Genomic DNA, 224094 nt, shown 5'->3' with positions numbered 1-224094 from the left:
TGTCAAATCCGGGCAAATTCACCCGTGCAAGGAGTTTCCTGCTCTGCAGAGCTTGACTGTATGGCTGAAGAATAAGCCATGAAGCCTTTGAACCGAAGTCCAGGACTCAGAGGTCCTCAGATCTGGAGTCTGCTTGATGGCTTTTCTACCTGATCCTGGCAAATCATGGAAGTCAAGAAATCGGATTATTTTTTCCTCAGTTTTCCCATGGATTTTCTGTCTGACCCTGGGGTGGTTGCTTAGAGCCAGTCTTTGAGAGGACACCTGCAGTTTTCACAGGAACTTCTGACTGCATGAAGCACTGATAATTACACTACAAGTACAATCCACAGGCAACATAGGGCCTTAAGGACTGCTGCACATGGTATCATCACTTTTTGTGAGCTCTGATTTTGGTGGAGCATAAACAATGCAACATTTTACTGTAAGATGCTCATATCTCAGAGGCCTGTGTTTGCACTTTGATGGATTGGGGATCTGAATTTCTGGGGAAAAACCCTTGGCCATCTCCAAAGTTCAGGAGTTGTGATTGAGGCCAGAGCTTCCTCCAGCCCAACTTGCTGCAAAAAGGTGTTGCTGAGCTATAATTAACTGTATTACACAGCACTTTCCTTTTCAGGATTTTTAAAGAGCTTTGCAGATATTAATGACACATAATTACCATGCTTGCAGCACCCTGCAAGACAAAGATATTCCCATTTTGAACATGAAGAAACTGGGGCAGCTCAGTGGGCCACTCACCTGGCGAGGGGCAGCAGCAGCCTTTTAAAGGTGACAAATTGGGGTGACATTTGCAGGCTGAAACTTCACAGGACTGCAAATTTCAGAAAAAAACAGGGGGATTTGGAAGAAATGCCTAGGGAATATTTCCATTTTATTTCTGAATGAATGTATTTTCATCCCTTTGTTTCCAACGCGTTTTCCTTACATGCGGTACTGGGGTATATTTCTGTTGCAAGAATGTCACGTCTTAAGGCCCATTACTAAAAAGCACTTTCCTTCCAGCAGCACAGCTGGGGGTTTTTCCTTCATCTGTGTTAGGTTATTAGGGATCCATATTGAATTTAACATCCTTCTGTCTTCCCTGCCAGGATGATTCAAGTAGCAAATGCTTTTCTGTTTTGGCACAGGTCCTAAATGAATCAGCTTCTCAGACTAGCTCGTCACCTAACGGGATCCTAAATTAAGAGTCCATGTTTTAGATAAAAAGCTGGATGGATCTGAGATAACATGGAAGGAAAATCATGGAAGGCTCGTTCTCTGGGTCTGTGTCAGCCTGACATTGCAAACCGGCATCTGAGTTCAGCCCCGCTTTGCACAGCCACTGCACGAAGGAGGGATTCACGGGGTGTCAGGAGCTGTGTCCTCAACTGGGGAGGTGCCCTGGGGACCCCCCTCACACCCACCCCCCTCACAGCCAGCCCACACCGGTGAGACACAGCAGCTTGCTCCTTCCCACTGCAGGGCCTTTCTCCATTGCTGCTAGTTTGCTTACATCTTGTCCTGTACCAGTCTTTTCACTTCTAAATTTAAAAACAGTCTTCTGTGGTTTTAGCTCTGACTAAGAACTAATAAGCTTCCTTAAAACTATTTCCCTCTAGGCTATGTTGTGCTTTATTTTCCCCAGATTTAGAAGCCACAAGGTGTAGATCCATCCTCCTTCCCTCACACAGAACCGTCACACTGAAGGTACGTAGATCCACCAGCTTGCAGCTTAACTCTGAATTTGATTTGGGTGAAAGTGTGAAATAGATACCTGTGTTGTGTATAATGCTTCTTTTTCCTTAGAAAATTATTATCTCTAACTTTCAGAAACTCTAATTGGCCTTTTCTGTTGGCTGCTTTAAAGAACCAAGTTTCTGTCTCTTAGCTTTGAAGGCACTTAGATGAAGTATTTTCTTTCCCTTACAAACACAGAAAAGGCACCGCGTGCAAATCTGCATGCAAGATAAATCTTATCAAGCTGTTCCCATGTGTGCCATTCGCCAAGGCAATGTCCTGGTCACAGGCAAATCCCTGATTCCCCTGACCTTTCCGTGCTCATGAGCTGCGTGGGAATTTCTCTGCGTGTCTGCCCGTGCCCACGCTGCTGAGCTGGGCTGGTGCACACCCGCCAGAAACACAATCGCTGCTCGGTGATTATGCCCTGTGGCATCACCTTCCAGGCGGTTTTATGCAGAAAATACAGATGTGCTGCACGTCCACGACCCCGCGAGCTGTGCAGCGCAGGGGCGCAGGAAGGACGCGGTGGAGCCGAGGGGCAGGGGCGGGCAGCCGGCAGAAATCACACCCACTCGCAGCTTGCTCCCCGGGCGCTTCAGCGGTGCTCAGTGCGGAGGGCTGGCGTGGGAATACGCGCACGAGTGGCCGTGAACCGTTTAGAGCGTGGGGAGCCACGCAAAATTTCCACAGACACCCGCAGCGCCCGGCTCCCTCCGTTTTACCCGCGGTCCTTGGGAGCGCACACGGCGGCAGCTCACGGTCGGGTTTCCATTCCCCCCCCAACACCCGCTCCCTTCCCACAGACACGCGTGTCCGTGTGCGTGTCCCGCGCGCCCCGCCCCTCTCCGCTGTGGGCGGGGCCAAGGCCGCGGCTGATGCCAGCGCCGACACACCCCCCCCCGCGCGTTGCCATAGCGACGGGCCGGGCTGCCGCAGCCGCACCTGCGCCTGCGCCGCCGCCCCCGGTCCCGTGTGTGTGTCCGTTCTTTCCCTCCCCCCCCCTTGCCCCCAGGGGCCGGTAAGTGCCGGGGGGGCCCTTTGGCTCCTTCGGGCTGGCGGTGAGGGGCGATGAGCGTCGGCAGCGGCTGACCCGGCGGCAGCGAGGGGTTTGGGCGGCCCGGTGCGCTCCGGAGGGGCTTTGCGGCGGGAGGGAGCCGCCTCGGCAGCGCCGCGGAGGGCTGAGCCAGGTGAGGGGCCGGGGAGAGGCGGCGGCTCCGGCTGAGGGGACGCGGGGGGGGGTTTACGGCACCCTGTTCCCTCAGGCAGGCGAGGGGGTGTTAACGGCGTCGTGAGCCCGCCGGAGCGGGTTAGCGGCACGGCTGCTCCGTGAGGGGGTTGTGGCCTCCCCCCGCCCTCACACGCACCCCCGGGGTTACCGGGGGGGCCTTTCCCGCCCCCCGCGGCACTGTGAGGCCGGTCCGTCCGGTCCCCTCTCCTCGAAGGCGGAGGGTGTCAGGCCGCCCCGCTGACCCCTCTCTGCGCTGGGAGAGATCGGGGGTCGCGGTCCCGGGTCCTGCACCGGCTGGAAAAGCAACGCCTCTGGGGAAGGACGATCCCCGCGCCGCCGGGGCGAGGGGCGAGGGCAGCCCCCGTGGGCCGCCCGCTGTGATGCGGCGAGGCCGGGTGGGTGGGCGGGCGGGCTGCCCCCGGCCGCGGTGCCTGCCTGTCCGGGGGCGCTGGACCCAAGTGCCTCATTTTCTCTCTTTAAGAGCATAAAAGACCCTTTCTGTGGGCACTAGAACAGCAGAGGAGAAAAGAGGTTATCCCGCAGCTCACTTCGCGCTTTATCTTTCCATTTCTGCTGGCGAGAACGTTTAATTTCTGGCTGCGAATGCATCCTAGCTCAGGAGGGAGCGGTGCGCCCATTCACCTCCCTCCCTCCCCAGCGGCAGTCTGCACAGTTCAGATCGGCTTCAGTGGAGCTGCTGACTCCCACCCACACCCGCCGGGGCAGGTTTTACATCGCATCCTCTTTCATCCTTCCTAGTCTCCTTTTGTATGGTGCATTTTCACTTTACACAGCGACAACAGTGTCGTCTTCATCAGTAACACGGGGCCTGTAAAGAGAAGAGGGATAGGTGGGTTGTGTACATTTTGGAGTGGGTAGGGAATAATCTTCATTTGAGACGAGATTTTTCCTTCTGAGGAGAATCCCTGTCGCATGTGGATATGGCAGCAAAGAAGTGCAGGGCATCCTCAGACATGGAGATTCTTCCAGCCGCATAGACACTGTTTCCCTATGCAGGACATGGGGTGGGACAGCAGGAAGGAAGGAGGGGCCCTTCCCACGGTGGACAGCAGTGATATGCGTTTGAGTTTGCCTTATTAAATTGTGTGAAGCTGAGACAGTGAAGGTAAATAAAACCCCAGAAGCTGAGGCAGCCCTGAGGGTGGAACTGTCCATTTTGATCTGCATTGCAGGTGCATAAGAAGCATCCAGAGTACTTGTTAGCTTTGCCTAGATGGTAAGATGCTTCAGCGTAAAAAGCTTTATTGTTGCTTTGGCAATATAAATTATGCTCCTTAATTTTTTATTTTTTTTTTAAAAGGACAAATGGATGTGACTGTAAATACAGTGCCTTTTTCCATATAGCTTGTTCGTTAGTGAATGTAATTCTGTAGTGCTTTATTACGACTGAACCTCTGGGAGATAGGCACATTTTTAAACTGCACACTGGTTTTTAATTTGACTATTTAAATCAAGTGCTTTATACACAGGCAATGACAGACTTGTAATGTTAATTTTTCAAGCTTTTGGTTGTACTGAGGTTTCAGCAGTCATTTTAAGTGAAATAACAAATATCTGAAGGTCATAACATGGAATGGTATCAGCTGCTTATGTGAAAAAATATAATGTTGGCTAAACTGACACGTAACTACTTGTTTTCATCCTGTTACCATCCTGCTTAGTAGATTGGTAAAGTTTCCTCCCGCATCACCTTAGGAAAGGGGAAGGTCTCATGACCAGTTCAAATGCTGTATGTAGTTTTCAGTCCAGTAATTGTTGCAAACTCTAGAATAGCCCTCTTATTTCGTTCCTTAAAGTTGTCTTCTTTACTTCAGATTTCAAATATAATTGCATAATTTCAGGGCTTTTAAATTATTTTTTTTTAAATACACTGTGTCATTGGAGTTACAAAAATCAAACTGTTCCTCTGTGTGCCTTAATTCAAGAGGTTGTAGGTATTAAGGATAATATATTTGTTCATCCAGATCTACTACATTAGTCAATCCTTTAACAGCAGTAGGCAGAAAAAACCCTCCCCAGTGCTATTATTGCAGAATGTGGACCATAATGTAATATGAAATATTTCTTGAACATTATAAACAGTATAACAGAGGAGACACAGTATAAACTAGTTTGCAAGTTTACTTTTGCTGCTGTGTTAGACTCTCGTTTCTAGATGTCTCATCACTTTGGCTTTAAAAAATGGCATTTTAAAGTAGCAAAACTTTGAAGGATTGCTTTTATATTCTCAGGATTCTCAATTTATTGTGATACTTGTGTGAACAGAATACTATTATGTAATTCATCTTTTTACTCATTTTCATGTTTAATCTCATTTTTCATAGTAAAGTTTAAAAAAATGTAGCGAATGGTGGTTTATTTTGTACAGAAAACAGACACCATCTTTATATACAACTGTTTATAATGCTTAAGATTTTTTTTTGCTGGCAAGTGACACTTTCTGTATATATGTGTCTGTATATGTATCTCTTAGTAACTAAAAGCGATGCCTTTTAATGAGCAGTGATTTACTGGAAGATCAGCATGTCAGGTAACTTGATGCTTTAGTGGAAATAGTTAAGTGTGTTCTGACTTGACAAGGGCACAGCTCTTCCTACTACTGGTTTAAAAAGCAAAGCCACAGATGAAGAAAGGAAAGATCTAAGGATCCTGGTGCTGAAAAAGGATAGTTGCTTGAAAGGTCTCTGGTTTGGCTTTCTGCAGCCTCTTTCATGTCTGCTGCAGCACACAGAATATTGTGAGTAGCTGTGAAACGTTGAAAAGCATAGACAGAGGTCTGTGTGCCTTATTGCAGCTTCCACACCATTGTTATTGACAGGAATATGCTGCAATAAGGTAATATTGTGTAACCATAACCAATATGGTCAGAACAGCCTCCGGCAGAGCCTGTCCTGTCCCTGGGATCAGTGGTGCTGAGTGCCGCTGCCCAGCGCCGGGGTGGAGTTGAGGCGGGGAGGGTGCCCTTTGTTCAGGCAGAAATCTTATCTCTAGAGCTCTGCCTTCCTTTGCATCTGCAGCATGCCAAAACAAACTCTCTGCTCCTTTCCTGCGTGCTAATCTAATGCGATATTGGAAAAAGCAAATTAAGATAATGGGTGCTGAATTTAACCAGGTTGGAATGTTAGTCCCCTAGTTGGTACCTGCTGTACCTCACCTCCAATTCCTTCGCTTGCTTGACGAGACCTGGCATCCTTTATGTATCTGGCTGTAGTGTCTTCAATGACTGTGTGCCTGATTAGTCTCTGTGCTCATTATTAAGTGATATAAAAATTGTCTTCCTCTAAAGAAGAATGTCCAGCAATGTGATAATGGGTGTTAGTATTTCCATGTGATTGGTGAATAATAGCTTATGGTTATCTACAAGCTCATTTCTCTTCATGATAAAGAATATAGTACTATAAATGGGAGCAATATATTTATTTATTACTAGCAGTTAGAGGCATGACAAAATACTGCTGAAAACAATGTCTTCAGAGTATATCAGAACTTCTGCAAGCTGTTCGTTTGTGTGGGGGTTTTTTAAATAATCCTTGGAAAAAAGCCTTTTATTTGGATAGGTGTTTCTTTCCTTCTGTCAAGGAGCATGCTTGCTCTCATTTCACTCCTAGAAAACCTTTGGTTTATACTTAAAATGTTAAAATACATTGCTGCTTGTTGGTCTTAATTATTTGGGTGTGAGACAAGATTTAAGATCAATATTATTTAAAAACACTGCTTGACTGAAAACTGTAAAATTTCATGGCTTCTTCCTAAACAGAATGATAGCTGGCTCTAGAAAGGCTGAAAATATGCCAGGGAACAGTAGCTCCCTGTAATCTGAGTCCGTGTCCAGAGGGAGGGCACAAGAGGTACAGCATATCACATCTCGGGAGTGGAGGTGTTGAGCTTAGGAAGTGTCCATCTGTGTGGAAAAAATCGTGTGAATGATGTCATTAGCAGCAGGTTTCCTTTGTAATAAAAGTATATGTGCTTGTTTGCTTTCCATTCCTCATGAAAGCTTGGTTTAAGCAGTGTCTGGTTTTATTGTCTCAATTTGAGATACCCAGGTTATGTAAGTAAGAGTATAAAGCGCCTTTGTTTAAAATTCTTTATCTTGGCATCCTATTTACTTTAAAAAAAAATAAAAAAAATCCTATATTTGCTTAAGAAAGGATTTAGACATAGGTCATCACCATCACTAGGTTTCCTTCATCAGCAGCTCTCAAAACTTTCCTTTAGCAAAGTGGAGACCAGTTTTTGTATGTTTTATGTTAGTTGATGTTCTAAAATAATAAAATCAATAGCTTATGAAACAGCATCAAAGAGTGCATTAGAGAAAAGCACACTACTCAGCCTGTTAAACTTGCTTGAAAAATAGTTGTGCTATTCTGTAGAACTGCTGCTACAATAGATGTTCTCTGTAAATGGATCCATCCTAGGAGGACAGATTTATTTAGCTAGCTGTAAGGCTTCAGTGCCTTTCAATGTGTTTCACAAATATTCTGGGTAAACTCTGAAAATCATAATTTCTGCAGTTCTTGCATAGGAGCTCGAGCTCAGATGGGTGCCCAGAGCTGGCGCTGCTGCAGGAAGCAGTTCTGCTTGTACCACCCCACCAACCTGCTTACAGATTTTATTTTCTTTTTTTTTTTTTTTTTTTAGTTCCCACGTTCCCCATCAGGTGTCTGCAGTGCTGCATGGTGAACCCATCACCTCAAAAATAGCCAGTGGAAAAACAAGTTTGTTGCCAGCTGAGCCAGTTCCCTGACTTGGTTCGCTGAATGACCAGGAAGGTGATTTGGAAGTGTTTAAGAAACCTGACAGCAAATTCTTGCTCGGTATATGCAAGTGGAAGGGGTGAGACAAAGTCATGGCTAGGCTGGATAGCTAAATATTTGCATGCCTGTGTGGTAGCAGGTTATTTTCCTGTTATGGGGGGAAAAAAAAATGTCCAACCAAGTCACTCGTGTAAAAGCAGCATAGTAATTGTTTTGGTTTGTGTTTCATTGAGCCTTCAGAACTGGGAAATTTTTTAAATTAACACAATACATTTGCTTTGACTTCTAGCGCAGTTTCCATGTTACTGATCATAGAGAATAAAATTAAAAGAGAAGTGATCATAAGCGAATATTTGATAACTGGGAAAAAAACCCCACTCTTGACTTTTCCATAGTATAGTATTATTTCTAAGCATAAATACTGAGTTATACTGAATACATCCTTGTACAAAAACGTCTCACAGCCCACCTTACTAGCTTAAGTCCTGATTCGGCTTTAACTGAAGCTGGAGAACTTTCTTAATGACTTTGAAAGAAATAGGATCAGACTCATTTTTATGTGTAACGCTGATACTGTGTTAATCTGGGGGAACTGAGTATTAGTTTCCTTTTCATTCCCCTTCCGATAAAATAGATTTGCTTTAGTAGAAAGACTAATATGTGTCTTTGCAATATTATAACTGACTAGTTGTGGCTGGGTTGCAGTCTGTGTTCTGTGACTTTGATGGTGATTATATTGAAATAACAAACTATTTTATCCTCAGAATGAAGGAGTGAATAAAATAGCAAGGCCAGGCATTGGGAGCATGTGCTAGAAAGCAGAAGAGACCCAACCTATTCCTCTAAATGACGATGTAGCCTTACTCATGAAGGCTTTTATTGTCACTTCAAAAAAACTAAAAATTACATGGACGACTTCATTGTTAAAAGGGTTCTTCTTCTGAAGTAATTGGTGTTATTTAGATGATACCTTCTTTGTTTCCTTAAAGGGAATTATGCCCAAATTTTGTCATTTTCAGTATTTTCTGCCAGAGTAAGCTATATCTTCTTGACAGCTGTACAGCCAGAGCTTTGCATACCCTGGCATTGGTCAGAATAATTGTATCTGTATAAAGTGCTACTGCAGGACCATTTGATTCGATTCTCTAATAGTCTCTGTTACAGTAGTGATCTTAACATCTGATTTCTTTTAGTCTGCTTCCATTGTGACAGCTCTGGGGTTGGGTGATCTCAAGGACAGAGAAAACTCCACGTGAATTATTCCTGTCAGTCCTCGTGACTTCACGTAGACAGTCAGGCACGTAAGCAGTCAGCAATTTCTGTGCAAAGTACCATCTTGTTCGTTTACAGCATCTAGAAGAATTAGATCATTACTACCAGGAGTGTGTCCACTTAATTGTTCTTCCTGCTGCCATACCAATTGCTGTTGGAGTAACAAAAAAATTATTTTCTCACTAAAATACTAAAACCTGTGCTTCCTCAGGGACATTCAGAGATTAACTGTGAAGAGTCTGCAGAATCTCTGATCAGAAATTGAAAGGGAAGCAGGGCAGAGAAACAGCTGAGTAAAATAGCATCGAAAAGCATTAGAAATAGAAAAGGAGCTGAGAAAGCAAAATCATATCCTTCCTCTGGGAGGAGAGTAGCATGTTTCCTTTTTCCTCTCCATTGTCTCCAGGAAAGAACTACTGATTTTACTTGGCTTAAAACACACAAACTAAAAGAATATGAAAACAAGTTATTGGGACAATAATTACGTGTAAGTATTGTTATGCTTTAACACAGAAGGCAGAAGAAGGGTCTAGAGCTGTTGCTGTAAGATGTGTTCCTTACTGAGAAGGGGAAGTACATTCAGAACGTGGCTGTGTAGGCCTAGCATATACTCCGAAAAGCTTGGCTTCAGGCAGTATTGAACTAGCCAAAGTAGTTTAGTCTAATGCACGGAGGAATGAGGGGCAAACATAAACCTGAAACTGTGTAATAGGCTGTTGTTAAACTATTATTGCTGGATCTACATTAGCAGAGGTATAATAGTATTGGTGGGGGGCGGGGCGGGAGCCTTAAAGCGAATGTCCAAACAGAAAGATAGCCAAGCCCTCAAGTTGACTGTGGAGCCAGCAGGGTTTTCTTTATTATGTCCTTTGAAATAAGCTGAACAAACACTTTGGGGATGGCATGTGTCTCTGGAGATGGAGAGCTGATCTAAGCAAAGAACAGCTAAGTGTTTGTCAGTTGGGCATCTTATCACTGGAGCTACATTATTTGAAAATGTTTGGTCAGTTCAGCGATAGTCTTTAAAATGGGGACTGGCTAAAACTTTGAAGGTTCTTCCAAGAAGACTCCTGTGTCCTTAATTAGTTCTTGTATTTTGTATAGCATACAAAAAGCATTTTGGCAGTTTTGTCACATTTTGAGGGGGCACTGACTAGACACCAGTTGAGAGGAAAATGCCTGCCTGCCCATAGATGTTTCAGGAAGATTTGTATATGTGTTGGCAGAGAGCTAAAGCAGCTTCTCAAGTGATAGTCACCCCATCCATGTAAAAGGAGGTTATTCTGATTGATTTAGTGGATATAAAACAGGAATGAAAATGTTAAATAACTACGGTTGTTTGGGCTTCGTTCTAGTAGCTTCCTTTGGGCTGTGTCTAAAGTCATATATGAGCATCTCCCTCCTCTCATCTTGCAATGAGGTATAGAGATGCTCTGATTTTGTGCAAAGGCACCTAATACACAGCCAGATGCTCATTGCCTTGAAATATTTTGAACTCTATCCAAATGCTTAAGATCAGAAAAGGCCTGGAGCCTGCACATCATCTGCAAGGCAAAATTTGGCTTCTAAAATGTGACTGCTTGTGGTGAGCTTGTGATAAAGTTGCATTTTGGAAGCTCTTATTTAATATTTTTCACTTTCAATTTAAGATTTTTTTTTTTAATTCCCTTTTAAGGGAACATGCACTTGTAAAAGAGACAGAGCGGTTCCTTTTTGAGGTGAGTTTACAAGAATGTTAACTTTTCCACTTCACTGGAAGATGAGGGCTTAGGTAGGTGCAGCAAGGATTAAAGTGTTGCACTTAATGTTCCCCGGGGGAGTGCTGTTTAATTCATTCCATTTGTTCCTCTTAGACTATATTAAAGAAAAATTGTGAGTCCATTGTTTGGAGGACTTGAGTCTCAATCTTTCAGCTATATCTAGAAACATACTGTGATGGTGGTGATCCTGAGAAATGAGAAACTTGGCATGTTTTGAGGGTTGAATGCAGCATACCGTCCAGATAAAGCTTGTGAACTGACAGGTTGGACACTGTTGGTGTTTAGCACAAGCCTTACTGCGAAAGAGGAGGTGTGTTACCCTGGCAGTGTTGAACACTGCAGTGCCCCTTTTAATGTTTTATCATCCTTATCAAATGACATATGCATTCCTAGTGGGAGTTTGCCTAGCTCTGCATTGCACAATTCCTTTTGTATAAGAACAAAGCAAACCTTTGGGGGTTTTTTAAAGTTGCTTTGGAGACAAGGGGAAAGGGAGAAAAACCATAGTGACGTAACTGTTCTGTATATGCAGTTGCAGTTTCTTCCCAGCATTGGCTTAATTCATCTGAGGAAATCCAGCCAGAGACTGGTTGCTCTGAGAGCTGTGCCACCAATTTCCATGGTGAGACAGTGAAGATTGCTCATCTATTAAGGGCTCGGTTGACTTCTGCTTTTTGCTGTGTCTCTTGTGCCTTTTGATCGTAGCCTTATTCTTGGCTGCACATTCTTTTTTTGTTTCAGGGAGCAGGAGATGGAGTCAGCCTAGTGCAATCCCAGAACTGCTTTACAGGATTTCCTCTTTGAAACCCCAATGGGAGATGTACCTGAATAGATTTATTGTTTATTTCTTTGAACTGACACCTCCCAATACCATGTCTTCTGTAAGATCTCAGCTGCCAATGAGCGCAGTTCTTGGATGTGATTTGTGGCTGTACATGCTACATTCCAAGAAACAGGGAGTTAAGAATTGTTAAGGAACTTTGAGTAGCTGTAAATCCCGCTAACCAAACTCCCTGGAATTAAGTCAAACCATTCGCATAGGGAAGTGGTAGGAAAATGTTCACTGACTCGTATTAAAAGAAACTATTATTTCTTTTTAATTATATTTGTTTCTTTTTCACATACATCTCCTAAGTCTGTTCTCATTTTGGAAACTTTCTGACTGAGACTGCATAGGTCGGTAGGTCTCACTTGCATCGTATCCTGTGAGCTGCTGTCAAAATTGAGACTAACATTAAATAAAATGTTTTATGCAACTGTAGTAGCTTTCACTAATGGTATACTCAAGAATGCAGAATTGAAGGGGTGCTGTTAACTCACAGTAGCTTTTTCAAGTTTCAGTATATGGTTTAACTTTGAGACAGTTGTCAATGTTCTTGGCTTTAAAGATTAGTTCATGTTTTTTGCATGGTGTCCTTTGATCTTTACATGACTTAAATAAACAAGGAAGCTGATTAGTTGTTAAATGCTGTGAAATGTACAAAATATACAAACAGACTGCAAGTGGGGAAAACAGAAATGAAAGCCATCAGTGTTTTAATAATATAGTTATTCAAAGAAAACTACCTGTATGAAATGAGTTTCCAGTCATATTTAAAAAACCAACAACAAAAAAACAAAACAAAACAAAAAAACACCACCACCACATCCCACAGAACACTGTTTTTAGCCAGTATGCTTTAAATTGAAATACGTGATTTGGGTGGGCTTTTTAAGAACATGATCACACTAAATCATAACAATTTGGACAACGAATAGCACTGAGTCTCTGTTGAAGCAAGTAATGTCCCCTCTCGGCCTGTTCAGCGAAGCATCATGGGGGTCACAGCCAGGAGGTCTAATTCTGTCCCAGGCTGTGTCCTTCTACAAAATGCAGGTGGTGTCTCCCTGCTCTTTAAGGTAATCTTTAGTCAGGTGTCTGAAGAGACTTCTCTCTCTTGTCTGACCCAGAGCAATGTCATGCTGAGAGGGTTTTCCCCTCCTTTTAACCGCATGTTTCTGATCTTCAGAAATGATCTGTTTGATAAACTTGCCCAACAGCAAGTTAATTGGCTAGGTTGTTGGCCTAACTTACTGTATATTCTATGCAATTTTCATTTTTTTTGCCCAATTCAGTTGTATTTAGCTCTAGGGGCATAAACCAGTTTTCTATTATTCTGAAAAGAGAAATATTCTCTCTTTATCTGGCTTCTGCTTTGGCAGTTTGGCCAGCTTTTTAGTTAGGCACTGGCTAAAAAATATCCTGCAGGGAAAAATATTGCTGAATTTAGAACTGGGCAAAATGCAGATGATCTGTGGGTATCTGAGAGCTATTCAGACTGCAGGTGTGAATTTTTTTCTTCCCTTATTTGTGCAATAGAAATTTCCTTTTAAGTTTGATTTCCAAAGCAATCAAAAATACTTTTAATGCTGTGCTAATGAACTTGAGAGATAATGCATATTCAGTTGAAATCCATTTAATCCATATATCAGTCTTGAATAATGGTAGGTCTTGAATAATAAAACACAATAATTTGTGGTTTAAGATTTGGTGTAAAATAGGTAGAAAGTGAACGGTGGCTTGGAATATATTGTTGTTAATACTAATTTGTGCCATTCTAAGCAGGTTTCGTAGCAAAAGCATCTCAGTATAGCGACTGCCTATGCAAGACACTTTCTTCTTTCCCTGTTTTTGTGGTAGATGGTTTTGGGCTGTTTCCCAGAACACATGTGCACCGATTGCAGGGTGTTTGTATGTGCTGTCTAAACAGACGTGACTGGCCAGGGTAGAGTGGGGTTTGACCTGGAGCTGCTGCCCAGAAATTCTGCAGAAGCTGTAACTTCACCACGGTGGCCGTTGCTTTCCCTTGGAGTAGAGGAGACAGGGCAGGCAGACAGCTGAGCTCGGGGAGGAGGAAAAGCGTAGCAGGGTTGCAGAAGGCTGCTGGGAAAGTCAGCCCCCTGATCCTTCATCCACCGAGGAGAGAAACTACTTAGTGCAGAGGGGCTGCAGCTAAAACTCAAAGGGGATTGGTTTAATTGCTCGCACTGCTTAACTTACCAGTGCTGCAGGGAAGATGATGCTCTGGTGATGGTAATTTTTATTTTCTTCCTAAACCTATTACTAGCCTGCCTCTGATTATTTTTTTCCTTCAGAGTAGGTAATCCTAATGTGATCTTTCAGATGGAAAAGATCAAGGTGAAAAAACAATTGAGGTTAATGGTGACAGCCTTGTTTTGCCTTTTCTAACATTTAGAAACTAGTTTTTAAAAAATGCATTGATTTGCAAGGACTGAGTTATAAACACATACTGTTTGTTGCTGGTGATGAAGGCTTTCTGTTCTCTTATAGTTACAGGCAGAAAGCCACCGTTAGTAACCATGGTGATGGTAAAGGCTTTGGGATATTATGTGTAGGCTGCTCTTTCACCTAGCACTGTCAGTGCTTAGAGTTTCTTTTGGAGAATACATGTCTTGACTGAAATTCCTTTCTGAGCCTTAGTGTACCACAGTCAGCTCCAGCTTCAGTGGCAGCACAGACTCCTGCAAGTTTTGTTCTGATCTGGTATTCAGTCGGTGAGAGTATAATGGTCACTTAAGGAATTGGATGATTCAGTAATGCTTCTGCCTGTCTGAAGTCAGCTTTGCAAACATCATGATGTCACTTGGAAAGTATAACACAGCTAAAATATCATCAATCCTTAAAATGAATGGTGCCCCCTGGTAATTGCTGTGGACTGTGTAGTCCACCCTCAGATAATCTCCAAGGCTGTGGACGGTGAGGGGGTCCCAGCAGACGGAGCGTCCCCACTCATCGGCTGCTGGCGGTGCAAAGCGATCCCAGCTCAGACGAGCTGCTCTTCAGAAGCTGTAGAGCCAGGGCCTGTATGCACAACGTGTTTCTGGGTTGTCTAAATAAGAAATAAACTCTCTTTTTAGAATATTTTTAGTCCATAATTTTTACTTGTTTGCAAATGGTGGTCATTGCGAAATGACCTGTTCCTCTCAGCAAAGCACAAGTTGGCACCCTTACCCTCCTTCTTGAGCACTGAATTTAATCTTTGATCTCTGTTATAAAGTAACCAAGAGCTCTTGTTCGCTCCTTGCACAGAAGTGGAATCCTTGAAAGTCTTTTACGCCTTTACTTTTTTACAACCAAATATATGCTTCTGTAGGGATAAGTCAGTTGATGACGGTGTCAGTTAAGGTCGCAGATGGACTCAGGAAAGCTCTGTGTGTGTGTTTCCCCACCACCACCCCAGGGGCGTTAGTGCTTTACCAAGGTGCAGAAGCACTGGGTCTGGCAGCCTTTTGAGTAGAAAGTATAAAATCAAACACAGAGCTGTGTTACGTTTAAGAATTACAAAAGTATGTTACTTTCTCTGAGTATATGCTCTACCAATTTTAAACTCATAGAGTCAGATTTTTGTCATAAAACTACTTACCAGAAAGAGCCCACTGGCAGACACTTGAGATGGCAAGATGAACCCATTAAGGTGCCCACGAGGCAGCCATGGGCAGAATTAAGGTCTCTCTTATGCACAGTGTGTGGTCCTGTGGTTGTAATGCCATTGCACATGGTTGTCCAGGCAACGGGAGTCCTGATTCTTTACTTATCTCTGTAACCTAAACACTGTAATTGTTTTTACAAAACTACACAGAGGACTGAATTTAGCCTTTCCTACTGTAATGACAGAGCTAATGCTTCTCATGCATCAGCAGTGTTTAACCCTGTGTCGTAACCAATGTATCAGTGTCCCTGCCCGGGTTATCAGTCCCCGCCGTGGCTGGGTTAGGTGGCAGCAGGAGGGGGCTGCAGTGGCTCCCAGCCCGGGCAGGCCAGAGCATCAGCCGTGCCCGGGGAGCACGCAGAGGCACTCGATGAGCCCCGTCCTCATCTGTGGTAGGACGGGGGCTGTGGCAGTTCCTGGGGCTGCTCCATCCCCCAGAAGCTTCCTGTCCTGGCTTCTGTAATTCCCACACTGTGCTACTGCCTGTTGCTCTGCTGTCCCCATGAGCCTGGCTCTAGAATTTCTCTGTGCACCTATTTTTGTGCTGTCATCGTGCTCCTGAAGAGAAGGCTGGCTTCCCAGAGTTTTCAGAAGGCTTCTCAAGGATGACAGCTTTCTCGCTAAAGAAATTTAAAGTGTAGTAATGTGGAGTTACTGAGGACATATATTTCTGGAAAGTTCTTCTCACATAGAGCCAGCAGCCTCTATAAACCAGCTGTGGGTGGAGCAGCACTGTGCAGCACAGCTGTAGCAACACGGCGCGCTCTGCGTATGCAGAGAGGGGTAGTGATCACACAGTGAAACTCAAGAACTACTGAACGTATACCTGAGTGATTCTGTGCTTTGAGGCTGCAGGAGGATTGCAAACTGTCATGGTTGCCTTTTCTCATTAGTATACTTATTTTAGAGTTGAAATTTCACTAGGAAAGAGGGCAATAAACAGAATTGTGTCATGACAGACTTGGTGACTAGATCTCACTGGGGACCTTGGTCGCTCCTGGTAGTGCTTCTCCAGGTGCTCCTTTAAAGGTCCCAGAGGAGCCCCGGGGCACAGCGTGTGCTTCTCCACAGGAAGCATCTGCCTGCGCCTGGTTCGAGGAGCTATTTTTACCTTTCTATCAGGGAATTCATTTGGGAGTCTGTATCTCCAGCTCTACCAGACAGATCTTTCTCAGCTCTTTGGCCTGTGGGTGTATGTAAAACCCTTGTTGCCTTATCGGGATTAGTAGTAACACTGGTGGTGCAGGGGTCTTCAAGGATGCCTCTTGGCATCGTACGGTTAATCATTTCTGTCTTTATTTGAGTCTGATCTCTGCTGCAGTCCACGTGGAGTTTTATAAGACTGTTCTGCAAGGAAAACGCAGTGGCGTAACAGTTTCTCATATACTCATAACCTGAGCAAGAAAAATCTCTTTGTTTTCTCTTTAAATGAAACTTTGTCCTTGTCAGTTGTCTGGTTCCACATCATTGTGGCCCACGGCCAGTCTCCGGTGCCGTGGGGTCCGCACCGGGTCCGGATCCTGCCCTGGCGCGGCTGAGGAAATGCGATAGCAGCCAGCAGCAGCCGGAGCTTTCTCCCGTGCAGCTCCCAGCGAGCGCGTCCGGGCTGAGGTGCCCCGTAGCAGCCGCGTCCATGACGGTGCCGCTGGGCCCAGCTGCGTGTTAGACTCCCTGTTTTGCATTTCTCTTTAGAGATGTTGCATTTTAGTGCTTGTTGTCCAGGGATGTTACTAATTCCTGTGTCCCTGGAGGTAAGTGGAAAACCTCCAACAAGACAGGGGACATACTAGTCCAGTTTTTCAGAACTTTACTTTTATCTTGTAACAGGATTAGTGATTTAGTATGTCTGAAGTTAATCCTTTAAATGTGTTAACTCCAAACAAATGGGTTCCCTATACTACTCTGGCCTAGACTATAATTAGGGTTTCTGTGAACTTGGAGCACTTCTAATTGAAACAGTCATGAACATTTTGTGGCATTTGCTTGATTGCATATCAACTCATTCATAGGAGAATTCAGCTATTCCTGCTGGCCCTGGCTGCAGTGAGGATCTTTGTGTGTGCAAGATAACTCACTGTTACAATTCTGCATGTTTACTGACAGGGTAACTGCATGTCAGGATGGCAACTTCAAACCTGGAGAACCAGCTCCAGAGTGCCCAGAAGAATCTGTTGTTTCTCCAGCGAGAACATGCCAACACACTGAAAGGCCTGCACGCTGAGATCCGCCGCCTGCAGCAGCACTGCACAGGTAGCTGGGAGAGATGCTGATGCCGATTCGGTGCTTAATTCTTTTCCCAGGAATGGAATAACTGCTTCCTCCTTCAGCAGTGAAACGTCAGCATCAAAGCCCAGCACCAGGGCGCAGTTAGGGTGCCCAGCCTGTATGTCGGGGCGTGATGTGTGATCATTAAGCAAAGTGTCACGCGATAGTTTCAGTTGTTTTACAGATCTGATAATTTGCAGTGAATCTCCTATTATTGCTTCTGGTGGGGGGAAGAGTTAGTTATGCTTTTATTGAAGTATGCCATTGTAAACTTGCTCACCAGGTGGTGTATGGGGTAGATGATGATGTTCTAACAAAAATAAACAACTTTTTTCCTCAGATTTAACCTATGAGCTGACTGTAAAGAGTTCAGACTTGTCAGGTAAGGAATACATAGTATTTTTCTTTTAATGTTTGTGTTAAACTTCCGCATCTTTTTCAATGTTTGTATCTTCTCCATTACAAGTGGGTGAGACTACTTTGCACATGGGATGTTGACTGTATAAATTCTAAAGGCATAAGAGTAGTTTTCTACTTTCCAGACTTGCTGTTATTTATGAAGTAAATGTCACAATTTCTTGACCAAGGTCACACAGGAAATCTTTGAAAGAGCCACGAATAGAGTGTAGAACTACTGACTCCTCTCTCTCACTAGACAGTCAGTTCCCTGCATGCTGTAAGGGAACATGGGGCATGAATTTTAGGGGCAGAAGAGGGAGACTATTATTAAAACAGCTGGTACTGTAATTGCACCACAAAGCTTTTAGATAGATCGATAGATATACACACATGCACTAGTTTCTAGTTGTTTCAGATGTATTATGTTATCAAACAGTTGAAGCACAGGAATAAAATGTTCCCTGGGAGTGACCTCCTGGATCAGGGACAGTGTGGGACAGGACATGTATTGCAGGTACGAGAGAACAGGGGCAAATTTAGCAAAGCAACTGAGCAGCTTTGCACGTGCTCAGCGTTATTTCTTGACACTTTAATGTTGCTCAGGTGCTTCCTATTGCAGGATTTTCAGAGTGGGTGATGTGTCAGTGATGCCACCGTGTTGCTGCTGTGCCAAGCTCAGACACTGCCCGTTGTGGAGGGGACAGTGCTTGTTATTGGGGTTCAGGCTGCCGGTCTCTGCGGAACCGCTGGGAAGCCGTCCCGCTGTAACACTGAGGGAGGAGCGACAGAACCGCCCCCCACCCCCTCGGCGTGAGGGTGCTGAGGGCGTCAGCCTGCCTGCCCCAGGGGCGTCCTCCCCTGTGCTGCGGGGTGATGCGTCACACTCTGGTGAAGAGAAAGCAGCAGGGTTGGACACCTGATCCCCTCAGAGACTTCCACAGCAGCAAAGCCCTAGCGAAGAGACTCAGCTCTGCTGTAGAGTCACGGGCTTCACAGGGTGAAGCTACAGCCCGAGCGAGTCTTCCTGCTGGCCTGTGGCAGCTGCTCCATCCCTCATGCCAGCCAGTCTGGGACTTGCAGTGGGAGGAGCTCCTCTTAATAACCAGAGGATTTGCAAAATGGCTCCGATGTTGAGCCAAGTTCAGCAAGCACAGTTTCTGTAATCCGTGTTCCCCAGAACATGTGAAGTGTCTCTGCTTAGTATCAACGCTGTTAAACCCTGGTGAGTGGCACTATCTCATCATCACTTCTTTAAAAGCTGTCGTGGTGCTTCTGAAGTCATTTTTAAGATCATTAGCTGAAGTTAGTCTTTGGGATTTCTCTTATGGCTTTGGGATGGCAAAAGGAACCCTATTGCACGATTTTACTTAGTGGCTATTGTTAACTTGAAACACTTCTGCTTTTCCTATTCTTCTAGGAATTGGTAGTTCAAGAAGTGATGAACTCAAAAGAAAGTGTGAAGATCTTGAGGCTCAGCTGAAAGTCAAAGAGGCTGAAAATAATGAATTATTGAAAGAACTCGAACAAAAGAATGCGATGATAATGGTGCTGGAAAACACAATTAAAGAAAGAGAAAAGAAGTACTTGGAAGAGTTAAAAATGAAAAGCCATAAGCTCAATATGCTGTCAAGTGAACTAGAGCAGAGAGCGAGCACTATTGCTTATTTAACTTCTCAACTGCATGCGACTAAGAAGAAGCTGATGAGTTCAAGTGGGACTTCGGAGGGGACCCCTTCTGGCAGCCCCGTCCTGTCCAACTATAAGCCGTCCCCTCCCAAAGATAAACTGCCGGAGACTCCGCGGCGCAGAATGAAGAAGAGCCTGTCGACACCGCTGAACCCCGAGTTTGAAGAGGCCTACAGAATAGGGTCGGATAGCCGGAAGCTGCTGCTAAGGGAGCCTGTGGATGCCATGCCCGATCCCACTCCGTTTCTGCTGGCCCGGGAAACGGCAGAGGTGCATCTTATTAAGGAGAGGCCGTTAGTTATTCCGCCTATTGCTTCGGATCGTGCATCCGGTGAATCGCAGAGCCCAGCCCGAGAGAAGCCGCACAAGGCGCACATCGGGGTGGCGCATCGCATCCACCACGCCGCGCCGCCCCAGCCTCAGCCGGAGGTGGAAACGCTGGCGGTGGATCAGGTCCATGGCAGCAAAGTGGTCAGAAAGCACTCAGGGACAGACAGAACTGTTTGAGTAAATCACTGAAACGCTCTACTCTGTGGCTGTTTATGCACTGTGATCCTGTAGGATAAAGAGCACCTGCAGTAAAGTTTCTTTTGATGCCCCATGCATGCCAAACTTCTTCCAGATACATCATTAATAGATTATGCTCCTCTAATGAAACCTAATAGGACTGTGTTCATATGGCAAGGTATATAACTACTAAATGCTGTGGCCAAATCAGGGGTACCTGACCGCTTGCTTCTGAGCACTGCTCCATTTATGTAACTACACACGTGGACAAAGGCACAGGCTGCAGGCTGCATTATTAATCAATATTAGTGAAAACAAATTTAACTCTAAACCTGCAGCGGTATGTATTGGCTGTTGAAGTATGAACTTGCAGTGGTTCTTTTGTCTTCACTGTGTATGTAAGCACTTCATACCCAAACATCTCCATAACAAAGCCTTTCACACAGTAGCATTGGAAATAGTGCAGATGTACGTACACTTTAAAATGAACTGAGGGTGTCTTTTCCTTCACGTGCACATGCTCTTGATTGCAAATTGTGTTCACAGTTTTTCTTTCTCCAAATCCTGAGAGTCCCAGCAAGTGTTACTTGATTAATCCTAAACGCTTTGGTTTGTGGCTTTGTTTAAGTGAAAAATGGGGCGGGGGGTGGGGGGGGGACAAAGCACTCTTTAAAAGGGTTAGTGCTCCTCATAGACAAGTATGAACACGGGGTTGTTGGGGGGAGGGGAGGGGGGGTGTTTGTGTGTTTGACTTTTGTTTTATTTTAACCTGAATGGCTCCATCACACATTTTACACTAGTCAGTACACTGCACTTGTAGCACCTTCCATACTGGCTCAGAGCTCCTTTTCCAGGGAGAAAACGTAACTGTCTATCCAATATGGAAATGGTTCTTTATGCTCTAACCTGCACTTTTTTTGTAAAGGGTTTCTTCTTGTTTCCTGAAAACCTTAGTCTTGTTCTGGGCATTATCAGACAGTGCTGGCTTCTGCCAGCTTAGAAACCTGAGCTGTCCTCTAAAATATATTTAGTTTTAAATGTAAGTGATGTAACCAATTCTTACAGGCAGAAAACCTGGCATCCTCGACACTCACCTTCGTGGATGGGGACGGACTCGCCTTGCACTTGCCCTGCTTCCCCTGCTCCTCCCTAGTAAGCAACAGGTAGACCCAACACCTGTTAGACTACTTGATTATTTTTTAATTATTTTTTTTCCCTAGGAAAGAAAGGCATACCGCGAGCTGTGAGAGTATGTAATTTTGGGAAAGGTGCACATATTTGACCAGTTTTCTTAAATTCTGATCAGCGCCTCCAGCTCACCTCTGCTTCGCTCTTGTCTGCAGCCTCTGAGTAGGACCAGCAAGAAACAACGGCTCCCAAATGCTGCTAAGCTTATGATGTGCCTTCGAAACCTCGGAACGCGTAATCTCTGTGAAGGCTGGTGAAGGATCCCTGCCTGCCCTCTTTCCTTCCCCTTGCCAGCTGTACTCTGCCCCTCGTAAGCTTTTTCTGCCGCTGTGTTGGTGTGTGTCTCCCTCTGGAGCCCCGGCTCCCTGTCCCTCTGTCAGCCTGCCCCCGAGGCGCTGGCAGGGTGACAGAAGCTGTTCTTCCCCACTGTGGTACTGCTGAGTTTCCCGTGCAGCATGGCGCCTCACAGCAGGGTGTTCCCGGCCAGAGCAGGTTCCAACATCCCCTCGCCCCCCGCACTCTCACGACTCAGTCGCTCGCTGTTCTGAAGCCCAAGAAACGCTCTGCAGTGTGAGGCCGTGCTGGTTGGGGGGTAGGATTTGTATCATGAAGGGCAGGGGGGTAGGGAGAAGCCATGTTCCTGGAGAAAAGTTGGTTAAAGAAAGTTTGTTAGTCTGTGGTTTACTATTTTGAAGTGTATTGCAGTAACCAGTTTTTTGGTTTTGGCTTCTTTGGTGATTGTTGCCATATTTTTATGGCAATCTGTTGTATGACTGATCTACCCTGCTGCTTGTTCAAGGATGGAAGGCACCGCTTCTAAGCACAGCAGAAGTGATGCTTTGGGCAATTAAAAACACTTCTTACAACCCTATGGGCAAACCCCAGTCTTTGTGTGTGTGAGATACTTACTTACAGAGACCAACTTGGAGCCTGTCTAAGAGGAAATGCAAATTACAAAAACCACTTCTCTCTTCAGATGTGTTTATTGATAGTATTAACTCGTATGTCATGCTAGTTAAAGGCAAATGTGCTCAAAAAAACCTCTCCCACCTGTGGTGTGAATCTTCTCCTAGTTTGATCCCCTGCAGTGGTTGGATTCTGTGGGGAAATAACTTCAAACTGTCAGTCTGCATTCAAGGTGAGACAAACGCCCTGAAGGACCCAGTGGGAGATGTGCTTTGTGGTGTGAAGGTCAGCTTCAAAAACCAGGCCAACGCCCATCGCGTTCCTTCTCAGGGAGGTTGTGTACACGGGTGTCCGGAGGGTGTTCTAAAAGAGTGCAGAGGAAGGAAGGACACTGAGTAGGGTGTGAAGTACTACATGAAACTGGAGCTGAGAAGGGGCTCTAGGAGAGATGTCTGCCTTCAGAAAGTCACTTTTCTTGTTAGAAGTCTTAAATACCTGATACTCAGAAAATGTAAACATTCTTTATGTCATTAACTGGTAATGGGAAATAATTCAAGGTGTAGTGGAGTGTAAGAGTGTCCCAAGAGGCCTGTCCCATAGTGCCTGAATGGAAAAGAGGCAGCAAAGTTTTTAACTCCCTTGAGCCAGAAAATAAAAACCTTAATGCTGGCTCAGGTAAGGGGGAGTGTTAACCTGCGCCCGTGAGTGATAGACTAAAGGATACAGCACTGCTGGGGGCGGGGCGGGGGAAAGCAGGAGGGGGTAACAAGCACGGGGCTGTCGTGCCCCGGGGAGCGGTACCTGGAGCCGGAGCCTGTGCGCCTCCACGGGGATTATCTTCAGAACGGGCAGCTCCACCACCGGCACGCGGGGCTTGCTTTTGGTGAGGCAGCGCTGCGCCACGTCCCAGTCTGCTCCTTCCAGAAACAGGCCCGAAACAAAGCAGCAGCCTGTCCACGCAGAAAATGCAACATCTTGTGTAAATTCAGCTACTGAAAAGTCAGTTTAAGACGAGTGTTGCTCCCGCAGCAGCTGTCCTCAGCACACAGTCCTGACAAAATCCCTACATTTCAAACTGCAGCTACACAGAGGTGTGTTTACCTGTGGTGGTTCTTTTAGTAATACAACTGTGACCTACTGTGTTTAGAACTCTTTTTTTTTTTTTTTTCCAAATTAAAATTGTCTCAGTTGCACTACATATGCTAAACAGTATTAGGAATAAATATTGATTTTTCTTGCAGTTTTCTTCCCCACGGTGGGTGCCATCCTCCCATTATTTGCCCAAGCAATAGCTGAGTTGTCTGAGAGCTTTTTCACTCCTATGGGACTGTTGGCTAGATCATGCTGACAAGAGGTGAAGGGTTGGGAGAGAGTTGTTCTGGTACACATACCAAGCATTTTGATTAAATGTCAGTAAATAAAGAATAGTCTAGGTAAGCTACCCTGGAGTGACTTTTATTTTTAACTGAAAGTTAGATTTAGCAAAAACAATCAGATTTTTTTTTCCTCCTTTGTTCCCAAGCACATGTAGTACTCAAACGCATTGCTGAGCTGGCCCCTTTCCCCAGGGTTTGTTATAGTCAACAACTGGAGCAGTGCTCGTCAGGGACATCTATTGAAACAATAAATCATACATAGTTGTATTTACTTTTGGTTGCAATATATTTCAATATATTATCTGTGATGTAACTAGATCTTTATAAACCTGCTATGATTGGTAATGTTCTAGCCACTAAGAAAAAAGCTCTAGTGAGAGAGGGAGCAAGGGCGAAGTGGAAGTTCAAAGGAAGGCGCGCACGTGGGCGCAAAGGGGAGCTGAGCAGGACAACAGAAACCAGAACCGGCTACTTCCAGCCTGGAATCCTGTGAACTCTGAAATGCAAAATGCAATTTTTTTGCAGAAATGCAAAAAAAAAAAAAAAAAAAAAAAGGTATTGCCTGCAGAGGTATAATTGAAATCACATACTCGGTATGCCAGGCAATTTGTCTCTCTCTCATCAATTCACTGCTTCATTATTTTTGCCAGATAATCATAAAAACGCCTACCTTGAGCAGAGACTTCAGCCATGTCATCCGCGGAGCGGTACGTCGTCACCTCGGTGTAGAGGGTGGAGTGGTCCAGGGGCCAGGAGTTCCTCCTGCAGGTGGCTTGCACGAGGGCGGTCAGGTACGCCTCCGGCACATGCAGCCCCGAGAGCCACATCACCTTCGGCTCGCCCTCGTTAACCTGCAACCACAGAGGACACCCTGCGGCACCCGGCCCTGCCCCCAGAGCCCAGCGGGCAGCCAGGGGCCCCTCGGGCTTGAAGCCGCAGTGGTGTGACGACACGAGAGCCTTCTAGGGGGTGAGGGGCATTAGCTCAAGTAACTTTATCCAGAGCTCTGCGTGTTCACTGAGTTCTGTGCCAATTTGCACAGTGTAGCATGCAGATTAACAAAAAGCTGTCTGGAGGCACTCGCTTACCCAGCTGCTGTACTGGTTATACCGAGCTCTAAAGAAAATAATCCAGTTTCCAAGTGTTTTGAGTGTGTCGGGGGCTAGCCGCCGCCAGATGCCGGGAATGTGTCCGTTGAAGAGAGCCCGAGCCACATCATCCAGTTCACTGCTCATTCCAACCTCCCCCGCCAAGGCCTGGAGAGACGGTGAGAGTCTGAGTGCCGGGCTGGGCAGGGAGAGCCGGGCTGCCCGGGAGCAGCAGTAGCTGTGCCCCTACTTACGCGTTGTAGTTCGGCCAGCGACTTCGCCATTCGAATGATCAGCTTATTAAAACGCTCCAGTTCCTGCAACAGCACCACAGTCATAGGGGATATGTCTGGCCCAAAACTTTTCCGTATCTGGTCAAGATTGAATACTTGCGGTATTTTGCTTTGGATATCCTTAGCAACATTGGCAATATATTCATCTCGACTAATTCCCGCACCAGTTTCACCTGAAACCAAAATGGTTTAGTGAGACTAAATCCGCACAGGCTGCCCCCTTCTATTATCAATTCTCAGAGGACTTTGAGAGCTGACCCTTCTTCTGGCATCGGCGTCTCCTCCCTGTCCCTGCCGGGCCGTGGCAATCCCGCCGTGCCCGTCCCCACGCCGGCAGCACCACGTCCCCGGCCCCGCCAGCCCCCGGCCCCTGCGGCACCGCTGGCACCGCCGTCCCCACCGCACGGCGCTCGCCGCCTCCTTACTGCTTAGTTACAAAAACAATTCGGAGGAAGGGAGAACGTGCATACCTGTTTGAGGCTGCAGCTCAAGAAGATGAGACCATATATCGCGAACTGCTTGTGTATAATACCCAATCTCAGCATTTGCATGAAGACCAAATACCTCTGGAGTATTAGCGAGCGGCAGAGATTCTATTGCCTCTGCAACACAGAAACACGCTGCCTAAAGATGCGATACATTAAACCACAGCTACCAGGCAAAAATGTATTTCTGTTAGTGCTCTGCTTGAAAAAAAATGCTGTAGCTGGTGTTGAAACACTGCAAGGATGAAATAAACATTTTTTAAGCATGAAATACACCCCCCCCACACACACCCCATGGAAATGTATCACTTAATAACAAAATTAACATGCTTGTTTACCTGGGGATTTAATTCTTTTTTAAAGAAATCAGGAGCTTGCTGGTAAGCTAACGTTACAAAGGGCAAGAACAGTATCATCAGTGGATTATAACCTTGCAATACGCACACTTGCGATGCCCAAAGAAGTTCCTTTCAATTTCTCATATCCAGCAATGGACATATGGAAAGAATGTATGCTGTAAGTAGATTTTTATTTCTTTTTAACGCTAACTTACGTGGCAGGAAAAGCATTTCTTACCAACAAAGTCATCTTTTACAGTCCCTTGTGGAATTTTATAATCAACCATGTCGTTTTTATAAAAATGAAACACTTGGAATGTGTCAAATATGAAATCACCAAGGTACTCATCCATATAGACGGACAGAATGCGACGATCAAAGCTATCAATTGCACGTCCGCCATACATGACCTAGAAATCAGTTACATCAATATTATAGCACTGGCTTTTGGAGCAGAAAATACAGTTAATAATCGCTGAAAGGTCCAAAATACTCTTTGCTTTTGCAGTGACTGCATGGTGTAACAGCATCTCCCTTAAGGGACACCGAGTCCACCGCCTCTCGCTGCCTCTCAAGGGGGAACAAGCAGGACCTACTTGGATTTGGTCTGGAGATGGCTGCTCCGGACACCCCTCACAACCAGCCTTGGCGATTTATGTGCAGCGGTACCTTCCGTAGGTACCAGCTCACATCTGGCTGTGATTAAGTGCTGCGAAATAACAGCTTTCTGCAGGATTTCATGTCACAGCAGCTACACTGAACTGGCCAGCTATTGCACAGCACATGTCACGTAAAGAACTGCAAGAGCTTTGGAAATATCTGTGCAGCTCTCATATCAGTAATACTCCACCGTTCTAATAATACTGTGAAGTTGTGCTGTTCAGTCCCTTTCACCAGAGGATCCCGAGGGCGCTCACACTCAAAATTAATTAAGCACCGTAACTCCCCTGTTGTGCAGTTACACACAATGGCTCTATTTCATTGCGATCATGAGATTAAGTGACTTGCTCAGGGCTACACGGGAGTTTCAAGACTGCCCAGGAGAGATTCTCAGGCAGCTTGACTTGATGATACAGCCCGCGCAGAAAGAAAGCTTAATTTATCTGGATTCTTCTACCATCAAGTGTTCCATAGTGACGTGGTAGGCACTCACCTCACCAATAAGATACTTGAGACTGCTCCAGGGGATTTTATCATCATTTTGTTGGAAAGCTTTTGTCAAGTATGTGTTAAGAATTTCCATGCAGACCTAATAAAGTTGTTGGAGCATGTGAGATAAGAAGGTTCATAAATCGGCTATACATATTCATAGATTTTATTTAACATAGTTCCTGTTTGAAAACTAACAATTATTTCTTCCTCAAATAATCAAAAAGTTAAGTATAAATCCTCTTAAGAAAAGAAACCCATGAGAGAGGCAATGTAAATATGAAGGACTGGGAATCTGATTAATTTTTAGTGGCCAAAATTGACATTATTGAAGCTCAGGAGTCTACATGACTTCACAGCAGCAGATAGAAGCAAAATCTTATTGTGAGAAAGGATTAAAGCTGGACAGAGCATATGTTTTCAGAAGTAATCTGAGCAACTCAAGAATATAAGAGCTGTTGTAATTATTTTCTTACCTGGAAATCAGATTCATTAAAATCATACGGTACATTCCAGCCAACTTTCCCAAACTTCCTTCTCTCCTGAACCACAGCATGGAAAAATGCCAAGACGTAGACTAAGGATTTAAAGGCAGGATGTGGGCACTGTTCTAAGGCTTCTGGGGGAATTTTGAAGTAGGTGGCTCTCATATTCAGTTTCAGACCATTAGGTGGTTCTGTCACAACCTATCAAAATAATTAGGGAAGCCATGAATTAGTGGATAGCCTCAGGAAAATAAGCAGTAAATATATCATGCTAAGTAAGCTATACAATGCAAGCTTGAAACTTTTGAGCAGCGTTCCAAATTCATATCAATATGGATTTTTTACTCAAGTAATGACATGAAACAGACCTTTTAAGTTGACCAAGGTAAACTTAAGTAAAGAGAAACTTGATATTATTTTAGAAATAGTCATGTTATTGGAAAGACATTAATATTTATCACACTTGAAGATCTAATTTACTGAAATATCAGTACTTTACACATTGTAGTGTGTCCTACATATCACCACAGTAAGATGGCTTAACAGTCTTTAATGTGGCTTTACTGATGATCAAACTGAAGCAGAGCCAGCTTCCTGGCAGCTCTTTCAAAGTGCTGTAAAACCTTTGTTCTCACTGCTCATGGCTAGACCTACACCGTGTGTATGTGCAGTGTTACAGATACGCTCATGCTCACTCCTCCCACCTGCAGCACTAAGCACTGCTGGAGGTGAATATTCCAGAGCTGTCTCTGATACACTAGAGCACATACTGGGTGATCTGTCATGCCACTGCTTTCAAATCCCTGAAATAAAATAATTACGTTTACAGGACTGGCTCACCACAACAGAAGTAAAGCAGCCATAGAAAAGAACATTAGGACAGCATCGTGGCTTGTGCCTTCAAAATAATCAGCTCAGCTTGCTTGTGATAAATGCTGCGGCCTGACGTAGCAGCTGGAAACCATTATCCTATTACAACGTCTGCTCCGCTGGCACTATTGCCAGGCTAGACACAGACCTCAGCCCTGCACTTCAGCGTCAGGACTGCCAGGGCTATTTCTGCCTCTCCGGATATTCCTCACATGTGGCAGCATTTGAATCTAAAGAGCATTTGTCACATTTCCAGGTCTACTCACAAACCTCTACTCTGACATAACTGCTTCAGAAAAAAACACTGCTCAACAGCTTTCACCCAAAGGAAAAATCACCATAAAATAAACAGGATGATGAAAAAAGGATTTGGCTTATGAAGACTAAAAGCTAGTACACACAGCCCAAGGCAACATGTTGCTTTCAGGTCGTGCTCCTCCCAAGGCCAGTCTGTTTTGCTGAATAGGAGTGGCAGGACATGCCCCCCTGCCTGGGGTGTCTCCAGCACCCAGTACCTTTAAGGACTTCTGCAGTATCCCGACTGGGAAGCCCTGGGTCGGGTCAGTAGTCAGCCAGAGGCGAAAGTCTGGGTGAGGTTTTGTAATTTTCTCCAGGGCCTTTTCCAAATTGATAAGCCACTTCACCAAAAGGTGACAGTTCTGCAACATCAGCCACTCTCCACGAACCACCACATTCTCCAGCATCTGCAAAGCGATCTTAAAATAGAGAAAGGTTTGTGAGTAACTTACCCCTTACCCGGTCAGCAAACTGAATCTGATGGGTTAGTGCAGTGGATTTCTTCCTGTTAGCAAGCACACTCAGCCTGTTAGTTAGCTTTAGTAGACTTAACAGAATGCTTCTTGCTGAGAACAGACATTTTCCAGTACCACAAGAAGTTGCTCTGAGATGCTTTTTTAATTTCAGTAATTCATTTTGAAATTCAAAGTCACACAGAGCACTGAAGTATTTCAAAACAGTACAGGAGCATGCATGGCCCAGAAGAGGGTGAAGGTCAGAGTCTAGGAAGTGGTGGACTAAATGAACCTAAGAGGAGATCTCCCACTGCTGAAATCACAGCTAAGTCATTCAGCTGCAAAGCTCTGGACATCCCTGCCTTAGTGTCCATACCAAAAAAGAAAGCTACAGGAAAGACAGAAAGAGCAGGAGGATATCTTATTGGTAACAAACACTGTGACTTCCAATCAACTCATGTCCATACACAGCGACACAGGGTCACTGATTAACCTCTGAAAGGCTGCAGAGTAACATCTTTTCAGCTCAACTGTTTTCTAACAGATGACAATATCACTCTGGATCTACCCTTACCCAAACCATAAAATCAGCCAATCAGCCAAATGGCTCCTTTCACATCACAGGCTGGCAATTTGTGTGCTGTGTCTGAACCACAAAGTAACTCCCTTTAAAATGGAGCAGACATTTGGAAAGGGAATTTGAACAGGCCCACAACATTAGGAGCATGATTTGCAATTCACAGACTAACGTGCTGCACACAGCACATCCCACCTGCCCACCGAAGTTACCTTTTCTTGGCCTTGTCCCATGGCTAGGAATTGGAGCCTATCTCCTCCAAAGCCTGTCCTCTCAGCCAGTTTCATGAGGTCACTGACAGGATCAGAGCCAGGACTTAAGATAAAAACAACCGGTGAGTAAGGACTGCTCTGCTCAAAGATAGCTTCAAAGCTGATCACAGGGGGCTGCACATACCTGGCAGGAAAAGAAGCACAATAAACTGCTAATTTGCACAAGAGGAGCCATCTTGTGTAGATGATGACTTTTACACAAACATCAAAGCTCACTGCAGACTGCACATGGAAAAGATACAACTCATGCTCTGTTGTTTAGGCAAATTACAAAATCATTTACACGGTTAATGACAACTCCAGTTCTGTGTGAAATACCTGAACGGTATGATTCGGGTCTGAAAGAAGAGAGTGACTTACTTCTCACTCATTGTCAGAATAACATAGTCCATTACTGCCCGATACAGCCGGTCCACACGGAAACACCGTAAAAGTAGGAGCTTCTGAAAGCTTGTGAGATTGTTTTGGTACTGCATGGGGAATGGCATCTGCTCCAGAGCATCTGTATCATACCACTGGCAAGAAAAGATGGGAGACAATGCGAATGAATCAAATGGTTCTATTAATTAAATTACTAGGGAATCAGACAAAAGCAATTTGATTAACAAGGGGTCAAGAGACAGAAGGAGAACAACAATGACAGACAATCAGCTGGACAGAAATAGTAAAAGATTACATGAATGTAAAAAAAAATCAACTTTTTCAGTATTTAGGTCCAGAAACACATTTGTACTTTCATTTTATGTCAAGTAATTCTCTTAAGATACAGAAAACAGCATCTCAAGCAAATAGTATTAACAGATTGATTGTAGAAAGGCTTCTTATAAAGCAAGAAGACATGGAATGAAACTAAAGGTAGAACAAAGGAAAGTCTGTGTTTGTAACTAGCCTATAGAACTCAATTCCACAAGAAGATCAAAGTACCATTTAGCAGTACAAAATATCAGTGAAATGTTGACTGTTGAAATCAACAGCAAAAATTGCACTGACTTTAACAGGGCAAATAACTCATCTAAGGCATTTGACGGGAAAATAAAAAATCTACAGTATACCAGGAAATGGTTTTTTTGTTTGTTTTTTAAATAATAAGAGCTTTAATTTTTCTGGAAATAAGCCAATCACTAACTGAGGTCAAGAAGAAAAGCAAGGCCTTGACAGAAAAAGCCAGTGGTGACATGCTTCCTGCCGAGTGCTATGGCACATTGCATCATACTTGAACATTTAAAACCAGAAGAAAAACAAGGAGAGAGAACAGGATTACAGAAAAGCACGTACATTTTTCCATACATCTGGATTTTTTTTCTACATCATCTGGAAGAGATTCAAATTTCTCAGGAAATAGTTCAGACAAGCAAATTAGGTCTTCCCAGCCTTGCTCTGGAAGCCAAGCATACGGTTTCTTTCGTGCACTCTTCTCCAGGGAAATATTGCCTAGTCACATTCAGAAACCAGAGTGAAAGTCTATGTCATCAATTCTCCAATACATGACCACACATACAGCCCCACTGCACAGAGAAACCAACTGGAAATTTGCTTCTAGAAGCACTGTGAAATTAAACTGGTCTGCTGAAGAAAAGATGGCATTTTACAAGTACTTGCAAAAGCCAGAGTTGTATCTTTGCAACTATTTCTAAAATTATTTATACATAGTCAGAAAATAACTAATGATTATTTTCTCAGGTAACTTCCTAAAATTAGCTAATGTGAGTTTTGTCAACATCTGCAGAGAAAGATTAGCCTCTTCACTGTTTAACAAAGTGAAAAAAACAGAAATATCAGAATCCACAATTTGTGTAAATCAACATAGTTCAGCTGTCTGCAGTGGTTTCTCTAGGTGCTAGCTCTTACAGCAACTCATATCTAGTCAAAAATCTATCCTTGAAAGATCTTCTAGCTATTGCTACATATAGCTATATATTCATATATATAAATATTTAGGTTACCTTTCAAAAAGAACTCAAGTTCTTCTTGTGGAACTCTGCCATCAGCTTGTTCTATCCTGACAGTCATATTGAAGGAGAATAGTAACTTGTGCGTCTCAAACAAGCCTACATTGAAAGGATAATATTTTCAAAAATCAGCTGCTAAAACGTGTGGAACTGGAGCAATCTTTAAATCCACATTCTGCATCTAGTAACCCCACAAAGATCAGGGTGATCAAAGATGGGGCTTTGGATCAGGCTTACAGAGTCAAAACAGGATCTGTGAGCTACGTCCAGGGATGTGAGATCCATAGCTGCAACTTACCATTTGTAACTTTATTAAGAAAAGCATTTCTCTAAAAGTTACCTTGGTAATATGCATAGTTTATTCAAAAAGAAGTAGCAGGTAGTAAAGTGTAAACCCGGGACCAGTGCTGAGAACTGAACATTATTCACTGCTTGGTAACTTGCCTCTCTAACGGAAACTAACTGAGGCCATGGCTTTTAACCAGTGTTTGCACAACACAGTATTAGTCCATCACTAAATCACACTAACCTGTGCAGACATAGTTATAGGTGTTGAAAGTCAGTGTATCCATGATGTTTTTTAATCTCTTCTGAAGAACAGGACTGGGCATGGATTTCCGAAGAGAGAATCCAAAAACCTCTAAGAAGGAGACCAGTGAATACTGATACATGATGTTGACAACTGCCATTTCAGACAAAACGGAGAATAAAATGGCCCCCCGCCTGGCAGCTGGTCTGTAGCCATCTCGAAGATGATCAATATCCACCGCTGTCTTCTCAGCCAGATTCAGTTTTTCAATCACCTAGCCATACATTGATTTTATACACATGTAATTACCATGCTGATCCACAGTATGTGTATTAGATCACAATAAGCAGAGATATTCAGTGCCCGCCTCCCTCTGTTGACTATAGAGGGAATCTGAGCAGGTAACCCTGAAGAATTAGTATGAATTATAAAAATCAAGAGTTAGATAAAATTAATTCTACCCTGTATCATTATAGAAAGTACAGGCAAAGATTTACACAGAATCATGGAAACAGTGTGGAAAAGGCCCTCTGGGGATCTTTAGCTCAACCTTCTGCCCAAAGCTGGACTATGACCACCACTAGATCAGGTCAGCTGTGGCTTTGCCCAACTACAGCCTGAAAACCTCCAAGGAAAAGAGACTGCATCCTCTCTGAGTAACAAATACCATAATTTTTCATTTCAGATCTAATACAGTATAAGACAAAGGTTGCTTCAGAGCTGAAAGAAATGTATCATATTCTCTTTGCTTTAGAACTGTAAAGAACCATTACTTAGGTCCTGATAAGGACTTTCCTGAAGATAGGATTTGGTTCTCTGATGCAATAAAATACTGCTCAATACTGAAAGATGCAACATACTCATGAGAAAATTCTCCATTTCCTTTCAAACTAATTCCTAGCCTCAAGGGTGAAAGAAGCAGCACAATGAAAAAGGAAAGATGATGTTCTATTAGTAGATATCCTTCCAAAAAGCCCAGAGCCGGTACCTCAGTAGCTTTGGATTTTGTCTCTTCCAGGGTTTGCACCAAGTCCAAGTTGTCCAACATATTTCCTGTGGAAGATGTCAGTTCCCGAAGGAGAGAGTCTTCCAGATCTTTTAGCAAGTTTTTGTTCTCACTTGTCTCCTGGATGAGATGTTCTCTCTGTTCTTCCAATTCCTTTCTTTCAAAACCCACAATGACGCTGAGCAACTGATCCTCTAGGCCCTTTAGTGTAACTACAGATACAACACATGTACACAGCACAGTCTTTTTTTAAACACAAGGAGAGCTTTTACACAACTTACTTCATTTCGATCATCTCATAAAACTACAGCAATGTAACAGAGTGACTTGGTTAATAACTCTGTATCTTAATTCCACCAAAGTATCCTAATGTGACTGATGCAAGAAGAGACATTTAGCTCAGTTTTAGATTAAAACAGAGAAGTGAGAAGAATTTTCTATTAAATCAGATGCTAAGTATAAGGGAGACAATGAATCTTTTAAAAGAATTTCATTGCTGTTTCAGAAAAACATCCAGGACCTAAACTTGCACTACAGCATAATCATTACTTTGTTACTAAATACACACTTTTGCTTACCTGTATAATTGATAACCATAGCTTTGCCAAACACAGAGGGAGAATACTTTGGGTTCGATAACTTGGTGTTCAGGTACAATCTAAAATTACTGTCATAGTCAACCTCTTTGTCACCCAGGACAACGAATGTTCGCCCCTGCGCAACTTTGATATTCTTCTCTAAGACATTGTCTATCACAGGATCAATGTATTCATCGACACCATGCAACAAGAAAGGGTTTCCATACTTTATGGCCAGTTCTAGTTGTTTAAGGAAATCTGGGTCATTAAAGGAAGCCATCTGCAAGAGAAAAATGGGAAGATATGAAAAGAGAACTGATATTCAATTTGCTGAACATTATTATTTTACAATAGTTTCCAGCATTAATGAAGTTTGCTCTTTGTTGCTTTTTGTCTTTCCTCTTACAGATGATATAAACTGCACTGGTACAAAACAGTAGAGGTGCTTTTTTTTTTTCTGATTAGTTGAGAATAATTTCCATTTGAAGAACTACTCTTCAAAGTTCCAACTGTGTCTCTGACTGTGTTAATTGTCCCACAAGAAAACTCTATCCTGAAGCTGGGATAAAACACAGTCTACACCAACTTTTTGGTTATACTGTTTCTGTGTGTACTAAGGCTAGTCAAGATCCCCCCCCAAAAAAATGTGTTCCAAAGAACTGAAAGTCATTTGGACAGTGATATTCAGTATCTGGTTTACAGGCACAACAGACATGTTTGTCAGTACATAATCTGTTTCCCATTCAAGATGACAGATATTTATGCGGCTTTTAAAACGACCAGTAAAGAATGAAAATTATCATTTATCTTCACCCTCAGGTTATTTTTTTCTTCTTTCTTCTTAATCCAATGTAATGCCTGTTGTTGTGGGTCAATACAGAGTGGGAAGCGGCTTGCATATGTTGTCAGGATGCCATTCTGGACAGAGAGCTCATCTGGAGGCAATCCTTGGGAAACCCACCTAGGATTAGAATGGATCAAAGACCAGGTTCAGATGAAAACTTGATGGGAGAGCAGCACATTTAATTTGTCAGTAAAATTAAGTAATTCACTGAACACACTACTAGACACACAAGGAAACATGTAATGTATGTGATTCTGTGAACAGCGTCAAAACTCAGACAGACTCATTGTGTGAGTCCTTTGTAGCTACACTACTCAAAACTCTGACTATTGCATTTGGTAAGTAATCCTGCAGTAGCTGAAATATGGGCTATCTGGACACAGGTTTAATTCCAAATTCATTTAAGTCAATTAAAAGACTCCTATTGGCCTATGGGAACACATTATAAATAACTACTCAAAAAATTTCCTTATATAAGTTCAGTGATTGTCCCTAGAGTATAAAGTACAAGAGTCTGTTATAACAGATAGCCTTCATTAACCAGAAGAAAAATAATTTGTTTCCTTGTCATCTTTGAGACATGAAAGTAAAATGGGCTCTCTGGTATGGCTGTGCACCTCTACCCACAATGTGACAGATTCAGATCCAGACTCCCACTTCACAATTTTACATTCAGTAGTCATTGGGTTTCTTGACTGGACATACCTGCTAACCTCCACCTCATTAGTCAGGAGGCTTTCTATCCTAAATGGTTGACTGAGAGGAATCTCTCGTGAGAGGATATCTTCTTGCCATACTTGATAGATCATTTCATTGCGAAACTCCCAGCTGAATGCTCCTTCATAGCTCAGAAAGGCAGCACAGAGTAGACAGTCTCCAAGCAACTCCACCTTTTGTATTTCATAGTCCTCTAATTCCTTTGTCCACCTGATAGAATTACAACAGAATCCTGGGTCAGTCTGTACCACAGAGATGGGGTTTATGTGCAGAATTTCTACCTGCTGCTACTTTAGATGTAGGTTGAGACAGACCCCCAAATTTACACTCAGTTTTTCTCTCACTATTATGATGGCCACAGACATTGCATTGATCTGAACCTTCCTCCTTTTAATCTGAGTTCACCTTGTTCTTGTGCACTAAAAATTGTTGGTGTTATTTTTCATGAGCTAATGGATATTAGCTTAGAACCAATATTAGCTCTTCTTAGAAAAAAAAAATCACAGAAAGTGATGTCCATTTGACAAAAATGTCTCCGTTTAATAGATTTTATCCCTGGCATATGACCCTCTGATGTCAAAAATGTTCCTCTTTGAATCTAGGCTTACCTCTTGTTCTCAGATCTCAAACCAAAGATGAGTTTGTCAGCAGTTTCTAATCTTCTCTGCATAATCTCTGCTGCTTCTTGTAACTGTTGCTTTTCTTTTATTGCCTCTTGATATTTGTTCCCCAAAGCTTTAAGCTCCTCCTGAATGGTAGCCAGCTCTGCCTTTATCTTTTCCAGTTCCCGCTTACTTATGTAATAATTCCGTTCTAGCCTAGCCACCTACATTACATTATGAAGGAAACATAAGAGTATCAGGGGAAAGAAGCGCTTTGGAGAGAAGTCTTAAATTCTCAGATTTCTTTTGGTTATTTCATGTATTTCAAAGTGTCCTGTTAATAAACAATGTAAACCAAAGTAACTGGTACTGTTTCTCACCCACCTCTTCCCATCCCAAACATATACATCATGGCCTGATACTGCACTTCCAAAGCAGATAAATCTCCCAGAGTTTTGTACCCACAAGGTATATTAAAGCATGTGAGTAGTCCTGATGACATTGAAAGTCAATGTCATCCTGTGACAAAAAGGGAGGTTTGTCTGCTTAATAACAACAGTATTAAGGCCTCAAAAATAATCAGACTCATCATCTAGTGAATATATTTTCTCATTAGTCAGCTGTACATAATAGCCTTTTCTTGAAGAAAGTTTCTCAGCATCATCTGCCGGACATTAGATCACCCTTGGTAATAAAGTTAACCTACCAGTTATTCTAAAAGAAGTTAATCAACAGGTCTGGGTTTAAGGGACATGGATGTTGTGTATTGCTGAGGTCTGCTCTGTCCAAATGCCATGTGTTTTAAGAATTTTTTTTCAGTAGACAGCTATAAACTGTGTTTTTCTAAGCACGTTACATTACAAAATTCCAGCTGAACATGTTCCTCCCTCCTCCTTCAAGCACTGGAATGGATGGAAACCCACATCCCAGCATCATGACACAACAAACACAGCAATTTATTACCAAGTACCTGCCTTGCTCCTCCTAAAATAGCTCTCCTAAACACCTCTTTTTAAGCACTTCTAAGAGAAGAAATGGGCAGTCTACAAAATTGCCAAGTACTATTTTTCTCATGAAGATCATGCTTCATCCTCCTCCAAGTTTGAATCCACATACTTTACCTTTTCTCTCTTTGGCTTGACTTCTTTAACTACATCACAGTAGCTCATCACTGCTTCAACAAACTTTAACATTCCCAGTCCTGCTCTGCTAACAAGTTCCATTTCACTGAAGGTAGTATTAAGACTCTTTAATAGACCTAAATGGGCAAACACAAAAATATTGCGAATTGAATTACAGTGGAGAAATCCTCAGAGAAATAGCTTTCCCTACCAGCAATATCAAGCAATGCTGTGACAGAAAATATGAAACATTTGTCAGAATATTAAAGAGACTCTGACCTTAAGATGAAACTACTGGGCTCTAACAATACAAGCACAGTATTTCTAGTGATTTCTCAAATTCCTTCTCCATAAAGGGAATGCATTCAGGAGTTGTTCAGTATGTCTGAGGATCAGAGTTTGTTTTCTCTGCAGCAGTCAGATGCAATTTTTTTCAAGGAGCCAAATTCCCCTCTTACTGGAACTACTCTGGATTACACCCTTGTGAGCATATGCAAAATTTGGCCCATAAGCTTTAGATGTAGCTTATCTTCTTTCCACTCTGCATATATCACATTTCAATTGCCACCACATGAATGAGGTTGTAATTCTACTAAGTGGCTAAAAGCAGACAGCAGGCCTGCTCAGCTATCCTGCTTGTTTCTTGCCTGCTCTAAACCAGAGTGGGCAAGACCCTAGCTAAGGTATAAACTGGCTGTAACACATAGCAGAAGATCTTTGAACTCTGAAAAATCTAGTCATCCCAACAATGCAACATCTGCAACAATTAGGACAGTTCTGTCCCTTTGCACAAAGTGAATCCCACCCTCCCAAACAACACTGGAAGGATTGCTGCTGTCTAATCACATTAACAAGATCCTACGTTCATTCCAAGTATACAGATCAGTAATTTACCTCGGACAGATTTCACTTGGCTCTGAGTAATTCCATCAAAATCTATCTCCATCAGGGATCGCAGGAAATTTGCCTCAGACATCATTCCTTTGGCTGTCTTCCAGTTTAATTCTTTGTAACCTCTCATTATAAGAACACATTCCAAAACAGCCTGCACCTGCTTAGGAGGTTTTGCAAAGGATCTAGAAAAGAGATGAAGGAGACAGCGGAGGAGAAAAAGGAGACAAAGCACATGATGCTAGGCACAGGTACTTCCTGTTAAGAGTGCCACTGCAATACAACAAGAGCTAGTACATAAGATATCCTACACAAAAAAGATAACCCAGGCCAGACAAGAAATCATTAACTAGTCAAAAGCTCGAAACCAATTCTTGTATTCAGACAATTCGATCAATGAAATACTAAAGGATTTCAACAGCAGAAGGCCTAAAATCTTCAGCCATGATATTCTTCCCTAGGGCAGTGAAGCAGCTGTCCATTGGGAGAAGCAATACAGGAAGAATCTAGAGATCTACAAGAGAAAGGAGACTAAACAAGCATGGCAGGGAAGGGAGAGCCATTGCTATTTCAGGGAGAGCCAAGGACTGGATGTGATTTTATATCTATCTGCAAATACAAGATACATTATAAAAACACAGAGAGAAATTAATTCAGCAGAGAAATAAATTTTCATGCCATCAAAGCATCCCTGAAAAACAACTGGTATGTGTTCCTATTCACACAATAAAACCAAAGGGGTTTGGACAGCCACCACTCAGGCAAAAAACATACCAGTTTGTAATGGGTCAGACACAGGGTAGAGAAATATGGGGAAAACGTCAAACAAAGGACTGGCAGAACAGGCTTGAGGGAAAGTCCTGGACTAGGAATCAGGGGATTCTGTTCTGACCTCTACGCCTGGACAACTGATGCCCTGACGTTCACCCATACACATGCAGGTGAGAAAGGTGAGGCTAAGACTCAGACCCTGCAAACAAGGGCCTCTCAGTGAATTTCCAAGAGTTTATGCCTCTGTACATCCAAATGAGTCACCTGATCTCAGTCACATCAGACTTGTCAAGCTTCTGAAGCTCCAGCTTGGCAGCTTCTAAAATAGGCATGACTTCAGCCAAAGCTGCCTCAGCAGCCGCCTTCTCCACAGCAATGATCTTATTCTGTTCCTCTATCTCCACAGCTTTTTCTTCAGCCAATTTTCTCTTCTCCTCAGCTAGAAATTGTAAAGGCAGGACCATAAATGGATAATTCAAACGTGTATACAAAACATATACTAATATAAATTTGCTCTTGGCTGAAAATCAGAAATTACTATCAACCCAGTACCTTTGTGTTGCTAGCTTGCCAGTGTTCACAGTTCCATCACCAGGTTAGGAACACTGTTAGTGATTTACACAACAGCATACATAATATCTTTTCCTCCCATCCTTCCCTCTGTTTTTCCTCTAATAGTAATTTCCTGAATCAGAAGGACCCTTTCTTGCTAAGGCCTGTTTCCCACGTTACACCCGACACCTTGGAAAGGGAAAACAAGGGCAGGTGAATATAGTATTGAGCTGTGTAAAGTACTGTAGGCCAAATATATAGAAAAGATGGCAATTTGGGCAAGACAGGGGATCTACTCTTCTAGCGTGACATTAGATCAGCACAGATACAAGAGGGTTACCTCTAGAAGCAGCAGGAGCTCTCAGAGGGTCTTCCAATCCAACCCAACACAGACTATGTGAGCCTTGCTTAGCCTGTGGGACACTTCAGTAGCTGAAAACTACCTACCTGCTTCTGTGTTTGCTGAAATCTCTTGTAACAAAACCTCACAAGCAGCTGATTTTTCTGCTAGCACAATCCTTTGCTCAGCAAGTTTCTTGTTCAGCTCAACCAGTTGTATACTAGCTTCCTTCAGTTTAACTAAGCCGCCATCCAGCCGTTTACATTGTGCTAGGTAGAAAAAAAGGGAGAAATGTTAGTGATTCATTGACTGTGTACTATCATACTGCAACAGAAAATCTCACAGAAGGTAAATAGGCTTATAGGTGCCCTTTCCAGGAAGGCAACCTTGGTTATGAAAGGAAAATGGCTCTTAGAGATTTTTCCTTTCCTGAGCCTCCCACCCAAGATGGTGTGAATGTCACTCGAGCTGTCACACAGTGGCCCTGTGCCACAACTTGCTTTCCATATTACACTGTTCATGTTTTATCCTCTTCACATATTTCAGTGCCCACTGAAGTATGAAAAAGAATTTCTGCTTGAGGAAGAACGTCAAACCTTGAGCTAGGCTGAGCTGTTATTAGATCTAAGCAGACTCTTCCCCAAACAAAGGAGTGTCTGGTTTGGAGATTCTGCCTCAGGTTCATGCACAAAAGAATCTGAGGAGAGCCTACTGTGTGACAGAAAGTCTGAACATTCACATGTAGCCAGGATATTGGTCCAATGTCAAAACCAGATACCAGTATAGTATTTGAGATAGAACTGATAAAGTGATTTTTGCATAATGTAATATATGGGATTCTCATCACATTTTTTAAAAAAGTATTTAAATCACTTTTTAATAAGTAGAAAACATCTACACAACCTTACCTAAAATGAACTCATTTTTCTCCTCCAGTAATTTTGAATAAGTTTGGATAAAGTCAAGGTAATTTTTTGGTGTGACATGGTTGCTACGTCTCAGTTTCTGCAGAAACCTCTTGCTGAAATCCCCTACAGATTCATGCACCATGACCATGTGCTCAATCACTGACTTGGAGCTCCCTGATGGGATGCGTTCATTATTTCCTAAAATTGGGCAGAAGAAATAAAAAATTTCAAAGATTTTTTTTTTTTTCAGAGTCTGCCAATTATCATCTTTTTATGTACATGTAAAGGCAGGCACAAAAAAAAGAACTCTTTTCTGGGTCAAAAAGCAAGATCAAGGCAAAGTCAGAAGAGAAACTGGGCCTCCTGGTAGGCAGGCCACATTGTCTGCAGAGTTGGGAACTTGCATTTTAGTAATTTTTTAAATCTATTTGAGTAAGAAACTCAAATCTGAAAGCATTTTATGACTGGGATTTTGCGTCACCCATTTAGAGTCAGGGTAACAAGCACAATGGGAAGTCAAATGATAAAATCTACAATAACTGCAAAGTAAAGAACATATTTCTTAGGCAATCCCAAGGGCTAGTGGGTTAAAATACTGACATTTTACATACCAACAAAGGATTGTGCAACTGCATACAAGGCCTGGGGGGGCCAGGGCAAGAACCAGTCAATACCAGTGTTGTTGACAAGACCTTAAAATAAAAGGATAGTGTTATATGAAAAATTCCTTTGTAAAGCTAGACCCTAATCTGCCAGGCAGTCCCATGCTTAACTTTATTTGCATTAAGAATTTGCAGGACCTATCTCATTTGACTTCTGCTTAGTAACAATATTTACCACAAAGTCAATTTACCACAATATTTACCACAAAGCTGCACCTGTGTCCTGGTAACCCCATTGTACTATTCCTTAGGCTGTACAGGATGCAGTCAAGAGATGCAACAAGGTATTTTAATGCCTGCCTTAAGATTCCCACCTGTACCCAATCTTTCATCTGTCTCTTCAGCCTCCCAGGATTCCTTTCAGCCACCTGCTGAAGCACAACATCCACCAGGCTCAGGTGTTTTTTCTCTCAGTAGGTATCCCTCTCACTATGCCCTTTTTTTGGCTTTAGATATAAAAATGTTTCTCTTACCACTGTCCTAGTCTCATAATGATTTAATACCACATATTCTCCCGTAAACTCCAGAAGAGAGGATGCAGACAATGGCTGTATATTTCCAGTTTAATGAGGATGACCAATTGATTTCTAGCTGTTCAGCTGGAAAATTAACTGATCTGGTAAATGGTAATCAATAATACTTGCTGATATGTGGTATTTAACTGGAAAAAAAAAAATAATGCACTGCAAATCCTTAATCATGAAACCTGCTCTGCTTAGCGTTAGCTGCCAGACATATCTGAGTGTCCACTGGAGATTTTCTCTTGTCTGCAAACCTGTATTTCACAGGGAAGGGACTAAGCAGTGTATACAGTTGATACCTGGGAAATTTCTGCACCACGTTCTCAAATCATCCCCAACTGGGGACATTCCCAGGACAATGTGAAGGTTGCCTGCACATTTGTTTACAAAATATTGCCAGACACTCTCTTTAGCTGGGTTCACACCAGCTTTAGTAGCTTCATCTCCAATCTGACTTAGTATGGTGTCTTTTTCATCATCTGGAAAAAGGGCTGGCACTATTCCTGTAACATAAGGACAGAAGAATGCTAGTGAGAACAACCAGTAAGAGAAAACCATATGGCTGGGGCTATGGCAGATGAGAAACCAGAGACACAAATTTTAAACCTTGTTCTGCAAAAATTATTCTGGGTAGTTTTGAACAAACCTATTAATCTCTCTATGCTTCTCCTCCTCCCTCCAGTCCCCATGGAAAATAGAGAGGCAGTACTTAGGATGATGCAAGGGGATTTAGAGGATAATTAATTCATTTTGTTTGGGCTTCAGCAACATATATAAAATGTCACAAGAACATAAAGTGCTCTTAACTCTGCAAAGAAAATCTTCGTTAGTGTCTATAAACCATCAGTTCACATTTTCACTCTCTCCATCACATGGCAAATATTGCCTAAATTACCTAACAACAGACATAAGCAGACCAGGAACAGGGAAATCTAGACCAAGGAAAGGGATAAGATTTAACACATCTGTTTTCGGATCAGAATGTGTAGGAACTTCTATAGACAGGGTGGTCACACAGTGCCAGCTACTGCTCATTTTCAGCTGCTGCATACACTAAAAGATACTAAACATTTTAGGACATATATAAGCATATATATAAGCAGTTGCTGCAGCTCAGGTGAATGCTATTCAAAAGCCAATGGGACAAAAGGTGGGTTTGTGGTCAAATGCAGCTGAAGTTATGCCTCAGTCTTGGAAGAAATCTGAGACTCCTGCAACATCATGATCAGCAGGAATTAACCCTATAGGCCTCCCAAACACATACAAATGACTGTAAGAAGATGCCAAAAAGCCATTATTAAGGCCAAGATCATTTCAGGTAGTACTGAAAGGTGTAACTAACTAAAGCAGCAGAGGACACAGACTGAAACAGTAATAGCTGGATCAAAGGTACATTGGAGATTATGAGTCACAAATAGATACTGATCGGGAGTAATTGAGGCTGCCTGTGCCACCTGAAGTTAACATGTTGTTGATGAGTTCCAGGAAACTCTCTTCTGCTACATGGGCATCTGTAAACAAGAAGACCATTGACTTGTTCTCAATACCCATCTTCTGGTACAAATCTTTCAAATCTTCTCGAAAATTAGTTTCTCCATATCCTCGACTCAATATGATCTCAAACACCTAAGGATGCAAGCATATACTGAGAAGACGCAGACACAAGAGAAGACCCAAGACACAATGGTAACTGAATTTCAATTAGACCAGATCAAGGGTTTTGATTTGGCCCCTATCATAAGTAAATGTGTAAGTATTGAAAAAATTATTCACTACATTCTTTTTAAAAATTACATTTGTACAAGCCCACGGGATTGCATTTTCAGAATTGCTTTGTGTTCATCCTCCTTTTTGTTCCTCCCTTCCAATCCTCTGTAAGAGACTGAAAGAACCTCTGAGAGAGGAACATTTCCTATCTGAAATATTACAGTATTAATCACAACAAGGTTCCTCAAGCAGCACTGGAGTGCTGCTGTAATACAGATAAGTAACAAAAGCAGTAGTTAGGGACTATTAGTTGTTCACTGCCAGACCCATCCTTGTTTTCTGTCCCAGTGCCAAAACCCAGATTCAGGCACTGACAGCTTCCTGCCCAGATCACCCACACTCATCATCTTAGACCTCCTGGCAATCATCTCACCCTGTTTTTCTCTGCACAGGGAACAGATGTCAGCCTGATCTTACCTTGACTGAGTGACTTCCCTCCCCTTCAGCAATTTAATCATGATCACAATATTGCTTTCCCTGTCTTCTTTCACTGCAAAGACGCAGGGTCACTAACCTCGTATCCAGCTGTATAGGCAGCCAGTCTTGTTAGAGACTGCTTTCCTGAGCCTCCCACTCCTATAAGCAGGGCATGCCCATGATCCATCCGTATGATGCGATGTACATGGATTAAGTGCTCCAAAGCATCATCAAAAAGAACCAGGTTCATTTTAATATTAACTTCATTATATTCTTCCAAAATCTCCTGCAGACAAAGGTGGACAGAATGTTACTATGAGACCAGTGAAATAATTAATAACATTAATAACATAACAATCCATTTAGCAGCATTATTCCTTTCCCCTTCCTCAGGGAAAATAAACTATTGGAAAACACTGCCAACTCTGTAGCTGATCCTCAGTTTTCATTACTGCAGACCCCAAATGGGTAACAGTGCACATAAAATTCTATGTGCACACAGAAAGAGAAGAAATTTCCTATAGTTGGCTCCTGCCTGTTCCTCTGGCACAGAGACAGAATCAGGCACAGTTCCAAGCTGATGCACACTACCTGAAAGAGAGCTTTTGCTGCATCATAGTCTTGGATATCTTCATAAATGCGATGTTCTCCTTCACTCCGTGCCATCCTGAAATCTCCAAAAAGGATAGGATCCCTCATGGCCTGCTCCAAGTCATCTTTGAAATTCTCTTCAATCAGGTTTTTGATATGACCTTGTACCTTCAAGGATATGAAATGAGTCAGACAACGCAACAAAGCAAATGATTCTGAATCCAGAAACACTTAGAAGGGTGATAATGCAGATTATTGCTCAAATACTGACTGATTTCAAGGGGATACTTATGTCACTAGAAGATCCAAAGGCCACAGCCTCCTATTGTGTTCTATGTATGATCTAAAATGATCTAACAGGCAGTTCAAGAACCATTCAAGCCAATGGACTGCAGAAGTTTAAGACAGAAAAGGATAAGCCTATTAAAAAAAAATACCTTCTCATATATTGGTATAAATATTATATTAGTAAACCTTCCTTCTCAGCATTCATAGATGGCTCACCACCAAGATTTCTCAGAAATCTTGTAAGTCTGAATGAATGTACAAGAACAGAAGAGTTGCAATATAACTATTCTGAGTTGTGAAAATTAAGCTGGAAATGTATCTTTGTATGTTATAGGAGAAAGTTTTAAGCAGAAAAACCGGAAGTCATCTTAATCTACCCTTTTTCACCTAAGCAAGTTGCTTTACAAGTAGCTTACGTAGAAGTAAACTTTACCCCAATTACTCCCCTAATTCTCAAGGTATAAAATTGGTGTCATTCTCTCTTGTGTTATATATAATTTGATATAATTTGGAGCATTTTCCAATTTGCATAACAATCAAAACTGAATCCATTGTTTAAGGACTCAGCTCTTATCCCTCTTTTTCCTACTTGATTGTACAGTCACATTCTGATACAATCCTTCGTAAAGGAAAACGCTGACTTGATTTCCTGAGTTTTCCCCTGCACTGCTCTTACACTTTCTCACCTGCGCCACTGCTAACCAATTTTCCTGGACAGACAAACCAAGTGACACTTTCCATTCCTTTATCTGATCTGCTCACTCAGTCTGCCATAGTCACTTTATTTTAGAAAAAAAAAAAACAACTCCATGGGCCATGTTTTAAATTAATGGAGAAACATAGTGGTTAGACAAGTCTGCAGTCTGACTGCAAGTTCTAAGTGCAACAGTTGGTAATGTTGCTCTTGCAAATTAGTTGCCATAGTAATAGGCAGTGACTACTAAAAATTGAAAGAAATTACTCACCAACGCTTTGTCTGCTTCATTAATCAGCCTGTCATGGAAAACCCTCAGGCACTCATTTCTCCAAACTCTCACCATCTGGGTCACCGTTTGAAACCTACATTAAAATTGAAATATCAGACTGCACCAAATGAGCTGACACGATTCCTAAGGCCATATGGTTAATAACACGGACCAAAGTCTGGACTGACTTTTTTTTATTCTTTTTGGTTTTGTTCTTTTCCTAAGGGCAAATAAATCTGCTTGCATTTCTACCTCTGAATATCTTATTTAAGAAAGACTAACTCATCAGTGTTTCTCACCAAGAGTAATATCACAATTTAGGATGTTCCTGAACATTTTCTCATTGTGGTGACAGTTTAATGAAAAGAGACCAAATGTGAGTGATTTCATGTACCAAATTACCTCACCTTCACCCACATTCATGCAATATAAACAGGTGTAGGACCATTGAAGGCAATTTTTCTATTCTTACCTTTCTGGAGTTGTAAGAATAAGTCCATTATAGACCCTGGAAAGATCTCGCAGATTAAAAATGTAATGGAATTTGGAAGGAGTAGCAGGTAGGTCACGAATAATCATTTTATAAAGCTCCAAAGTACATACAGTAATCTTGTCAGAGATGGCTGATATAGACTCATTAAACATCTGCAAACATGAGAAAGAAGAGGTGTTTTCATGAGACTGCCCAGAGAGAACTCAATGCTATTAAATATATTCTGCTTTCCAGCTTTAACCCTGCTTGGTATACTTCAAATAACTGAGGACAAACATTTTCAGAAATCCCTATTCCTCTGTAGGATGAACGTTCTCCAGTTAAATGTTTTGGGGAGGGACCATCTTCACGTCCAAGCTTGCACAGTGCTGAAGATAACATCAAACTCCATGACTGGAATTTCCATAGCATGTCTACAGCAGAAAAAATGAGTTCTTTTCTTATAGAATGTTGCAGGTTACTTGCTAGTAATGCGGTCTACTGCACTGTATTAAATTTTTCACTGTCTTTCAGGAAACAGTTTGCTGACCTTTGTGTATTTGGTTACAGGAATCATAACCAAATCATTCACAGGTTTCAACCCATGAAAAGCACCAGGTTTATAAATTATCTGCTGACTTGAATCTTTACATTTTACTCAAGAATTTACTAAAGCAGTGTAAACCCATCTCTTGAGAAAGAGGAGAGCAAGGGAAAGGTTTGCATGAGGTTCCAAATAAGTAGAAAGCCCGACAACAGAAGATTTCAGGTCTTGCTATAACACAGAGATAAATGTCTATTTAAAAATAATAAACCTGTTGAGAAATCCTTTTAAAACAGTGAAATTACCGCAGTGTGGCCTTTAAGGATGGAGGCATAGATCAAATTCAGTGATTGTTCAGAAGGAAAAGGTATGTTAAAAACACTGAAGAGTGAGATGAATCGAGGGTCAACTTCATTCCGACCTCCTCCAGCTTTCCCCATGGCAGCAATAAAACCCAGGTCTCGAAGAAGTTTACAGTTCATCTCCTTACCACGGTCATACAAGAAGCCTTTTTCTAGTAGCAGCTTCAACAGGGCAATGGGTTGCTGTGTGCCATACTCATCAACCTTTGTAATACAAAAAAGTCAAGATATTTAGAGCACAGTACATCAGCATGCCAGTTACTGCTATAAATGTGGAAATACTGTGTTCCACACTCAGGAAAACACTACAAGGACCAAGTGACACTCTGTAAAGCTCTAGCACTGACTGCAAACATTCATTCCAATGTCTCCTATGGGAAAAGTGCCTGTTGTCCAAGATAATCTAAATGCACATAATTTTCCCCATTTGTAAAGAAAAAGGGATGGTTTCTACAATACACAAACTGCAGCCAATATCAAGCCACAGAAACATTATTTTAGTGGCATAAAGAAATGATCCAACTGGCAACTTACCCTTGGCATATTCATATCATCCATGAAAACAAGGAGACGTTTTCCCATAGGAGGGCCATAAGTGTCTTTAGTTCGTTTCTCTACATTTGTCTCTAGGTTTCTCTGAATGTCCATTGATGTTGTACGAGAAGAGAAGTTAATTACTAGCAGCAGCTGCAAAGGGGAGTAAATGGATAAGAATGGATTTTCACCTGTTCTTTTATTTAACTAGAGCATTCAAAAAATATTCTGTATATTAGACTGTCAGACATACAGGAAATACTTCTCTGGTCCATTTATTCACTTGAATTACAGAGGACAAAGAAAGTAATCCCATTCTTAGCACTTCAGTAATATATATTTACTTTATAAAATTGAATCTGTACATGGTAGAAGAAAGAAAACATTTGATCCTGAAGGATTCTCAAATCATTCACACGCTTTGGGTCTGGAGCTTGCAGTCACGTTACTAAAGTCATGATTGCTACCCACAGATTCAGGCTTCACAATGAAAATTTAACACAAGGACAAAGAATGAAAATGCAGCTTTACAAACAAGGCAAAACGCCTCATACATACATTAAGGTCTTTGTTCAGATTGTTTAGGAAGTTTTGTGTAGTTGCTGTTTTAGATGTACCCGATTCACCTACAAGAACAACTGGGCAGTTTGTTTTTACCATCTGTTCTAGTAACCAAGTAGTGCGTGTTGTATCCACTGTAGGCACTGAAAAAGATCATGAATATGATAGCAGGTTAAATCAAAATGCAGTACAGCTGGGGGATTTATATTTATAGAATAGTGCTGGACCAGACTCTCAAGGTATTAACATGCAGTTGCACAAAGGCATAATCTGAAATATCAACTCACTAACAATGTTGAAAGAAAATTTTAATTGCTCAACCATCTCTTTTCAGCTTTTATCATTGGGATCTTTTTTCCTATAGTTATATTAAAAAGGAAGTTATCTTCCATGTAAGAGGGTCATAGACTGGTTAAGATCCATTTAATCCCTATTTCAAAGATATAATCAGGATTTATTTGGATCATGAGTATTTTCCCAGAACTCTACAGAAATTATTTTTTTTTCTATGTGAATAGCCTGCCATTAGCAAATTCATTATAGATCATGTAATTATCTCTTGTGTCAGTGAAGTTAAGCTGTGCTTGCTGAAGTATTACTATAAAATAACCTGCCTTAATTTGTCCTTAACTATGAAAAGCACCTGTCACTATTATACAGTGCTTGAAGTAACAACCAATAGCAGCCTTAAGAATGTAATTTTTATCTACTGAGTACTTGAACCATGGAGCTGACATTTTTCCTAGAGTTTCTGGTAGAGCAGACTGTGAATCTTCTGCTATTCTGGCTTGTAAAAGGCATTGTTAGCTCCTAAATAGCCTTATTAATTGAAACAAGCTTTTCATCCTTTCCTCATTTATTTATGACACCTTGCTGTAAATATCAACTCCATTCCTGATAAACTACCATGACAAGAACATTAAAGAAACTGATTTGTGTCATCACAAGAAACTGAACCTAGATGACCTTCAGCATAGAAAGAGGTTGCTCATGTTAAGTGTCATGCACTCAGTGGTGGCACACTATAAATTAAAGGCATATCATCACTGTGTTATATTTTACACTCACCTAGAATGTCAAGAAATTTCACCTGAGGCTTATGAATATATTCAGGAACAAGTTTCATCCAAGGTACCCAGTTTTTTGAAATCCATCAAAATGAAAGTCATACAAAGTTGGTAGCTGACCTGCAAACCATTAAGCAACTGGAAGTTTTCTAGGACACTGAAATATTTCATAGGAAAATAATCTGATTGAGATGAAAGTGAAGGGTGAGGTTCTGGACCAAGTTGGGCAACACTGTGTTCTGTTCACTTGTCATTTAACCCAGTAAGATATCAACCAAAATTCTCGCAGTCCAGCACTTGGAAGGTACTATTGCATTTTAAGCGCCTTCCACTGGCTTTCCTTTCACATTTTATTTTTCCTTTCATGTCATCTTGACATACAAAAGTACTGTTCTGTGAGGACAGACCAGTAGCTGAGAGTCACCTAGCATCAGTATCTCTATGTGGTTTTCAGTTATAGTCTTTCAGTGGGCATATTTTGCAGCCAGGATAGCTAGCTGGAAGGAAGAATGATGTTCTGCCTTCATGGAAACTAACATTTTTCTAATATAATCAATGGGATTCAGACTAATTTATGACAAGATCCTACCTGGCAGCTCCCCTGGCTTAGCCAGGACGTTGTCATCATGAACAGTAGACATGCAGGAAATACGTTTAACAGTTTCATCAAACTTAATTCTCCCAGCATCAAGAAGAGTAGCACCTAAGGAGCAATACAAAGCTTCCAAGAAAAAACACTCCAGAACATCAGGATCATCACACTGTACCACAACTAGAGCTTCCAGCATCACAGTCAACTGCACCACCTGTTGTAAAACAAGACAAAACTGTAAATAGAACCGTAAATGGAATTGCTATTTGGACACATGAAAACTCTTAACATGTTTTCAGCAACAGCTGAGTGTTTGCTGATCTTCTGTCCTTACAAGTGTATCTACAGATATGAGTTTTAATGCAGGAGAAGAGCATTGTTAGGAACTGGCTGTTTCTTTTATCTCTTAGTGCTCATCACTAGCAAACCGACAGTTCAGCATGGACTCTACTCCTGTGCTTTCTTTGGGACGTTTTTACTCTCTCCATCATTCCATTTCTCTTTCTAGACAAACTTTTTCAATCTTCATTCTCTATTCCTTACCATATTTAAATCTGTTTGAGGAACAATGGTCTTCAGCCTTTCTCCATGTCTGCCTTCCACAATTCCCTCTACAATCATATCAATAAGGTAGGGCACATATTTTTGAAAGAGACGATTCAATTGAGTTGCCTCTTGCTGAAGAATGAAAAGGACAATAATTCAGTACACAGAAAAGTGGAAAGCTGATTTTTGACAGCAGATCTTCCCATCAATACCTGGCTGACCAAGTACAATTGTTCTTGCAGGAATCACTTCTACCAAAGACAGGGTACAGTACCATGAAGAAATGTGACACTGTTGTATAGACTGGGTTTTCGGCAGATGAAGATCTGCATTCATTGGGTACTAGCAACTAAGTTCTCTTACTTCAACTCCCTGTGGACTTGACTTTTTAATCTAAATGTAAGAAACAAGGACCTAAGCACTCTCACTGTTAACACTCTGGAGATCAGGTAAACTGATTTTTTGGTTCTTCACTTCCCAGAAACAACCAGGAGTTAGAAAAGCTAGGAATATTCTTTAGACCTCTGCTGCAGGCCTAGAGATTAAATTTGTTGTCAGAAAATCAGACAGTCTTTACAAAGTTGGTTTTTTACATCTGTCTACAGGTTGGTATTTAATACAGATACTCACTGAACAAGTGCAGAAATTCCCACCTCATTTTCTCTTTTTTGGATCCACTTCTGCCAGTAGGGCATATATTTCAGATTTTTAGGATCTACAAAGACCATTCCACAGCGGGATACCGTGGCAGGAGATGCATACTGTAAGTCACCAACCTGTAAAATAACGAGACAAGATGATCGTATAGTTAAACAAAGAACAGCCACAGTAACTGCTTTCAGGCTTTGTAGACTCATCTGTATCTAACCCTTCCCATGTACTAAACGGTACAGTCATTACTTACCTCAAACAACAAAGCACAGTGTGACTGAAGTCTAATCCGCTCCCCATTTGCCAGGGTCAATAACCTGTTGTCATCCATGACAGAATTCATGTTTTCAACCCAGAGAGCATCCACATCTCCATCAAACAGAATGTACCTGTGAATACATGAGCCAAGGGGCACTGACTAATCTCTGATTTTACTAATATATTTCATAATTCAGGTGTGCCATCAATGGTGTAAATGTCAGTCCAGGTGTTTTGAAGCCTCCCATTCATATTTGATAACTGCATAGTTTCCATCCATCTCACTGAGGCTGGAAACTCTCAGAAGACAGAAAAACCCCTAGACATTTACTATTTATTTAGCTTTGCTTTCTTTTTTTTTTTTTTTTTAATAGTGCAGTATCAAATATTTAAAATAAAATAAAATAAAACATTGATGTAAAACTCAGTAGCTAAAAATCAACACCACATTGATTTCTAGCTGTCTACCTTCGCTCTTTCTTCTCAGTAGGCCTGTTGATCTCCCGGAAAATGTTTGACAGAACTCCATCTGTCCAGTCTCGTGTGGTAGGGTCAAGGATCCCATACAGCTCAATAACACTCATAGCTTTGGGGTTCATTATGTAAACCTTTGTCAATAATCCTAGCCTATAGATACAGCAAGAAAAGCAATATTAAAATGACACAATACCATCTCATGTTAACCCCAACAAATATTATGGTCAGCTATTGATCTTGTCATGACTATACAGAATAATGCAGTCTATGACATTTTACAACCAGATGTATCAAATACCAAATGTACCAAATGTATCAAATTCCATACTCACTTGTTTTGGGCCTGGCACAAAGCATTAATGACAACTGACTTGCCACCTCCAGTAGGTCCAACTACCATTGTAGTGTGACGAGTTAACATTGTCTCATACATCTGAACTACTTTATCAACCTGAAAAATAAATATTGATTCAATAGACTGCTGTCCATAATTCCTCTGTGGAAAAGATCAGCAGCTGGTGTATACCAGCTAGGCTTTCCTGGAGTCTCTCCAGGGTGCAGCAAAGCATATCCAGCCTAATGTTTACAACAAAAACTCCAGCAATTAACATTTTTTATACCTGGACTGGTAAAATAACATAACCTTCTTGTTCCAGCACTTCTTCTACTGCATCATTAAAGTAAGGATAGCGGATTCGAGGGCAATCCAGGCCAGGAAACAGGTCAGAGATTAGGCCAAGGAAGAGAGGTACATCTTCAAACACAAATTTAGGAAGATTCATATCTCGTAGAGCTCTCATCAGTACAACTTCCTAGACAAAACATAGCAGAATCAATCTTTACCAAATAGCTAACCCACTATCTAATATGTAGTAACTTCAAACATCTCTAATAACTATTGCCTGATTACTTTAGTACAGCTTTGAGAATGTTTTCTTTGCATCAGTTACTAGCAGAAACAAAGGTTCTTTTATAGGATTTAAGCATACCAATAGCCAAGAATAATACACTACCTTTTTCCACCATATTAACCAAATGTCAAATGGCTGGAATGGCCCACACCACAGTTTCCCTGAACTGATATTAAAATAACCAACTGTTCTGCGAACATACCCAAGTTCTGTAATCCTCTTGAGAGCATCATTTAAACCCCAACTTCCTGCCAACCTGCAACATGCATCTGTACATAACTTTATAGGAGAGCTACCTTCATCTGTCTCCAAGTTTTTAAGCAGAAATTTGAGTAAGGATTTCCCTAGGCAACAGGGTATCACAACCGTACATATAGAAATAAAAAATAGGTGTAAAAGAAAGGCATGAAAAGCAATGCAGGATTGAAAAAACGTTCATTTATAAGTATACTGTACTACGTGAGCTACACAATTAACAACTGCATGACTGGAGCACTCACTGTTCAAAAACCAGCTTTCGTTATTCATCCAGAGACATTCATCTGGTTATTTGCATCCTGGACTTAAGAAGAAGTAAAATTTTCTATAGATTTCCCTACCTTGACTAGAGTTCTAATGGTAACTTTCTGGAAGAGGGCATGATGTGCCTCAGTAAGAACAAAGTGAAATAATAAGACAAGTAACACCATTGCTCCTGTTTCCAAAGCAGACTACAGCAGATGTGTAAACACATCCTCTTCATAGCGAAAAAGATGATCTGCCCAGGGTAACTAAGTAGCAAAACTACCTCACTGAGGTCTGCTGATCCTCTTTTCAATTCTCCAGCCATCACCAACACTGACTTAAGGGCCCGCAGTCCAAAATCATAATGGTGCTGTTTAGAAAGTTGTTCCTTTGCCAGCTTGTATAGCACCGTCATCTTTTTGGCAAGCATCTGTTTGAGATTTAAGTTAGAGAATCACAAATGTGTATGTCACAGCAAAACACGGACCATGCATACATGGGTGTGTACACGGGCATGGGTAGCAATAAAACTTTCCTACCTTTGCCATAAGGAACCCTTCAGAAAAGAGCATGATTTCACAGATTTGCTGAAGATCTGGTACAATAACAACCACAGGCCTGAACAAAGCTTTTACAGACTCAGGGAGCTCAGTCCGACCAGCATAACCAGGATTCATTGTAATAAAAATGCCCATTCTGTTGTCAAGAGTAATTTCCTGTCCTTCAAACTAATGGCATAAGATGATGTTAGAACAATGTATATTTGGAATTTAAATAAATAGTACTATTTGCTCAAAGAGAAAACCAGCAATACTGGGGTACCTACTTAGGACAACATGTTAAAATATTTAGCTTTAGTCAGTCATCCAGATACATACATCCCACTGTTTGTATCCTGCATATAAATATCAAGACATTTCACACTTCTTGATCAAATTTTCTGTCTGAGGGTTTCGAATTCCAGTAAACTTCAGTAAATAAAGACTCACAAACCACATCAAGTTAAGTTACTCCTCTCCCTAATTACTACTATACTATTATCCCATTTACTTATCCTATTTAGTTTACTTTTATCCCACTTCACAAAGGAAGAACCTAAAAGAGGACTAGGAAATCAGCAAGGATTTAAAATCTCTGAAACCGAGTACATACTCTAGAATTTGAAATGTTCAGCATAAATTAATTACAGAAGCAGCAGCCCTTTGATCCAATGATGGGGTCTAACCCTGAATCCTAGCCTCAAAAACAAGATCAGCTTTCACAATTACTCTTCTTTTGTAATGTTTACCTGAAATGTTTTCAACTGATTGATTAAAGCATTCCGAATAGTCTGAATCTGAGAAGATATGACTGAAAGCACGGAAGCATCAATACGATTGAATTCATCAAAGCATCCCCATGCTCCACACTGGGCGAGACCAGAGAAAATTTTACCAACTGCCTAACAAGAACAACAAGAAAAACATCTCAGCAATGAATATATAAAACATTCAGTGTCAGAAAATTTTGGAATATGCTAAAACTCTTCATGACTGGGTAAAGCCTCTGGATATTTATATATGCAGGAGCTAGCAATCTGTCATAAGGTCCTGCAATAATTACTTGCCAAGTGCAGATTGCCTATGATGAGCTTCAACACCTATCATCTAGTCATTGCTCCCCTTCTTGAAAGCACCTGAAATTATTTCAAAAATTTATTCAAACTAGACATCTTTTACTATATTCATTATCAATCGGCATGGTATCTCTAAGGGAGGCACATATTCAGAAGTTCAGAGTATGGCCTTACCCTGGGCACTGAAAAAGAGTAGTAACTGGCACTTTATCAGAGAATACAGATCTTTAACTCTTACTTTGAAATCCATGCCTTCTCCGCAGTTTGTCACTACACACAGCAAGCCCAGTGCTTTGGCCAGATCCTTGGTTGTTTCTGTTTTCCCTGTACCTGCTGGCCCTGCAGGTGCTCCTCCCAGAAACATTGATAAAGCCTTCGGAGACAGACCAAAAAGCAAAGTAAAACTTGGAATACATTTATATTAGGTTGGTAGCAAAATCACAAATGAACCGTTGGGTACAAAAAGCCTTAAATTTTATCTGTGAATGCATTCTATATTATCCTTGATGCAATCAGGTTAGAAGGACATCACAAAAGGTTTCAAACATATTAGCTTTCACATTGGCATCTAGGAGATAACAGGAAGTGGCAATAAAACAAGTATGTAATTGCCAACAGGTGTATTTTAAAAGGGTTATTATTAAAAATCTCCTTGAATGTATACCTGTGTGAGTGTAAGGTAAATACGATCTGTAAGCGGGGTGATCACAAGACGTCCATTCAAACCCATATACTCATAACCATATGAAAACGTGCCAGTGCACTGCCGCACATTAAGTTCATCTGGCTCTCGGTCCCAGTAAAAACGCAGCTGGCTTTCCCATTCAAACTCCTGAGCCTGGAGAATGCTACACAGGAGAGACTTGCTCACATGAGGTAAAAGGACAGAAATACAATTTATGCATTTGGTATTTTCTCAGTGGGGGGGGGGGGTGTTTACCTATCTCTTACGAATGTATCAACAATGTCTCTGGCATGAACATCAATAATGAGAACAGTGTTGTATTTTTTCCTGTCATTTTTGCTCAAAGGCATTGTAATGCGGGTAACCAGGTCATCAATCTGCTTATGGATTTTTTTAGCATAACGTTTCATTGCCTGTTTTTCTCCCTTCTTCACTTTCCGAAAGACATCTTCTACCTCCCAAGTCCACCACACCTGATTAGCAGCCAGCACCATCATGCCTTGGTAGAGTAACATCCAATCAACTCTGCAGGAAATACATATTGTGAGGGAACATGAGTTACTGTTTATTCTAAGTAACTGATCAGGACAGAATATAAAAAAAGAAAAAAGAAAAAAAAAAAAAAAAAAGAAGCTCCTATTTCTGCAACAACTACCACATGAGCCAAATTTTACAGAGATGTACAGAATTCTATCACGGCGTGGTGCAGTATTTCAAAAACCTAGGAAACACTGATAGAAAAGCTGCCTATTCCATGTGTAAAGACTACCAAGTGGAATTCATAGTGAGAAAAATATACTGTGCACACAACACTAAAAATAAAAACTCAAGACTTGGGAAATTAGATATGATAGATAAAACCATTTTTTCTGGTCAGTTAAAATACTGCATATGTGTGTATTCATATCCCTCCACATACAGAAACACAGGTTAAATTGTGTTAAAAATAAAAATTTAAAGTATTTTATTTTTCCATATCACTAGAGGCTCATAATAACATATATGGTACTTGTATTATCCTTGACACTGATTGTTTCACCTGCTTCTATCTTCACAGTATCGAAAAATAGCTTCCTTAGTAAGGAGTCTGTTTGTTCGTCTCATTTCTTCTAGCACTGCTGTCATCCAATTCTCCACTCTGCCCTTTGCAGCTACAGCCTGACGGAACTCCATCACCTCCTTCTCAGCTGAAATCATGGCTGTTACAATTTTCTCATCACTATCACCATCCTGAAACCTCAGGGAGGCTATGTTATCATACATCTGAAATGCACCAATAAAGAAATTTACTGGCGTTTTAGAAACAAAGCTTCAAAGACCTAAGTGTATCTAGCTCCGACTTAATCTTGAAAGAAAATTTCCATGGACTCTAAAAGAAATGGATCTGACTCATAAGTAATCAAATACAAATGCTGATATATAAGCTCAGCAGCCCTATTGCAGAGTAAACAAGGAGATGACCTGGACCAACTGATACTGATTTTTTTTCTAGAAAATAAAGATCTATCAGGACCTACAGGAAGGTTCTTTAATGATTGATCATTCTGATGTATCCTGAATGTTCCTCTATCAACGTTCCTCTACCATAACTGCTACTGGCCAGTATGAGAGCCAGGAGAGACTACCGAGCAGATTTGATTTGGTTACCCAGAAACTTTTTCAAGACGCTGCCAGTACGCGCTTAGTATGCAATAAATATTAGTGCACCCTTAACAGCATGTACAATATAGTCTGTTAAACTTTTTAAAGCACCTAAAAGCACAGGACACTGTGGAAAGCCAGACGTTGTACCTTTATCATGTGTTCCTGGACACAAAGTGGGTTACTGCTGCCAAGGATACTGAGCAACTCCTCATCAGATATAAAGAAAAACCTTGGGAAAGCATTTCGCTTGGAATCCAAATAACCGTTCAAGCTTTTCTGACATTTCTCCAGCACATCATTTATATGATGGAGGTCTGATAGGCGATTTGGGGCTTCACAGGATTTTTTTATTGTTGGTTCTTCTGCAGTTTCACCCATTATCTACATAGAGAGAAAAGAAAGTTTAGAAAATACTGAACAGCAATGGATTATACTAAATTATATTTAACTCGTAATGAGACACACAGCACAAGCAGCATAGGTTCTTACAGAAGCAAATTAGAGTTTTAAATATGGTTTCCTATTGCTGCAGTGCTATATAAAAACATGAAGATAATATGCTTTCAAAGCTGAGAGCGTGGAGATACTACCGTAAAAGCAAGTGTAAGTAAGACAAGTTTGTATCCCAAGTCATGCAAGCATAAAGCAAGCATTAAGGAAAAAATTCTTTCCTGTGCAGGCAGTGAGGCGCTGGCACGGGTTTCCCAGAGAGGCTGTGGCTGCCCCCTCCCTGGAAGGGTTCAAGGCCAGGTTGGACAGGGCTGTGAGCACCCTGGGCTGGGGGAAAGTGTCCCTGCCTGTGGCAGGAGGGTGGAACTAAATGGTCTTTAAGGTCCCTTTCAACCCAAACCATTCTGTGATTCTATGATGAGCACAGACCTGACTTTGCTCCTGTATACGGAGAATATATATATCACATATACCAAATCACAGTACTATCTCAATTTTGCAGATGGGAAAAAGAAAACTAAGCCATATTCATACTGGGAGTATACGTTCAGTATGGGAACAGCAGCATTATACCCGTGAAGCCTTTTTAGCAGGTATCTAAGTCCTCAACCTATGGAAATGTACCTAAGCTTCTTATTTTCAAGGTAAAGGTAAAAAAATTTATCCAATGAAAGGAAAGGGGATTCTGCCTGCCCAGTACTGTCAGCCAAGGATCACACCACTGACCAAATTAGCTAAATCAGAAGGTTTTGCATATGACTGATGTTAAGTAAAACACCAGAGTTCCTGGGTTCCCCAATCTCATATTCATTTCATCATAACATTCCATTCTCACTGTTACAAGTGATGCACAAGACTATGAACTATGAAGCTGGAAACACTAAATAATTACGCTGATCACAAGTCAAGTCAGTTACTTGCCTTTTTAAACAGCCTGTCTACACTGTCGAATATTTTGGCTTCCTCTGAAAGCTGTGATCTGATATCTCCACCAATAAAGATGCTCTCCAAATACATCCATTTTCTCTGAACCACCATCCAGATCTAAGACACAAATGTTACCATCAAAAAAAAAAAAATAGAAAACCCTGATTATAAATAATAAACATTAATTATTTAGTCCAGCACTTTCTTCCCTACCTCAATTACTTCACCAATCAATGACAGAGTTTTTTCCCAGTGGTGAACAGTTGAAAGGAAAGGACCTACAAATCGACTGCTCAAAACACTCTGAAGATTGACATTGTTGTCATCAAGAATCTCTAAAATTTCATCTACAGATCCCAGAATAAAGCCTCGCTTCTCAGTGCCTTTGAAGTACATTTGTACAGTGAATTTCAGGTGTTCCCATGTTTCTGCTATTTCCTTCACACCCTGCATGTGAGCATAAAAGATGCATGTTTCAGTCTTCAAATACTAGAGAACTATAATCTCAGCATAAAAATTAAATCAATTACTTCAGCAAAATTTCTGCACGTATTTTCTATCTCTGGTTTATAAAGAAGGGTCTATTTCAAAATATCATGACTGAGACAGAATGGATAATTCTTCAGATCCTTTTTCATAGGCCAAACTTGCTTATTGTAATAACAGAAATCCAACATACTGCTGCCAATCCAAGATGCTAGGATTCTGTGCCATGTGGTAGCTTATTGACAGAGCTATTGATTTTTGTTGCCATCAGTTACATCATGGCAGCTCCATGAAGATGGTCGAACTTGCTGTCATGCTAATATAAAAATCTCAAATAAAACATTGACTGTGGTCATCTATGTGTTTTTAGTTTTATTATGACTTTTTACATTACCTTCTCAATGCTAAGCTCCTTAACAGCAGTTCCGACTATTTCACTGATAACATCTGAGTGTCTGTGAAGTTCCATAGCAAACATATTCTCCAAAGTGAATGTTTCTGTTGTCATTTCAAAACTTGTTCCTGTTCTCTCCATAAGGTCTTGCCAATGTCTGTTTCAAATTGACACATCCACAATTGTAGCAACCACCATGATACAGTAAAAATTAAAACAACTGTAATTTAATAAATAATAATGAAAACCTGCTTAGCACTCTACTGTTTAAACAAGAACTAGTATTTTGAATACATAAAGTATCCCAGTCATTGTAGTCACCTTGCATGCACAAGTTCATTAAGCAGAAAGTGAAGTTTCAAGCTGCAGGACAAGGCATGACCCCAGTAACTGAAATTACAAGTTCTAACAAAACAAACAAAATCTTCCTGTATATAGAAAATGGATTTAAATAAAACAAAGCAAACCTTTCTCTTAACGCTTCATTTTTCAAATCAAGCAACAAAGGAATGGAGTCTCGAAATGCCTTCATTTTTGTTTCCAAGTGAAGGGCTACTGGCATAGTGCGTACTTGTTTGGGCAGCTTTCGAAAGGCTTTAAGAAATCCTTCGATTCCTTCCTGGAGAAACTGGACATTGAGGTTTATCCAGAGTGTCTGAGACCATTCCTTTTTAGCTGCCTGGGAACAAGGTTATCAGGAGAAAAAAAATCATATTTCCTTCTAGTTCTGACAAAAAAACATGTTTCCACTACAGTAGGATCTAGACACCATGGTCAGGATGCAGATGTAATCGTATTAATATTTTATGAATAGAGGAAGAGACAGATTCATGTCCAAGACAGATTCATAGCCAAACACAACCAGTTGTATAAGAAATAATCAAAAGGAAACATGGAAAACAGAAAAAGCATCCTTAAGAGCATACTTTACTGGGCATTTTAATTTTGGAATAATAAAACTTATTAAAAATATTTAAGATCAGTTAAAGCCTGAGATACCCATTGTCACCTGTACACATACTGTATCCAAAAGTGGTTCCACTGAAATGATCAGGGGAATTGTTCAGTAAAATGCCACCCAATAATTATTAGTGGGGAGAGAGGTCTGCTCCTATTTGATATGAGTATGTGTTTGGTCCACTATGGAGACATTGTTAGTCCTGTACAAACAATTAAAATCATTTCATGGTGATAGTCCATGACAGGTCACAGCTTATTTCATGCAAAAATTTAGAACGGAGTTGATAGTAACTAGAGGACAATGCAGCCTCTCTTACCTTTTCTCTATGTATGTGCCTGAACATGTGTATGTCTGTGTATACACACTGCAATACTTACGCTTTGTAATTCATAAATTTCATAGATCTGCTTTAGACCTTTCATATCATTCTGTGCTTTTATTAAGTCAGGGTACACCATAACTGGCAAGTCAAAAAGTTTCTCAAGACTTCCCAGTTCCTGATGAATTTTTTCCAGTTTTTTCACTTCTTTTTCAAAAATGGCCATGAGTTCCAGTCCTGAGAAAGGAGAGGAATTTTTCTAGATGAACAATCCAGGGATCACGGGGAATAAATAAGACAGCATTTGCATATAGTCTGTAGAAGTTATAGTACTAAAAATATCATATTCCTGGCTGATCAGTTTGTATGGTAATAAGGAAAGCACAACTTTTCATTTTACATAAAATTTGAAGAATTGTCTGAAGACTAATATTTTTAAGACATCACTTTACACACGTAATCCATTTACCTTTGCTGAGATTTTCCCCAACAGCACCAGGCCCCTCAGTCATGAATTTATGGAAGAAAACTTCCAACTCTTTCTTGTAGTCCTCAATTTGTTGCTCTGTAATCTAAAGAGAACAGTGTTTAAATTGTTTTCTTTTCCACTTTTAATTTTTTTCCAATATTAATTACAAATATTACCTTTGTGAATGTTCGTTTTATGCCTCCAAGGTTGTGGTCAACTTCTGATGCTTCAAAGAAAAGAGTCTCCCACTTTTCCCTAATCTTGTCGGCCATCTCTTGCTCTTCTTTAGCTACCTGAAACCAAACAAGTAACATCTCTCACAAGAAATAGTCACAAGAAAGTGAGGAATATTATGCTCACATTATAAATTTGCATAACACAAAACCATTATTGAAGTGATGTGAATCAGATTTAAACACATGGATTTTAAAGTGAAGATACTGTTTTGAGAAGGTGGGTTGGACTAAACAATCTCCAGACATCCCTCCTAACCTCAATAATACTGTGATTCTGCAAAATTTCTTAAAAAGAAAACATTTATTCATTCACATCTGAGGCATTTGTGCCTCTAGCTCAATCTGAAACATTTTATGAGACATGCCCTTACTGGAATATTGTACATTGCAAGAGTTCGGTATCTCTCCCAGATGTCCAAATATTTCAGTTCCACCTTGAAGGACATGCTTTTGATCTCTGTAATTGTGCCAAGGACAATTTTGAGATCTTCCAGGGAATCAGGAGGTCTCTTAAGACGCTGTGATAATCTCTGTAAAAAGTAAAAATAATTTCCAGAAGCAACACTGACAAAGCAAAGAATTATAACAATGAGTTAAACACAAAAGACAAGTAAATAACATGCAGATTCAGACTATGTGATAAAGATAACAAAACCAAACTGAAACCACCTACCTGAATCTCCTCCTGAAGACTGAAGAGTTCCTCTCTTGCAGACTCATTAAGCAACTTTCCAAGTGAAACAATCCAGCCTCCAGCATTCTCCTGCACTGTGGAGGCTAAATGAGCCAGCTGAAGCCTGATAAATTGCTCATCTTTAATCAAGGGCTGTTGAGTCACTTCTTGAGCTACCTTCACATAGAACTGCAACTCTTCATCAAAGGTGATACAAGCAGGCTTTTCTGCAGCTAACCTCTCCATGACTATGCTTTTGTCTAATTTCCACAGAACGTGGTATTTCTTCCATTGGTTCAAATATTTGCTGAGAGAAGCCAGGAGTTTGCGGACATTCTGTGTGATGAGAACAGTCTGTTCAATTATCAGAGGGTTCTGGGAGACTTCACTGTAAAAGCTGAAAGTAATAACTTCGTCTTCTTTGACACGCTGAGGAGGGCATTCAATACATGTACCATGCATCCATCGTACAAAATGCTAGAGTTTTCAAGACAGGGTTGAAAAGCAGTTACTTTGCAGAGAGATATTTTAGTAAAATTCATAGAATCACAGGACCATCTAGGTTGGAAAAGATCTTTAAGGTCATTGAGTATGACCGTAAACCTAACACTGCCCAGCCCACCACTAAACCATGTCCCTAAGTACCACATCCACAAGCATTTTAAATACCTCCAGGAATGGTGACTCAACTGCTCCCCTGGGCAGCCTGTTCTAATGTTTGACAACCCTTTCAGTGAAGAAATTCACCATTATTTAGGAGACAATGTAGGAAATGGTGTGAATGATTTCTCAGATCAATTGTTCTTCTGACAGCAAGAGATTACATTTTCCTATATACTTGAGAGAAGAGTTAATTTCATCCTAACAAAACCCTTCCATGCATTACTCAGACTGCTTTTAAAATCTTCACTAAGCAACAATATAGCATGACACAGAGAAATAGGTATTCAATCAAGCATGCTGAATGCACCAGTGGAGCAGAACAGCAAATCTGAGCATAGGAAGCACATTTAATCTAAATATATTTCATTTCAGGTGACATCTGGAATCATTTTTCCGTCAGCACAGCGCAGGAACAGTGCCACAATATTTGGCTTCTTCTCTGGAAAGCAGTTCAATGTGAACATACTTATGCAGGGAAATATTGCTACATCTTTGCCAGCAAGCTAGATATTTCATCTGCTGCAAATCTGTTGTTCTAGATGTGTCCTAGATGCCCTTCTCTCAACATTTTCTGAACTGTTTTTCTGCTGCTTTTGAGGGAAGCTGTAATGTAGAGGCTACTCACATTCCTTATTGGACCAGCTTATTCATACATCAGAAAGCAACATCTGTGGTGCAACCTGAAAAGTATTTCCTTCTGATGTATGCTGATTTATAGAACCGAATCATATCCTTACACTGGCAAAACTGCTGAAAAGTAACAAAAAATCTTTCCTGAGCAAAAATGGCATGAAGCTGTATGGTAATTTTTTCCTTTGTCATCAGTTTGTAAAATTAGGACAGTCTGTAAAATTAGAACAGTGTACTGGATATTTTGATTTCAAGATAAAGCAATATGAATCTTCTTTTTGACATTTATGCTTACCCAAGCATAAAGCAAGATTCATTCATTATAATCACAAGCAAACTGGCAACAAGTAAATCTTTATCAAAAATCACCTTAGTGACCCCAACACAGTCTTGGATACATTGTACAGTCATTTTGTCAATCTCACTGGCATTAGGTTGCAAGATTATCTTGGGAGCAGATAAAATAGCTTCTGTTTGGAACAGTGGCACATTTGCAAGAATAGCTGCATTAAAAGACTGCAAATTCCTAGGAAAGGAAAAAAATCACATCAAAGAGTAATAATCAGGTGCTGCCCCCATGGAAATGCCCAACAGAGATCGCAATTATCAGGTATGTGCTTAGATACGTAAGCAGATCTCTCTGAAGTCAGTTATCACAAATTTCAGCTGGAAACACTGATGTGTATCTGAGCAATATTGTCCCACTAATACTGAATTAATGCAAAAGTTTGACTTTCTAAAAGAAGCTACTGGAAGAAATGAATAGGGATACCCTGGTGCAAAAGGACCTGAGACTATGGTCAACTCCAGCCAAGAGTCCAGCCAAAAAAGCACAATGAAGTCAGCTGAGCATGGACCAGATTACAAAGGCATGAATTGTAAAATGAAGAGATGGCTGGGAAGTTTTTATAACCCTGCAATGCTGCATTGTAATATTATCTTGCTTGTAAGATAAGCCTTTATGATATCTTGCTACAAGATCCTTCTTGGCCCCAACTGCTGCAGAACAGGTAAAGTAAAACCCAACAGCTGAAAATCCATTAAAGCAAACAATTGACTTACTTCACAATTAACTGTGTCAACACCTCATAAACCCTTTTTTCCCAGTATGCATAATAGGAAGTTAATTTTGGAGATTTGCCACTGTTCGTATTGGCAACTCGTCCTTCCACTTTTATTAGCAATTGGGGAATTGCAGAATACTTTCTAACCATGTGTGCCACATCTTTTGCTCTTTCACACTTAACATACTCAAAAAATTCTTTCGCTTCTGCAAGAGATACAAAAAATAGTGTTAACTGCAAAAGACCTAACAGACTTGCATACTGGAATAATTTGCTGGGGTTTATTTGTGAACATGAAATTGATCCTGTATACTGGTAAAAAATATCTTCACTTATTAATGTTTAATTTATTAATATTTCAGCTCTCTGATTTTATATGGATTCAATTATTTAATAGCAACCATTAGATGTGAAGTAACCTTTTTAAGACTTACAAAGCATTGAAAGAAATTTGATCCATCACCTACTCACTCAAGTGACAGGGAGACCTGGCAGACAATCCACCTTACTGAAACTTCCATCTGAGGAAACCAGTTCAGTTCAGATGGCTGACACTCCATGCAGATTGCAGCCATAAGACTACACTACTGCATACAAGGAAGGATAAGGAAATCAAAGGAAAACTAGGGGGAAAGCAATCGAAAGCTAGGTAGACACAAGTCATATGACCTACTTGTATACTCATCTTTATGTTTCTCTCATTGACACCATCAGCTTTAGGGTACTGAAGCTCTGATTGTGCTTCCTCTGTTTCACCATGAAATACTACTGTAACTAGTTTTGATAACAATTAAAAGGGTTGATCTTAGCAACTAAAAATGCAAAGTAGCAGACAGAGCAAAATAAAACATCACAAAGCTTGGAAATAAAAATATAAAGACTTACTAGGAAGTTCTTCACCATTTTTTGAAAGTGGGAACTTAAAGAGATTTGTTGATTCTATGAACAGAAGTTTGTTGTTTATGTCTTCAGAATTATTATGAATCTGATGGACAAGTGATTCAAACTTCTTGATGGCTTGTGTACATCGAACAATAAAATCACCAATGCCTTGAAATAAATCACAAAATTTTGGAGGGTTTTTTTTTTCTTTTAACAAATATTTCACCAATGCATTAAAACTAATACAACCAGATGTGTTTTATCTCTGAGAAGGAACTGATGTTCTGAAGAAAGATAAGATGATTTCTCACCTAATCCCTCATCTAGCTCCCTCACAGGTGTTGTCTAAGGGTCTCTAGCCACTTCCACCCAGTATAATAAAAACGTAAGAAATAACCCACTGGATCAATGTCTGTCTAACCTACTATTCTGACTCTGACCAAGGCAATCAGATCTACCATTTAGGGATACATTGCTCTCATATGACATAAAAAATAGAGTGCAGAATTGAAGAGATTTTTTAATTGAAAATCAGTACCTAAGGCCATTTTAAAATAGTATCACCATTACCTAAGGAGTTCCAATTGAGTCTTCTGTGCCCTGATTTGAATACCGTCCAGAGTTCTTGAATATGATCATCAAGAATTGTGCTTTCTGCTTCATTCAGTGTTCCCATCAATTTGTGATAGTGATCCAGCATGGTTTTCAATGCATTTGTATACCTAATGAGTGTAAGAAACAAAACAACAATACATAAAAATCAGGATTTTCTGGAAATACATCTCTGAACTCAGATGAAACAGCAGATCAGTTCCATCATTCTGTTCAGACTTCCATATAAGGCAAAATTTGCAGAAAGAACCACTGGGTATGTATTGATTATAAATGCAATTCATTTCCTATTAAAAACAAAAGAAAAATTTCATATAGCTCCTATAGTAGCTAGACCAATATCTCCCACCCCAACTCAGAAAAAGTTTTTAAGACAGCCTCAGTTTGAAGCACATAAGTGAACTCAACTTGTGAACTTTAAAATCCAGTCAGGGTTCTTCTTGGCATACCTGTGTGCTAAATGCCTGTGATAATTTGGACAAAAGTGACTTATCCAAAGCTGCACAGGAACAAAGTGTCAGGGTATTTAAATGTGTGTTGAAATCTAAATGGCACTAACAATTAATTGCAAATCAAATTACTTTCCTTGTTTTTTCCCGGATTTGACATGATGTTAATTTCTATGACAGTCCTACAGGGTGAAAGATGCAGACAGTACCAGAGAAAAGCTTATTAGTGAAACATGGCCATTAGTAATTTTACCCTTACAAAAAGTAACTAAGAGCTCTCATATTTCCAAAATTTGCCGACTCAGGGCCCATTCCGTTTTGGAGTGGAATCACTTGAAACACTGACGTAAGTCTGTATGTGAGCAGATATTCTGTTACAGCCTTACCTAAGATACTTGTCTTCCTGTAATGCCACATATCTTGCTATTTCTGGGACTGGAAACCCTAGTTGTTCCATGTACTTTGTTTCAATTATAATCTCTTGGAGTATTGGAGAAAAATTCACTATGAAGTGGACGCTTTTCGTTGTGGTGACAGGCTCCTCCTTTACAGAGCTCTGCAACACAAGGAAGAGCAGCAGAAAGAAGAGGAACACCAAACTGTTACAATGCAAAAAAAAAAAAAAAAAGTTAGATCTTGGAGACATCTGATAAGGCAGTAGGTAAAAGGCAGAATGGCTGACATTCAGAGTTTGTGGAAATGCCTTTAAAATTCAGTAGCAAACTCAGAATTCTAGTTTCAGAAATTATACACAACTAACTCTTCAGTGAAAGCTAATTACAAGAACCAAACCAAATCACCTCTGTTTACATACTGCTGCAACCAGTTACAATAGAAATCACAGTAGAAGTTCATGGTCAGATAAAAGTTTAGTTAGAATAAGATTCTTCATGATCTCTGCTGGGAACATACCCACACCTAACTTCAGTGCCAAGTTTTGTTGTAAAATCTCCAAAATGTTACACCAGAACCCAAAAAATTAACAGGAATTACAGCACAGAAGAACACACAGAGCAACAACATTCATCCATTTGCCAGGTAATTCAGCAACTATGTCTTCTAAAGGACCACAAACAATTCTGAGCTCAGAACTTTCAAAATTTTCCTTTCAAAACCTTATTCTTAGAAAAATCTCACTAATCATGAGATAGGCTCCAGTTCTTCCCCCCAGCGAAGTCTGGTATACTATCTACCTATATCTCACCTGCTCAGAAGTCTCTGGATTAACATGGGTTGCAGCCCCACCAATGATGACAGTCAGCAGAGTATTTTTCAATAACAGGGGGAGTATCTGTTCTGTCCCATCTCTCCACTGATTGTATTTTTGATCTTCATACTCTTTCATCCTCTTGGCCACTTGAAGATATATTTGTTTTACCTAGAAAGGAAAATTCTGTATAACTAACTCATTTTAAAGACCATGAGAAATGTGCAACTAACCTGTCTTAATATGGTTTCTAATTTTTATTAGATGAAAGGGCAAGTAATGTCTTGCAATTAATGCAGGTAGTGGAGAACTCAGGCTCTTGAATTCTGTCATTGATTCTGTCACTGTCTCTCTGGGAAACAGTGGGAAGGTGTCACTCAGCTTTTCACATCAAACGTGGTTTGCTGTGTGCACAGAAATTCTTGGAATTTCACCTCACATAAGAACACTTTCACATCTTTAGAGGAAGGGTATGAAGAAAGTATTTCTTCCTTCATTAAATACCAAAAGAGCCAACATACTTCCTTTCCACGTTCACTAGCAAGCAAATCCTCTACTTCTTGAAATCGAATAATAGTGTGTTTGATCCGACAGAAAAGAGATCGGGACCAGTATATTGCTCCAGCCACAGGAGGATGATTCTTGTACAAAGGTGGATCCTTATGGTACTGAACAAAGATTTCCTTAGCATTTTCGACCTAGAAGAGAATAAAATATTGCAAAGAATCATTTCTCCACTTACTTGTCCATGGTCAGTATCTAACCTGGTACACAGCACAAGGTCTGAAGCTAATTCCAGCAGCAGGATAAAAACAATTCTTTTTTTTTTTTTTTTTTCCCAGGCATCTCTTGTCTATATTAATTGCATTACAGAGAATGTATTCCTTTTTATATCTTGTGCACCTGCTATTGTGGCAATTTTTCTGTAAGATTACATTTTATCGTTGAACACAATGTTCTTTGAAATATCAAGAAAAATGCTATGACATGAAAAGCTTTCCAATATCCAACCTTCAACACGTCAGAAATTATTTCTGCCTTCGCAGTTGATCTCCAACACCTTTTGGTCATACCATGAACTTGCTGTCCATCACAAGAAAGCTGTAGGGTGTGAAAGATGTATTTTTTCAGGGAGGACTACTGTCGAACTGCTGTTCACAAGGTAAAGGAATAACCACAAGCCTTGTTGCATTCAGAATACATGCAAACATCTTTCAGTTCCCATACAGTGCCACACGTATACAGGTATGCACATCCATTTCAGCAAATTAACTATACAATTTCTCCAGTAGGCTTCAAAAAAAAAGTGAGAGCAATTATTATGTTTATTTTGTAAAATTTTTCAGTCTTTCAGATAGCAAATGACACTATACAGGTACTTAGACATATACACAGATTTATGATTTTCACTAGGTAAAGAGCTTCATGCAGTACACAAGAAATTCTTAAATACCTCTTTGCAGTATTGGTCTAAAATATCATTGAACTTCATCATCATCTGCTTATTAATGGTTTCACGAGAGCGGATGTGTCTGAAGTTTAATAGCATGTCAAATGCAGCTTCTGCTGATCGAAGGGTCTTAAAAGATTCATCAATAAAGTTTTTGGTCTCTTCTTCAATAACCTAAACAAAGGAAGAACGCCAAGAAATCCTATCACTTACAGATTCTTATTTTGCAAAATCATGAAAGGAAGGCAAAATGAAAATACTTTTTTATAATAGTAGTCAAGCATACTTTTACTATTTTTTGTCTTAAAAATTACTAACAAATTGATGGCTTTGCAGTAAACTGCAGGAAATTAATGTTAATTAATGTGTCTGCTGGGCAGGTATATAAATCACATAAAACATTGTAACAATTTGTACTATGTGGTATTCTTAGCTGAGGAGTGAAGAACTAAATGAAACCAGAAAAGGAAGTTTTACTTCTTTGTGGGATGTGATTGAGACACATCAGCACATGAGTACAGGGAGGTCCTATGTAGCCTCTATTCATGCTGCAGCAATTCCGCCAATGGAAAAAAATTGTGCTTCACCATTTTCAAGATATAGTGAAACTATAAATGAAAACAACTTGGAAACACAATACTGACTTAAAAAATTGGTCAAATTCCTCACATTTTCATTCACGTATGTATTCATATATTCTTTTATTTCACAAACATACATTTTCTTTAAATTAAAATGTTGATATTCTGGAAGGAATTTGTATATAGGAAGTAAGGGGAGGTGGGGGGGAATCACAATAGATGGTACTTACTGAAACAACTTCTCTAAATTCTTCCATAATTAATTTCCAGTCATGTGCACTTTTGATGCTAAAAGGGTCAAAAGTCAGTTCTTCCATAGGACTAGTTAGTTCATTTACTCTTCTCAGTAGATCATCAATACGCTTTGGATCCCCTGTGACAGCTTTCAGTTCAGGACCAAATATATTGTAAAATTCTTCAATGACCTGTTAATTCAGAAGAACATATCTGAAAGCTTTATTTTTAATGTTTGGGGGTTTTGCCATTTAACATATCTTTCTGATATTATTTCCTTTAAAAAATAAAAAGAGCTCAGACAATGATCAATTTGTGCTGTAATTCACATTTAGTATATTTCTATACAAGACACTAAGTAGCTTTATGGGGAAAAAAAAATCTACAGACCCAACACTTCAGTTGTTAAAACAGATAATGAACAGTTATGACTCCTTTTTATTCCACTTTTCACATATGCAGTTTTTATGTACACAGTCTATAGCATCTGACCATTGATAGGCCACTAATATTTTTAGTTACCCTGACGTAAATTAGCCTAAACATAGCATCTCACCATTCATATATTATCCTGCAACTGATAGACTGATTCATATATGGTCAAATTTTTTATTATAGTATACCTAAATGGTTATTTTATCTAAAATGACATTGTTAGTCTAGCAACACATGAAAATGCAAATCTGTGAAACAGTTGTTACACATCTGTATGTCCATAACATCAATGTGCACAGTAATATCCTTCATCAACCAGTACGTTGAGAAGAATTATTTTGTCTCAAGCATTAAGTGCAGCTTTGTTGGAATCAAAGGTACTGCTCAGCTCTTAAACACAAAACCACTCACAAAACTAAAGACTGGTAACATTTCAACAGCTACAATACAAAAAAATCTCCTCTAGAGAATAAGACACTGATCACACAATCCCTTTATTTATTGTCTGTATTACTACCTGCAAAATATCATACAGATCTTGACAGACTGAAGTCATATAATCTGTTTTTTCAAATAAACGTTTTTGGTCAAATTCCCAGTGTTGCTCTCTTCCTGATTCTTCAATTTGGGCACGAACAGTAAAATAAGATTTCTTCCATTGTTCAAGAGTGCTTTTGGCTTCTGCTATTTTCTTTTTTGCAGCAGCTTTATCTTCTCTATTAATCAAATCAAAACAGTTAAGATACTATAGATAGAAAGACTATAGATAGACAATTATATCTCAACTGGATTAATATACCCTGGTTTAGCAGATTCTAATTACACAAGATCTAGGCAAAACTTATAACTGTGAGGTCTTAATTTTCAATGTGACTGATTTTGAAAGGAGTTATTATTTTATGGTTGATTTTGATCATATTTATGCCACTTTTTTACCACTATAATTCTACTGGGTTTATTGATTTATGTCCTTTCAAGACAAGAGGAAAAGCACCTATTTCTTCAGGGCTGATTCAGTAATTTATGAAAAATACAAAAAAGGATGACTTTTAATTGACCTTCTAATACAACTTCAGATAGTGAAAAACACTGAAACTTATTTGATTAAAGTGTTATCTACTGCACTTTGTGTAAAACAAGCAAAGTTTTTTAATAAATACAGCCTAGTTAAACAGAAATCCAGTACGTACTTAAACAGTGTGCGTAAATCCACAACTTTGTACACTCTTGCTGAAATTTCCCATGCAACTTTTTCCATGAGGGGTACCATCCATTCATCCTTGTTGTCATGACGTGAGATAATCCATACCATACTTAGGGCATTCATCAGTGAAGGAATGGTATCCAAGACAACATTAAACCCAACGCCATATGTTAAATTCTATTAAATGTATTGTAAATATGGTGAATGTAATGAAAATATACAAATTCATTTTCAATAAGCCAATATTTAGTCTATAGGTACCCAAAGTTAAGAAAGTCTGTGACATTATTAAATAAATAGCCCAGTCAAGGAAACACCTGGTGCCTAATAACATACACGGCTAAGAATGTGCAAGTCTGCACTTATTGCTCCAAATGCTTTTTAGGTCTTGTCTCATTAATATTCTCTTTTCTATAAAAGATGTCCCAAAACTAGTTTTAGCTCAACTCTTCATTTGGATATTTGGATGATCTTCAATAAAACTTAAAAATTGAGATATCAGCTGTAATCAGTGATAGAAGCTACGTCAAAATGGAGTATAAAAATTCTTGTTTTCCGCAATTCAGCTATACTATCAAATTCTTCCATGGCTGTGATTTATGAACCAAGCTGTTCACAGCTCTGGGCTTCTGCTTTCAAATAGCGGACCAACTGTAACTCAAACAAAATAAGCAAGCCTTTTATTTATTAAATATAAAAAAGCTCAAGTATATATTTATTGCCGATAAAAAGTACAAAATAAACAAGAAGTGATTATATCAACAGAGAAACCAAACTCAGGTAACTACAGCTAAAACTTCACAAAGTTTTCTTAAGGATACATACCTTCAAATGGCGTTTGAGAGTTGAAAGAAACTTAACATTATCTAGAGCTTCCATATGATGTTTTCTGAGGTTACTTAAGGCTACCTGTAAATCTCCAATATGCTCAGATTCAGCTTCCTGTAATATTTCCAAGACTTTTTGCACTTCTGGAAGCTTTGTCTGTTCAGTAAGAGCATTTAAAGTATCATTTCTTTCATTCCAGAGGTCAACTTCTGCAAGTGGACCTTCACCCTACCAGCAAAGTAGAATAAAATAAAAATTCTAAATTACCATTATGCAAGAGTGAAAACCTATAACCAGGACTGTATTTGTCCCTTCTTTTCAATATTCTGTATGCCAACAAAAATCTGATATGATTCAACCATGCAAAAAACCCAGACAGAAGATCCTTGAAATCAAAAGAGTTTTACACATGTTGAAGGAAACTGCTCATGAGGAGCATACCCCTGAGTTGGAGCTGGACAGTCCGTTCTTGCAAAAACTTACGCACAAGTAACATTGCAGACATAAAATCCCTCAGTATGTTTAATGGTATTAGTCATATGTGCAAGTGTTCGCAGAATCAGAACCTTAAAATTGGAAATTTTTTTTTGTTTGAGATGACTTTTTTCAAGCAAAAATATAGTCTAATTAAAAAAAAATAATCACTGAAGCTTTTACTATTTCATGGCTCTTTAGAAGAGTGCAGATAACAACAGTGCCTTAGCTTTCCACAGTTACGCTGTGTGGGTAGCATCTGCAGCGATTTATGTTATATTCTATTTATACTCTATTCCCAGAGTCACACAGTTCCCCACTACTTTTGTTCTACTTTACATCAATTAGTAAATGGCTTTCCAACAATAAAACATGAAGATGGATTCAAAATGAGCACAGACCATCCAAAGAGATTCTTGTGGGGAAATGAAGTAATGTCTCCTGGAATAAAAGCAGCTTGGTGTTATAGGCAACATTACCTGGGGAACCCTTTTCAGTTGTTCTTCTAGAGCTGTGCTTATTAATTTCTGCCAGGTCATTGCACAACTTTCCAGAGCTTCAACCACTTCTGGAACTGTGGCAAGAACAGTCACTTCTCCATCTAGATTTACAGTTGGTATCACTAGTTTAATATCTCCTACTGGAAGAAAATGCACAGAGAATTAACTGTCTTTTTCCACCAGCACTGGTAAAATAACATCATTGATATGGCTTATGCTTTCCATCTTGTTAGCTACATGGGGATAGGTAACATAGCACCTGTTCTGCCTATCTGAGAATATGGCAAAAGACATTCAGTTGCTTCACAGCTAACACAGTGCAAAGAAAGATATACTCCTAGAAATACATGAAAAGTTCTCAGCTTTCAAACCTTAACTCAAGTGTCTAACTATTAAGAATTATGGCTTTGCTGAAGAAGATTATCAATCTGCCTATTATAGGCCACTATGCTCCCTTTAATAGCAGGACCATAGCCCCTGTCAGAGAAGGGATGCTAAATATCACGTGAAAGTCTCATTCGATCTATCATTTTCCATACCCTGCTATAGCCCGAGTTCCCAACACTGGTAAGCAATGAGGCATGTTTACCCTCTCTCCTATTCTTACTCCAGACTGAAAGACTATCACTGATTTCATCTTTCTCCATGTTGCCTGCTATGCTTCAGGGCAGTGAAAATACTACTGTTATCAGCAACAAGAAACTTTAATCAGGTCTGGAGCTTCCCCAGAAACTGTATGTATTTCTTAGTCTATATAAAGCCATTCCTAGGTGAACCTCTTTCTACTGTCATGTACTCTCTAAACACCACAGTGCTGGCATAGGCAAAACACTCACCTTCAGTTTGCTGTATAGTCTGCTGAGTAACACTTAAGAATTTTTGCTTTTTCATTCGAATCTCATTCCCCATGTGAATAGTACAGTATTCCACAGGCTGTTCTTTCTTTTCTGCAAGCTCAGTCTCGGATAAATTCCTTTCTTCAGAATCTGAGTTTTCACTATTGGGATGAAAGGAAGTCTCCTCAGTCTGCTGCTGACTATGAGAGAGAGCTGGTGAAAACACCTATAATTCAAACAGGTACCATAGATTAGATGGTTCATATTAAAAAAAAGAAAACAATAGAACTCAGATGACTAGCAATTCACTTAAGCGTTGTATATGTTGTTCTAAAATTTAAGGGCATCTCCTTCCATTTCACTTCTTTAGCATCATTCTCTCTGCTTCAAGTTCTGCAGGGGAATAGCTCCAGCATGCTTTTACAAAAGTCTACCAGCACAAAAATAAAGGTATCTGGTGTCATGTTTCCCATATAGGGCAAGGCAATTAAATACTGCCCATCTCCACATCTTAACAAAAATTTGGGAAGCAAAATATCAAATAAGTATTAACAGAAACTTCATTTTGGCATATGAAGATCACTCGTTAAATATTAGTATTTCTTATACAGAGTCCATATGGTCAATGGAACACTAAATAGGCAAATAACTCACAGAAACTCAAGACTCAATATATAAAAGCTGTAACACATTTACCTGTGAGATGGCATTCTTCAGCATCAAAAGAGTATCATCAGTCAGTACACCAGACCTTATCACTTTAGGAAGAACCTCATTAGCTTCAGTCAGGTCATTAGGTTCAGTAACTCTTTCTAAACAGTATACAAACAATTAACATAAAACTAATTACTTGATACAGAAAGTATAATGTCCTTTCCATAACAAGTTAAAACTCCAATAAAACAAACTGTGTTTGCAATAAACTAGGTTTGATGCAAGTCACTTTCAAAGCTAACACTTGTTTTAATAGTGCAGATGCTTTTTCAGAAAGGGTAGAAAAATATGTAAGTGTCATCATCTGACTCTAACTGTCATCTGACAGTTGCCTTTCTGGGATGCAAGAGAACTTTGCTGGCTAATATTCCCCAATTCCTTCTCTGCAGGGCTGCTCTCAATCCACTCATTGCTTCTCTGTAGCTTCAAACCATGCATGTTGATGGTTGGTGAGCCCGCATATTTTATTCTGGGGCCAGTCTCTTGCACTAAATTAGAGATAACATGCTGTTGATAGTTCCTGGATATAGGCGTGGAAATACCTGTTTGCTTTATTGCAAAAGCTGTTTCCGATGAAACAGCTAGAGCTAGATACTGAGGTCTGATTGCGACCAGAACCAGAGCTACTCCAGATGCTGGAAAAACTGTTGTCATTGGTTTTATCTATCAGAATAAAATATGCCTGCTGTTGTGTATCAGAATTTGAGTCAGGTCAGGAAATCAGAGACCCCAGTTGTGCTTCTCACCACCTTATGGTCTCTCACATACAGCTCTGCATCCTCAAAACACTTTATGCAGCTTTAGCTGTTGTAGTAACTAAATCTTCTTAGTTCCTCTGAATGTAGCATGAAAACTTTATCCTTGCTGGTAGAATGCAGAAGGCATGTAGCTTTCCATAAATTCATACAAAAAGCATTCCTGATACCTGGTTCTACTCTGAGAGTATTAATACTCCATTAATTAGGCTGGATATGCACTATCCTGAATCCCAGTCTCTATCACCTTTTCTCAGTGTGGTACCGTTTAACACAGAGACTGAAAATGCTGAGTCTGCAGTTATTCAGGGCACATACCTTTGGTGTCTCTCAGAAAATATACAGTAGAACCTGACACAAATTCTTCAGGAATTTCATCAAGAGCCACATAAAAACACACCTCATCAACTTTCTGTTCTTGTAGCTGAAACAGAAAATAAAAAGGAAGCATGATTATTACTGTTTGCTGCCACGTTTCTTAACAGCAAGAAAATGTTTGCCTGCTGTGAACAATAAGACAAAATCATTAGTTTAACATAAATGAAATGTTTAAAAAATCACTCAGCTAACAGTAAAAATCATCAGCTTTCAAAACAATTTTGATTTTGAGACCAACAGGACTAAAAGCATATATGCCTGAGACATAAGAAACCAGAAAGCACTTAAATGCCTGCCCCGCCCCGTACATTTCTGACAAGGTGCAAGCACCTACTCCCCTTCCACCTGTATCTCAGTCATAAACCAAGTTTAGTTAGAAACCTCAGATTCCATCCTGAGCACATAATTATGTAAAAGACTTGAGCTGCAAAAACCTTTGTTCACTGTTCCTTACATGCTCCTCCCATGGTGTTTTTCTCTAGCCATTATTCTGACTGCAACCTTTCTTTTACAAGCAACTCTGGGAACAACTAATGCGGTGCCTGAGTAACTCACTGCTGCATTTTTTCACCAAAAGTTAGCATTTTGCCAAGCAAATTACCTTTGCAATATCTTGTCAGTCAATGTCGGAGGCTATGGCAGACACCACAGGCCAGTAGTTTTGAAAGGAAATTCCTGTTCTTGTGAAATGTTCTGTTTTGCTCTGAGTACTTGCTCTGCACTGTACCTCCTTAATTTGCCTCCCAATTTTACTGTAACATTTTCATTAGAAGGCCAGCATCTTCATAGCCACAAAAGAGCAGAGTGAAATACAACAGACTTACCTGCGGTGTGTGTTCCATACTGTCAGTTGTAAATCTTTGCTCCAATTTACTCAATTCAGACCCACTGGAGAGAGTTGATACGTGACCTGACACACTTTCATTGTCTGTAGATTGCAGTGGGGTTGTCTTCTGAGTCATCCCTAAGAAAGAATAACACAAGAGAACTCATTTAAAGAATGGGTATTCCATCCATATAAGATGGATCCTTCCAATTTTCTTCTCAAACTAAATGACAGCATTTTCTTCCATCTTCAGCATCACCTTTCATCAATCAGTCATCCAATCTTGGCATTAATTGTACATTTTCCCATAGGACAGCACTACTGCTGAAGAACCGAATCCCAATAATCAAGTGACTATACTGCATGCCACAGCTAATGGGTCTTGATTTATAATATCCTTAACAGCATTTTTCAATGCAATTGACTTATGACAAAATAAGTAGATTAAAGCATTTCAAGATGAAACCACTTTATAAAAGGAAATACAAACAATTAAGGGTTTTGTCATGCCAGATGTATGTGAAAAATGTTTGTGGTTATGTTGTGAACAAGTAGTGATGGTGAAGATGCTGTAAGACAGGAACAACTGCATGATCTCGAGGGCCAGTCTATAATTTCAAACTTTATTTTATACTGTCTTTCAGAAGGTGCACCATGTCTTCTTCCCCTTTCAGCACAGGCTTCTGGACACTTAAAAGAAGTGGAAATGGCATAGCTGCATCTCCAACTGGAAAGGCCATGCCCCTTTGTGTGCTGGTATTATTATCAAGCAATAATAATTCTCCCTGTCTCACTGCTTTTGAGAATTAACCCGTAGCATTACAGCTGCCTCCATCCAGAGGTGCAGAGTGGGAAGTTGAATCGTAACATTCTTTTAGTCTACTTAGGTCCACACCACGCTTCAGCACTGGTTCTGTCTTTTTTGCAGAGTATGAACAAAATTCTTTTATGGATCTAAAATACCAGGCCATGACTCTCTGCTTCTGCAAGTAACTGTTTCAGAAGCTTGTGAGAGTTACACAGATACTGACAGTAGAGAAAAGAACAGAACCTCTGAGTCATGGAAAATCATTGCTCTCTTCCGATACCCTTTCCCTTGCTCTTATTTTTTTACAATTTTTTGTGAGAGGATTTTCTACAATACCATGGTTAAAGTACTAGACCAATCTTAACCCTTTAGAGGACCATGACTTTTATCCTCAATAAACTATATCAGAATAAAGAAGCAAGCTTGCAACTCTTAAGACAAGGGGACTTAATTCCTACTGAAGGGAACATACTAATTCTATTTATTTAAATAAAATTAATCTCTAAAAATCTGAAATTATAAAGTCAGTAAAAGGTGTCACAGAGAAAGACTGGATGGAAGATCTGTGTTTGTGGGTTGATTTTGTTCATTTCAGTCAGCCTCTTTCTTTCCACCTGTTTGGAAAAGATGAAAGAGCCAAACTAGGGAAAGTTTCTTCCAAAGAAGCATCCTGAAGCAGAATCTCTTGAGGAAACATTAATCAGCCACACTGCCCAGGGCACCTCCGACAAAGTCAGATCTGCTTGTCTGGGAGAAGAAGCTGCTGATGTTACAGATACTTCTGGATCTGCTCAAGAGAGCCGCATTAGTGAGTCACATTTAGCCCCCATGGCAGTACAGCCTGCAATGACTATGCTTCAGCTGCTCAAACCACCTATTTCCTTCTGATGCCACAGAGGCTGTTTCACTCAACTGCTCAGGAAATAGGTTATCTGGGCCTTCCTCCTGTTGCTCCTCTGCAAACTCATCTGGGTCACCTGTATCTGTACACACACAAAATGGGAGGAAAGTGTGCAATAACCACTCTGCAACAGGGATTGTGCAAATCCCACCAAAGCACAACCAGAGAGGAGAAAGGTCACTCATGGAAATGAGTGGGATAGAGGAGATTCAGGAGAACTGGACACAGCCCAAGGGATGGAGGGGCAGGGAAAGGGGTAAGGTGGCTAGGACTCAGCAGGTGGAACAAATAGGGCCACGAGGGAGGGGGGAAGGGGGATTTGGGAAGGACAGAGAGAAGGGACTTGGGGTCAGGCAGTGCCCAGGGGAGGGCTCAGCAGGCCGGGGCAGAATGGAGACCTCACCCACTGCCTCCTCACCATGCCACTCGGCCCGGAGCAGCAGCAGCGTCGCGCCTGCCTCCCTCTCCTCGCCCTCGTCCTCGGCGCCACACTCCAAAAAGCGCAGCGCCGTCCGCGCCCCCTCGCCCTGCCCGCGCTTCAGCAGCTCCTCGAAAGGCGCCGGATCGGTCAGCCCCAGGACGGCGGCCACTCGCTCCCGCAGCCACTGCAGCCGCACATCGTCCAGGCTCATGGCGGCCACCCCCGGGGCCAGGCCGACGCCTCACGGTGGTCACGGCAACGGGCCGGGGAGGAGCGATGGCGGCGGCCCGCCCAACGCCCGCCCCGCGCGGCCGCACTCCCGCCGCCCCTCCCGGGCCCGGTTTTACCTCAGCGCCAGCAGCCCGCGGCTCCGCGCCGCTCCGGCCTAGCCCGGTGTAGGGAAGGTGCTAAGTACCGAGTATGAGTGCCCGCTCTGAAGAGCGCAAACGAGGTTTTATTGGGAATTCGCATGAAACAAGTGCAAAATTTAACTTCCGCTGTTCTTACGGCACAGAGGTTGAAACATTATGGCAATATCCCCATTTTCATACTGACACAAAAAATAATACAAAACGACCCCTTTCCACATATCCAGTATAAACTTTGGTTCAACAACATCAGATAGGTAACACTGTACATATGTCCTTACAGCCAAACAAACTCAGATTGAGGTCACTTTATTTAATGTGCAAAAGTTAGTCCTAGGAGTAGAAACTGCATGGAACAACACTGTACAAGTAGAACCCAGGATAAAAATTTCCCGTGGGAAAGTTGATTCTTTTATTTGAGTCCTCACCCAGGCAGTGCAAGACTACTTCCAAGGCTTCAACCCATGAAGGTCACTAAAAGTGAGGGGCTGCACAGAACTTGCTTTGCAAAACAACACCTATCAGAAAGCCCCTCACCACAGGGAAATAAGAGGTCTACTACTGCTGGTCCCCACTTCCAATCCTGCCTTCTTCCATAACATTAAATATTACTGTGGCTTCTGAAAGATTAAAGTAATAACTCTGGGCAGAAGTCAGAATAAATAGTTAATGTTTTCAGTGCAATTTTAAATATGGCCAAAAAAGAGGACATTACATTGCTAAGTAGAAATTTACATTTCATAATCCTTCTGGAATAGATACTGAAAACATACATTGCTCTGGTTGCATTGCTGAATTGTTCTCAAAGTGCATGAGACGAGAGCTTGCTTAAGTATGTGATTAGTAACAAATGTTTAATATGATAAAAAGTCTTCCGGATAACTCAGAAGTAATGATTCAAGAAAATTAACAGCCTCAACAAAAAAAATGCCTCCACACTGGTTTTAGGACAAGCAGTAACAACTTCTTTTTTTTTTTAAGAATAAAATTAATTTACAACATTAGTTTATCAAGAAAAATGTACATTTCATATCTATATACTTTACAAGATGCTCCATCTGCTATGTAGTTCTATGGGAGGTATATATTACAGAATTATTTGGCTGCATTATAAGGCAATCAGTGAAAAACACTTTGTCCAACAAGAAGGTCAGATCCAATCACATGATTATTTGCAAACAATTCCAAACGTTTCTGCCGACAGCAACCAAACTAGGCTGTATCATCTTTGTTAATATGTAAAGAAATGTGCTTAAAAGAGAAAGGCGTAAACTTGTATCCTCCTCCAGAGTAGAATTTGTTCTGAAATTCCACCCTGAAACAAGACAAAGAAAAAACAGAGGCTGTATATTAATCTAAAAGAACTGGTTGTCAAGGGATAGAACTGTGCAATACAAAAGGATGAAAAAACCCACAATCCTAATCCTGTCACTTACGCTTTCTATGCAGCTATTTCACCTTCCTATCACAGACCCAGACAAATTTAATGTTTCTCAAGAGACCCAAACAGACTAACATTGGGCTGTAATGGCTAATTTCTCACTTCTTACTAATTTCTTTTTGAGTTAGTTGCAGTTGATTGTTTTGTAAATACACAATATCATGAGGAACATACTCTGTAATGCATATAGCTGCCTCACGCGTTTATATACTGTATGCCTACCTTTTCTTGTTCTGTAAATTTCATCATATTTCAAACTAAACATTCTCTGAAACTATTGGAATGTGCAGAGCTTGTGATACTAAGACAGGATTAAAATACTTAATGGTTGGCAGCCTCAGTTTCGCAAAAGTCTTGCTCACTAATGTAAACGTTATGCCAAATAAATAAAATAGGCTGAAACCATTCAGTGATATAACCAGACTGAAAATAAAAATACTTATCCACATTACTAATATTCTACGGCATTAAAAGCTGCAATGATATAAATTAAATGTACTCATGGTTTGCATCAAAATCAACTCCAAACGTAGTTAATACGCATCATAAGCCAATATAATATTTGAATTTACTGAAAATATTCCAGAGAAACAATTACATTCAACTAACAAGACATTTATTTAATAAGATTAAATACATCTATTACTGTAGCATGAGACTGGTGAATTTTACACTTTTATTCTTAATAAGGCACCTAATATTTTGACACAAAAATTCATCTTAAATAAACCAGCGTACACTAAAGTGATATAAAGGAGAAATTAACTTACCAGTGAAGTCGTATAGCATGGAGAAAAGCAGAAAGCCCCTCCATGACCAAAAGAATAAAAATGGTTAACACAGCAAAAAAGGCTAGAACAGGGACTAGCAGGAAGACACCATATGTTGTATCCACACGAAGACCCACTCTCATCACCATTTGCCACAGAACTTCTGATAACTCTATTAAAAAAAAAGTTTTCATAATTAATGTTGATACTGCATACATTCACCCAGTGAGCTACTCTAACTGACATGTATTGTAGTTTAAACAGCATTACAGAATTTGCTGAACATGGGAACTATAAGCAATCCCTGTCCCTGTTAGTTGCACCCCTGCCCCCCAATACTTAAAGGTATATCTGTTTCAAAATAAGGTCTAGTGATTGCAACATTTTACACCATGACACTAAGATTAGCAAGTGCCTACATACCTTCCAAACTGGTCAGTCAATCAATGGAAAAGAGGAAATGGTACCGTGGCTACTGATACACTATTATGTGAGGTAACACTGTGCTCATATAATCAACTTTACAACACAGAGCAATCAATAAAGAAAAGTACTAGATTCCAAACGATAAGTCACAATTTTAATTTGAGGGCTTTCCATATATTATTAGTTTAAACATTTAATTTTTAAAAATTAAGAAATAATTTCATGTTGGTATCACTTCAACAGGCCAGCCTCCCCCTAACGGGCATTAAAAATCAAGACAGATGGAAAAAAAAAAAAAAAAAAAAATAATAAACAACCAACCAAACAAACAAAAAAATAATCCCTCACTTACGTGCATGAGCAAGACTTAGGGCCCAGAGTCTCAAATATGAGGCTGTATTAGAAATACATCCTAGACAGTATTCAATGGTATGAATTGCTTGATTCATAAAAACATCTGCAAAATTAAGCTAAAATACAAAAATACATTTGTATCCATTTATACAACATAGTACAGAATAAGAGAACAAAACCATTCATCTGCAAATCTTAATATAAATGGAAGAAAAACTCTATTGATTTCCCATCAAATAAAAAAAAAAGATCTGGTATGTCTAAGATCCTTATTAGAGAGACAACGTTAAACAAAAAAATCAAGTGCCACAGTTTCCCCCATATACTTTGTTAATAGATAAAAATGAATGCAATTTGTTTTCTACAAGGAACATGCTCTAATACTTGAAAACTAGAGTAGTAAAACCACCCATTGTTCTAATTCCCATTCTATTAAGGTAAGTTTACAATGTCAGTTTTTGCATATTTAAAAGCAGGATTAATTACTGTTAATGCTAGTGACAGAAAAATAACTGCATTAATACTGTAAACTCTAAATATATGTACTTGTCACTAGCAATGAGTTCAAAGCCTAATATTAGTGCAAATTTCATCACTTGTTTTGCATGGAACTATGACACATTTTGTTTAGGCAAACAATTCTTATAGAGTCTACTACCACAGTGAAGCAAGTACTATACATAGTCTGCATACTGAGAAACTGAAGCAATTTTTTGTCGTCCAATTCACACAAAATCAGTGGAATCAACCAAGACCTTTAAAAATTTGCCCAAACCAAACAGTGGCAATAGCTGGGGAGTAGGAATGCAGCCCATGTCTCCCAACCCCCATTAGAAATAATCCTCATCACAAAATGTAATCTGCAGACATAAAAAGACTTTTGTCTGGATGAAAAGCCAAGATTAATTAACAGGAAACCGGGCAGTCGTCCTCTTGCCTTAATTTTAAGAATCCATAAAACCGTACAAAACCCAGGATTTTTATTCCACTCTTCAATTGAAGAAAAACTTTAGTCTTAGATGCAAAGTCTATAGATCCAAATAAAGCACTCTTCCTGTTCTCCACTGCAGACAGACTGTGGTTTACTGTAGCAATCTGAATACATGATAAATAATCATAAAATAGCAATAAATAAGTAAATTGCATTCAGGCATTAAGGTCTCTGCAAAGACTTGGCTGATTTTCTTTAAAACTTCCAGGAACTCAGTGTACAGGTTATCTTCTTGATTTTCCATTTCTAATTTCCTTTTAAGGACATACAAGCTAGAGAGTAAGTAAAAAACATTACCTCCGCTCCATCCCCCTCTCTGTGCCCACTGTCTGAATGACTGCTTCCTTCTTCCACATCATGAGATCTCAGCAGAGAAAGTTCTTCTTCACTTTCTTTTCGAATTAGCTTGTAGCCACTCTGCAAAATGGAAATGAATTGTGTCTTTGTTAAGAGGACTGCCAGTGTCACTTTTAAAATTTATTCAAAGTAGCTGCAGGCAAAGGCAAAAAGAGAGCTAAAGGAACAAAGCACTATTATGTGTTACAGTTAAAACCTTTCCAAGTTCAGTAGAAATATCTAGTAAGGACATTACTCCATATGCAATACAATACCAGCTGAATTATTCTATACTAAAGAAATGTGTAAACATCTCTCAATACTTACCCTGTACATTCTAATGCCTCGGCCTCCACTGTGCAACCAATATAAATAAAGTGGTTTACCAAAAAGCATTACAGGAACAGAAAGAAAAGCAATACTAAGTAAAAACCTCTGCAGAGCAACCTGTTTGAGGAGAAAAGAAAAAAAAATAGATTAGATCACAAAATCAAAAGTCGGAAAAGCCTTCCCATTTTCCTTTAAAGGACTGTTTGGGCATAAGAAAAATACTACTGTGGGCATGCACTCCAAAACTGAACATATACATAAGTATTTTACTTAATCAGGCCCTTAAATTGAGTTACAGACATCTTCAGGACTGAGCTCTAGATTAAGGCATTACTGATATGATACTGATACTGATAATGTTTAGTAACATTATTTACAGCACATAAGCATCAAAATTACAAGCATGAGACTGTTCTCTGGCTTTAATTTTAACCAGGGAGATTCTGTTCTAGAAACAGGTATTTTCACAAGTCACTACGTCAAATCTTACAACCACCTGGAGAGTAAATATGTTATTTAATCATAAGGTTTATTCAATTTCCCCTTAGTCTGATACATTCCTCTTCCCAGGGGAACATTCAGACATCAGCCTTTCGTGACTGGTGAAATGTTATCTGCATAGGGAACACAGGATCTTCAGAAGCTTGTAAGAACACTACCAACCTGTCCGGTGTAGAAGACCTCTGTTTCACCACCAGGAAACAGGAACATGTTAATAAATTGAATCAGAATACTAGGAGCAGATGTAGAGTCCTCTGCAGAGTACGCTAACCATTTAAAGAAGATCATAAAAACAAGGTAGCCAAAGATGCACATCATGAATAAAAGTTCAGGAAGAAAAACCAAATAAATATTATACTTCTTCTTGAAATGCCTAAAAGATAAAAATGGGGAAATAAAAAGAAAGCTAAGTTTTAAAAAGAAAGATCAAGATGAATACACAGCCCACTCATGATTTCAATAAAGCAGAATAATACTCAGCACTTTTAAACAGCAAGACTGAAATGACAATCCAGAACTGATTTCTTCATATTCAGTGACATTTTAATGAGGTATTTCAGTGGAAATCAAGACTATAAGAGGGATGTATTTCTATTTAGCAACAAGTGAAATAAAATCTTGTATTAATCGGGAGCTTCAGATTTTTTGGCCTAATGCTGATCATCATCTTATGTATGTGATGGAAGACCTATCTGTTACTGTCTTTTTTTTTAACAACACTTTTCACAATTGCTATTATTCTGTTTTTTAAAAACTGTTCCAATTTCTCTTAGCAGATTAACTGTTATAATTCAAGACATTACAAAAACTACAATGATAATCTTAACTTCTTGTACTTACAAGTGGTTAAATACTCCCAATACAACTCCAAACGTCATATGAGTCACTCCAAAAATCACAGACATTTTCATTTTGAAAGAGTTCAAAAAACTGAGACGGTTGCTTGCCAAATTCCATATCTAAAGAAGAAAATATAAAATCAGCATTAAAGAACAGTGTAACAGAAGAAATAAAACAGCATCCTTTCCCTACTGGAGACCAGAATTCTACCTCAAAACGGGGATCACAACTGAAATTTGAGTTTTGTGAAAATAGTTAAATCTTTGACTTGTTGAGGGAAAAGCTCTTTTTGAATGGAGAGTGCCAGCAGAAATGTATTTTCTCATATACATTTATCTTCCTAATGCACATACCAAAATCTAATTTACAAATGACTCATGATCACAAATGGATAATTTAAAAGAATAAAACTAACCGGATCAATTCCAAAGGGATAAGCTCCATTGTATACACCAGTAACATTTGGATCCAGTGTTAAAAACTGATTAGACTTCAGATCCTCAAGACTGCAGAGAAAGAACAACATAATCAGATGTGACATTGTTTAAACATAGTGACAACATACACTTTCAGTTCTGCAAGACACTATCGCTTTCCTTTAAATGACTAGCTCACCCATTGTCAGATTTTCAAAGAAGATTAAAAGGATTTCTAAGCACAAAGGGTCTGCCTAACAAAAACAAAAGTAAAAAAAATGAATTCTAGAAACTCACAATCTGGGCTTAATTCACACTAATTGTCTTTGAAAGGAAACTTTCTGGATTTTAGTCCTCATTCCTCTAGAACGGAAAGTTTCATTTAAAAAGCTCACAACTTGCTTGTATACACAATTCAGTAACAAACACCCAAAGAATAACTGATATCTTTTCTCCCTTTTGCATTTGGATGAGTTTCCACTTAACTTCATATAGTTTTTAATGAACACAGCACTCACAACTTGTTCACATTTTAACTGAAGTCAGTGGTTTTGACTCTACTATTTTAAGCCCCTTCCTGTTTTTGAGGCAAAATGAGAAGCAAGCTGTAAACATTTAAATACCAAAGGGCCATGACACCTCAAAACAATGAGGTTATCCCACTCTGTGAAAACGTGGGTTTGACAGTTCACATAGCCTACTTTTTTCTTTTTTTTTTTTTTTGTTTTAGCTATCAAGAAAAGCTGTGCAAAGACTAATTATTGCTAGGTAATTAATTTCATTAATTGTTAGTTTCTTCACAGTAGATGCTAATGCTGCTTGGCTATTCATTACAGAAGCATGACCTAGGACAAATTTCTCCAAAACTAGCCCTGTGTTTTCTATTCCTCCCAAAATCTGACATATACATATATATATATATATATTCAGGAACCTCTCCTGTAAAATACAGTAATTGAAGACAGACTAAAGCCGTTAGCATAATGAGAAACCATAACACAGGAGGCAGTGCACTTTTTATGAATAAAAAGAATATACAACAAGACAAAGTCCCAGTGTTTTCTGTTAGGATTTTACACTACCAAAGTCTCCACCCATTCATAATAACACCTTTGTGAGACCTCAAAAAAAGATGCAAAACACACCTTAGAAGGTTTAGAGACTGAATAAACCTTAGAAATATCACCTCATAAAATTAGGTGCAAGTTCTTACTATGAATAAAAAGATACTATGCCAGCTGCAGTTTTTAATCACTGAAAGTTATTAGCTAGCATATAGCATTAGGGTATTGCAAAAGAATTTGTTGCAGAAGACTGAGTGTCATCTGTACCAAATGATAAAATTCTAGAAAATGTTCCAGGTGACTGAGGACATGTAAATCCAGTAAAGCAGCACCGATAAATACATAATTAACCTGATAGATTGAATGGAAGATAATAAAGTTCTAATAGTGGTTTTGCAAGAAATTGTGCTCTCCACAGATTTCCCAATTTAAAATAATGAGCAATTTGATTTTTTGTTTTTAATTATTTTTGCCTTCTTTTATTCTAAGAGTAGATGTATCAGCCCTTAGTGCACTAGCACTTGCTACTTTATCAACTAGATTTTGCTAGATTTCACTACATTTACTTACTACAATACTTACTCAATAAAGGACAGTTAAAATGGGTGAGCAAAAGGGTTAAACTGTTGCAGGAAGTACATCTTTGTTTTAATGGTATAGCAAACAGAGGCCTACTCACCTCCAAACCTTCTGTTCAAACATTGCTGAAACATTCCATCCAGAACCAAATATATTTAATGACTTTGAAAAACAGTCATTATAGATCAGTCCAGTGTACACAGAAAACAGACCCATTAATAAAATAACATATCGGCCTTCAAACAACATTTTCATTATCTGTTAGTGTTGGAAAAAAGAAAAAACAGAGATCATCATCTGCTATGTGAATAATCATTATCTAGACATTTCTAAGAGAAACACATTTTTGGCCATACAAAGACTTCAAAAAACTAAAAATTCTTGTGAACAGTCATTAAGGAATATGAAGAAACCTAAGGCCAATCAAAATGTAACAGAGAATTTTGCTTTAAGCATATGCATATGCAATTTACAAATATCAGTCACTAAATGGGTGCAATTCATCTTCCCACATTCACAGCTTTATATCAAGTGATTTATATGCGAAGGTTTATATGCATTAGAAAACAGAGCTAGCAGCAAGAAGTATATTCCAAAAGACAATTGTGGTTTAAATTGAATGCAGGGATTTGAAGTCCCCATGCAAGCTCTCATGACACAAACTGAGACTTTTCTCATTGGCATCGTTACCCTAATGAATTGTCTTTCTAAGCCACGTTTCCTTCCCGGGATTAGCTTTCAGGAAGTTAGTCATTTGCAGCCATTCTTAAATATAATTCTAATGAGAGATGCAGGTGTTCCTGCAATCCAACCCCATATCATTAGTTAAAATTAAGTTTAATAAATTTCAAACTACAACTCTTTTTCAGAAATAATAGAAGATCGAATTTGAAAAATCATTTTCTCCTCACATTAGTCACTGTAACCACATTCTGTGAAACACACACATCGCTAAGCAGCCCTAGCAGAAGGAAAGTCAAGCCCAACAGTATCAACTAATTTTTGTCAGTCTTTCATTCCAACTTCATAATTTCTGCCCTTTCAAAAAAAAGTAGTGAATAGTTTGTGAAAATATCACATTAATCTCATGAAATATGGCAACTTTAAACACAGAAAATCCTGAAACAAAGGAAAAAAGTCTAGTACATGCGTAATAAATAGTACTTTTCAGGAACATAGTAACTATTCAATTTAATTTATTTTGCTGGATGGGAAGCACATTATTTGTAATTCCTTTTACCTCATCTTGTGATCTTTGTAATCTAGGGTGGTTTTCATACAGTATTGTCAGGAGTGCAAATATGAACATTAGTAGACCATGGCCAAAGTCCCCAAACATAACCGCAAACAAGAAAGGGAAAGTGATGATGGTATAGAGAGCTGAAATTACAACAGAACAGATTTCAGGCACACAGCACAAGAGATGATGTTGCTATCTGAATTATGCCTAAGCAATTCAGTTCCTTTAACCTCTCAAACAAGTCTCAGCTTTAAGTTTGCAAGACATTTCACCCCCTACTAATAGGCCTTTCCCCCACACTGTAAATTTAATTCAGTTAAAAGCTTCCTTATTGTGCATCCCTTAGTAATGACAACTCCACAGCTGAGCATTAGCTGACAACTCTGAGAATAACAATAGGAGCCCAGGAAATAAAACCCAAACAAACAGTTCTTCCTCCAGGGCTATTTTGACTCTGTATTATAATGTACCTTCTCCTGTACAGCATGACATAGTTTAAGGTCCTTATGTATTTTTGTAGCTACGTTAATTAACTGAGCTATTCAACAAGCTAGATTTTTTCAAGTGATGAGTTTCACACTTCAGTAAAATCAATAGCCATTACTAAAGTTGTGGTTTTGTTTTTGTTTTGTTGGGTTTTTTTTGTTGTTGGTTTTGTTTTGTTTTTTGTTTTTGTTTTTGTTTTTTTTTCCCCAAAATATCTTATCCAAGGTAAAACATATAAAGAAACATTACACAGCTACTATCAGCATCTTTAATGATAGAATAACCTGGCAAAATCAAATCCCATCTTACTGCCTGGAGCATCATTTGTACTTTTGATGAGCTACTGAAATTTTAAACCACTTAATAAGCAGTACGGCTGTCAACATTTTGCTTTTACTAGTGTCCAATTCAGCAAGGTATTTAAACACATGAGAAGGCAAGCAGTAATGATAGCACAGCTCACAGTTCAGATTTCAGAAGGACCAACCTGGATTAACTTCCCCATAGTTTCCAACTCCGTAAGCATCAACAATGTTTTGGAACCCTGAGGTAAATTTATTAGTACGTATCAAAGTTGGAGGAGGTTGTGTTGTTGGGATGGTATTCATGAATGAAGAAATTGTAGCTCCACTCTTCCTCTAATTACAGACAGAAAGAAGATACATTAATATAAAAACTCACTCGATGTTTCATGTAATCAAAGTGAAAACTTTTCCTCTATCAGCAGTTTCACTGATCCTGAAACATCCCTAAATTAGGCCCCAAGTTTAACATTTATCCCTTTGTGTCTTCATAAAAAGAAAAAAAATAACCTGTTCCTCTAAAAACATTCTGTATAGTATAGTATTCTAATCCTTAATTTTGTTATAGTATTCTAATCCTTAATTTTGATGAAATATCAGATGAGACTCATCAGTCAATATTATAAAACATATGATGTGTTACTAAAAAGTATTTCTTATAAAACAAAAAGACAGAGCTGCACTCAACACAGCTAACACAAGGGCATTAGCACCTTCTACTTGACTGCAAATAACACTGTGAGCTCAGTCAGACTTGGGTGCAACACAGAAAACAAAAGAACAAACCAACCGAAAACCACAACCATCACCACACACAACACTAAATAAAGGCTCTGCTTATAAAGAAATGGTTTGATATGAGTTCACAGAGACCCAGGCCTGCCTGGGCCTACTTTTAACCTATTTTAAATAATTATTTTCTTTCCTTATCTATACAGTTAGTTCAAGACACAAATTTTAACAACAGTGAGCATTCAGCTGACTTACTGAACCTTCCTCCAATGCATGCCGCAAATTTTGGAGATCGGCCACTGGGCACCAAACTTCAGCAATTAAACATTTATTTGTGACATCAAAACTGCACAGGTTGAGTACATGATAAATGGCTTTCATCTTCTTCACTTGGATAACCCATGTATAGATGGATTCGGATGCTTTACACAAGACCTGGCGTAAGTAATCCTCGGTTTTATGCAGCACCTTCATCCAAGAAAAACACAGACAGATTTCAATGAAAATGTAACGGTGGTTATATTAACCACAGTAAGAGCACCCAGTATTTGTCCAGTGCTGGATCACATTTGTAGGAGGGCACACTAACCACTGCTTAAAGCAGAAGGCAGTGCCAAGTGCCCTGGAGTTTAACCAGATACACGGAACATGACACCCGCAACATGACATTTTAGAATTTTAGTATTTTAGAAACATATTTGTGTATTTAATTTTGTGATTCATCAAATTATTTCCTATGGTGTAATATTACAGCAAAGGAAATACTGTTATTTACTCACAGTATGAAGATCCTGAATACGAACATTTAGTCCTTCAACTACTGCTTTGCGTTCCTCCATGTTATTTGGATAGGGATACACATGACAGTGATAGCTACAGAAAAACAGAAGTTTGTGTTAAATAACCAAACTAAAACAAGTTACACAGCCCCATGCCCTAGTCAAATCTGTAACACACCTTTTAATAACCGTGGAACAGATTCAACTGAGAGTCAGTATTTTGCCTGTACTTAATAAGGACTGCAGATAAAATAATTCATACATTTATTTGTATATTGCATAATTATAAAGCTAGATGCAGTGGAAGGGGGAAGGAACAAATTTAACTTCAAAAACCTTGCCTAAAAATCACCATTCACAATGAAGGGGAGCAGGGGAAAAACTAACAAGAAAGTAATCCAGGTAAAAAGAAATTATATAAATTAGTTTTACTTCTTACCAATCACAAATCTTCTTAACTTTCTGGCCAATTTGTTCACCCCAATAGGACACTAAAAAAACAAACCATTTTGTGGCTTCGCCCTAAAAAAACCAAAAAAGTTAAGTTGATGAAGTTTGCTTTTAACCAACAACTCCACTATAATTACCGAGCAAAATAACAAAATTCAGTAATTAGAAAAAGTTGTGTTAGTAGCATTAACCTTCCACCATTTTAGTGAAGATCAAAAAATATAACTCATGTGTGCCAATCTTTTTCTTTTTTTGGTACATTAGAGAGAAACAGAAAAGGTTTTCAGGGAAAATAAGAGCTACTCTATTTTGCCATCTCAGAATTATTAGTAAAAAAAAAAAAAGTCTTAAAAAATTAAAATAATACAAATCAGAATCGAAACAAAATTTAAAAGTGACAGATTAGGCAGCCATAATTGCTGACTTACAAAAAGTGAATTTTGTAAATTCAGAGAAAAAACTTCATAGACCAACTGTATTCCAGACTTTTTTTTCCTTAACTACTGAATGAACAAATAAAATGACTATTATAAAGATAATGCACTGTACAGACCTAGTTAATAAATATCCAAGCAGCCATTTAGGCCCCATATTTTGATCAAGGTAGACAATCATAAAGTCACTACTATTTCACAATAAAGTTCTGTACTCATCAAGTTGAACCATGGTAAGTTAATTGCCACTTCCATAGTTATATTTTAAATACTTTAAAATAGTTTTGCCTCCAAAGACACTGGGAAATCATTTACATTCATTGCAGGCAGACCTGAGCAGCAATTCTTCCAAGTCTTATGAAAAGTACAAACAACATAAACTGACAGTTACAATGTTTACTCACTGTATCTGGATCTTCCAGACACTCATCCAACTCTGCATATGTAAGGATAGTATAGCCTTTACAGACTCTCCACAGCATTTTTTCAAATGCTTCAACTTTCCCTATGTGAACTAACCCAGATATGAATCTATGGAAAAAGAAAAATTTGAAAAATAAGCTAAAATCCACATGAAAAATGTAAAACTCAGAGTCCATCATCACTCAGGATCACACAATCACAGTAATTTAACATCTGCCATCTCTAGAGAAGAAAGCATCACCCTAAACAGAAAGTAACTGGTGTATAAAATAGAGACACAATTTCTATGTGGAGAGCAAACAGATTGTAGGCCTGAGCACACAACTAGAATTATAGGTGACAATTACTTTCTGCGATAGTAAGGCTCTTAATTTTTATTTGTAAGATACTCTCTTATAACGGTGTTGTAGAGAACAGTATCCATGTAACATTTTAAAGGCAAGTAGGCAATACCATTAGTAACATTACATTTACAGCTGACACTGACAGGTGATTAAAACACTGTGTGTTTATCCTACAAAAAAAAAAAAAGTTTGAACAGTGGAAGAAAGTACTGATTTAGAAAATTTAGAGATTTTCCTTTAACACACGTACTCAGTTTGATGTAAGTTTTGTGAGTTTTTTTGGTGCTGTCCTACTTATCTCCAAATAATCCAATTTTGTTACAAAGGTACATTTGGGTCAGACGCCTACCCTGTCTAAAACAGTCTGGCTCATCTGAAATCACTAGTCACACTACATTCCATCTTTAAGAAAACAACCCATTATTTACAGCAGCTCATCAAGCAGTTTTGAAACGACACACACTGACAACCTGCCATGCATGGACTGAACCATACCTACCCCAGTTTGGCACCCAGTCTGTGCATACAGTTGTAATCCACTAAGGGCTCATTTTCCACAGATGGAAATTCTTCGTAATTGGCATGTAAATGGGATTCATACTAGCAAATAAAAGAAATATCATATATTTCTTATCATATCATATATAGCTTTCAGAAAAAAAAATATTTTCATTCATTTATTCTTCTAAAGAAGAAAAGTTAATTACATAAATAATTTCAATGAAAATATAAAACCATTTCCTGTATTCAATTCAGACAACAGAGATATCTTGGGATCAAGTGCACTGCTGTTAGCAATTATAGCCAGCACTGCGAAAGCTATACATTAAATTTCTTAGCACAATTTAGGTTTCAAAAGAATAGAAATATCCCTTCATTTTCAACTGGCATCAGCAGTAACATTCAAACAATTCAACACAGAAATCACAAAGATCCTCTAAATTTAGGGCTGCATTTTGCTATGTATATGCACACAGCCTAGCACAAGAGCTTGCCAGCCAGGTTCTCTAGGTACTGAGCACAAATAGTAACGAACAACGTACAGTGCTGTAGAGCCCAACACCACGTCATGCACTTAACTAGAACTACTAACACAGTATGCAACAAAAATGCCACATGACACATAATCCCCACCAAACAATGTAAGCAGTACCTCAGCTGTTCTCCTGACAAATCTTTGCGTGACCTCCAGCATGCATGTGTATTCTGTCAATTCAAGCAGGTTTTTCCTCAACTTTTCTTTGTTTTTAGTTACTTCTCTCAATTCTGTCTCCAGTTTCTGCAATTGTTCCTAAGACAAGGAGAAAAAAAATTACATAGAATCAAGTTATACTGTTTTGGAAATCAGGGGAGAATTAATTTTAAGCACACCTTAATTTGCCACAATGATGGGAGTTTCTCAATTTCTTAATTAACTTAAGCTCCATAGGTTTTATTCCTCAGTCTGGCAAAGATTGCTTTGTATTGAGTACACTTGATCCTCCACTGGCATCTGTTAAGCCAGCTGTTCTGACCCTAATTTGTGTCTGAGCTAAGTAATGAAGACTTTGAATTATAACTTCAGATAATATAGGGTGAAAGACACTTATTTAGTCTATTAATATAATTACATAAAACAATGTCATTCAAAACTATGTGTGCATTTTATAAGCTTCTACTTCTAACACAATACCAGAAAAAGCATTCAGAGTGTTTTACTAAGCAACCAGCACTGGAACCTGCAGAGCCTTAGGCATATAAAACTCCCACACATCCTGGAAATTTTGGATGCATGAAAAGAGTTTTAGGTAAGTCTCAAAACAATAAATGAGGCTGAAGGACTACACCTACAGATAACAATCTGCCTGGAACACTATAATATGCCAATCTATCAAAATAAAACAGATGACTGCAAACCCCATGAGTCAGTTTTGACCCTTTCACAGGAATTTTATGTTAACATAAAATCCTCACTGGCAGTCTTTGCAGTAATACTGGCAGAAAAAAAAAAAAAAAAAAAACAAAACGGACAAAACCAACAGCAAATGCTTCTGCCCCTCCCACCACACCCCTATAACTTAAGTCATAGGTAATAAGATAGCAAGTAATTAAGTTTGAAATACAGTTCCAAGATCCAGAGCTACACTTCTGGCATCTGTTCTGCGGAAAAGTTACCTGGATTTCTAAAATGTGCTTCAGCAAGGGGGCAGGAGGAGCAACATCTCCTTCGGGAAGTGGAATATCTGCTTTTTTAATTTCTTGTACTAAATACCCTGGAGTGAGAAGAAAAACAGAATCAGAAAGGAAACAGTATTTCCTTACACTTCCTAGAATGCTGCATAGTTGACCTTCAGCTATTATTGATAGTGATGATCACACTGCAGCATCAGGCCCTAGCATTCATTTATTTTAGCAACAACACACACTGGAGTCTTCAAAAAAAGAGAGGCTAGGAATAAAATACACAGAACATTTCTGTCTTGGAAGTTTGCAGAAGCAAGCTATCTTCAGAAACCTCTGACTGAAATTTACCAACCACAAGTACTTTTTAAGAAGCTTTTAACATTTCATATTATCTCTTTGTTGCTACAAGATATCACTTTCTGCTATTCATGCCATCTGCCAAAAATTGACCTTCTGCTCATTGACCCGTGTTTGGAATAAAAAGTGTTCAAACAAGGGGGCTTAAGCAACCTTGACAACAAATGCAACTCATGCTGGCCCAGGAGATTGCCAAAATAGCTACTGGGATGGTTTGGCATGACCAGCACATGGCTCTGATGAGAGATTCCAATGAAAAGAATCCTTCAATAGTAACTTTTCCTCAGGATACATTGAAGAAATCTTCATCTTGGTTGTTACACTCTACATACTCCTCTCTATTCATTAACTACCATGTGAATACAATTATTAACAACTTGAGGTATTTTTGAGGGTACCTTGAAAGTACTGAGTTACATAATGTGAAAAACAGGGTTTATCTTATAGGCAAGGAAATATCGAGTAAAGCTTCCGTTTTCCTAGCATAATTTTAAAGAATCAATACTGAAATGGTCTCAACTATTTATCAGCAACACATCAGCAACTCTTCTTCAACTCTGATCTTAAAAAACCCTCAACCTATATTTAGCATACACATGTTGTAGCGTAAGTAACTTTTACATCTTACAAAACTGAGAAACAGATCAGTGGTAAAACACTGGCACAGGCTGCCCAGAAAGGTTGTAGAGTCTCCCTGTTCAATAATCCCACTAGACACAGTCCTGGACAGCCTGATCTAACTGCCCCTGCTTGAGCTGGAGGTTGACTAGGTGATCTCAAGAGGTCCCTTCCAACCTAAATGACTCTGTGATACACTCAAAACTGAAGCAACATATCAAGACAAATTAAGGAATATATTTGTATGTTCTGATTCAATTCAGTTCTACAGTCAAATCACCTCCGGCTCAAAAAAATCTATATAAAGACTATATATGGATGTATGTGTGTGTATTTTTTCCACACATATGAAAAGTTTATAAGATTCTACATCATTCAGATCATCAGATGAGATTTAAAAAACCTGTAGCTGAAACCTTCACTGTAGTTCCATACTAGCAATGTAAACTTTAATAAAGCCACAGATGAGAAAGGGCAGACATTAAAATAAAGCTCACCAAGGATTCTTTCCATTTCTTCACACTTCTTTACTTCATTCACAAATTTTCTTTGAAATACACTTACATTTGGGTTAAGCTAAAGGAGAAGGACAAAATGGTTATTAAGTATTCAAAACAGCAACCATCCCTAAAAAACCACAGCTATTTCTGTGACTTCGTGGAGACAATTCTGCATGTATTCTGCATGCACTCTTTCTACAATGTGCTTTTCAGCTAAGAAAGTATGAAACCCAAAAAATATTTAAAAGTCTTCAAATAGCAAGGTTGGTTTTATTACATCAGAATTTTGTATTTTGCTAGTTTTAATAACAAAATGACTAGATCTACCAAATAAATCATTTCTGATCTTATTTCTGCAGTTTCAAAATACTGTTTAACGACTTCAAATTAACAAACCAACCTTTCTACAAGCAAATTTTTTGTGACATATTTCCACATAATTTATTCGAAATGTTAAGTTTTGAAAGAATTTTTTTACGTGTATCCCTGTATTATGAGCATGCAATGTCTCTGACTACTTATTCAGCTTTTAAAGCAGAACCACTAATATGTTATTTCTGGAATAAATGTTATGTCAGATACCTAAAATGGCAAACTGTTACAGGTTTGTCTCCTCCTACCTGCCTTATTTACTAACTAGCAGCTAATTTAAGTTCTCTCAGCTTTCCTTGCAAAGATCTTGCAACCTACGTTTCTGAGTAACACTTGGAAGAAATTCCAGTGTCTCAGTCAGCAAGCAAAGATCATATAATTACGATGAGACAATGCAGAAAAAGGTTAATTATCACTTGACCCAATTTTATGTTAGTCAGGCATGTAGTTTCCTCCAAGGTGAATTGCTCCTCCAGGAACAGACATGTTTTACCAACCCCAAGTCTGTGATGTTGAAGAAATAAGCCTACAGAACTGCTAAGATGTTTCTATCTATCTCTCAATGGGTGGGCATATCTATTAGCTGTGCACATACACTCAGACTAAAGTCAGTGTAGCTTCAGGTGAGTATTTGGCTCTCCCATGGGATTCTACTGAAAACAAAACAAAACAAAACAAAACTCAAGTTTATGCTACTTCTGTGAGAAAGGTAGGATAGAGGCTCCACACCGACTTTCCATCGCCGAACCTTGCTTTCAGAAAAATGCGATGCCGAGATCAGCCACAGATCTGCGAGCCAGAGTCGGGGAAAAAATGGTAACAGAAGTCACCTCGGAGCCTTTTACATCGCACCGTCGGAACGCAACCCCCACCTTCCCCACCACTCTATCCTGCTCGGCCTTCCCCGCGTCGCCCACCCGCCGGGGCCCCTCTAACCTCCCCCATTCTCCCGGGAAGCCCCGCCGGGCCCCGTGGCCGCTACTCACGTCTCGGAACTCGGCCAGGCCCCGCTCGCCCACCTCGCTGAGGCACTCGTAGGCCGAGCCGCTCTGGAGGAAGAGCTGCGCCAGGCACATCGGCTCGCCGCGGAACAGCGAGCCCATGGCGGGGGTCGCTCAGAGGAGCGGAGGGGCTGATCGAGGCGGAGCGGCGCGGCGCTCGGCGGCCATGGCGGAGCGCTCCAGCCCGCCGCCGGCAGCGCGGCCAGCTGCTTCCGGGGGGCGGGAGCGCGGCGGCGGCCAACCGGCGGCGGAGGCGGGGCGCGGCTGAGGCGGGCTGAGGGCGGCGGGGGTGCGAGCGAGGGGCCGAGGGGCGCGGAGGAGGGAACGGCGGTGCCAAAGCAGCCGGAACCCGAGGGCTGGCGAGCCCGGCACCCCCCGCCGCCAGCCCCGGGAAGGAGAGCACCTTTCCCCCCTCACGGCGAAGCGGGAGGCAACGCGCTGGCAGTCACAGATTCACACCAGGTGAAAGGCTTCCGTGAGAAAGCATGTGAAGGAGAAAATACTAAGGGAACAGTATGATCCGAACGACCTGAAAATCCCCAACAGAATCATCGTGTTTGATCAGTTGGAAGAAAATTGGTAGTAAATGTTTTCTGTGCCCTGTGTAGCCCAGATCATACAGAGGTTGCCAATGCAAAGCATTAACTGGAAGAGAGAATTACAGATGACTACATGAAAATATCTGAAGTATTATTACTTTTCAAAAGTGTGAGCAATCTGTCCTCTGCTCCAAAATGGGGAGGCATGAGGAGTTTGCTGTGGAAAGGAACTGCAGCCTTGACCAGCTACACCGAGAGAGGAGAACAAGCTTGACAGAGTGTCTGTGAGGACAAGGTCGACCCCCACCCCTCTGTAGCCCCTGGGCTGGACTCACGCCCGTGCAGCCGGTCACACAGAGCTGCTGAAATAAACTCTGAACTCTTGCTGCTCCCAAACGCAGTGCTCAAAAATAATTCTATTAGTTTTTGTTTTAAATAACCGGTTTTTGTATAATGTAGGAGTATTCATTTTATGTATCTTTGTTTGTCTAAATGTCTAAAAAATCCAGGAATATTTATCCATAAATTTTACTCAAACGTACTTAAAATAATAACAAAATTGGTTCTCTTTATATCAACATTTTTAAACCAATGACCTATTCCATAATTTGGAAAACCAAGGGTTACTCATAATTGCTGCAAGTAATACAAGAAATGCCAATGATAGGCCTTTAGCAAGACACTGGGAATATGGTTCTCCTGGAAAAGAAAAAAAAAAAAAGTGTAAGCATATGAGAGCTAAATTTTAGACAACAATGCAAAAAATAAAGATTAAAGGATATGCATAATCTGAATAAAGTACTGGAGCACAAAGCAAGGAATTAAGATGCTTCATACTTCGTATAACTTTAATCCTTTAAGTTGTGCAGATAATAAACACCGACAGTTCTCTGTCCATGCAGCTCTCAGAACAGTCCAAGTGCCTCGATGCTCTTTGAAATGCCAGATATTTAATCTACAGAGTCTCCCACACAATCCTCCACAGTTTTACACAGAGGAAATTTTAAAATTAACTTTTACCAATATGGCAAATTTTTACTGGAACTCATGTGGGCTGACTGAAAAATGCATACTGGCAAAGTGATAAACAAAGTCTCCCTCCACCCTTCAAAGTGCAATGAAATGCACTGACACTGCTACAAGTACAGCAGGAAGTGGAAACAGAACTGTATCATAAAGAGATACATTCTCCCCTTTGCCTTAAAAACCATACCTCCCTTCAAACTCTATGGGAGTGAAAAAAAAATCTCTCTGCCAAACTCACAAAGTTTCAATCTTATCCAGAAAGTACTCCTAGTAATTATTTTTTGCACTAGTCTAACTAAGAAATTAATGAAGGAATTAATTAAATTAATAAATCAAGGAAAAAAGTAAAGTCTTTTTTGACCATGCTTTGTAAAAGAGAAATTTTAATTACCTACTACAAAGCATTATTTCAGACTAAACTCCACACATTTAATTATGTTTCAAATAAATATGGCCGGGTTATGGCATTCCACATTGCTTATTACTTTTACCTGTATAAAACTGTGTCAACGGATAAAAAAGTTGTGGCCAGCACACATCATTTCGATTGCAGTCAAATTCTGTATAATTCATCTGATATCTGGAAAAAAAAAAAACACCAAACCAAAAAAACAGATTTATTAACTACAGTACCAGAACACCAGCACAAGTAGAAAAAACAGAGTAGAAAGGTGTCCAGATTACAGGAAAAAACAGAACTAAACCACAAGTTTCTCATTATTGCCGTATGACCTTTTTTTTTTTTTAATAAAATCAGAAGCCTCTCCTCTACTCCATTTATGTCATTTTTAGTCATTTTATGGTGAACATTTTCAGACAACGAATAGTTTGGGAGCCTCACTCAGCATTCCTTATCCACTCAAGTAAACAGCAAAGATGTTTTTCTGCTAAAACTAAATGACAACTTCACTGGATAATTTGTAGCCCTTCATGTTCTCCATGCTCCTGGGAAGACTCACTAACAGAATTATTACTCAATAAATCTCTGAACCAGGCCTTCTTGCTCTGTGCTCTACCAAACCAAAGTAACCTTTTGATCAACACTATTCACATCACATCTGCTTAACATAGTGTGAAGTATTGATGTTTTTACAAAAATTACCTTGTCATTGGAATGGGTGGCTGAGCTGGCACTTTAATAAACTGGACAGAAGCAGTGATGGGAAGAAAGCTGATGCTGTTTTTGCAGGTAAGTCCGCACTGGAATTGCCATATGACTGTTGAGTAACTGTAAGAATATGCATAATTATTACTTGAGGGCTGTAAATAAAAATTTAGAGCCTAAACATAACTGTGAAAGGATAAAATACACAGTATTTAGGAGGAGGTTACTGATACCTGCATTTTCAACACCATGCAGGGAGAAAACTTGCAAAGTCTGGAAATGAGGTAAAGTGGAACAGAATGCCATTTCTTTGATTGGGATTGAGTTGGGGGGAAAAAAAAAGTACAAACTGAAAACTCCCTGATTCAGGAAAGAATAAAGTATTTACCACAGCTCTCAGGAAGAGCTCTACATTGGGGTAAGCCAGAACACAGGACAATGTTGTCACTTCCATCACATAACAAGAAATTAAAACGTTCTTCTGATGGAATGCTACTACTGGCAGCATCATCAATTTTATTTAATATTTCAGTGAAGTAGAAAGATTATCTACTTTTAACCATTAATATTTTTTTTTTAATTTTCATTTCAGAGGGAAAAAGACAAACCTGGTCATGATCAAAGGAACTTTGGTTGCACAAATAAAAGGCATGCAAAAAATTAGAAATAACAAAATAACATTTTTGTTTGTAAAATTTAATCTGGGTGCGTTAGGTAAGCAAGTCCCAAAATGAGACATTTATTTGTTGAATAGCCAGAGACACAACTCTCTCTACCTGATCTGCACAGCAAGAATCTCTTGCCGGGGAATCCCTTGTACTGCACCCACATCAGCAAAGATTATGTGAATATTCAGCTTTGCAGGAATATCTGGACAAATGCCTTTTAAACTTCCAGTGCTCACACTGGTATCAGAATTAAGTGGATCAAGACCTGTGGAGGAGAAAGGAGTTATTTAAATGGAAATTTTATGGAAAACATTACATTTTCCATAATTTTATTATTGTCACAGTGCAGTGAAATACTAGTAACTGTCACATAGGAACACAGAAAGAAATGTTTTCTTTATATAAAATACACATAAAGAAAAAGAGTACTTTATCAACAGAGAACTAAAATACCAGGTCATATGTGCACATGCCGACAGTAAAACACATGTTAGTGCAGCACCCCTATACATACTGAATTATATGCATGTATGTACACATACATGGGTGGATGGATCCAGACACACAGATCAGTATACTTAGGCATTTGAAATTACATTTTGATTTTGGGATGCTCTATTCATTGTATGGGCATTTTTAAACTAGAAGGAACAACACAAACCTCACTTACGTATAATTTCCACCCAGTCATTTAGATCACTGTAACTTGAATTGTCCCTCTTTCCAACATGAGTAGCTTGTATTAATGAATTCAATTTCTCAGTTACATTTCCTCTGCAAAATAAGAATGTAAGGTTACACAAAAACTAAATCTGTACTGTCTACAGCTCTGGGCTGCATTATTATTGGATCATAAGGTCAGTTTCCTCTGAAAGATGTTACCACTCAACAAAAACAAAACTGAACTTTTGAGTTATCCGTTGAAGGTAAAAAACGGCAAAGCATTCCACCCTAACATACTTCTCATTTGAACACAGAGATCCAAGTGAAACCATTATAATAATTTCAATTTTTAAAAAATGTGAAAATATCAACCACAGAAAGCTGAAATGCACACATGTACATTTATAAAAAGAATGTAGAAGTGCTGACAGCAAGCACTTATAGAGAATCATGTAATAAGCAAAAAGAGGGATGGAGGGAAAAACAATTCAATCTATGTAGCTCACCTTAAAAGGCTGCAATCTTCATTAATACCAACTTCTAGAATGCACCCAGAGAGTGAATCTAGTCCGAATAAAACTGGTGTATAAGTTGCCGACGTACATAAGCCTCTGCCAGCTATGAAATGAAAACCTTTTACTTGAGGTTTCCTATATCAACCTTTCAATCTCCAGCTTTCAATTTTGTGCAAAAATAGCAAACATCAGAATGCAAAACACCAAGTGGTATAGTTCAAAAATAGGTACAAGTCCATTCAACTAACTTAAATCTTCCAAGAAAGCATTAGAGGCTTACGCAATGAAGTTGGAACAAAGGCTAGGAAATAGTCTAGAAAAGCAAAATTTGGCAGAGATTGTTAACTAAAATATGAAAAAAAGAAAAAAAAACCACATCAACACCCACCCCCCCAACATTTTAGCATTAACTACAGTTGAAGTTGCAAACTCACAAGCCAGTACCTGGCTGCCAAATGTTTAGGCTTCCAAAAGTATCAGAAGCATTCATATTTGCAGCTCTCACTGGTTTTCCAACTTGATAACCTAAACATAGAAGGGTAAATCACAAACATTGTATAAGAATCTATAACCATTAGCATTGTTTTACTAATAAATGTCATCAGTCTTGAAGCAAATGAACAGACATTTGCATTACAGTAGGAATATCCTCACTTTAAATAATATCTATATAACAAAAGCCTAAGAACCAATCACCGCTATTACAATTGGCAGTGCATCAAGGCAGGAAGGTGGGGGCTAGCAACATAAAGAAGTATGAAAGATATAAAACATAGCCACTGATAAGGATTTGTACAGTAGGAAATTTTTTAATTTTCACTTTTAAGAGGCAAAATAAGGTATTAATACCTGGATTCCCAGATAGTTCTGCTGCATTAGTATTCTTTAAACTTAAGAATTCGACTGTGAATCTCTGTGTCAGTATTTCTGGTAAAAGAAAAAACCACGAATTTTAAATGAGTAAATTAGCAAAATGTATGCTGTAAATTAGCAAAAAGTATGCTCTATGTAGGGTACAAACTTCCATCCTTCAGTAGTAAGAGAAGATTAAAAATAATAATAATTAATGGAAATCATCCCCCAAAATTTACTTTCCATACACCAGGGGACATTCTTTTTAAGTATTATTAAATAAGAGATTCTATCACAGAGTTTCCATGCTGAAGAAAAAAACAAGTAAATAAAAAATCGTAAAAGAAATTTCATGGTACCTCCATCACATAAACTTCCAAGAAAGACTGTGACATTTATTCGCTCTATGTTCTTGTCTTTCCAAATGAAAGCATAATGCTCTGCAAAAGTTACATTTTGACACAGAACCTCAGCAGTAGGAAGGCTTTCTGGCAGAAGAAGAAAAACGGACATAATGAAAAGCACTGCTAATTAGAAAGCTATGTTACTGTAGCTGAAAAAGAACACATCAAAAAACTCTGGCAAAATTCTGAAAATTGTAATATTCACTTTTAGGGAATTTATTTTACTGTTTAAATCCCATCTCATCGGGATAGCATGACAGTACAATCCCGTAGCTTATCAATATTTTAACAGCAGTGGTTCCAGGTCCTTTTGTAGCTAAACCTCTCCAGAAGGACCCAGCATTGGACTACATCACCAGCTGATGCACTTCTCTGGACTCAGAACTCCCTCTGCTTTCATCTGATCCCTCCCTCCCAGGGAGCAATCACTGCCCAGAAAAAGACATTAGCTTGGATTCCATTAGTTTAATTTGTATTGCATTATCCTCTCAATGACTGAGAACCACCATTCTGCATCACGTAACTGCTTCATTGCCTGAAAAAGACCCTTAAAAAGGCATGAGAACTTACAATAAGAGACACATCTGTTTATAGGCTGCCCATCCCACTTATATGTTCATCCTGTAGATTTTTTTAAAGCACTCTTTGTATCTCTTTGTTTTTATTAAGTGACCCAATTTCTTGACCAACTTTAAAAGAAGTTAAGGTAAATTAAATACTTTCTGCTTTGCAGTAAGCCAAACAATTTACTTTTTGAGTATGAGATAACATACAAGATCCCTCCTAAAATCTGCAGCAGGTAAACATTTTAGGCATCAAAATAATCTATTTCTTATATAGTCCAGGTTAGGTAAGAAACATATTTATTAAATGGAAGAGACATACCACTTTCAGTGATGAATTTTCCCACGTCAGTGATGGTCCTATAGATAACATTTTGCTGGATGAAGTCTGAGAATGAAAAACAAACACTTCAGTAATCCTGACTAATAAAAGAGACAGACATACTGTTTTCACATCTAAGGTACAATCCGTGTTATGAAAATAGAATAGAAAATTATTTAGAAAATTAATTTTCATAAAGGACCAAACTGTTTATGTATTTTGAGACCGTAGCTAGTTATCTCTGGATCTTACAAAGGTAATATAGACAAAGAAAATTAGACAATTACAGAGTGTAAAATACATTATCTTCATGCTGATAATCATATTATCTCAAATTCCAGAATAACAATTCACAAGTATATGCTTTTGTAATGCAGAAAGTAACCTCTTCTCACTAATTCTAAAATTATGATACTGCACCCTCTTGACAGAAAAATGGCTCTGCAACAGTCTGAAAATAGAAAGTGGGAGTGATGCTGTTCTGTCATGCATAGCCATAACCAGTATGAGTCACCAGAGACAGATAAATGGGAAAGAAAGGCCAATTCCACTATTTCTTATATCCTAAATCTTGGGAAATAGTGGGACACTTGCTAGGCCATCAGAAACACAAGTAGAACATCACCAAATGCTGAACCACAGTGACCAGATAACGAAGATTTTACACATAGCTATTATGTCAACAGCCCTCAAGATTGTTCTGTTCTAGCAGCTCTGAGGAACATAAACCATATTTCTGTTAGGGTTTATGCAGCATACCTCCAGTACCACTGTTTATCCGCACATCATGGGGCAGTCCTTCCTTGTAAGATGCTAGATTGGTGAGGCATTTGACATCAAAGTTCTGGAGATACGCTACGGGGGCATTTTCAACACACTGTCCAGCCATGGATTGCTGCAGGTGGTTCAACAGAAATAAGTATGCTGGACACTTTTCTAGTCCCTTGCTTTTCATTTGAAGACTATTTATTAGTGAAATGATCCAAGTCTGTACTACAGCGATATATGACTCTTCGACAAACAAGTAATCTGATGTTACCAAAATACCTCAATCTGTAGCAAGAGAGGTTAAAATTTAAAAAGCACATCTTTAAAAATAGTATCAGTGTACAGTATGGTTTCATTCTAATTTGTCAAAATAATTATAACCAACAAGTCTCTCTAAAATGCAAAAGGAATTTAAAAAAACTAGAAACAGATGACTAGGATTCAAAGTTAAAACCAAATATAGTGTTCAGCAATGCATCAGGCAAACCAAAAAATACAGAAAGATGGTAATTCATAAACTATTAACTGGGATGCCAAGCTTGCTTTTAGCTCTTGAAACAACCAAGACATTACCAATTTGCAGGATGGGCAGAGGGATCAGGAAGGACAGTGTTAACTTTTAATAATGATTTTGTTTGTTTAGGGTTTTTTTGTGAAAAATATATTCTATCACTTCACAACAGCAAGTTGCAGAATCTGGTTCTGGTTCAGGAGGAGAGTGATATACAAAGAGTATCAAACAAACCAAGAGGAATCAAAAGCTCCTAAACACAAAGTGATTACCTGGGGAATGGTAAAATACTCATTTTCTTCTGTCATAATTGGATCTCCTTGTCTGTAACCAGTGAAAAGTTTCCCAGGAGAAGTTTGTAAAGGGATCTTAAATGAAGAAACTTTGCGTGTAGAACTGAAAACAAGTTTAAAAATTAAACAGTTCTTTGCTCTCTCTCCCACACAAATAATTATACATTTGCTGTCATGTCCCATGTTCTCATATAGTACCAGTGACATTTCCCTATTTGCATTTGAAGTTCACACCCTAAAATTCCAATTCCAATTTCAAAATAACTTTAAAAAAACAGGTTATATTTTCAGTAGCATGCCTAACACGTGTGTTGAGAAAATCAATTTTCTTAAGACTTACATAGAGCCATGATAAAAATAGCCGAGAAATGGTGTATTGTTAAGAGAAGACTGTACACAAAGAAAAGGAAACCACTCAGGGGTATATTCCATTGACTGAGAAGAGCACAGCTGATCAAAAGGTGGGTTTACATCCCCACCAAACACTCCAGTGAAACATGATTCATTGAATAACTGCTTCAAGTCTGGTGTACACTCCTGAAACGGAAAATAATGGTCACTTTTTAGCACAGTAATTGCATTACTTTAGATGATACAGCCATACTTACAGGTAAATCAAACCAATTTTATAGAGAGGTCATATTTACTATCAGAAATACCAGAAAAAACAAACGAGCTCTCTAGCCCCATCTAGTCTGAAGCATTCAGTACTCCTCTCTCCCACAAAATGATAGAAAGAGCCTAGAAATTTTGAAAACACTTAATCAAAGTTTAATATAAGTACCGGATCACAGCAACAACGAACATCACAAGCTTCAGCTGTCAAGTCACAAGGACAAGAGCCCAAGGGACGAAACACCTGGTTTGGAATGATAGTTTCATTTTCTGTAAAATAATTTAGAATTAAAAAAAAAAAGATAAAATCAGATTAAATGGACTGGAATGCAAATAAATAGACCATACGCATTGCAGTTTATTCCAATGATGTACAAACCTTTTCTTAAATGCCATTAATGATTATCCAATATCTCTCATTTCTGCCCAAATCCCAATTTTTGTTTTTTCATATACAAAGGAGAGGAACAGCCAAAATGCCATTTCTTCTTCAGCATATCTAGACACTTACCTGATACATTTCCTGTAAAGGAAGAGTTGGCATGTATTTCAGCTTGGATCAGGAGGTGTGCCAACATCACTGAATCACGGCAAGCTAAAACCTGAAGCGTTTCAAGCACACAGAGAGGTGTTGCGCAGCAGTCAGTGGCATTCAACAAACACAGCTGTAGATTTCTAGTCAAGCTTATAGTCACTTTGGAAGTGTTCTGAAAAAATACAAAATAAAATTTGACAGCTTTGATGGCTTGTATTAGATTACTCTTACTTATAACATTCATCAGCTTCTGAAAGAGCAGTTTCGGTACTACTGCGTTTTGTCAGTGCTACAATGCAATGACACTCTTCCTACATAAAACCAGATATTTGTTGAAAGTGGAATGAGTAAGGGTCTGCTAGTGAGATATGCAAATAGAGTAACGATATGAACTGTACACAAATTTTTTTTAAGGCTTGCACACAGATTAAGTTACCTCAGATATTGTATGCATAATTCTAAAGAAAATAAACAATACTGAAAAGTGAATTTCAGTTTTCACAGCTACCTTTAGTTGAAAACTGGGATGACTGCAGAGCTGATAAAACCCCTAGGGAATTATGCATAACATATCACTGAAGGCAGGTCTAATAAAAATAGATGTTCCAGAGCTCATGCTGTATAAAACAACTACTTTTTTATTTCTATTAGCTCTTTCCGACAGATCTGAAAGAGTCTCAAATGTCAGGAAAACCAGCCAGAAAGTACAGGCAATTCTGGAGCGGAAGAGGACAACAAGGAACCAGTGTTAAAGCTGCACCTCAGCAAACTCCAGAAAGAGCATTCACATAAAGGGATATGTCAAGGAAAAAAGGCAAAGGCAAGATATTCAAAATGGGTTGTTAGTACATTAACATTTTGCCAATATTTCATTAGCCCTTAATATATGACAGTTCAATCCTTCACATTTTAGGGAAGAAACAGTATTTTACATACCATACCAGGTGTTACGTTCAAATTCCAATCACCAGCTCTTTTATTGTCATGGCAATTTGCAAGTTGCAATTTTCCTGTATCAAAATAAAAATTTTAAAAGTACTCCACTGTCATTTATAAAAGCCTGAAAAATAAAAAGTACATTTAAACTCCTCTTGTGCCTTCAAATAGGCACACCCTCACGCGCAGCTGACAAGGAGTTCACAGAGGACTAAGGGCTTAATCAGCAGAAGTCCTTTGGCATTCCTATTTCAGTAACTATTACAGCACAAAATGAAGTGCATTGCCATTTCTCCAGTAATTTTAGTGTAAAAAAAAAAAATATTAATGATTCAAGCATATTTATTTACATACTACTGGGGGAGAGGGTTGAGATGTTCTTACCTGTCTCTTCCTCTATAGGACTTAAAATTATAGAAAAATCAACTCCTGAAGAATTTCCAAGAAAAAATGAATTGACTCTGGGCCCTGACATATGGATAAATGAAGGCTGAAAGACTAAAAAAAAAAAGAAAGAAACGAGTCTTAGCACACACTAACTGGAAAAGGTAACATGTGTAAGACATATTTAGGTCTTACACTCAGGCTAGATTCTTACCTTCCTATACTTCAAATCGTCACAAATAGAACAAAAATATCTTGTGATGCTTAGTAGAGGATTGTATTTACATTCTTGCAAAGCGCGAGAGCAGTGGGTTCACCGCAGCTTTCTATACCATAAGTTTACATCTGTCAAGATGCTCAGTAAACACAGTAATGTAACATTAAGGCAGAAGACTGCAGCACTTACTGGCCCATGCAGATAGTATACAGGTCAGACAACAACATATTCAGTATTTCTTGCTGACTTCGGTTTACACTTTTTAATTTCTTATGGCCTTGAAGGGTACTAAGTGCATACCACTACCTGTGATGCAGTAATTGCAAACTACCACCCTCAGCATGTGGATGTAGTTTGAAGTTTAGGGCTCCAAGATGGGAGTTTCACTAGAATTTCCTTTATAGGCTTTAGCACGCTTCAAAGGTCCAACATAAGCAGCTCCACCTTTCCCCCCCCCCAGTCTCCCCCAGTGCTAAGCAGTAGCAGAAATCCAGGGCCAGCCAAAGGCTCCTAACCTCCTAGTCCCTGGGGAACCCTCGGGTCCTCCGTGGCCTCCTCTCATGCCCACCCGGGCAGCACCCGCCGTCGGCCACTGAGGGAAGGTCCCGCCGCCGCCCAACCCCCTTTCCCCACACCCCGGCCGCCCTTTCGGCCCCCTTCCCGCAGCAGCCTTCCCTTCGCCCACCCGGAGGCCGCCATTGATCGCGGCGCCTGACAACCTCCACCCACCGGTGTCCCAGGCCCGCTGCCCAGCGCAGAGTGCCGCCAGCAGCAGCAGCGCCCCGAGGAAAGCAGCCTCCATGGCGCCTAAGGAGTGCCGCGCCGCCGAGCCAGCCGGCGCCCGACCGCCATCTTGCAGCGCCAGCGCGGCGCCATGGTAACGGCAAGGGGCGGGAAAAGCTGCCGGCGGCGCGGCCGCCTGAGGGGGAAGGCGGGCGGCGGGACCGGCGGCTGGTCACACCGCACGTCCCCCTCCTCACGGTAGCGATCGCACAGCAGAAAGTGGGACCAACCGTGACAGCCTAGAGACGTCTGTCCCTCATCTTCACACCCAACTCCACACGGACCCCATCCTCCCGCTGGCACTTCGCCTAGCACCTGATCACACTGTTCCCCTCTTACACAATGACACTGCAAGAAGGTCGTGTAGCTCACGCTTGAAAATTACTGTTATTATAGCAATATCTAACCACAGTTGAAAAAGAACAAGTTTTATTACAAACGTTGTATACAAAGTAAATCATAAATACTGCCTTCAAACAAAATGCCTTTTGACAATCAAACCAACCAGTAAAAGACTGATACTACAGCTGTTAGATTGGCAGAGCCCTGATGCAAGTACCAAGACATGACATAAATTCCTGTACACACCTTAGGAAAAGATTTTTTTTTTTTTTTTCCCTATGGAGGAAACAATTACTCTCTGTATTCCTTTCAGGAGAATATCAGTTACTAACAAGAGGTTAAAATACCATACTCTACAGTTACTTTTTAAAAGGGGAAGATTATTTGTTTGTTTAAGTGAAAGCCATGTTCAGAAGTAACCAGCATACTCTCATGCTCTGCTATAAATACACCAATCCAAAAGTCTTAATTCGTGTCAAATGCCAGACCTAAAACCACATACCAAAAAGAAAAAAAGTATGCCTGCTGTCATATTACATAGAATTACACTTTTTGTTTTCCAGTTTCAAAATACAGATAGTCTGCATTTACTGAAGTTATTTTATATAAAGGGGAGCCTTTTTATTCATAAATGAAGACATATCCAGTTGAGAATGAAATACCAAAAAGACAGTACAGTCAAAGGAATATGAACACATATACATTTGAGTGCACATGCAGGGCAATTAACATATTTAAAAAAAAAAACAAAACAAAACAAAACAAAAAAAAAAAAAAAAACAAAAACAAAAAAAAAAAAAAACCAAAAAGGGGGGGAGGGTGTGTTTTCTAACCCATCTTAAAAATGTTAGCTCATTTATTTTGAAACTGATACTGTCTTGATCCAAAAATTGCTAGCAAAAGCTAGCAAGAAGTTGAAGCCCCTAAATAACATAGTGCTAAGGTTCTGATCCTACACACTAAAAATGGTCATTCTTACCTTTACACCAACATACAAAAAGAATCTGAGCTTTCTTCTCTTTGAAAGTAAGTTGGAGGTGTATAACTTTGCAGTAGCCAGAATACCTTCTACTTCACAGGGTGTGTCTCTTAACAGGCTATAACTTATTTTTCCTCTCACAATTAAGAATTAGTATTTAAAACAGCACACGTTACATGGTAATACAGTGGTTTGTTACTTAAAGGGCTGCATGGAAGACATACGATTTAAATATTTATCCCTTAAGAAACAAGTAATACCATATCCAGTAAAAAGTGCCATCAATTTCTCAAGTATGCTCCATTTCATGGAATTACTGGAGGAGGTAATGATGTATTTACATAATGTTGTTATGCAGCTAACTTTAATTTCTTCTTCTTAGCTTTCATGACAGGTGGCAACGATATTTTGAAAGCAGTCCTGAAAAAAAACATTAAAAAAGGAACTGTCAGATACACTGAATATACTTCCATACCCACCCCTGAAGCAAGAAGAAACACTTACTCGCATGTACTACAAATAGGACTGAAGTTGCAGAATACTGGAAAATAAAAGAATTGTCTTTCACTAAAACAGTTTATTAGCATGTAAGAAAACAGACTATTAAATATTTAGAAACTTACTTGACAAGCACACAGAGCACACGTAACCAATTTCAATAAGATTTCGATGACAGAAGCATGCAGCTCTGTAGTCAACATGAACGGGAGGTGGAAGGACAAGCTGTGATCTTTGCTCTTGATCAGGAAGAAATACCCACTGTGTGAATAGAGAAAAAATACTTTGTAAATTGGAATGGTACTGCTATATTACCTTGTCAATGAAATCAGTAAGATTTCACATCAGACACAGGAAAAACACTGAAGTGTTTTTTAAATGACTTACCAACAAATACTGCAGAAGCGATGGCATGTGGGGCACTTTCAAATATATGCCACCCGTAATGTCACAAGCCTGGAAAGCAGAGAGCATGATCAGACTGTTATGTTTTATGAGATTAACAGGATATTTTAAATATCCACACACTGCACAAGGCCTGCATGTTGGAACTGTCAGGTTCATTGAACCTACTTCCACACCCACAAAGGAAAGAATAGAGCTTAAGAACATGTCAACCTATCTAGCATCAAGTATCTATGAATTAATATAAAGAGTAAATAAGACTAGGAAGTCTGTACCTGCTGTAGAAGACCTGAGTCAGAGTCCAAGACACAGGCATCAATTAAAATATTCTGCAAGACGAGATGAAATGCATGAAAATCAAATTCAGCTCAGACCAATGTAGCCTCATCAGTGTTACTGTCATGGCCTGTTTCCGCTATAAATACACTCCACATATAAATGCATATGCTTTTACAGATGAAGGACCACTGCATCCATAGGGAAGCTCTTTCACTTGATCAGAACATAATCATAAGAGGAATGAACAATTTTGTTATATTTGCACATTAACAAAAGATATAAAAAAAAAATGCCAGCTTCACCTGTTTCTGTGCTGCAAAAACCACATTCATGAAATTCATATATTGCAATGCACTGTCTTCTGCTGCTTTTATGACCTAAATAAAACAATTCAAACTTGTTAGCCTACATAGTATCACCAGATTTCAAGACTAAAAGTAAACTTACAGCAAAAGTTCTTACCAAAATCCTTGATTTCATTTCTTGATTGGCTAAGTATTAAAAAGAAAAAGTAATACATGAGCATATTGTTTCTATTGCATGCAGTTTGCCTTTTTCCTTTTGTAGCATCTAACATCTCAGTTAGATATCTAACATCCAAGATGTTAGATCTAATGACTCACTTAAAATATGTATATGAAACTGTTTCACAGTCCCCGTCACAAGTATCTGTGGACTAATTCAGACCTATTATGAAAGTAGACCCATTTCATTTATTGTCCAGAAGCAGTTAGATGCTGATCAGGAAAGAAATGTTCAAAGCTGTACATTACCAACTCACTGGTTGAAACACTTATCTCAAGTTATATGGTATTTCTCACTGATTAAAGTAATCTGAAGTGCATAGCCGATTCTAGTCCAATATGCTCCTTGGAAAACTATTTGCACAAATAGCACTTTTCCCAAGTATAAAAGTGACAAGAGGAAGACCAAAACTGAGTAGGAAATTCATCTATCATCACAGTTATGAAGGTGGTCCCTTTGGAAGAGGCTTTGTGCATTTTATGACTTCCAAAAGATTCCTCTCAACCTCCAGTTGTTCTAAGGAGATTCCAGTTACAGTTTTACTCCTTTTACTTGCATGCAACACAAAATCAGAATAAGAATGTGGACTAATAGTCAAGTCCTTTACTTCTAATTGACACCCAGACCTGGTTTAAACTGGGCAGCTTCAAATGATCAGGATAAACCTGCACCTATAATTGCCAATTTTAGAAATGTGGCATGTCAAAACATACTTGTTTGTATGCACGCATGCATTTATATCTGTTATTCTCATTCAAATATTTATGTAAGTATTCAAAACAGGAGAAGGCGCATTACCTTTTACCTCTTTGCTCATCTTGTTGATAACTACATGAGCTGACATTAAGGAATCTACATTCTATTATTGAAAATAAATCCACATCATGTATTTGCCACCTTAGCCAACACACATTTTAATAAGCTTGACCTACAGTTATTAGGCAAACCTTTCAGTTTTGAGTATTATTACAGAACAGGTATAGTAAAAATTAATATTATAACAGTCTTAAATATACATAAAAACTTTGAAGATTCTGTGATCAAAAGGATACAGCACAGTGCTTTAGCAAGTGATCCTGCTAACAGAGTTTCTGTTTGCTGGCCCCTCACGTCAGCTGCAATACAAGGAAAGTTGCAAAAGTCACTTTTATATGCAAAAACACTTGCTGAACCTAATCATACTAAATACTACAAGTTTTTCCTTTGGCATATAATATTATTGCAGAAGTCTGAAGTGCCAAGCATAATAAACTCATCTACTTTAAACATATTAAAATTCACATGGTCAAAACACAGGAAATTCCTACAACTCCTCAAGAGTCCAAGTGTTTTGCAATTCTGCATATTAAGCCTACAATTTCATTTTCCTTACTTTTTGTCATGAGGTCTTTAATCTCTTCTGAAATTGCATCATTTACTGCTGTTAACAATTCATATTTTCCATCCTTGCTGCCAGACCAATTAGATTCCATGGGACTACCACCATCTCCAAAGAGATCTGCAAAAGCCCAACGTTTTCCAGGGTATAAGAAACGGCTGAAACAGAGGAAAAAAGTATTAATGTTTGTCTTTAACCTTGTAAGAAAAAATGCCATAAACTAATCAGCTGTAGATAGCTATACTCGGAAGTATAATTTCCAGTCATTTTAATACTTTAGACATTAAAGAGACTATATAAGGCAGGCAATCTTCAAACTCTAAATGGAGTAAAACTCACATTCATCTCTTTCCTTTCAAGACATCTCTTAAGGCAACTACCAAAGAGATACCATGTCTGCACTTAGAGGTAGATCCTGAGACTCACAAATATCTGGGGGGAAAATATCCACTAAACAGGAAACTTATGGCACTTGCATTGTCCTGCTCACCACATCTCTACCACCCTCTGCCTCCCTCTCTCCATATATTTTTTAGTAAAAGTCTGTATAAAACTCCCTTCTGTCTTACAAGCCTTTTTGTTGTTTTATGTAAGGCACTAAAACAGATTATTTCTTTCCTACACTGTTTTAGTTAATTTCTTTAAGACAATATGTTACACATTTTAAACGTTTCAATTCCATACTTCAATCCAACAAGAAAATCAGGAGACAAATATAAGAAAGTGCATTTTATACCTTTACTTAAGAAGTAATTATACCTTTCTTGCGTGTGACTTGCTATTACAGCAAGTCTGTTGGTACGATTCATAAATAAGTGTGAATTTCCCAGTACCATCACTGCATCAATGCATTTTGACAGGGTGAACTGTTGGAAAAAAAAAAAAAAAAAAAAGAAAAAAAAAAAGAAAGTAGATATTGCACAAAAACATTTACGGTTAAGTGATTTAAGAGAAATATCTCAAATAACTGCAGTTAAAAGATCTTGAATTTGAAGATGCAGAAGGAGCTTCCCGTCTTAATAGGAGGCATTTAGGAAAAAAGCTTTGACAGATACACAATGCTGGGTAGCTATTTTTATGGGAGTATTCTAATAAGCGTTATATCTGTTTTAGCAGACAATGCTAGCATAGTCCAGAAAGCAAAGACTAATCCCATCTGTTGCCTACTTACTAACACGTAAAAAAAAAATTATTTCCCTCAGAAATCAGCACCAGTAGCACCAACACCCAGAATACACACCTCGGCCTCTCCTAGCGCCTTCTTCCCCCACCAGATCGGGTTGGTGTCAATGACGACGACCAGCAGGCTCAGCTCATCATCTGAAAAGGCGACAGCAGAGCCGCGTCACTCCGAGCCCCGTGCGAAGCGCCGAGCAACACCGGCCCCGGAGCCCGCGGGCGCTTCAGGGGAGCCGCAGCCGGGCCGAGCCCGCGGCGGGAACGCGGGGAGGCGGCCGGCCGGGCGGAGCTGCCTTTAGGAGTCGCGGGAGACACATAGACGCGCCCCAGGGCCGCGCTCCCGGCCTCCAGAAGGCACCGGCACGCCGGAGCGGCCGCAGCCCGGCCTGAGGCCTCGCCGGCTGCTCCCCGAGCCCCCCCGCCGCCTCACCCGCGCTCATCGCGCCGGCCGCAGACAGCACCCGCTCCCGGCGCCTCTTGATGATGTCAAAGCACGGCTTGAACGTCATCCAGGCGGGGTCGCGTCACGCCCAGGCGAGGAGGAGGGCGGTGCTGCGGCTACGGCCATGAGCACGGAGGGTAAGGGGAGCGGGGGGCGGGCGGGGGGAGCGCCGGGCCGGGCCTGACGCGCCCCGTTGCTTTGCAGACTTGATCGAGACGTTCAGGGCTCAGCTGAGGGACGACCCCGATGTCGCCTCGGCCGTGGCCGCCATCCGTGCGCTGCTGGGTTTCCTCAAGAAGGACCGAGGTGGGCCCGGGTCCCCCCTCAGCCCCGGGGGGGCGGGATAGGAACCCCCCCCCGCTGCCCGGGGCTCCCCCCTGCCCAGCCCTGCCCTGAGCGCGCACCTCTGCCTCCTCGCAGGGGAGACCATCCAGGGCCTGCGGAGCAGCTTGCTGGCCGCCATCGACACCCTGTCTCGGGTGGACTCCTCGGTGGCCGTCTCCTCCGGCGGGGAGCTCTTCTTGCGCTTCATCAGCCTCACCTCCCTGGAGTACTCGGTAAGGGCGGCTGTGCCCCCCGCTCAGCCTGGTGCCGTCTGGGGGGCACCCTCCAGCTTCATCGCAGGCAGCGCTGTGTTTTCCAGGACTACTCCAAGTGCAAAGAAATCATGATCGAGCGCGGGGAGATCTTCCTGAGGAAAGTCTCTCTCTCTCGGAACAAAATCGCCAAGCTGTGTCATCCTTTCATCAGAGATGGTGCTGTAAGTAGGCCGAGGCAGGGTCACTCTTGTTCTCTCACTCTGATGCTTGCACTAATGGAAAAACAAGGGAAAGGGAGTGGAGTTTACTGACATTCACAACAGCATAGTCTGATGGTGGCTTCTGCAAGTACATTGGCATAATATCGCACATAGCTTCATTTTTTTTTTTATTACTCATCTCTCCGCTTCTTCAGTTTCCACATGGTCCAACTTTAACTTGTAGTCTGCTTCCAAGAGGTACAGAGAAGTCACAGCTTCAAGTTTCCATTTAAAATACTAGATCATCACCCCTTGGCTGCATAAGGGCTGGCCACGTAAAGTCCAGCTTACGGACAGGTTTGCTATCCTATGATTTCTAGAAAACAAGTAACATACACTGTTATTTAATGTTGATGGACAGTTGTGTGAAGTAAAAGCCATGACACCAAAGAAAAAGTTTCCTAAAGCTCAGCAAAAAGTAATGTCTGGTTATTTTTTTGTTTTGACAGCGAATATTGACACATGCCTACTCAAGAGTGGTCCTCAGAGTGTTAGAAGCAGCTGTTGAGTCAAAGAAGCGATTCAGTGTTTATGTTACTGAATCACAGCCAGATCAAGCAGGGTAGGTACTCAATAATTTGTGTTTTATCTTGGCTAACAGGGTATGTTACAGCTAGCATCAAAGCCGTCATACCTTAAGACAAGCTGCCAGGATTGTTTGCAGCATTTTAAATGGCAGCCATCGCTAACATCACATTATTTTGGACAAGTGAAAAAAAAATATTGGCAAGTAATTTCCCATACTAAATATTCTAATTACAGTGTTACCTAGGTTTTACTCAAAGGTTTCCAAACTTTCAGTCAGTGCCAGAAAACCTATGTTTCTGTTGAGAGATGGGAGAGAAATGATTTTCTAGTTGTCTGCTTCAAAAGTAGGCTAAAATAATCAGTATTATCTCAAGCATAGTAAAGTAAAACATTTAGCTAACAGCATTGTTTAAAGACGCTAAGTATATTACTGATAGCAAGGGAGAAGCTTTCCCACTTCAGTGCATACACTGTTGTGTAAGTAAAGTAACAAATCCTCCATACTGCATAATACGTGTTTCTAACCAGACTTTCACTAGAATCAAGGATGTTCAGTCAAGTACATACAATTTTTCAGCTTCACAGAAGTAACTTCTAGCCACTGAGTAACTTCTAGCAATGCATGCCATGCTTTTATTTCTTGTTTCTTACACCCTCTTGATGGAAAAGCTGAGACAGTTTAGGTAATCTGTCATCTTACTAATAGTTCACCGACTCATCTTTCTGTAGCTGTAATTCCTGACTGCTAAAGCAGACTTTACTTTTGTTGGGTTTGTTGTAATCTGTTTGATTCCATTTCTACACAAGAACTTGTTTTCTATTAGAGGGTACATCATAAACCAAAACTACAACCAAGGGAACATAGGCAGTCCTGGGTTTCAGTCTTTCACACAGTATTTTTCTAGCATTGTCTTTAAAGAAAAGAATTCTAAGCTTCAAACATGGTTTTCCTGATAGGCAAAAGATGGCAAAAGCCCTGAGGAAGCTCAACATTCCTGTGACTGTGATTCTGGATGCTGCAGTTGGGTAAGTCTGGTTCTTAATTCGTAGTATTTTTCATCACAATTTTATTTTGACAGCGTTACATATAAGTTTCCTAGAAGCTTGTCCCAACTGCAAAGGTTACTACTTAGTTTGTCATAGTCGTCAAACAAGCTGAACAAGTTACACATTTAGGTGCACAATTAGGAGAGTATGTCTGCTACAAAACAAGCATTTGATGCTTGCGTGAAAGAACGAAAAAAGGAGTCAGACCTAAGTGTAGAACTTGGGGATATCTGTTAGAAAGAACTGAGGTGCTGTGCAGAAAGGCTACTTTTTTCCTAATTTGCAGATGTGTTACTTTGGGGTTTATTAAGCTATTTGCAAAATTAGCACTGCTTAGTGTAAATCCAAACCCTGAGAAAAGGAAGAACTACAATACATCTGAACCTCAATTCTTGCATAAGCGCAAAATGAGAGACTGACTCCAAGAGCATGCTTACCAGTCTGCTTACCAAAGCACCTCCATCTAGGGATGGTTGTGGCTTGAGTGGACAGATCTACAAGCACAGTTTAACACCTTAAGTCTATTCAAATCACTTAGCTGATGGTTTTCTTTTTAGAACTGTATTTTCAATTAGCACAACACATTGAAGGAAATGTAAAGAAAAGGGGATTATATGAGGAGCATCCTATCTATTTGGCCAAGGTTATCGCAGTGCAGTTATACTTCACTGTGTAAATAGTATATTAGACACCCACGTTCCTGTAAGAGAGTATCATTCCTAGTCAGATTTCAACTTCTTCCACCATTTACACAATTGCCAAGGTCAGGTATAGCTGGAGAAATACGGTTATTTCATATTCCTGCCAGGGAAGCAGATGAAGCTCACGCCAAGGATGTGTAACAGCACGTAAGACTTACATAGGGAGATGAATCTAGTTCAGAAAAGCAAAAGACTGTTTGAATTACTAATTGCTGTTCTGTTCAGCAAGTCATTTGTCATATTACCCAGTAAGACTTGGATTTTTTTTCCCCCCCTTTGAACAGCTACATTATGGAAAAAGTGGACCTGGTGTTAGTTGGTGCTGAAGGTGTGGTTGAAAGCGGAGGCATTATTAACAAGGTAATAGGTAGTCAGTTTATTACATCATTCTGTAAACTCTAGACTTTTAAAGCTTGATTTCTTTGAAGAATTCAAGGCTTTCTGAAAAATCTTTTCTATTTGGACATTACCCAGTAAACGCCTATTTATTGTTGGAAACTGAGCAATATTATGTCACGCTAGCACTGAGTCTGCATGTTGTTCTCCATCTGTCTCCACAGATTGGCACTAACCAAATCGCTGTGTGTGCCAAAGCTCAGAATAAGCCATTTTATGTGGTAGCAGAAAGTTTCAAGTTTGTAAGACTTTTCCCTCTAAATCAGCAGGACGTCCCAGATAAGTTTAAGGTAAGAGAAACTCAAATTACTACTTAGCCAGCTAAGATGCACACTTACGTGTCTATGAAAAATTTTTGTCTAAGCGTGTCTTCATTTATCTGGATCTCTCTGCTGTAGCTTACTTTACATAATATGGAGTTGTTCCATGTTACAGCCACATGCCAAACAGCCACAATTTGTCTTAGTACTAACATTTAGTTCCTAAAGCAGTTCCTTTGGGGTGCAAGAACAGCTGAGGGCAAGAAACAGTTAAATAAATATACTTCAGAACTACAAATTGTACTTAATACACAAGCTAAAACAGCTGAGGCCAAGGTGGCACCAGCCTATGCCTCATTTTAAAGCAACTGACTTCCTTCAGTTTTACCACAAACATCTGCTCGCGACTGTATTACAGCTCTTTCCCAGAAGATGTTTTAACTTGCAGTTGTATAATAGCTAATGCTCTGTTTCCTTCTAGTACAAAGCAGACACTCTGAAAACAAGTCAGAATCTAACAGAGGAGCATCCCTGGATTGATTACACATCACCATCGCTAATTACATTACTGTTTACAGACCTCGGTGTATTAACTCCATCAGCTGTCAGTGATGAACTTATTAAACTCTATCTGTAACAGAGGACTCAGTGTACAGGATGTATCATCTTCTTCAGTGACTACCACAGTTCTAAGAATTGGAAGATGAGACAAGCTATATGGATGTGAGAATTATATTAATCCTTATAATGTCATCTCCTTATCAGCCTTCTTGAGTTTTTAAAGCAAAACATTACAGGTGGATGGACAACTGTTAAAAAAAAAAAAAAAATCCAAAAGTTACTACAGCTTCTAAAGACCTAAAATAAATTATTTTAAAGATGGATGGAGTATTTTGATATAGTAAAATAAAATACTTTATGGTATATTCAAACTCAGTCTTAGCTATGCTGTTAGTTACTGATCTGTGGTACGTACCTGAAATAAAAACTTAAAAACGCACAAGGCTGCTAATGGAAATCTCCAGCTCCTGCCACATTACACGAGTGATGCTTTTAGCTGTGTGCTTAACTGCAGGCTTGTTTGTATGTCGTTATGGACACTAGGTCTCTTTATGAAGACATTAGATCAATTCTGTACTCTGCATTATTATTTTGTTATAAAAATACAGTTTTATTGAAATTGGCAGTATTTTAACATAAAAGTGAGTTTAGAATATCTGTCAGCCTTCAGACTCTAAGTCAGCAACAGTTTCTGCTTTGAGTCGACTCTGGCTGCCTGTTAGTCTCTTCTCAAACTCTTCTTCACTAATTTTTCCCTTTTTTAATCTTTTCAAGAGTCTTGTGTCATTCAGTAACTCTTCCATATCATCATCTTCAATATCAGAGCCCTGTTGGCAATGGAAAAACAACAAATTAAACACACCACTAAAAGGTTTTCATTCTATACAGCTGAACGCAAGAGAAGATTACAACTCGGATTTTGCCAGGAGTATCAAAGCAGGAAATGATACTCAATTTCTACCTAGGAAACTATCTAACTCTCAGTTACATTTGTTGAGAATTGACAAAAACAAAGGGAAAAAAAAAAAAAAAAAAGAAGCATTATTGACTAGCATCAGAGTGCCGAGAAGTTGTTTTCGTGTTTGGCTTTAAAAAGCTTCTCTATAATTCTTAGCTTTGCCTGTCAAGGTCCCAAAATATTAATTTACAGCCATCAATTCCATCCAACTAAAATTCCGTGGCACTCTGCCATTTGAAAGTATGTACCTCTGCTACAGTAATCACACGCAGTTTGATGGAATGGGCACAGTTTACCTCTTCACGCTTCCTTTTAGCTGTTATTTTCTTTTTCTTCTCCCTCTTGGCTTTCTGCTTTGACCAGGCTTTGTTCTTTATGAATTTCTTTTTCCCTTCATTTTCCTGCCTTTCTTTTCGTTGTTCTAATTGCTTTTGTCTCTGTTTTTCTCTATTTTTATCCTTAAACGAAATGGAGTCTGTATTAACAGTGACCGGGGTAAAGTCTGGAAAACATTTTCCTCTTAGTTCAGGCATCTTTGGCATTTTTAACAGTGCAAAACCTTTGGCAAGACTAGCAAAATCCAGATCTGTTAAAATAAAGATTATAAAGTCACTTTCCTGCTAGATACAAAGTTAATTTAACTTAGCAAGTCACAGAAAAAACCCCAAACATTATCTTATTGTATTGTTTGCATTCTATACTTAATAGCAGTAACAATACTAAGTCACTTTTATTTATGCTTACATCAGTTTGGTCAAACCTGCTAATTAAATGTTTTCTTTTGAAAACAATGAGAAACAAGTTGCTTGAAAACATGAGTTTTGTCAGAATCTGACGCTGCAGAAAATAAATTTGAGATCAGGAACCAGTATTTGAAGCTTGTGGATAACAACACTATGCCTCCTCCCAAACCAAATATTTTCTTCTGAAAAGAACAGTAAAAGATATGAGCCCCTGCTGGGAATTACCTTTTATTCGGAAGATGAGATTACATTCATGTTTGGCATAAGCCTGGACGTAAGACACAAATGCCTTCATCCCTTTCTCAAACACTGCCCTGTCAGCTAGGGCCATAGACTTCAGTTTTGGAAGAAGATCTAACACATTTGTCTGTGGTTTCATTTCCTGCATGGGACACTGAAAACCAGAAAAGAAATACAAAACCAAAAGGAGAAGTTCAGCCGAATGATTTAAAATGCACTGTGAAACTTCACACGCTTCTTCCCCAGTTAATCTTCAGTCAGCTTTGAGCCCATTGCCCACTTCTACTTGGTCATTTCAACTGTGCTTGAAATGCGCCATTCAGCTCCCCCCACAGCCCTATCCCAGCAGAAGAGTTTGCACACTGCAGCTCCAGAGAGGCAACATCTTCATCTCGTGCCTTACGTGCTCATTAGCAGGCCTCTAGAGAATTTATACAATTAATCCTGCAAATGCAGGACTGGGCATGGAAAATTACCAGAGTTTAAAATAAAGAGCACAGAGGTTGCAACTGGTGGTGGCAGGGTTGGGGGTAGGAGTATAAACCAGCACTGACCTTCTGGAAATGTTCAGTCTACACACCCTTAGAAACAAAAAGCCCTTCTGTACTCAATGCATCACATATTCCTATTACAAACTCAGTAGATAACACTGGGAGCAAGCGTGTTCTAACCATTAGTTGCAATTGGTGATTAACAAGCAGTTCTTGTCTTTTTTTAATTGTGCATCTCCACTAAAACATTACCCATGCATACGGCCTGAAGTTCTACAAATTCTGATTTTAAAACTCCTGTCAGTAAGACTGCTGCCTGGCTCTTTCCTGCCTTGAGGCAGAATAAATGTCTACTAACCTTTTGGTTGATTGAGAGAAAGTTAATGTAAGATTCTTCCATGGGAAGCAAAAATACAAGTGCGCTGCCTGCATTGCCGATCCGTGCTGTCCGACCACACCGATGCACAAAGGCACTGAAACAACACAACACAGACCTGACTTAACGGGAGATGCTCAGTCAGATTTTGAAGTATCAGACTGGCAGCAAAAGGGCAAATCTTGTGGAATTGAAAGTATAGAGTGCTAGGTACTTTTGAACTAAACGAACAGGCATTAGTAAAAAGCAATACAAGCAATATGAAGCAGTCCCACCCGATTGTTAGGACTGTATGCTAAAACAAGGAGTATCTGTTTTGGGGGTGAGGTTTAAGTGAGTTGTAGGAAAAATTACAACAACAGAAGTTAAAATACATGGAAAAGTGCCTTTCATGTGAGCTTTCAATGTACCATTCCTTGAGGAGCTCTATCTCTGCTCTCATCTCTGCTCTTGATCACCTTAGCATGTCACCTCTCATTATTTCTTTGATATTCTCATACTATGTCTTACACCAGAGTGCCTCTTCACACAAATACAAGTGGCAACCATCCATCTGACTTACGCACATACAATATAAAGTCATTTCAATTCACAGCAGCCAACAAAAATTGCAGCGTTTCAATTGTTCCTGCATTATTTTGTGTGTTCACTCAGACTAACTTCTGGGCAGTGATTAAATGTGTTTTCCACAGTTGCACATTCACAATTTGTATCAAAACAGTACAGTACCACGACCACAAGTATAGTAAAGGTTCTTAAGATCTGAAGTTGTACCTTGCACTGCTAGGTGGGTCATACTGCAAAACCCAGTGTACTTCTGGAATGTCTATGCCACGGGCCATCACATCAGTGCAAACTAAAATGCCACTAGAAAGAAGAAAAAGCGCATTTTCATTAAACTGTCATTTGAGAAGAGCCACTCTCCCCCAGCTGTGTACTCTGCAGCTACACTGGAGAATGAGGAACAAAACATTTTAAAACACCTGTTTTTTGAAAAGAGACAAAATATAAGGTAGTTGCAGCTTTCACCAACTAAAATTCTACACATTATGAAAAGCAGTGTGGCTTACATCACCAAGAAAACTCAATTCCCTATTACAAGTTCTATTTTAAAATCACCATTGCATCTACCACAGCTGAATGTAATACTATAAGCATTTAGATAAAAGACTTAAGAGACTGACAATTTTAGCATGCTATTTTAAACAGTTGTTCTTCCAGTCTGCTGGTAATTATTTTTCTTATGATATAAAATACTAAAACTCAGGTTCCATGCAGTAAAAAAATGACAGCTAATGAGGCAAGAGTCTAAGAACATCCCGCAAAGCTGACAAAGAATACTTTTCTGCAGGTAAATTACAGCATTGTGTTGTCATACTCTTCTTCGTACACTAATAAAATAGTACCCTGGATTTCCACTCTGATTACCAAGCAGGAAAAGGTTATCTTCACTAGCAGTTCCTTATCAACAACACATTTAAACAGCAAGGCTCATGTGTGGTTGCAGCCCGTGGTGGTACAGTGTGCCCAGTTAAACCAGAAGCGCAGACAGTAGCAGCAGGGATGGGCTCCGTACGTTTGGCCAGTGAGCAGCACAAACTGCAGAGTCCCAAGCTGCAGGATATCCTCAATCCCTGTCCCTGCACCTTCCATGCTGCCACATGGATTGTCTGAATTAAGCTGGACTCACTCCAGTCACATTTTCACTTTGTTTGTGATCATATTTTGAATACCTAAGCATAGTTTGTGTTATTATAAATACATTCAGAACCAGCTGGTAGCATCCTTCTCCTCAGCACAACACCACTCTTCTGCACTTACGTGGCATAAGAATACCGTCAGACAAAATTACATACCCCTTACTATTTTTACTTTTGGCTGGCTTAGTCTGTTCATATGTTCTTACCCTGGGAGCTTCCGAAACTCAGTAAAAATCTTGTTACGCTTGTGTTTCATTTTCCCATGAATGCTCATTATTTTCACTTGTTTAATTAAAGATTCCAAAGCCTTCCCATAGTATTCCACACAGGCACACGTGCTGTTGTGATAAAGACAAACATAAAGCAAAAGATTATGCTGCACTTTTAATCTGGTTTAGACAGTCAAGCTAGAGTGGTCTGAGACCTTTCAAAAGTATACACTATTGCCTATTTTTATTTAACATATGTACATAATTTTAATAATTAACATATAATAATCTATAATGCCTTACTTTAAAAATGCATATAAAATCTATGTTTTGCTTAATAAAGTTCAACACAATCCTGACATGAAGCAATGATCAATCTCTTTTTAGGCACCATATTCTACAAGACAGTTATTAAAATGAATCACTATTAAAACAGCTGTGTCCTTGTCAACACAGAGGGCACAGTTTTGGAATTTAAGTAATAAAACATCATACTGTTTTCACAATGAAGCACAAACAGGATTACCTGAAAAAGACTAGATGTTTTTCCTGTTTGTGCTGTTGGAGAAAATGCACCAACTGATTAAATTTTTCATCTGCTTTGCAGATCTATACAATACAAAAGAAAAAGAAAGAAGTAAGAAAATGGACTCGATACAAAGTGATCTGCCGGTTTCCTTCATTCATTGTGCACTGATAAACACCCATGGGCATCATTTCTTAACACCGATCATCTGTACCACAGTTCATCATGTGGAGTATTACTCTTTTATGTATCTTGCTTTAAGTAAAAACTTAAGCTCCCAGTCTTCCCATCCCCAGCCACAATAACTCTCCTGCAGTAGTATCTCAAGTATCCCTCAGACACTTTGCTGAAATTGCCAGTGTCTCCTCCCATACTCATTCAGTATAAGCAGGTCAAGGAGCTACAGCGCTGTAGCTAATTTAGGTTACAACAACTCCTGGCCAGCCAAACAAAACTCAGAGCAGGAAACAACAGGGTTGCTAATTCAGATCTTTCTCCTTAGCTTGGCTACTGACCTTTCGAGAACCTGCAAAAGCTCTATGTCTTTGAGACTTTCAGTTCCTCCATTAATGTGATCCTAACTGGCCAAGACTTAAAAACATATTGATAGAACCAGGAAAAAACAAGAAACTATCATGAAGCACAGAGTATTCGCACCATGTAATAGTTCTCCAGGCGTGTTGGAGTTTTCTGCATGTTGCTTGCTGCCACTCCCTTCTCTTTCACCGAGATGCGGACAGGATTCCGGAGACCTGCTCTCACCAGGTTCTCCACTTCTTGAGTTTGAGTTGCTGAAAACAGACCTGTCCGTCTCTGCTTGGGCAAAAAGTCCAGAATCGCATTTAAACTGCAAGTAAGCACATGTAAAACATAACTGTCTCAAAACTTACCTCAGAAAGGAGTTTAATCACTAGACGTAAGAATTTACAAACAAAATAGTTTTTATTATCAAGTGACAATCTTCTCTTGAACTAATTATCTTAACTCTGAGAGAAAGGGACATCAAAGCTTATTTGTTGAATTATTTTAAGCCATTCTGATGTGTAAATGACTTAAGCATTAATATAGCATGTACTAATATACATCAGAAAAAAAGAAATTTTAAACTCTATTCATCAAGGATCCACTCTTTCCTGATTCTCTTCCCCTTAGCAATTCCTCTGTATAGCATATGGAGCAAAGATTGATAAAGGAACAAAACAGAACAAATCTAACTTTAGAAGTCATCATAGGCCATGCTCATTCACATCAATTATATATGATCTAATTTAAAACTTCAGAAGTATTACTAGAACTTATTATTTAAATACCTTGCTTCAAAGCCCATATCTAGAAGTCTGTCTGCTTCATCTAATACCAACACATCAAGAGACTTCACAGAACTTGCTAGATCCACCCCATCTGCTTTTCTTCTGAACAGATCCTCCAAGCGACCGGGTGTAGCTACAATGATGTTCCCACTGTTTGTGAACAAGACACACAGCAATGTTGTAACTGTGCAAGGTAGGGACTTTGTTGTGATACTAACGTTACCAGCTCCCCCACAAACCTGCACGCAAATTGACTGAATTCTTCAATAAAACAATTTAATTTTGTCACTTCTGTCTTCATATTTCAATGCCTTTCAGACATTGTGTTGATGGAAGAAAAACACTTAATTGAAAGCACACCATTTGTGGTAACAAAAGTTTAGAATACAATCAACAGCTATGGAAAGCAACTATCAGCTAGAAGAAATATTTGGTACCTTCATGCAAAAGCCAGTGGCAAATACAATTGCTTCAAGACTTCATCATCAATATCAGCACCAGTTTCAGAAAATTATTCATCAGCACAGTCTCAATCTCACTAGATCCTACTGACAGTACAAAATTTACAAGAAAGAAGGAACTGAAATATTCAGTGAAGACAGTTTTCATGATGCACACTGTTCTTCACCCAGACAACATGTAAATGGCGCTCACTTCACATATGACCCTTCCCTATTGTCTCGTTATGGTGTATCTCACTCAAGGGAAAGAGTACACGATCTCCTCAGCACACACCCAAACATACTCCTGCAGTACCATCAAATTTTAGCACCAGCAGGACCAAAGTCCTAATTTGAAAACACGTAAGGATGAGGAAAAAACCACTGCTGCAATGCATTGATAATAATTATTGACAATCAACTCACCCATGTTCTTTAAACTTTTCAACATCTTCCATGGGATTCCTACCACCAATTAAAAGAATCTGACTAAAACAATAAAACAAGAAGATTTAGGTCATCTTTAAGTTTTGCTAGTTTACAAATGACAGAAGTGCAAAGAAAGAGGAACTGTGGCCATGATGAGCCTGAAGTTTACTCACCTAAACCTGGGGAAGTGTTTTGTGAAATGTGATAGCACCTCATCAATTTGAATAGCTAACTCTCTCGTTGGTGTGATAATTATAGCTCCAACCTGCACATGAAAAAATAAAAGGAATTTGTAGAAAATGACACACTAGAAGATTTGGGCAAAATTTTCTCTTACAAACTAAGCAAATGAGAGCTGTTTATGATCGTAGTTTTAGACAAAACATTTCTGTAGAAATACAATAAAGTATACAAAATAACAGAAAATATCTCTGAAAGAGTTATTACACCAATGTGCAAAATACATCTGCTCAAAGAGCAGTATCTAATAATGGTATTTAATAGCAAATAACAGTGCAAGTTCTCTGCACACTATAATGAACTCAAAGTCAGTGGATGCTAAAAAGCATTCAAAGACTCACATGCAGTACATCATTGTATCTGAAATTTTATGGCATTTTTCTAACAGCTCAGAAACCTGTTTTCATCATGTCAAAGAAGAAACAGTATCTAAGTGCAAAGAAAGAACCCCAATATTTATTTCAAAGTTTTAAACAGCTTATTGTTCCTTTTATTCCAAAGAGCTGAGCACAACGTCACTTTATGTGTATACAATTTTTTTTAATGGTACTTTTCCTGAAGTCCTCAAAACTCATTGGCAAATCATAAAAATATAGTCAGAATTGAGTAACTTAATCTTACCTGCATTTTCTTTAATTTTTCTTCCCGTCTGAGAAGAATTTCCAGAATGGGAATTACAAATGCTAAGGTTTTGCCACTGCCTGTTACCTGTGAGAAGGGAAACAGCGTCAGCCCTCTCTCACAAACCCCGAAAAACAACGCACTCCACCAAGAAAAACCACTCACCGCTTCTGCGGCAACGTCTTTGTTATTCATGAAGAGTGGAATGGTCGCAGACTGGAAAAAAAAAAAAAAAAGGATGCCACGAACAGATGAGCTGGCTCTGGCGGAATTAAATCTCACAGAGGCTAAAACCCCACATCAGAGCTCCCTGGGAAGGTTACCCAAGCAGAGCCAGTGCTGGGAAGGCCGGGGGCTGCCCTAGAGCCCCGTGAGCGCTCTGACCTGCGGCCGAGCCCACCGCCAGCGCCCAGAAGGGACCGCCCGGCCCGGGTGCTGCTGCCACCGCCCGCCCCCTCCTCCCGGGACAGCCGCGGGGCTGGGGCCGCCGGGGAGCGGTCCCTCACCTGAACCGGCGTCATGCGGGCGAAGCCGAGGTCCCGCAGCGCCCGCAGCACGCCCGGACTCAGCGCCACGGGCAGCGACTCCCAGCCCGCCTCGGTCACAGCCTCCATGTTCGCCCTGTCCCGCCGCCCGACCTCTTCCCCCGCGCTCCCGGGGCGCGGCCGCAAGGAAACGCGAACCGCGGCCCTTCGGTTCCGCCCGCGCCGCTTCGGTTCCGGCCGCCGCCACCCCGCGGGGCTTCGCCGCCCCGAGAGAAGGCGGTAGTAACCCCCCACCCTTCGCTGAGACAACAAATAAATAAATAAATAAATAAATCCTAATTTTATGGAAGTCAGTCATCCCTTAGCACTGTGACACCCCAACTGCCCGGCCTTCAGTAGCAAGGTTTAGAATTACCTGCAATTTCTTCTACCTAAGAAATACTATATTCTATCCTAAGAAATACTTTATCAAAAAGCTTTGTGTTAAACTGTACTTCCTTAAAGTATCAAATAAAAAAAGAATCAATACAAAGATGTTGGGATTTGGTTTTTTTTTTTTTTTTTTAAAGAATTTGTTTATTTATCGAACCTGGGTCATATTTAGATTCACAAGCAATTTTTAAATGTACATCTTAGAATTCAATTTTAAGTGTTTTACACAAAAATATTGGCACACAACAGTTGCAGTAAGGTGTAACAGCCACCTTTCTGAAGAACTGCTGCAAGTGTTTACCCAAGGTTGAAAAAACTTTACCTGGAACATGAAAACCTGTAACAAATTTTAAATTAATTGTACAAAACTGTTGTGTGTTACTTGTAGAGGCTCCCCCCTGGAAAAGACCCCACCCCTCCCCCAAAATGATTACAACTAATATACATCAGTCACAACATAATCCTGGCTCAGCACCCACATCAGACGCTTCTTTAATTTTTAAACCAATCATCAAATACCGAGGAAAGTAACTTTATACAAAACCAAATCTACATGTGCCTGAAAACAAAAACACACCGGTATTTAGCATTATGCTAATTATGATCAGATAATGGCAGAGACTGCCGCTTAACTTAAATACAAGGGCTGCATAGCATGGCAATAAACCCCCAGAATCATTAACCCTTTGGCAACAGGAATCCAGATTTCCTGAACACTAATGCATTCTGCGATAGTGCCAACAGTCTGAGCTTTGGACCTGCAAAAACCAAAGGGTTAACTATTGTTTGCCAAGACACTGCACACAATTGGCTTCAATATAAAACCTGTGAAAGACCGAAAACCATACAATGAACATTTGGTAAGAAGAGAAGGAAAACATGTTTTCGTATCAACTACTTAATTTAAAAGAACTTTGGGAATAAGTTGATGTAATTAGATAGTTACTGAAGACTTTCTTTTAAATAGCAACTAGGTACGAATACTAGACTGGAAGTTGTCAGCTGTCTTCTATTCCTCATCAGAATAAAGTTCCAATTGCTTCTCCTTGGCAGTTTATGTAAGTGAAGAAAGGATTATTTCAATTTCATAACACCTACTGCAGGGTTAAAGATGTCAGAAATGCAAGCAGTCATGTTAGGGCCTTGTACCGTTTCCCTAGATAGAACTGCAAGTACTTATGAAAACAGGGGGAGGGAAAAAAAGTTAGAAAAGACATCAACATTGCTTGTTACTACAGTTGAATTACAGCATTTGCAGCTTGCTTGGACCTTGCTTAGCATACAGACTAGGCAGATTTAAGTTAAAAAAAATATGCCAATTAAGTGACGAGATTTCAGCACAGCTTTTGCTACAGAAGATATATAAAAACAATTCATTTTTAACTAGGAAGGAATATAAGCAAATAAATTTTACAGTTCAGTAAAGAGGGTTCAGAAACTAAATGACTTTTTTTGTGACCAGGATGTTTGGTAGACAGTGAACTGAAATCCGGGACCAGAAAAGTACTCTTAAACAACCCTTCGGACTTCAAAAAACCTCTTCAGATAGTAGATTTGTCCCAGTGTCATGGCAACTAGTACAAGAGCTTCAAAGAATGACCAAAGAACCACTCTGCTGTTTGTGTTGTCATTAACTGTTGGGGGGGAAAAAAACAAAACAAAACAAAACAACAGTAGTAAGTAACAAAGCATTTAAAAACAAACTTAAAACACACTCTGTCATTGGAACCAAAGTACTGCACATAGATCACTGGCATTTGTGTCACACCATCACAAGTGTCCCAGAAGGACTCTGCAGTCTTAGAGATGAGATCTGAGAGCTGAGGGGGGGGTATTTTCCTGAACTGCTTGAACTGTGATATGCAAGCTGATGTTTTAACCTCAACTTTAGACGTACACTGCAGCATCTTTCTCTATTTTGCCCACCTTCAAAGAGCCCAGGCAGAAACTTATAACTGCCAAACAGAAGCCACTTGCTTTTTCAAGTAACAGTTGATTATTACAGTCTCAAAGTCAAATGGGGAATTTCTGATCTCTAAAGGTTCATCATCTTGAAAATCATAAAACTGGAGATATCCATAGGTTCAAAAAGTTGAGGGACCAGTGCTTTAATACAATGCTGCATTTTCACAATAAAAAAATTTGCCCTTTTTTCTTACTGGACCTCCCCTAATGCACCACTTAGTGCACTCAGTCACACTTTAAAGCTGTATTTCAGAAAGTGAGGGTTGTCACTGGAGAGTTAACCATATTCTCTAATTGAAAATAACAGCATTCTGCTTTATTTCAATTAAATATTTTAAAAATACTTTGGCTCATCTGCTAAGCCACACCCACTTCAAGGATGAAGTAATTGTTCAAGTTAAGTATGCCCCTGGAAACCATATCGTTACCGGTATCTTCATGAATATGCCATTCAAAGAACTATAGAATTCACACCAATTAAGTAAAGATTATTTTGCATAACAATCTTCATTACACAAGAGGCAAGCCAATTTAAAGAAGATTGCAAGCATCAACTATATCCTTTATTGTATGGGCAGATTCTTCAGAACTTGTTCTGAAAATTTTTTTTAGTAACTTGGAATAGCTTTCATGGACTTGTATTTTAAATCACATTCTGTAAGTTCATCTGAGGGGGAGAAGGCATTTAAGTCAAAGACACATACTTGCTCTATGTATTCTTTCACGAACTTCCATGTACTCCTGTTCATGCTTTACAGCTGTCATGGCCACTGCTAATTCATTAATCATCTCTTCTAGCTTGTTCTGATGAGCTGCGGAATAATTTCAGAAGCATCAGAAAGTCTGTTATTAACTCAAAAAAACCATTTGTTAAAATTTATGAACAGTTATACTTAATTTCCTGTTGCAGAAGAAGTTCTGAAAAATGCAGTCTGTACAGCTGAAAACTTTCTACCCTTACAGCAAAGTAAAGTTTAGTTTTCATAGTGCCATTTTTCCTAACACATCTCTATGGTATGTAATAAGTGGTAGAACATCTTTCTCCACATCTGACTAGAAGGCAGAAGACACACAATTTAGAGTCAGTACAGACCACTTATTTTCAATATGGGCATATTTTTCCAGAAAAATAGAATGTAAGAAACACATGAGATCAATACCACACACTAGTATCTATCTTGCCAATATCGTCCAATATATTCCAAGCAAATTATCTTAACATTACAGCTTTTCCTAGTTGTTAAGCTTGCAAAAATAGAACGACTGAGAATTTAGCTTAAGATCATGATGCTGGCAAAACGAGATCACTTTCTGAAGCAACATATCAATTCTTGTGATCTTCCAGTTTAGCTGAAGCATAGCATTCAGCAGAAACAATGCCAAAGGGGCCTGGCAGAGGGCAAGAACCGGCTTCAGGTTCTGGTATGTCATGAAAGCAGAAGAGGAAAATACCAAACCAATAAGAACAGAAAACTAGCTTGAGATACTTCAGCAAATGGAAGGATCAGAGATCTAAGATTTAGTGATTTGTCCGTCAATCACAGGATCTTTTAAATACATTCATGCTCAAAGAACTGTCCACTTACAAATTTATAAATTACGCAAATCATTTTCAAAGTTTTCTAGCACTAAGAGAAGTTTAAGATATCATTCCACAGACACACCCTGGGCAACCAGCTCTCTTAAAAAAAAAGTCACAAAACCAACACATTTTCCATTGACGGGACATATTTGACTTTGAAGCTACCTTGTCACATTTTTATTTATAAATTAAGTGTTTCAGATCACAATCTGAAAATAAAGCTATTCAAAACACACATCTTACAGGGAACAATCAAAAAGAGGACCAGAGAATAACATTCATACAAGTTACAATTAAAATCTAGTCGTGTAAACCACACTCACTTTGCTAATATCAGAAATCCCTTATTTTCATGGCCAACTAGTCACTGCAATAAGCGCAGTCTACTATGAAGAGAAGAAATTACAGTTGCAGGGATTGTTTAAAGGCACTCCAAAAAAAGTACACTCCAGAAAAAAATGCTTGCCTCAAAAATGTAAAGCTGAACTAATATTTACAACAGATATATTCAGACTCAATAAAAGATTTAGCTGAGTCTTTTTAAAAAATCTAAAGTTAGAAATTTGTTACTTTCCAAGTGATATCAAGCACACAATGCACACTGTTATTTACTTGCTAAAACAGAAAACAAGAATTTATTGCCTTTCTAGCTACAGTTAATGATTTCTAAATAAAACTTTGGAAGTTGTTACCCAATGCATTCATTTATTTCTTTTCAGGTAAATGACAAGTTTGAAGTTTTCCCCCTTGTAACATCACTGATAATTCATAACCTAAAAGGAGCTTATGGCTTCCAAAAGCCCTTGGTTACTCAACACCCACTTTAGCAATAGAAAGCATACACCATCTAAAATATCCAATGTTCTTGGATGTTCAATGTTTTAGTTTAATTTCACCTCAAACTCCTGATTAAGTCTTCTGTTAGCCAGAAGTAACCACCTGAAAACAAACTGTCACGGACAGTTCAAGGACCTGATCCCAAGAGCTGCTAAGTATATAAACCTTTCGATGGAAGCTTGCAGGTGCTCAGCATTGCTCAGAATCAGACCTTTTATGTAGTTTATTAAAAAGACATTCTCATGCTACAAACAAATGTTACAGAGAAAAAGCATACGTTAGCTGTTAGTGAATAAACATATGCAAAAGACAAGATGCTAACGAGCTTTCAAAAAGCAGTACACATACCATCCCAGGTATCTCCACCACCTAGAGAAAAGTGTAAGAGATGAACACAAGTACAGGACAAAAGGCTGCAGATAAAACAGTAATTTACACAGCTAAGAGAAAATTTTTATATTAGCACATTTATCAAAGAGCTCAACTAATGCACGTAGTAGTCTACATACTGCTGAGCAAACTAGAAATCAGAGAATTAAACTGATGAAAAGACTAAAGGATGAAAGCATTAGTTCCTGCAGATGGCCAAGTGATTCCCTGGTGATTCTGCATTAAAGTGTGTAATGGGGTCTAAAAACATCCATATCCATTTTAGCTGTGCAAGAGAACAGCTAACTAGACAGCCTGAAGAAACAGGAATTCTGAGAATCCTAGTCAAGTTCAGAAGTCATGCATGCAGGGAAAAGCTCCCAAGCTGGGGCTTATTTCTTTCCAGGAGTCTTCCTCACCTTCTGTCTCCATGTCTTGCCCCTTTGGAGCTTCCCCGATATCAATAGTGAACATCACTATCTTGGGAGTCATGGTGGACATTCTGTTGCTAAAGCAAAACTTGTAAGTTCCATCCATGTGGGCAGCAAACGTGTATTTTCCACTGGACTCTCGATCGCCTTTATAAATTCCTTTATTATCAGGCCCTGTAATCTGGATGGGGAAAACAAAATATCATACATTTTATTTAAAATACTGTGGTTTTAAATACACCATTACAGCTCTACATACATATTCTGGAGTTATCCAGTCAGATTTAACAATAACCGGTCAGATTACAGATGTTCAGCATTCTTCATACTTTCCCTCCCACTATTCAAAAGCAGCGATACATTTTTCTGCACAGAAATAAGAAGCAAACAAACCAACCAACCCAAAAAACTTATTGGTAAAGAAAGTCACAGAAAAGCCTCTCTTACTGGCCAAGATTGCTGGCCTTCCATACTCAAGATAAGAAGCGTTCAAGAACGAGTAAACCATAAACTATTGACAGCCCTGGCTGTTAGCCAATTAACAACTGCAGGGAAAACCTTATCTCTGATGTTTGAAAGAAAACAAAAAAGGAAAAAATACCTTCTCCCGTAACTCAATACTACTTCAGACACACAGTTGTGCATTGTTGCAGTGGCCATTTCAAATGGACTAAAGGCCTGAGTACTGAGCGCTCAGGGTCACTGTAATCTTAAGACTTCTACCCCACCGGGTCACCAAAGGCTGCGGCTGAGCTTCCACTAGTGGCATCTGAATGGGATTCCACAGCTTCCTGACTCTGCCCTGTATTAGGGCGATGTGTTACTTCAAACTATTACATTCACTCTCAGCAGCAACTCTCCTGTGTTTAAGTTATCCCCAACTGACAACTTTCTGCTCTTTACGGAGATGAAAGGAATTATTTATTCTTCTCCTACTGACTGGATGCCTCATTGAAGAAAAGGATTTACCTAGAAAGTTTCAAGATGGCAATCAACCCAATTAAAGCCAACACCTTTTGAATCGAGGGGAAACCCAGCTCCCAGAATAAGCAACATGGTTTTGTAAGGAGCAAACCTGTTCGTTATTCCCGCTGAATGGTTTATGATGACAAAACCATACTGAACTGCACAACTATGAAAACCTCAAGAGGACAGCTTCGAAAACGAGAAGACTGCCTTCTGCAGCAATAGCAGAAACGGCAAGCAGCCGTAGAAACCACAACCCCGAGGAGAGGCACCGCGTCCTCTCCGCGATCACCCACGACACCACGCGAGGCCGGATCCCGCCGGGCACGGAACCCTCGCGCCCAGCAGCCCCACGACGAGGCGGGACCGTCGCAAAGTTGCCAAAGCCCCCTCAAGCCAATGTTTGCCCCCTTCGGTCGCCGCCACCGCCGCCCTCCCGGGCGCTGCCCCGACCCGCCGCGGCCTCCCCACCCCCGCACACGGTGGGGGCCGAGCGCGCAGGGCCCAGCGGCGGCGGGACACGGCCCAAACGCCCTCCCCTCAGCACGGCACCGGCCACCGCGCCGCCCCCCTCACCTCCACGTCGATGTCCAGGAAGCCCCCCTCCGCCACCTCGAAGATGAGCCCCATCTTCGTGCCGGACGGCACCCGCTCCAGGAAGCATTCCTCGGCGTGCGCGTCGATGCTGACGAAGTAGGCGGCAGCCGGGGCCGCCAGCGCGGCCAGCAGCGCCAGCACCGCCCGCACCGGCGACATGGCGGAGCCCAGCGGGAGGGGGCACCGAACGGCGGGCCAGCAGCCAGAGGGGAGGGGGGACTTCCGCCCGGCGCCACGCCCCTTCCGGGGCACGGGGCCGCCGCTCATAGGCCGGCACAGCAGCGCTGCCACGTACCGCCCGCGCTACGGCGGCCGCGAGGGGACCGGCCGCAACGGGACCGTCTGAAGGCTGAGGCAGGGACCCGCGCGGCGCGGGAGGCGGGGCCGGCGCAGCGGAGAAGCCAATGAGCAGCGAGCGGGGGGCAGAGCCGCGGCGGCGGGGAGCCAATCGGAACGGGGCGCGGAGAGTGGGCCTGTCAGAAAGAGCGGCGCGCGGGACGGCATTGGGTGGACCGCTGAAGAGGCGTTGCCTGGCAACGGGCGGGCGGGCGGTGGCTCCTGAGGAGACCCGGGCTGTTCCTGAGGGGATCGGGGCGGGCAGCGGGTCCTGAGAGGATCCGGGCGGCTGCTGAGGGGATCGGGGCGGGCGGCCGTCACCGCAGGTCTGCGCGGCAGAAACTGCTGCTGCTGAAGCCCGGGAAACCCAAACTTGTTCCGGCAAAGTAAAGATTTGAGGAGCAGCTAACTATCAAGAAAGGAACGGGGGAAGCCCAGCCTGTGGACTAGTCATTGCTCACAAGAAAACACAGTCGAGATGCGCGGCAGGTTTCTGCATCGCCCAAGATGGTGTGTCAAAAGCCGTTCCTTGCATGGCCATGCTTAAATTTTCAATTAAAGCTTCTAGTCAGAAATGCAGAAGGTGATGCTTGAACTTAAGGAAGTCCATTTTCATGCCTAGCTGCTTTAATTATCTGCAGAAGATATAAGAATTAAAGCACAATCTGGCTTTCTAATGAAACATCAATGCATTTGGGTTTGCCAAGTAAGCGCCAGTTGTTGTACTCCAGGAAATACTCAGACGTTGTGTTTGTCTTCAGTTGTATGACAAATGTGATCCAAATGTTTGATTTACGTAAGTAAATTCTGCTCATCTCTCTCAAGCTGCCAGTTTCAAGCTAGCAGAGCTGGCTGTGTTAGTGCCAGCTCAGTGTGGATACGTGGAAAGGAAAGCTTTTGGCAAGAGAACGATGGACTTGGGGAGCTGCAGGTCATGTACGTGACTGGATAAGAGACCTCTGCCCAGTGACTCAAAACTTACTGTTTTGGATGAGTTTGGATCAAGCCAACCTGGAACCTGTTCCTTTCCACAGCACAAACTGACATGCTTTTTTTTCATCTGTATCAGTAGTAGGTTTAGTCTTGCCATTAGCATGTTTTCTAAATTATTTTTTCCTCTACGTGCATTTGTATGTAGCAATGGGAAGTCATTTAATACTGAATCCTGGTGGCGTGAACTCTTTTTCTCATCTCTGACTTGGACAAAACGATGATTTCACAGCATATCTGTTCCCCTGAGGTACTGCAGAGTTCTCCAAATGTTCTTCCCATACTCCTACCACTTTTCATGCTTTCTTAAGCGGTCTTTGCCAAGAAAGGATGACTACACCATTATTCATCTTCATGCTTCCTCTGCAACTTCATGCAATATCCTGCCGTGTCAATTTTGGCAATACATTTCATGAATGATATGTAGATATATTTTCACAGGATATTGTTGAGTATCATTATTCTAAGTTAGGCAATTGAAAGTCAAACTCAGATGTTTGGAGACTCTTTTGTTACTGTCCTGGCTGCCGGACTCATAAAGATAAGTGCTTACTGCAGTGCATGAGGAAGATTGAAATTTTGTAACTTGTGACAGAATAAGATTGTGCTGGTATTGCATGAAAAAGTTTGTCTGAGTGTCACAGTGTTGCCTTTCATGTCATTCATACTTACCATTCAAATTTGCATCTGCCAAAAATGGAGAATTAATGCTGTGTTCAAAGCACACAGAACATATCAGTCATTCCAGGCTTGCCTCTTGCAACTCCAGTTTCATTTCTCCGGAATAGTTCTGGTGTTTGATATTCATAGTATCGCGTCCAAAATGTAATACATTATTCCTACACTCCATACAGGAAGGGGCAGGCTTGGGACCTAAAATTATTTCAGGGCATGCTTATTTTATCTGTAAAGATTCATCTGGAGCACATCTCACTAAACACTGTGAGAATAAGAACATTTAAAAGTGCAGTCACACCTGAAGACAGAAATAAAATACTGAAAAACAAACCAGGAAAAGTTTGGTTTAGTTTAAATTCTTCTGTAAGTGGATCTGTGCCAGCAAACTACTTGGACGTACAAAATCTCCACTGATACTCTTAGTGTGTGCACAGGCATAAAGGCTCTCCGCTCTTGCGGAGTGAGGGCTCAACAACCCCAACAACATGCGAAACCCTTGCTGTCCTGCAGAATGACTTGTTCACACTGTCGTGTTTGCCTGCAGCCATCTGTCAGCCTTCGGCCTCTTTCGGAGCAGGGGATCATCCTTCCCCCTTGAGTCCCAGTTACCAGTCAGCTTTGATCACGAGCACTGCGCTTGCTCATGGACACTGTGCAGCCGCTGCTGCAAACCTGCTTTGGCGCTACGTGGTGTAAAAAAATGTAATGTAATGTGTTTCGCTTCAGCCATATAGGTGGACGGAAAGTATGTTAGTCTTCAAGTACCTGATCAGAAGGGGAACAGAGATAAGGCTTGGGCGGATGGGCTTATGGCCGTGTACAGCTGTGTTTGAATAAAGTATTCCTGGAAGAATAGCTGAAGCAGTCAGGTAACCAAGTGAAGCAGCCAGATAACCAAGCGCAGGGAGCATGCTCCAACCCCTGGAGTCAAAAAGTCAAGATTGAGGAAGATGCCGAGCCTTCCTCCTGAGACCTCCAGAGAGACCCCTCGAACCGGACTGTGCAGACTCAGAGGGGCAGGATCCAATGTTAATGAGTCCCCCAAAATAACAGAATGTGTAAGAGATTTCTGAGACAACTGATGAATGTGTAAATGATAAGGACTACAAATACAGGAAACAGACCACGGCCGAGTGCGCTTAGCGGAACCCCCACCTTCCCTATGTGCCCGGTACCGTAATAAAAGGCTTTGCTTCTCGCTAGACTTTGTCTCCCAATTGACTTTGTTTCTAAGCCATTTCCCACAGTGGGATCCCGAACCCTCGACACGCGTGGGTGTGACTTCTTTCCCCTCCAACACGCGGTTATCATCCCCGCACGACGGAACCCTTGGGCAGGCTGCCACCACGAGCAACCCCGTTGCTGCAGCCACCGCACAAAGCGCACCCGCCTTTTCGGAAAAGCCCCAAGGCGCAGCGACTCCTTTGGGCGGGAACGGCCGAGGCCGTGCCCACCCCTCCACTCCCCTCCCCACGCAGCCCGGCGAGGCGCGGCGGCCGCGGGCATGCGTGGGGCCTCCCCCGGCGGCCGCCATTGGTCCCGAGCGGCGGGGCGGTGGTGGCGGGGAGGCCGCGCCCGCCCTCCTTCCCGCCGCCGCTCCCCTCACGCCGCCCGGCCAAGTTTAAACACCCCACACACACCCCGCGCACACACCCCGGGCTCGTCCCGCCGAGCCAGCCCGGAGTCCGCGGGGCTGCGGGGGCGCCGGGTGCGGAGGGAGCGCCCCGCCGCCGCCTATGAAGGTGCCGCGGGGCCGGGCGAGCCATGGACGGCGGCGGCGGCGGGGCGCCGCCCGCCCTGGAGAAGAACGCGGCGGAGCTGACGGTCATGGACGTCTACGACATCGCCTCGGCCGTGGGGCAGGAGTTTGAGCGGGTGATCGATCAGCACGGCTGCGAGGCCATCGCCCGCCTCATGCCCAAGGTGGTGCGGGTGCTGGAGATCCTGGAGGTGCTGGTGAGCCGCAACCACATCAACCCCGAGATGGAGGAGCTGCGCCTGGAGCTCGACCGCCTGCGCCTGGAGAGGATGGACCGGATCGAGAAGGAGCGGAAACACCAGAAGGTGGGGGCGGGGGCCGGGGGGGGGTCGCGGCGGGGCAGGGCAGCGCTGCCCGCGCCTGCCGGAGCCGCAACCGGGGGAGAGCCGGGCCCCCCCGTCCGTCCGTCCGTCCGCCCGCCCCTCGCAGCTGTTGGGGCAAACAAAGAGGGAAAACCCCGCAGGGGTGCGGGCCGGGGTGCCGCGGAGCGGGCGGGACACGCGTGGGGGTACAGCCGGGGCAGGGTCCCGGGCTCCGTGAGCATGCAGCCTTAGCGTTGCTGAGGCTTTGGGTGTGTTGTTGTTTTGTCCTTTTTTTTTTTTTTTTTTTTTCCCCTCCTGGAAGTTTCCTTCCTCCTTCCCTTTCTCCACCCCTTCCCCAGTCGCTGCATTTCCTTCTCCTTGTGTCTCCTGAGTTAGGACTCCTGCTTCATCCTCTGTAGATGAGGGGATAGTGCTTCTTTCTGCTAGGCAAGGAGAGGTCACTGACCATTATATGCTTTTCACTCCAGAGCTGTGAATGGTTTAGCAGTCTGGTTTTCCTGGCACACTCAATGGGTAGGCAAGTCATAGTGTAGAGATGGAGGGCCAAGTGATTTCAGAGCAGCGTTAGAGTTGGAGTGTAGGGAGGAACACTCCCATATTCCTGCTCCATCCTCTGAAGGGAAAATGTTGTCCCTTAGCTTGATCTGGTGTGGTCACAGTGTTCCCTGACCTCACTCCTATGAAAGCCTAAAATAGAGATCTTTTTGCATATCCTGTTACCCTTATGTGGCAGGACACCGTGAGCTGCTTCACTTACTGCAGTGCAAGTGGCAAGTGCACTCTTTAAACCATCCAGATAACTGATTTAAAGAAATGGTTCTGGTAAGTGACTGTGCTAAATTGTCACTGCTGCCTTGCGCCATTCCTGCTTGCACATACAGATTCAGAATAAAGAGGAGACAGTGAATTTCTGGAAGAGAGACCTCAAACTTCAACACTTGCTTTAAATTAAATAAATGCAAGTTTTATGTTTTAAAAAGAGTCAGCTAGGGGACTTTTGCTTAGCATATGGAAAATCCAGGATAATTCCTGCAACATTTTGTAGAGGAAGTCTCGGGGCAGTCTCTCTGAAAAGGAGGGTAGAAGATCTTGATGTATAAAGCCCTGGTAAGTCTCCAGAGTATGAAGTAAAGGTCTAGAGAATAGATGGCTTGGCACATGTACCAAACCTGTGCCTCTGCTCTTCTAACAGATATAACTTGGAGGCAAGTGGGTGGTCTGTTGTGCTGGTCCCATACTGTGTCTGGGCCCTCTGCTAGCATCAAATTAGCTTTTCCTGACCCCTCGCTGCCAGAAGGTTTTTTTGAGGGCATGTCGCCTCTGGGAAAAAGTGCCGTAGGTCAGGTCTCCCCACTGATTTCACAGAGACCACTGTATTGCCAGACAACAGTAGTTCTTTATCTCAGATATTTACAAAATGCCTTGTGGTGAAGTGGATACTGAACTGGGCCTGGCAGCAGCACCCAGTATCGTTATACAAGTTAATGTTCTGTGTAGATGCTTCTGAAGTGCATAAATGTGTTTAAAAGTTTCCCAAGCACGTCAACTGCATAACACTGTGCTTGCCAGATGTCAGCTGATCTCCCTGCCAGTTAACCACCTCTACTCTGCCAGCTTCTCTAATAGTCATGAAATGGCTCAGAAAGTGTTCAGACAATTCAGATGAAACTTTGGAAATATATTTAAACAAGAAAATTAAAATAGAAGATACATACCTTGTTTTGTTTTGTTTTTAATCGAGTCCCAGTGTACCAAGTTCCTATAGAACAGTAGTGTCACATCCCTCTGTGTTCCAGTGTGAGGGTCTGAAGACTAGCTCTTTCACAGGATAGGTACTGTAAGTAGAAAAAGCCAGAGACTGAGAAATAGTTGTGACCCAGAAGCCTCAAAAAAAACAATCCAGACAAGCTTTTAGGGGACCTTGCAAGCATCAGTTTATGGGATTTTTAGCACTTGCCTGTAAACCTGGCTTAGCAGTGCCTGGGTTTTCCTCAGCTGTCTGGTACCTAGTGCCCATAGATCAGCCTTCTCTGTCTGATACATCTACTAATGAGGGTTTAGAAGTTAATTTCTGCTCCAATTCATTGGGCTCTTCAACAACAATAATTAAGAAAGTTTGCCTGGGCAAGCCTTAGTATAGCTGTGTGTTTACAGTGCAGCCATACATAAACAATGTAAGTTTAGGTAGTTTGGGGTTTTGTGTGCATTCTATCTGTTTTTATCAGTGTGCTTATAACTGATGCATATGCTGTTTTATTATCTAAAATAGGTCACGGCGTTATTTTAGCTACAGGGTTGTAACAGGCAGCATCACTGTAAATAGTTATTTGGCAATATAAATTTCATTACAGATATGCTTTTTCTCTCAAGATAAATAGTTTCAAGTAAAATAGAGGTGATTAATGAAATTTTCTTTAGTTCTTAATAGTTAAGTCTGCATAGTTTACAACACCTATATTTTACTTATAATCTCTTTGTCATGTAGTGTTTTCTGCAAAACTTTTAGTAAGCATTATAAAATGACAGCAATACATGATTTCCCATTATCAGAGCATACATTCAAAACAGAAAGCTATCCTTAATCTCTCAGCAGAGCTTATTTTAGCCTAGAGCTGTGCTTGGCAGGGTTGTTGTCTGCATGTGTTTTGTTGTTAGGTAGGAAAGGGGCATGCTGGATGAATGTGAAAGTCAGCTAGTGAGTGACTCAGCCTGGCTCCAGTGATTTGCGTGCAGCTTTTTTGTTTGAAGCACATATGTGAAAATGGAGCAGAGAATGCTCTCCACTGCAGAACTATGATTTATGGCAAAAGCTTTTAGAACAAGTAAAGCTCTCAATACAACTGGTTTTCCTTGAGGACTTTATACTTTTTGTCCTAATTTGACCTTTACGGGGATTGGTGACAGCTGCTCTTGACACAGTGTCCTGACAAATGGAAGCTGTTACTTTGACTAGTCTCACTGTCACTAACATAGATGCCACTCGACATTCCATATAGAACAATTTACATAAGAAGCAGCACAGTGTTGTTTTGCGTTTACCATGTGGACTAGGAGCTCCAGGTTTTGCTGCAGAGTATCATGCACTCCTTATTTTGCACTTGTGTTTCATAACAGAAATGTAGACTAGAGACACTACTCTTTCACAATGAGCATGCCTAACACCGACTCCCCTGGCCCATGCTGTGTGATGTTTCTGGGGCACTTATAACAGCCTTTGCGGCTGCTTCCTGGGATGCAGGAGGTAATTCATGTTTGGTTATCTTGTCTAACACAGCAGCACCCTTAATGTGGTCCTCACAGCAAAATGGGGCTTAAAGAGCCATCCTTTGGCTAACTTGCTCATCAAAAATGTTTGCATCAGGAGTCGTCTCTTCATGTATTTACATTCAGTATATAGCAAAAGGAGACTTTGATAGCTGGTTTCTTGATGCTGGCATTAGAAAAGTAGATGTCTTCTGAGAAATTCAAAGTAGTCTCTTTTAATTGTTTTCTGTAAGAATCATAATAGGATTGTTACTAGTGTGATCTGTAAATAGTCCAGTCAAAGACTCTTAACATGTTTAAAATTATGAATGTGTTGTCCCGGTCTACCCTTTAGGAATTAGAACTGGTGGAGGATGTCTGGAGAGGGGAAGCACAGGACCTTCTTACCCAAATTGCACAGCTGCAGGAGGAGAATAAACAACTGATGACAAACTTGTCTCACAAAGACATTAATTTCACAGAAGAGGAATTTCACAAGCATGAAGGCAAGTTTGATACTTCAAATTCAGTAATTGCTTTTGTTACAAAAAGCAATACTTTATCAAAATACTTTGACTGGATATTCTGGCTTTTTTTTTTTCCTGTAGGTTAATGCAGGTTTGGGCTTTTTTACTTGACTAAAAAAATCTCTGAATACACGGTAATACTGAAGACATGACAAGAGGTGGGGATAGGAGGGAAAGGAAAGTCTGAACAGCTTTTTGTTTGGCTGAGAAGCATCTCTGAAGGTGAAGCCTAGCTTCCTTTTTTTTTGTGTATGTGTATCACTTTTTTTTTTTTCTTTTTAACTTTCATCTGGCAAAAATCATTCTTAAGCCCTGCTTATGTTTTCTAATACAAACAGAATAATCCATTCAGCAATGTTTATTTCACACCATTATGCACAAAAATAAGTGCAACTGTTGATCTGTTTGGAATAACTGTAAAGCAGCAAATCAAGATTTCTTTGGCTGAATTGCATCAGTCAGCCATATGGAGATATTCTAGGAGACTATCATGATACTGCTGGAATAGGAGAGACTGTTTTACTTGGTTTACCCGCCTTTAGGGTTCCCTCACTTGTTTGGGATTTACAGCCAATTTAGAATAAGTGAAAAGATTTATAATCCAGGGAGTGGACAAATCCTAAAGAGTTGAAACAATCAATTTGTGGGCAACTTCTTTCTTGAGGCAGAATGAAGCTCAAGACATAAGATTCTGACTTGCAAGTGCAGGTAGACTTAATTGCAGCAACTGAAACAATTGCCATCCTCAGCTCTCACCCACAGCTCAGCAGATAGCTCCTTCCCCAGAGCAGGGGCAGATGAACAGATGTCTATTTGCTCCACAGTTCATAGCACATCATTTGAGGCTGCTGGCTGCTGAGTCCATTTCATGATACTTTGCTGGGGTTTTAAGCTGAGGAGTTATAAAAAATGACTGCAGCTTTGAGGATGAGGAAGCCTTCAGCTGAGATGGGGCGGGCAGCTGAGAATGGCAACTGCGTCACTCCAGCAGCAAAACCTGCCTGTGATGGTGAGCGAGTCTGGAAGTGGGTGGCTTCCTGAAGTATTTGCACATGGACAGGACCAGTCCACTGCTTCAAGCCACAGCTCCACTTTCACGGCAGATTCTGATTATCAATAAAGTCGTGGCTCCCTCAAAAGGCTAGCTAGCATCCTGTGTGTCACGTGCAAAGGCACTGGCCAGTCTGAAAACCAGACCACACAGCTGAGCCATTGCAGCTCTCTGGTAAAGCATTAGGAACAAAGGGATATCCCTTTCCAGACACTGGAGGTTGGGATTAAATGGGAGCTTGCTGTAGGTGGATGAAACTCTGTCCAACACTGCAGAAGTTGCACATGTTTTCTCCCAGAGGCTGAGTACTGCTCACTTGCCCTGGCAAGGAATATAGTAAGAGGTTGAACAAATTTTACTTTTTGAAGGTTTGAAGGTCACCACTGGTTTTTTTTTGTTTGTTTGTTTGTTTTAAAACAAATGCAATGCTTTCAATTTAGGGGTCAATTAATGGCAAAGAAGTAGCCTAACATCAGCCTTACAAACTCCATGCAAAATTTCAGAATGGCAGTGATGAGTCATGGACCATGAAGACTACGACATCTTGTTACAAAAAAACAGCTTCCCCTTTGTTTTCTCTGTTTTGTTTTGTTTTTTTTTCTTCTTCCAATGGGTATTTAGCTCACTGCAGGTCATGTGATTGTATTTAAATATAGCCATACACTTCACATTCAGCTAGCCAGGCAAATGCCAAGCATGCTTTTCATGTTATTTTTACTGTGTCTACCCAAGTATAATAACACAAACAAAACCCATAAACCCATGCCAGATATCAGATTCTGGGATCACTGAAATTCTTTGGTCAAAATTATGAGTTTAAGTTAAATCACATTAATTTACAGTAATCCCATGTTAGTATTGGGATGTATTATATCAAACCCAACTGTTTTCCTTTTAGGGAACTTTGTCATTAATGAATGGGGATAGATTTGTCTCAAATGACTTGTTTGGGTCCTGTTAAAAAGCAGTCATGCTGCTGTTTTTTCACCTTTATCCTTTTATCTGATACAGGTGGAATCTACAGAGGCAGGTTTTCAAGCTAGATACTTTGTTAGCTGGATTAACTTTGACCACACTCCAGTCTTGGTATCTCAGCACGATTTAGTATTGTGATCATGTCTTCCCTTAGCAGCTAGCCCCTGGGATTAACAGCTTGCTGCTTACTCACCAGACAGTTAAAGGAGTTATTTTTAGCACAGGCAACAGTGATTTGGGGGCGCGAGACTTTGAGATTCAGTCCTTGCCAATTAATAGTCACATCAGAGTTCACAGAGCCTCCCTTTAGCATAATGAAGGTGTTTGAGGGAGACGGAGGCAATCCTGTCTAAACAGGAGCGTTCTGTACAGAGGGCACCTGCTGAGAGTCTGAGCAGAGCGGGGTTCGTGTGAAAGGGCATCGGCAGAATATGAAATACGCAGGAGGGGTTAAAGATGAGTCTGCAACATCCATTAATGCTGCTCCTCCCAAGCTCAAACTGAGCACTGCTTGAAGGTGCTGACTGATTACCATATCCTAGCAAAATGCCACCAGCAAACTTGACCCAAGGTGTGTCAGACAGGACAAGCAGGCTGCTCCTTCGCTGCAGCGAGGGGAGCTGCTGTCTCAGACTGGCTGTGGTAGTGCAGACAAGCAGCAGCGTGTCAGCAGTTGTGTGAACCTCTTGTGCTATGCTGCTGAGGAACTTACAACTCCCTTTCAAAAGTGGAGCCAAACTTATATTTTCCTAAGTGTTTAGGTAGTGGTATAGTGGCACAGGCCCCGACTGCCACTTTGGCCTGTTGTGATAGTTGTTATATGAACACAACCCTAAACAAGTCCCTAAACATAAATGTTCTCTCTCTTTTTTTTTTTTTATTATTTTTATTTTTTTTTCCAACTGCTTTCCTTTCTCTTGTTCAAACAATGCTATGATCACAGCAATCCACAGGAAGCTGCTCATAGGATGTGCCTAGGGAAGCCAGCTGGGTGTGCCATTTAAGATCTTGCAGTTATTAGAGTTTGAATGATTTAGAGATAATTACTTTACATTTAGGGCACTTAGTGATTTCCCTCTCCTCTTCCCCAGTGCCTGAGAAAATGGAAGAAGATGTGACTGTTTCACAAACACTTCCCACCTTTCCTTTCCCCTCCTCTTGAACTAAAAATGATAACGTAGCGATCTGTGCACACAATTGAAGTCTTCTAGGTTCACCAAATGTGAGGGAGAAAAATGAGCACAGTGGGAGGAAAAGCAGTCAGCACTGAAATGGTACTTTATTCTTTAAATAGCTCCTGCTATCTAGAGATCTCAAAGCATCTCACAAGTACTAATGAGTATAGCTGCACTCACTATTCCTAGCTCCTACTGGGGTGAAACAACCCATCTAAAGTTTCACTGCAATCCCTCTGTACTTCAATTCAAAGTTTTGTATTTTTTTGTTTCTAAATAAAACTGGTGTTTTAGGCCCCATCCCTGAGACTGGCTGCAGAGGGTGGATCCAGGAACCTGTAGTGGCATTTGTGGATACAGTAGTGTACCAGACGTGCTGTGATAGGAGTGCGGATCTTTTAAAGAGTTAAGTAGCAGTATGTGTCAGTGTCTACTTGTCCTCCCTGGTGGGTATGAGTATCATCACAGTGAAGAATTAAAATTACCTTGCAAAGAACTAGAACCTAGAGCAGAGAGATGATAAGGACCAAGGTCCAGAAATAGAGCAGGCAGACTTACCACAGAATTAAAAAAGATGATAATGTAATACTGGAATGTGAACACCGTATCAGTCTCAACTCTTTTCTGGGGTTTGACAGGAACACATCCTCTGAACCAAATTCCCAGCCAGCCATGGTCACCAGTCCTTTTCCCAGCAGAGCAGTTACCTGTTCTCTGCTATACCATAGCTCTGGTCCTTTAGCAGTCAGGGATTGGAGCTGCTGTTGCTCCTCTTTGCAGTGGTGTGCTTTTTATGCCTGCATGGGAACCCACAGCTGCTGCAGGAGTGCACAACCACCAAAGAGTTTCTCTCTTTCTCTCAGGGTTGTCTTGCTTGACTGTATTATCCATCAGTTCAAACTGCAGACTGTCTGTAAGCTGGAATTCCTAAAGGCATGCAGCCTACATTCTCTTATGGATTTTTCTGATGCGGGAAGAACATAACCAGAAAGTCTGAACTGATGTTAGAAAGTAGAGACTTAACTGTTGGGATACATTTGATGTGTATGCAGCATATTTCTGAAGTGGGAACTGATTCAATATATTAAAAAGGAAGTGGCTTTGCAGCTACCCCAGAGGGGTGAGTGAATTATCACCACTCACAGTTCATAAATGGAGGAAGCTGAGGACCCATGTAGCTAAGCACTTTGCCAAAGGTAGTACCACAAGGCAGCAGCAGACCCTGGATTTGAGCTCCTGCTTGGGCTGGACTGTGGCCAGAGCAGCCACACACTGCCCTGGTCACAGGCTTTTATCTTCGAGCCATCCTATGGGATGTTGTGTACCATGATTTTATGTGATAGTTTAGGCCCATTGAACTGCATGTCTCTGTGCAGTTATCAGAAAAAGATAGTGTAGTAGACTTATCATTACACTGAGTTAAATCATCTGGTGTAGTGCCAGTTCCTGATTATCTCCATAATGGCAAATAATAGAAGAATGCTTCCTGTTTTGTGGTTTCTGACATTTCCTAATGATTCATTGGTCAGATTTTAGGTTAAGCTAATCCTTTATTTTCAAACAGGATCAATGTTGGATTCTTGGCAATGTTCCAAACATCTTTCACAAGTGAAATGCCATGTAGTATCTTTCTCTGAAGTACAGTTATTCTAAATATTAATTATCACACAATTGGATGGGGAAAAGGTTGTAAAACATGAGGAGAAAATAATTCAGGCTAAATTTCTGTTCTAGATTCAGGGTGGGGGTACCCTGTGAAGGTCCTGCTTCATCTCCCTTTCACCCAACAGAAAACTGAGTTTCAACGTAAAATCATTCTAGTCCAGTGCACTTCAGCTGGTTTGGATCTAGGTGCAATCCACAAAAGTGATGTGTTGTTTAGATCTCACTGAGGATCCAAACCATCTTTTTTATAATTTTCACAGGGTCTTGGCCAGCTGATTCTACAAATTATCACACAGATAACCAAGTTCCCTGAGGCATATTGTGAACTACCGAGGCAGCAACATGTAGCAGTGTCACGCTACTGTTATAAATGTTTCTGAAGACTGTCAGTTCCTTTTTTAAGGAGTTTCTGTGCAGTGACTTTATGGAGTGGATTGTGTCATCTATGTTCTGTGTTACCCTTGAAGTAACCTTTAAAGCATCTTCCAACAGCTCTGCAATTCTACCAGCAGGCAACTTCCAGAGTCTTTACCTAAATATTTCTCACTGTTATTGTTCTCAGTCTCAGCATCCCCTGGTTGTCCTTAGTTTGTTTTCTGTGTTCTTTTTTTAACCAGGAATGTCAGAGAGAGAGCGGCAAGTCATGAAGAAGCTGAAGGAAGTGGTAGATAAACAGAGGGATGAAATCAGAGCAAAGGACCGGGAACTCGGACTTAAAAATGAGGATGTAGAGGCTGTAAGTGGCTCATAGTCTTCCTATTTCTCTTCTTTCTCACCCATACTTCCATAGCCTGGTTTCAAGTTTTAAGTTAATGTAGAATTTTAAGCAATGCCAGATTATTAGTCCAGTAACTGAAGAGTCTGGCATAACTGTGGAGTGTCCAAAGTGATTAGGCAGTCTTCAATGCAGGCACACACCCCCTGCTGTGTTCAGAAGGACCAGACACACTTGGAATGTGACTGGAAACCAGTGTAACAAGGGAGGAAGATGGGGGAAGGACAGGTTGGTTGGTTTGTTTCCTTAAAGACCCGATACCTCTCCCCTTTCATGGGAACAGGATAGGTGACTTTCTCTGGCTTCTTTAATCTGTCTCTGCTTGAGCAGTGCAAACTTCCTCAGCACCCCTGTGCCTCACCCCACCCAGAGATCCCCACTGTAGGTGAGCGGGCTACTGAATATTTTAGATATACTCTCAGCAGTTTGACAGCAGGAACTCCACACACGCCCACCTACACCAGCCACACAATGTGGATTACCTCTTTGCGCAGGCAGGGGTAGGAGGAAGGGGCCTGAGCCCAGCCCAGGTTGCCAGCAGTGAACAGAAGGTCACTGAGGGGATGGGTGGCCCTGAGGACCACAGCACAAGAGGACCAGGTTTAGTCTTAGATGAATCACAAACTCCACTGTGACTCTGAGAATCACATGATGTCTTGGTTCTTTCTGTGTCAGGAGGAATGACCTCCTTACCCATATTTTGCTTCCCATCCTCGTGCTGCCTCATCTCCTTAGGCCATGGGACTTTTGTGGTGCTAGTGAGGGCCAGACCTAGATGGTCTCTGCTCTGCCCAAGTGCCTCTGGCAGGTGCTGTGGCCTTTTGAATCGATGCTGTCCATACAACACCCAGCAGGTCGCATCCTGCCTTATGAGAGAGCCTAAGAGCTCAAAGCCAAGTACTTATATTGTAAATTGAATACTAAGGATTCCTCTGTCTTGTCTTTCCCTCTTCTACTCTGCGTTAACATTTGATTCAGAACCCCATAAGCTACCCTATACTTGATTTTTGCTTTTTTGAAACATAATATCAGAGTTGATAGATTTGCTTTTAGCTGGAGAATTCACTGTGCTAGGGGAAAAACGCCTCTTTACTTTAGAAACCAATCAAATTTTGGTGACTGCAACTGTAGTAGATAATTAGATATTACAAAAACTAATCTGGGGGCGAGGAGGAGGGGTGAGAATTTTCCAGCTTAAATTCAACAGGAACCCACTATTTTTTCTTTAACATAATATTTAGGACTTGGCCATCATGGCTGATGGTTGAATGGATGCTGACCTATTGCATCAATGTTTTGCAGCTTCAGCAGCAACAGAACAGGTTAATGAAAATTAACCATGACCTTCGTCACCGGATCACTGTTGTTGAGGCTCAGGGGAAGGCGCTGATTGAGCAGAAGGTGGAGTTAGAAGCGTATCTGCAAACCAAGGAGCAGGAGATGGGCAACCTGCGAGCAGAGCTGGGGAAACTGAGAGAAAAACTGCAGGGTGAGGACAGCCAAAATGGGGAGGAAGTAAAGGTAAGAGGCACTTTAAATCACTTTTCAAACAGCCTTTTAAAAAGCTTTGGACTCCATACCAAGTACCTCTTCTTTGGATAAATGTGATTGATACACATCAGAGGCAATGGTGGGATGTGAGGACAGCATCTTGTGTTCAGGTGTGACGTACAGGTGGCAGTGTCATTCATTGCACTGAGACAGCAAAGGCCCTGTGAGGGTGGATGATGACCCAGTGGAACAGACCTCTCCTTCCTAAAGGAGGGAACTGGTCTCATGGAAGGCAGAGGGGCAGCACAAGTTAGAACTGGGATGTCTGCATTAGTGAACAGCTCTCCCCTTAGACTTGGCTACCTGTAGTACATCCTAGGGAGCGTAACCTCGGGTCGTGCACTAGGCTGCAGAATTTTCCAGATACCAGAACAAATCATTGATTCAAAAGGGAGTGTTCTATTAAAAACATCATGAAGCAGTTCAAAACCTCTGGAGTATAAGCTGTTAGTCCTACTGGAGGCACACAGTGTTTTGGTAGTGCTGTATTAGTATGTTTGGCTTCATTTTGTTTGTACTCATCAACGATTTCCCCCAAATGAAAACAAACCGATCCCTTAAACAGTCTGGGTTTTCCAAAAGATAAACGGCTGACAAGTAGCTTGAGCCTTGCTGAACATGTAAATATGCAAGCCCTAACGAGTCCAAAGGTGCAGTGCACTATGATGGTGGTGGCATGTGAACCATCGTGGAAAATAAACTGTCAGAAGGGGTCCTGGGGCAATGCAGAACTCAGCACACTTGATCCTGGCATTGCTTATGGCACTTCGGATCTGTCAGGACTAAGCTGGTGTTTTGCTACCAGATCAACATATAAATATTTGAAGGCAGCTTTTAGAGGAACCATCTTTGGCCTTATGTCTGCTTGCGCTTCCTATTAGAATTTGTGCAATGAAGTGTTACTAGCACAAATGTTCATGAAAAGCATATGTTACTGCTTGCATACTCAGGTACTTGCAGGAGCAGGCAATGTGACAATCTACAAATTGACCTGGTGCTGAGATCAGAGCAGCAGGAATGCAAACTTGAGGGGAGCTTCCTGAGAAAATGATGTGTCTGTGATTTGTTGCATCCCTTAGTCCTCTTTATGGTTCCTATTACTTTTCTTTGTGCATATGACACTACTTCCGTCTTACTAAAGCAAATGTGCTGTATGTCCCTTTCCTAATGCTGCTCTTAGTAGAGTACAAAATAGGATAAGGGGTATCACGATATGAAAGAACTTAGAGGAGCACTGTCACATAGAGCTGTTTAGCTGGATGTGTTGGTAAGAGCTCCAGTACCAAGCGGCATTGTAAATGCCTTGCGGACTGCAGCGGAGAGTGAAACATCCAGTTCACTTGTAGTAGGCAGGAATGTACATCAAGAAGCAGAGGCAAAGGCTGATGGGGTACCCTGGTCCCCCCTGGAATGTGACAGCCAGTGTTGTGTTAACACGTCACTGCTGAATTGGGCAAGCGCTGTATTAAGAACTAAGAGAATGATTTCATTGCTGTTAATTCAGCCAGGACACCCAGCTTTGTAATCAGGGCTGTGGAGCCTAGGCCTACAGCCAGCAGGAGTGAAAGTGTCTTCAGTCTCTGGAGAGAAAGGATGCATTCTTTACCTCTCTCTAGCTCATCAGTTCCATGGCAGTGGTGCCTCTTCTAATTAGAGCCGTTCCCCGTTCTCTTTGCCACGATGATGATTAGACAGGAATTGCAGTGGCAAGCAGAAAGCTAGAATAGCTGCGTGCTCTGGAATGGACATTGCTTGTTGGCTTCAGTCAAGTACGTTTGCATTGGCTACAGGCGACTCAGTCTTTGCTGGTTTGAGAAAAATCTAGCAAAACCAGCTGACTTGGGCAAAGATGTGGGGCAAATATACAACCAAAGGAAGAGGCATAAGCTCAGACCCTAATCTAGAGGGGTGAAGAAGAGGAAAAGCATCTGGGTAGTTTTCTTTGAACCTCTTGTTATGTTGCATCAATCTCTATTTTGAGATTGATGCAACTTAACAAGAGGTTGTAGTTTGTGTAAAGAATTGCATTTGGATGAATGGAGTGAATCAAACAAATGAACAGTTGAATATTGCTCTGCTGCTCTGTCTTTGCAGGACAAGAACTGCAATCCCTGCTGTAGAAATTGATATTGCACCAATCTTAGCCCAGCCAAGTTTAACCTGAAGTCATAGATCAATAGATAGCAAAACCATTTCACAAACACATGAGCTTAAAGGAGGGTAGGATCAGGCTTACAAAAAACAGACTCCGTTTAAGAATTGCAGTACTTAACTCCTCAAATTTCCAGCTGGTATCCCAGTGAGGTGTCACTGCAACACAAGTTCTGAGACTGAGCTCAGCATCTTACTAGGAGGGCAGGTGGCTGACCTGGCTGCTGGCATCTCTGATTTCATGTGCTGGCTTCTAATGAGTCCTTGCAAAAAGCATCACATTTCAAATGCACTTTGCTGGAGCAGAGTGCCCTGAATTTATTTATATTGTTAGAAATCTTGCAGACCTCCAGAGGCTTATAGCTGCTTTTCAGCATCTTGATTCTGAGTACCCTTCCCAGAAGCTTGTGATTTCTCATTAGCTGGTCCTCAGCTCTCTGCAGCCACTGAGTGGAACAGCAGTAGAGGACCTGAATGACAGTCTTGTGTGTGTTGTGTTTATACAGACCACATTTTCACAAGCAGTTAGGGCCAAATAGTTCTGTGAAAGTTCTAGAGTCTACCTGGGTGCTAGGAAGCGGCCGCACAGGCCTGGGAATCCAACCATGTGCCTAGAGTGCAAGTTCTGGCTTGTTGGGAGCCACAGAAACTGGGTGGTGGGAAATAAAATTCTTCCAAGCTTCCAGTGAACTCTTCTCAGAGGAAGAGACAAGAGTACACAGGTATAAATGTCTCATCTAGCATTCATCTGCAAACACCAATCCTACTTTTTTAATAAAGGCACTAAGAGGATATAAATATCCACTTGATATGTTCACATCCAAAGCATCCATCTCTTCATGGGAGGAGCTGTAAGGAACTGTCATGATCCTTCCTATGCAGTTTTTTCAGTGTTTATATAAAAGGCTGATGTTTGATTTACCTCATTTGTTAAAAGTATGAATTCCTTAAACTGACTTGTTTATAAAAAAATCGGACTATGCATTTTCAATGGACGTTCTGGCAGTCTGGATTCCACAGGAGTTTCTCTACAAAAAAACTTACCACCCATAAGGTGGCTCAGGTTGGACCCTATGTTCAGGCCTGCTAGAAACAATTAGTATTTGTTTGTTTTCCCATACATTTAACTCTGAAGGATTCTTGTGAGCACAGGGCTTTGATTGTAGGTCACAACACTTAGGTCTTCCTTCCCTGCAAGCTTCCCCTGAACACTGGGTGGAGAGAGGTAGAATAGAGCTCAGATCATCTTTCAGAGGCCTGCCACAGTCTCACCAGTCCGGTGTGTGTCACCGGTCAGCCTGTGCACAGGAAAGAGCAAAGTGATCAGATCACCAAGTTGTTCTTGCTTACAGTCTTTAACATGAAAAACAAATTCCCTCCTACATTTTTTTTCTCTTAAATTGTTGTGTTTCTCTTAAAACAGGATTTACTAGCGCAGAAAGGAAGAGGTTGGGAACTAGACTGATAAATACTTCAGACTCCTCAGACATACACTTGCATGGTGAATTTAAAGCCCGTGTTTCACTTCTTAGGTAGAACCAAACAATGATGACTGCCTCTCAGAGTCAGAAAAGATGGCAATGGACTTAAAAGATCCAAATCGTCCAAGATTCACCTTGCAGGAGCTCCGGGATGTCCTTCATGAGAGGAATGAATTGAAATCTAAAGTGTTTTTACTTCAAGAGGAGCTTTTGTACTATAAAAGGTAGGTTAGATCTCCTCTCCCATTGCATGCTATACACAGAGGAGTCACAGGGCAGATGCAGAAACAATAAATGTGCTCTTAAATAGTATCCAACAAGCTTATGTTTCTGCAAAGGCTTAAAGTAGATATTGCAAGCATATGGCTTTAGTTTGAATCTGGTTCCTCAAGATTATGAAAAGCTATGTCCTTCCTTAACTCCCAGGTTCCCCCTGAATCTTAGAAAGATTACAAACATTTAATACTTTTGAACTTCAAAAATTAGGATAAAAGTGGGTCTAAAATGAAAATTCTAGAACTCCCATTCAATGCATTCCTCTTCTCCCTCTCCTTGTCCCAACGGGAAGAAAATACTGACAGGACACCCAGTTCTAGTTGCTGTTTCTTGGTTGACAGAAAAATCTCCCATTGATTTCAGTGAGCTCTGAACAGATTTTTTTTTCATTTCTTCATCAACAGTACTTCCTCAGGTTGAATTTTAGAACTTAAAAGTGCTTCCATGGCTTGGGAGGAGAACATTAATTCTTTTCTTTCTTTCAAGTGAGGAAACAGAAGAAGAAACTAGATCCCCTCAACCTACACCCATCATTCAGTCAAAACCCTCAACTCAGCCTGAATCTGGAATCAAACGACTGTAAGTAGCATATTTTCTAAGGATACTGGATATAGTCTGCAAATACTATATGTTTCTTATGGGTCAGACAATTTTAAAGAATTTAAAAATTAAGATAAACACATCCCTAATGTATATGGGAGAGACATTAAAGGAGCGCTTGACAAGTATCATGAAACAGCAGCTGGCTTTAGCCAAAACTTTTGGCTAGAGCTGGGACAACTTTCAGTCTCGGATTATTTCCTGTGGTGCCTTTTGCTCCCTGTGTGCAGAGGGCAGGAAGGACTCCAACAGGACTCCATGTGCTTCTGTTTATGTGCCAGACTGCTGTGTCCAAGAAGCCCACTCCAGTTCTAATGTTTCTTTCTTAAGTACACTATTCAGGCTAACACAAAGAGCATGTGTTGCAATGTTTTATTATTGCTAATATGAGCTGATGAGCTCTTAAACACAGACACCCAATCCTCCTAGAGAACTTTCTTGTTGCTAATAGTGGTCTTATCCAGAGCACTGCTCAGCCTGTCCTGCGTGCCCAAAACTGAAGTCAGTGCCGGATCTCAGTGTACAAGGATTGTAGGAACAATGCTTCTGTTCAAGTGCAAGTCCCAGCTCCTTAACACATGGCTCCTAAGGTGGTGGAGTGTCAGAAACCCCTGGCCCCCAGGTCATGCTTAGAAGATGTGTAAAGAGTGTTGTTCACAAGTAAAACCAGCTGCAGACCTATAGAAGTAGGGCATGGGGAGCAAGGTTTCCCCATGGCCTTGCTGTGCCTCTTTCCCTGCTGACCTAAGCTTTTAGAGCCCGACTTGCGCTGTGCGTACAGCACAAAAACCTTGTGTTTGCTGAACAAATTTGCTGCTGGAGAGGATGCCAGCTTTCTTGGTTATAAAGAGCCCCACCTTCTTCTGGTGAAATATTTCACGTTGCTGCTGACAAGGTGTGCATTTACTAGTATATCACTTAATAATAGAATCACAGTGTTAGTCAATCCACTTCTCTGTTGAAACTTCCTCCTTGTACATTTGTTTATTCCAAATTAAGTCTTGCAACCTCATAGCAAGACTCTGGATTTTTGTGATACTGGAAGCTTAACTGTTTTAACCACATAAATGATTTTGGAACAGTCATTTGTTTCCACATAAAAAGCTTTTTCATCCCGTCCCCATGTCCATAACCTTCAGTCCTTGTTTAATAATAGCAGCAGCCCTGTGAGAATAAGTTCCATTGAAAGATCTGGGCTGATCCAAAACACCATAAAGTCAGGAGGGCACCTTTGATTATTTTCAGTAGACTCCAGCTTCTGTCTGTGCTACTTTTTTTGCTGAGAGAACCCTTCCTCTCACATGACTATAAAATACACTTTGAGTTTGGACTTAAGTTTTCATTCTGCAACTGTGATGATAATAATAATAATACTTTGTTTCACATGATCTCCACTGTAAAGCTTCTCTTTTCTTTTAAATGTATTTTAGTACTTTTTAAGGCTTATCCTGTTGTGAGGGATGGCTGGTTTCAGCTTACACAGTTTGTGTTGATTGCAGTTTCCCTGCTTGACTTATGAAGCAAAGGCAGCATAAAAATGTAAATAGACGTTGTAAGCACATGCTGACAAGGTATTAGCTTTGACTCTGCCTTCTGCATATGTGCATAAGCAACGCAGGGAGCCATGGCAGGAGGCACATAAGTGTTTTCAACCAATTATCTCTGTGCTATTTTCCTCTCAATTTATTAGTGAAAACCTGTTGAGCATCAGACCATTCAATCAATGCACGTTTTCACATACCTGTCTAATCTGTTTCTCAGGTTCTGTGTTAAAGTCATACAACTAAAAACAGCACACAATAAAACATAAAACTATATTGTTTTGGCCCTTTCAGAAAAGGCAGGAGTCCTCTTCTGCCAGACAGTGGAAGCACATATTGCACCTGCTGTTAAGATGAAATTACTTTCTTTAGCTGTCATGCTTTGTCCCCAGGTTTCTTTCTGCTCTCTCTTCATTTAGTTGCCTCATTAAATAAGGGAAGATAAAACTGTTTACTTAAGTGACCTGAAGAATGGTAATAGTTTTCAGGTTTGTCTTATTCTTGCAGCCTGTCTGGATAAGATTCATCTAGTGTGGGTTTATTTTATTTCTCCCCTCCTCTCTGTGTGTGTTGTCAACAGCATACTTGTAGATGGGCTTTAAAAAGAGTAAATTTCACTGCTGGGAAAAACAAAGAACCCAAATATAGCATCTGTTCTGCCCCGGTATAACACCCTGTCCTGCCCCACCTGCAGTCCCTGCCCAGCTGCGAGCTGTCTCCAGAGCTCCCTTCTCCCTCTCCCCGGCAGGATGCTCTCAGCGCCTGGCTCTGTGGCTACCTGGGTAACACACTGGCACAGAAACTCTCCATACCTGATGACGTGATGAAGACTTGTAATGCTGATACCTGTGCACAAAGTGCCTGTACAAATTAAACTAGGGTTGCTTTTCCCTCCATTTCAGACTTTTTCCTCTTGATTAAACAGGAAGTTGGAGTACAAAAATAGGAGACACTTGCTATCCTCTCAAGGGAAGCTTTATGCTTGCCTGTGCAACGTGCCCTTTTTTCTTTAACCATACAGTATTTCAGGGAATGAGATGCGTATGTAGCCTACACCATCTAATATATGCTCAGGTGATTCTGTGCTGTATCCCCATAAAGAAAGGAAAACAGAAGTTACAGAAATCAGAATTTTTTCAGTCCTTGGGTTTGCACATTTGGGGCAAACTCTGAGTTCTGATCTCTGACTGATTGACTTCTACATTTGTCTCTACCACATCACATGTCAGACTTTTGATGAAATAATGTAACCAGGAGGCTTTACTGAGGAGGGAAAGTACAATGATTAAAAATGCTCCCTCTGTTTTGAGCAGAAAACGCCCTTTTGTTTTCTCTTTAAGGATATGTGCTTGTTTGTCACTGATGTAATGCCTGAAACAGCCATAAGTTTTCATCCTATTCTTGCAGTCTACAAAAGCTGATGTGTCTGTCTCATTTCTGCAGCTCACGGACCGTGCCACAATGAGTAAAAATAGAAGTCCTAGCTACTGCTAATCATACAACGGTTGCTTGTTTGTTTTGATTTTTAATCTAAGAATAGCAGTTAGAGTGACTGTGTTGAGGAGAGCTGCATTTGGTCACAAGTGAAATGTCTCTCATGATTTCAACTTAATCTTTAATTGACATTAGTCCACAGTTCAAAAAAATATTTGGCACGGGGGAGAACCTCTGAGGAGCATCCTTAGAAAAACAGAGGGTGTTCCAGGTATGGATGAAGGTGTGTTGGCAGGTTTGTGTGGGGCTGGCTGGGCATAGAGCGCCGAGCCAGGGTGCTCGCTCAACCTCTGAATTGCATGAATTGTATAATGCGTAGTGAAAGTGCTGACCTCTTACAACTAGACAGTGTTTCTGCTAGAGCAGTTGCAAGGTTTCACGTAAGCATTCAGCTGCCTGCAGTTGGCATCTTTCTGCATGTGAAGCGATGCAGGTTCTTTTGGAACAGATACACAGGCCCTTTAACCAAGTAGCTTGCACAGGAGGTTACTTCAAGATTTCACCTGCAATACTGTTTTTTAATTTGAAACTATCAACTGTAACATTTGTAAAATCTTTAACTGTAATGCTGGTCCTCTCTAACCCTGTTTTCCGTGCAAATATCCAGTAGCCACAGCAGAGTCCTGTTTTGTATTTCTTAACATACACCTTCATCCTTCATTTCATTACGTATGTGCCTGTTTGTCTCTTGGGAAGAAAAATGTGCACTCTGCTCTGCATTGCTAGAGGTGGTAATACCTTCATGAAATCCAACCCAGATTGTAGGCTGCCTCACAACAGAAAAGTGGTATCTTTTAGAAATTCAAAAGCAATTTAAACTGTTACAATGACTGTTTTTTCTAAATAAGTTTTTCACTGAGGAGACCTGTCTTGGGTGATGCAGATCCACCTCTCCCTGTAACATGTCCTGTGTGGTTCAAAGTAACCCCGTGTATCATGTTTGCCTCTTTTCTTTTTAATGGAATGCTTTTTCTTTCCCTTGCTCCAGTCTTACCTCTTCTGTGTCTGTACTTTCCTGACCAGGATCTTTACAGCCATAATGCCCATGGTAGCAGCTGGATTGATTCCAGATGATCCCACATTGCAGCCAATAAGAAGACTTGTGTCCCTTGTAGGAGTTTTTTTTTTAAATGTTTGGTACCGTGGTTTCCTTTTGCATGACCCCGTGTTAACATGCACTGCTGGTTACATTCTCATCGGCTGCCTGTGGGATCACAGAAGAACAAAATGCCAATCAGAATGACCAGTCAGTACACAGTTCAACATACTCCTCCATACTCATCCTCAAATAATGACATTTTATCACCTTTTGCCTTAATGTTACCATGCTAAACCAATCATTACTCCTTAGAAAATTGTTCCAATATGCAATTTTAACCAGCGTCTGTTAACTTTGCTTACTAGGTGTGCCTATTGAAAATTCACACCAAAGCTTTTTAAGAAACCCACGTCATTCTAATGACTTGTTACAAACCAGTTAGATTTATAGAATGTAATGGCTGATATCTACATTAATTTTTAGTGTTAATTATAGGCCATTGCTTCCATGTCTTTCTATGCACTGTATATTTTGTCTCTAATTATATGTTTTGGAATAGAGTATACACTCCATAATCAATTCTATCATTCTATTTTTGCCTGTCCTTGGAAGACATACTGATAATTGTTAATGCAAAGTCTCTTTGCATTAGAACTGCTGCTTTAGTGATCTTTATATTTACAGCAGCAACACGGCATTTAAATTCCCTTCCTCTCCACACAGACGTGCTTTTTCCAAACATCCTCCATGAGACTCTCACAGTCATAGTAATTTTCATTGTCTCAGAAGGAATCAAAAAAAACCTAACCCGTCTGCTTCGTGTAGAGGTTTTACCAACATGTTTTTCTCTTACTTGATTTCATAATAAAGTGAAAAATTACTGAACTTTGACATTTGAAACGTACTGCATAAATACAGCAGTCCTTTGTGTGGACTTCAAGCCTGACCGTGCAGGACCAAACATACTCAGCAGAAAGCCTTGGTGACTAGACACTCCTTTTATCAGATGAAATTGGACCTGGCCCTGAAAAGACATAGCATATGTGTGTGAATTTATGAGCTCCTGTGATGAAGGTGGCAGAAAAGTATGAGGCTAATTAAGTGCAAAAGACTTACTTCACTATTAAGGCTGCACATCTGAAGCCCGGAAATGCAAAAGTTCGGGTCCTACTAGCAACGTCAGTTATCTGGCATTGCACTTGTGTAGCTTTTTATATCAATCTTTGGTCAAAAAATTATTCTTGATATTCTTGATAATTATCATCATGCTTACCTGCACATGTGATAGGATATTTTTTCAGGATAGCTGCCTTAAACCTCATCTTACACCCAAATACAACCTCCTGTGTGCCTAGAGACATCGAAGGCAGAACTCCCTGGCCTCAGAAGGCAGCTTGGACAGTTGGGATCCGGGTTCTGAGGGGAGACTGAAGGGAGCAGGGGCGGAGGAAAAACGCTGAGGACAGAGGGGCGTGGATGTAGGGTCAGGCTCATGCCCTGACAAATATTCCATCACCTCTCAAAGTTGAGTTTATATTTGCATAGTTTCTTACCCTAGCACCATGTAGCAATTCTCATCCTGGATCAGAACTGCTTTATGCTTGGTACTGTGCAAGCAAAATAACATTTACCTCCTAAAGTGCAATGTTAAAACCAAAAGGGTACGCAGCCAGTTCAAACCTTTGGTAGCTGGAACCACAACTTTTGCATTTCTCAGTGCAACAGACCCAAACACTGCACTAACACCTCTTGTACTGAACTCATGATGATAAACACTGAATTTCCCTAATCAAGTAACTTCATCCTATACAAATAAAATGATACTAAGGATTTTTCCAACTGTATTTTTTCAGCTCTGTTGTCAGCTAGCAATTTGTTGTTGTATTAAATAGCTGTTGGTTCACGTACGTCATTATCTTAGAGCACCCAAGCTGTGTGACAGGAAATGACGTGCACACTTGTGTGCATTTGTTTAGAGCCTTCATCCTGCAAACTCCTGAGCACACATGTGCATTTATTCATTTATTTTTGCAGGAATCAAGTCTATCTATCAAAGTCTGTACACTTGGAAAAAATGTGGAGGCTTATTTTCTTATGAATTTCCCTGCTGACACCCTTAAAAACATTCTCTATTTCTGCTTTATGGTAAATCACACAGATGTAATGCCAAAGATACCACTTTACATATGCCAAGAAACTAACCTGTATCATGTTGCTTCTTCATCTCAGGGCTGGGGAAGGGGGAATACACAACTCAAACAATACCTGCACCTTGTAGAGTCAACAGCATTTAGAGCTTATTTGAAGCTTCCATAGCCAAACCGCTTGAGATTGCAATGACTTCATCTCTAATAACATTCTGACATGCACTCCCATCAGGCTTCACTGCCTTGAGTTTTGCAGATGCAAACAGATTTTTTTGCTCTGTGTTTTGTTGTGCTGTGTATCGTGTCGGGTGTTTGAAGTGTTTTCAAGACGGTAAACAGTTTTCTTTCTTTTCCTTCCCCTCCCTTACTTCTCCCTTCCTGGAAGGTTTAGTTTCTTCTCTCGTGATAAGAAACGTATACAGGCATCACAGAAAAATGTCCACTTCCAGGATACTTTTGGAGAATGGTCAAATTCAAATAAAGATGACTCCTACACTGAACAAGGACAAGAAGCCCTGCAGCACCTGTGACTAAAACCTTGAGGTGTTCAGTTTACTGCAGTAGATCTCAACAGTCTAGTAACAAGAAGCTTCTGTAAACAAATCCGGCAGCTCATCACTTTTATTTGCCTTGCACACCTCAGTGGTTGTGTTTCAGATGTACTCTTCAAAAGGGATCCCTCACTGTTTGCTTGGTGACTGCTGAAAACAGAATCCAAGCCTTGTAGTAACAGTTGCTGATACCCTGGGACATCGAAGCTTCTAGATGACTTGTTTTGTGCTGAATAACAAGTCTATGGTCTTGTTCATGCATTAACTACAGTAACACAAGCTTCTTTAAACCAAAAAAAGGACCCGTGCCATTATTAGAAGTTTGTTTGCAGTGTACAATATCTAGTGGCAAAGACTCTTTTACCCTGTTTGTTAACACTATCGGTTGTATGCTTTTTATTTCTGTAAGAATTTTTTCAAGAGGGATATGACATCTGGCCACTCTCCATGGCAGGTCTTAGCACTGCTGTCCTGTCAAGTTCAGCTGGGATCTGCATTTTGCAGAGTAACCACTTGGAAATCCACCTGGTAGGAACTGATAAACTGGAGTAGCCTTGAGAGGGATAGTGAGTGTACATTTCCCTTGCTGCTTATAGTGCCTAAAGCATGAAGAAACTGACGTATGAGGTGAGCGTGCCTTGCATTTTGCCATGAGTTCTGCAGTATTAACAGAAGACAAATTGGTTACAAGGAGGAATTCTTACACTTGAATTTTTTCCTTCTTACCAGGGATTTCCCCCTGGAGTAGCAAACAGCTGCTGTAAATGAATTAGGTTTCTTTCCCACGAACAGGTTTTTGATTAAGTCACACTCCACTTTTCTGTTTAGATAAGCCTGCCTAACTTCACATCCTCAACTTGCTGACATGAACTATTTTAACTGACTTAGAGATGACCCCACTTCAGAATGTTTTCGCTGACTAGTCTAAACACTACTTGGGCAGAGCGGGTGAATTCTATACGCGCAGGCTGCTCCGCGGGTGTTGGTGAATGTTTGAGTAGCCTGCAGTCACAGGGGCTTAACTTACCAGCAGAAGCCCAGCAGAGCTGAGCTTCAGCTCTGCTTTGCAGTTGAGCTTGTGAGACCTCAGTTGTACTTCCAAAACCCACAACACTGAAGCCCCCACGCAGCGTAACCGTCGCGTGCAGTCGGGTGTCAGCACACACACAGCCTCTGTGCCCTGCGCTGTGCCAGGGCACCAAACCCGGAGGGAGAGGGCGAGTGCATCCCCAGCTCCTCACTGGGGAGGTGCTGAGGCCTTTCCATGAACTTGGCTGTGTGCTAGGAGCGTCCGTGCTGCTGGTGGAGCATCCAGTTACAACAAGGCCGTGGGCAACTTCTGCACGTGTGGCTTAGTGCAGAGAGCTGGGAGCTGCTCTTGGCACCCTACCCCCAGCAACTGCATCTGCTGGGTATGGAGCCTCTTCTCAGGAGTAGTACTAAGAGCAGAAAACAATGCTCAGGCTGGAGTAAACCTCCAACTACTCCAGGTACGGACTGTAGGAAGAAGTCTTGAAGAACTGCTGAATGACAGCAAGCAAGAGGGTTTAGTCCAGGCCAGTTGTTTAACATAGGGTAGTCCAAGACTCTGGATTCATTAATGTGTATGGGCAGCAAATGGTTCTTAGCCCATCTGTAATGAAACTGCCAGGAAACTATTTCTGCAGAGGTGGGCTGAAAGCTGCTCTGCTCCTGACTGTAACTGTGCCGCATTTTGAACACGGACCTTCCACGTGTTCTAGGTTGAGAAACTCTTTACTGTACCTCCCTGGTGTCACTGCAGTTTGAGGCAGGGAGAAAATGTGGCCTTATGTGAAAGACATCTGCGTTTGCAGTGGCACTGGCAGCATCCGATGCTAGGATTAGGTAGATATGCTTTTGCCTGGTTACGTTTTGGTAACATATCTTACATTTTATGTTTACAGAAAGCTGTATCCATAAAGCAGCAGCACTTCCCCCTTTGTGTGAAAAGCAATTTTTCAATGGGGGGAGTGTCTTAATTTAATGATACTTAAGTTGCTAAGATCTTGATTTCACTTCCATATTAGGAAAAAAAAAAGTAGTTATATCAGGCAGTTAAATTGTGACTGATACCCGCTGAGTCTCTCCCTAGCATAGTTTACAGTTACTCGGCACATTTAGGAGATGCAGTGATCAGGAACAATGCAAGATCGCAGCGGATGCATGGCCTGAATAAGCACATCACTTTTGAAATCAGCTGAGAGCAATGAACTGGGATAATAGAAATACCCAGACTGAACTGTGTTTCCCAGCACCTAAGCTGGTGCATTACAGAGGACGTCTCCTGGCCCAGCGCGTCCCGTAGCCAGAGCCCAGTGTGCTATTGTTGGGTCAAATCTGCAGCCGCTTTCAAACAATGGCACAGAGCAGTACAACCTTCCCCCACTCATCTCTGTAGTCTGTTACCTCCAAAATCTAATTAGTTACTCCTGATCTGCTTGCATTAACCACTTCGCTCCTCGTTCTCATGTTTTGAAATGTTGAGTTTATACACTCCAGGTGCCACTGGAAAGGATGGCCTGTAGGGAAGAGTATGTAAAGATTTGAAGATCTATCATGTATTGTTTCTCAATAGTCAAGTAAAATCTGCTTTTAGAAGAGGGGCCAGGATGTTGTCAGGTAAGGGGCATAACAATCCTGTCTGCAAAGTGCAGGATCACTGAAGTTTTTGGGGTTGTTTTGTTGGTTCTGGTGTTTTTGTTTTTTTTTTTTCGTTGGGCAGTAAATCATTTTAACAATTTAATAAATATTTCTGAAAAACAAGTATTTCTGCAAGACTCGCGTCTTTTTTTTGTGGGAAGTTAATACCATCTTTGCTTGAGGATGCAGCATACAGGTCTCTTCTTTCCCCTGAAAAAGTCTCATATAACTTTATGGAAATAAAGCCTCAAACTGGGCAAGGTTTAGGACAGGGCCATTCAAAGGCTGATGAAAAAAAAGTTTAAAATACATCAGCAAATATTTAGGAATGGCTTATGATGACAAAGAACATGACAGAGCCTTTTCTATAAAGTGCTGTTAAGCTCCTCAACGGAAGATGTGTGTCTGTATATACACATCCTGGCTCTGAAAAAGGAGATGCTTTGCTCTGTTTTCCCCAGTTCAGCTACAACCAGCAGCAAGCCCAGTTTCAAGAACAGGATTTAAACCCTGTGCAGGCAGGACTTCACTCGCAGAGAGGAGGAGAGGACAGAGTAGGTGCAGCTGCACATTTAGCCATGACACTGTCCTTCAGTGATTGTCCATGCATTGATGAGGGACTCGGGGAGTTTTCTGACCTGCTTGCTGCTCTGTAATGCACATTCCTCCAGTAAAAGGGAGTTACATCCTCCCAGGATGTAAAAAATGCATTTATTACATGCTTCTCTCACCTCATAGAACTAATTAAGGAGCTAGCATTCCTAAAGATCTTGCCTGTCCCAGTCTCTTCAAGAAAATAATTTCCCATCAGCTTCTGTTTTGGGGCACATTTTTCAGAAAGTTAGTTTTTTGCTATTCCATTCCTATTTCTTCAACAAGTGACTATTTCATAAAGAGCATCCATCTCACTAAACGGATGTGAACATCTGGCATGTAAATAATTAAATACGGAGCTCTCTCATGAACCCTACTCCGGGCAGTCGGCGAAGTAGCAGGTGAGGTGTGTACTCAATTTCACTGGGATGCCCGTACATGTGGTGCGTTTCTTAAAGCATTCACCAGTTCAAAAATACTAATACAAAAGTTTATTTTCTCTGAAGAACAATTCAGCACGTATCTCAACTGCATTAGCAACCAAACTGCAGAGAACTTCGAGCAGGCGAGAGTCACAGGCACAAGGCAGTAATGCCACAGCTTGTTCCAGGAATGCTGCTCACAGCCCTGGGCTGAAGGCAACATCTGCAATGGGAACGCTGGGGATGTAAGAGGAGGGAATATACACCAACGCAAGGCACTCTCACCTATCGATGCTTATCATCATCTCTTTGTTTCTTGGTATCTCTTTCCCTGCTCCGGTCTCTATCCCTGTCCTTCCTGTCTCTGTCCTTCCTCTCCCTCCCTCTGCTCTTCTCCTCTTTGGAGTCCCTCTCTCTCTCACTTTCACCCCAAGTCCATGATCGCTCCCTTTCTGGCCATCGCTTGTCTCTGCTCCTTTCATGGTCTCGGTCCCTTGTTCTCCAGTCCCTCGTCCCCTCACGAGACCAGTTTCTTTTCTCTGATGATCCTTCTCCATAGAAATCATTTTTCATGTTTGGCAAATTGATGGGCTTTCGGAAAGGTCTGTCCCGTCCTCCAAACCGTAGCTGCCCGGATTCTTTTTTGCCTCCAAAACCACCTCCAAGCCTCCGTGGAATCCAGCCTTTGAGAGTTCTTTCCAGTTCAAAGTCTACAAAGATCTCATGTTGATCAATAACCAGCCTGTTGGCATCTCTGTGGGCCTTCAAGAGAGCACGCTCCTCTTTGTACTCAATAAATGCATAACCCTTGGAAAATCCTGTGACCAGGTCTCGAACCAGACGGATCTTTCTGATATCTCCATACCGGGAAAAGACCTCCTTTAACTTCTCTTCTGTTGTTTGAAGATTGAGCCTTGCTACAAACAGGGTGAGGTGAGGATCTCCTGTAACTCCCTTGTTGGGTACATAGCGTGCCAACATAGCCCTCCATATGGCACGGTCGTGGGGCTCTTCATCTGTGCCATCAATGCTCCCAGCTTTGAGGGGGTCATACTCCTTTGCTATGGGGGCCCAGTCATTCATTGTCTAGTGGGGAAAAAAAAAAAAATGCATTGCACAGATTCACAGTTACTTTAGGAAGAAGAGCAGCTTGTTCAAGAAGTACTTTCAGCACTGATGCACAGTACCTCTAATTCAAAAATCTCCAAAAATGTGACAAACTTAAATAAACCAACAATGTCGTTGTTTAAGTTCACTTGCCAGGGCAGAGCCATGTCATCATAGAATGGTTTGGGTTGGAAGGGACCACAAAGATCATCCAGTTCCAACCCCCTGCCACAGGCAGGGCCCCCTTCCCCCAGCCCAGGGTGCTCCCAGCCCCGTCCAACCTGGCCTTGAACCCTTCCAGGGAGGGGGCAGCCACAGCTGCTCTGGGCACCCTGGGCCAGCGCCTCACCGCCCGCACAGGGAAGAATTTCTATTATCTCATCTAAATCTGTCCTCTTTCAGTTTAAACCCCTCACCCTATCCCTACACCTCCTGGTCATGAGTCCCTCCCCACCTTTCCTGTCCCCCCTTTAAGCCCTGGGAGGCTGCTCAAAGGTCTCCCCGGAGCCTTCTCTTCTCCAGACTGAACCCCCTCAGCTCTCAGCCTGGCCTCCCAGGGGAGCTGCTCCAGCCCCTCGAGCATCTCCGTGTCCTTCTGCTTTTGGGGGCCCTGAAGCTGGACACAGGACCCCAGGGGGGATCTCCCCGTCCCCCCACCCGAGGGAGCCCCACGGCCCCGGCCCGTCCCCTCCGGGCCCTGAGGCGGCTCCGCTCGCCCGGCGCGGCGGGAAGGCGGCTCCTCCCGCCGGCAGAGGCCGACTCACCAGGCTCCGCGGGCCGCGGGGGGAGCCGGCTCCCGCCGGTGTTTATTTTAACCTCTTTCCTCCTCCCGTCCTCGTCGGGGGGGACGACGACGACGCCGCTCCCGCCGCCAGGAGCCCCCTGAGGCGCTTCGCCACGACGCCCGGCGAATATGGCGCCGAAGGACAGCGATGCGTTTTTACCTCCCTCCCGCCCGGCCCGGTTCGGCGCCGCTGACCAGGCCGGGGCAAAGCGAGAGCCGTCCCCGGGCCCTCCCGCGCCGCGTCCCTGCGGTCCCCTCACCGGCGGCGGAGGATGGGCGGTGTCTCCACAGGGGAAGGGGCAGGGCGGGAAGCGCCGCCGGGCCGCGGCCCCTCCGCCATGGAAAGCGCCGGGGGCGGGAGGGGTCGCTCCGCCCGCGGGCCCCGCCGGCAGCAGCGGGGAAGGAAGTTCGCGGCGGGCCGCGCCGGGCATGCAGCAGGGCCGGGAGGAGGAGGAGCAGCTGGAGGAGGAGGAGGAGGAAGGGGACGGCGGCCCGGAGAAGGCTCTGGAGAAGAGCCCTTTCCAACTGACGGCCGGGGATGTCTATGACATCTCCTCCGTGGTGGGCCGGGACCTGCTGCAGCTCAGCGCCGGCCCACGCGTGCCCGCCGCCCTGGCCCGGCTGCAGTTCAGGATCGTGAGGGTGCTGGAGATGCTGGAAGCGCTGGTGAGCGAGAGCAGCCTGGCCGAGGAGCAGCTGCGGCTGGAGCGGGACAGCCTGCGGCGGGAGGTGGAGGAGCTGCGGGCAGCGGGGTCCCCAGGGAGCACCCAGCAGGTGGGTGCCGGGGTCGTGGTGGGTGCCCACCGCGCAGCACAGCGTGGCCTCGGTGTCAGTGAGGTGGCCCATGTGCCAGAGACCCCTGTCCCCAACGCAAGTCGTGGCCCGGCTGCTTGGCCACATGCGGGTGGTGAAGCCCACCTTGACACCCCAGGGGCAGGGTGAGAGTTCTGCCACAATCGCTTTTATCACAGCAGAACAAGGCTCGGACAGTTGACTTACATTTGTGGAACGTCTTGAAGCCATTTCCAGAGCAGAGATCTTCAGGGCCGTTACAAGTCGCAGTGCTTTGGATCCTCACTCCTGTTTTGCTGTAGGGACTAACCACGCTTTTAGTTCAGCAACGTGCGGTGCTAGTAGGAGAGTTCAGACACACGCGGGCAGATTTTCAGAGTACAAATCCATCATTGTACAGCTCTTACACAGCACCAGTCCCATAAAGGCAACTTGCCATTTACGCAGATGCTAAAGCTTTGTTGCTCTGTGCAAGGGAAACTGATGTCTGCGACCAAAAAAGCCATTACCACAGAGGTCTTAAATTAGGAAAGGGGAATTCAGTTCTCACTTATCTTTGCCACAGAGTTTTGGTGTGACATTAGACAGATTGCTCAGTCTCTCTCATCATCAGAAGAGCAGGTAAAAGCAGCTTCTTGGCAAACTAGATTGCAAACCCTTTGGGACAGAAACTTTGCTTTTAGCTGCAGTCAGAGCCTGTCGCAGTTGGGCCCCATGCTTGGCTGGGAAATGCAGATACCAAGGGAATACAAAAATAATATGAGAAACTAATTAACTGCTTAGAAAAGAATCAGGATTGTGATGGACTCACACCGATTCTAATAATTACTACGCATTGATAAAATTCAGAGTTTTTACTGTACGAGTGCCCTGGTTTTGACCAGTTACAAGATCATGACCACCACCATTTATTTTACAGCTCAGCCTTGGACCGGATAAAATGATAATAGACCTCACAGATCCAAATCGCCCCCGGTTCACATTACAGGAGCTGCGAGATGTATTGCAAGAGCGTAACCAGCTGAAAGCTCAGCTTCTTGTTGTGCAAGAGGAGCTACAGTGCTATAAGAGGTATATCATGAAGCCAGCAAAGAACTAATAACAATTACTTCTTGTCTGGGGAGCTTACCAGATCGGAGCATTGCAGGTTTGAGCACATAGGCTAGGCACTGTCCAGATGTGTAAGAGACATGTGCTCCCAAGAGCCTACAAATGAACAAAGAAAAATGGGGGAATGATGTCTCTATGCAACATAATTTTAAAAGTAAACTTCCTCTTTTTCTGTGCAGTTAGTGGCCCGTTTCCATAACGGTACCGCTGTAAGCCTACATACAGTCACTCCCACTCCTCGTACAAGCTGGGTCTCATGCACATGACTTCATCTCTGCAATCACAGCAGTTGCACACATACTGCTCTTGTCTGAAGCCACGCTACATACCAAAGAGCACGGGGGTTTCCACCTCAGCTTTAGTCAAAATTTCCTTCCTCCTCCAGCTTGCCGTTGGGGATGGTAGCTTATCTGCTGTTCCTTTGCTCCCCCAGTGGGTACAGCATTGATCTAGAAAGCAGAATATTTATCCCTTTCATCATCATTCAAGATAAGCTGTGGAGGTTTTTCGTTTTAAGACTGCCAACAGAGGGTTGTGTAAGGCACTTGAACTGTGCAAACCGAATGCTTTCAGAGAAGGATTTTGTTTTTTCTAGAGGGGACCAGCCTGGGAGAATCAGTATGAGCCAAATGGCGCGATGCAGGAAGGGTCTTGGCTCTTGGTGCTAGTAATTAATTCACCTCCAAGGCTGCTCTCCCCAACCTCTGCCCCTCATCATCAGGTTGCATTATAAACTCTTTGGGGCAAGAAACTACTTCAGAATCTAGACAGAAAACATCCAAGCACATTAGATCTCAGTTGAGATATTTCAGCAACAACCTCTTAGATACGGTAAGCCTGCCCTTCGCCTTGCCTATAACAGGCAGGTTAAGCCAAGAAGTTAAAGTTAAATCCAAGAAGTTGGTTTACAAACTGCCCCACAGCACTTCTCAGCACAGTGGGGCACCCTTCCCCAGCTCAGCTGCCTGCCTTTGCTGTGCCCCTGGAATGCCTTCTTGCTTTGATTTCCCAGCTGTGTTACACAGCTTATTACAGGCCAAGTTAAAAATTAACAGTGTGAATTCAGTTTTTGAGTGACTTAGTCACAGAGCTGTGGACATAGAAGCATGTCAAGATTGCTTTTCAGTTCAAGTAATTGTACATGGTTATCTCATACAGCATTACAACTTAAGCCAAAAACCATCTTCCCATTAAACATTCACATAAAATCCTAAGCATAATTGTATGGCTGTAAAGAGTAGTTCTGCAGAGGAAAAGGACAGGAGTATTTGTTCTAAAATGTCTTGTGTGTATCACAAATAAGCTCTATATAGCACAAGGTAACTGACATCCTCATGGAGAATGGCATAAAATGACTGATGAATTTTGGGGATTGCACTTTTAATGATCTCAGAGTAGAAGTTACCGTGCAGATGTTAGAGATCTACAGCATCACCCCACAGCTCATAGTCCTGTTTCTCTAGGAGGAGAATCTGCCTCAGAATTATCCCATGCCTGATGTCAGACCAGTTTCTAGATACTCTCCTGTATTTTTATTTCCAAGTTCCAGATGAGTGGTGCTTAGCTACTTTCAGCTACCACAGTCACAAGCTTTGATCCAGTCAGCTCTTGGGATAACTCAGAGCTCAGGACAGTAAATTGGCATACTGTGAAATCAGTGCAGTGTGCAACTGGTAAAATCAAACCCGAGTTCAAGTGAAACACCCTTTGATAAAACCAAAGCTTTTGCCTAAAGTAGGTGGTTAGAACCTTGCAGAGTATAGCAGCATCAAAGCAGGATGACCAAAATCTACAGCTCAGGCAAAGCCTTTCTTTTCTCCTCTGTGGGATGGAAGGAGGAACAGGCACCTGCCTGGCCAGGAAACTGGGAATCTCCCCTCTGTTCTCAGCTGCGCAGCATGAGCCTGCGTGGCTGTGCTGAAGGTACCATAGATCCACCCGTGCAGAAATTCCCCATTTAGTGTCTGCACCCTACTGTTATCTTTGGACTTTTGTACAAATCCAACATGTCATTACACTTCCCTTTCACTACTGTTATGATTTGCCATTCTTCCTCTCTGGAGAATTCAGCTCATTACTTTTTTAGTGTTCTCAGTGAAGGACAACCTAAGCAAAACTCCACTGCAGTATTTAAGGAAAATAAGAGCAATTCATTACAAAGAATAGGCCAGGCTGACATCCCTGTCCTGTGAGCAGCCATTCACCCAGACCCTGCGCTGCCCAGGGAAGGATTTTAACACATGCTGTGCCACACTACACACAAAACCACAAAAAATAAAGCAAGCTTCCTCTTTTCCCAGTGGGATCATCTCACCGAAAAGGGACCAAACTGAAGAACTGGAAAAAGAAGCCAGAGGCAGCAGCAGCCCCAGCACCAGCAAGGACAGCGAAGAGAAGACAATCATCAAACGGCTGTAAGTTGGTCTGCATCTTTTTTTGGCAGAATATGGCATGCTTCCTACATACTGAATCCAGGGATGAATTCTGAACTTTAGCCTAGTTGGCTGAATACTGTCTTCTACTCCCTGGAAAATTAAAACCCAACAGAGAAATCCTATTCCTGTGGAAAAATCACTCAATGGGAAGTCAACCTCCACGCAGCCAAGCAGGGTGTCACTTTTTTTTCCTAGGAAGAAATAAGCATTTCAGAGCAAAACTAGGCAATGCTTGCCTCCCCTGGTAGCACATGAAGACTTTACTGTGGGAACATGCCAGCTGTCCCCAGGGCTTTGTTTACATTGTGCAAAGCAGCCGTAGGCAGTACCCGCAAGCTCAGGCTGCAGCTCTAAAGTTCCCCAAAATAGCAGAACACACTGACAGAGCTGTCTCACTGCATGTGCCTTCTTTTCCAGTTGTACATTATTGTTTCCTTTTTGGTTGTGGCTTTTCTTTCTTTTTTTTTTTTTAGGTTCTCTTTTAAACATGGAAAATGAGCATCCTCGAGAATTTAACCACTCCTGCTCAGAAATGGCACTGATGAGAGCCTCTATGGCGTTAGAGGAATCAACGATTGGAAGAAAAAGCATCACTTCTACCGTAGAGAATAAGCATTCTCATAAAAATTGTGTTGTATAATATTCTTTCAGAATAGATTTTACTTCGCTTTTTTAGAAACTGTTTGACAGACACTTTTTGTATTTCTTAGATTCCTACCAGATATTACCCACATCTAGAAAATAAGTATTTTATACAAAGGTGGTTTTTATTCTTATTAAAGGAGCCTGTGCTAATCTGTTCTACCACTTACTCATCCTGTCAACCTATCAAAATGCTTGGCCCAACTCATTTTACAAGATGAAGATATTTTTTAGAGCTACATGCTGTTCACAGATGCCTTCATACAGAAGCACTGGGAAGGAAGAACCCATTCAGAGTGCAGTCCCCACTGCTCTTGTACAGAAAGTAATTATCTTGCGCTAACACAGAACTGCTTGAAGAAAACCCCAGCATTGCTTTTTGTTCTGTGTCTTTCTTTGCATTAGATGGGCAATACACAGGCAGTAGCAGGCAGAAGCCCCACCAAAGGAAGATGCCACTGGGCTGTGACAAGAGCAGCCCTGCACACACAGGAGTGGCTGCTTGGGGTCGAGATGAAAGAGGGTGAAGAGCAGCACAGCAAGGGAAGAGCACAGTTGCTGCCTTGTGCTCTGCTCCCACGAAGAACTGACGTCTTTTTGGAGTTGCAGACATGCTCAAACTGGAACAGATGCACCAAACATTTCATTTCTGACAGCCAAAGGTCTCCTGTGGTAGACAGTTGTATTTTTCATAAGCTCTGTTCTTTCAATCAGCTGCCACAAGCTGTGTATTATCCCCAGTAATGAGATTTATCACTAGTGGAAGCATACAGTGCAAACAGAAGAACAAAAAAAGAAGGTTGAATGATACCAATTAGGGTCCACATTTAGAAGAGTAGAATTTCCAGAGCAGAAAAAGTCTGAATAGATATAAAAGGAGCAGTGACAGGTATCAAACTATGATCTTACTCTCTTCAGAAGTGGAAGCGGGCTCTGAAATCTTTTGATTCCCTCATACACTAGTAGCATGAAAAATATAGGACACTTTGCACATCTGCTCAGATGCACAACACAAATGTGGCTTAGTAGAAGGCAGAACTGCAGTCTCCTTTCAGAGAGATTTTGTCAGCAAATGCACATTAGCAAGGCAATGCCAACTATGTCTGATCTAAGGAAGTCAGTTTAGCCAGGGCACAGAACTGCTAAAGTCATTTTGCCATCTTCAAAATATTAATAAGCCTTAGCCATGTTTCCATGCTGTATTTTCTAGAGCATGATAGCAGGGAAGGAAGTTACTGAGTTTCCTTTGTGTTTAGAGAGAGAAAAAACAAACCACCAATCCTACATCAGCAACAGCCAGGCTATACCTCTGAGCTGAAAAAGTGTTTACGTGTGCTCTGAACTCCATCCTCTTCTGTGGTTTATCCAGGGATGTATTTTCCCACCTTCTTTAAAAACAGGTTGGGGGGAATTATGCCCCAAAACACACTAATCACTCTATTAGGTCTTAATGAAACAACCTCGGGTAATAAACTGCACTGATAAAGCAGAGCTGTGCAGAAGTAATAGACTGCCACAGAGGCACAGAAGACTAACATAGCCCAAGGCCACTCTTTGCAGTTAGTTAAAGACAACAATCATGAAAGCTGCAATTACTGCTTTCAGTTTACCATTGAAGATGTTATTTATTTAAAAAAAAAAAAAAAAAGATGGGAGTTCACTAGTTAAAAGTAGACAGGAGAACACCTCAATTTTTCTGGGCTAGTCTTTCTGGAACAGTCACAGTTGCATCCACTCTGGTGTAAAGTGAGCTGCACAGCTTCTCTCTCAAAAGGGGGGGCAAATTCCTTGGCCATGGCTACAACAGGAGAGGCTACAGTCCTGTTGGAACAACCCGCTGCCTCACGTGAGCCTGACAACAGCAGTTCAGCTCCCAACCCAAGGGCATCTTTCCCTGCTAAGTGCTTTACACCTTGTTAAAAGATTAAACTTTCCTATAAGGCACAGAGATAAAAAAAACAAACGGCATGATTTTGTGAAAAGTATTTAGATATGTATGATGTGTATATATATATCAGTTCATAGAAAAGTAAAGGATACATACTCAGTGCAACATCAGCTTTATTACCATCTTCCGGTGCAGTGCTACTTGATTACGAGTTAAGCGTTTCAGAGAAGACAATTTTCTTTTTATGTAAAATAAGGAAGAGATCTTCCCCCTTTATGGTTTACAAAAGTGATGCTGAAGAACAGACATTTTAAGCTATTTAACCTGATAGAGAACAAGCAAATGTTTAAATAAAACACAAAAAGAAGCATTTAATTCCAATTTTGACTTAAGGGAAATGCTCTAGTACAACAGGATACTGTACACTGCTGTAGTCTCTGTTACTGAGACCAGAGAAAAATCAGTGTCAACTTAAATAAGTCATCCAAAGAAGCTTACCTGTAACTCAATATGTTGTAAGGTAACAGGTCTCCAGTTAATTCTTCAGAAATGCTGAAAATACACAGGCTGTCTCCGATGAGCTTGCCTTGTGTTAAGTAGTAAATAATATATAGCATTTAATGGCTAATGATTTTCACAGCTTTCTCTCAAAATGCTAATGATCTGCAGTGGAGACAGGTACTATAGCAGCCACTTCATCAATAATAAATATATTCTTTATTTTACAGAGACATTGTCTTCAAGTTTTTAATTTAAAAAATACATCACTAAGCCACCTCTCTTGCTGCTGGAGCATACAACCAGGATGGTGTTGCTATTTGACCTATCATATAGGCAAGCACGTAAGATTGTCCTAGAGGGCATCAGCTGGAACAGCAGCAGCCTTCAAGACATGAGGAACAGAAGACATTAAGAGCGCCACAGATCCCTTGCTGACATCTTCCAGCAGCAAGCGTGGCTGATGGCTCACAGCCATTTTCATTTACACACATGCCAAGCCTGCCTTGGCAAAAATTCCAACTGGTAAGAATTCATCTTTAACATAAAGGACCTGCATTGTATTGCCCGCCTATATCACAGATGTGGTTCTCCAACAGTAACGTTACAAACATCCGCAAGATGCTAAGCACTTAACTCCCATTTAAGACAGTGGGACCAGACCATGCTGGACAGACCTACAGGACCAGGCAATAAGGAATCTACTTTCTTCATTGCATGAACTCCATCATCAGTTTGAAGCTGCATATGAAGATGACTCCTATTTTTGGAACCGCTATGCTCTACTTCAAGCATTCACAGTAAATAAATAGCTTCTGATGTGGCTAATTAGCATAGGAAGGTAATAAAAAAAAGTTTTCGGAGAGTGCTTTTACTCCTTTAAAATCCTCTGGGAGACACCTCCAAGATTCGGCCATCAACTATAAAAAGGTACCATCTTAAATTTTAGAAAATAAGTAATGTCAAACATTGATTCTCACTGTGAAGTTCTATCTTCACATTCCCAATCAGTTTCAACCCAGTCTATCAAAATCCATCCTAATTTGGCTTGGAGTCATTTCTCTGAAGAAAGGAGCCAATTTGACCATCCATTTCCCTCAGCGCCAGTGCAATTAATGTTCATTGCCAACATGAGATATGACACTGGAAAAACTGGATCCCTACCACAAATTATTTGATAATGATAGTAGCATCTACCTCAGAGAAGCCTGTCAGCACTGCATTGTAAAAAGCAGTCTGACAAGCGGTCAAGCCATTGGATGTACAAGTCAGAATACAGAAGTACATCTGCTGTCACATAAAGCTAATGCCAGGTTCATCACCCCACAAAGTGGAGCGTGAGATTTCACTGCGAAAGCAGAAGCATAACCCAAGTGATTAAGCTCCTGTGCAAGTCTTTGACTGCATGCTCAAGTGGCACTGGTCGCTATGCAGAAGTATTCAAATTTTAGGGAGGGTTTCCTTTCATGATATAAGGGTTTTGGCAATCTAAGATCAATTATTCAAGCCTGCCTGGAAAACTGTAATAAGTATTTAAATACTGCAAAGCAAAAAGGTAGTTTTTAAGGAGCTCAGAACACCATAAGCAGTCCATTAAGAAAGCCGAGGGAAGTGAGGACAGGAAAAAAAAAAAAAAAAATCCACTGACTCCTTGTAGAGCACTCAGTCCAAAGAAAAAAACAACCCACCAAGACCAAAAGCCAAAAACAACCCAAACAAAGGAAATTAATTAGTGTTTCAGCCACGGATGAGCTTCAATGGAAGCTTTGCTTCTGTCTCCATAGTCATACAACAGTTCTTCACCTGCTTTAATGTCTCTGGAAGCTATCAGTATGAGATGAGGCACACCATCAATGTCATGGAGCTTTGTTTGACAATTGCCACATTTGCTGTGATTAATCAGTCTTCCCAGACGATTAGTTTCTTTTGTAGCATCAACACTGAAAGAACAAGAACAGAATGCAAGATTGCTGTATATGATGTTTGTGGGGGAAAAAAAAAAGTGCAAATCAGATAAAGAATAAGGTATCCACACAAGGCTTGAAGAATGAGAGAAAACCAGAATGTTGCAGAATATTCATATGATTAAACAGACAGCACATAACACGTCAACGTAGGTAATCTAAAACAGATCTGGAAGATTAAGCTAGCACAAAACACAGAAAACAGAAAACTTTGGACTACGTTTTTGAGCTGTTTCCAAGCAGCTCTCAATTGTTCATGAGAAATAGTGGAACACCACCACCAGAAAGGCTCAATAGCTTAAAAACCCTCTCCTCAGCAAAGCTGTATCCAAGCTAAGTAGTATCTACTGAGTAAGCTAGCAAGAGTTTCTACTCACATGGACAGCTGAGAATTCCTAAATACTATATGCCCAACTTCTGGAGACCTGGATACTAAAGCTCTGGTGTCCATCATTACACAAAGAATTGTTATGGCAACTATCATTATGGCATCTAGACTGCAAGTCAGACACTTAGAATATAGGGCACTTCAAGGTAATTAATATACAGGTTAAGTGACCCACACTCCAGTACCCAGCAGTATCAGCCAAGGAGAAAATAACAGTCTTAGTAGTTGCTCTGAGATAACTGGAGTTTATGGCAAATGAAACAACTAGAGTGATAAAGCACGCATGTGGGGTACATGTCAGGTACCAGAGAAAGAAGACCCAGTCAAAAACTGTTGAAGGAAACATTTCTCTTTCAGGGAGTTTGTCCATACTGTTTTTCAAACAAAATCCTTGCAACTCAGGAAAAGTACTTAATTTTACAAGAGCATAAACTTAGGCAGAAGTCCACAGCAAAACTAGAAGTCTCATCCAAGCAGATACAACAAGCCATATAGCTTGCGCTGTACTTCAGAGATCAGGGCTTTGAGTCACCTACCATTCCTTTTAGCCCAGAGGCACATGAGGCTTTTGCATCATGAAATAGTGCTCAAAGATCTCTTAATTCATGGTTCCCATGGAAAAATAAATAATTGCATGAAAACAAGAGAAGAAGCTTACCAGTACGTTTTGCTGAGGTACTGAAAATAGTACATATAGCAGCCTGTGGATGGATCTTGAGCATACACAGCTTCTCGCTTTCTAGCATCAGTGATCTCTATGAGATCGCCATGATATTCAACTACAAATTCTCCCCGATTAAAATGTTTAGTAGCAATTACTCCTCTCCCTTTGCCATCGATGTAATCAATCTGTTGAGTTGAAAAGAAAATCAGCTGGGAAATTAGCAACTATTTATATGAGTGCAAATATGCTGTTTACTAGGAAATCAGTGATTTGTCATTAGAAAAATGCTACAGCAGTGTATTTGTGTGCATTGCGCACAAAGCTGTAGAAGCACAATGCACCGCATTAGGGAAGAAATAGAGGGTGAGTACGGAACACACCCTGTGTTACCAGATATTTTGACATAGTCTTCTAATCAAAGAACTAAGAGTCACTTTATTTAAACCATACACAAGAGTTATCTATTTTTCCTTTTAAACTACCTACTAGCTGAGGCAGTAACCTTTTCCATTTCGGGTGCACCATCACCATTAGCATGCACAAGTTAGAGGAACAGAAAGATCGATCACAGAAATTACATTTATCAATCACCAGTATACTTTACTATTCCTGCCTCCCCCTGTAAATTGGACAACTCCAAGAAAGTTCTCCTATCACACTGTTGCTGATGTGACAGTGTTAACTGCAGGCTGCTGCTTTTTAAGAATCAAAGCTCTTCTGCACTTCCAGGACCCGTTTCTGCTTTAAATTCAAAAAAGGGTGATAAGAGTAACCCAAATGGTTATCTCCCAGTAATCAGCATCTGCTAGCAGTGGGAGGAAAACCAGCTCAACCCATTATCCCAAGAGCCATAATGAAGACCCACAGCAACTAGCTGTAAACAGGCTAAGAGAATTTGTTACCATACAGACAGTATACACGGGTGTTACCTTTCAAACCTATGACAATTACAATGCTGTATCTAACCTCATTTCTGGAAGCTAACCCAAGAAGTAAGATACTAAAGGAAGCAAGTACATTTTCAGTAAAAACTATAAAGCTCTCTCTCAATATTTATGACTGAGGCTGCACATACATATTCTTCAGACCCAAATATTGCCCGTCCAAAAGGAAAGACAGTGTGCTCCAATTCTGCTGCACTTTCATCTTATTGTTGAGGACGTACAGCACTTCTGAGACAGAGTTCTGCTACTTTCTGCTTAAACAGATTAACAGCAAGATACTGTATAAACAGTACGTGGCTACTCAGACTGGCATTGCAGTTACCTTCATTCCTTCTTCCTTCCCACTTGTAATTAGCTCATCTATTTTCCTTCTTTCCTCAGTCTGCCAAAGGAAAAAACAAACCAAACCAAAACAAAACAAATAAAACCACAGTATCATTGATAGTTTTTGTAGCTTATTCTATAGCTTCAAGAAAATGATTAGCCAGTGACACCCATTTTTCCAAACCATCCCACATTTCTAGCAAAACTGAATGGTAAAGAGACAGATTTCTGCCCTGCCCCCCCCACCCACAACATATAAGAAGCTAGATTCTGTCCTAGAAGAACTGAATCAGCATTTCCAAATTTTAAACACATTTGTAATAACACTTCCAGTGCACAATGGTATTTGTATTCGGCCAATGGACACCATTTACAGTTATGCACTTCCTCAAATGTTCCATTAACCAGCAACATTAAAAGTAATGCTGTTTTAACAAGAAGCACTACCTCCAATTCAGATTTGCTCTTCCTGGAACTTCTTCTAACTGGGTAATAATCTGTCACTTTTCGATTTGGTGTTCTTCCTTGCGTTCTAAGGAATAAGAATAATCGAGAACACACATATTTCAGACTATTTGTGAAGTTACACCTCTAGGACAAAGGTATCAGTAAGTAATTTTTATTTTCAGCTTGGTCTGTTGAAAAATGATCAATATGAATCAGTGTTTCTTATCAGTACTCTTCACTTCAAGCCAAAAGCTACATCCCCTTTTCTTCCCCATGCTATTTCAATTACTCTAGTATTTGTTCTTCAACAGTAAGAATGAGATGCTACTGAAAACCAACTGAAGATCTGAAGCCCCCTGTTTGCCTTGGCATAAGGCACTCTAAAATTTAGGTCATGAAAACTGCTTGGCAAGGAATTCATTAATGTTAGGTCACATTACTCCAATATCATGAGAAAGAGTATCAACTCTGCCAAGAAGCCTCCAACTGTAACTAATCTAATATTCTGTTTCTCACAAGATACAATCCCATTTGTCCACCTAAAAGTAGGTCCTAATGGCTTATTTTAGTTTTCTACAAGTGGCCAGCAAGCATTTCACTTGAAATAAAATACACTAGCCTTGCTTTCAAGGAAAACAAAAGTCACCTGCAAGGCAGATAAATACTTTGGGTGCTATTTTGTAATTTCAAACATATTATTCTTGAGAAAAACAAGAAGCCTCCTTTAAGATTTGTTCCTCCCAACACAATCATTTGCTTACAAAAAGGTAACAACAGTAACATTAATTACAGGTCTGACTGTAGCTCCTGAAGGAAAAATGCAAATCGAAGCCTCTTGGTGCAAAAGGACACACAGAAGAAAGACTTTTACAATTCCAGAAGTCACTCACTTTCTCCTTGGTCCACGTTTTGCTTTAACCATCTTTTTCTGAGCTGGCTTTGCATTGGCCTCATCAGCACAGTCTGAAGGCAGGGGCGTCTTTTGAGTTTCTACAGTTTCTTGATTTTGATCACAGGAGGGCACTGAAGTCTTGCACCCACCTTCTTTATCTTTCTGGTCTTCAGGTTTCATAGCACCTTCAATTATATTGCCACCATTCTTTTTTTCTGGTGACAGGAAAATAAAGTAAGGCTCTGAATTTAGGATCAACTATAGCAGAGTGCTTTAAATTAGTATCAATGGTTTCTAGTCCAAGCTTCCAGTTCTGTCAAATAGGAGAAAGAGGAAGGGAATGATACAGTCTCTTTCTGCTAGAACCCAGATAGGCTGTTAACTCAACTTTTGACTAGTCATTGCCACGTTACACATAGTACAGTGGGGGGGTGAGCAGAGAAAGGGAAAGGGTTAACCAGAGACCGAGTACTTTGTCATGTTCAGTTTGTGATTCAGAATTTTCAAAACCCGAACATGCAGCACCTGCAGTGCAGTGTTTGAGACAACTGCACAGTTTGCATCTGGCATACTAAATTATTAAACTGCCATAAGCTAATCAACATCCTGCACTGATGAGGGAGAGGAAGCCCCTCTGGATCCTGGGCTGCTGTGATCAGTAGCTGCAGGCACCAGTACCAAGCAGCCAACACGACTCAGACAAAATCCACACGAGCTATAGGGCTGGAATTATGAAAAGTCTACCCCCCTCCACCCCCAACATTTTCTTGGTTGCATGCATCCCACCTTGATACAACCACATCCTCCATCTCAGTCAACTGATTTAGAGGTAAACGTGCATGGCTTAAAGTTTTTATTTAAAGCAAATCACCAGGTTTAACAGTCCCATCTGCCGAGACAAGACGCTTCAATCTCACTGGAGAAATGAAGCACAGCTGCAAGGCCACAGCAGCGGACAAGTTAAAGCATTCACTTTCTTGTCAAAACTGGGGAGCTAAAGGCCCTAAATTTCCAGAAAACCTGACACCCCCTGTGTTGAATGGGATTTAAAATACTTGCTTGATAGAAGTGTTTGCATCAAAATGTTTTGACAAAATTACCAAGGTTATTAAATGCACCTTTAAACACAAGCCAGCTTTTTTTTTTTTTCCTCCTCTATAAACTTATGGAACATTCCCATTCCTAGGAACTACAATGAAATATCTATGAAGGCTGGCACTCAGCATCCACAACCTGTGGTACTCCTCCCACTGTCTTTATTTCATCCTGAAAATTTAAGCATTGCTTCTTAGTACTGTTTTCAGTACCTCTAACTCACACCTGATTTAACTTTGAATGGCCCTTATGTAAATTTGTATGAAGTAGTCAAATTATTCTAGAATTTGGTAATTATAAGTAATAATTGTAGGTAATAAAACAGACCCGCCCAAAAATTGGATAAACTGCCAAACACTGACCTGAGGAATAATAGTAATAGAATTACAGTGAGATTAGGGCATATTGACAACACAAGCATTAGTTTTTTATATCCAGAGAGACAAAACAAAAAAACAGAGGAAAAATTGCCTGATAAACCTGTGACTTGAATTTTGAAAAGGATAAGGACACCTTCATCTTTGTAGAATCCCAGTTTGTCAATAGAGTTGTAGGACTGGGAAAGCAACTGGGCCAGAAGAGCTGCCTGGCCTTCTTGACTGTGTGTTAAAGTTTTCAAATTGGAGGTGGGGACAGCACATTTAATGAGGCAAGCAATCCAAAGATCAATCTTACCATCTCCTTTCCTGTAGGTTTCGTTTAGTGTTTTGCCCTGACATTTCACCTCGTGATACATGACAGAATTTTCGTCTTGAAGCGGGGGGCGAGCACCAGGAGTTTTGTTAGGATTCAGGTAGCTGTAGATTTTGGATTGACCAATAAACACATTCTCCTAAAACAGACCCACACAAAAATCAGTACATCACTGAGATGCCAGGAACCTCAACTTAGTATCCACAACACACTGCAAAGACCAGGGCTGATATCTGACTGTGCTACTGCAAATTATGCTGTTTTAATGCATCATTCTTGCTGCTGTTGCTATTTCTACTAAGTGAAAACGTAACAGTGATAAACACTCAGAATATTTACTAAAGCAATCTCTCAGTCCAAGAAGACTTTTGTATGAAATGTGGCAGGAAGGGTTAGTCATAACTAACTCCAGCTTCCACCTTGTGCTTCACAGTATGTCCTCTGGTGCAAAAAAAAAAAAAAAAAAAAAAAAACAAAACCAAAAACAACCAAAAAACAAGAAGCAACTAATCCTGAGCTCCTTAGGAGGAAAGTGGCCTCAAAGAGTACAAGCCAAAAAGATACAAATAACACAGCAAAAATTGCCCAAGCCTGGAACATACCTCTCATAGCCAGAGAGGTATGAGCTTACCCAAAGACTCATGAGGTGTCAAACATTACTGCGGTTAATTATATGCTCTACTGAGCAACACAGAAGACAGGAATCCGTTTTGCACAGTCTACCTTGAGTGATAGCTCTCAGTGAAATCTGGGAGCTAAATGACACTATCTTTTTATCCGTTATATTTTACAAAACAAAGTGCAAAAGTTGTTCATGACAAAAGAAACATTAAAGAGTCTACACAAAGCACTTATGCACAGCCAGGAAAATGGTAAAACCCTCTGGCATGGTCAAAAACCAGAGAGACCAGGGTTTTTATACACTGGCTCGGGCTCCAAGAATACCAGCAGTGAGCAGTATCAAATCTAACAAAGTTTAGTGGTGTCATGTCACCTTTGCTTTTACAGTCTCCTGCCACCTCATCAAGTTTGACTGTGCAGAGTATGTAGGACACACAGATTTCAACTGTGAAATCAATGTCTGGACAAGTAGATACATCTTGGCCAGAATGAGTTTTTCTTAGCTATGGTTTGACTCAACTAAAAGCAACTTTCAGACATTGCAAGCCAGTTACAACAACAAAAACATGCATCCATTTTTTTAGAAAAACACACAAAGGTTCCCATTAGTTAAAAAAATAGCTCAAATATAGCTGACTAAACAAATACTCCAGTACATGTAGTCACACAAACGCTAAAAAAGTAAACAAAGCACACAATAGAATACATAGGATGATTTTAATAATTAACATAATCATAAGCAACAAATATAACGTGTACATAATTCACATACAAAATAAGACCAGTTAAAGGCTTAAATCTTAGATCATAAATAAACTTTACTAAAAATTAAGAATACAGTAGAACAGCCTGAGAAAAGCAAGTCAGTTAGACACTCCCTGACCCCCAGTATTTCTGAAAAGCCTATGAAAGACAAGACTTGGTTATTGAAGAAAATGGGGGGTTTAAGGATGAAATGCTATGAAAACACTCCATCTTAAAAATGGCAAGCAGCAAACCCTGCACTGCCAAGTTCTCAAAATTTAGTTAATAGTTTAAGCATGGGCATTTCCGGAGAAAGCCAGCAGCAGTGAACTGCAGCAGTCCACCTGCCAGCAGAGCCTTCTGGCCTTGAATACACCATTAACAGGAAACGAACAACTATTTTCCCAATAGCTTCCTCCCCTCTCTCTCTGCCTGCTTTGCTCTTGGCGCTACCGAGACGCTGCTGCCACGTCTTTGTCTGTGCCAGGCTTGAGACCCTCGAGAGCAGAGATTTTTCTCAGCCCAGCAAAGCCCACGAAGGGCTGCTGAGGAGCTGTGGGATTTGATGCAATAGCCACAGTTATTTCCACGGGGGAAGAATTTCATAAATGCAAAGAGACGATCAACCTCCGACCAACTGCCTGTAACAGTAGAGGCGAGGGAGGATGGCACGGAGGGATTGCCGAGCCCGGGGCCCGGCTGCTCGCTGACAGCCCCAGCAGAGCACGGGGAAACAGAGTCCGATTCTACTTAAAGTTAACCGATTTCTGAATGATCCGAGCAGCAGCAGGAGCCAGGCGCCCGGCGCCACGCGGCTCCCCGGGGCAGCCCACCCGCCGGCTTGCTCGTCCCGCGGGGGGAACCGGAAGGCGCAGCGGACCCCCGGAGCCGGCCCGCCCCGCTCCGCCCAGCCCAGGCCCGGGCAGTGCTTACCCCGCCGGCCCGGGGGCGGCCGGGGCTCTTCCTCTCGGCGCTCTCGGGGCTCGCCTTCTCCGCGCCGCCCGCCCTGGCCTTGGGCATGTTCCTCCCTAGGAGCAAAGGGGGAAGATGGGCGCCTGAGCCATGTCCGGCGTGGCCGCCCGCGGTCATCGCCCGGTCGTCGCGGCCTGCGCCATGTTTAAAGGGCTGGATGCGGCAGGGCGAGCCGCGGCGGCCCAGCCCCTTCCCGGCGAGCTGCGCACACCGCGCGGGGGAGGAGTCCCGCCGGCCCCGGCGCCCCGCGCCTCCCGGGAGGAGCCTCCGCGCCGCGGAAGAATGCCCCACGCCGCTCCGGCCCCCGCCCCTGCGCGACAAGCCGCCGCCCGCGCCCTGGCTCCGCTCCTCCCCCGCTGCCGCGCACCTTTAGCCATGACGGCGGCGGCGGCGGCGCGGCCCGGCGCCCCGGAGCCCCCCACGGCCCGGCTGCCCCGACGGTCCCCGAGGAGCTTCCCCCGCTGAAACCCAACCGCTCCGCAGGGAGACGCCGCGCTCCCCTCCGCAATGCCCATTGGTTTAACGGCGTGCCGATAACCGCTTCCGCGGCCCTGATTGGCCGCGCATGAGCCGCACCCCGCCCTTCTCTCTGTCACACGGAGGTAGGCGCAGTTCCCGGGAACGGCGTTTAAATGTGAGTTCTCTAGGCGCTGATTGGCCCGTGCGAAGGGCAACCGGCGCTTTGATTGGCGGCCCGGGAAGGAACGCCCTTCCGCGGCAGGGCCCCGCCACGTGGGTAGGACGCCGTGGTGGGAGCGGGTCCCCGCCGGCCCGTCCCGGTGGGACGTGCCCCCCCCATCCCGGCCCATCGGCACCTCCCAGCGCTGCCCCGTCACTGCCGCCTCCCTCCTGCATCGCTTCGCAGAGCGCACGGATCTCCGCTCCATCCTCCCCCGCCACCTCGCGGCGGGAACCGCCGATCCCAGCGGGATTGTGAAACCCTGCTCTGCGAGACGGTTAGACTGGTTTGCGCAACAATGCCTCGCTTAAATCTCCCTGATTTAAATTTAAGTCTGTTAATTCCATCCTCAAAGCTCGCCTGGAGAACAGATAACGTTCAAGTATTGCGCTTGAGCAGCAAGCCCCTTTTTGCATAATCCCCTATCCCGTAAGGAGGGCAGGTAAAAGGTGGCAACACTGCAGAGCTGTCCCCGCAAAAGCCTGAACAGCCTTCAGCAGCTATGCCCTGGGCAGAAGCTCAAGTTTAGCACGTACACTCCAAAATCACAACAGTACAATTGCAAAGGGTACAGCAGTAACAAGGGCACCCAGCTCAAGGGGCAGCATGTGTCTCTGTTTTGCAGTGGACATCACTGTGGAAGTTGGTCAATGACCACACAGGACCAACCTCTTTGGTGCGCTATGTTAAGTAGAACAATTATACTGAGCAATAATGTATTATTAGTCTTTCTTCTTATCTGTGTCAGCCCTTTTAAGACTTACCTAACAACAGGTATGTGTGTGTGCACAGGACAGGGGCCAGGCTATTGGCACAGCCTCCCACCGAAGACTTATCTGCAGCCGCAGGCCGCCACATGTCTCTGAGGCATTCCCACAGCCACATAATCAGCCCGGTTAGGGTGGTGATACAGCTGAAAACTTATCTCTTTCCTTAAGAACAACATAAAAAAAAAAAAAAAAAAAAAAAAAAAAAAAAAAAAAAAAAAAAAAAAAAAAAAAAAACCACTATCAACCTATCAACTTCACGGCCTCATCCTTCCTGGGCTGTCTCTTGGGAAGCTGGTGGGACATACGTGCAGCACGGCTGCAGAGATACTGGGAGGCAGCATGGTGTTTCTGTCCACCCTCTCCTCACTCTGTGACGGCTCTCTGCATTTTGAGAAAAGGCAAAAAATGCAAATTTCTTTTGCATTTTGAGAAAAGGCAAAAGAAACCCAGCTCTGTGCCCTCACTGTAATTTCTTATGTCTGCGTCTTCCCTAACAAGGTGCACATATGTGTTTCACAGAAAGGCAACCAAAATGCTGCAGGTGTTTTCCCATAAACTCTGTCAGACACAAGGCAGCAGCCGGCTGATATCAGCTGGGTGTCCTGTTGTTGAACTTCTCCATTAAGATGGGTGCACCGAGCTCTCCAAAAAAGCACCGGAGCCCTCAGCAGTTACTGGTCTGATTTTTCCACCCCAGTTCACCCTGTTCTTTTCACACAGCTAGGATGTGCCTGGAAAAAATTCTTCATAAATTACTAATGATGATTTCCTTCTTGCAGTGCTTGAGCAACACTGCTCTTAATGTCCTGGGAAAGCTCTGGAAACACCTTTACTGTGGTTTTGCTCAGCTTTTGGGGGCTGGGTATTTTTAATATTAATTTTATAGATGTATATTACACAAAGCAACCGAGTTTCCCTTGAAGCTGTGCAGGATGCCACTAGAGGGCAAAGCAAGATAAGTAATTATCTTCTCAAAGGGCAACAAAGAAAACGGCGTCATCCCTGACTGACCCCTGCCACTCGCGCGTGGGATCACACTGGGAATTAACGAAATAGGCTGGTTTTAACCCCTTAGCTCGCTTCAGGGAGTTATGACCCAAAAAAGCCATAACCGAGGGGAAGCTCAAATGCTACCACGCATAAGGCTGTAGCCCAAAAGAGGACGCGTCTGTCTGCAACCGCCCCTCACCGTGACTCAGGTCGCAGAGCGCACGGGAAGGTGCCGGCCGGCTCCCAAACTCCAGAGGGAGAAGCACGACTCCCAGCAACACCAGCTTCAAAACCCAGGGACCTGAATAGTATCTCCCGCGTAAGGGCCGCTCCTGAGAGCGCTCCGTTTCAATGCGGAAGTGTGAAATTGTTTTGTGGGGGAAGGGATGAAAAATGAGCGAGCAAGGTGCTGGATTTGCTCAGAAAAGAAAGAAAAAGCTTCAGAGTAAATACCTTCAGTCTAAATCAACACACTGCTTACAAAAAAACAAAACAAAACAAAACAAAAACCAAGAAAAAAAAAGAAAACCAACCTTATTTTTTAGGACTGGCTACCTTTGACTTCAGAAGTTCAATTTCTTTCAAATATGCCAACAAGATGCTTGTTAAATATTTCCACCTTCTCAATTGGCATCCATCACGTTTGCAATTAAATATCACAAATTATTTATAAGGTTAAATCCTGACAATTTGTCTTTCAGCCACTGTACCTCTCCATTAGAAAACAAGTAAAAACGATGCCCTAAGGGTAACTGTGGAGTGTTACATTAAGCAACATTATTTTATAAAGTCATACAGTAAAATGCCAGTAGGTGCCAACTACATTTCATAACTATGAAATAGAATCACATGCAGAATAGTATCTACCAATGATAAAAGAAAGACCATTTCTGACCAAGAAGTGCATTGAGTGAGATCCTTAAATTACATGCAAAATCCTCTAGAAACAGCATCCTGCAGAGAATTCTGCATGTGCTAATTTCACACCAGTAGGAAGCACCGTGGCCACCAGAGGGATTACTCACCTCTCCCAGTCGAGGATGATCATAAATTCCACTTGCAGGCCTGACAGATAACTGTATTTTCAACTCAAAACATCAAAAACGTCACTTTCTCATCATGATTGTAAGGAGCTGGTTAGATGCGTTTAACGTTAGATGTACCACTGACAAACTGTACTTCATTGTGCCTTTATTTGAAGCACATAGAGGGCAATAATCAAGACATTAGCTGCCATTTAAATTGTTCTTCTTATCTCTGTCCAGACTTCTGTTGTCTTTTTCTCATTAGTGTCTGAAGCATCGCCGACTAATCTGAATTACTTAAAGTCTGTTTAATTAACATTGCTTTGTCTTTAAATAGCTTATCCTAAATCTGTCTAATCCTTTATTATTTTAATCCTTAAATTTGTCTAACAATAAAGGAAGTAAATTTTTATAAAATTGAATGAACCGTACTGAACGTTTTAAGCACACCTCATGACTGCCCGCAATTTATGTCTGCTTTGATTTTCTGTTGAAGTTCTTAAAAATGTTCATATTTACACAATCAGGAAAACATTTTCATGGAAGTCTGTCTCTTTTATGAAAAATCTGTTAGTCTGAGGGCCTTATGTGCTAAAAAGATCTCTCCAAATTTAAAACTAGAAGTAGTCATCAGGTTTTCAAGTACAGCTAGCTCTTTGCAGCTGAAAATTTCGCATTAGCAGCTTGTAAAATATTAGGAAGGGGAAACTCATGTAGTACTAGCCCGTTCCCACGGGCGTGTTATTCCGAGGCTGGTCAGCACGGATGAGCCTCTGCACAGCGCCGCTGTCACCCTTCATTCCCCTGAGGGAGCGTAGGAAGCTCCGCTGAGGGAAACACGCGACACTCGTGACACTATGAGAGAACAGGGAGGCATCCTCGAGACGGGCTGGCACCGGCCCCGCCGGAGCACTCGGAGCCCTACGAAGCAGCCTCTGCGTATTTTCACAGGGACGCGCCCAGGCCCGGCTCCACAGAACACCAGAGCCAAGCGCGGCGGGATGGAGCGGAGGAGCTGCCCGAAGGGAGACGCGTTCACCAGCAGGAGCAGGGGAGGAGGGGGGAGGCTGACGCAGCATCGCTTCTCCTCAGGCCGCCGGAGCCCCGCACCTAGCCCCACCTGAGCCCTCTCCGCTCCCAACCGCCGCCGGCGCCGCGCGCCCCCTCAGGCGGATGCGCACTACGCATGCGCGCCAGCACTGTCGCCCCCCTCCCCCCGCCCCGCGCGGGCAAAAGACGCGCCTGCGCACTGCTCGCCCAGCGCGTCAGCACCGCAGCGTGTGTCCCGTCCCGTCCCGTCCCGTCCCCTCCCCCCGTAACCCCCTTCACTCCCTCCTACTTCCCCCCTCCCCCCCATGATGCCTCGAGGAGACGGATCTCGCGAGAGCGCGGCCGAACGCGTCCAGGCGGTAGCCGCCGCCATCTTTGGAGGGACCGGCATCACGTGACCGTCCGCAGCCGTTCGCCTCCGCCTTCCCCTCCCCCCACCCACCGCGAACCGAGGCCCGGCTCGTCCGTCTTGACTCCGCCGCCACCTCGGAGCGGGGTCCACCCGCGGGGACGCCGCTTTTTGAGGACGGTGGATACGACGGGGTTTCTTTTTTTTTTTTTTTTTTTTTTTTTTTGAGGAGGGAATGGGAGCTTGCTACCTCCCCTTGTTGCCGGAGCAGGGAGAATCGAGGAGCGGCATATCACGTGACGGCGGGAGAGTGGGGGGAGGGCAGGGAGTGCGCGCTAAAACCCGGCGGCGGCGGCGGCGAGGTCCACGTGACGAGGGAGGCCCGGGCGGAGGGGCTGGGTCACGTGGCCGCGCTCCAGCGGCCGGGCGGTGGCTGGTGTCACGTGAGGAGGGCGCACCGCGTCGGGCGGGCGGGGGGGAGGTGTCGGCGGCTGTCACGTGGTGCGCCGCGGCGGGCGGCCTCAACTCCCCCCCCCCCCTCCCCTCCCCCTCCCCTGCGAGAGGGGAGGGAGGGCAAAGATGGCGGCGGTGAGTTAGAAAGCGGCGGGCGGCGGGGCCAGCGGCGGAGACTTCCAGGACCGGCCGCGGGAAGACCAAGAGAGAGTGAGTCCTGCTCCGCCCTTATGCCCGTCGACGGGCCTGCTCGGCCGCCTCGGGCCGCTCCCTGCGCGGCGGTGGCCGATGCGGCGCCCCCCGGGGGGGTCTCCTCCCCTCAGCCCCCCTGCCGCCGCGCACCGGGTGGCGGGGCCGGCGGCTGAGGGGGGAGGATGTGGGGAGGTTATCCGGGAGGCTAGCAGCGAGCTCCGCATTCCCTTCGACCCTTTAAGCCTGGGGCCGGGCCGCGCGGCCGCCCCCGCCGGGGGTCCCCGGTGGGCCGGGGCTGGCGCGGAGTGCGGGGGAGGGCGCCGCTGTCTCGGCGGAACCGCCGCTCCCCTCAAGAGTCGGAGAAAACTTTGTGCCGGAGGGCGTGTGGGGGTGGAGGGGCCGCCTGGGCGGGCGGCGAAGCCCCCCCCCCCCCGGCTCTGGGGGAACGGCGCGGCGGCGGGGCTGTTTCGGTAGCGGTTGGCGGGGCGGCGGGGGGGCTGGCTTCCATCTCCCCCCTCATCCCCACACACACACACGCATAAACCTCCTCCCTGCTCGGGCAAAATGGCATCGGGACCGCGGCGTCTCCGCGCCGTTCGCCTTTGTGCGCTCTTTCCGCGGCTGGGTTAATTGTTAAGGTTTGAAATGGAGCCGCTCTGGTGAAACGAGGCGGGGGGGGTGGGTGGGGGGGTGTTGTGCTGATTTATGGTGCTTGAGCGGCTCTAAAAGCAGCCGTGAGGCGCAACCTTTCGCCCTTCCCCGGGCTCCTAATGCTATTAAAGGGACCTTTAAAGAGATGAAGGGCTGAAAACAAAAAGTCGCGCATGGGACACAATTACGCAGCCAATTCGAGCCCAACCCGGAAGTTTATGTTGGGAACACGTGTCGGTGGGGAAGGTGGCGAGGCTGGGAACCGGGGACCCTCCCGCCGCCTCCCCCGGGGCTAGTCCGCCGGCCGAGCCCGCCGGAACCCCCCCCGATGCTCCCGGGGAACCGAGCGCTGGGGCTGAACAGCGACAGACCCGGCCGCAAAGTCCAGGGACTCTCTAACGAGCGCACCTCAAACAGAGGTTGCTAGGGTGAGTAATTGTTTAACATAAAAATGCCCTTACAGGGGAAGAGGCCTTGTGGGTTTTTCTTCTAATTTTTTTTTTTTTTTGGTGCTTTCGTTATTATTTTTAGCTGACAAGGTTCCACGCTGTGTTTGAGGGTATAAATTAGAAGTCTTGTACTTTCTTTCAGGTACTCATAGGCTGGTTTTAGATGTTTGATACCTGTTCAAGATGAGGCCAATCGTTTAAACGCTTAAAAAAAAAGGTTGAATTGGTGTATTAAATAACTGTAGATTATGCCATTTGTTCATGCTAATACTTTCATTTTTTTTTACTTGCTCTGGAGTTAAGAATTAACTCAGTGATAGGCTGTTTGGCTTTAGAGTATGTAGGTTGTGTCTGAATTAAAATGATTTAAATACATACATGAATGTTGTGAAGCTTTTTTTCCCCCCTAAATGGAAAAACTAGCTGATGATGTAAAAAAAAAATTTTACTATGGCAGAAGTTGTGTAACAGCATGATGTTTGGATTGGTTTTCTATATCATCCTTACCAGCATGGTATGTTTTATTTGAATGCAATCTTAGTCTTTAAAAATAAAATGTGGGTGGTTTGTCTTGTTGTCCAAGCAAGTTCTTTGGTGTCAAAACTGGCTGATAGCTACTCTAAAAGCTATTGAAGGAGGCAGCAGATATGGTTAATGCATTTCTTGTGCCTTGAGATACACCTAGAAACGATTCCCAGGCCAAAACTGAAGAAAGGTTCTAGTGCTCAGATACTGCTATTATCTTTTTGGGGTTTTTACTTCTTAAGAACTTTAGCTACTGGATAAACTATCACCTTTAACCATTTGGTCTGAAAGCTGATTTTATGCCAAATCATTGCATTGTTTAGTCTCTCATCATTTTAAAAAGTTCTGAATTTTACATTTTTGGACTGTGTATCTGACTGATGTAAATTTCATAAAACAGTCATGAAAGCTTTGAGGCAGAATTGAATCCCACAAACTGTACCTTATATTCTTACAAGCTTTGACTTTAGAAAGGGAACCAGTGTTTGAAAAACTGGTGTGTTCTTTACAGGATTGGAATAGTTTTTCACAAAAGCCAAAACTTAACTTTGTTCATTTAAATGCCATGTTAACTACTAGTCTTGAGGTTAAAGCGTGTAAGGATGAGTGAGTTCAGTAGTTAGCATTTTAATCTTTGGTTGGATGGTGACTTGGAAAGGGCCAGAAGGGATTGGATTGTTGTGGTGGGGTTTTTGTTTTTGTTTTTTTTTGGGGGGGGATGATGTTTTTTTGTTGTTGTTGGTTTTTTTCTTCGTTGCTACCCAGGTTGCCTTCTGGAGCCAAAAGCTGCAAGATGAGCAGAACCCATCTGGATAGCCAGAGAATCCTGTTACGTGGGGTTGGGGGTTAGCAGCCCTTACACCTCAGTTGTGAGAGGCTGCAAATGGAGATGTGAGATTTTTAGGTTAATAATAGCTCACAGTTCAGACAGCCAGAGAATTTGGGGGATGTATCTGTCTTTTTCTCTACAGCTTCAAAATTTGTGTGGCATTTTAAATGGCTTCCCATACAGTTCAAGTGGCATGTATTCCTCAAAGGCAGTGTGAAAAACCCTTCCAATAAAAGGAGAACAAGAGTTGCTTAATTATGTTAGTGTCCCAGAGCAGACATTAGAACCTGACTTTTCAGGTTGGGTACACCAGAGCCCAGTTGTCTGAAGGGTTTGGAAACAGCTGTGCCTAGATGAATGTGATGTTTGACTTGGGCTACGTTGTGATGCTATAGTTCATTATGATTAAGTACTTTAGGTATATAGTGTTACAGTGTGTAACTTGCAGATCTAAAAATCAAAAGCCTTTTCTTTGTTTAGGATTCTACCATTATTTTGCTTAGGGGAAATGGAGAGCAGGTTGCTTGACATGTGTTTTAGAATTTCTTCCTTTTTTTTTTTTTTCTGTTTTGCTTCTTTGGTACAAAGCTAAAATGGATGGAGGGAGAGAGCCAGGTTGGCATGGATACATGACATAATATTAAACATGGCATTCTAGTTTTGTATCTTTAAATTGAAAATTATTTACATAATGTACAATGGTAGCAAAACTCTTTTTATCAAAGTTTTAGACTATATTCTTCAGCAGAAGAGCACTTTACAAACATCTTTAGTGTGTTTTCATAGCCCTTCTTGAAATGGCAACAGTTTATATTTTGTCTTAATACAAATAAAATAGAGATACTACTACTGTTCAAATTCTATACTTTTTTTTTTTTAGTTTTATCTAACAGGTTGATTTTTGCTCAGTGACATTGGACAACCTGACTAAACACAGACAACCTTATCTGCAAGGTTCTGCATGCTCAGAACAGTTCTACGACTGGCAAAATGCTCAGGCAACAGCTTGTAATATTCACAACTTTTTTATAAGTATTTTCTTTTGGAGGTTTTTAAGATGTGGCAAACAGGTCCTTATATAGTATTGCCAAAGCTGAGCTGCAGAGCTTGATAAAGTCACTTTCACTTATGTTAACTAAGGAGCCTCCTACCTTGTAAGATTATGGAGCTGTTTCAGCTTGATAACGTTTTAGGCTTGACTAGCGTATGTCACAAAAAATAAACCAAGCTAACACAATACAGCTTCTCCTGTGGTGTGTTTTTTTTTTTTTTTTTTTTTCCCCCCTCATTTAATTTCCTTACTAAATTAAAACTCGGGGAGGAGGCAGCAGTGGTGCTTGGAAGTTTCACAAAGCCTAAAATTGGTGCTAAGTATTCAGTGACTTTTAATGTAAAAATTCTAGAAGTTCAGAATTCCTTTTGTTCCCGTTTCAAACAATACAGCTTTGTTCCTAGTGTACAGAAACAAAATAAGTGAAACTAGTCAAACTTCAATTGTTCAAACTGTCTGACAGACAGATAAACAATTTGTTGTTTTACTTAGCTGCTTTGGATTGTTAGCAACAACTGATTTTTAAGACTGTTAAAATTGGGGTTAGGGTGAAAGAGATGCAGCTGAGGGATTTCTTATGTGAAAACAGCCCTGCTAAGAAAGGGGTGCTTCTAAACTGAAGATACTTTGGCATTGTAGGAATTGCTGTACTAGTTTCTATCGCTAGTCATCTAGTGAAAACTTTGAAGTAACCAATTAAAGTATTACTGGTAATAATTTTTTTTTCCTGAACTTTATGAAACTGTCTAAGATATTCAAGCCATCGTGTTTTTAAGGGTTAAAAATGTGGAGTGCAGTGTCATCATGGTTATGTTAAACCCGAAACAGACTTGATAGGTTGTGGCACCATTTTAGGATGGTTGGGGAAGATGTGTTTTTCTGTGGTGTTGCTGTGGGTTTTTTTTCTAGCCTTGGTTTTGCTTTGAGTCTCAACTTCATAGGAGGCTTTTCCTTCATATATTGCAAGAGTAGACTAGAAGTTACCTTGAGTAATTTTTTTGGTCCTAGTTCTCTTTTAAGTAAATGGCCCTAAGCTTCTGATTTTTCCTGCTGCTGTTCAGTATAGACACTTACCTTTCAAACAAGTTTTATTTGTTCTTTCTTTTAGAGATAGCGTGATCAAAACTATATGCAGACTAAATGACATAACTTTTTTCCTTTGTACATTTAGATAGCTTTGCTTAACATGGTCAAATAAACAAAGGTGTTGCACTACATGGAAGCGTGCTTACACCTCTTTCCCAAACTGATACTGTAAAATTATGATTGTAATGTGTTTCAGAGCTGCCAATTTGATGCGGTAACCCGTGTCAATTCCCCTTCTATAGAGAAATTTACCTTCAGTGTCTACTCTGAAGTTCCTAACACCAAGAGTACTGATAGGCCTGTAGATGAAGTTTTAGCTTAATCTTTCTCCTCTTGCCTGTTTCTAATTAGTAAACAATGCTGTAAGCTTCTAAACTTAGATATGATGATTGACGTTAGAATTTTAGTCTGATGAAAAGTAAGATTTTATCCAACCCAATTAATATATATGTGTAGTCTCTTGTTTTTTGATATGGGAGGCTTAATCCTTCTGAAAGGTAAAGTTAATAGTCTGTTCTTACTCATTTTCTTGACCCATTCGGGGTTCTAGGAGACAACTAGTGGAAGGTGACATTCTTTGAAGGAGCTGCCATGTTAATTAAGTCTGCCAGATGTCTTAATATTTAATATTTTCTGTATCTGATAACTACAAACCAGGCCATTCTGCCAATTTATCTGATCACCTCAAATGCCTTAAAAAAAAAAAAAAAAATCCTGACACAGCAAGTGGAGTTTAATGACATTGGCTGTGGTCAGCAGCAGTCCCACCAATTACTGTTTGTTGCTTTGGTATTCTTTTCAGTAGTACAGTATCTTCCCCTTGTCCCAGTATCTTACATTCACTAAGTCAACTGTGGTGCTACCATCTCAGTATTAGTCCACTAAAAGAGGGCTTTTCCCTGCTATTGGACAGACTAAAACTAGGAATAATAAGAATTAAATGCCGGAGGCTTAACTTATTACAAGAATTACCTGTTCTGCCAAATGTGCTAAGTAATGTGTGTGACCAACCAGCTGGATGTGGCTTAGCTGTACATGTAGAGAAGGATAAGCAAGTGATTGCTCTTTCAGAGTCTGTGAATGAGTGTATCTAAAATGCCAATAAATATTTCTGTTCTCTTATCTGCTTTGGAGTAGGTGTTCAGCTTTGTTAGTTTTTGATGTCTTGTTACCAGTGGGTGTTACAGGGGGTGTGAAGAATAAGTGAAATTAATTTCTTCTTGAGGTGTATCTTAGAATATATAAGCAACAGCTCAAGTTACATGGACTTGTTTAATTTTTGTTTTAGTATTAGGGCAAGTGGCCTTCCTTCTTAAGGAAGCAAAGCACGTTATCTTCCCTCTTCATCTTAAAACATAAAATATTTGGCTTTTTTAACAAGTTTTTACACTGTCTATAATAGCTTTTTGAAATTAATTTTGCTTATCCTGCATGTAAAGGAGTCTGTGACCTGATGTTAGTGTCCTATTTAATACGTATTTAACATACTATAATAGTGGAACATTTGTTCTTTCCACAATGGAAAACAAAATTTATCCAGTGAATGAGTTAGTACCTAATGTAATAGCAAGCAAGAAATAAAAGCTTTCCTTATAAGCTTTTTATCGCTAACTTCTTGTTACAAGATAAACTAAATGAGTTTTAATTGTGCTTCCCTCGTGCAGTGTGCTTCACTCACAAAGACGTATCATTAGCATAACACAGTCTCACCATTTCTGCCTTTTGGTATTTCTTGTCATGATTAAAAATGTAGTGCAATGAAAACTAGAAAAGGCATCTTTTTTCTTTTAAAGTTTATCGGTATGATAGCATTTTGTGTCATAAACTATTTAATTCTTCCTGCTTCTAAATGTGGTGGGTATATTGGAAAGATTTTTAAAAACAAAACAGAGGAAAAATCTACAAATGAACAAAAGAACCAAAGCAAATCTAGAAAGTGAAACTGTATATACAAGAGACTGCATCACATATGCCCTGTAATCCAGGAAAGGGAACTTTAAATGTGTGTGCACAAAATAAATAAAAATTAAATGTTACTTATATTTATGGTTTTAATTTTTTTAGAGATGGTGGAGCCAGGACAAGATCTGTTGCTTGCTGCTTTGAGTGAGAGTGGAATCAGTCCAAATGATCTATTCGATATTGACTCTCCGGATGTGGTTCTTGCAAATCCAGCACCAACTCCAACTGTTCAGCAGGTTAAAACAAGAACACAGTCATTTGCTAGAGGACATGAGAGCTTGTACTTGATGCATTGGGTGGGGAGGGGTGTCCATAGCAAATGGTTAAAGAATGTGGAGTTTTCATAAATGTCTTCCTTCATAGCACTGAGATTGGAAAATTACTTCATAATTAATTTTAAACTTTTATACAAAAAGTAATCTGAAATACACTATTTAAGACAGTATAAACATAAATATGCTTAACTTCTGGGCATAAGCAGGGGCATGCTGTCATGTATCCTTGGAGAGCTCTGATAGCACTGGTATCTAGCTGCTCTCCTATAAAATGTGCAAAAAGTGTAATATAATATGGTGTTTAATCTCCATGACAGCATTCAGTCTGCAAAGAACATAACCATTTCAGATATAGGCTAGGAACAGTAGTATGTTGAACAGTGACATCACAAAAATAATTACATTTTCACAACTGTTAACTAACAAGGTGTTGTATGCTTAACTTATTTGAATGTGAAATCAACCTCTTGATGATCTTTATTTTCAGTGAAACCTTTGCTAATGAGCACAGTTAAGGACTACCCCATTAACTTCCATTTTCTGGGTGGATATTTAGTCTTAAGGGTTTTTTTCCCTACTAATGTGAATGCTTCCTGATGCTTACTTTCTCTCCTCTGCAGTCAGTGCCACTTAGTGCATTAGAACTAGGCTTGGAGACTGAGGCCACAGCTGCTGTGAAGCAAGAACCAGAGACTGTGTCAACTCCAGCCTTATTAAATGTTCGGGTAAGAACTGGGACTTCAAGATTTTGTATATATGGTGGGTTAATCTTGGCTGGACAGCAGGTGCCCCCTAAGATGCACTATCACTTCCTCTCCTCAACTTGATGGGGGGAGGAAAAAGTAGGACTAAAGGATCATGGGTCAAGATAAGGACAGGGAGATCAGCCATTACTGTTGCGGGCAAAACAGGCTCAACTTGGGGAAATTAATTTACTGCCAGTTAACAGTGGAGCAGAATAATGAGAAATAAAAACAAATCTAAAGACACCTCTCTGCCACCCCTCCCTTCTTCCTGGGTTCATCTTCACTCCTGGCATCATCACATGTTGTCTCTGCTGTTCCTTCCTCCTCATGCTCTTCCCCTGCTCCAGCAGCTCCTTTACAAACTTTTTCAACCTGGGTCCTTCCCACGGGCTACAGCTCTCCGTGAAGTGCTCCAGCACGAGCCCTTTCCAAGGGGCACAGTCCTTCAGCAACAGACTGCTCCAGTCTGGGTCCCCCCACATGGCCACAGGTCCTGACAGAAAACCTGTTCCAGTGTGGGCTCCTCTCTGTGGGGTCACAGCATCCTTTGGGCACATCTTCTTGCTCCGGTGTGGGCTCCTCCATGGGCTGCAGGTGGAGATCTGCTCCACCACAGACCTCCACAAGCTGCAGCGGGACAGGCTGCCTCACCACAGCCTGCATAGGAGTCTTTACTCTGGTGCCTGGAGCACTTCCTCCCCTTCTTTCACTGACCTGGTGTCTGCAGAGTTTCTCTCGCATATTCTGACTCTTTTCTCCCTGTTGATGACTGCACAGCGTTTTTTACCCCTTCTTAAATATGCTGTTACAGAGGTATGACCAACATCACTGACTTGCTTGGCCTTGGCCAGCGGTGGGTCTGTCTTGTAGCTGGGTGGAACCAGCTGTTTGATGTAGGGGAAGCTTCTGGTGTCTTCTCACAGAAGCCACCCCTGTAACACCACCTCCTCCCCCCAGCCCCTACCAAAACCTTGCCACCAGGTAAACCCAGTGCAGTATATTAGTAAAATGTAACAAAAGAGGTGGGACTCTAAAATGCCAGGTAGCCATCTAATTATACTGAGACTGTGAAAGCTTAGTGTACCGACTGGGTTGATATGATTTCTATGACAGTGAAAGACAAAGAATTATGCAGAAAAATATTTTGGGGTGTCCTGTGTGCCTTTTACTTCCCCTGCATGCAAATTCTAGGGAGAGGGAAGTTGTGTAAACTTGTCTCCTATACTTGAACTGTGTACTACCTTTTCTAGCTGCAGATAATTCTGAGCACCATAGCCTGATGGCTGCACCTGAAATGAGAGTATAAAAAGCATATCTGCAGGAAGGTAGATACAGTGCAGTGTGTCTGAAAAAGCCTGTGCATATACTTAAGTAATCCAAGCTATTTACTGTGACAATTGTGCATCTAGTTTGTATATTGGAAATTCTCTTTAGCTCAGGGTTCCTGTACCTGTAGTAGTCATGTTTTGTGCCTAGGTGATGAATCCTTAATCCTGTTTTTAAATTTCCTTTCCCTTACCTTAAAATAAAATTTTAAAATATCACTCAAAAATATGTACAGCAATATATTGATAGATAAGACACTTCTTGCTCACTGCTGCACTGGAAGACAATTACTCTAGCATCTTTAGCATGTTATGGGAAGGCATTTCTTATTGCAAGAATCTTTTCAAAATTGGTGACTCCAGTGCTCTAGATGAAAGGCTAAAGTCTGCTCTTTTTTTCCACTGTCTTCTGAAAATTTCCCTGGTTCTTTGTTGCTAGCAACCACCATCCACCACAACCTTTGTGCTGAATCAAATAAATCAGCTTCCAACTTTGGGGACTACAATAGTGATGACAAAAACAACACCTGTTACAACTACAAGGCAGACTATCACTGTAGCAAAAATCATTCAGACCAGCACAACTACTCGACCCTCGGTTGCAGCACCAGCAGTACGCAATGCCTTGACCACTACACCTTCAAAGGACCAGATTCAGCTGAAAGATCTGCTAAAGAATAATAGTCTTAATGAACTCATGAAATTGAAGCCACCTCCTAATATTGCCCAACCAGTAGCAACAGCAGCAAGTGAGTTTTCTTCTTTCTTCATAATTAGTGTTTTAGACAAATAGTGAAATAATATAATGTGAAGATCTTTGCACATCTTGTGTTTTCATTGGTTAGTAGAATATCACGGTAAAATGAAATGGTCCAGAAAACCTGATAAATTCTATTCTAATTTTAATAGTGTTAGAATTCAGGGTGAAGTAATAGAAAATAAAAAGCTTAAAAAAAAAAAATCAAGCCCTTGATTTACTGCAAGAAGTGAGGAAAATGACATTTCAGATTGCAGCTGGCAAATGGGTAAAATTAATTCATGAACATTACTGAAGTTGATTTAGCTATCTTGAGTCTACATTGGTTTCTGTTCTACTGTATACTTGCTGTGGAACTATGACAAATGAGTAATTTTTTTTTTTTTGGCATCCTCCAAACTAGATTTGTGGTACATGCTAGTACTCACATGATAAGATGCTTCTGCAAAGCATCTCCTGAGAAAGAAAATATCTGTCCCTGTATATTTCATGGGAGACACCAGATCTGTTGTTTAAAAACTTAAGTACTTAAAAACTTGCTGTTTGTTTCCATGTTACTTTTTAAGTGTGGTGTTAATTCAAATGCCATGAGTATTTTGTTATCACACCCCAAATCTTCATTTTGTGATTCCTTTCATAATCTATCCTTACATGTTATTTCTAATATGTGGACAGCTTATATGGTCCGCTTAATATAAGTGAAAAGCTGCACATGTTGTGTATTTTTTTTATTTGATTCTTTCAAGTTATTCTGTTTTTTAACATGAGATTAACATCAGACTAGTTGAGTTTGAAAATATCTCTGTTGTTGCTTTTTCTGAAAGGTATGCAGGCTTTTTCTGGATTACTGTATTTTCATCGTTTCTGAAATAAGATTTACTGATTTTTATAGGTGGGGTTAGAAGTAACCTATTTTTTCATATGCAGATAGAGTGTGCAGTAAATGAAGCTGTTTTAGGTCTGAAACAAAAGGAAGAATGTGCCTCCTTGTTTCATTGCTTTCTGTTACAGAGTGGTTGACAAAAATTCAAGTTGAGACACCAGCTGATGTTGGGGCGGGGAGTAAAGGAGTAAGAATAGGAGGGGGTGAAGGTTTTACAGAACTGACTTACCCCCTTTGTGCTAAATGAAAGCACACAAAAGCACATAAGTAATAGGTAACGTCATTACACAATAGCTCTTGCAGTGGCACAGCTGCAGAAAGTAGTTGAATCTGTAGCTTCTGCAATAAGTGGAGATGTGCAACTTCTAGAACTGCATTTTTAAGCTTATGTGCTTGTATTTCTGGATCTTTCTTCCTGCTTAAAAAGTTATCATGTCAAATACTTGTAGAAAATTCAAGGGCAGAGAAGCTCTTGGAAGGAAACATCGTCTTTTCATATAATTCAGGCAGCAGGAGTTCTAGATTGGAAAATATTAAAAAGTTAAATTATGCAACCTCTTTGAGGAAAACTTTTTGTGCAGTGGTCTTAATTGTTTTTTAGGGGATGTTATGCTAAATTTATTACATACATTGACTGTCAACATGCTGGAAGCTTGACAGCTGCTTTTAATGTTTTATATCTATCCTTGTGTAAATTTTTTTTAGTTCTGTACTGAGCCCTATTGCCGGTTGCTTCCAAATGTGTCTGAGGGCAGGAAAATTAATTGTCCTCTCGAAGGATCCTGTTATAAGCTTTGAACAATTGAGTCCGAAGTGTTGACTTTTTGTTTTACAGAAGTAATTGTTGTTTCTCCTAAGGTGGTAAATGTCACCAGGCCAGGTAAGTTCATTTTTGTTGAAACACTGGGCTTTCTGGTTTGTTAAACTTCAAAGGCTTACAAGATGGAGTATTTCTAAATACTCTGTGTCGGTTTGGTGAAGGTCCGAATTTATTTATTTGTTTTGAAAATATTGAAACTAATACGCAACTGTGTCAGATGTGGTGGTATTGCATGGGAAGTTTCTTCTGTCAAAGTAACAGGATTGAACTCCTAGCTTAGACTTTTTAATTTGGACAAAAATACTGTGTTCTTGAAGCATCAGTGTGCTACTGGACACTTTAAACTTCTCTTCCAGCTCATTAATAGAGAAAGATGTTAATTTCAGTCAGTGTTTGGAGGGAATTCCTTAAAACACAGCTTTTCTTTTGTAGCTGATCTAAGCAATGGTGCAGTGAAGAAGGAGGCTTCCACAAAAGAGGTAGCAAGAATATGGATAAATGATATTAAAATGAGAAGTTTTTCACCTACTATGGTAAGTAGTACAAAAGGTTAATTTCCTAAGTGAATGTATGTTTTATTGGCCACAACCACCTGTGACTAGTTTCAGTAGTTGCTCATGTATGCCTTTTGTGTGGTAGAATTATCGAGTGCATCTGTTTGTTCAAAAGGTTAGTTTCTCCACTAGGTGAATACTTGGTTAGATGGCTAAAACCAACAGCTGCATAGACCAGACTACCTGTATAGTAAATGACAATTTCAAGAAATTACTGTCCTTAACAGAACCTCTGTGTGGACAAAGAAGGGTGTGCCCCTGTTAAAGCTATGTGTATCGCTTACTCTGTGTCTTAAGACATTTTCTTTTAAAATATCACCATTCATGTAACTAGCAACAAGGAAACTAGAAGATTTTCTCTAGCATGGCTGACCTTCTGGGCAGTTTGATTTAAGATATAAATTGAATACCATTCAATTTTCTAAATGTAATAAAAATACATTCTGATGCTGTTAACGCTTGAGTTTCAGCATCTTCACTGATTGCTAGAAATAGGCTGAAGTTTGTGATGAACAGTGCTCCTTAGTGACTAGCATAGAGAAGGATTTTTCAGATTACTTTTTATATTGAACATTAAATTAGTAATAGCTGAAGACTCATTTGTCATCTAGTGAGTACTTTAAAAGTATTCATATATTTACAAGGATCGGGATCACAGTAAAAAATGGATAATTGTCAGGTTTCAGAGAACACTGGATAGAACTGACTATTGTTAACTATTCTCTGAAGTTGTGAAATTATGTAATGAATGTGAAACTGCAGGAGGTTTCATGGGAGTACTTGAAAGTTAGGTTTTGCCTGTTAACTAGCTGTTGTGTTTTCAAGGCAGTTTTCTTTAAGTCATAGTTTGGATTTTAATATGCTGTAAGAAGCGTTTCTTTTTTAATTCCGCTTGTGTGAGTTTGGAGTACTTGAATCTCCTTTCAAAGGAGAGAAAGTTCCCTGACTTTGTGCCTTTGAAGAGTTGTTCAGAGTGTAAGAAATGTACATTTCTGTGTGTAATTTTCCCAGCTGCTCACTTGTTCATCTAGTAAGTGTGTTAAAACATTCAATTGCAAGTTTGTGTTCATTTCATTTCTCATGCTAATTTCCAGGACATAGTATTAACAGTGTGCTGTTTGACTAATGCAGGTATTTCTCTATTCTAGAAAGTGCCAGCGGTAAAAGAGGAGGAGGAACCTGAGGAGGAAGATGAAGAAGAAATGGGCCATGCAGAAACTTATGCTGAATATATGCCAATAAAATGTACGACCTCATGTTTTGTTATGTCAAAAGGCTGAAATGTTTTGAGAGCTGATTTTTTTATTTACTCTTCTGTAGTTGCTAACATAAAAAACCAGTTAGATTATTGTCTGAATCAAGAAAAAGGACCTGAAATTGTGGTGGGTTTTCCTAGGAAATTTTGCTTTTCTATAGAGAATAATTTTGGAAGGTACACAGGTTTTTTTTTAATAGAAAAGGAAATTTTTAGTGTATCTTTCAGCAGTAATTCTTTCAGGAATATGATTGATTGAACCAAGATCAGTCTTTTTTTACCTGTGTTAAGACACTTTGTGCCTCAGCAGAGGAAATTTTGTAAAGGGATTAAGTGGTCACTGCTACACTTTATCTAGTTTGAGTCTTTTGGTGTGAAATTACCCCAAGCACATTCTACCTGCATTGTTCCTGACTGACTACTTAGAGTTGGTTTGTTGGGTTTTTTGGTTTGTTTTTTGCTTTTTTAAAAAGAGTGAATCTTTTACTGCTGTTAATGGCCATCTCTTCTTTTTTTCTCCTTTCCTTTATTGTAGTCTGTGACAAAAAGCTGTTACCTTGTTTCCTAAGTACATTGCTGACCTGCTGTAAAAGCAAGGCAAAACATTTTGCATGGAGTTTGTAGCTAAATGGTTAATTTTTATTGTCACCGATGAGATCTGTCAGCAATTAAACCATGTCTGTTCTAAATCTTTTCTCCTCTCATACTGCTTAAAAACAGCACTATATAAATAGTGAGAAGAATGTTGCTTTTGTGATTCTGGCATCTTGAGGCTGCCTCTGGCCTTTTGGGAAGGCAAGGTTCAGACCAGTTTTTCTCAAACATGTCAAGTACGCAAATATTTTAATTTTCTATGAACTGAATTTTATCTAGTTTTGTAAAAATTGGGGGAAGGTGGTTGAGAAGAGAAACAAAGTTAAGATTGCAGTTACATAAATTCAAGTTAATGTATTCCTTTGTATGCAATAGAGTTTAACACTTGATGTACTGTTGCAATGAAACATAGTAGTTTCTTGAGGTCAGCCTTTGCAATGGACAGTTGTAACTTGTTTTGGTAACTATAATAACCTTTGCAGCAGCAACAGAACTCTGTATTATCTTTTCATCTTTTCCTTCCTCCCCCTCCCTTTTCAACCAGTAAAAATTGGTCTACGTCATCCTGACCCAGTAGTGGAAACCAGTTCATTATCCAGTGTAACTCCTCCTGATGTGTGGTACCAGACATCAATATCAGAAGAAACAATTGACAGTGGCTGGTTGTCAGCTTTGCAACTTGAAGCAATCACTTATGCAGCCCAGGTATGCTAGACTTTAGTACAGCTTAAAAGCTAACATAGAATTTAAGAAGAACTATCATCTGAGAAGCATAACTATGTCAGTTTTATGAGGAGATAAAATAATAAGAGCTTAAAGGTTTGGGTTGCATTAGCAGGTGGCAGGTGAGCTTCAGATAAATGCAAGGTAATACACCTGGGAAAGCTTTGTCTAAACCGCTTCTATGATGCTGATCTCAAACTGTCTTAAAGCTCATGACAGACATCTTAGTCATTATTTTTCTTTCTTGGAAGTAACTTAATGTCTGCATTAGCAGGAGGCTAACAAAGCCAACACTGTTGGGCACCATTGGGAAGGGTATAGAGGACAAGACTGGGTGTTATTTTGCTGCTATATTAAACTTCAGTGGGCCCACATCACATGATGTGCGTGCTGGTGTCTGCATGTCAAGGAGGAGGGTAGTGAAGTTAGAGGACGACTAAAATGGTCACAGGAGGGAAGAAGTTACCTCATGAAAAGAGACTAACCAGGCTAGGGCATCTTGAGCTGGAGAGGAGAAAAATCAATGGGAATGAAATCAAGGCTTACATAATCAAAAAGGCAGTGGAATCCCACAAAACAAGAATGAAGTGGAACTTGGTGAAACTGATAGGAGATTGGTTTAAAATGGATAGAAGAATACTTTTTTTACACAGGTAGTGGATGTTTGGGTCTTGCTGCCATAAAAGGCTCTGGAGGTGCATATCAGTGGGTTAAAAAAGCAGCCAGCCTGGTAGTAGGCACTGAAGGAATTAGACATGTACATCAATTCTACAGCAATTCTAGGTGCTGAGGGAAGAAGGGGGAGAATGGATCACATAAAGCAGTTAGGCCCATATGCTCTTGCTGAATAAAATCCCCTCTTCCTGCTGTCAGGAGGCTGCTTGGGTAGGTGGATTACTGGTCTCATCCAATAGTATTTTTATGTTTGTTCATTTCTGACAATCCACAGTGATGTATTCTGGAGAACAGGTACAAACTTTTTGTTCTTTTTCCTACAGCAACATGAAACATTCCTACCCAATGGAGACAGAGCTGGATTCTTGATAGGTGATGGTGCTGGTGTAGGAAAAGGAAGGACCATAGCTGGAATAATCTATGAAAATTACTTGTTAGGCAGAAAAAGAGCAGTCTGGTAAGTGTGTCAAGGATTTGTTAGTAGCAGACATATAGTGACAATAGTACTTAAATGCAGTGTAATCTGTCTTCTGACAAATGTTCTAGCAACTGCTTTTTGAACTTCTGTTGTAATTTACAGAATATATGCTTTTTGTTTTACATCTTTAGGTTTAGCGTGTCAAATGATCTGAAATACGATGCTGAAAGAGATTTGAGAGATATTGGAGCAAAAAACATATTGGTTCATTCATTAAACAAGGTGTGGAAACTTTTTACTATGTACAGTTGAGGCAAAACTTTAGGTACGCTTGTGTGACAAGTTGTGCATGTTGACTGTTTTAAGACCAAGAATGTATTAATTTCAATAAATTTGCTGTCTAGGTCTTGTTTGACAGGCCTTAATCTTATGAAGAACCACGCAGTGCTTTAAATTAATCATGTAAATAAGCCCCTTGTAGGATTAAGTCTTGGTATGAGGTATTTTTTTAGAAATCATTAGTCTTCAAGCCACTACTGACAGTACTAGAGTATTTTTTAGAAGTCAAAATATTCTTTAAATCTTTTAGATTTTAGACTTTGCAGCATTTGAATTTTTTTCTTTCTATCTCCCAGTGCACATTTTATATGTAATACATTTTGTATGTAATACTTGAATAATAGACTTCCTCAGTAATTTATTAAAGCAGCAGTAGTGTGTGCAGTTATTTTTGGAAATTGTGCCTCTGCTCAGGATTAGCCACTTGCATAAATTGTGAAGTGTGATTACTGGTTGAATTCATTGAACTTAGTTTGTTTTAAATTAGTATTTTTGCTTTGTCAAGTCTTAATTTCTAAAATACAGTAAAGCTTTAGAAATTGTCATTTATGGTAGCAGCTGTAAATACATTTGACCTATTAGCTCTAAGGGATGCATTGAAGCTAAAATCTTAATTGTATTTAAGGTAAGGAAACCATGTAGTCAAAGAATGTGGCTGTTAATCTTTTGAGGCCCCAGAACTAGTCTTCCTTAAGTAACATATTTAAGTAGGGCCCTGTGTAACCCCCTAACCACATTACCATATGCCAGCTATGCCCTAATTATGATACAGGGATACAGGTGGTTCAAAGTGTACAGACCTTAAGGTTAAGACCACCAGTATCCCTTAATCATATGGTAGGTGGGTTTGAGAAGCTATCTCTTTAGAATAATTCCTGTAATTTCTTATTTTTTTATTGCAGTTCAAGTATGGAAAGATTTCTTCCAAACATAATGGAAGTGTGAAAAAAGGTGTCATCTTTGCTACCTATTCTTCTCTTATTGGTGAAAGTCAGTCTGGTGGTAAATACAAAACCAGATTAAAGCAGCTTCTTCACTGGTGTGGTGAAGACTTTGATGGAGTTGTATCCTTTATCTGGAGTTCAGTTATTTGTAACCAAATTGCTGTTTAAGCTTACCTCTTTAAAGACAATCTGGGCTTTTTATTTGCATGTATTTTTAGGTATTGCTCTTTATTCATGGCAGTAATCAACTGGGTGCATGCTCTGACATTAGAATTGAAGTTTTACAAACTTCATCCCAAATCTATTCCCATCATATTATTGCCACACAACTCTGGTACAAGTGAAGCTTCTGCTTTTTCTGCAATGGATAAAATAGGATGTTTAAGAACCTCAAGTTTACACTGAAATTTTCTCCAGTGAATCATTAAATTTTTGAGTATCAACAGCATTTCAAATAATTCGAGTGTTGGTAATTGTGCTCTTACATACTTACTTGCTAAATATTTTTCCCAAGGTTTTTAGTGACAAATATGACTAGTGTCTTTTTGAGTTTTCAGTTTGCTGCTGCCACCTATTGTAATTATCAGATTTTCTTGTTTTCTGTTTTAGATCCCCATTCTAAAAATAAGTGGGACAAAGTTTTTCCTTAATTATGGTTCAGATAGTATTTGATGAGTGTCATAAAGCTAAGAATCTGTGTCCTGTTGGTTCATCAAAACCAACAAAAACAGGTCTGGCTGTATTGGAACTTCAGAATAAACTTCCAAAAGCCAGGGTTGTTTATGCTAGTGCCACAGGTATGTACTACTTGGTTTGCATTAAATGTCTCTGTATGTTTTTACTGGCACTGGTACAGAGTGTGTTCTTCTCCTAGGTGCATCTGAGCCAAGAAATATGGCATATATGAACCGTCTTGGAATATGGGGTGAAGGAACTCCATTTAGGGAATTCAGTGATTTTATTCAGGCTGTTGAAAGAAGGTAATATTTTGAAGAGCTATAGCAAGAACACATATGGTTGTGGTTGACTGTGCTTTCCAGTTCCTTTGTCTTCACTCATAGTCCTCTGCAAACTTGTCCTGTCACACTAAGAACTTTCTGACTCTAGTTTCTAAATCTAGCAGAAATTTAATTTATCTTATGTGGTGAAAAATGGGACATTTTCCTTGCTCACAGAAAATTGAGAGCTTTAGAAGCTTGCTGGGAAAATAGCCCTCTTAAAATGTGGGTGTTATGAAATGAAAATATTTTACTGCTCATCATGAAAACGCACTGTATGTACTGAGTATGCTCGGTATAGTTGATGTCTCACTATATGCAGAAGCACTCTCATGTTTATGCATTCAGCATAGGCAGTTTAACAGGAAGAAGTCTTTTTTTCTTATGCTTTCTGGCATAAGAACCCAGTTCAGAAAAATTACGTATGCTGTTGCAAGGCACTTTGGATTTCAGAACTTAGTAAAAACACGAAATGTGAGAGGTCAGTAGAAAATGCAACTGCTACATTCTTTGGAAGGTGAGCATCTTAATATATTATTTTTTTCCTACTTAAAGAATTTTGAACATTTTGGAATGCTACAGTAGGGGTTAGTGTGCATCTTCTTGCATACCATCTACATGATGCATGGTTTTTGTAGGCTATGCAAGTGTAGTCTCCACTTCATTACTGAGTGCGTATCAAATGAGCACTAATGAAATTACAGGCCCAAGCCTGTGAGTAGGTTAGCTTTGCAGTTGACTTCTGTGCTCACGAAGTGTTGCTAAAGGTGTGTTGCTGGGGAGGAGAAGTTACCTACTAGTGTAGTTATTTTCATACTAGCATAAATCTGAATAGCTTAATATAGTTTCTATTCATTATTTTAAATCTTCAGTGGAGTTTATAAAATGGCAGTGCAAGATTTTGTTACATATTTGGACCAACTTCATTATCCAATTACAGTTTGTAAGGTACTGTCTCCCAAGGCGTGGTGTAGGTCATTTGGAAAAGTAGTAACTATTTCAGTGTTTATACCTCTTGGAATACACTTAATACTCACGAGGCAGGGAGATAGTTTTATGTGAAGGCTAAAATTCAAGACCTCCTGATTGGATGTGTTTAATGAGACATTACTGATGACTTTGAAAACATACTCTTTTACATTTGTAAGCATGCAATTTTCTTCTGAAGCACTTGAGGGTTTTTTTTTTCCCCAACAAGTCATTGCTCTTGAAAATTCTAATACGGATTTAATTTGTTCCTTTATTTTAGAGGTGTTGGTGCCATGGAAATAGTTGCTATGGATATGAAGCTGAGAGGAATGTACATAGCAAGACAGTTGAGTTTTTCAGGTGTAACTTTCAAAATTGATGAAGTTCTGCTTTCCCAGGAATATGTTAAAATGTACAATAAATCTGTGAAACTGGTAAGAATGCCTTTTTAAATTTGCTTTCTGTATTGAGTTCTGAGAGGTTGCAGTTACTTGGTTTAAACTTGAATGCTCCTGAAGTAGCCTTTTGACAGACAGGAATGGCATCTTCTTGTCTTATCTTAGTGTAAAGATTTCTCCATTTAAGACTTGGCAAAAGCTGTTAATTCTTGTTCTGAGTCATTAAAATTGTAATTTTGGGTGCATCTTCCAGTATCTTGCCAGATCCACTGCTTTCCAGCAGTACTTCAGAAACCTTACTCATTGTTCTCTGAGATAAAGCTGTTCACTTGTTGGTGGTATTTCTGTGCTCCAGTCCTCCCCCTTTAGGCAACTGAGCTGAGAACAAGCTGCAGAAAGTTAAACCTGCTGCATGCATTTCTTCATCTCAGCTGTATGGTGGAGTGGTGCTTGCAGTTAAACAGTGCAGAGTGATAGTTTTAATCACATGGCAGATCAAATCTAAAGCTTGAAGCTGTGGTTCCCTTTAATTTTTTAATTTAATCACCCACTGGTTATCTTTTTCATGTTGTTCTTAATTGTTTTGTCTGTATGTGAAGCTGAGTGTCTTTTTCCAGAGTGCACATTACCACTGCTGTATTAGATAAAAATTAATCCTTGGACATAGATTAAAATGACCAGGGTCTTTACCTGCTTAAGAGGTGCTTAAGCATGACTCGGTATTCATGTTGTATAGCTACAATAAATAAAATTTCTTTGACGTGTGTATAACATCAACTTTAAAACAGCACTTTATGAACGTTGTTTAAAAGAATAACTAAAAGTGATTCAAGGTGTCCATTTAAGTGTCCAAAACTTACTTTACTGAATCTAGAAACAATAGATATCAAAAAATGTTGTAGAAATTAAGGCAGTGGGGTTTTTCCTCTTTTTGGGATCTCTCTTTATACTTAGTTATGGGCAGTGTTCTTTGCTTTCTAAACCTGAATGTATTAATGGAGAAACTAGATAATTAGAAAATACTGTGTATGTCTGCATTGGTAGTAAGGTAAATGTATCTGGTTTTCATTATGAGAGTAAATATCTTCTGAATTTACTAAGCCATAGCTATTTTCTTTATGAGCTTTGTTTGATGTATGATGAGTTTCCTTGACTTGCAGTACCATAGTACTGTAACTTAAAACTTCTGTCTTTATGTGGATATTAAACAATGTACATGTGTAGCACTGAAATGTGACATGTAAGCAATTAACATTTTCTTCTTCAGTGGGTGAGTGCTAGAGAGAGGTTTCAACAAGCAGCTGATCTTATCGATGCAGAGCAACGGATGAAAAAGTCTATGTGGGGTCAGTTTTGGTCAGCTCATCAGAGGTTTTTCAAGTACCTTTGCATAGCATCTAAAGTGAAGAGGGTGGTGCAGCTAGCTCGGGAAGAAATCAAGAATGGGAAGGTGAGTTGATCAAGACCTGTTTTTAAATATCTTTGTTAAATGTAAAGCTATGAAATTTTCCTTTTGTTTATAACACAGATATCTTCAGATATAATAGTAGCGTGCTTTTGTACTTGACGATATTGAAGCTATTTAGTGAGCAGAAATTCAGCCAAAAATAAACTTAAAGTCAGTGTTAGTGACAATGCTTTGTATTCATTTGTTCTTTAGTGTGTTGTTATTGGCCTGCAGTCAACAGGAGAAGCAAGAACATTAGAAGCTTTGGAGGAGGGTGGTGGTGAACTGAATGACTTTGTTTCTACAGCAAAGTAAGATTGAAGTTTGAACTGTCCTGTACAAAACTAACCTTAATTCATCTTAGTGCGTGTAGTAATTTTCCTTTCATGTCTAAAACATTCATCAGTGCACAGAAAGTTGGGCATCCTTTAGTACCGAGGTTCTTAAGCTGCCTGCACATAAAATCTGACAGTATTGCTCATGAACCATTGGTTAGTTCCTAGTTCTGCTGGCACTCTGAAGTGATGTTTTTGGGTGTGAACAGCTCGTGCTGTTCTACTTAAACTGGGAGGAGGGGAAGGCTTGCCAAGGGTACACTGCATTTGCACCAAAGCAAGTTACAATCATGACTTCCCTCTTTCATCAGATGAGCCAGATCCAATCCTGAGACTACCTTGCTGAAGGTCTTAATAAATTAGTTAATCTGTTATTTCAACTCTGAGCAATAAAAAAATGGCAGTAGCAATACCACTTCATACCAGAAACAAATTTAACAAGTTATAAGTGACAGAGCTGTAAAGTAAATGTCTCCTACTTTCAAGGAGGTGACAAATACAGTCATATGGGTGATAATTCCACAGAGTGCTTGTATAATAGCATTCACAAGGAATAATTCTTCAGAGAAGTCAAGCAAGCTGTTAAAATGTTACAGGTTTTTACTTTAAATAAATGCAAATTCAACTGCAGAACCCTTTTTTCTTAAACAGGGGAGTATTCCAGTCTCTTATTGAAAAGCACTTTCCAGCTCCTGACAGGAAGAAGCTGTTTAGCTTGTTGGGAATTGACTTGACTGCTCAAAGTAATAACAATTCACCCAGAGACAGCCCTTGCAAGGAGAACAAAATAAAGAAACGGAAAGGTAATGCTTAAATTCTTACACTAATGCCATAGTGAAAATGGCAATTTTAGAGCTTCCAAAGAGTGAACTGTGAGGGGGGGAAAAAAAAAATGGAAATAGCAGTACAATCATTTATGAAAGAGCATGTATTACAAGTCTCTTAAGACTTCTGTTAGAAATTTCTATTAATAGATTTTAAAGCTGCTGCTGGAGTAATACAGCCTGTAAATTCTGGTTTGTTCAAAATTCGGTTGATCCGGTATGGGACCGTATCCTAAAATGTCTTGCACATGTCAGACCACTTCCTGAAGCAGTCACACAAATAATTGTGTGCTTTTTCTTGAGGCTCAGTAAAGAGAAGCCTAATACTACCCCCCTTCCCTTCTAAGTTTTATTTTTAGAAGTTTAATATTTTTCTAGCTTATATGCAGTGATGGTAAAACAAACCTCAAAAGTAGACTACAAGGTCTAAACTAACTTTTTTTTCTTCTGGGGTGATGGAATTAGGTGAAGAAATAAGCAGAGAAGCCAAAAAAGCTCGCAAAACAGGTGGCCTTGCAGGTAGCAGCTCTGATGAGAGTGAAAGTGAGTCTGATGCTTCAGACAATGAAGAAAGTGATAATGAGAGCTCCAGATTTTTGAGTTCTGGAGATGATGATGACTTCAACCCATTCAGAGACGAATCCAGTGAAGATGATGAAGATGGTAAGACAGTTTAAGTGTTTCATTAAGCCAGTAGCTGTACTTGAAGATAGTAAGCATAAAGTCTTTCCAAACTATTTCAATGAGCCAAAAATAAGAGCATTTAATAAGCATGTAGTTTAATTCTAGTGAGGCTGGCATTAGTACTGCAGTGTTGATGTGCATCTTTAAGTAGATGTTACATGCTGGAGTTCAGACTTTTCTAAGTCACCTTTTGTAATAAGAATCTAGTTTTTCAAAGGAAGGGATGACTTTTTAGTAAATGCCTGAAACTTTTTGAAAATAATTTTATTTAACTTTAGATCCCTGGTTAATTAGAAAAGATCATAAAAAAAATAAAGACAAGAAAAAGAAGAAAAGTATAGACCCAGATTCTATTCAAAGTGCCTTACTAGCTTCTGGTCTCGGATCAAAACGACCTAGCTGTTTCACTTCTGCTGTTGGTACTACCACTTCTAGTACCAACACGTCAGGTAAGAATAAGTTTCTTTGACATTGATTTACTTTCTTAGCAGTTAGACAGTGAAATTCTAAATCTTAAAGAGCTTCTCTTAAATTTCAGCAAACAGTAACACAAACAGCAGCTTTGTAACAAGTCAGGATGCTGTTGAAAGGGCGCAACAAATGAAAAAAGAACTGCTTGATAAACTGGAAAAGCTGGCTGAAGATCTTCCACCTAATACACTGGATGAGCTCATAGACGAACTGGGTGGTCCTGAAAATGTTGCAGAGGTAGGTTGGTGTTCACATTTAGAAAAAAAAAAAAAGATTGCTTTTTTTTTTCTACTGCAGCCATACAGTGCCTGGCTGCAGTAAATCAGTGTTGTCATTCTTCAAGGTTGCATGTGACCTACATGTCTATTAAAGAGAATCTGTTTGTTTTAGACAGTAATCTCCCAGGGATAAGAGTATATGTTACTTTGAATGCTTCTAAATTAAATAGAAAATTGAAGATTGTATTAGAATATAGAGAAGAGCTCTGAATGATTAAATAGGTTATTTTTGAGACTGATAATTTCTTGGTGGGTAAATCACACTAGTTCCTCTTTTGCTTTATAGTGGTATATTTCTCTAGCTATAGTCAATCTGAAGCTGGTGTATATAAAACAGAAAGCAGCTTTAGTTCATCTTCCTAGTCAATGAAGGTTAAGAACCTGTATAATAAAACTGCATTAGTGCAAAGCTTGATGAATTATTATCTTTCTCCAGAATTTTAGAAACATGTCTTTAGCAAGCTACCTGTCTCTATCAAGTAGAAACATTCTTGTGATTTAAAAGACCCTGTTAAAATCAGGGACAATCTCAGCTGTCAATTTAGTTGAATTTCTTAGTGGTCTTGGTAAATCCCTTATGGACAGTAGTGTAATACTGCACCATTTCTACATAGATATGCTTTGTTATGCTTCTGATATCCTGAGTTACCTCTGAATAAGTGTTCCACATAGTAGATAATGCCATCAAGCAAAAAATAATCCGGGTTCTCTCATGTAGTTTTGCACTTGGAGTAAATTATCATCTCTATTTCAAGATTGATATATGAATAAATAGCATCATTGTTTGAAGTTTTTGGTCATGTAATAATTTTGATATTGCCCTAATGAGCTTGTATCCCTTTATATTTTTAAAGATGACAGGCCGCAAAGGGAGAGTCGTAAGCAATGATGATGGCAGCATATCTTATGAGTCAAGATCTGAACTTGATGTGCCCGTTGAAATTCTGAACATCACGGAAAAGCAGAGGTTCATGGATGGAGATAAGGTAGTCCTTAAAAGGATAAAATTTAGAAAAACTTGCTGGATACCGTAATAATACTGATTATGTTACTCAAGTTGTGGTTCTGCCATTATCCCACAGTGACTTTTTAGGTACTATAAGTACTAGTTAGAAAGCAGTTTCTGTTCACTGCTGTGTGTTTTGTTTTTCAAACCAGTATGTTCAGTAGTCCTGTCTAATATGTGGCTGCAGCATGCTTTAAAGGTCGGGCTGTAGTTTGGGTGGCCACAGAGGCCTGTGCTGAAGAGGTGTGTGCATGTGTGCCAAACCGAAAGCTCGCATCTTTAAGCTGGTCTTTTACAATAGCGTCTGTTTAAAAGGCAGATAAGCCCTCCACATTTTGTGATTCCTTTTTCTGGATTACTGTGTACCTCTGCTTCCAAGAGGAAATAATGAAATTGAGAAAGAGGGATAACCACTAATTGGCTTGGTATGAAAAAACTTTCAGTGAGGGACTGAAGGGAAAAGGTGGTGGTTGTTTACTTCTTAATCCTTGTTAAGGTAGTGCTGGGAAAAGTGATAGCTTTTGTCCTTTACATTGCACTCTGAAAGAAAATACTGACTGGAACTATGGTAGAATTGAAGCTGGTAAAAGGAAGGGGGAAGAAAACCCAACACTTTCCTATGGTTCATTTGGGACATGCTACCACAAGAGGGCAAATGAAGTCAGTGTAGCTGTTACATGGAACTTCTGTGGTCTGTTGTTACACTTGAGGGTAAATACTCATGTTCCTGTAAGTGACTTGTACACAGTCCAAACATTTACATTCTTTCAGGGCAAATGCATTCAGATACTAGAACGGCTATATCCTCTTCCTTATACAGTATTAGCAGCAACTTTGTCTTCTCTGTGTTGCTTGCTATCAGAGCAAGTCACCCTGTGTCCCTCCCCTTTTCTTTCTGAAGTGTGGGCCAACATCAGAGAAACCTGCCCTTTGGAGTGGCAAGACTGCAACATACTGCATTTCTTCGTTTGCACAGAAAGGTGTTGCTGAAAAGTAAAGCGAAAACCACTCCTTTCACTGAAAAAAAAAAAATCTTTAGCATTTCTAACTCTGATAAGAGAACCATACTTTTTCTCCCCTTCCCCCTCTTCTTGTGATAGGAAGACCAAATAACAGAGAAACCACTCCAGACCCACATGAGTAGTAATTGTAAAATTAAAATTTTTTTTGAAACTGAAAACTGAAGTTTGATTTTGGATTTATTGCTAACGAGCAACTCCTTTCTTAATAAAAGAACATTGCCATCATCTCGGAAGCTGCCAGCTCTGGTATATCATTGCAAGCAGACCGCAGAGCTAAGAATCAGAGGCGGAGAGTTCACATGACTCTGGAGTTGCCGTGGAGTGCAGACAGAGCAATACAGCAGTTTGGTAAATAACTTTTTTGTATCCTCCCCCTAGCAGAGCCAGTAATACTAGCTGAACTTACTGCTAATTAATGGAAAATAACATTGACTAAGCAACCTCTGAAGGACCCTTCCAACCTCCTTTGTCCATTAACAGAATCAGCTTTATCTGCAGTCATAGCTAATAGTCTTGAAAGTTTTGAAAGAAACCTGGCAAACAAACTGATGCTGCAGCTTAGGGGTTTTTTTCATGTATCAAGTGTCTTTATGAAAGTTGCCACAAGTCTAGAGGATTTGCGCACTACCTTTTATTGGCTGTATTACAGCAGAAACTAATTTTCAGCAGGATTACGTTCTACCCTTTTTTCTGTACTCTTCACAATTCATAGTTTATTAGAAATAGTCAGTGCAGTGGAATTTAACGTATGTGCTTCTACTTAATTATACAGGAAGAACTCATAGATCCAACCAAGTGACTGCTCCAGAGTATGTGTTCCTAATCTCTGAATTGGCAGGAGAGCAAAGATTTGCATCTATAGTTGCAAAAAGACTGGAGAGCTTGGTAAGATTGTTTCAAGAGGTCTGATCCTTCATTTGAGAAAATACAACTTAGATTTCTTTTGAGAAAATTTGATTTAATTACAAAGGTGTGTCTTAACAGGGAGCCCTCACCCATGGTGACAGACGGGCTACAGAAACTCGAGACCTCAGCAGATTCAATTTTGACAACAAGGTGATGGTTCTATTTCTGTTGGAAAACTCATGCTGTGGTTCTTATTCCACAAATGATCTGTCGAGGAAGGATTCTTTTTTTCCATCTACTGTGATGTGTTTTAACTGTATTACTTTCTGATAGGAGGCCTCTTTCTGAGCTGGCCCATAAACATTCTTAATTCTGTTTGCAGAGCCACGTGGAACACAAATACGTGTGTAAATTACTCTTCTGTATTTGACTACAATAAGTAAATGCTACGTGTCCTTTCAGTCACAACTGAAAGATTCATTTACCAATTCTAATTGGAAATTAAGACTCGGCTGTTTATATGGTGTAGTTTATAATTGAAAAGCTAATAACCAGTTCCCTTTATTATTGCAGAGAAAAACATTTTATTGTGAATTGCAAATGCTTGTTAAACCATGTGTGCTTGGGGCTGAGGCACAAACACTGGATCGCATTGTGAGAGCAATTTTTTTTTTCTTCTGCAGTATGGCAGAAATGCTTTAGAGATTGTTATGAAATCCATTGTGAACTTGGACTCCCCAATGGTCTCGCCGCCTCCTGATTTTCCTGGAGACTTCTTCAAAGGTAAGAATAATTCACTGGATGTAATAGCTACCTTTTGTTCTCCATTATGCAGAAAATGCAAATAATTTTAGAGCTAGAAAACATTGTTACTATTTAAACCAATGAGCTGGCCCAGATAGGCTCTCACTAGATGTTATTCCTATGCATGTTCATTGAATGTTGAAGTTCACATATGAAACAAGATATGTGAACTCTCTCAATATAAGGCATGTTCTATATCCCTTTGGCCAAAGTGTTATATACAGTCCTTTAACTTCATTTTCCAATTATCTGTTGCAATATCTTGTTCTGTGGGCTCATGTATAGTGGCATTATGGGTTCTTCCTGCCTGTGCTCCCTGGAGGGACAGAAGGCAAAGTTATGTCTTGCTTATTGATGTGATCAGGTAGAAATTGCAAGTAACATATTTGAGAGATGCCAGAAGTTTTGCAATTGGATCCTGAAACAAGAACACTAAATAAGCTGTTACTTCATTGGTTTATATTTAGATGGCAAAGCAGCTATGATTTAACTTTTTTTTTTTTTCCCTAGATGTTCGTCAGGGATTGATTGGCGTAGGCTTGATAAACGTAGAAGACAGATCTGGAATACTAACACTTGATAAAGGTATTTGTGTTTAGTTTATCTTTAGAATGTCACTAGGTATATCATGTATCATGATAATGGAATCCTAGCAACGGAACTGAAGGTGTAACTGTCTGAAAAATTATTCTTTTGGAGACATTCAGAAGGGTTTCCTAATTTCTGAAAGGATGTATTTAAGTAGTCTTTCTGAGACTTTAAATACTGATTGAGAGCTTGTGGTCATGAAACTTAATTTTTAACCTAATATGTGTATTTCTTATTCTTTTTTTAAGATTATAACAATATAGGAAAATTTCTGAATAGAATTCTTGGTATGGAAGTACATCAGCAGAATGCTTTATTCCAGTACTTTTCTGACACGTTAAATGCAGTTATTCAAAATGCTAAAAAGAATGGAAGATATGATATGGGTATCTTAGGTGAGTAGATCAATTTCTTGGTACTCATGTACTTAAGAAGAGCAGAGAAACAGAATAACTCTGTCCTTTCCTTTTAAGATTTGGGTTCTGGGGATGAGAAAGTAAGGAAGGCAGATGTTAAGAAGTTTTTAACTCCTGGATATTCTACCTCTGGACATGTAGAACTATACACAGTAAGTTAATTCTGTATCTTTGTATGAACTAATAAAACTTGCTTGCCAGTAAGTTTTTAAAACATGGCGATTGTCTAAGCGTGTGCGGAGTGAGGGGAGGTTTCAGGCCTTTCACTGGGCAACATTTGGTTCTACAGTTCTTTAGTTCCTATGTCTGTAACTGTTTTAGAGTTTGTTCCCATTCAAATACACCTGCCTGGCTCTCTTCTAGATCAGCGTAGAGAGAGGAATGTCTTGGGACGAAGCAACTAAGATCTGGGCAGAACAGACTGGTCCAGATGATGGATTTTATTTATCACTACAGGTAAGACTGTCTCTTGAATTATGTTGAGAGAAGTTATGGAGAGCTAACCAATACGCCGCCTCCTATGAAAAATTTACTGTTCAAATCAATTACTGTTCAGGTTTACAAAATGCTTTCAGTCTTTCATTAAAATTCATGTTAAGTTTGTTTCCAACGCTAAGTACAACACTTCTTTTTAGCTGCTCAGGATATTTTCTCATAGGAATGTGAGCCCAAATTAATAGTTGTCATTTAAAGCTGCATCAAGAAACCAGATGCTTTTACTGTAAGGAAGAGTTGTAATGTTAATGTAGGTTAGTGGTACTGTCTTGTAAAGGTGTCCTTATTACTGATTGTCTTATTGTACACACACATGCACTATTAATCTGTAAAGATCACAATATGGAATCACTGATGGTAGATACTGTCAGCATGTTGAAACTCACAAAGTTTTTGATTTGTCTTTCTTTTCCAGATAAGAAATAACAAGAAAACTGCTATTCTAGTAAAAGAAGTGAATCCTAAAAAGAAGCTTTTTTTAGTATACAGACCAAATACTGGGAAACAACTCAAACTAGAAACATGTGCAGACCTGAAAAAGAAATATAAGAAGGTAACCATTAAAGTGATGCTAGTTTTAAACTTTAAAAAATTTGAAAATAAATAGAAGGACTTTATTTTTCTGGTATTTGTGTATAATTCTGGCAAGTCAGAAACTGGGCTAATTTTTCCAAAGCAGAGCTTGTATTTGAGTCTTTTAAAGCAGATCTACATGGTTTCTGCATTCCTGTATCTAAAGCTTTCTGAATATAAATAGTCTGTGGTGTGGTAACATAAAATCAGGTTTTTAGGGTCTAGCAAGGAAAAGTCTTGCATCTGTGCAGTATGTACAAACACAATCTTAAATAAGCATTCTAAGCAATGATTCTGAAGCTTCAGCTATTGGCTGACGATGTTTTAAATACTGTAATGGATTCTTTAGAGGCTGTTAAGATATCTAACACTACTTTTAATTTTAAGGTGTTGAATTTCTGAAAACTAGAGGAAACTCGATCAGGTTGATTATTGGAAAAACTCTAAGATTCTGCTATTCTCTTTACTGAGATTCTGCTATGTTCAAGGATTTTTCTCATCGTTTGAGATGGCATTTCCATTGAATAATTTGAAATTATAATAATATAGGATAATGTACCTCTCCACCATCATAATGTTGGTCCTCCCTCTTTTCTCAGTAATGACCAAATTGCTTTTGTTCTTTGCAAGTCTTGATGTGTTTTACTTTATTATTATTCCTACTTTGAATTACTTTCCAGGTACCTTCTGAAGACGCTCTGCCACACTGGTTAGAGCAGTACAATTCTTCTGCGGATACCTGTACCCATGCTTACTGGTTAGTACTTGTATGCACGTAGATGCTTTAACATAAACTGTTTACCTAAACTGGTTTATCACTGCTTCTGTTCTTCTGCTATTCGTGTGAAACATTGTGTTTCTTGCTTAAGAAAAATTGTCCCATGACCAGTCAAATGACCCAATCTTTGTGTGGAAACATGAAGCTTGGTACTTGCCCTTAAAGTCCTAATAGATGAATGCTAACGTATAAATTGCCCTCCAGTAGAAGTGTAGTGACCCAAGAGTAGCTTGTGTTTTAAGTGTCTTGATCTGATCTGTTATTGTGGTAGGTTAGCTCAAATGTTATTTGGGGGGGAAAATATTCATACTTCATGTAGAGGTAAGATAGATGTCACAAACAGCTGTTGTTACCTTTTCTGTGTCTGAACTGAGCAGCTGATGTCTCCTGAGGAGCATCGTAACTGGTAGAAATTTCACATTAATATTGGAGCTTCTGAAATACACTGATCAGATACCAGTTTCATATGTAGCAGATATAGATTCTCAGGTGACCTAAATGAGTGGTATCTTTGGCCTAAAGTGCTCTGTCTGTGCATTTTGAAGATGTCCTAAATAGGCCAGCATGTCTCAAAGCTTTACCATTAGAGGCCTGCTGTGGATAAAGTATCCTTCCCTTACTGTGTACTTGCAGCCCTCGCCCAACTCTGAATACATGTTAAATAACTTCAAGTCTCACTTTTAATTGTACTGGATACTTTCTGTTTGCAGTACTGTTTTGAAAGCTTCTTTCTTCTCTACTGTAGGAGAGGCAATTGTAAGAAGGCAGGCTTGGGATTAGTTTGTGAAGTGGGGCTCCGTTGTCGAACTTACTACGTCTTGTGTGGTTCAGTATTGAGCGTCTGGACAAAAGTAGAAGGCGTTCTAGCCTCTGTGAGTGGTACAAATGTGAAAATGCAAATAGTTCGTCTAAGAACAGAAGATGGGCAGAGGATTGTAGGTAAGTGGCTTGTCTTGTCTCATTATTCCCACCTTGAAGCAGAAGGTAGTTCTAACTTCCAAGTCAGCCCATGCTGAGTCTCATGTAGGAGACTTCTTTATATAGATGCTTATAAGAGAAAAGGCTTGTCATTGTGTATGTTAGGGAGGGGCAGAAGTACTACTGAAATCTGTATTTGCAGTACAAACACTATTTTGAGTCAGGTTAAAGAAGGAAGACTCTTTTTTTCAGCCAGGCTTTGGAACACTTACTCTCTCAGTTCTTTGATTTACTAGGCACAAAAACATTACATTCGGCCTGTTCCAGCCAAGCTGCCTTTGAAACCATAAGGGCTCCACTTTTTTTCCCTACTTCTGGCAAAGAATAGTAAGGCCTTGAAATGGTTGTTTTTGTGGGTTTTGAGCTACTGACAGTCACGTGTAATCAGTAGTTTAGAATGACTTTGAGATGGTTGTCATTTCTTGTAGCTAAACCTCTTGGTGAACCCTCATAGCAGGTACCTCAGAGGCTGAAATACCTCTTTTTTTTTTTTTTTTTTTTCTAAATGTGGACTTCTTGTGGATGTGCAGTATCATGGCAGCTCCTGCTCTAGCAACAGTTTTCTAAGTTGCTGAAACTAGGTTTTTCATGTTTTAAACTTTCGTAGTGGTGTAACTTCTGTGAAATTAGAGAAACGACAATAGCTGACTTCTGGTTTTATGTGGCAGTGGGTAACATAAGAATAAAACTTTGTCTTCAGGGCCAGAATGGCAACTTTTATTGCTTCCTGACCTACAGGATCTAGTGACTTCTGAAAATAAACCTCCTAGTGAGAAGCAGAACTTATGACTGTGCTTGGTTAGATTTGACATTGGAAATGGTCACTGTTGAACAGTGCATAAATTAAATGGTGGAATCCTCAGCCTGAGGTTTTAATGAATAAATTGTTTGCATGTTTATGAAACAATTGATTTGTTGCTTCTTTTCAGGTTTGATCATTCCTGCAAATTGTGTATCACCCCTTGTCAACCTCCTGTCAACGTCAGACCAGTCTCAACAGCTTGCAGTACAACAGCAGCAGATATGGCAGCAGCATCACCCACAAAGCATCACCAATTTCAACAATGCATAAGAGGACAAACTACAGGTGTTGACTTTGAGGAAAAGGCTGTAAAAGCATATCACTCGCATAAAAATCAGGGACAGATTCCAAAGAAATATAACTTTTTCAGTTCAGTTGTGTGCTCTCAAATACTTTGGGAATAAAGAGATCTAAAAAGGTTGGTAGAACTGAAAGCCAGCAGTTGTTTATGGTGGTGCATCTGTCTTTCCTTATGCTCTCTGTAGTGCTTCCTGTTTGCTTTTACTTTTGGCCTTTTAAGCTACAAACCACAATTTGTTTGAAAATGCTTGAAAATCCCCAAGCAGGCTTTATTTTTATCTTGTCATACAGTGCTCAGGGTTTAACGCAGTGCATCAATGCCATTGCTGTGGGAGATATCCTTGAATGCATGTATTGAGTATATATATAGAAAATATATATTGGGTTTTTCTCTTCAATTTATGATTTATAAAAGCATGAAACCTAGAGGTTGCACATCATGCATTCAGGTTCCTTCCCAGTTTCTGTTTGACAGTGCATGTCTTTGGAAACGGGCATGGACAGGATAAACACACAAAACAGGAATTCAGAGAGAAACACAATCTTAGTTGTACAGCATTGGTTATTGCATTTTTATAGTGTTTATACCCAGGTGTTGCATTTTTTCTGGTTCTCTCCTGGGGGTTATATATTTGAGTCTACAACATGTTCTTTTTGTGATAAACATCTTAAATTAAAATTAGTTCATTTTTAATGTATTAATGGTATTCCTAATGTGTACTGCAAAGATGGCTGGATGCCTATTTTCCTTAAATTGAAGCATTTCCTTAATCCGAGGTGGTTATGGAAACTTAAGTGCAAATTCACTTCCATCTCGCATACAATCTTATATTTTTTACGTCATTAATGTAATTTAATTTGTCACTTGTAAGATGAAACCTTACTTGAGCTGTAAATTAGAGAATGGGAAACACTTGAGGGTTCCGCTGTATGTGCTGTTTCTGTTACCCAGTAACTTGAATACTGTTTAATATGTTGTAAGACATTGTAGAGTTTATCTGGAGCTGTTTAAAAGAAATTGTAATGTACAAATGTGAATAGTCACTTATCTATAATATGGGTAAGTTTTGTTTTGCCTATAATAGTAGATGTTTATAAGAAAGTGAAGGACAATGTTTGTCATTTCTTGCTTGCACAGGTTGCACTATTGAAAATTTGAGATTGTATAAACCTGTCCAAAAAAACTACAAGATAATGATCTTGTAGATGTCAAATAAAAGTTATTGTACTAACAAGAAGTGGAGTCTTGTTTAGGCAATCGCTGTATTCCAAAAAAACTAACAAGTCTGTACAATTGGAATTCGACAAGACTTGGCATGTTCCAGTCTGCTTTAACCAGGCTTCTGTCTTGCAGTCCAGCTATCTCAGTTGAACTCATTAATTAATAAGGCACAAAGTAAACTGTGTTTAAACCTTGATGTGTATTTTAAGTAAAGCTCACCTGACAGAGCAGCACTCCTCTGCAGTGCATGTCACTTCTGTAAACACTCAGTGAGCCAGATTCAAGCATCCCAAAGAGTTTTTCCATAAGTAACGGGGCCAGAAGTTCTACAACTTCAGGCTGAAGTGAGTTCCCTTACATGAATTATTTTGGTCTTGATGTTTTGTTAATGCTGCCTGTGCTGGCGTGCCAGTGCTGTAACTGAGCACCTGCGTGTCGGGGGAGGAAGTCAGCCTGCTACCCTCAGCTCCTAGTCTGAAATGATCACGGGGGTGAATCCCCTGCGCACGCTTGTGACTAACTGGACATGCAGATCCAGAATAAATCCGCATGCTCCCTATTGCTGTTGTGCCTGCTACATCTCTGTAAAGTACTTGCAGTGCAGGTGGTAGGTGTGTTGTAAGTTATTTAATGCTTTGGTAGTAAGGGGAAGCTTGCCCGAATGCTGTGGTTCCCGTAGGAGCTGCTTATGCCCTGAAAAACTCTAGACCACAGACAGGGTGTGGGGGAGAATGTTCATGTGTCTCATACCCACCGTTGGATGTATTTCAGATCCAGTCTAGGAAAAGTAATGGGATTTTGAGAA

The 224094-nt window shown here is 40.8% G+C and overlaps 13 protein-coding genes across 29 annotated transcripts; 5 read left to right on the top strand and 8 right to left on the bottom strand.

Annotated features, from left to right (window-relative positions):
• The first annotated feature begins 1156 nt into the window (after positions 1-1156).
• Positions 1157-22179, top strand: CCDC92 (coiled-coil domain containing 92). 3 transcript variants are annotated; one of them, XM_033008275.2, is made up of 5 exons: positions 1157-1430; positions 1628-1689; positions 17354-17500; positions 17856-17897; positions 19332-22179. In XM_033008275.2, exons 3-5 carry the CDS (start codon positions 17371-17373, stop codon positions 20105-20107), a joined length of 948 nt encoding a protein of 315 aa, XP_032864166.1. In that variant the 5' UTR covers positions 1157-1430; positions 1628-1689; positions 17354-17370; the 3' UTR covers positions 20108-22179. The 3 variants fall into 3 exon arrangements, with proteins under 3 accessions (XP_032864166.1, XP_042661236.1, XP_032864167.1); XM_042805302.1 differs by lacking the exons at positions 1157-1430; positions 1628-1689 and adding an exon at positions 2634-2909; XM_033008276.2 differs by lacking the exons at positions 1157-1430; positions 1628-1689 and adding an exon at positions 4085-4187.
• Positions 22180-22269: 90 nt separating this feature from the next.
• Positions 22270-79306, bottom strand: DNAH10 (dynein axonemal heavy chain 10). Its single transcript, XM_042805639.1, is given in 82 exon segments — positions 22270-22564; positions 23003-23151; positions 24248-24428; positions 24666-24833; positions 24920-25131; positions 25429-25560; positions 26020-26191; positions 26935-27030; positions 27407-27616; positions 28801-29001; positions 29827-30010; positions 30247-30401; positions 31162-31185; positions 31187-31317; positions 31830-31934; positions 32365-32638; positions 33353-33582; positions 33949-34228; positions 34762-34909; positions 35498-35719; positions 36118-36335; positions 37233-37369; positions 38127-38308; positions 39159-39333; positions 39894-40055; positions 40695-40892; positions 41306-41386; positions 42177-42380; positions 43332-43503; positions 44159-44347; positions 44653-44820; positions 45906-45999; positions 46378-46550; positions 47227-47487; positions 47818-47970; positions 48376-48521; positions 49447-49527; positions 49530-49565; positions 50035-50251; positions 50581-50715; positions 51237-51359; positions 51488-51623; positions 51961-52119; positions 52302-52420; positions 52590-52781; positions 53668-53814; positions 53924-54112; positions 54673-54825; positions 55238-55372; positions 55664-55847; positions 55940-56209; positions 56724-56947; positions 57476-57709; positions 58700-58822; positions 58919-59152; positions 59586-59742; positions 60053-60264; positions 60924-61102; positions 61335-61437; positions 61511-61627; positions 61942-62100; positions 62244-62720; positions 63906-64062; positions 64599-64806; positions 65486-65650; positions 66053-66204; positions 66930-67099; positions 67799-67921; positions 68272-68448; positions 69204-69374; positions 70012-70206; positions 70968-71166; positions 71641-71831; positions 72480-72710; positions 73436-73593; positions 74293-74518; positions 74989-75104; positions 76080-76185; positions 76964-77092; positions 77643-77655; positions 78648-78756; positions 79093-79306. Coding segments are annotated over 82 exon segments (13839 nt in total). The 3' UTR covers positions 22270-22417.
• Positions 79307-79514: 208 nt separating this feature from the next.
• On the bottom strand, positions 79515-97939 carry ATP6V0A2 (ATPase H+ transporting V0 subunit a2). Of its 2 annotated transcripts, none has more exons than XM_033008257.2 (20): positions 97698-97939; positions 96337-96415; positions 94856-94953; positions 93855-93992; positions 93201-93301; positions 92339-92465; positions 91490-91572; positions 91051-91144; positions 90527-90739; positions 89725-89875; positions 88752-88891; positions 87612-87769; positions 85868-85958; positions 85453-85571; positions 84775-84985; positions 84109-84228; positions 83743-83862; positions 82453-82570; positions 81675-81846; positions 79515-80778 (listed from the first exon to the last, which is right to left on the bottom strand). In XM_033008257.2, exons 1-20 carry the CDS (start codon positions 97812-97814, stop codon positions 80676-80678), a joined length of 2553 nt encoding a protein of 850 aa, XP_032864148.1. In that variant the 5' UTR covers positions 97815-97939; the 3' UTR covers positions 79515-80675. The 2 variants fall into 2 exon arrangements, with proteins under 2 accessions (XP_032864148.1, XP_032864149.1); XM_033008258.2 differs by lacking the exon at positions 97698-97939 and adding an exon at positions 97408-97540.
• A 770-nt stretch (positions 97940-98709) lies between these two features.
• Positions 98710-109517, bottom strand: TCTN2 (tectonic family member 2). The gene is made up of 18 exons (XM_033008259.1): positions 109358-109517; positions 108412-108525; positions 108028-108101; positions 107068-107263; positions 106726-106826; positions 106282-106478; positions 105921-106044; positions 105129-105264; positions 104370-104435; positions 103440-103568; positions 103078-103155; positions 102673-102753; positions 102220-102331; positions 101721-101824; positions 101159-101315; positions 100380-100505; positions 99769-99857; positions 98710-98950 (listed from the first exon to the last, which is right to left on the bottom strand). Exons 1-18 carry the CDS (start codon positions 109428-109430, stop codon positions 98835-98837), a joined length of 2073 nt encoding a protein of 690 aa, XP_032864150.1. The 5' UTR covers positions 109431-109517; the 3' UTR covers positions 98710-98834.
• Positions 109518-109823: 306 nt separating this feature from the next.
• On the bottom strand, positions 109824-115928 carry GTF2H3 (general transcription factor IIH subunit 3). Of its 3 annotated transcripts, none has more exons than XM_042805107.1 (13): positions 115843-115928; positions 115058-115137; positions 114577-114683; positions 113812-113975; positions 113492-113554; positions 113238-113276; positions 112377-112405; positions 112217-112291; positions 111911-111964; positions 111618-111686; positions 111356-111491; positions 111237-111273; positions 109824-111152 (listed from the first exon to the last, which is right to left on the bottom strand). In XM_042805107.1, the coding sequence occupies exons 3-13, from the start codon at positions 114651-114653 to the stop codon at positions 111083-111085; spliced, it is 813 nt and encodes a 270-aa protein (XP_042661041.1). In that variant the 5' UTR covers positions 114654-114683; positions 115058-115137; positions 115843-115928; the 3' UTR covers positions 109824-111082. The 3 variants fall into 3 exon arrangements, with proteins under 3 accessions (XP_042661041.1, XP_042661039.1, XP_042661040.1); XM_042805105.1 differs by lacking the exon at positions 115843-115928 and adding an exon at positions 115427-115527; XM_042805106.1 differs by lacking the exon at positions 115843-115928 and adding an exon at positions 115427-115521 and having other exon boundaries at positions 113238-113267.
• EIF2B1 (eukaryotic translation initiation factor 2B subunit alpha) lies at positions 115490-120172 on the top strand. Its single transcript, XM_033008062.2, has 9 exons — positions 115490-115575; positions 115643-115744; positions 115859-115995; positions 116082-116198; positions 116687-116799; positions 117723-117791; positions 118798-118873; positions 119074-119199; positions 119651-120172. The coding sequence occupies exons 1-9, from the start codon at positions 115563-115565 to the stop codon at positions 119804-119806; spliced, it is 909 nt and encodes a 302-aa protein (XP_032863953.1). The 5' UTR covers positions 115490-115562; the 3' UTR covers positions 119807-120172.
• Positions 120173-120316: 144 nt separating this feature from the next.
• On the bottom strand, positions 120317-128735 carry DDX55 (DEAD-box helicase 55). Its single transcript, XM_033008061.2, has 14 exons — positions 128520-128735; positions 128179-128229; positions 128014-128100; positions 127326-127417; positions 127150-127212; positions 126284-126433; positions 125631-125820; positions 124974-125056; positions 124445-124576; positions 123313-123405; positions 122521-122635; positions 121657-121825; positions 120985-121274; positions 120317-120557 (listed from the first exon to the last, which is right to left on the bottom strand). The coding sequence occupies exons 1-14, from the start codon at positions 128625-128627 to the stop codon at positions 120390-120392; spliced, it is 1791 nt and encodes a 596-aa protein (XP_032863952.1). The 5' UTR covers positions 128628-128735; the 3' UTR covers positions 120317-120389.
• Positions 128736-129040: 305 nt separating this feature from the next.
• TMED2 (transmembrane p24 trafficking protein 2) lies at positions 129041-135959 on the bottom strand. The gene is made up of 4 exons (XM_033008064.2): positions 135657-135959; positions 134103-134295; positions 131600-131707; positions 129041-130564 (listed from the first exon to the last, which is right to left on the bottom strand). Exons 1-4 carry the CDS (start codon positions 135942-135944, stop codon positions 130440-130442), a joined length of 714 nt encoding a protein of 237 aa, XP_032863955.2. The 5' UTR covers positions 135945-135959; the 3' UTR covers positions 129041-130439.
• Positions 135960-139168: 3209 nt separating this feature from the next.
• On the top strand, positions 139169-164793 carry RILPL1 (Rab interacting lysosomal protein like 1). 3 transcript variants are annotated; one of them, XM_042805099.1, is made up of 8 exons: positions 139169-139745; positions 143362-143512; positions 149017-149135; positions 150477-150695; positions 154409-154581; positions 155120-155212; positions 159292-159379; positions 161342-161827. In XM_042805099.1, exons 1-8 carry the CDS (start codon positions 139446-139448, stop codon positions 161621-161623), a joined length of 1425 nt encoding a protein of 474 aa, XP_042661033.1. In that variant the 5' UTR covers positions 139169-139445; the 3' UTR covers positions 161624-161827. The 3 variants fall into 3 exon arrangements, with proteins under 3 accessions (XP_042661033.1, XP_032864224.2, XP_032864223.2); XM_033008333.2 differs by lacking the exon at positions 161342-161827 and adding an exon at positions 161840-164793 and having other exon boundaries at positions 139177-139745; XM_033008332.2 differs by lacking the exons at positions 159292-159379; positions 161342-161827 and adding an exon at positions 161840-164792 and having other exon boundaries at positions 139178-139745.
• Positions 164794-165736: 943 nt separating this feature from the next.
• On the bottom strand, positions 165737-168658 carry SNRNP35 (small nuclear ribonucleoprotein U11/U12 subunit 35). 4 transcript variants are annotated; one of them, XM_042805101.1, is made up of 2 exons: positions 168573-168658; positions 165737-166768 (listed from the first exon to the last, which is right to left on the bottom strand). In XM_042805101.1, the coding sequence occupies exons 1-2, from the start codon at positions 168594-168596 to the stop codon at positions 165968-165970; spliced, it is 825 nt and encodes a 274-aa protein (XP_042661035.1). In that variant the 5' UTR covers positions 168597-168658; the 3' UTR covers positions 165737-165967. The 4 variants fall into 4 exon arrangements, with proteins under 4 accessions (XP_042661035.1, XP_042661038.1, XP_042661037.1 ...); XM_042805104.1 differs by lacking the exon at positions 168573-168658 and adding an exon at positions 168492-168505; XM_042805103.1 differs by lacking the exon at positions 168573-168658 and adding an exon at positions 167734-167840.
• Positions 167703-172924, top strand: RILPL2 (Rab interacting lysosomal protein like 2). 2 transcript variants are annotated; one of them, XM_042805100.1, is made up of 4 exons: positions 167703-168239; positions 169285-169436; positions 171776-171889; positions 172384-172924. In XM_042805100.1, exons 1-4 carry the CDS (start codon positions 167703-167705, stop codon positions 172406-172408), a joined length of 828 nt encoding a protein of 275 aa, XP_042661034.1. In that variant the 3' UTR covers positions 172409-172924. The 2 variants fall into 2 exon arrangements, with proteins under 2 accessions (XP_042661034.1, XP_032864229.2); XM_033008338.2 differs by having other exon boundaries at positions 167703-168347.
• On the bottom strand, positions 168586-185815 carry KMT5A (lysine methyltransferase 5A). Of its 4 annotated transcripts, none has more exons than XM_042805097.1 (11): positions 185054-185815; positions 184648-184742; positions 182332-182488; positions 180560-180776; positions 179670-179754; positions 179221-179280; positions 177949-178139; positions 176742-176878; positions 169805-169924; positions 169495-169571; positions 168586-168670 (listed from the first exon to the last, which is right to left on the bottom strand). In XM_042805097.1, the coding sequence occupies exons 1-10, from the start codon at positions 185571-185573 to the stop codon at positions 169528-169530; spliced, it is 1626 nt and encodes a 541-aa protein (XP_042661031.1). In that variant the 5' UTR covers positions 185574-185815; the 3' UTR covers positions 168586-168670; positions 169495-169527. The 4 variants fall into 4 exon arrangements, with proteins under 4 accessions (XP_042661031.1, XP_042661030.1, XP_042661029.1 ...); XM_042805096.1 differs by having other exon boundaries at positions 168636-168703; XM_042805095.1 differs by lacking the exon at positions 168586-168670 and adding an exon at positions 168864-169087.
• Positions 185816-190046: 4231 nt separating this feature from the next.
• Positions 190047-223302, top strand: SBNO1 (strawberry notch homolog 1). Of its 3 annotated transcripts, none has more exons than XM_042805081.1 (33): positions 190047-190212; positions 196850-196983; positions 197643-197747; positions 199533-199842; positions 201569-201613; positions 201986-202086; positions 203256-203352; positions 204501-204661; positions 205678-205811; positions 205964-206054; positions 207014-207175; positions 207717-207852; positions 207930-208035; positions 209303-209456; positions 210688-210870; positions 211081-211178; positions 211854-212005; positions 212492-212689; positions 212989-213159; positions 213249-213418; positions 214314-214445; positions 215700-215835; positions 216260-216372; positions 216472-216543; positions 217017-217116; positions 217648-217722; positions 217974-218120; positions 218199-218293; positions 218505-218597; positions 219052-219189; positions 219890-219966; positions 220733-220926; positions 221895-223302. In XM_042805081.1, exons 2-33 carry the CDS (start codon positions 196852-196854, stop codon positions 222035-222037), a joined length of 4221 nt encoding a protein of 1406 aa, XP_042661015.1. In that variant the 5' UTR covers positions 190047-190212; positions 196850-196851; the 3' UTR covers positions 222038-223302. The 3 variants fall into 3 exon arrangements, with proteins under 3 accessions (XP_042661015.1, XP_042661017.1, XP_042661016.1); XM_042805082.1 differs by lacking the exon at positions 190047-190212 and adding an exon at positions 190916-191273; XM_042805083.1 differs by lacking the exon at positions 201569-201613 and having other exon boundaries at positions 190048-190212.
• The last annotated feature ends 792 nt before the right edge of the window (positions 223303-224094 follow it).

Source organism: Tyto alba, unplaced genomic scaffold, assembly GCF_018691265.1.
Source record: "Tyto alba isolate M040663 unplaced genomic scaffold, T.alba_DEE_v4.0 Super-Scaffold_44, whole genome shotgun sequence".
Taxonomy (NCBI): Eukaryota; Metazoa; Chordata; class Aves; order Strigiformes; family Tytonidae; genus Tyto; species Tyto alba.
This window is presented reverse-complemented; position numbering and strand designations above follow the sequence as displayed.

Excerpts from the sequence above, each read along its gene's own strand:
- CCDC92 (XM_033008275.2), top strand. The coding sequence starts at position 17,371 with ATGGCAACTTCAAACCTGGAGAACCAGCTCCAGAGTGCCCAGAAGAAT. Across the intron at positions 17,501-17,855 it reads CCTGCAGCAGCACTGCACAG|ATTTAACCTATGAGCTGACT; the intron begins GTAGCTGGGAGA and ends TTTTTTCCTCAG. Across the intron at positions 17,898-19,331 it reads AAAGAGTTCAGACTTGTCAG|GAATTGGTAGTTCAAGAAGT; the intron begins GTAAGGAATACA and ends CTATTCTTCTAG.
- ATP6V0A2 (XM_033008257.2), bottom strand. The coding sequence starts at position 97,814 with ATGGGCTCGCTGTTCCGCGGCGAGCCGATGTGCCTGGCGCAGCTCTTC. Across the intron at positions 92,466-93,200 it reads AGACTGGGTGCCAAACTGGG|ATTCATATCTGGGTTAGTTC; the intron begins GTAGGTATGGTT and ends CTTTTTCCATAG. Across the intron at positions 81,847-82,452 it reads CCTAAGTCTTGCTCATGCAC|AGTTATCAGAAGTTCTGTGG; the intron begins GTAAGTGAGGGA and ends TTTTTTTAATAG.
- TCTN2 (XM_033008259.1), bottom strand. The coding sequence starts at position 109,430 with ATGGAGGCTGCTTTCCTCGGGGCGCTGCTGCTGCTGGCGGCACTCTGC. Across the intron at positions 104,436-105,128 it reads GATAAACAGTGGTACTGGAG|ACTTCATCCAGCAAAATGTT; the intron begins GTATGCTGCATA and ends TTTCATTCTCAG. Across the intron at positions 102,332-102,672 it reads CCTAAACATTTGGCAGCCAG|CTGGCAGAGGCTTATGTACG; the intron begins GTACTGGCTTGT and ends TTCATTTCATAG.
- GTF2H3 (XM_042805105.1), bottom strand. The coding sequence starts at position 115,505 with ATGACGTTCAAGCCGTGCTTTGACATCATCAAGAGGCGCCGGGAGCGG. Across the intron at positions 113,976-114,576 it reads GCAAGTCACACGCAAGAAAG|CCGTTTCTTATACCCTGGAA; the intron begins GTATAATTACTT and ends CCTCTGTTTCAG. Across the intron at positions 113,555-113,811 it reads TAAAGACCTCATGACAAAAA|CTGACGTGAGGGGCCAGCAA; the intron begins GTAAGGAAAATG and ends CTTGTATTGCAG.
- EIF2B1 (XM_033008062.2), top strand. Across the intron at positions 116,199-116,686 it reads CTTTCATCAGAGATGGTGCT|CGAATATTGACACATGCCTA; the intron begins GTAAGTAGGCCG and ends TTGTTTTGACAG. Across the intron at positions 119,200-119,650 it reads ACGTCCCAGATAAGTTTAAG|TACAAAGCAGACACTCTGAA; the intron begins GTAAGAGAAACT and ends GTTTCCTTCTAG.
- DDX55 (XM_033008061.2), bottom strand. The coding sequence starts at position 128,627 with ATGGAGGCTGTGACCGAGGCGGGCTGGGAGTCGCTGCCCGTGGCGCTG. Across the intron at positions 127,213-127,325 it reads AAACACTTCCCCAGGTTTAG|TCAGATTCTTTTAATTGGTG; the intron begins GTGAGTAAACTT and ends TTATTGTTTTAG. Across the intron at positions 121,275-121,656 it reads TCTCATCTTCCGAATAAAAG|ATCTGGATTTTGCTAGTCTT; the intron begins GTAATTCCCAGC and ends TTATTTTAACAG.
- TMED2 (XM_033008064.2), bottom strand. The coding sequence starts at position 135,944 with ATGAGCGGCGGCCCCGTGCCCCGGAAGGGGCGTGGCGCCGGGCGGAAG. Across the intron at positions 131,708-134,102 it reads GCAAGACATGGAGACAGAAG|CTCATCAGAACAAGCTAGAA; the intron begins GTGAGGAAGACT and ends ATTATTCCGCAG. Across the intron at positions 130,565-131,599 it reads TGAAAGAATACATAGAGCAA|TTAATGACAACACAAACAGC; the intron begins GTATGTGTCTTT and ends CCCCCCCAACAG.
- RILPL1 (XM_042805099.1), top strand. The coding sequence starts at position 139,446 with ATGGACGGCGGCGGCGGCGGGGCGCCGCCCGCCCTGGAGAAGAACGCG. Across the intron at positions 143,513-149,016 it reads GGAATTTCACAAGCATGAAG|GAATGTCAGAGAGAGAGCGG; the intron begins GCAAGTTTGATA and ends TTTTTTAACCAG. Across the intron at positions 159,380-161,341 it reads TAAGAAGACTTGTGTCCCTT|GAATCAAGTCTATCTATCAA; the intron begins GTAGGAGTTTTT and ends TTATTTTTGCAG.
- RILPL2 (XM_033008338.2), top strand. The coding sequence starts at position 167,703 with ATGGCGCCGAAGGACAGCGATGCGTTTTTACCTCCCTCCCGCCCGGCC. Across the intron at positions 168,348-169,284 it reads CCCCAGGGAGCACCCAGCAG|CTCAGCCTTGGACCGGATAA; the intron begins GTGGGTGCCGGG and ends TTTATTTTACAG. Across the intron at positions 171,890-172,383 it reads AAGACAATCATCAAACGGCT|GTTCTCTTTTAAACATGGAA; the intron begins GTAAGTTGGTCT and ends TTTTTTTTTTAG.
- SNRNP35 (XM_042805101.1), bottom strand. The coding sequence starts at position 168,596 with ATGGCTTCAAGACGTTCCACAAAT. Across the intron at positions 166,769-168,572 it reads CTTCAAGACGTTCCACAAAT|ACAATGAATGACTGGGCCCC; the intron begins GTAAGTCAACTG and ends TTTCCCCACTAG.
- KMT5A (XM_042805097.1), bottom strand. The coding sequence starts at position 185,573 with ATGGAGCGGAGATCCGTGCGCTCTGCGAAGCGATGCAGGAGGGAGGCG. Across the intron at positions 180,777-182,331 it reads AACCTACAGGAAAGGAGATG|AAAAAAAGAATGGTGGCAAT; the intron begins GTAAGATTGATC and ends TCCTGTCACCAG. Across the intron at positions 179,755-180,559 it reads AAACGTGGACCAAGGAGAAA|AACGCAAGGAAGAACACCAA; the intron begins GTGAGTGACTTC and ends CTTATTCCTTAG.
- SBNO1 (XM_042805081.1), top strand. The coding sequence starts at position 196,852 with ATGGTGGAGCCAGGACAAGATCTGTTGCTTGCTGCTTTGAGTGAGAGT. Across the intron at positions 201,614-201,985 it reads GGTAAATGTCACCAGGCCAG|CTGATCTAAGCAATGGTGCA; the intron begins GTAAGTTCATTT and ends TTTCTTTTGTAG. Across the intron at positions 218,121-218,198 it reads ATATGATATGGGTATCTTAG|ATTTGGGTTCTGGGGATGAG; the intron begins GTGAGTAGATCA and ends TTTCCTTTTAAG.